The sequence below is a fragment of the Eubalaena glacialis genome, chromosome X (genome assembly GCF_028564815.1).
Source record: "Eubalaena glacialis isolate mEubGla1 chromosome X, mEubGla1.1.hap2.+ XY, whole genome shotgun sequence".
Classification (NCBI taxonomy): Eukaryota; Metazoa; Chordata; class Mammalia; order Artiodactyla; family Balaenidae; genus Eubalaena; species Eubalaena glacialis.
In genome coordinates, this window is record NC_083736.1 from 15,723,575 (window position 1) to 16,006,003 (window position 282,429).

Sequence of the window (282,429 nt, forward strand, 5' to 3'; positions counted from 1 at the left end):
CATCTGGAGTCACCAGCCTTGGTGAGGGGATGTGTTAGTTTCTTTTTTTCTTGCAGCCACTCACAGGTGGGAAGGGTTCCCTGAGGCAGGCCATTATGTATGATTACAATAACAAAAGCAACGAAAAGCAAAGGTTAGGGACTTCCCTGGCAGTGGTTAAGAATCCGCCTGCCAATGCAGGGGACACAGGTTTGAGCCCTGGTCCGGGAAGATCCCACATGCCGCAGAGCAACTAAACCTGTGCACCACAACTACTGAGCCTGCGCTCTAAAGCCCACAAGCCACAACTACTGAGCCCGTGTGCCACAACTACTGAAGCCCGCGCGCCTAGAGCCCATGCTCCGCAACAAGAGAAGCCACCGCAATGAGAAGCCCGCACACGGCAACAAAGATTAGCCCCCGCTCTCCACAACTAGGGAAAGCTCGCGCCCAGCAACAAAGACGCAACACAGCCAAAAATAAGTAAATTAAATAAATTTAAAAAACAAAACAAAACAAAGGTTAAAGTCAAAGAAACAGATCCAACGTGGAGTCTGATTTAGCTCTTCCCTGTTACAGATGCACAGCTAAAATCTAGTGTCCATGGCTACAGCCTCTTGACACACACCAGGCTGACTAGACCCCAGATCGTGGATGCATAAACCTCTCGTCTTCAGGATTGTGCTTGTCAGCGGTAACACTGAAGCATCAGGAAGATGCCTTCTACCTCACTTCCACTGGGGAATGTAGTTTTTAGCTTTTTAGCCCCTGTAGTTTTTAGCTTTTTAGCCCAGCATACACATGAGAAGGAGGTTGAAATGCATGCCAGGTGCCAACCGACCATACCAACCAAATAGATGGGGGAGGAATAGATGGCAGAAGTAGTAGCTTACAGTGGCAGCAGCAGCAGGAAAGTGCCAATGACTTTGAACCTTCTTTGTACTTATGAACGAAACTGCTCAAGTCTATGACAGTAGACTGATTGTCACAAGATGATGTATATTTCCATCATTGAAGCTCTTGAGCCTCAGTGTACTAACTCATAAAATGACATGGTTAGACCAGATTTCTATTACTTTAGAAATAGTCAAACTCAATAATTACATTGAAGTAAGAGCAGCATATTCATTTAGAGAACAGCAGGAATATTTTGATCTAAAGCAAAACACATTTTCATGCTTTCAAGAATATATATAATAGCATCTGTAATTGGACTAATGATGCCTTGCCCAGGAAACCAATTTTAGCAAACAGATAAAAATTTTTGTCATCAGCATACTGATTTAGTGCTTATATTTAGCATATCAAGTGTTTACATGTTGTATGTAAATGGTTGCCTCTAAAGGGATTGAATACAGCCTCTCCACTCAATAGTCTTGGCTACACAATTAATTTATTTAACAGATTTTCATTATAGAAAATACAACAATACGCTTCAGCTCAACTACAAAGTCAATGTTACTGGTATATTCATTAAGGAAGTTTAATTGTAATTATTAGCTGTGGTAGCAGCTACAATGATCATTTGAGAAAATGTTATTGTATCACTGTACCCGACAACCTGCCTCCTTGTATTGCCTCTGAATTTTCTAGTGAGTAATAACTTACATGAATAAATCTATGTCCTACCTCTTAAGCAGGCAATGTGGCATTATGGAAGGATCTGACTGGCTTCGGGGACCTCCCTTTTCCCTTCTACCCACCAAGTCTCTGACCCTGAGCAGTTACGTTTAAACGTAATTTTATTTTCAGTTTAGAACAAACTGAACACGAGCCCAAAGCAGAGTCAGCCACAGAAGATAAACAGCATGCATTGGGCCACAGATGAAAAGTCATGATAAAGCTTCAGCACTCATGAGATAAGGGTGTCAAGATCCAGATGATCCAAACATTGAAAATCATGGTATATAATTTAATGTTTAAAAAGATCTCACATTCAGATCCCCTCATGCACGTGAGTGTTGGCCCAGTCACCTACCACGTATGGTGTCTACGTATTGGGCATATGGGCTACAGTCCTCTCTCTTTCGCCTGCTGCTGTTCTGCTAGGTTTGTGTCTCTCGCAACCACCTCCTTTGTCATTGTGTCACACTGTCATGACAATTTTAAAGGAGCTCAATTACTGTGAAATCAGGATTTTTAAGCTCTGGAAGTTTTAACATTTGATCCATCATTATGTCAGTAGTGGGACGCCACGAAAGGAGAGGTAGAATCTGCTTCTGTTTTTGGTATCCACACACAACAATTAAATCAATGATCAGCGGGAGCTCTTGTCTCTGTGGCTGTACCACCTGGGTCTTTGTCTGTATAACACCCAGGCAACTGTGCCCTGCAGTTCTAACATACTTTGCCCTAGCACCCAGGATAGGGTAGTTTTGAAGGTGGCTTGGTGAGAACCAAGATATTAGAGCTACTGATCCTCCATCAACGGGGCAACATTTGCTGGAAAGAGTCCCCCAGACATTATGAATTTCAAGGCACAAATTCTAATTTTCTACACTGTAGAACTGCCTGTAAATACAAAACATATGCATGATGCACATACAAAGCAATGACTGCCAGGTTCACCTTAGGAATATCAAGGCATAAAGCGTAGGAGAAGGACCACAAAGTAGGAGTTTTAATTAAATGCAACGTGTAGTTAATATAGCATTGGAATGGAATTCACAAAAGAGATTGGCCAGCAGAGATTAGATCCTGTGAGAATTCAAGCTTCTGTAATGGATTTTAATTACATTCCTGAAATAGAAGTCTACAAACAGAATTTGAATAGATGGCTTAGATAAGTCTTTGCTCCACTGACAAATTTTACTAACAATATTCTCAGTCTACCAAAATTTGAAGGTGATAAGTTGATAAAGAAACAGTCTAAAGAGAATTGTCAGAAAAGAGATCCAAAACGAATGTGTTTATACAATTTAAAGTTTTTTTTTAGGAGAGTAGATCTCACAGAATTTTATGCCATTGGTAGTAAAGATGCATAAGCATCATTTTAAAATCTCTTTTTCTCTCTTTAGAACTTTCAGGTCAAATATTCTGCTAAGTTCTTTTTATTTCTTTAGCTTGCAAGGTAAAAGTGAACACCTACGTCTCTGTAATATAGGTTATTTCTGTATATTTCATAGGAAAGGTCAGGAACAATGAAGTCTAATTACAAAACCACTCCCATTTCTGCATCTTCTTTTACATTGCCTGCCATGGACTGGACAGCTGTAGGTGACTTTTTAGATAATAATACTGTATTAGTTTTCTGTGGCTGTTGTAATTACCACAAACTTGATGGCTTAAAATAACAAGCAATTATTCTCTTACAATTCTGGAGGCTAGAAGTTTGAAATCAGTTTCACTGGGCTGAAATCAAGTTGTCAACAGGTCCATGGTCCCTCTAGAGGCTCTAGGGGAGACTGTTTCTTGCCTCTTCCTCCTTCTTGGGGCTGCCAGCATTCCTTGGCTCATGGCAGCACCACTCCAACCTCTACTTCCGTGGCAACGTTGTCTTCTCCTCTGTGTGTGTAATCTCCCTCTGCCTCCCTCTCTTAAGGACCCTTGTGATTGCATTTAGGGCCAATCCAGATACTCTAACAGCAACATATATTTGGGATTTATCACATGGGAAGTACTGGGCTACGCACATACGTTTATTTAATCCTCACCATCACCCCAAGAGGTGGATTACAACTGTTACCCCATTTTACAGATGAGGAAGCTGAGTCTTAGACAGGTAACTTGTCCACAGTCACCCAGCTGGCAGCCAAGACCCATCTCTTGGTAACAGGGAAAATTAGGACCAGAAATATCTTTGTATATTTGATACTTAATCCTCTAGTAGTAGTAGTAGTAACTGGAGCCAAGGCCACCATTGAGCTTCAGGCCAACCTGGGCAGGTTTGAAGGCCTGGCAGGTGGCTGAACGCCTGCTTGTATGAGGAATGGTATTAGACAGCTGTTATTTTGGCCTTTCCAGCATCATTTCAAAGATCAGCAAGATCTCCATTTTTAAGGTATTGGCACCACAGCTTTCCTTTGGGAAACTTCCACTCGGCTCCTTTGGTTTGGCTCTGGTTTTGATGGGGCTTTCAACTATATTACCTGATTTCCCTGACCACGAAGGTTGGCATATGGGCTAGTCATCTATTGCTGCGTAACTAATTCTTTAGAACTTAGTAGCTCACAACAGGAAACATTTATTATCTCACAATTTCTATGGATCAAGAATTTGGAAGCAGCTTAGCTAGGTGGCTCTGGCTCAGGGCATCTCATGAGGTAGCAGTCCAGATGTTGGCCATGACTACAATCATCTGAAGGCTAGTGGCTGTTAGCAGAACGCCTCAGTTCCTTGCTGGCTGTTGGCCAGAGACCTTAGTTCCTAACCATGTGGGTCTCTCCTCAGGACGTGGCAGCTGGCTTCTCCCAGAGGGAATGATCCGAGAGAAAGACCCAGAGGAAGCTGCAGGGCCTTTTATAACCTGGTGTCAGAAGTCACATATCGGCACATCTGCGTTTTTCCATTGGTTGCACAGACTAGCCTGATACAATGTGGGGGGGACATTACACAAGAGCATTCATACCAAGAGGTGGGGATCGTTGGGGACCATCATGGAGGCAGACTACTGCAGCACTTGACTTCACTACCACATCCCCTTAGCCACTGATTGGTTCAAGGGATGGGCATATGTCTCAAATGAGGCTTGTTAGAATGCATCTCTGAGAACCACATATATGGGTGCTGGGAATGAGAGTCACTCTCATTTTCCTTGGCTCTCAAGCTGCAATGCTATAAGCCTGAAGATTTTGCTGCTCATGTTTCCAACCACATGGAGGAGAGAATGAAGCCAAGCAGAGAAAAAAGCAGAACTAAGGGTTAAAACAGAGAAAGTTCTGTTAACATCCTGTGGGCCCCTGGATCCATCCATGCCTGAGGGTCACCCCCAGATATCCCAGTGACAGAAGGCCGCCCCCCTTTTTTTTCCTTAAGCCAGATGACTTGGATTTCTAACTCTTGCAACTGAAAGGGCACGAACCCAGGCACAGCTTGGGGAGCCTCCCAGGAACAAATTCATCCTACAGAAACAGAGGATCAAACTTGGTACAGTGACAGAGCTTTGGCGGTGTGAGGAGTAACCCCCAGAAAGAAACTGATCACTGAAATTTATCTCGTGGCCTTGCTCCCTTAGAACCAGGCCTAAGTCCTGTGGGTAAGGGAGGAGGATTTTTTTTTTTTTAAGTGGGAAAATGGTTTCATTATGAACTCTGTAGGAGTTTGGCACAAAAGGAATCCTGAATTTGTACCCTGTGACAAAGGGTCACTCCAAGTGGAAAGAGAGGCACTTTCACTGCTTCCGTACAAAATACAATGGAGGTTTTGCAGACTAGAGCATCCTGACTCAAAGCCACAACTGATGCTTTGGTGAGAGGGGCTTTCTGGTTGGTGCCCTGATGCTGGGTGTGGCCTGTAAATGCCCCTGCTAGAGATGATTACTTTCCAGACCTGGGAAGGAGAGAGATGGTCCCTCTCTGGTATCTTTCCCCAAACAGCAGCAAGAAGCCCCTCTGAGTTTTCTCTCTCCCAAGGGGAAGCTTGGCTCTCCAGCAGCTCCCTCACGCTCCACCTGGATTCTGTACTGCTCCAGCCCCATCCCTGGGGAGCTCTCATTACCTACAAATCCCTGCAGAGGTCTAGGCACAGAACTTTGCCCCCAGTAGATGCTCCAAAAATACTGATGGGGTGAAAGCCTTGAAGGGGAACAGAATATATTACCCCTAAATATGCCCCTTTGGCATAAGGATTATTTTGAGTTTGTTATTTTTAAGAAACAGCAGACAGGAAAAGCTCTGAAAACCCAGAAGAAGTTACCTTCTGATAAGAGACATTTATATTTATAAGGGAAATCTCCATTTGTAAGGGTGTCTCCCTCTCTGTACCAGGAAAAGGAGGACTCTAAATCTCTAGAAACGCTTACCAATTGACAAGGCTTGGACTTAAATCTGCATAACATCCTTACCTTTGTTTTCTGTGCTTTGCCTGATAACCTACCCCCACCAACATCTTCTTTTGTCTTTAGCTGGAGATGGTATTTAAGGTGATGGCTTGGGCCATTTCCAAGAGTTACTCATTTTTTCTGGGTCTCTCCCATTTATACAGGAGGGTATATATTATTAAACTTCTCTTTGCTTTTCTCTTGTTAATTTGTCTTATATTACAGGAAGGTCTCAGCCAAGAACCTAGAAGGGTAGAGGGAAAATGATTTTTCCTCCCCCAACAGCCTAACTGAATGAAAACCTCATTTCTGGCACCGTCAAATGAAGACATAACAAAAATCAAAACTTTAGATCATTCAGGTGCTCAAAGAAATTCTAAAACCCTTATTTAAATGTTCCTAAAGTATTTTTAGGCTTTTAAAAAGTTTTAGTTATACAGAACTGCAGAAGTTTATTAGTGTTTCAAAACAAAACACCAAAGAAACAAATAATCTCTGTTCCCTTCTAGAGAAGGAACTCGCCTGATAAAACACTGTACACAGTAAAGTGACTTTCAGGTGCCTGCCACTCTCAGACAATAGATGGCACTGTGGGACAAGTATAAGTGACTGTTCTGCGTAGCTAGGAGGAAGCTGGGGAAACACAAAATCAAACAGCAATCTGGTACAGGATTTGGACCTATTTTAAATCTACACCTCCAAGGAGGGTTATCTGTAAAAGTCCCCTGCCCAGGCGCACGTACTACTCTGTTCTATCCCTTCGCTACTCAAATGTGGTCCTGGGACCAGGCCCTGGCATCACCTGAGAGCTTGTTAGAAATGCACAATCTCAGATTCAGACCCCCTGAGACGGAATCCACTCCTTGGGCAATGTCTTCTTAGCCGACGAAAAGCTTTGGAAAAGTTTTCAGTTACGTAGACGTGCATATGTTCATGAGTGTTACAAAACAAAGCAAAGCAAAGCAAACCAAAATGATGTTTGTCCCCTTTAAGAAAAAAACTGCTCCTGGAAAATACGCGCTGAAGGAACTTGTGGTGCCTCCCACTTTCAGGCAGCAGATGGCACTGTGGGTCAACACTAAAAGCCACTGTTTTTCCTGCAGCCAGGAGGAAGCCCCGGAAACAGGCAGGATGGAACACAGCAGTCTTCAGCTAGATGTGGACCTATTTAAAATCTACACCTCCAAGGTCAGATTAGGAGCTCTTCTGGATGAGGAAAAAATAAAATAAGCTTGTGGAGGAAGTGGTGAAAAAGAAGACAAGGACTTTCCTCTGGAAGGGGAGAAAGAAGTTGCTTTTATATGTGTTAAGTTTCAGAAAGGTTCTCTGAAATTGTGTCTTAAAATCCATTGTTAGAACTCCAGCCATTTAAATTACTGCTTAAAACACAAATGCTCTTGGGTGGCAACACATTTCACCACCATAATGCCTTTCTGGGCATTAATTTGTCACCTTGCTTTGTAATAAAGGTCACTCCCCAGCAGCCAAAGAACTCCCCACACATGTCTAGAAAGAGTCCCTTCAGTTAAATCTTTCAGGTTCCCCATCTCTTTCTCATAGGGACTGACTGATTCAACTGCTATAATGGCACAACGAATAAATCTCAAAAACAGAACATTAGGTGGAAAAAAAGTCACATCAGAACAGATAGATACAATATATTTGTGTAAATTTTTAAAGCACACAATTATAGAAATATACATATATCGTTAAAAGTACAAACATTCATGGGAATGAGGACAGTGGTGACCTCTGGAGAGAAAGGGGAGGAGCAAGTATATCTGTGGGTTGGAGGAGGAGGCAGGCTTTAATTGTTCTCTGTAACATTTTAATTTTCTTTTTTAAGATTTCTGGGGACTTCCCTGGTGGTGCAGTGGTTAAGAATCTGCCTGCCAATGCAGGGGACACGGGTTCAAGCCCTGGTCCGGGAAGATCCCACATGCTGCAGAGCAACTAAGCCCGTGCGCCACAACTACTGAGCCTGCGCTCTAGAGCCCACGAGCCACAGCTACTGAGCCTGCGTGCTACAACTACTGAAGCCCACGTGCCTAGAGCCCGTGCTCCGCAACAAGAGAAGCCACCGCAATGAGAAGCCCGTGCACCGCAATGAAGAGTAGCCCCTGCTCGCCGCAACTAGAGAAAGCCCGTGCGCAGCAACAAAGACCCAACGCAGCCAAAAAAAAAAAAAAAAAGATTTCTGAAGCAAATTTTGTTAAATATTAGCATCTGTTAAATCTGGGTATTTGTAGTATGGTTGTCTGTTATATTGGTGTCTTTATTCTTCATATGTTTGAAATATTTAAAAGTTTAACAAGGTTATCTGTTGTGCAGAGTCATTAAATATAACTTTTTATATGTTAGTGCTTGCTTGGTGCTGACCATACAAAGATGTGGAGAAAACTGACAATTCGGCATGCCAGTGCAAGAAATCTAGTGATGGCAGTAGAAGATTAATGCTCAAATGACTGCTTGAGAGACGGTCAGAAGAGCGGAGGAGCACTGAGAAGATTCTGAGAAAGCTTCATGGAAGAGTGGGAATGGAATGGGGTCTTCTTTTTTTTTTTAATTTTTATTGGCGTATAGTTGATTTACAATATTGTTAGTTTCAGGTGTACAGCAAAGTGAATCAGTTATATGTATACATATATCTACTCTTTTTTAGATTCTTTTCCCAGATAGGCCATTAAAGAGTATTGAATAGAGTTCCCTGTGCTATAGAGTAGGTCCTTATTGGGATGGGATCGTGATGCTGCCTGGCATCTGTATAGTGGGCGGGAAAAGAGTTAGTACTCCAAACAGTGGAAACAGAATGTGTCAAATCACAGCAGTCACAGAGTGGGGCATCCTGGATGGCCGGCAGAGGTTTGGGTAAGTCCAAAGTTCTGGCCCAGGATGGCAAGCTGGTTGGAGCAGGACTCTGTTAAGTCCGAAGCTTCTCCCCATCTGGATCATTCTGCTTGTGCCTCTACCTGCCAGGGAAAGAGCAGCCTACAAAAGGTCTCCACAGTCCCTTGAGGAGCCTGGATCTTTCTTTGTAGAGTAGAGTATGGGCAGTCATGGCTTTTCTTAGCCAAGCAGTGACAGGATCCAAGCTGTGATTTAGGCAATCTGCTTGGCAACTCCACACAGGGTGGACTGAAGGGGAGAGATAGCCAGAGGCCGGAGAAGCTGTTCAGAGGTCAAAATCATTGTTGAATGACATGCAGAGGTCATGGCCTGAGCTATGATCATGGCCCCAGGAGTGAAAATAGGGAAGAAATGAAAAGAAACTGGGAAATCATTGACAGAACTCAACAACTGATACATCCAGAAGACTAAAGAGGAATTGAAGAGGGCTCTAAGGGTTGGGAGAATAGTGATGTCCTTAAGGACAGTAAATGGCATTGTGAAGGGCAGGAAGCTTTGGGAAACATTAGAAGAAGTTCACTTGTATAAATTTTGAGACTAAAGTGACATCTAAGTGGCCAATCCATTAAGCAGGAGATTTGAGACTGTGGGCTTGGGAGGCAAGTCACAGCTGCTGATTCAGATTTGGGTGCAGTCTTAAAAGCCACGGGATTGTATAATATATACTTTTTGAGATGAATGATTAAGAGAAAAAAAGGGTGCACCAAAGGCCTTTTCTCAGAGAATAAGGATAGGAAGATACAAGGAACCAGGGAAAGAGGGAAAGGGAGAAGCAGATGGTGGAGAGAATATGGCCTCTAAGGCCATGCTGACCAGCGCAAGAGGAGAGCCAGGTTTCCATGAGCATCGCCAATTGCTTGCCCACCTAGCATCCTCTGAACAGGATAGAATCTAGTCCAGAAGAGCTTCTAATGTTCTCTAGCTTTCTCTCAGCTCTGGCTAGTCACAGACACCCAGGAGGACCTAGAATCTTGGACAATCTTTAGTTTTCTTCAGAAGCTCTCATTTTCCCAGTCCTCTCACTTCTTGTCTATCTTGAAATGGCACTAATAATTAAGCATGTCTTCCTCTGAAACCCCATGGCACATTTCTTGCTTCTCCATTGGCCATCAGATAAACCCATCCAAAGAAGATTGTGGAGTCACACACCTAAGTTTGAATCTGGGCTCCATCCATTATTATCTGTGACCTGGAGCCCATTCCTGAACCTGCCATGTTTGATTCACTTTGTATCCTGGGGGCCTAACACAGTGACTAATGCAGTTAAAATTTATTGAGTTAGATCAGATTTTGCAAAACTCCTGGCTCCACACGTCACTCCTGCTTTGTCTTCATATGTTCATTCTGTCGGCATCACGATATTTTAAGCAATAAGCAATAAGCTTAAGCAATAAGCAGGGAATATTGATTATGTGTTCAAGAAGTACAGAAGTAAAGAACAGAGAGAAATGGGATGGTAATTAGAGGAAGCGGTGAAAGGCTTTTCCAGGATAGTGAAAACCTGTGTGTAATTGAAGAGAGGAGAAAAGAACCAATGTAGGTTCAAGAGCTGGAAAGGGAAGGAATCTTGTAGGGCTAATAACTGGGAAGAGGGCGGGAAGAATTTAAATCATAAGCACCAAGGGAAGGAGTTTGCCTCTCTTTCATTAAAATTTTAAAATATTTCTTTGGAAGCAATACAAATCTTAAATACCATTTAACAGTAATTAGCAGAGAAAACCATCATGCCAAATATATTATTACTTAAACTGATCCTGTACTGAATCCTTGAAGTTTTCATGCACAAACAGATAAAGGTATATGTGCTTATATAGTACATGTATGCCCAAAGCAGACTTTTTTTTTTAAACATTTTTTTTTTTTGGGCTGCGCTGGGTCTTCGTTGCTCTGCACGGGCTTTCTCTGGTTGGGGCGAGCGGGGGCTACTCTTCGTTGTGGTGCGCGGGCTTCTCATTGCGGTGGCTTCTCTTGCTGCGGAGCACGGGCTCTAGGCACACGGGCTTCAGTAGTTGTGGCACGTGGACTCAGTAGTTGTGGCTCGCGGGCTCTAGAGTGCAGGCTCAGTAGTTGTGACACACGGGCTTCATTGCTCCGCAGCATGTGGGATCTTCCCGGACCAGGGATCGAACCCGTGTCCCTTGCATTGGCAGGCGGATTCTTAACCACTGCGCCACCAGGGAAGTCCCCCAAAGCAGACTTAAGCAATACATCAGCTCAAGTGTTTCTGTTTAGAAATTCTATTCAAGAGAAACTTCAGAGAGGCTAAATGAGTTACTGAACTCACCGCTTCACTTCACTTAGATGAGTAAACTGAGGCATGAAGTACTTAGGTAACTTGTCCAAGGTCAGCTGGGAAATGGCTGAGCTGAAATTTGAACTATGTTCTTAACCACTCTACTGCCGTTATAAAAATGAATATGTTAGACCAACCATGACCGTGGTCCTGGATCCTTCTCGCTTGTTCCTGACTTGCTTTTCATCCGAGTTTGGTCTCCTTCTGACGTGTAACTCTTAGCCTTGCAAGACAATCTAGATCCTGTCTCTGGCCTTTGGAACAAATGTCTGTATTTGGTCTCCACTGGAGTCTCCGGGGACTCTGACTAGGTTTGTCCCTCTGGCTCTACGTAACCCATGTTGCTCCTAACAGGAACCTGGTCCAGTTCCCAGATTCTAAACCTGCTTGCTCTCCTTTGCACCCAGGCTCCCAAGGTCCCACCCTTTACCTTCCACCTCAGTCCAGCTAAACTCCCAAGGTGGGGAGGGGGAAAGTGCACAGCAGCTCAGGGGTCAGAACCTTGCCCCACCGTGACCCTCTCTGATGTCTGATAAAGGGAAGATTTAGAGATCTGGGGACTTGGTATCTGGGTAGACACTGTTTTCAGCTGAGACCAGGAGATGGAGGTAGGGAGAGATTAAATAATTTGGCTTAGAATGCAGTGGGGGACTTCCTTGGTGGTCCAGTGGTAAAGAATCCGCCTTACAATGCAGGAGACGCGGGTTCGATCTCTGATCAGGGGACTAAGATCCCATATGCCGGCGGGGCAACTAAGCCCACGCCACAACTACTGAGCTGGCGCGCCTCCACTAGAGCCCGTGTGCCGCAAACTACGGAGCCCACGCGACCTGGAGCCCCAGCGCCACAACTAGAGAAGAAAAAACCTGCATGCCACAACTAGAGAGAAGCCCGCGTGCCACAATGAAAGATCTCGCGTGCCTCAAAAAATATCCCACGTGCCACAACTAAGACCCGATGCAGCCAAAAATAAATAAATGAAATAAATAAATAAATTAAAAAAAAATACAATACAGGGGGATTGACCCACAAAGAAGTGGAGCCTCATCAGTGATGAGGTGGGCGGGACAGGCTGAGTGAAATCAAGTCAGGGATGAAAGCAGAAGTGGTGATGACAGGCGACAGGCAGGAAAAGCTGAGTCAGAGAGACCCATTCCTAAGACAAGTTATAGGTGATCATGGGAGGCCTCAGCCCATGGCGGCGCTGCTTGGTGGTCGCTGTGTGGTCAGTTCTGCCAGACGTGAGCCTTTCAACCTCCCAGACAAAGATTGTAAATTTTGAGAGGCATGGCCTTTTTGAAAATCTGATGAAAAATATGGACTGTCTCCTAAGAAAGGCAGAGGGGTGCACATGACCAATCCACATTCTGCATGTAATCTGGGGGAGCCATAGACACCCCGCCCCCTGGAAATAAATCTATGGACCTCAGGGTAAGAATTCCTGCTCTAGAACTCTTTTTTTTTTATGATGGGGAGTCACCAGAGAGTTTTATTTATTCACTTATGTATTTAAGTTTATTTATTTATTTTTATTGAAGTATAGTGGATTTACATACTGGAGGGTTTTAGACATGTAAGTGGAAAGGTCTGGTATACATATATATTTTTTTTAATTTAAATTTAAATTTTTTTTAAGTTGAGGTATAATTGGCATAACGTTAACTGAGTTTCAGGTATACAAAGTAATGATTTGATATCTGTATATATTACAAAATGACCATCAGAATAAGTCTATGGAACTTTTAACTTCACCCCCTTTCATTATTGAAATTGAAGTACTTTACTTCCATAGATTGGAGAATTTTTGAATTAGGAGTGTTGTCAGCAAGCTAGTACTCCCCAGCCCCTTCACACCACTAATAGGGAGGCTGAGGTACAGAGACAGTATGCACACACATCCTCTCTGAAAATGGCGTGGCCTTTCTACCATGGTGTTTTCTGCCACTTCCCCTCTTGTCTTCAACACCCATGGAGGAGGAGGGAGGTGGCGCATATGGCTTTAAAGTGCTCTGGGAAACTTCAGAGATATTTTTGTATAAGGTGCGTGTTCTGGGTGGAATTGTGTTCTCCCCTCAAAATTCATGTGTTGAAGCCCTAACGCCCAGTACCTCAGAATGTGACCTTATTTGGAAACAGGGTCGTGCGGATGTAATTGGTTAATATGAGGTCATACTGGCATGGGCTCCTAACCCAATATGACTGGTATCCTTATAAAAGGGGAAAATTTCGGACATAGACACACATACAGGGAGAACGCCATGTGAACATGAAGGCAGAGAATGGAGTGATGCATCTACAAGCCAAGGAACGCCAAGGATTGCCTGCAGAAGCCAGGGAGGGAAGAGGATCCTCCCTCACAGCTCTCAGAAGGAGAGGAACCAACCCTGGCGACAACTTGACTTCGGGCCTCTGGCCTCCAGAACTGTGAATCAATAAATTGCTGTTGTTTAAGCCCCTCAGTCTGCGGTACTTTTTACTGCGGCCCTAGCACACGAATATAGAGGGGGAAGTGTGTACCTCTTTTGTTTGGGTACAGTGCTCTAAGTACATGCGCTAACTACTGAGTCTTATGGTCAATGGCATGAGCATTTCTTTGATGAAGATGAGGCTGGAGGGAAGGGACACAAAGTATGCTGAGGTCCAGTCATAGAGGCCAGCTGCCCATGGTCAAAGGAGGCAGGTTTGCTTGGTTAGGATCGAGCAGACTTCAGAGCTGGGAAATGACGAGAAATTAGGTCAGAGAGTGGAGCAGGATGCTCAAGTATCTCAGAGTAAAGGAGTTGGGGTTTAGATGGATTTGGTCATGGAAAGAGGGGCCTTGTGGGGGGAGCTTGAATGCCGCAAATAACATTTTCAACCCTCACCCTCATGAAAGCTAACTTAAATAAATACACAGTCTAAATAAAAATGCAGTGCGTCCATGTAAACATACAGTTTTTAGGGAAAGCTTGCCTAGACCAATTTGTTGCCCTAAGCCCTTTGTATTAGTTTGCTAGGGCTGCCATAACAAAGTAACACAGACTGGGTGACTTAAACAACAGAAATTTATTTTCTCATAGTTCTGGAAAGTCCAAGATCAAGATGTCAGCAGGTTTGGTTTCTCATGAGGCTTCTCTCTTTGGCTTGCAGACAGCTGCCTTCTTGCTGTGTCCTCACATGGCCTTTCCTCTGTGCATGCACATCCCTGGCGTCTCTTCTTTTTCTTAGAAGGACACCAGTCATATCGGATTCAAACCCACCCTAAGGGCTTCATTTAACCTTAATTACCTCTTTAAAGGCCCTACCTTCACATGCAGTTACACGGGGGGTCAGAGCTCCAATGTAAGAATTTTGGTGTAACTCAATTCCTTCCATGATACCCCTCCAGTGAAAAAGTTTGTAATGAAGAGAAAGAGCTGGAGAATGGCAAGGCGCATGACTGATTTAATGTTACTTTGGAAAAGGGAGCAAGAGCTGCTAGCAGGGAGAAGAAAAGGTTGAGCTGGGGGCGAGGAGGTCGGTCAAAAAGGGAAAACATCATATAGGTTAGGTGTTAAAGAGAGATTTTTAAAAAATGTTAAGTGGAGAATGAGGGATTGAGAAATTCATGGCACTTACATGATGGGAGAGATATTGCAAGTTGAGAAGAAGGGGAAAACTGGATTATAAGTATTATGGGAGTTGCAAATTGGGCCTGCCTTGGCACTCTCTCAGGGACTCCAGTGAAGTTTAGTTACTTTTGGAGGCTGAGCTGTGCTGCTTTGAATGCCATTCAGTATGGAGACTGGATTATGTGAGGCGCTGACTTTTATGGGGGTTACAAAAGAAGCAAAGTGCACAAATTTGGAAAGAGAGTGTGAGGTCAGGGTTTTGCCCATGATTTGCACATTTTTATGACTCGGGTATCTGAGTAACAGACACCACCACAACTGGATGCTTTCAACAGGACAAAATGCAAAGCACAAAAAAAAAAAAAAAAAAAAACAGTGAGAAGATTAAGCATTAAATATAAACAGAGGATTTCCCAGATGGTGTCAATTTGGCACCATTGCTCCCTCAAATTGTTTAACTATGACTAAGTCTTTTCCCCAATTTGACATTTTGAAAGAAACCTTTTGGAACCATATTTAATCTGAAATAGAGGCAAAGAAGCCTTTTGGGGGCTGAGTAAATATAGGCCTGGATGCAGTTATTTCAGTGGTAGTCACTTCATGGTAATAAAACCTGATCCTTTTTGAGTTCTAGCTAATCTAAGGAAGGTACAATTACGAGGAAACCAAGACTTAAAGAGGGGAAGTTACTTGTTCAGGGCTACCCTGCTGGTGAGCAGCAGAGGTCAAAGCAAGCCGAGGGCATGTGTGTATAATCTGAGCGCACTACTGCAGGGGTGGCCTGCACACAGACTTCCTTTGTTGTACGTTCTGTCTATAGAAATTTGTTACAGCTTAATGAATGAAGGAAATTAATGCATATTATCTGAAGCTTATATTTTTAGAAAATTGTAAGGATTAGGTCCTTTAATTAATGGTTGGGGTGTGTGTGTGTGTGTGTGTGTGTGTGTGTGTGAGGGGGAAGAGAGGGAGAAGGAAAGGAGGAGGAGGAGGAAGGGGAGGAGGGGGAGGGGGAGAGAGGCTTCAACTTACAAAGAGGATTTGCTCCAAAAGTTTATTTTTAAATTGATGGCATTTTCTCTCAGAAACAGGATTACGTAGATTGATTAAATGGTCCAGGTCAGGCCAGAAAAACACATTTAACCAGTGCTCCAAGAGTACAGTAGTATCCTAGAGCCCAAACACTGTCTTATGACAGCAGTGTTTCTGTAAAAAATGTGTTGAAGATTCTGACTTGGAATGCCAGCGATCCATCTCCCTATGGACCCTCCTCTTCTCCCCCACCCACCTGCAGGGTAGCAGAAGTGGCTGCTTCCCTAACACCAGGTGCAGATGGAAGGTGCCGGGCCCGGAAGTAGACGTGTACAATATGGTAAGTGGTCAGGGATGGGTTGATAGGTGGGCTGGGAGCAGGCCTGAGGCCCCGGGGGACAGCAGGGAGTTGTGACAGAGTCCTCTATGGGGACTGGGATGCTCCCCCAACCCCCTCCTGGTTCTTTAGCTGGACCCAGTGATGGCCCACCTGCTTCCTTTCCTGCTACTACCAACAGATGCTTCCAGTAACTTCCTTTCTTCCCTGGTCTGTTCTGGAACAGCGCATGGCCTCCATATTTCTACTTTATATTGCTGTCCCTGAAGCAAGCACTTCACATTGTAGAAATTTAGTCTGCTTTAGAAGAATCGTCAGACTTTGGCTGTCCTTGCATTTTATCTTAAGAGCTATAAGGATTCCTTTTGGTGACAAGCTGGATAAAGCCTGAGGCCACTGGATAGGCAGATGGTTGAGAAATGGGAACATCGCTGTGACCAGTACATCCCACAAGGAAGAGGATTTGAGTGGCACAGAAGGGTCACTAGCCCCAAAATATCCACACTAGATTACATTTTTTTAGGGAAGGTGCATGTTAGAAAGGCTTTTCCATTTGCAGATTCCTCTGAGAGGGATACTTTAGACATTCTCTTAGCCAGAGTTGCCTAGTGATAATGGAGCTTTTTGGATTAATGGAAAAGCTAGCTATTTGTGCTGATATCTTCTAAATTATAAAATGCCCTTCCATTCCTCCTTTCCTCCTATAATGTTCCACTTTCTCTATTGAGTTAGAGATGAATTTTTAGTGAAAAAATAAGAATTGAGACTTGTCACAGGTTGGGTTCCCTTGGAAGCAGACTCTGAGATAGACACAGGAGGTTTATTAGGAAGTGTTCTTGGTGTCCACTCCCATGAAAGGGAGGGGCGGGAAGCAGAACTGGGCAGAGGGAAAAGTCTATGTGTCATACAGGCCCAACCACAGCCTCGGGAAGTTCTGGAGCTTTGTTCTGTGTTGGGCCAAGATGGCCAGCCCTATATAACCTTGCACCCATCAGTCATTGGATGCTGGCCACCTGGGCCAGGTGGCTTTCCGCAGCTGAGGCACCTCCTTAAATGGCCAATACCTCAAGGCTGCCTGCCAACAGCACTCCCAGCTGCTGGGGCAACAAGCCCTTCACTGAAGGGAGCTCAGCGTGGTGCACCAACGTGTCTATCGCGATACTCAAACTAGAAATGGATGATAACTAGGAATTTATAGTGTAAAATCAAAAAGCACGCCTGCTTAAAGTGCTATTCTCATCTGCACCGATTCCTTCAGCAGGAGGAGCAACAGACTGCAATCCACGGGCCAACGGGTTCCTGTGCCTGTGGCTGAGTGCAGAAGCTGGGCTGAGACCAAGGCCTTTCCATTCTACCATGGTCATTCTATCCATCTACCAGGGCAACCTCCAGCAGACATGCCATGGCAATCAAGAAAAAGAAAAGCCTGCCTCTCTTCAACACTTATTTTTAAGAAAAGAAGCAGATTCAATTATTTATTTATCCTGACTATAAAAGCAATTTACGTTTACTGTAAAAAAATATGCATAGTACAAAAAGAGTAGAAGAGCAGGGAGAAATTCACCTATGAGCCCACTGACCAGAGTAATCATTGTTAACAGTTTAGCATATATTTCCCCTAATCTTCTCTGACATATATATATATATATATATATATATATATATAAAATTTTTCCCCCATAGTTGAACTCATGCTAGACTTAAAGAGGCATCAGTGTGTTGTGATTAAGAACATGAACTCTGGGACTTCCCTGGTGGCGCAGTGGTTAAGAATCCGCCTGCCAATTCAGGGGACATGGGTTCGAGCCCTGCCCCGGGAAGATCCCACATGCCACGGAGCAACTAAGCCCGTGCGCCACAACTACTGAGCCCGCGTTCTAGAGCCCGCGAGACACAAACTACTGAGCCGGCGTGCCACAACTACTGAAGCCCGCGCACCTGGACCCCGTGCTCCGCAGCAAGAGAAGCCACCGCAATAAGAAGCCCGCGCACCGCAACGAAGAGTAGCCCCTGCTCGCCGCAACTAGAGAAAGCCCGCGTGCAGCAACAAAGACCCAAGCCAGCCTAAATAAATAAATTAATAAATTTATTAAAAAAAAAAAAAAGAACATGAACTCTGAAGACAGAAAGATCTGATTTGAATTCTGTCCCTGTCACTTATTAGTGGTGAAACTTTCATTCATTCAAAAAATAACTCTTATGTACCACTGGAAATCTGAGAGTAAAAAAAGAGAGATACAGCCTTTCCTTCATGAACTCACATGTTAATGGAAATTTAACCTTTCTTAAAGTCTCTACTCTCTCACCTGTAAAGTGGAGATAATAATACCTACCCCATAGAGTTTCCATGAGAATTATCTTGTTAAGTGAGATAATGTATATAAAAGGCCTGCACATAGTAATTGCTCAAAAATTGGCAGTTATTATCATCATGTAAGTTTTGCTCTTTTTCACTGAACATTATGTCGTAGTTTCCCCATGTCATAAAAAAATCCCTTTGTTGGGGTCACCATGGGGTTCCAGCAACATCAATTAGAATACATACAGATGCTTAGGAGCACAGTGTTTAGAACTCCAGCAACCTGGCAGCACAGCCCTTCTGGGTTCAGGGGAACCCCATTTGCCCTTCCGCTTTCCAGTCCCACGCGTGGTAAGGCTTCCCGAACCAGTTATCTCTGGATAACCTCATCTCCCGCCCCTTCACTTCTTCCGTCCTTCCATCTCTTTTGTTAGTAATTCCTCCCAGTAAGTTCTTTCTGTTTGACATATCTAGAGTGGGTTCTGTTTTCCTTCTTGGACCTAATGGAGAAAAACATTGTTTCATTTTGGCTTCCCACTTTTAAAAGTAATTCTAAGGGGAGTTCCATGGTGGTCCAGTGGTTAGTACTCAGCGCTTTCACTGCCGTGGCCCAGGTTCAATCCCTGGTCAGGGAACTAAGATCCCGTAAGCCAAGCAAGCGGCATGCCCCCCCCCTCCCAAAAGAAAAGTAATTCTAAGAAGTAGATGAACGTCAATTGGATAGTTGTAAAAAGAATTTGACTTGAAAAATGGGGCAGATGAGGAAAAGTTGCAAAAGTGAACAGGCAAAAGGCTGAAGGTCATCAATAAACAAAGGATTTGGCACCTGAAAAGTTGTTCTAAGAATGTGACCATTTATTTACCATTTCCATTGAGAAAAGAACAAGAGGAAATTTCCTCCAAGCCAGGGAATCAGATTCTTTTTAAGGAAAAACTTCCTTATCATAAAGGCAAGGCCAACTTTATGTGACCTTTTGTGTCTGGTTTCTTTCACTGAGCATTATGTCTTCAAGGTTCATCCATGGTTGTAGAATGTATCAGTACTTGATTCCTTTTTATTGCCAAATACTATTCCAGTCTATGGATGTATCACATTTTGTTTAGCCGTTCATCATTTAATGGACATTTGGGTTGTTCCCACTTTTTGACTATTGTGAACGATGCTGGTAGTCTCACTAAATCTTGGAATTTTATAATGAGAGGCTTTGCGTCTATGTTATTGGTTGATTGATTGATTGATTGATTACTTCACTGTTAAAATGTAAACTGCCAGGAAAGATTACACATAACACATTAACAGCTATATATAGGCTGGTTTCAATGAATTTATCAGGTGTTATTTTAGAGCTACTTTTGAAAGGGAGAGGGTAGGAGAGCACTGGGTGTACTGAATTTGAGATGATGTGAAGGCTGGAAAAAGGAGCAGAAAGGGAGATTGGGGTCCCTAAAACAAACACTATTCCTTGAACTTGCCTTGTGTTAATATATTCTTTATAAAGCTTCCCAAGGAGGCAGAGATATTGCAACCATTTAATTGGTATGTTTAGATACTCTTTTCTTTAAAAAAAAAATTGTTTTTAGGCCGCGCCGTGCCTGTGGGATCTTAGTTCCCTGACCAGGGATCAAACCTGGGCCCTCGGCAGTGAAAGCATGGAGTCCTAGCCACTGGACCATCAGGAAATTCTCTAGTTAGATACTCTTTTGCTTGGAAGCCAGTGAATAGACAATAAAACGCATTGAAGTCGCCTATCCACAAAGTCTTGAAGTTATATCTTTTACACTAGTGAAATTGATTAGTGAGAAAATAAATTTAGGTTTTGGTGTTTTTTAAAAATAAATTTATTTATTTATTTTTGGCTGCATTGGGTCTTTGTTGCTGCACGTGGGCTTTCTCTAGTTGCGGCAAGCAGGGGCTACTTTTCCACGTGGTGCGCGGGCTTCTCCTTGCGGTGGCTTCTCTTGTTGTGAAGCACCGGCTCTAGGCGCCAGGCTTCAGTAGTTGTGGCATGCGGCCTCAGTAGTTGTGGCGCATGGGCTTAGTTGCTCCGTGGCATGTGGGATCTTCCCGGACCAGGGATCAAACATGTGCCCCCTGAATTGGCAGGCAGATTCTTAACCACCACGCCACCAGGGAAGTCCCTAGGTTTTGTTTTTGTTTGGTTAGTCTATGCAAAGTTTCCAGGAGTTGATTGCCTTATTTATGAATCAGTAAAGTAACAGATTTTTTTCTCTCTTTTCTCATGATTATTTTTTGATTATGTCCATGTTTATTAGTTTGGAAGAGAATAATAAGGAAAATATAGCTTATGATGATTGGTTGCTCCATTTGTATATCCCCACTGTGATAAGTATAGCGTTTTCTATGCTATAGGCTCTCATTAATCTTTGTTGGATGGATGAACTCAAGTCAACCAGGCCGTCTTGTAGCAATTTTCATGAAAAAAAAGAAAAAGGTTTCATATGTGAGAAACCAACAAAATTGGTTTAAGTGAAAGAGTTGGATTACTGATGGATGTCAATCGGTTGCACAATCTCTATCTCTTGCTAGTACAGTAATATAGTTGTTCTCTTGTTTTTGAAGGCAGTGTGTGTACGTGCACGTGGTTTTTGTCTTGGGAACTGGATCAGCCATCTACTGCTGCATAACAAACTACCCCCAAATGCAGTGGATTCCAATTATTTGCTTTGATCATGAATCTCAAATTGAGCAGGGCTTAGGGCGGACTGGTGGTCTCTATTCCAGGTAGCATCGGCTGGGATGGCTCTCCTAGGACTGGAGGATGCACTCCCAAAAGTGACTCACTCACATACATGTTTAAGTTGGGACTGGCTGTTGGTTCTTCTCCAGAGTGACCTCTCTATAGGGTGGCTTGGGCTTCCTCACAACAGAGTGGCTGAGTAAAAACAATGAGCACCCCAAAGAACCAAGCAGAAGCTATATTGCCTTTTATAACCTAGCATTGGAAATCACACAATGCCCCTTTCACCATAGTCACAAGGCAGCCTAAATTCAAGCGGAGGGGACATAGACCTCCAACTCTTGATGGGAAGAGTGTCAAAATCACATTGTAAGAAGGACATGTGGAATGAGAGATATTGTTGTGGCCATCTTTGGAAAATACAGTTTGCCATAGGGATTATTTTTGATCCTTCTCTATACCCCAATTTTGCAAGTTTAAAAATTTTTTCTATTTGTCTTTATGATCATTTTTCCAACAGTCCCCTTTAAACTTGGTAGCAATATTACCTCAGAAGCTAACATTCTTGAAAATAATTTATGTGTGGAAGATTATCTTTTCAGTACACTGAAGGTACCCACTGAGCATCTTTCCCGGATAGGTGTGTGTTCAGCTAGGTTTATTCCTCTCTATAACTCTTATCTCTATCTGGTTTGGAGAAGAGAATAACACACAGGTAGGCATAGCCTTAAATACAAGAAATAAAATAAATGAGAAAAAATATATATATTGCCTGGGGCAGCTTTAAGTCAATTTTTGGAAGGTTCTGTGGTGTAGGTGGTGGGTGGATTCAGTGGAAAATCTTACAGACGTGTGGAATAATAAGTGGTCTCTATTTTGGGATTATCATGGCAATGCAAGTTAATGATATATGTCGTGTGTGTGTGTGTGTGTGTGTGTGTGTGTGTGTACCTGGTCTTAGTTAAGTTGTAATACTTAGGCTAACAGTGATTTGGTCATGACTCTGTGTGAAATCCTGAACTTGAAATCATAAAGCAAAATATATATTTCCATCAAAGTAGCATTTTCCCCTAACATTTCAATCAGTTTTCAAAATACTAAAAGTTGAAAGAATTGCACAGTGAATATCCACATACCCACCACCCAGATTCTACAATTAACATTTTACTCTATTTGTTTATATCCACATGTACTACATATCTATCCATTCATCCATCCCTATATCCATCCATCAATCCGTCTTGTTTTTTTATACATTTCAAAGTAACTTACAGTTATCAGTAGACAATAGTATATTTTGAGTTCTGTTTAAAAGTGTGGACAGTTTTCCTCTTATTTCAATCTATCTTGTAAAAATTATATTTGACAAATATATGACAAAAGATCAGGTGGACTTGATCTTTTTTCATCGTATTGAAAGTGAAATCTATGAGAATTTAGTGAGGAAATTTCTGGAGAAACAAACTGTAAAGATTGTGCTCTGTGATGCATATTATTTAATGTGATTCAGATCATATCTTTGCCTTTGCTTGAGAATGTAATAAAAACTTATACATGTGGAACTGAGTAGTTGTGTCCCTTGATAGTAAAAAGGCTGACTAATAAATAAAATAAGCATTGTACCTTTTCATTTCGTTAAGTATATTGGAAACCATGTTGAATTTTTATCCATAAAGCTGGTCAAGAATTTCTTCTGGAGAAATGAAACCAAGACTCCAGGGAACTGTAGAGGTAGATCAGGTTCACTCCATAGCTCCCATACCTTTTTATTCCAACCTGCCTCCTCCAAATGATATAGCCTCAATTTACCTAGCTGTTTGTGTTCATCTTTTTCTTCTTCTCCTTTTTTTTTTTTTTGTAAAATTAATTAATTAATTTATTTTTGGCTGTGTTTGGTCTTCGTTGCTGCGTGCAGGCTTTCTCTAGTTGCGGCGAGCGGGGGCTGCTCTTCGTTGCGGTGCGCAGGCTTCTCATTGCGGTGGCTTCTCTTGTTGCGGAGCACGGGCTCTAGGCGCGCAAGCTCAGTAGTTGTGGCACGTGGGCTCAGTAGTTGTGGCTCATGGGCTCTAGAGCGCCGGCTCAGTAGTTGTGGCGCATGGGCTTAGCTGCTCCGCGGCATGTGGGATCTTCGCGGCACAGGGCTCGAACCCGTGTCCCCTGCATTGGCAGGCGGATTCTTAACCAGTGTGCCACCAGGGAAGGCCCTTCTTCTTCTTCTTCTTCTTCTTCTTCTTCTTCCTCTTCTTCCTCTTCCTCTTCCTCTTCTTTTAAAAAATGCATATTCTTCAGGTAGTTGTCTGAATCCTTAATTTTCCACTATTTTGTATCAACACAGCACAAAATGATGTGGGAACTATTGATCAGTTTATTAATTGATTGATTCATTTAGCAAACACTTACTGAGCATCAGGTCCTATGCTAGGCATTGGGAAAACAAAAACGAATAAGACATAATCTTTATTTTCAATGCAAAGCCATTAATATGGTACATTGATCAGTATAGGTGACAACAACTGAGGCCTACTAGATTTTTTCCACTTTTCCATTGACAGTAACTATATAATGGTGCTAATCTCTGCTTTATTTTATGTTGTATAGTTACAAAATAGGAGTGTACACACAAGACCAATGTTATGCTAATGACTCATTATATCAGAACATTTTTAAAAGAGCAAGAATTGTTTTATGGATTTGAGAAGAAGCAAGATCAATATGTTTTCCACTGTGTGTGTTTTTATATAACTAGTCCAGAATTCCAAGGCGTCTTATAAAAAGGTCTGTAAAGCTGCATTGAATCAGGTGTGATATTAAACCTAGAAAATGAATGGCACAGCCACTTTATTCCTTTTTAGTACTTAGACTCTATGAACTCATTTGTTTTCTTTACAAATTAAATGAGGTGTGTGTTTTTAATTTTTCCACTTTTAATTAAAATCTTGAGATAATATTTATTATGTATTACATCTTAGTCTATCTGCATATATTCAAGGGAAGGGCATCATTTGGGGTCATTTTAAACTTTCAAAGCCCTCTGAGGGTGGGATATTAGTAAGGTGCTTATCAAGTCACCTCACACTTGAGCGAATCAAGTAAGCAACGGACAACAGTGCTGCTTCACTCCTATGCCTTCATGCACATCACTATCATTCGATTCCTAAAAGAAGATAGTCACTTTACTTTGATGCCTCTGGAAGGTGGAAAAAAGTCTTCCTTGCAGAGTTGTTGTGGCAGTAAATGAGACAGTGTAAGGAAAGTTCCTGGCACATAGCACCGTTACATAAATGGTTTCTATTGCTGAGACAGTATAGCTTAGTGGTTAAGGATTAGGCTTTTGGAGGCAATTGGCTGGGTCTGCATCCTGCTTCCACCGCCTACTGCCTGGGTAAACTTGGGCAGGTTACTAAAACCTTGTGTGTAAAATGGAGATAGCATCCACTTGAATTAATTACCCACTGCTGTACAACAAATCACCCCCAAACTTAGTGGCTTACAACAATAAACATTTTTTATCTCATTGTTTCTGTGGGCTGGGAATTCAGGAGTGGCTTAGCTGAGTGGCTCTGGCTCAGGATCTCTCATGAGGTAGCAGTCAGGATGTCAGCCAGGGCCGCATTCACCTGAAAGCTTGACTGGGGCTAGAGGATCTGCTTCCAAGATGGCGCACTCACATGGCTGTTGGCAGTTCCTTGCTGGCTGCTGACGGGAGGGGTAAATGTTTTGGGGATAACTTAAAACCACTACATGACTTCAGAGGGGTATAGAAAGGATTAAATGAGATAATCCATGCAAAATGTTCAGCACAATGCCTGGCACACAGTAAGCACTCAATAAATGTTGATTAATATTATTTCTAAAGAAAGATCAGTAGACTGCTGTTTAGCTAGGGAAATATGGTTTCATCTGGATTAAGACATTAATACATGAGAAATTAATTTATTGATATTTTAAAATTATGTAGAAGTACGAATGTTCAGTAGAAACAGGTATCTGAGACAACAAGTATTTCTAACGTACTTCACTGGCTTGACGTCTCTTTCACAATTTATTGTGCACTGTGTTGAGGAGGAAGGGGAACTGGATGTGGAGGATTGCCCTAAAATCATCAGGTCAGGGGTTTCAGGACTATGAAATTATTTAGGCCAGGTGGAAAGATGCTAGAATTACTCTCCATTTTGTGCCCCAATTCTCACTGTTATTTTCCTGCTGCTAGCTATAAAATTAGCTGTCTCACTTCTTTCAAAGCCAAAGACAGCACATCTCCATTATCTCATTAGATATTCTTCTTGAAATAAAAAGCTCTTCTACATCAGTAACAGCATCTATTAGCACAGCCACGCTCCAGCTCCCTGGGTACCGCTGATCTCAGATGATCTGCGCATACTAGACTAAGGTAGACCAGGGAATCCACAGCCACCCTAAGGGATTGAAAAAGGGGCAGGGAAAGGGGGAGGGCTGGAGGAGGCTTCTAGATGTAACTGTTAACTGAGAGGAGCCTCAAAATAGCCAAGTTTCAGGCTTCCTCCTAGAAGATTTAAATTTCTCCAAGAAAATCCCTCATCAATTGTGGAGTCCATAATATTCACTGCTATTTATGCTGCTAGCCTGTGGTTGGAGAACATTTCCTAAGATGGCTACAATTCTGTAAAATACATGTTCTGTAAAATAGGCATAATAATATTCTTAGCTGAGGGACATACTCTTGTTGCCCCAGCAGTGTCTCCTTGGCACTCACCTCCACCTGCCCAGGGCCACTTATTGTGATCACCTGGGACTCTCTGGGCGCACACTTGGCCTGCATGTTGGGAGAATTGAAAATGCTGGAGGGTTAATGCCCGGAAGAGCTTTCAATATGGTGGAGAAACACCCCAGCTTCTCATCTCTGGGAGAGGAGAAGTTTCTCCATCATCTCCCAGAGCTCCCCAGCAAATCCTCTGAGCTCCAGTCGCCTACAGAAGTAACTGGCTTGATAACACACCTATTATTGGCTTCCTTCTCTTCCTTGTCTCACTTGCCCACGCATCTTCTGGTGTTTCTTGGGATTAACTCTCAAAACTATGAACACTTAAATCCTTGTGTCAGCATCTGCTTTTGGGGAAACCCAAATTAAGACATCGCTCATAGGGTTGATGTGAGGGTTGAAAGAGATGATGTATGCACAATGCCTGGCGTATAATAACAGCGGCTAGCATTTATTTATTTATTTATTTAAAAGATTTATTTATTATTTATTTACTTTATTTATTTTTGGCTGTATCAGGTCTTAGTTGCTGCACGTGGCATCTTCGTTGAGGCACACGGGATCTTTTGTAGCGGTGCGCAGGCTTCTCTCTAGCTGTGGCGCTCGGGTTCCACAGCACATGGACTCTGTAGTTGGTGGCACGCAGGCTCTCTAGTTGAGGCTCACAAGCTCAGTAGCTGTGGCGCAGGGGCTTAGTTGCCCTGTGGCATGTGGGATCTTAATTCCCTGACCAGGGATCGAACCTGCGTCCCCTGCATTGTAAGGTGGATTCTTTACCACTGGACCACCAGGGAAGTCCCAGTTGATCAGTTTCTTTGTGTCAGCACTGCTTTAAACACTTTACATGTATTAATTCATCTAACCCTATGTTAATCTTCATAAATAACCCGTTATTGTTACTCTACTACAGATGAGACTGACACACAGAGAGGGTAACTCGCCCAAGATCACACACTGTTCAAACCATTGAAACCATTATTCAGACCCAGGCAGCAAACATGGCAACATTCTTTCAGGATGCTGGAGTGGTTCTTTGATTTATTGGAGCTCTAGCTTATTGAGTTGACTTTGGGAAATTTTGGCTTGTTTTCTGTGTAGTATTGACACATGCATAACAGTATTTTGAGAGAGAGTTTTTTCTTGTTGCCTCTACCTAGGAGGGCTTCTATAGGGGAAGTGACAGCTAGAGGTTGGAAGGGGTATTTATACCTGTCATTCAGATGCCCTCTAAACAGAGGTCAACTACAGCCAAGATGGGGGATGGGAGGAAGTGAGGAAAGCAGGCGACAATGTTCATGGGTTGCTAAGAGAAAAGCTGATGGTTCCTTCTCCCCTCTACCTCCTACAAACCCCAGTTTTGGTTGTGGGGAGTTAGGGTTGGTGAGGGAACTGACCACACCCTCCAAGGAACTGGAGTAGACATAAAAATGGGCTGACCACACCCCCTGGCCACTTCAGTGTCTTGAGCCACAGGCCTGGCAGGTGATGATGGTGATGGAGAAAGGGGGAGGGGGACAGGATTTAAATCAAACATAACATTCGAGTTTAGACTAGATTGATTTTTAAAAAATATTTATTTATTTATTTATTTATTTTTGGCTGTGTTGGGTCTTCGTTGCTGCGTGCGGGCTTTCTCTAGTTGCAGGGAGCAGGGGCTACTCTTCATTGTGGTGCACAGACTTCTCATTGGGTGGCTTCTCTTGTTGCGGAGCACGGGCTCTAGGTGCGCGGGCTTCAGTAGTTGTGGCAGGTGGGCTCGGTAGTTGTGGTTTGCGGGCTGTAGAGCGCAGGCTCAGTAGTTGTGGCACATGGGCTTAGTTGCTCCGCGGCATGTGGGATCTTCCCGGACCAGGGCTTGAACCTGTGTCCCCTGCATTGGCAGGCAGATTCTTAACCACTGCGCCACCAGGGAAGCCCGACTAGATTGATTTTTAATAGCTGACGAAGACCTAAGAGTCAGAAAAACTGTCCAAGATGTGAAGGGACACAAAAGACAAATTTGCTGTAAAAACATGGTTCAAAGTAGTGATTGAAGAAAAAGAAACTGCTTCTAGTTTATACCCTGCAGAACTGAGCCTGCTCAACAATAGGTAATCTTTGTAAAGTCCTTACTATGGGCCAGGTACTCTGTGAAGCATTTCACGAATAGTCATTCACATAGACCTGTGAGGTGAGCACTATTATCACTGTCATCATCCCCATTTTACAGGGGAGGAAACTGAGGCACAGAGAAGTTGAGCAATTTGACCAAGGGCATCACTAGAGCTGGCATTTGATCACAGGCAATCTGGCTCCCAAGTCTATGGTTTTAGCCATTAAAGTTACACTGCCTTGCCAACCATTCACTTTCATATGGCATTCTATTCTGGTGTGGTTTTTCCCTCTTGGGTCTTTTGAGGCTGACATTTCTCTTCTTTCTACCCTGTTTGTGGTTAAACTTAGTGCATGGAGGACAGGAATAGAGGTTTTAATAGTTTAAAATGAGGTACTGGACTTGCATTTCTAAAATGACATTTTCCCAAATGGTATGAACTTTAAACAAAAACATGTAAGGTCTGACATTCTGATTTAAGCTCTGAGCAGGGCCAGCGAACAACTAATGCTGACCTCTTCCTACACACACTACAAATTTACACATTGATTTGATTCTTAAGTTTTTCTCCTAGATCTTGATTGCATTATGAGATCTAGGCCCAGATGGGCATTTCATAAATGCTTTTTGACAATGATTAGAAGGCTTATTTAGTCTTCTAGACTTGTTCCGCATATATCCAGGATAAAAATGTCTTGCATCTTGATGACCACTTGTTTATTTATTATTGAGACCCATAATAAGTAGCACACATGGTCTCTGCAGCAGGAAGCTTCTGAGGCATCTAACAGAAACTCAAACCCAAATTGTCTTAAATGCAAGGAAAAGGCAGAATTTGTTTAATTAAACAAGTCAGTGGTGTCATCAAGAACCCGTTTTTTTCTTTCTTTCTATTTTTCAACTCTGCCTTACTTAGTGTATAGGCTTTGACCTAAGGCTGGTTTTTCCTCCTAGCTAGAAAATAGCTGCCAGTGGCACCTGGGATACTTGCTTCCTTGTTCATCCAGCAGGATAGACAGGGAAAACCTCTCTCTCAAACCATAGGTTAAGTTCTTTCCTTTAGTCTACTTGGGCCACACATTGATTGACTAAGAGTACTAAGCACCCACCGCCCTGGAAACGTGGATACTAGAACACAGTTGCGGTTCTATTAGAAGGAAGAAGGAGCATATAGATGTTGGGGAGGCTCTGAAGCTGTTTCTTCATCTGGAAAAAGGTGACCTATCAGAGAATCTTGCAGAGAATCATGATGCTCAGAGATAATGTATGTAGGGTTGCCGGATTTAGCAAATACAAATAGAGAATGCCCAGTTAAATTTGAATTTCAGATAAACAGCAAATAATTTTTAGTATGAGTATGTACACCTCTTTCTACAAACGTTACAGATTTACACATTGATTTGGTTTTTAAGCTTTTCTCGCAGATTATGAGGTCTGGGCCCAGAGGGGCATTTCAAAAAATTTTTTTTTCTTTTGACAGTGATTAGAAACCTTATTTAGCCCTCTACCCTTGTATCCAGGATAAAAATACATACTTATACTAAAAAATTATTCATTGTTTATCTGAAATTCAAATTTAACAGGCCTTCTGTATTTTATCTGGCAACTCTAAATGTATGCAAAGTTCTTGGCACAGAGCAGGCATTCATTCAGTGGTAAGTATTAGTGTTCTTTCTATATAAGAAAAGAGCTCAGTTAAATGGCAGCGTGGTGCTTTTTAACTCTAACATAGAAAATATATGCTTTTGATCAAAATTGCAATTAACTGAACTGGATGTGACTCTAAGAATCCCTTCACCACTACTCAAAATGAGATGAAAGCAAAGGTCCCTAACTGGAGGGTCATATTTGCATGCATGGGATGGCACATTATAAAGCATCTAATATTACTACTTAAAACTAAATTGAACTTGCATCACCGGATAGTTAGTTATTGGTCTTTCCTTATCTTGTTCTAACTCTATACAGATAAACCATTCTTCATTTGATTCGAAGGTAATGCTGCTACAATTCCTGGGACAAAGGCACTAACATACAAGATTGAAAATGGAGTGATTGCCCCAGGAATTCTAGCTCCACGTGGGTGAAGCTTGAGGTCACAGCAACCGTTACTTTGCATCTGGAGGAGGCAGGAGACTCTGCAAAGCTCTCTGCTGTTGCCTCTGACTCCATTTTCCTTCACTGCTAATTCATTGTTCCTACCTGTAAAATTTTCTAATATGCTTCCTGAGAAGCCAAAGAGAAAGCAGGCACCTTCATTTTCTCATCAAATATTCACCATATTATGAAAAGGAAAACCCTACTGACTTGGCATTGAATGGCCAAACCCAGCATATTGTTACATATTGTTACCAGATTCACAACAGGAATAGATTAAGTGGATTTTATCCAAGATATCTAATTCCCATTAAAGTACAGTACTGCGTATTTCTAATTTGGTGGCTGCTATGATCTCATACACTGCTTATTTTCTGTGCTTTTCCTATAAACCAGAAAAAAAAAATCTATTTTTCCTGTTTGTTTTTTTAAGTGGAAATTATTATGCACATTACATAGATTAGTCTGCAATGTCTTTAAAAGTATTATTTTTCCTAGTTTTCAAAAAGTGGCATTGGAAATGTATCTCTTTCCATTTCATCACCTCTTCATCCTCGTTGGAAACTTGATCCATAGTAGGTATTAAGATCTTTACATTTCTACTGGTTGGGCGATGACTTCATTTCTTTCATGCCAGCTGGGGAATCTTGTGTGGCTGAGCATTGGACCGAAGCAGGGCTGTGGGTTGGTGCGGCTGCTTAACAGCCGTTTGCATGTATCCAGCTGCTGTGTAAGGAATCCTCAGGCTACTAGTTCTTTGCACCTAAATCACCCAAGGGATCGCAGGCTGATGGACGAGTGTATGTGTGAATGTGTGTATATGTGCGTGTGTGTGTGTGTGCGCACAGGCAGCTGCAACAGATGGGCATCAGCAGCAATGGATTTCGATATCATTTTTACCAACAACAGAGATAAACAGTCCTGCATCCTTTATTTCCAAGCAGTGCCTCGGCTTCCGCCCCAAATGTGCTCTACCCCTCTTCTCCGATCCCCCACCCGCGCCCGCACGTGTCCCTAGGGAGGAAGAGGCCAGGATAGCTGCGCTGCAGGCAGGATTCCCCCTTTTTTTCCGCTGTGACAGGCGGATTCCCGGGCCTCCTCGGCCCCCAACCCCCGCAGCCGCCCCTTTCCCAGTCACGATCTTCCCCCCCATTCCCCCTCCCTTCGAAAGCTCAAGGCTCGGGCCCCGCCCCTCCCAGCCGCCCAGCCCAGGTTGCTAGGGCCTGGCGGGGCAACCAAACCTGGCGCGCGAGGAGGCATGGCGCGCGCGTACGCGCGCAGACGAGCTTATACAGGGAACCAGCTGTCTTCTGCTTCGGGGACCAGTGCACGAGCGGCGCGGGCGGGGCGCGCGAGCCCGAGCCCGCGGACGAGCGCTCTCTCCTTATTGGTTCCTATCAGAAGTGGGCGGGGCGAAGGCGGGACCTGGAGGAGCCTGAGGCGCTTCCCCATTGGTCCAAACGGGAGGGTTGGGCGGGGCAGTTAGCAAGTTAGGCTGCGCGTTCTCCTGAGAGAGAGGGCGGGGTGGAAGGTTTCGATTAGTTGTCGCCGCCGCTGGGGAAGGTAAAGCGGCGACGGCGGCCTCGGGAGCTGTGGGACCCTGGCAGGAGGTGGGGATCTCGGCGGGGTGAGTAGACGCGCCGCCACCCGCCCGCCAAGCCTACTTGTCCTCATTCGGCCCCGCGCCCACCCAGCTTCTCCTGAGAGAGGGGACCCACCCGGTCCCCCCGGGCAGGCGTGAGACGGGGAGGTGGCGCGGGTTCCCCCAGAATGGGGCGACGCGGCGAGGGCACCCCAGTCTGGAGTGGCTCCTCCTCAGCGCCCCATTGCGCCGCTGGAGGGGCTTCCCCGGCGAGGAGCTGGGGATGTATTTTTGGGTGTAGAGAGACGGGAGGGTGTGAGGAGGGGCGGCGGGTCGAGGCCGCCCCGTGGGGCTCCCCTCAGCGGCGGGTCTGCTGCATCCCCGCCCCGCCGCCCCCGCGGCCCGAGCTCCCCAGGGCTTGCGCCGAGGGAAGCCCCTTCCCGCCGGCGCTGAGGAGGAGCCTGCGCGCCGGAGCCCCCCGCCCGAGTTCCGTGGGAGTCCGGGACCCGCCGGGGACTGCGAGCTGCGGCCCCGGCCCTGCTGACCTTGGTCGCCTGCGAGGGTGGGCGAGCGACCCTCCGCCTGCCCCGCGGTTCCTCCAGCTTCCCCCGAACAAGTTTCAGGCGTCGTTATGAAGTTCAAGACTAGCATAGTGGGGAGAAGCAGAAATTGGCCCCTTCCCAGACCTTCGTACCCTTTGGACCCTCATAGAAATTAAATCCTGGGGTTTGGAACCATTTCCCAGAACGAACAGGTTCTTCTCGCATTGAGACGTTCTGTGCCCACGTTGGGGGAAAAAATAACCTGAACATATTTCAGTGTAAAGGCAGATCTTCTTTGAGGGTTTTGTTTTTCGCTTCACTTGAGTGTTAAAGCACAGATGCCTGAAAAAGAAAAGCCTGACCTTAGTATCTCCACAGTGAGATTAGACGGATGCTGTGATATTTAAGTAGTTGCAGATCAGTGTTCTGTTAACACAATCTATTTTAATTGACTGAAATTTAAGCTGATTTTAGAAAGTATTGCAGACACGGAATAATTTCTTTCCGTGCATCTGAATTAGGTTTGTTTGGATGTAATGGTTTATGTAGTTAATGTAAAGGATTACACAAATTAATTTGTCCGGGAGCATTTGACCGAAACAGGAGACGTAAATATGTATGGAATAGAATTATTGCTTTAGGTAACATCTGCTGGAACATTTCCAGGTTGTTCCTTTCTTGCTGTAGGGTTACAAAAGAAGGCATCTTTACCGAGGCTATTCGGAATTATTTGTGAATGACATTTAGGTGTAAATTTGTTTTTAATTTCTTTAAGTGTTTTAAAATATTTTATCCATAAAATGTGAAGAGTTGAAGGGGGGGTAGTATAATCTTACATTTAACAACCCAGTTACGATCATTAATAATACATTTTTTAAAAAGGTGTGCCTGTTTTTGACAACATGATAGTTGAGTACCTTAGCAATCCTTTTAATTTCTTTATTAAGAGTACTATTTTAGGTTTGAGCATTTTTGGCGTTGACACTGGAGTAAGGAAGCCTGCAGCAGTATTACCAGTTTGACACCACCAGTGGGTGTTTCTGTTGACAAATGCAGAGAAGAGAACATTTGGGAAGGAAATCTTTTTTCTAAGGGTGGGGGGTGGGCGAGTGGGGGACAGAGCCAGAAGAGAGAAGCTGTAGAAGAACTAAAGCTGCCAGCACAGTGTATGCTGAGCATTTCACAAGTACAAGGAAACCTAATTAGGATAAAAAAAATTCAGTTTGGCTGTATTAAATAATAGAGCTCCAAAAGAGGCATGCTAAATAAAGTTAATCATTACAAGAGTGTTAAATAATCTACCATTTCAGAGGGGTTGGAGGGTCTTCAACTGTCAAATCCCTTTGAATTGTCTTGCCTTTTAACCTAATCAATGCAAGGATTAATTTGATATATATGTATATATAGAAAACAGTTTAGTATTCTAATTTTGCTTATTTAGCAAGTTTTCTGAGCCTAATTTTTTTAAAAACAAAATTTGGTATATCAAAAAAATAATTAGAGGGACTTCCCTGGAGGTCCAGTGGGTAAGACTCTGCGCTCCCAATGCAGGGGGGCCCGGGTTCGATCCCTTGTCAGGGTACTAGATCCCACATGCTGCAACGAAAGATCCCCCGAGCCACAACTAAGACCCGGCGCAGCCAAATAAATAAATATTTTTTAAAAATTAGAAATAAGCATTCTTTCTCCAGAGAGGATTCCTTTTTTTTTTTCCTGCTCAGATTTATAATTTATTCATGATTTAGGGGCTTGTGGTAGGGATTTTTTACCCCTTTATCTCAGGTTTTTGATTTTCTATTTATGCAAGTTCCCTGGGCTAAATGTGCCATTATTTTCATTGTAATTTTCTTGGAGTCATTTAAATCAGAGTGTGGCATCGACAGTATTCCCTGGGGTTTTAAAAGAAAAGGCTCCCATTGAGGGAAATTGCAGGGCCATCTTGCATAGATGAGTAATAGAAGGTTGACTGATTGCGAATCAGATGTATTCTGTTCCAAATGTGCTGCATGGAGTTAAGGCAGTCTCATTTAATAACAACCAGATTTTACTTGGTGTTTCTGCTTTGAAGGTGCGGTATTGTTACAAAACGAAATACAGAGGTGGAGACATTTCGTCAAGTATGCCTTCCCACCGCCGCCCGCACCCACCCCCCAGCCTTGCTTCACCACTGTGTCTAAGAATCTGTGAGAGAAGCTTTCAACAATAGTTGCATTGTTGGAAATGACAGTGGCTTCTGTTGCAGAAATTCAACCTTTCATTTTGATTTATGTTTCAATTTAATTTATGGTAGAAAATTCCAGTATATCTGAGAATATGGCTGTGGAATTTGTAAGGAGGTGAGCAGAGAAAAGAAGCCTTCTTCAGTGTGTCTGTTAAAAGTTCACCTTTTTTTCCTCCTTTTTATTTTGATAACTTTCGTGGTTATCTCCTTTATTTCTAATACATGTTAGAGGGTATGTTAACATAGTACTTCATTTTTGGCTGTTAGTGTGGGGATATGACTTTTTCATGTAATAAATTGATGTCAAGTAATAACAGAAGGCATTTAAGAACAAACGAATCCACATACTTAGATCCAAAATGTGAGGGGAATCCTTTAGGTAACGCTTAATTTTGGTACAAGAATAGCAGAATTTGAAGTATTAAGTCACTTTTTAAGTAGAAAAGACTGTTTACTCAGAATTTGATAATTTTAGTTTCTAAAGTTTTAATTTTTGACAACATTGAATTTCTTGATAGAGACAGAGGTCGAACCTCAAAGGTTCTTTATCATCTGATGATGAAGTCAGTTGGGTCACATATTTCAACTTGAGAAAATAATGTAATTGAAGGACTATATTTAAACTTTCTGTTTGGGAGGGTTTTCCAATTTACTTTCTATCTTAAATTCAACATTAGAACTCTTTTGTTGGCGATGCATCACTTACTTTAGTGTTTGGATTTAAATTCTTGATAGTTTCTAGAATGTTTCCTTTATATAGAGCAGTGCTTGGAAGACTGGATTATTCAAAGATCTGGCCTCATTTCTCATTCAAGTTTGTACAGTTACTTCTTAATACTGTGTGATATGAACTTGGGTACAATTCTGTCAGTGGGAAATGAAAGCTGTGAGTGAGGACCTTCCACCTAAAGAGCCTGATAACATTTAGACAATTCAGATTTGGGAATTAACAGAAAATTATTTATTAGGTTAAAAGGACTTAACCCATTCGAGTCTTTGGAATTGATTGTCAGCATTTTGAATTAAGCTCTTAGAAACATTTGTGTTTGAGATAGTTCTCATTAGGGTCAAGTTTTGGGTGTGGTCTCTTTTGGGCAGTCTTCTCTATAATAATTAAATTCTAATATTCTATTTATTGAGCCTTACTGAATACCAGGTACTATGGCAAATAATTTATTTGCATGAATATATGTGTGTATGTGTGTTCTCACAACATTCCTATGAGGTAGATGTTTTTCTTATTTCCCGTATACACTTGACCAAATGGGCTGAGGGAGAGAAAATATTTTACCCAGATTACCTAGCTAGTCAGTAGCTGAGGCAAAACTTCCATTGAAACCGGTATGACTTGAACATGTGCTCTTCTGCTTCTCTTTAGAAATCTGATTTCCCAAACATGTTTTGAGCTCCTGCTGTACATCACTCCTGGGGTGGTTACTGGAGGTATAAATATGCCTCCTGGAGTTCATAGGCTACATTGGCAAGGCTGCCTGACCTTTAGTCACATGGGAGGCTGGACTCAGATCCATCAGCACTGATGGATAGGACAACTGCAAGTTCAGACTTTTCTAAGAGGATCATTAGTTCTGTTTCTTCATAAATGAAGGTTGTACATAATTATTTACACTCAAATGAGGTAGCTGTTTCTAATTAACCACTTGGTATTTCATGTTTCTTCATGTTCCATTTTAACTTTTGACTGACTTTGATTAAATTTGCTACACTAATAAAGGCTGTGAAGATATTCCTTGAATTCAATTTTGTGGTTTAGATGCACTCTTGAAGTAAAATGGCAGCCATTACAATCTGCAGATGGGTATCTCTTTTGTAATTGTAATGACTTCAGTAAAATAAAATTTGGAGGTGAAGTCTACAGAGATATGTTATTGATGTTGCTTAACACTATGTAGGAGTTGCAGTCTGACAGAATTTTTCTACTTGCAAGTAGAATTTTCTGTTACTTATAGCCTCTTATGGGTGTGTGTGTATTTAAACAAGACCCATCCTTAAGAGAGCTACAGTTGCTTAGCCCAAAGGAACCCCCAGAGGTCCATGTTAGGGAGGAAAAGGACTTAACATCTTATTCTGTAATTGGTGAGAATCACTTTTGCCAGTTATTAAAGTTAGAAAGGAGTGATGAATATTGTAGAACCTCAGGGCTGGAAATCACCTCGGCCAAAGCAGGACAGTTGTTCTACCAAGATGGGACCTATACAGAAGTGCTGTGGATTTCTTTACCAAGTATGGGTTTTGAATATGCATTTTTAACAGTTTTATTGAGGTATACTTTACATACCATAAAATTCATGTTTTAACTGTACCATTCATTGATTTTTTAATTTTTTTGTAGATTTATGGAGTTGTGTAACCATCACTACAATCCAATTTTAGAACATTTCCATCACCCCAAAAAGATCTCACCGGCCAACACGCATTTTTTTAACCTTATTTACTTGCTTCCACCTAGATCCTTTTATCATTAGACACTTGTAAACGAAATCATGTAGATCTTAAAAGATATGTCTTTTAAGAATACCTTCTTACATGTATTACAATTTCTTAGTACTTTTTGTATATTCAAAAGTTTTTGCCTAACCATAATATGTAGCAGAATATAAAGGACAGTACTGCAAGTGCCATCCATTACCTTGTCTTTGTGGTTTTGATTTGATTCTGTTTTGATCTTTTTTAAACTAGCAAATAAAATACAGTGCTCTTAGTGATATGTTGGAAAAGCAGAAATAAGAAATCAAGGTAAAAGTAATATAATTATTGGGCAAGAAAAAATTCCTTTAGGATTTAAGACCAAGGGCAAAATAATTGGTTTTCTTGATTTTAAGCCAATAACATTGTGCATTTTATTGTTTGAGCTCTAATCCCCCTTGAGAGATCCATGCCTACGGTGCATGCCGGAGAGCAGGCTTCATTAAATTCAGGTATGCAAACGCATTGTCTACTTTTTGCAGTACTTCAGACTGGATTGTTGGGAGATTTAGAAATAGTTTAACCTGCAGGGTACTGTAGCTGCTTTTCCCTGCCTGCATCGTTTTTTTTAGTTACCCTGAAGGGTAGGCAGGGGAGTTAAAGCTCCCTTGGGAACGAGTTGTACAGGATGGGATGAATTCCACCCGTTTGGTTCCCAGGTGCTCTCTTTGCTTCCTGTTCTGCATGTGTAGATGGAAACTGCTGATAGGATAGCTTGGGGATGTTATTTTTTGGGTACACATAATAGAGGAATGCAGTTGTTTGGTTGGAAGTAAAGTGTTTTGGAAACAAACTTTCATTGCTTTTAGATGAACATTTCTCTATGGAAAGTGACACTTACAAGTGCCAGGCAGGTAAATCAATACCTCCTTGTGTGGTAGGTTGTGTCTGGATTTTTTTAAAAAATAAATTTATTTATTTATTTATTTTTGGCTGTGTTGGGTTTTCCTTGCTGTGCGCGGGCTTTCTCTAGTTGATGCGAGCGGGGGCTGCTCTTCGTTGTGGTGCGCGGGCTTCTTATTGCGGTGGCTTCTCTTGTTGTGGAGCACAGGCTCTAAACGTGTGGGCTTCAGTAGTTGTGGCACGCGGGCTCAGTAGTTGTGGCTCACGGGCTCTAGAGCACAGGCTCAGTAGTTGTGGCGCACGGGCTTAGTTGCTCCACGGCATGTGGGATCCTCCCAGACCAGGGCTCGAACCCCTGTCGTCTGCATCGGCAGGCGGATTCTTAACCACTGCACCACCAGGGAAGCCCCTGGTCTGGATTTTTAATAACAAACAGAAAGGACACAGCACTGCTCTGATAATAATAGTTTACTGTAAATTCAATCATAACTGGCTTGAAATAATTTTACTTTAAAAAAAAACCTGTTTAATTGCTATGGCTATGTGATTCTGTTGTTACTTTGTGTTCTTTGTTAAGAGAAAGGCCTAATATCAAATAGCAACAAATGAAGAGCTTTCTGACTTTGATTTAGAGGGAAATAGTGATTTCGAAAGTAACAACTTTGGTTTCTGGAAGTTAGTTAAAACATATGGATGAATACATTATGTTTTTTGTTTGTTTGTTTGTAAGACTGCTTTAAATTATTTTAGGTAAGTTGCAGTTTTAGATCTCAGTTTTAGATTTGGTACTATGCCTAAAGATTAGGTTCTTGGCAGTGTAAGATCATATTATGATAATCAGATTAAGCACACACACACACACGTGAGGAAGATGTGGCAGATAAAAAATGGTGATAAGTAACAGCTGAAGAACAATTTACTGACTTGGATTTGCCCAATTACCCTGATATTGGCCAAGAGTAGTAGAAACTAGTTTCCTGATGAATAGAATCTTTCAGAGATTACGAAAGCTGGTTCAGATGTGACACATCCTAGAATTTATCCACAAACTCCAGCCTGGTTTGTGAGCCAATGGTGGATGTTTTAACTTTAATCGCTAGTAATTATTACTGGTAATATTACCACTAAAATTTAAGATTAGCATTGCAAACGAAAAGAAAAAGTTTTATTTTAATTGTTAGTAATTGAAAATAGTTGAGGTAGAACAAAAACTAATTTTGTGCAAATTGGTGTTTCATAATTTGTTATTTCTTTCTAAAGTAACCTGTCCTATATCCTGAGAATCTGTCCTTCATTTAGCAAATACTTATTGAGTGTCTACGGTGTACCAAACTGTGATAGAGGCTGGATAGAGTGATACATCAAAGGGAAGTAGACCCTCAAAGAATTTATAGGCTTGAAATGGAGGCAGAGGAGAAGTACCAGGCGCTAACAGGGTAGGGGGATCTGCCATGTGGGGAGCAGGTAGGAAGGGCACGCTGAGGAGGTAACATTAAGTGGGACCTGAAGGATGAGAAGGGCATGGTTTAGTTGGGGAAATAAGTTTTCGTGGCAGAAAGTGCAAATGCCCTCAGGCAAGTTGAGAGAAATAGAGGCTTTTGAAAAACCGAACCTTTTAAAGAACTGAAAGAAATCCGAAATGGCTGGAAAGTAGAGAAGCAGGTGATGACGCAGAAGTAGGCAGGGGCCAGGTCTTGAAAAGGCTTATTAGGCCATCTGCTGGGTTTTTGAACTTGTCCTAAGTCTCCTGGGAAGCTATTGAAGGTTTTAAGCAGAAATGTGACATGAAATGAAATGCCGCAAAAAACAAGAGTTTTAGCTCAATGGAACCTTGATGATTTACCAAAAAGGTCATAATCCCTGCAAGGTAAAATATTCTTTCCTCATCTCATTAAAAATTTTGCAACTGCCTTCTTGGTTGATTGTCATTTGTGATACTCTTTTCATTGTTTTTATAGAAATTACCTTCAGTTTTCTAAAGGCTCCTTCTTTTATCCTTCACCAGTCTGTTAACCTTATATAGGAATGTCATTTCTATTTATAACTGAGTTAAAATTTTTTTCTAACAGTTTTAGCTCTCTTCCATATTTAAACTTAAAACTCTTCACTGGTTTTTTTTCCCCCCAGACATCTTTAATCTGCTCAAGGTTTTAATGAAACATTTCATTAAATATCAATATTAAATTTGCTTTATTCTTTTCTTTCCCTAAATACAATGTCTTATGTCTAGTTTAATATTTTTCAGCATTTATGCTATTTCATATTTTATGAAATCTCATTTGAGCACCTACAGTGTTTTTAGAGAATTTTGTTAATAATGTTTAGAATCACTAATCTTTAGCAGGAGTACCATTTTCAAATCTGGTTCACATTCTGTGGTTTTACCATCTTTTATATTAAACTAGTCTCTGTTGAGCTTCTTACTTTCAAGTGAGCTTATGTATATAAAAGTGCTCCACAGGTTTTATTTTATATATCCTGATTTGTTTCTTTCTCCTTGTACAGTATGTATCCCTACATGCTCAGTTCATTTTTGGAAATCTTCAACCACGCTAAGTTTTTCTTGCTTTGATGACTGAACAAGCATTCATTCAGGGCTTCCTTGGTGTAAAATGGTTAGTTTGTGTCAGTATAGAATGCCATTGTGCACTTCCCCTCCATGTATACAAAGAATAACCACAGCATCACCTCCTTCTTCAAATATTTCCTTTGAAATCTACATTTTGATGCAGTCTCTAACTTAGCTCACTTTGGCCTTGAGTTCTGAGGCTTTTCTGAACCATTTTATACCTGCTCTGTATTCTTTCCTTGTTGATTTTTTTTTTTCCTTGTGCTGGTAACTTGAAGAATTTACAGTGGTTTTGTGTCATTACTATTTTCACTTCCTATCCAGCCCAGGACATTTATTTTTAAAGAGTTGCCTCATTTTAGAGTTTGATGTTTTTGTGCTAGTGGTTTCTCTACCATCCACAGTGACTGCCCTTGATTTGGAGTTGTGCTTTCCAGTCTTGTCCCTCTGTGCAGGGTTGGTAAAGGAAGGCCATACTTGTCTTTCTTTGACTAACTTTATGATGAGGTGATGATTTGGGTATCTTGGTGTCACTGTGATGGTAGGTGGTGGAGATACAAAGCCAAGCTGTGGTGTTGTGCCCTTTTATGGAGTTTGTATTCCAGCAGAAGAGGCCAAAAGCAATGACTAAAGAACAGGATGATATGTACATTTAGATGGAAACACAGGGTGCTGGTATTGTAGGCCAGAAGAGGTGCACTTAACGCAGACCTAAGGGGACTGGGGAAAGTAATGATTCCTGAGCATTTGTGAAGAGTCTTAAAGGAGGCCCAGAATGTCAGGTGGAGGGAAGGGGTTTTCTGGTAGAAGGTGTATTCAAACACATGGATCTAAGAGCATATAAAGCTGGGTGAATAGCAAGAAATGACGTGGATTTATATATTGCATGCCTTGCTTTGTTGCTTTGACCCCAGCGACATCCCAGGACCTTGGTTTTCTTTCTTTATGGCCATTTGGCTTTTTTCTGTTCATTTTCACTTTTACCTGAGAGTATACATAGGAAATAAAGCCAGGAGTTTAAATAGGGGTGGGCCTTTGGTAAAATGGATAAGCAGATGGTATCAGTTTTCTACTGTAAGCTCCCTGGAGGCATTGAGTGTTGCCTGTTGTCGCCTGAGCATCTAGTGCATTGCCTGGCACAGAGGAAATGCTCAGTAAATATTTCTCTTATGAAAGGTGCCTTTTTTCCTGCCCCCCCATCTCCTCCTGTCAATGCCTTTTTCCTTGTTGAGTGGTTTCTCTTCTCTGTCAGTTACCTGTCTAGTGGATCTTCCTCTCTGCTCGTCCTATAGACGTGCTTGTCCTGTAGGTCTAGTCACTGGTCTTGGACATAGTTGTGTTATAATCGGATCCGTGTTGATGTATAACTAGGTGCTAATGGCTCCCTCTGTGAGACTCCTCAAACTTCTGTCAACATTTACAGTATGGTAGATGAAGGGGAAGCCAAAGTTTATAAATATAAGAATGATATTTCTTTGAATTTTTTCATGCTTTGTTGCATGAATTCATAGAAGTGCTGAGTTCTGTTCCATAATAAGCTCTTGTGTGTGTGTGCATATGTGTGTTTGTATATATCTGCATTGTACTTTACTTAACATTAAACAAAACCAACATTCTGTGAAGATGTTTGCTTATTTATTATGTGGCTTCACCCCCAACCCCCATCACTGCTTAGGTCCCTCAGATTGGGAAGCTAGTTTTAAATGTGTTACCACATTGAGGTAAAATATGTGTCTTACAGAAAGGCTCTCTAGGATGCAATGATTTCACCAAAGAATCTACCGTACACTAACAGTTGGTTAGTTAGATGGAGGGCTTTTAAAAAAATTATTTATTTTATTTTTAGATGCTGTAGTAGACTTTTAAGTATCTTCTCTACATTTTGGTAATTTCTCATATTATAGGTCCCACTTTCCCAGAAAACTCATCCCCAGTCTCTTTTACAGCTAGGATACAGGCTTGTGACCTAGGTTTGACCAGTCATTTACACAGAGTGAGACTTGTATATAGAAGTGAGCATTGTGAGGTGGCCATCATGTGTAGTTGAATTGATGACCTGGTGATCATGTTGACAGAGGTGTTTGGTGGGGGCAGAGCTTATGGAATTCAGTCTCAAGTGGTGTTGGTGCTCAGCGGTGATAATCATTTTTGTTTGTTTGTTTTTGTTTGTTTTTATCTTCCTATTCTCTGATCATCTGGAATTTGTGTTAGATGTCTTATATTAACTTTGGAATATTTTCAGCCATTATCTCTCCAAATATTTCTTTTGTCCCATTCTCTCTTCTATTTCTGTGATTCCAGTGACCAGTATGTTAGAACCTTTGATATTGTCCCACACCTCTTGAATGTCCTGTTTTGTTTTGTTCTGTTTTTCACTCTTTTTTCTCAGTGTTTTCGGTCGGGGTAATTTCTACTGACATCTTCAAGTTCACTGATTCTTTCCCTGACTGAGTTGAGTCTACTGAAGAGCCCATTGAAGGCATTCTTCATTTTTCTTAACTGTATTTTTAATTTTTAGCACTTTCATTGTATTCTTTCTTATAGTTTCCATCTCTCTGCTGAGTTACCAATCTGATTTTTCATGTTCCCCTTTTGGGTTAGAGCTCGAAACATGTTACTCATAGTATTTTAACTTTGATTCTAGATATTTCCAACATCTGATTCTGTGTCTAGTTCTGACATGTTCTTTGTCTTTTCTGAGTGTTGTTTTTTCCTCTGCTTTTTGTTATGCCTTGTGATTTTTTTTTTATTGTAACACTGACTTATTTTGTAGAACAGTAGAAACTGAGGTGCAAAAATTTTTTTTCACTTTGAAAGCAGTCACTGTTTAAAAACTGACCAGATTACAAAAATAATCATGGTAGATACCTTAGTTTATCCTTCTAATAAGCCTGTTGATCTGGTCTTCCCTGTTGCCAGCATCTCTACATTCTAATGGGTGGTCTTTTTCTTCGTTCCGCCTCATGGAGAAGACAGTTTGAAGGGCCACGGGAAGTTGTTTGCTTCTTTGAAACGTTTTCCAACAGTATAGATCTCGTGAATCAGATCCTCCATGCAGATAATGCCATATTTACAAAGAGATCCAGCAATCAACACGTTATCTGTCAGGGCAATTCACTTGTTGATTTTGCCATAACCATGCTTGTAGATCAATTCATTTACTGACTTCAGGTTTGGATACCCCCATGCAATATATGGTTCCACAATTCTCAGCATGTTAATTGAAGCCTGTTGAGCTTCACATGGGTGCCATTGAAGATCTGACGGAGGTGGAGAAGCTGCAGCACCTTTTGGACCTTTGGGCTCACGCCACTGATATCTCTGATCCTGATGACAAATGCCAATTTGGGCTCTGCAGGTACATAGAAGTTGCTGGCTTTTCTTGTCATCCTCACTATTCAAATCTCAGTTCTGTACATCTGCCTGTATTCCTTGTGATAGTGCTTAGCTTTTTCATAGATAAGCTTCCTCCTTGCCTTTCAAAGCATCTTCTGGGCATACTTCTTTCTCAGGCTCTTGATCTTAAGCTCTGAGAAATTCTTTTGCTTTTTCTTAAGGGTTTCTGGCACAGCAGGAACCTTTTTTTAATTCTCTCTTGCACCCTCCATGGTTCTAGCCGGGAAAGAGCTGAGGTGCATAATTTTCATGTCTGTAAATGGGCACATCTTTCCCTGTGCTAGGCCTTTGGTTCAGGAATTTGAGTTAACCTAGTTTGGAGTTGGGCTGGTTTTAAGTTTGGTTGTTGCTGTGGTCACTCTCAGTATACCTCAGGCTTCAAATTCTCTTTTTATGGTGTCGGGTCTTCCTTCAAGACTGTGACTTAGGGTCTTCTTACATGCTCTTGATCTCCTCCTGTCCCTCTGCCAGTGGTATTATGCTGTTTCCTTGTTATTGGAAGTAGGTTAGCTTAGAGGTGGGGAGTGATGGTGGGGTGTGGTCTTTTGTTCTGATTAAACCTCAGGCTTAGGCCTGCATCAACGTCCCAAGGTCATGCCCCTACCCTAGCTACTGTTGTGGGCTCAGTGTGGAGTCCTGCCCCTCTCCCAGAGTAGGGTGCCCACCCCTTCCTCCGGCTGCAGTGAGTTTTCACCAGTGCTTTAAGGGTAGAAGCACTTATTGGCCTTTCTTTCACAGATAAAGGTTTTTCTTCCCTAGTGGACGTGGGAGGGAAGGATCTGGGTGTACATCTTGCTCCTGAGACACTGCTGCAGTTCCCTTCCCTCAAGTCTGCATCACAGTGGGCACTCCTCAGGGCTCTTTCTGTGAGTGCTTGGTGGCGCTGGTGAAGGAAGATCCTGCAGAAGGCTGGGGTCTCCCCAATTTCTGTGACCTCCATTGGTTTCACACTGTTCCTTCAGCAAGCCACATCGGGCTTTTATCGATTTGCTTTTTATTCTAGCTGAACTCTTGTCAGTGGCCACTTGCAGTCTACCCTAGGTGAGCACAAGGTTGTCTCCTCTCTCCTTGCAGGCCCTTTCTCTCCGAAGATTTTGAGCCAGTTGGTTGTTCTCTGATGGCTTTCAAGAAAGTCATGAATTTGAAATTAGTACAGCTCTTTTTTATTGTAAGGGCGGGCAGCTCTGTTCCTTCCAGCTTTCTTATTCCAGGATGGAAGACAGAAGTTTGGTTACCCTTAGAATTTTAACATGCGCATTTAACTAAGTCAAAGCTTAATTATTATTCCTATCCTCCCAAATAAGACAGAGATTTTAGAATGGCTTACTTTTTAACCCTCATCCCCTCTTCCATGTTAGTTATTTATGCTTTGGTTTTGCCTTGTTGAAACCACCTTAAGTTTGTGAAATAGTGAATATTTACTCATCAACATGTTTTCAATTTTCTTTGCTCACCATTCTTTATTCACCCCATTTCTTCCTTTTGGGTTTAGTTTTCTTCTTTATAAAGAATGTTCTTAAGTAGTTCTTTCACTAAAGGCCTATTAGTAGTAAACATGGTCTAGTGTTTCTGAAAGTGTCTTTGCTTCACTTTTTCTCTTGAATGATTGTTGAGCTGGATACAGAATTTATGTTGACAATTGATAATGTTATTCTCTTGTCTTTTGACGAGTTTTGTTTGTTAATGAGAAGCCTTTAGTCAGTTCAGGTGTAATTTCTTTGTAGGTAAGTAATTATCTTTTCTTTTGGGCTACCTTTAAGATTTTTTCCTTGTTTTTGACTTTTTGCAGTTTCTTTGCGATACCTCTAGATGTGGATTTGTTTTTATTTTTCCTGCTTTTTATTGGTGTACACCATCAGCCTGAAAACTCATGACGCCTTAAATTGTGGGAAAAAATTTTAGCCATTATCTTTTAAAATAATGCTTCTCCATTTTCCATTTCTGGAACCCTTATCGAGATATATGTTGGAGTTTTTCATTGTGTTGCTTAAAGTTTCTTGAATATTTTCTGTTTTTACTTCTGGGTGATTTCCTGACATCTACCTTACAATTCACTAATTTCTGTTTAGCTGTGTCTAGTCTATTGGTTAATCCATTTATTGAAAATTTTCACTGAAAACATTTGACTACATTTTTAAATGTAAAAATTTCTGTGTTTTCTTTCAAGTCTACTTTTTAATTTTCATAAGGACATTTTCTTTTCTTTGAACATTTAAAAATATAGTTATGTTTGTCTCCTTTGGATTATTTTCTTAGCTGTAGTTCTTGAGAAATGAAATCTTCCATTTGTCTTCCCTCCAAGTTTTTCTTATTTCTTTGTGTGGTTTGCAACATTTGACAATTTGGGAATTGTTTGCCTGTGCCTGGCTTGTGGGATGCTCCTTTGGATAGTTTTGCATTTGTCTCTGATGGGACCCTTTGAGTTCACTGCTCCTGGAGAGTTTTTGATCTGTTCTCAGGTGATGGGTTTCTGACATCTGGAGAATGATGTGAATTTGGACTTCATATCTGTGGTAGAGCAAAGACTTGGGTTTTCCGTTTTGCTTTGCTCACTCCTACACACAGCCCTGGGCTGCTGTGTGTAGCTTTTCTTTTTTCTTATTTACCCAAGGGCAACCCTTTGTATTTCATAGCTTTATGTTGGCGGTTCACTTCCAGCTTCTTTCTCATCCACAGACTTGAGGTATCTCCAGTTTCCTGGTCTCATAATCATTTGAGTTTGCAGCCCTTGGTTTAGAGGGCAGGAGTGAGCAGGCCTTTGTCCTGTGAAGAATCTCATTTAATAAGCTCTTGTCTTTGCAGCCACTCCTTTCTATTTTACTGTTCCTGTAGGCCAGGAAGTAGTTTATCCAGTTAAGAACCAGGAAGTAGTTGCAACAACGGGCATCCTCTAACTTGAACAGATTATTTACTGGAAGTTCATTTACATATCACTTATGTTCATCACAGTTCTTATTATCTGATAGGAACTATGTTATTTAAAAAAAATGGGTTACCTTCCCAGGTACCCCTCAGGAGTCTAGTCTTTCCATGATGCAGTTGAAATTCGTATAGACTTGTGAGCTCTTTGGGACTGTAATCAGTACGTAGGTGATTTCTGTGGGGAGATGCATTTTAACATTCTCAGAGCAAGAAGGGAGTATGTGGTTTCCAAACTCTGTTGGTCTTCTCTGGGGTGACCTGCCAGGACTGGTCCCCATTAACTGTTGCAAACCCTAGCCACTGTTCTCAAGCCTGCCACTAAATCATCACCACGCATACTCAGCACACAACCTCGTCTCCACTCCGTTGAGAATATCGAGGGCCTTCTGGCTGATTTTCTCCAGTTTCTGGCACCATCTGTAAATTTATCACTCCCTGTCTCCCCAGAGCTGCCCTTGCCCCTGTCTCTGAGGATGAGGTGCTTCTGCTGCTGTTTGAGGCCAGTTCCTTGCCCCGTGCCTTCAGCTTTGGTGCCGCTGCTTTGGCAGTCTTTTTTCATCAGTTATTCCCCCTCTTTCTCCCCATCCTGTATCCCAGTGGTTCTCAACTGGGAGTGACTTTGCCCCCCAGGGGACATTTGGCAATGTCTGGAAACGTTTTTGGTTGTCACAACTGGGGTGGTGGTATGTGTGCCACTGGCACCTAATGGGTAGAGGCCAGAGATGCTGCTAAACACTTTACAATGCACAGCATAGCCCCCAACAGCAAAGAATGACCTGGTTCAAAATGTCAGTGGTGCTGAGGATCAGTAACCTTGCTCTATCCTTAGAGTCTCCCTTTTGATTTTTTAATTTTTCTCTGCCCATTATCTTATTCCTAAGGTTCTCGTCCTAGAAAACCTTCCCTGAACCAGTTGTCCACTCCTCTCTTAGATACCTAACCTCTCTTCCCCTTCTTCTCTAAACATCTGGGTGTGGTCTATACAGAGTCTATCCATTTCTCATCCACTTCTCACACTTCAGCTCGATCTCTGACTTCCCAGTCTCACATTACTTAAACTGTTTTTGCTGAGATCTCCCATAACGTCTTGTTTGTTGCGTCTAGTGGATTCATTCAGTCCTAATTTTACTTGACATTTCTGTTGCACCTGACACTGTTAGTCACTGTCTCCTTGAAGCAGTGTGTTTCCTTTGCATCCTTGTTCTCCATGTCCTTCTCTTACACTTTTTTCTCTGCATTCTCTGTGGGCTTGTCTCGATCCACTTACTCCTTACACACTACTGTTACCTGGGCTTGACTTCTTGGCCAAGTATTATCCTAGGTCATTGTCTCAGTTACACCCAGAGTTTCAGTTCTACTTACATGCAGATGTATTTCTAAATTTCTAAATTCTTTCCTGTTTTTTCACTATATGCCTTCAGACTCATTCTTAACAACCTGCTGGAAAGCTACACCTGACTATTCTACAGGAACCTTATACTCAGGATGTCTAATATGAAGTACAGCATACTTTCCTCAAACTTGCTCTTCCTCCTTAATTAAAAAAAAAAACAAAACTCTGTTAATGGTTCCACCATCCACCGAGGCTCCTAAGGTGGATAGTTGGGTCTTATCCAACTCAGATATATTATCTACAGTTGCTAGTATGATATAAAACGTGATTTTGATCATGAAACTGATCTGCTTGAAAGCCTGCAGTGGTGCTCTGTTGCTGACAAGAGAAGGAGAAAGTTAGGAGAAAGTCTGATTTCCTTTTATCTGGCTCATCAGGCTCTCCTTGGTGTGTTCTCTGCCTGCCTACCTCTCCAGCCGCACGTCCTTTCCTTGTTTGCCTCAAACACTGCGCTCTCCAGCATGTAGAGTTCTCCATAAAATTGTTTCAAACTTGGTATCTTTGCTTATGCTGTCTCCTTTGTGTGGAACGCAGCATCTACTGTAGACTGTGTGGGTTGCTAGCTCTCTGGTTGGTGGGACTCCCTATTCCTCATGGAAGCTGCAGTTAATTGACATCTTTCCCTACTTCTCTGGCCTCAGTGTTACTGAGGAGTATTCCTTGTCTGAACTATCATTTTGGAGAGCCAGGACTGGGTAAATGCTGGCATCAGTCCTACTGAAAGAAGATAGGGAGTGGGCACAGGTAGAGGTGTTTCACAGCTCTTCAGTTATGTGGTTTACTATTAAGCCATTTCTTTTCTTAGTCCCAGTCTTAACCTTCTTTATAGCTCCTTGGAATTCCTCACAGATCTGTCTGCTGTGAGCCCTCCTATATTCTCAGGGCTGCTCTGGGTTTATTTTTATATTTCTTTTGCCTATTTCAGGGGGTTTTAGGGTGGGAGGAAAGGTAAACGCATGTGTCTGGTTAGCCATTTTAAAGCAGAACTACAGTGCCTTATACTACATGTGGTTTCTCGTTTTTCTCTGTTGTAGACATCATGGCAAAGAATGTCCTTTTTTTTTTTTTAATTTTAATTTTAATTTTTGTCCACACCGCGTGGCTTGTGATCTTAGTTCCCCGACCAGGGATTGAACCCGCGCCCTCCGCAGTGAAAACGCAGCGTCCTAACCACTGGACCGCCAGGGAATTCCCGAATGTTTTTTAAAGTGAATCCTTGTGTACATCTTTGATCCTTTTCTTAGGATACTAGTCTTTTCTTAGGACACTAGTCTTTTTTTTTTTGTAAAATATTTATTTATTTAGGCTGTGCTGGATCTTAGTTGTGGCACGCGGGATCTTTGTTGCGGCATGCAGGATCTTTTTTTTAGTTGCAGTCTGCGGACTTGTTAGTTGCGGCGTGCATGTGGGATCTAGTTCCCCAACCAGGGATCGAACCCAGTCCCCCTGCATTGGGAGTGCGGAGTCTTACCCACTGGACCACTAGGGAAGTCCCTGGAACACTAGTCTTATATCCCCCCTTGAGGATCACCGGGGGTGATGATAGGTGACACTGATGGGAGTGTGCCATACCTGTGAAGGGTGTACAGGGAACACTGCTGGTTCACCTAAAGGAAAGGTTGCAAGTTAAAAATGTTTATTATTTTGGCCATTCTGGTCTGCAATATTGTTTTTTGTTGGATTTAAAAAATTACTTGTAAGATTAAATATTTACAAAATTTATTATTTTGGTCATTTGTATTTTTCTGTGTACATTTTCTTTTCATGTTAATAAATTTTTTTTAAAATACTCTTGTAGTGTTCACTCGATTCTTTCCCTTTAACATGAAATGAGCAAATGCTGCCAAATGTAAGGTCCATTGCTCATTTTTTTTTTTTCTAGTTTGAATTTGTTATGATCTGATTCTTGGAAAATGAAAATCCACTCCTGGTTTTGTGGTTTAATACCTCACAAGGTGGCTGTGAAAATTAAATGAAATAACATAGATGAGGTGCCCAACACAGTAGTTGGTATGTAATAGGCAGCAGTAAATATTAGTTCCTTTTGTGCAGTCTTTCTCCTTTGTCAGATTATTAAAATAACTGCAGTACAACATACCTGAGAGAGAGGGAAAGAAAGAAATCATCACATGTATTTACTGAACCCTTGTTAAATGAAGGGCAGTAAGCCAAATACCTTGAGGGATGCAGAGATGTTTAAGCAGCTTCCTGTCCAGGGGTAAACATTAGCTTACTATACATATCTTTACCTTTCTAGGCTTTTTTTTTTATTTTAGACCATGCTCTTCCAAAAACCTTTCGATCTTTAAACTGTGTTATTTTATTTGAGCACAGAACACTTTAAAGGTTGGTGTGCCACATTTAATCCATTACATTTCTGGGAGAATAGTTATTAGCTCCATTTTATACGTGGGGGCCCTGAAGGGTGTTCTGCCCAGCTTCTGGCTGGGGTAAAAATAGGATATGTTGGGATGTAGAAGAATGCTAACGACTGTATTTCCAGCCTCAGTAAGTGCTGAATAAATATTTGTTGAATGAATGAATCATCTTTTATTAAACGATATGTTAAGCCCACTCCTAAATCGCATCTCTGCTTCTTACTGTTTTACTTTTCCCCTTTTATATTTTATGCTGTGAAAGTGGTTAAATCAGCTTTAAAATTCAATGGTTGGTACACAAGACATTGCAAGTTGGAAGACAAATGCTACTCTGTTTTAGTCATAATGAAAAAAGGCTTTGAGAGGAGGAGATTCTGTGCTGATCTGATTTATTTTTCCAATTTAATTTTTTGCCCTGGTGCTGATTCTTTGCAAGACCACCTTTCTGGTTCCTGTAACAGCTACAAGGGGCTTCCCAAGTTTGGGGCTAGGGTAAATGGCCCAATTCGTTGCACTCTAAGGATGACTCTGCTGTTAACAGTCAGGTTTTTCATATAATCTCTAGTAAAGAAGGAAAAATTAGCAATTATAGTTAGGCTCTGGAGATTTGAGGGGGACACTTTTTAATGGATGAACTAGCAGATATACAAACTTTAATGGAATAAGTGATTAACATCTCAGAGTTTGCTATGTATTTAGCTTTCTGTAGTTGGTTGGCTTGGATAGTGAAATAAGGGTTCTTAGTAAAAATGATAAGACCCTGGAAAGGATTGGTGGTGGGACGTCCATGGACTTACTGCAGAGTAGTGTTAACACATGCATCTTCTTCACTCTGCACATGGAATATTCCATTTATTTATTTATTTATTTGACATCTTTATTGGAGTATAATTGCTTTACAATGTTGTGTTAATTTCTGCTGTATAACAAAGTGAATCAGCTACATGTATACATGTATCCCCATATCCCCTCCCTCTTGCGTCTCCCTCCCACCCTCCCTATCCCACCCGTCTAGGGGATCACAAAGCACTGAGCTGATCTCCCTGTGCTATGCGGCTGCTTCCCACTAGCTATCTATTTTACATTTGGTAGTGTATATATGTCCATGCCACTCTCTCACTTCGCCCCAGCTTACCCTTCCCCCTCCCCGTGTCCTCAAGTCGATTCTCTACGTCTGCATCTTTATTCGTGTCCTGCCCCTAGGTTCATCAGAACCATTTTTTTTTTTTAGATTCCATATATGTGTTAGCACATGGTATTTGTTTTTCTCTTTCTGACTTACTTCACTCTGTATGACAGACTCTAGGTTCATCCACCTCACTACAGATAACTCAATTTCGTTTCGTTTTATGGCTGAGTAATAAATATTCCATTGTATATATGTGCCACATCTTCTTTATCCCTTCATCTGTTGATGGACACTTAGGTTGCTTCCATGTCCTGGCTGTTGTAAACAGTGCTGCAATGAACATTGTGGTACATGACTCTTTTTGAATTATGGTTTTCTCAGCGTATATGCCCAGTAGTGGGATTGCTGGGTCATGTGGTAGTTCTGTTTTTAGTTTTTTAAGGAACCTCCATACTGTTGTCCATATAGTGGCTGTATCAATTTACATTCCCACCAACAGTGCAAGAGGGTTCCCTTTTCTCCACACCCTCTCCAGCATTTATTGTTTGTAGATTTGAACACTCCATTTAGTCTTAAGCTTGCTAAATTCATTTATTTTTACAAGTTTTATGGATAGACCTGTTCATCGCATTTTTGGTTTTCCCACTCCATTTTTCTACTTAGGATGCATTCAGTGAGGCTTACAGACAACTATTGTCTTGTAAAATAATGTCATAGGTAAAAATATGCCTTTGGGGGTTGAAAAAAACCTTGGTTTGATTCTGGCCTTGATACTTCTTAGCTGTGTGACCAGGGACAAGGTACTAATGACTCTGGAACTGTTTTCTTATCTTTTAAAAGTATTAGGATTAAATGTGATAACGTATGTAAAAATACTTAGCATCGCGCCAATGTATGGACGTGCTCCAAAAGCGTGGTTTTAAGCCCTGTGTCTTATCTGTTAAGGATATAGCATAATGGCTAAGTATAGGGATTCTGGAGCTTGACTGTCTGGGTTTGATCCAGTTCTGCCATTTACTGGCTCTTAGTCTCCTTATTGGTAAAATGAAGTTTCTGGTAGTAAAGGACCATAAAGGGTTCTTGTGAGGATGAAACAAATTAATGTAAATAAAGCTGGCTAGATCAGTGCTTAGCACAAAAGTGCTATTTATTTTAACTGTTGTTATTATTTTATCACATTTGAAAACCCGGTAGGCCACCAGATTTTATTTGAAATATTTTGTTCTACTGGAATTTTTTGCTTCTCTTTATGATTTCAAACTCCATGAGAGCAGGGCCCGGTCTGTTTTGTTCACTACTGTATTGCTAACATCTGGTATAGTGACTGCCATAGAGCAGTGGTCCACAACCTTTTTGACACCAGGGACCAGTTTCGTGGAAGACAGTTTTTCCATGGGCGGGGTGGGGGGATGGTTCAGGCGGTAATGTGAGCGATGGGGGGGATGGTTCAGATGGGGGGGATGGTTGAGGTGGTAATGTGTAATGCAAGTGATGGGGAGCAATGGGGAGCGCCTTTGCTCGCTTGCCCGCCACTCACCTCCTGCTGTGTGGCCCAGTTCCTAACAGGCCGTGGACCAGGGGCTTGGGGACCCCTGGCATAGAGTACTTATTCAGTAAACATTTGTGGAATGAATGAATAAATGGATGATGAATGTTCCATTTTCCTTGAATTGTGTTTGCCAATATTCTAACTCAAGTAGTTTTTTCATTGTTAAGTCCCTGTTTAAAAAAAAGAAATGTGTAATAAGACTTGTATAAGTTCCCAGTGTTTACAGATTGAAATCCAAGTTTCTTAGCTTTGCATTAAAAAACCTATGGAATCTAACTGTACCCAGGTTTCTTCTCTTTTAGAATGTGGAGTTTTGACCAGATATCTTTTTCTATCACATTTCAAGTGTATGAATCTCTGGGATGTGAATTAATTCACTGCATTGTTGCGATACCCAGTCACTGAAGTGGTAAACATAAGAGCACTTTGCAAGTTATACAATATTACTATCATCATTATTTATAGTAATCCTCAAGTGTTTTTAGTCCAGTTTTGCTGGAATATGCCCACCCCTTTTGCTCAGTCAACTGTAACCCCACCCATTTTTCCAGACCTAGTTCAAATCCTCTTTCTTGTGTGAAACACAACCTCCCCACTCTAAAACAAGCACTCTTTTCTTTGAACATTTATAGCCACTGTGATCTGTATAGTACATTTGGTAATCATGCATCTGAATCAGTTAATCTTGCCCTGTTGTCTTGATGTATTAACTAGGATCTTGAAATGTTTAACTCTTAATGAAACCAGTAAGTTTATTGAACACCTATATTACCCTTATGTCCGGGCACAGAGTTTTCATGTATTAATTTGGGTTTTCACAATTGAATTGTAAGATGCTGTTAAAACATAAACTGAGGCATGTTAAAATTTTTGAGAGAAAAAATCAATTTGAACTGGACAGTGCCAAGCAGGGAGTGTTAGGAGTGCTTGACTGACAGGAGCCAGGGAAAAGTTTTATACAGAGAAGGTGTGGTGGCAAAGAAAGGAAATTATTTGATTGCCTATAGCTTAAAGCCTAGTTGGCTGTCTGTGATTGGCTGTCCCTAGGTTTTGATTTCATAAACTTGAGGCATTTACAGGCTTAGGTTTTGCCTACAGAGGCCACCAAGGCATTAGAGCCATCTCAGTCTAATAGCCTCCTTGTTTCATTAATTTAACACTACTTTAAGAACGAAGACTATGATATGTACTTCCTGGTTTCATGAATGATTCCTTTTTTTTAAATTTTTATCTATTTATTTATTTGGCTGCATTGGGTCTTAGTTGTGGCATGCGGGATCTTTTTGTTGTGGCGGGTGGGCTCTTAGTTGTGGTGCGTGGGCTTCTCTCTAGTTGCGACGCTCGGGTTTCTCTCTAGTTGTGGCATGCGGGTTTTTTCTTCTCTGGTTGTGGCGCGTGGGCTCCAGGGCACGTGGGCTCTAGAGTGCGTGGGCTCTGTAGTTTGTGGCATGCGGGCTCTCTAGTTGAGGCGTGCGAGCTCAGTAGTTGTGGCGTGCTGTGGCACGTGGGCTTAGTTGCCCCGCGGCATGTGGGATCTTAGTTCCCAGACCAGGGATCCAACCCACGTCCCCTGCATCGGAAGGCGGATTCTTTACCACTGGACCACCAGGGAAGTCCCTGAATGATTCCTTTATACATAACAAAACGTGGCATTGGGTGATTACATAGTCGATGTTTCATTAATGTTAAAATCGAGTTGCAAATATCATTCTCCTTTTCAGAACCAGTCTAGCATTTGTGATACTGGGATTTTTGTTAATATTGGTTCATATTTATATTTTCCTCTTTAGTTTGTTTTCAAATACGTTGACTTATTTCTTACTTATTTCTCCTCCAAGGTAGAAATGCTATCTTTCCTTAAATTGTTTACCTTGAATTTTCACGGATCCTTTTGGACAACTACCATTTCTCTCATATGTTATCTTTGTAAGATCTCTCTCTGCAGTAGTTTACTGAGGTCATTTAGTTTTACTTTTTGAACATCAAGATCAAAAGAAAAAATGTTAATAGAATTTTCATTATCCATAACGAATTTGGTTTTTAAAAGTGGTTTGAGGTTCAAACCAATAGCAGTCTAGCACCAGTTGAGGCTATTTTGAAGAGGCAGTTAATACTCCTGGGGTTTTCTGAAAGAGGTGGCCTTTGTACAGAGACTTTAGTCAGTGTTGGCAAGGTGTTTCTGGTGGGAACCCCCTTATTTGGTGGATTGAAATCAATTATTGGAAAGTTAATTTTAAAAATTATTAAAGTTCTGAGTGATAAGAATGCACATACAACAGAAATATTTTGCCATAAAGCATGTTTCCTTGCCAGTATTTTGATGTAGGGCCAAGGCTTTTTTTTGAGTATGGATCAGCTGACTGAAGTTCTGTGTCATCTCTCTTGTAGGAATCCGTCCTGTCTGTGCAGTAGGTCCAGTTTTGATTTCTTGAAAGTGGAGCAATAATTTAGACAATTTATGAAACCATTTAGTGCAGGATTATAGATTTTAGCAGATTTTTTCCTCCTTTTAATATTTTCTAACTCAGATCTAATTTGACAGCCACATTTTTAAAGTGACATCATTTTTATTGAATCTTGCCATAGCATCCAACCTAATTTTCACAGAACTATAACCTTCTTTTCATTGGCTTACGTACTGTTTAGTTGAAAACCATATCATGGTTACCACAAGAGGAGTGGACAAATATCAGTAGTTTTGGGGAAGAAGTGCAAGTGACTTCTGGATGCCAGGCATGCAGCTCAATTTAAGGGAGCAGAAGTGTGAAGCTGAACTAAACAGTTACCTATTAGCCAGAAACATTTTGTACTGTAGGCATCAGCTGGTCTGTTTTACAAAGGTAATGAGGAGTTGGTAACTGTTAGGTCTGTTAAGTGACATGCTGGAGGCCAATAGGGCTTGAGTGCACAGAGCAAATGAACTTTTGTAGTACCTTTCATACTTTTCAAAAAGTCTATTTTCCATCAATAACATGCTTTTTTTTTTTTAACAATATAACAGAGATAACTGAATTACTCAGAGTGCTTGGAGAAAATCACTCTGTTCAAATAAGATTGCCGTGAAGCCTCTTCCCCAAGTAGTTTCCCCCTTTTCACAGACATAGGTAGTTTCTACCTCTTCTGGGCCTGTAAAACACCTCACATATACCTTTTTGCATTTCTCACATGTGGTTAATTCACCTACCAGTTCTCTTCTATAAGCTCTTCCTGCAAGGAGCTTCTGTACAGCATGTCTGATCCATAGTTGGTGCCCAACAAATTGAATAAAAGAGAAGTTGTGGCCATTTAAACAGATGATACAACCCAATCTCCCTGAGATGTGGTTTTCACTGATGTGCCATAGAAAGTAAGCCATCATTATCTATAAATAAAGTCCGGAAAAGATTTTAGTATAGTTATATTCAGTTGAGTGTATTATATTCTATATGTCCAAGATACTGTGTTATGTCTACAAAGGTACTGAGTTTAATAGTACATGGTTCTTGCTGGAGAGGATGTGGAGAAAAGGGAACCCTCCTGCACTGTTGGGGGGAATGTAAGTTGGTGCAGCCACCGTGGAGAACAGTATGGAGGTTCCTTAAAAAACTAAAAATAGAATTACCATATGATTCAGCAATCCTACTTCTGGGCATATATCTGGACAAAACTATAACTCAAAAAGATACATGCACACCTATGTTCATAGCAGCGCTATTTACAATAGCCAAGACATGGAAACAACCAAATGTCCATCGACAGATGAATGGATAAAGAAGATGTGGTGTGTGTGTATATATATATATATATATATATATATATATATATATACACACACACACACACACACACACACACACACACACACACACACAATGGAATACTACTCAGCCATAAAAAAGAATGAAATAATGCCATTTGCAGCAACATGGATGGACCTAGAGATGATCATACTAAGTGAAGTAAGTCAGAAAGACAAATACTATATGATATCACTTATATGTGGAATCTAAATCTTGGTACCTGCAAAGTTCTGTTCTAGGCATCTCCATATCCAAAGGCCAATAAGTCTCCCATAATCCTAGTCTAATTGATATGGAGACGCATATAATGATACAAAACCAAATATATTGTCACTAGAATTACAAATAAAGGTCTGTGGGGCTTCTGTATCACAGCATATCACATCCTATTTGGGTTGCAGAGAGGGGAAGACACTCATATATGACTTCATGTAGAGGGGTTGCTGTATGAAGTCAATCAATGAAAGGATGTCAGCTGTGGTGGTTGTGCATGCCAGGGGAAGGGAATTGCTTGATGGAGTCATGGAGCAGGAAAGTATCAATATAATCTATACCAAGTGGTTCTCAGAGTGTGGTCCCAGACCAGCAGCATCAGCATCACCTGGAAACCTGTTAGAAATGCAAATTACTGGGCGCCACTCCAGACCTACTGAACCGGAAACTCTGGGAGTTGATCCCAGAAATCTGGGTTTTAACAAGCCCTCCAGGTGGTTGTGATGTGCTGAAGTTTGAGAACCACTGGTCTACACTTGCTTGGTCAGAGAAAAGTCAATTGCCCTTTGCTTGAAGAGTAGGGTTTAAGAAAAGCAGTGATGAGAACAAAAAGACAGGATTACAATAGAGACCTTGAATACTAGAGTAGGAGTATGTAGGGGTCCCCCCAGGGAACCATTTCAGTTAAGGAAGGGACCTTCTGGGGGCTTACTTTAGGAAGAGTGAGTTGACAGACTTTTATAGGGTGAATTAAAACTAAAAGATAATTGGAAGTGGTGAAGTAAATTAGGGGAGGAGTAGCCTTGGGAAATGAAAGGAAACCGCTGCCAAGGAGCAATGTGGCTGGATAAGCCTTGACAGCCACCTGGGTAAGTGTCCAGACAAAGGTAACTGCCTCAGAATAAGCTGAGGCTTTGAACCTGGTGTTGGGAGAGCATGGTGGTGCCTTCTGACACAGTGTGGGCAGAGGGTAGAGATGCCACATGGTATGGGAAGTGGGATATGGGGGAAGGTAATTTTTTCTAAAAATAAGAATAGCTTCTTCCCCAGAATGATACAGGCTCAGTGTAAGAAACACCATAAGGGAAGGTGAGGGCGAAAGCAAAATCATTTCGAATCTCACCTTCCAGTGAAAAGCAATACATTTTTCTATTTAAATATCTGAGTATCCATTTGCTTATTTAAACTCAGTGTTTTATACATAGAATTATACAATCCTAAAAACAGAATTCCGAAGGTAAATTGATCTTGAACACCTGTCAATGTTACACACATGAGTGTACCCAGGTCAGTGTGTGTTTGGAAATTGATGAATTTTATATTTGAGAAACAAAAGGTTTATATAAGCAGCTAATTGTTAAAGAGTGCAGTTTCATTTCACATGGTCATCAAAAGTCCTGTCCATATCATTTATTACAGAGGAAATCTGGCGTAAAACAGTCTCAGATGTCTGGTATGCCAACATTAGTCTAGGGAGAAGAACGCCAACTAACTCTGTGTGTGTGTGTGTGTGTGTGTGTGTATATAAATATATATATATATATATTTTTTTCTTTTTGTAATATGCCACAATTTTTATTGCAACGTGGCCATTTTTGTGAGGGTGGAGAGTTTGATCTCAAAAACAATGTTCCATTTAAGGCTCTTTTATACAGAAATTGCCATCATGACTGATATTCAAAATATCTTTAGTGTTGGAAGACTTACATGGTAAACATAAAACTCCTACACTTATTCAGTAGTGTACACTCAATGGAAAACAGAAAGGCATTAATAACAGCTATTTCTTTTAAGAAGATGCTCAGTGGTTAAGAATCCGCCTGCTAGTGCAGGGGACACAGGTTCGAGCCCTGGTCCGGGAAGATCCCACATGCTGCGGAGCAACTAAGCCCGTGCACCACAACTTTTGAGCCCCTGTGACACAACTACTGAAGCCCGCATGCCTAGAGCCCGTGCTCGGCAACAAGAGAAGCCACCGCAATGAGAAGCCTGTGCACTGCAACAAAGAGTAGCCCCCGCTCACCGCAAGTAGAGAAAGCCCGCATGCAGCAACGAAGACCCAACGCCGCCAAAAATAAATAAATAAAATAAATTTATTTAAAAAAAAAAAGATACGCAGGTATGGGAATGAACACTGAGGTACTAGGATAAGTTGATGACACAGTTAACACAACTTAATTGGCATTCCTTTTGGGGTAGGGGATTAAACTCTACAAAAAAAATGCTTTCAATGCATAGTGTTATATCCGTGCTGCTATGTCACAAAAAATAGGCTTGCCAAGGCAGGTGAGGTGTACGAATGCTCAAGCCTCACAGAACTTCAGTCAAGTGCAACTATAAATAATACTGAATAAAGTTTACCATCTCACCAGTGGATAATACTTTCAAGGCATTCAATTAGCTTAACCCTTTGTAGTGTTCTAAGCTATTCGCATTGACAATCACATTCATTGTAGTGCTTGCTGCAAGGGAGGCATAACCAGTTGTTTTGGCTAAAATATGATGGGAAGGCGTTCCTTGGGTTCTACATAAAAGTAACAGTATTAAACAGTCTAATGGCAATCTCTTGATAGTCTGCTTACATGAATGATATTTCCTTCATTCATTGTGTTGGAAGGACCCAGTGGGAAGAGGAAGGAAAAAAAACAAAACCTAATACTATTCCAATTGACTGAGCTGGAGAAATGGAAGCACCTTAAGATCCAGATGGGACTTGACTGTCATTTTATAAGGGTTTTCCTTCAAGTGAAACTACTACCTTGCCTTCCAATTTCTCTCCAAGTGTTGAACGGTCCTTTATATCATACAAGCCATTTACTTGCTACTCATGTTTAATACCTGTAAATTTCTTTTTAATGGCATCTTTAGAGCTAGCATAAATCATCTTGCTTTTTAAAGGTGCACTTTCAGGAGCCCAAGATCTGCTTTGCTTCCTCTACAATTATTTGTCTTTTGTCATCGCTTAAACAGAAGAGAACTGCTTTCTTTGTTTTTTTGATCTCCTCTTGTGTAGAAGATTTCCTTACTTTCACATCATTAAAAACGTTGATGACTTCATCATTCACTGTAACTCCAGAAGCCATAGTGCCCGCGGCTGAGGCCGCTCGGCCTCCAGCGGTATGGCACTGCAGAGGAGAAGGAGGGGCGGCCGGGAGTGCGGCCCAAGAGGCGGCGGCTGCTCCCCAACTATATTTTAAGACGAAAAAGGTGAAACGTTGTGTCTTTTATTAGAATAACAAGGTTATTCTCGTGTCTTATAAGAACCAATTAATATTGGACATAAAATGGTCTCATACATAGGCCAATAGCAAGTTCCAGAATTCTCTTTTTAAATAGGCAGCTAGCTACCAGTGAATTTCTTAAGCGACAAGCAGAGATGTGGAATACAGTTTGCTCATTTCTTAGTTTTGTGAAAAAGGTTTTTTTCATTGACAGAATGAATATACCATGTTCTATAGTATGATTTTTTTTTTTTTTACTTAAAATATTATGGCCACTTTTCTGTATCACTAAATATAGTTAAATAATTTTAGTAGTGATATGATTTTCCATTTATATGATGTGATATCGTTTACTTTATCAATCCTACATTGACTAATGCTAGGTGGTTTTTTGTTGTTGATTATTATGAATAGCACTGCAGTATACAGCCTTTGCAGTATCCATCTTTGTCCATTTGTCTGATGGTCTCCTTAGCATAAATCTCTAGAAGTAGGATGGATTTTTGAATCAAATGGTACTCATACATTTAAAATGTTGATACCTATTGCCAGATTACTTTCCAGAAACCTTTATATTCCTACCTACTGTGAATGTGAGCTCACATTTTCCCAAGAAAGAGCACTAGATATTTGTCAGTTACTTTAATCATTACCAGCCTGATAGGTTAAAAGAGATTTCGCTCTCTTTTTTTTTTTACTTAATTGATGACTAGTGAGATTGAACAGGCTTTCATCGATTTATTAGACAGTTGTATTTCTTTTGTGAAAGGTCGGTTTATATCTGTTCTTTTTCTGTTTTCTCTTTGAGTGTTTACGTTATACTGATTTGTAAGATGCTACTACAATTCTGGGACCAATTCCACTTCTGATCATCAACTAGGATTCTGCATCTAATTCGTGTGTGTGTGCGTGTGTGTGTGTGTGTTTCCCATACCACCAAGCAATCCTCCATCATCAGCTGGGTGTCCTACAATTCAACTCAATTTTGACACTATCTGGAGATAGCATCAGATCCCACAAGTTAAGGGCTCAGATCCTAAAGGACTGCCCCCCCTTTCAGATGCCAGTCACATGTCCAGGTGGTCACCTGGGCTTCTGACTGGCTGGCTGCAGATTGGAGGTTCTAATGACCCCTTCCTTGTGTTAGATTAATTTCCTAGAGCGGCTCACAGAACTCAGAGAAACATTTTACTTCCTAGATTAGCAGTTTATTATAAAAGGATATAATTCAGGGACCCGCCAAATGGAAGAGATGCATAGGGCAAGGTATGGGGGAAGGGAGGGGACGTGGAGCTTCCATGCCCTCTCTGAGACTGCCACTCTGACCAAATCTCCACATGTTCACCAACCCAGAAGCTCTCCGAACCCTATCCCTTTGGGTTTTTATGGGGTCTTCATTACGTAGTCATGATTGATTAGATCATTGGCCACTGATGATTGAACTCATTCTCCAGCCCCTCCCCCCTCCCCAGAGGTAGGGTGGCGGTAGGACTGAAAGTTCCAACCCTCTGATCATGTGGTTGTCTCCACTGGCAAGCCACCCCCACCCTTAGGTTACCTAGGGGCTTTCTAAGTCACCTCATTACCATAACAAGAGACACCTTTGTTGCTTTCATCCCTTAGGAAATTCCAAGAGTTTTAGGAGTGCTGTGCCAGAAACGGTGGAACAAAGACCAAGTATGTATTTCTTATTCTTGTCACAATACCACACTAACATATTAAGGGTATTCAACTTTTGTCTCTTTTTTTATTATTATTTTGTAAATTAAGAGGTGTACATACTCATTCATTGACTTTTTTCTTTTAAATTTTTTTAATTAAAAAAATTGAGGTATAATTGATTTACAATATTATATTAGTTTCAGGTGTACAGCATACAGTGATTCAAAAATTTTATAGGTTATATCCATTTATAGTTATTATAAAATATTGGCTATATTCCCTGTGCTGTACAATATATCCTTGTTGCTTATTTTATACATAGTTGTTCATACCTCTTAATTCCCTACCCCTATCTTGCCCCTTCCCCGTCCTTCTTCCTACTGGTAACTTCTAATTTGTTCTCTATATCTGTGAGGCTGTTTCTTTTTTGTTATACTCACTAGTTCTATTTTTTTTTTAGATTCCACATATAAGTGATAACATACAGTATTTGTCTTGCTCTGACTTATTTCAGTAAGCATAATACTCTCCAGGTCCATCTATGTTGTTGCAAATGGTAAAATTTCCATCCACAAAACAAAAAGACAACCTACTGAATGGGAGAAAATATTTGCAAATGATATTACCAATAAGAGATTAATATCCACAATATATAAACAGCTCATATAACTCAATATCAAAAAAAACCCAAGCACTATGATTAAAAAATGAGCAGAAGACCTGAATAGACATTTTTCCAAAGAAGACATAGAGATGGTCAACAAGCACATGAAAAGATGCTTTTCATCACTAATCATCAGAGAAATGCAAATCGAAACCACAATGAGATATCACCTCACACCTGTCAGAATGGCTATCATCAGAAAGACCACAAATAACAAAAAAACTAAAACAAAAGTAACAAAAAACCTAAAAATAGAACTACCATATGATCCAGCAATTCCGCTCCTGGGTATATGTCCAAAGAAAATGAAAACACTAATTCAAAAAGATACATGTACCTCAGTGTTCATAACAGCATTATTTACAATAGCCAAGATGGAAGCAACCTAAGTGTCCATTAACAGATGAATGGATAAAGATGTGATACACACACACACACACACACACACACACACACAGAGGAATATTACTCAGCCATAAAAAAGAAAGAAATTTTGCCATTTGCAATCCATTGACTTTTTAAACTATTGTATAGTGAAGCATGATAAACACTTAAGGTATACAAGACATCAGTGAATTGTCACAAAGCCAACACTTATGTAACTTGACCCAGGTGAACATGTAAACACTGCACCAACCCCCCCCCCCCCGCCCCCCCGCTGGCCAAAGTTAGTAGTGTATCAAGGGCTAGGAGAAATGGGTGTGTTCTGCCCCGGGTTCAGACAGTCCACAGTGCATTTTCTATAGAGAATTTAAAATCAATGTAACTACTGACTAAAAGTTGGTCTGCTTTTTATTATCACCATGCATTGACCATTTAAAAAAATGTGTGTGTGTGTAACATCTGTTTTACTCTGTGTCTAGTTTATCTGTCCTTATTGGTTGGTGCTTGTATGCACAAAGAGATATTCTCCTACATTATCTTTTAGGAGCTTTATTGTTTTGACTTTTACATTGAGATCTATAATCCATCTGAAATTAATGTTGTATATGGTATGAGTTAGAGGTCAATTTTAATTTTGTTTTCCTTTATGCATATCCAAATGTCTTAGTACCATTTATTGCAAAGATCAAACTTTCCTCACTGGTCTGCAGTGACAACATTATTGTACAAAAAGCATCCATTTCATGTATGATATTTCTGTGCTTTCTGTTCTTTCCTTTCATCTCTTTGTCTTATACATTGTCTTAATGACTGTGCTTCATAATAAGTCCTGATATCTGGAGAGAAAGTCTTTTTGTTATTCTTCGAGGTGTCTTGTTTTCCTTGGCCATTTGCATTTCTTCATACATTTTTGAACCAGCCTACAAATTTCCATTTAAAAACTTGTTAGGATTGCTTGGGATTCTATTGGATCTCTAGATCAATTTGGATAGAATTGACATCTTTACAATGTTAAATCTCAAGAACATGGAACATCCCTTCACTTATTAGGTGTCCTTTAATTTGTAAAAATACTGTTTTCTTTAGCTTTCTATGTAGAGGTTTACCACTTTTCTTTCTGTTTTTGATAGGAATTTGATATTTTTTGATGGTATTGTAAATGGTATTAAAAATTCATTTTCTAACTTTATTGCTGGTATATAGAAATACAGTTGATTTCTAGATATTATCTTTTGTATCCCTCAGCTTTGATAAACTGATTTTTTTCTGATAGTTTATAGCTTATTTTGGATTTTCTATATGTACAGTCTGAATAATAGTTTTTTCCCTTCATTCCCAGTTGTCATATTTTTGTCCGGCTTTCTACTTGTTTGCAGTGGAACGGTTTGCCTGAATTACGCAGGCAGCTTTACTGGAAGCAGAAATTTTTCTTAAATAAAAAGTTCAAACTGTATTCCATTCTTATTTTTGAATTGCCTTTGAATTTAAACCCAAATCTCTGGGTACTTCAATAGCCATGAAGCCCAGAGAAAGGTACTAGTATCTTTTGAGACATCATTAATGTCCCTAAAGGCTATATAAACAGATCTTATAAAAATCTTTATTTTAAACCTTTAAAATTTAGTTTTAGTGGTGAGAACTCTTAATGTGTATCCCAAGGACTTACGTATGAAAGCTTATCAGTAGTTTGAATAATTCCTCAAAGTAGTGGAGTCACTAGTGAAGCCACAGCGTACCTCTCATGTGCTGTCTTAAGCATCATTCCTAGAAGCCACCCACCCGAGGTAGCCCAGGGAGCTCTCCACTTTGCAGAGGGCATTGGCTTGCCAGGGTAATGCCATGTGGTGCCAATAGAGACGAATTGCAGGAAGAACTCTCGGAACTGCGTGGGGAGAGAAGTGGCGTATGAGTGTCAGTGTGGGGAAGTGTCAGATAGTGTTTCATGGAGGAAAATTCCAAGTTGACTAGTAACTTGGTGGGTTGCAGCTGAGGGATCAGAGTCTTGTTGCAGCTTGTCCTCTGGCAATGTCATGCGTGCCTCTCTGAACTGGAGGAGTCTGGGGGCTACTGTCAGTGAGGTAGTCAACAGATGCTGAGGAGTCTCAGGAAAAAGTGATTGCAGCTTAAAACAGACAACCTCTGCAGGCTCCTCTCCACAGGGGAGTCTGTGCCATCCTGGTTGTGGAATTTCAGTGGTAGCAAAATGGAGCTGTAGTGATGGACCAGCAAGAGGCAATTATGACAAGCAAGGGCTCTATTGACTGTTTGGGAATTATGGGAATGGGCAAACAGAAGCTGCAGCTGTAATTACTGTCATGGAATGAAATCCTCACCACCACCACCCCCCCTTTCACAACACTTTACGCGTGATGGGTGTTCAGTTAATGTGGTATGTGTGCAAATTGTCATTAGACTTTAGAAAACTTTTAGAAACTATTGCAAGTGATGACTCAAATGTGCTCATTAAAAATATTAGTGTCTTTAACCAATCTAGCAGGTTAAATAATTTTATTATTCCTCTAGATTACAATTTTTAAAAGATCAAGTTTAGAGGAAAATCTTGTTCTAATTTTAGAGCATGATATATTTGAATTCAATTTGCAGTTTTCTATCTTAAAAAAATAGCTGTAATTATAAACAGCAAATGGATGGGGTGTGAGACTGATTTAAGTTAAAAAAAATGGTGACCTTAATAATTCAGAATGCTCTGTATTCTTTTCAAAATGTATTGACACTGTAAGTAAAATTTATCTTTATAGTAAATGTTTTAGGATTCTGTAGAAAGCCACATAGAGTAAAATGCTACTTATTTCTTTTCCCAGTGGTGTTTTACTGAGTCATTTTATTAGTTGTATGTGCCTTTCTTGAGTTGGAAATTTATACAGGGGGCTAAAGAAATCCTTTCCACCCAAAATATAAATTCTATACCATTTTGTGGGTAGAAGCCCAACGGTGGGCCTTAAGTAAACACAAATGCTAGCTTTTACAGTTTTTAATGTGTTTTTATAGAATAACACTATCTTGTAAAATAGTCTGTTTCTGAGAGTTTTTCTAGATGGAATAATTTTAAACACTCCTTAAGGATCTTCCTTTCAAATAAATTATGAGGTGACTCCTTTTGTAAAACAAAGGTTCATTTATTAGCATGAATAATTTCCTGATCTTTCCCTCTCCACTCCATGCATATTTTAGCTACTTATAAAGCTGGGTTTTCATATATAGTAATTTTTCTCAGTCACAGGGAGCACTTTAGAGATCGGTACCTGAATCTGGTATTTAATTATAGTTCTTACTTATGGCAGTATATCTTCTCAATTGTGAGTTCTTTTTATGCCCTTGAATGTGGTAGGCTAACTATAGGATATCTTAATGTCATAGTCATGAAAGAAATAGTTGATAATTTATAAAAGCTGTATAAAAATGTATATTAGGCTGTTAAGGTTAAGTTCCAAATAGAGCTTGGGGAATCTTTAGAAAACGTGACTTTAAAAAATATATATATTGTTGAATCAGACTTACTAGTATCTAGTTCAGGCCTTGAGTACTTAGTATATATTTGTTTCTTTTTTGGGGGAAGATGTTTCTAGTGACTACTTGATAAGTTTTGTATTTTTATAATTTTATAATTAGAATTCATGGGCCCAATTCACAGAAGACTTCTTAAAAATAATTAATTTTTAGTCCATTTGTCTCTTCTCTTAGCAAGTCCCCAGATGACAAATTGATTAAAACAACACTTAAATAAACTGAAACATTAACACTTATTAAAACAACTTGGAATAAACAAATACTATAATTTGGATTATTTAATACATATTTTTATGTGCTATATGTAGGAAAATAATTAAAGATGAAAGTAATTGAGCAGTCTTTTTTAGGAATCACTTGATAGAAAGCAGAGAACATTTCCCACTTATAGAAGTAAATGGATGAAGTGTACCTGGTTATCTCAGGAAAAATTCAGCTTAGTATTAACAGGGAAATGGCTTTCAGTCATTCAGTCCATTCTGTCAGTACTGCTGGATTACAAATTAATTGCTGAATTTTGAGTATATTGCTCAGGATTCAGTATGAGAAATTGAACCACTGTGAGTGTTATTGAATAAGGGATTTATTATAGTACTCAGACTGTATACAGATTGTAGGAGTTGCTGGGAATGTGAAAATCAGGAAGAAGGATCAGAAAAATAGTCACTAATAGAGCCTCCTGAATTACTGGTACACGCGTGTAAGTCAGAACTTAGTGGGAAAATTTTAAGAAGCAAGTGTATACAGACATCAAAGTGAGAATGCAAAGAGGATGATCCTGGAGAGGTCTGTGGAAGGCTGTTGCCTCTGTGTAGCTGTTGCTTCCGTGGGTACAAAGCCCAGAGTCAGGCATCTGTTGTTGGGTCTTAGGCCGCTGTTGATCAGGTGAAGAAGAAGAGCTGGACACAGAGGGGATAAGAGGAGAGTTGAGGACAAGCTGAAACCTGCCCCAGGCACCTCTGCATTTATTCTCACCATGTCTCATCGTAAAGACCTTCCAAGAGTTTGGCCATCTCTAACTCGGTATACTATACAGGGAACGAAATTCTGGGAAACACAGTTCCCAGGTGGACCAAGTTCACAATAGAATGATCCAGTGCATTGTGCTTCCCATTTTGGGCTGCTCTTTCAGATTCATCTCATCAGTAGATGATGAGGATGTTATAATACTTTGAGCCTCAAGATTTCCATTTCCTTATGGTATTTACTGAGGAACTGTTCATATGCTATTATCACTTGAGGATTTAAAATGCTGTACTTTGAATAACTTTTCTTCTTTTTCTTATTAACACCATGGCCTTTTCCTAATGTATTTTATTATAATTTCTCTGTACCTTATTTACTGATTTTTCTCTTTGTTATTAAAGTTTTACAATCCCAATAAATTAATTACAGGTCAGAAAATATTCAAATTTTGGAGAGGAAAACAGGTACAAAATTTATTTTTTAAAATTATTTATTTATTTTTGGCTGCGTCGGGTCTTAGTTGTGGCATGCGGGATCTTTCATTGTGGCGGCGCGTGGGCTCTTCGTTGTGGCGCGTGGGCTCTTCGTTGTGGCACGCGGGCTCCAGAGCATGTGGGCTCTGTAGTTGCTGCTTGCGGGCTCTCTAGTTGAGGTGCGTGGGCTTAGTTGCCCCATGGCATGTGGGATCTTAGCTCCCTGACCAGGGATCGAACCCGCGTCCCCTGCATTGGAAGGTGGATTCTTAACCACTGGACCACCAGGGAAGTTCCTTATTTATTTATTTATTTATTTCAAAATTTAAATATGAATAACTACATAGTCTTTGGTGGATTTGGGATTAAAAATAACCGAGTATGCCATAAGACTTTCTGCTGACTTTCTGAAATGTTCATACTCCATTCTAGTAATGGTGAATAAAAGGAGATGACCTTTTGCAAGAGATTTTAATTTGAGAATGTCTAGGCTCTTTGAAATACAGAGCCTCAAAAATTTGTCAGCTAGGTTGATACATTCAGCCAGCAAAATTAAGTGGTCTGCTGTTCTCAGACTCCCACTACATCCTTTGTGCTCCAGGTCTGCTTTCTGTCTCTGGAGTGCATGTGTAACACTTTATAGTTGATTTTTTTTTTTTAATGGATGATCTGACAGGGTAGGGGAGTAAGGACATGATGAAAGATAGAAAGTGCTGAAAATCATTTTCATTTATCTCCTTCCTACAGTCCGTAATGGGGTGGGGGTTCATTTGTCTATTTCCCATTTAATTTTCCTTTTTTTCTTCTCTAGAGTTGGAGAATCTCTTCTAATTTCTTTTAAGAACATTCACTGATAATGACTGAAGTATTCTGGAGAGTTAGATGTACCTCTCAGACATAGTCTTAGAATATTTTTTTAAATTAATTTTTATTGTAGTATAGTTGATTTACAATGTTGTGTTAGTTTCTGCTCTACAGCAAAGTGAATCAGTCATACATATACACATATCCACTCTTAGATTCTTTTCCCATGTAGGCCATTACAGAGTATTGAGTAGAGTTCCCTGTGCTATACAGTAGATCCTTATTAATTATCTATTTTATATATAGTAGTGTGTATGTGTCAATCCCCGTCTTCCAGTTTATCCCTTCCCCTATTTCTAAATAATAATCTTCACTTGCTTCCATCATGTTTTCTTTATTCTTTGATAGTAATTAATTGATAACACTCTTCTTTGGAGTTTAGACTCAGTAACTCACCTCTTCTCTCTGTATTTTATCTTTTGAAAATGAAGCCTCATTTTATTTTCCATAGCTCAGGAAGAATACTTCCCATTTGTAGTCCTCTGACTGTACTTTGTGTGTGTCTTGTTTCTGTGGTTTCTTTCATGAAATCTGATAGGGCTAAAGGTAATTGAAGTGTATTTGCTTTCCTCCACATCAAATCAGTGCTTTACAAATATACCTCAGGAATTCTGCTTATAGATGGCTCTTTGATTTGTCAGTTCTTGTTTTTTGTCTTGGTACAACAGAAGATGATTTACTTTATAAAGTAAGTTGAAGGTTTCTTTGCTTACAAGACTCTAAATTATCAATAATGTTGATAGTGCAATGAAATTTTAGAAGTGGTTCTAGATTTAGCATAGTTCTAAATTGTTTAGGCTGAGTAGAAAATTTTCCAATGATATTGTTTCAACTTAATAAAATAACAGTGCTTTGCAGGTAATTTAATTGTCATCAGAACTGGCAAGACTAAAATATTGCTTGCTTTAAAAATGTTTTATTTACTTTAATAAAAATATTGCTCTTAAAATGCTAATGACATTTCATGAATCTATTATTCCTTATGGGTCTTGACGTAACTTACTTGTCTCATTTGGGGAATTTCTTTAAGCACAGGCTCATAACTGAGATGATAAATCCCACTTTCTTGAGATATTAGCCTTCTTATTTCTGTCATCTATTGTGTTAAATGAATCTTATTATTTAATTACTAATAATAGTTGTTTTTTTATTACATGGCTACTGTGCATCAGAGGCTCTACTTACATAACCTTGAATCCTCACCTGTAAGTAGGTAGTATTAGTCCCTCTTAGTGAATGAGAAAAGAGACTTAAAGAGGTTAAATAACTTGCTCATGGTCACATAATTAATAAAGGTTGAAACCCAGGTGTGTTAGTATTCTCAGAATAGACAGAAAGGTCCAGGTAGAGGAAGGGTTTGTGCCAACAAGCAGTACACTCGGCCTGATTGTTCGTCATCTTAATTAGTCTTGGATTATTGAAATAACGTTATTTCATCTTCTAAGAAGGACATATTAAAGTGTAGAAACTAAAAGAAAATTCACTTTTGATTTTTAAAATTATTAGGATATGTTAGCTTATGTTAACAGTCATGCATATGTTTGCATTATTCAAAATAGATAATAGACAATTTTTAAAAATAAATTTATTTATTTATTTATTTATGGCTGTGTTGGGTCTTCGTTGCTGTGCTCAAGCTTTCTCTAGTTGCGGGGAGCAGGGGCCACTCTTCATTGCGGTGCACAGGCTTCTCACTGCGGTGGCTTTTCTTGTTGCAGAGCACAGGCTCTAAGTGTGCGGGCTCAGTAGCTGTGGCTCGCGGGCTCTAGGGTGCAGGCTCAGTAGCTGTGGCGCACGGGCTCAGTTGCTCCAGGCATGTGGGATCTTCCCGGACCAGGGATCGAACCCGTGTCCCCTGCATTGGCAGGCAGATTCTTAACCATTGCGCCACCAGGGAAGTCCCAATAGACAGTATTTAAATTCAGGATGTGCATGGGTTTCTTTAAAATATTGAATCCTGTGTCTATGATTAAGTAAAGTGGGAGTTATTTCAAGGAAAATGATGATACCACACTGAAGAGCAGGCACCATGGTAACCAGGAAGTTGTCTAGTTTTCCCACCTACTCTGTTGTGAGTGGGGAGAGGGCCCTTCAGTCAGGCTAGAGCAGAGCTCCTCCTCAGAAGCTGGTTAGGAGACTTTGATATAAGCTTTGTTTCCTCATTCCTATAATGAATGGGTATGGTTTATTCTAGCTTTTAAGATTCTCTGATTCCCTGAAGAAGAAGATGGTAGTTTGTATTTCAGAGGGCTTTAGGTATCATATGTATGGAATTAAAAACACAAGTAATTAAGTTAGTACTGTGGAACTGTAAAGCACAATGTACTGTGGCTAATCCACATACAGATAGTAATTGACAGTAATATTGTTTACAAGTTCATTCTCTGTCAGTTACTATTATAAATATGCGTAGTCAATTCTTAATTATTTAAGAATTGTTAGAGTGGTTTATCCCTGTATCTTTCTTTTAGAAATGTGAATCATTACTCTCTCTCAGTTGATAGGCAGAATAGAGTTGAAATGCTGATACAGGATATAGTGGGGATATGGTATCTAGTTTCCAGGAAATTATGTTTTATCTAAGGGAAATAGATATGTATGCAAACAATAAATGTTTAAATAAGTATGTAATGAATGTCATGTAAGTGCTGTATGTAAGAATTTATAGACTGGCTTTTTGAATTTTTATCATGGGAATCTGTTAGTTAATCTTAACTAAAAAAGAACGCAGAGTTTATAGAGAATAACTTCTAGCTAGGCTGAACAGAGAGGAAGTTATAATTTACTTGATTTTTAAAAAAATGATGGCTAATATTTCAGTTGGCAAAGACTGGGGGCACGGGTGGGGAAATGATTGGAACAAAGGCATAGAAATGGGAAAGTGAAAAGGCATGTTCTAGGTGTTGATTAGTAGGTGTAGTTGCTTTGGAGCCAAGGATTCTTATAGTGGAAGAGTGGGTGATCGTCAAAAATTATAGTTAAATTCACAGGAAAGCAATTGCCGAAGGTTATAGTTAATTTCAGATTAAGTAACATAACTGCTATGAGCCTAAATTTTCCCCTCTGTAAAATAAGGTCAGATGAGATGATCCCTAATCTACTTAATAGGTGTTCAGTAGGTATTTGTTGAATGAATAAGTGAGTGAGCAAATGAATGAATGAGTGAAAGAGATGTCTTTAGCTATTTTCCTTGACATCATTGCCTTAGAAATTTGGAATTTTGGTAGGCAGTAGGAAATTAACAATTTTTGATAGTAAAATGATATAACAACTTTAGTCTAAAAAAAATAAGTCATGGTCTTTTCCTATAAATAATGGTTATGTGTTTTAAAATTTGTTTCTTTCTGTAGGAGTCAGTGGATCCCTGTCTGGACTATGAATTGTCAGGGCATTTTTGTTTTAAAATACACTTTCTTTCTTTTAAATTCATTATTTATTTATTTATTTTTTTGGCTGCGCCTCTGGCATGCGGGATCTTAGTTCCCCTATGAGGGATAGAACCAGGGCCGTCTGCGTTGGGAGCAAGGAGTCTTAACCACTGGACCACCGGGGAAGTCCCTGTCAGGGCGCTTTTAACACTTAAAATATTGAGTCTTAAACATATTAAGTATTTTTGTATAAAAATATTTTAAAAGTGAATGTAAGAGTTTAGAAACTTTTATAGCAATTTAACATTTTTACTGTATTTTACAATATAATTTACATGGGATTAAAAAAAAAACTAGACTATTATTCTAAATAGTTTGAGAATCTTTGGTCCGAAAGATTCCAAAGTTTTTGGCTTTGGGTAGATGAAATGCCACGATTACATGAACTCATCTCTTTCCAAGGCATCTTTTCTAAGGATTCTAAAAGGATGTGATTATAATGTATTCATCTGAGAAGTGACTTCATAATGGAGCCTGAGAATACCCATAGAGCAGGTTATATTCTTGATGAAGCTGCCTTAAGTTGGAAATTAAGTTAAGTCTTGAGATTTTTATATTCTCAATTTGTATGACTTACATTCCTTACTGTTGACCTGAAGTTCAACTTTGTATTCATTCAGCTATCCATGATATCTCTGCATTTTGCAGTATAAAACTTCCCATAATAAATGACAATTAAATGACCCCATAATTGTCAATCATGTAATATTGTTTTCCATATGCTCCTCTATGTTCCCAATTTCAGTTATGCCCAGTAGTCAAGGCAGAAATTTTATAATCATCTAGACTTCTCCATTTCTCATTCATCAACTATTTTTAAATTGGCACTGTCTTTTGAGTACACCTCCTAAAAATCTCAAATCTATCCACCTTTCTCTCCTCACTGCTGCTTTAGTTGAGATTTTCATCACTTTCTGCCTGGCCTCCATCAATCAGTAGCTTTCTGATTAGTGTCTCTGTCCTAACCCTCTTCCTGCCTCCATGGTGATTTTTCTGAAACATAATACTGATAGGTACTCATCTAAAAAGCTGCTCTTGATTTACTGTTGTCTATGGCAGTAGCCTTCAAATGTCTTGTGCAGCAGTTGAATCCTTTCTTAAAATATAGGGAAACATACCTGTTGCATGGCATACAAGGCCTTTAATGATTTAGTCCCTGCCTTGTTCCTGTCATTCCTGGACCTGTGCCCTAGATTTCAGAGAAGCTGAATGACTTGGGTTCTACAAACACTGCTTGTTTTCTGGTTTCTTTTTTTTTTTTTTTTGGCCTATTTTAGCAAGAACTTTTCCTCAAATGCCTTTACCCTTTTGTCTGTCTCATATTCTGTTCTTGTCTCAAGATGTCACCTGAATCTCCTGAGTGATGAGTGTCTTTTGTATGCTAATGGATGACTTCTGGCAGAGGCCCCTAGATGACACCAGGATGGGGCCTGGTCACCAGAAGGACTAGCCATGATTAGAAGGTTAGAACTTTCAGCCCCCTTGTCCTATCCCCTACCTCTGGGGAGAAGAGGGGGCCAGAGATTGAGTTCAATTACCAGTGGCCAGGGATTCAATCAGTCATGCCTGTGTACTAAAGCCTCCATGAAGACCCCTAAACAACAGGCTTTGGGGAGGTTCTGAGTTGGTGAACACATTGAAGTGCTGGGAGGTGCTGGGAAGGTGATATACCCTAGGAGGTCATGGAAGCTTTGCTCCTCTTCCCTCCACCCCCTGTAACTTGCCCATTGCACCTCTTCGATTTGGCTGTTCCTGAGTTGTATCCTTTATAATAAACCAGTAATGGTAAGTAAAGCATTTTCTTGAGTTCTGTGAGTCATTCTAGGGAGTTATCAAACCTGAGGAAGCGTTTGTGGGAACCCCCAAATTTTTTAGCCGAGTCAGACAGAAGTGCAGGTGGCCTGGGGACCCGGGACTTGTGACTGGCATCTAAAGTGAGGGAAGTCTGTGGGACTGAGCCCTTAAACCTGCGGAGTCTGGTGTTAACTCTGGGTAGTTAGAGTAGATTGTAGGACGCCCAGGTGTTAGAGATTCGATGTTGGAAAAGATGCCACATATTTGGTGTCAGGGTGACTTAACCTCAGTTTACAAATGGAAACAAACCAAAGCTTCAAGAGACTGCTCAGCTTAATATTAAGTTAGTATGTGGGAGAGAGCTATAGCTTAAAAGTCCTCTTAACCGTATCTTCTTTTGTTTTGTTTTATTTTTAATTGTAATTTCCTTGAGGGAAAGAACCTATCTTTCTTTTCTTTTAACATATTAAATTTTTATTATTTATTAGTTATGTGTTCAAATCTCTTGAACTTAATTGAATGCTTTCATCAATTAATGGCCTTGATAAAATTGCTTATAATTTTGACTGTTCTTTGTTTGGTCAAAGTAGTGTTACTTATCCTTCTAAAGTTAGCAGGACAAACGGCTGGGGAAGTACAAGATCTTTAGCTTGATTTTTTTTTTATTTTTATTTTTTGAGTTCCTTCTGTATTTTAAATAGGACACAAATATCTCTGTAAATAAAAATAACTTCCTCCCAACCCATTTGGAAAATATCCCAGACTTCTTTTTCATGCCTTGCAAAGTTGCTGCTGTCTAGTTACTATTTGTTCTTTCTCTTTGAAATAAGTGACCCTCCCAGGAATAGCTTAATCACCAGATGTTTGGCCAGCAGTATTCCACTTATTCTGGTTTTGTAGTTTTTCTGAAATAGGCTGAAAGGTAATCACTCCATTCCTTCCTTTGTTCTAAAATGATTTTACTCAATTGCTCTTGAAACTTACCTTGGTAAGTGATTTGGAACTGAAATGAAAAGAGAGAAGGTAGGCTATATATATTTTATACTGGTCCTTTATTAACTGACATTTATTAATTGAGAATTTTGACACTCATTTTCAGTTTGAGAGGTTCTGAGTGTTTAGAAATGAAACTGTGGGACTTCCAACAGAGGATCCTTATTTTTTAACTGAGGAAATGAAAGTTGTCAAGGTCAACCATAAAGCTGATACTTTGCCTTGGTGAGAGAAACCCAGGATTTAGAGTCTTTCTGATGTAATTTTCAGTCTACCAGGAATCCGGAGACTTGATAACATCAGTTTGTGACAGCATTAACATTGTTTAGCCTGGAAGCAGCCTTTGTGAATTTTCCAGATTATTTGACAGTGTTTGAAATCACTTGATGTCTTCAGGACCAATGAACTCTACCATGTACTTTTTAAAAAAAAATTAATTAATTAATTAATTTTTGGCTGCGTTGGGTCTTCGTTGCTGCGCGCGGGCTTTCTCTAGTTGCGGTGAGTGGGGGCTACTCTTTGTTGTGGTGAGCGGGCTTCTCCTTGCAGTGGCTTCTCTTGTTGCGGAGCACGGGCTCTAGGCGCGCGGGCTTCGGTAGTTGTGGCACGGCGGCTCAGTAGTTGTGGTTCGCGGGCTCTAGAGCGCAGGCTCAGTAGTTGTGGCGCACGGGCCTAGTTGCTCCATGGCATATGGGATCTTCCGGGACCAGGGCTCGAACCCGTGTCCCCTGCATTGGCAGGCAGATTCTTAACCACTGTGCCACCAGGGACGTCCCTCTACCGTGTACTTTTATCTTTTTCAATTAGTAGATTTTTCAAACTTCCAAAAAATAGCAATAAACCTCCTTTTTCAAATATATCATATATAGAATCAGTGTACAAAACAGATATAAGTGGTATTTAATTAGAATAGAATCTTAAGTTTAGTTTTGATTTATTGGAAAATAAATCATCGAGAAAATTCAAATTTGTGAAATGCTATATTAGAGTATTTCACTTCCATTTCTAACTTAAAGTAACTGAATGGATGTACCATAATTCATTTAATCAGGCCCCTCTTGATATTTAGGTTGTTTCCATTCTTTTGCTTTTGCGCACAATGCTGCAGTGAATAGCATATGCTTATCGTGTGTGTGTGTGTGTGTGTGTGTGTGTGTGTGTGTGTGTGAGAGAGAGAGAGTGTTTTCTGAGGATAAATTCCTAGGAATGTAATTGCTGTGTCATTAGAATATGTTTGTTTTTAGTTTTGAAAGATATCAAATTGGCCTCCAAAAAGTTGTATCTATCTATCTATCTATATACATTCCCACCAGCAATATATGAGTAAGCTTAATTCCCTCATGCGTTCATCAACATGGTACGTTAGTTTTGGGTTTTGCTAATCTGAAAAATTGTATCTCAGTATAGTTTTAATCTTCAGTTTTTATTATATGTAAACTTGAGTAATCTTTTATATGTTTAAGAGCCATTTCTGTTTCCTCTTCTGTGAACTATTTGTTCATATCACTTTGCCCATTTTAAAAATTGGGTTTCTTACCCCTCTTATCAAGCAATAGGAACATTTTATGTTTTAGGGTTCTTTCTTTTTGTGATGTAAGTTGCAGATTCTCTTCCTCATTTTTAAATTTCTCTTTTTCCTTTGGTTTTTGCCTTTTTCATTTTTATGGATATGTAAACTCAAACTTAACATGCCTAAAATGGAATCCTGAATTTCTTCCCTTCCCTTCCCTTAACCTGCTCCTTTTTTAGTTTTCCTCACATCAAGAAGCAGCAACCTCTATCTACTCATAGCCCAAGCCCCAAACCAAGAAGTTATCTTTGATTTGTTTCCCTCACTTCCCATCTCTAATCCATCCCCAGCTGTCTTGGCTTCCCCTCCAAATATATCCTAAATCTTTCCATTTCTCTTCATGTGTACCAATTTAGTCCATCCCGCCCTTATCCTTTCACCTGGGTGGTTGCAGTGGCTTCCTAGTTGTTAAACCCCCAAATTGATAGCTCCCCTTCCGGGCACAGAGCCGTTCTCTACTCTGTAGCTTGTGTGATCTTTTCAAAATGCAAATCATCTGGGCTTCCCTGGTGGCGCAGTGGTTGAGGGTCTGCCTGCCAATGCAGGGGACACGGGTTCGAGCCCTGGTCTGGGAGGATCCCACGTGCCGTGGAGCAACTAGGCCCGTGAGCCACAGTGAGAGGCCTGCGCATCGCGATGAAGAGTGGCCCCCGCTTGCCGCAACTAGAGAAAGCCCTTGCACAGAAACCAAGACCCAACACAGCCAAAAATAAATAATAAATAAATAATAAATTAAAAAAAAATTTAAAAAAATGCAAATCATCTGATTGTCATACCACCCCCTGAACCCATCTCCCATTCTTGTTCAAACCCTCCAGTGGTTCCCTCTGTCTCATGATAAAGATAAAACTACTTAAACAACTTGCAGTTTTTCCAGCCTCACCTTGTACTGGGTTATTAACCACCCAACCCTTGCCACCTTTGAGTCTCTTGTGTTTGCCATGTTCCCTCCTGACCTGGGACTTTTGCATAAATCATTTTCTCCTGGTGCATCCCTCCTCCTCTGTAAGTTTATGTCTAATTGTCCTACAGATCTCAGCCCACTGAAAGCTTTCTCTGGGAAAGCCAACCCTCCCTAATTAGGTGGAAAACCTCTGTACAAGCCCTTGTAGAGCCTTATATCTCTTTTTCATAGCACTTACACTTGCAGTTTTACACTTATTGTGTGATGCTTTGATAAACTCCGTGAGATAAGGGGTTTTGTGTCTTTCCTTTACCGATATATTCCCGGTGACTGTTATAGCGCTTGGCATATAGTTAACTCTCAAGACATATTTATTGAATGATTGCTTACTTTTAAGTTCTCAGGTGTGGAGTTTAAAGAATGTACTGGTTTACCTTTTCTGAAAAAATGTGACTGCATTTGCTCTAGGCCAGTCTTTGTTCTCATCTTCTTTTCCCTATGGCTTTCCCAAGACCACTGAGATTCAGCAATCTCATCTCCAGAGTCTTAAAGCATTTCAGGTATGAAATGTATCTAGGCCAATGGTCTTGAATTCATTTGAAGCCTGTAGGTGTTCTTCAACAGTCTTGACCTTCAGTTCCTTCTCTTTTTTTCCATCTGAAAGTCAGCGTTTTGTTTTTTGTTTGGTTGGTGGCGTTTTTTGTTTGTTTTTGTTTTTTGGTTTTTTTGGAATAGAGGACAATAACTTAGACCACATTTTCTGATCCACATCAACCCAGCAAAATCTAGGTGGCTCCTAACTTCTGTAAGTTTGTTCTAAATTCAGTTATTTAGAATTTGGAGATCAGAACAAATTATCCCATAGAAACCATGATAAAATCGATACATTTTCATGCAAGTGCTTTCAAAACCTTTTACACCAATAGTATATCTTAAGTAGTACAGTGTTAGTGTGAACTCTGAATTTCTCTGATCCCAGTTTAGTTCTCTTTTTCTATCTGAACCTTGAGGCCCTCAGATTCTCAGGAAGGGCTGGGAGTTTAGTAGGGTTGGCAGTGCTAGGAGAAATATCAGGTAACTGGGTAGGAGATACATTGACTGGATTTCCTACCTTGTGGAAGGATTCTAAGGGTAAAGGGTGGGGAGGCAAGCTACATGTTTCACAGTTTGAAATTTTTAAAAATTAATTAATTAATTTAATTGGAGTATAGTTGCTTTTTTTTTTTTTTTAGTTAATAATTTATTTATTTTTGGCTGTGTTGGGTCTTCGTTTCTGTGCGAGGGCTTTCTCTAGTTGCGGCAAGCGGGGGCCACTCTTCATCGCGGTGCGCGGGCCTCTCACCATCGCGGCCTCTCTTGTTGCGGAGCACAGGTTCCAGACACGCAGGCTCAGTAGTTGTGGCTCACGGGCCTAGTTGCTCCGCGGCATGTGGGATCTTCCCAGACCAGGGCTCGAACCCGTGTCCCCTGCATTGGCAGGCAGATTCTCAACCACTGCGCCACCAGGGAAGCCCGAGTATAGTTGCTTTACACTGCTGTGTCAGTTTCTGCTTTACAGCAAAGTGAATCAGCCATACGTATACATATATCCCCTCTTTTTTGGATTTCCTTCCCATTTAGGTCACCACAGAACAATGAGTAGAGTTCCCTGAGCTATACAGTAGGTTCTCATTAGTTATCTGTTTTACATAGAGCAGTGTGTATATGTCAACCTCAATCTCCCAATTCATCCTACTTCCCCTTCCCCCTTGGTATCCCTACATTTGTTCACAGTTTGAAATTTTTATGCTATTAAACTGTGTGTATTTTACTCATGATACTCAAGTATCAGTTTGATTTAATGGGAACTGAATTATAGAGAATGGATTGATGAATCAAAATTACTCTTCACTATTGGGGGAATAAAGCAAAATGAAGATCCTATTAAATATGTCAGGTGGTCCCATGAAGGAAGAAAACTAAATAGGAGTGAGGAGTGCATTATCTCCTCACTTAGAGTCAACATGGAGAATTCTCTGCAAGAGAGTAGGATGTTTTTTTCATAAGGCTGTGCTTTCCACGGAAATGATTTCTTTCTGTACATGGATCACGAGTTTTAAGATGCTTTCAAACCATTCGAACTCTCTTATTATAGCAGAAATTTTGTCATGTACCAAATTCATTCCTATCCAATTTCAGTGACAAAATGGCTCTCTCATTTGTATGTATAAAAACAATGCCAGAAACAAAAACAAAACTCATGATTCAACTGATTTTGTACTTTCTTTGGGAAGAAGAAAAGACCTGTTGAGATGAAGATTATAATTTCAGCAACAGAGGAAACATTCAAGGCTCAGGCAGCTCTTAAATTCAATACTAATAATATATGAAATAAATTATAAGCCTTACATTTCTGTCAGTTCTTGTAGGTACCTGCTTGCCAATGCAGAGACAAGATTGCTTAATTCTAGGTGTCTTTCTTAGTGCAAGAGAAATCCACTTTAAAAAGCATTCTGTTGTTTGTTTACAAAGTTAAATGGTTAGTAATCAGAAACTCAAACGATTTTTGAGAGATTCTTACAGTCTTTTTGTTGGAAGGGACCTTAGGGGACATCTAATTTAGTACACAACTCTTTAATACCACGGCCAGGCCAGACTGCTTCCAGCGGGCTCTTCCTGCCCCCTGCAGGTCCCCTTCTAGTGTGCTGTGCTTCGGATTACAGATCTTTTCTGTTCCTTGTATTTATCAGGCTCTCTAAGACTCTGTACTGCCTTGAACGCTCTTCTCACATCCCTGTTCCCATGGCTGGCTTCTTTACATTAAACAGATTTCGATCAAATTTTACCTCCTCGACAGGCGTTTCCCAGACTACCTTATCTACCTACCCCCCCTTTTCAGTCTCCAAAACTCTCTATCATAAGACTGTTTTCTTTCCTTCATAATAATTGTCACTGTCTGGAATGATCGTGTTTGTCTGTTTATTGTCTGTCTCCCCTCATTGGCTCATGAGAGCAGGGGCTCTGTCTGTGTTGTTCATTGCTGTATCCCGAAGCATCTGTGGTGGGCTGGCCCACTGTAGGATCTGAAAGATATTTATAGAATGAATGAGTAACCATTGATGGTTCATCATTGTCCAAATCACTACTGAGCTGACATCTGTCTCCTTTTCACTTCTACCACTGATCTTAGGTATTCCCCCTGAAACAATCCAAATCACCCGCTCTGCTCCCTCTTTTTCAAAGAGTCTTCACACATTGGGATGCCAGTCATCTCTCATTGAGGCCTATTTTGCCCAGTTTCCTCACCAGCTCCTCCTCTGGCATGGTTTTGGTGTGTGGTCATCATCCAGGTTATCCATCACTGGGAGTTTTTGGTTTTGTTGTTGATACCCAGCACTAGACACACGGCAATATGTGGAGTCTGGAGAGAGAGAGTTCAGGTAAACTTTTTTGGTTAATGTAATATTGAAATGCTTTATCTTTGATAAAAATTATCTTTTGCCTCCATATAAATGACCACGGAACTATTTATGTATGATGTCATTATCAGAATTACTCTCTGACTTCTTAAAAACTTGTTTTATTGTGGAATATAACAACATAGAAATACGTAAAACAAATTTACACTCTAATGAATGTCTGTCTAACTTTCACTCAAGTCAAGAAATAGAACATTACCAGTGCCCCAGAAAGCCCTCCTATGTATCTCTTATCAATCTCAACTCCTCCCTAGAGATAATTAATATCCTCATTTTTATTTTAATTTTTTATTTATTTTTTTAAAATAAATTTATTTATTTACTTTTATTTTTGGCTGTGTTGGGTCTTCATTGCTGTGCGCGGGCCTTCTCTAGTTGCAGCGAGCGGGGGCTGCTCTTCGTTGCGGTGAGCGGGCTTCTCTTTGCGGTGGCTTCTCTTGTTGTGGAGCACGGGCTCTAGGTGTGCAGGCTCAGTAGTTGTGGCATGCGGGCTCTAGAGTGCAGGCTCAGTAGTTGTGGTGCATGGGCTTAGTTGCTCCACGGCATGTGGGATCTTCCCAGACCAGGGCTCGAACCCATGTCCCCTGCATTGGCAGGCGTATTCTTAACCACTGGCCACCAGGGAAGTCCAAATATCCTCATTTTTAAAAGAAACACTTCCATGGTCACTTATTTTTTTAATAGATTTACCACTTATATATGCATACCTAGACAATATAGTTTGTAATTCAACTTTGCCTGTTTTAAAACTGTATATAAATGAAATAGTACTGCTTTATTAGTTTTCTGTTGTTTATGATGAATTACCACAAGCTTAGTGGCTTAAAACAGCACCCATATATTAGCTCACAGCTCTCTAGGTCAGAAGTCTGGCACGGTGTGGCTGGGTTCTCTGCTCAGGATAGCATAAAGCTAGAATTCAGTGTGTTGACTGGGCTGAGTTCTCTTTTGTCCTTGATTAGTTCCAAAGTTGATTTCCGAGATCCAGCTCTTTTGATCTCTTTATAAAATTCTGTGTGTTTTCTATTTCATGAATCTCTGCTCTTAATTATTTCTTTCTTTATACTTTCTTTGGATTTATTTTGCTCTTCTTTTATTTAAAACCTCTCGAGATAGATGCTTAGTTTATTTTTTTATATTTTGTGATATACGCATATATGAGGCTTTCAATTCCCTCCCTAAGCATTGTTTTAGCTTCTTCCCATGAATTTGTATTTTTGTTATTTTTATTTTCTAATTTTTAAAAAATAAATTTATTTATTTATTTTTGGCTGCGTTGGGTCTTTGTTGCTGCGTGCAGGATTTCTCTAGTTGTGGCGAGTAGGGGCTACTGTTCGTTGCGGTGCGTGGGCTTCTCCTTGCGGTGGCTTCTCTTGTTGCGGAGCACGGGCTCTAGGCGCGCGGGCTTCAGTAGTTGTGGCACACGGGCTCAGTAGTTGTGGCTCGCGGGCTCTAGAGCGCAGGCTCAGTAGTTGTGGCGCATGGGCTTAGTCGCTCTGCAGCATGTGGGATCTTCCCGGACCAGGGCTCGAACTTGTGTCCCCTACATTGGCAGGTGGATTCCTAACCACTGCGCCACCAGGGAAGTCCCTATTTTTGTTACTTCTAAATGTTTGTTATGATTTCTTCTTTGACTGACTTATGGATTATTTTAAGAATGTATTTATTAATTTCTAAACATATGAATATTTCCTAGTTATTTCTTTTGTGACTAGTTTCTTGCATACTTGCATTTTGGAGAGAGATCATCCTTGGACTAAAATCCTTGTAATTTGCTTTGAATTGCATTATGGCCTAGCACTTTATCAGTTTTTGTAAATGTTATGTGTGTGCTTGGGGAAAAAATGATATTCTGCAGTTCTTTGCTATACTTTATCTTTTCATTTGTTCAAGTTTTAAAAATGTTTAAAATCTTATGTATCATGATACTTTTTTCTTTATACTGTCTGCTGAGTTCCCTTGGTGGTATTCTATTTTCCAGTTCTGGAATTCTAATTTATTTTTCCAATTTGTTCTTCCACCTTTTGGACCTTCCAGTTCTGTCAAAATGTTCAACCCTTGGGCTTTTATTAATTCAACCCTATAGTGGTCTTATAGGCTATTTCCGATAATTCTGATATTATAAGTCTTTCTGGGTCATTTTCTGTTTTGGTCATTTCTGTTAGTTCTTGTTAATGGTATCTTATTACTTGGTGTATCTGGTTATCTTTGATTATGTACTGCATGATGTAAACAAGAAATTATCTGTAACAATATTGTGATGCCTAGGTTCATGTTACCTTCCTGCAGACTCCTGCCCCCACTGCCTGCCGCCACCCCTTTCAACCAGACAACTGTTGGTATTAACAATCTGAATGTGGGACCACCTCAATCCAAGGTACACTTAGAGGTTTATTTAGGTCACTCAGGTGACATAAAGCTGTAATTCAAGTCTGTCCTAGGACTGATTTTTTTTCTGGTTTCTTTTATCCAAGGAGTATAGCTCTTTGGGGTTTCAGCTTCAAGTGAGTGGTGCTTATCGTTCTTCTTTGAAACGCTTTTTTAAAAATTATTTATTTATTTATTTATATACAGCAGGTTCTTATTACTTATCTATTTTATACATATTAGTGTATATATCTCAATCCCAATCTCCCAATTCATCCCCCCCGCTTTCCTCCCTTGGTGTCCATACGTTTGTTCTCTACATCTGTGTCTCCATTTCTGCCTTGCAAAACGGTTCATCTGTACCATTTTTTTTGAAACACTTTTGCCTTTGACCTTTTTGCCCCTGGATTTATAAAGGTTTCAAGAGCAAGTCTGTTTTTCTCCCATTTTTTCTGAATCTTCCTTCAAGTGTCTGTGAGCTAAAACTGTTTTGGGTGATTTGGATTACCTCTCTGGGTTCTATTCTTTTGCCTTGATTTCAGCCAGGTAATTCTTCATAATCTTGTTAAGTCTTTGGGGCTTTTTAGGCCGTTCTTTAAAAGTATTCCCTCCAGCATTTGTATTTGTCCTCAAAGGGACATTTCATCCAAGTCATTTAGTTACTTGAAGCTGAAGTGTCTGAGTTTTTATGCCTTAAAAAATTAATCAGCGTTATTCATATAAAATTGCAGTTAAATCCAGTTTGGCATAAATTTTTTTCCTCAGTATGAATACTGGTAGTTAAAAGACTGCTCTTGACACCTATGTTATATATTTACTCACACATTTAAATTCTGATTCCCAGTTTGCATTAGTCGATTTTGATTTCCATAGAGAATAGGTGGGACCAAATGTTCTTTATATATACATACTTACATAGAGAACTTTTGGGGGTGCTGAGTCTTCTTAGTAGGAATAATTTAATATTTATCTCTAGTTTCCTTTGAAATGAGCCATACCATTATTGACAGAGAGTAGAATATTTAAATGTTTCCTGGGTGTTCTTCCAAATCAGCCGTAGAAAATGAAACAATGATTCATTCTCAGAAACACTCTGAGCATCTTTTACCTGGAATGTGACTGACTTAGATCTTCATATGGCTGGCTCGTTCTTGTTATTGATATTTCACCTCAAAGGTCACCTTTTTAGAGAGGGGGCTGTCTGTCTGGGTAATCACTCCTTTTTTCTCCCTTCATAACATGTATCACTATCTGATAATAATCTTGTATTTTTTTCCTCCCTCAGTAAAATGTGAAGCTCCATGAGGGCAAGGACCTTGCCTATCTTGTTCACCACTGTCTCGTGTGTCTTATTTACCCATTCTTTGAATCATGTTAGGCAGTGAGTAATTTTTTGTTTAATAAATGAATGAATAGAACAAATGTTTATTTCTTTTGAAATTGTGACATTATTTTCTCTAGATGTCACAGTCATCCTTTAAAAATTTGTGATTCCATTGAATTAAAGTTGTTTTCTAAAATAAGTATAGTGTCTGCTTTCTCTTGCCTTTTTTCAAAAACATTTTTTGGTAAATATTGAATGAAAAATCAGACAATAAGAATCTGACCTAAAGTAAATGTTAGAGTGACAAATATTTAGCATTAGGGACAACTGTGACTTTGTTATATATTGAGCTGGAACGAGGTCAGTGTGGCTGGAGTGGAGCAAGCCAAGGGAGAGAAGAGTCAGAGATGACATCCGAGGAGAGAGGAGGTTAAGACCTGGTGGCTTATGTGAACTTTGACTTTCACTCTTAATGATATGGGAGGCCCCTGGAGGGTTTTGAGCAGAGAAGTGACATGGAGGTGGGTTTGGAGCTATAGGGATTTTGAAGTATGGTCTACTTCTGAGCTCTCATATCAGTTCCACTGGCTAATTTGTCTATCTCTGTGCCAAGACCACCCTGTTTTAATTTTTATAGCTCAATTCTTTTTTTAAAATTAATTAATTAATTAGTTTATTTTTGGTTTCGCTGGGTCTTCGTTGCTGCTCATGGGCTTTCTCTAGTTGCAGCGAGCGGGGGCTACTCTTCGTTGCAGTGCGCGGGCTTCTCATTGCGGTGGCTTCTCTTGTTGAGGAGCACGGGCTCTAGGTGCCCAGGCTTCAGTAGTTGTGCCTCGCGGGCTCTAGTGCACAGGCTCAGTAGTTGTGGCGCACGGGCTTAGGGGCTCCGCAGCATGTGGGATCTTCCCGGACCAGGGCTCGAACCCATGTCCCCTGCATTGGCAGGTGGATTCTTAACCACTGCACCACCAGGGAAGTCCTATAGCTCAATTCTAACCCTCAGTATATTTGGTAGAGAGCATCTTGCCAGCTCCTCCCCTCAAAGCTGAGCCTTCTTATTTTTCTTATTCGGGAGGGTGTTGGCTGTACTTGGAATTCTGCTCTTCCATATATATTTTAGAATCAGATTATTGTAATTCCTCAGAAAACCCTCTTGGGATTCTGATTGGAATTGCATTGACTGTATAGATTAATATGGAGACAATTGATATTCTTATAATGTTGAATTTTCTAGCCTTAAAATTGGGATAACTTCATTGATATACGTCATCTTTAATGCCTTTGAATAAAGTTGACATATATATATATACACACACACGCACACACATGCATATATATGTGTGATCTATATGTGTTTATGTGTGTGTGTATATATATATATATATATATGAATAGAGGTCTTGGGTGTCTTTTATGTTAAATCCTAAGTGCTGTTTTTGTTATTGTAAAGATGATTTTTAAAAAGTACATTTTCTGTTTCTTATTGATGTTTACAAATACAGTTGATATTTGTATATTGAGCTTATATTTAGCTACCTTGTTAACACTTATAATTCTGATAATTTGTAGATTCCTTTGAATTGTCTATGTAGACAATATTATCTGTAAATTCTATTACGTTTTCCTCTTTCCAGTCCTATATAGTTTATTCATTTATTTTTTCTTATTTTACTGAGCTGTCTGGAACCCACCAGGATAATGTTTTTTTGTTTTTTTGTTTTTTTAATTTTTATTTATTTATTTATTTATTTTTGGCTATGTTGGGTCTTCGTTTCCTTGCGAGGGCTTTCTCTAGTTGCGGCAAGCGGGGGCCACTCCTCATCGCGGTGCGCGGGCCTCTCACCATCGCGGCCTCTCCTGTTGCGGAGCACAGGCTCCAGACGCGCAGGCTCAGCAGCTGCGGCTCACGGGCCCAGTTGCTCCGCGGCACGTGGGATCTTCCCAGACCAGGGCTCGAACCCGTGTCCCCTGCATTGGCAGGCAGACTCCCAACCACTGCGCCACCAGGGAAGCCCCAGGATAATGTTTAATAGTAATGTTAATAAGTATTAATAGTAGGACTTCTTGTCACGTTCTTAATTTTTAAAGGGACTATCTAAATATTCCACATTTAAGAATGATATTGTAGGTTTTTGTCAGATACTTTTATCAAGATATGAACATTTAAAAAGCATTTAATTATGGACATTTTACTCTTTAGAAAGTTTACATTCCTACTATTAGTGTACAGAACGGCACACTTTTTCGTGTCAGTACTTTACACCACATGGGGTACTCATATATTTTTAAAGTTTCAAATTTCATAGGCAGCAAAGAAAATTTCTTTACTGGTTTAGATTTATTTCTTCCTTTTAAACCAATATTATATGTTGATACAGCTGTTCTTCTTAAAGATAGGATAGGTTTTTTTGAAACAAAAGAACTTATTTTGAAATAATTTCAGATTTAAAGTTGCAAAGATGGTATAAAGAATTTCCTGTTTCATAGACCCTTGACCCCTATTCCCCAAATGTTAATATTTTATCATATTTGCTTTATCATTCTCTCTCTCTTTCTCTTCCCCCATACACATATACATATTTTTTTCTGAACGGTTTAAGTTGCAAACTTTATCTCTAAAAACTTTGGTGTTCTTCCTCTTTTTTTTCTGGTTAAGCTTTTTTTTTTTTTCCCCCACACACACTGTATTTTATTTTTACAAGAGATAAATAGACTGACACCAAGCATTGTACATGGATGACCACAACAAAAGCAACAATGATTGCAATTACCAAACATGAAACACACTCATACTATGTCATAATATTGACATTCAGTCCAGTAATCCTCCACTGTAACAGCTCCTTTACTTTGCAGTGAAAATTGATTTGTATATTCTTTGCCTCTGAGTTCTTGTGGGATTTTTTCTTTTTTTAAATTCAACCAGAAAGTCACAAAAATTATACTCATCCTCATCAGTTCACTCAGTCCCATGTAATTAATTTTTTTTTTTTCATCTTGATCTTTTGTTAGCACTTTCATGAGCTCATCAGTTTTTCATTAGAGTTCTGAAAATGCTTATTCATTCAGTTCAGCAGTACAGTCAGGTACCAGAAACCTGTACTTGTCAGAGTCTTTTCCATGAATTTCCTGAAGATGAAACCCTTTTATAGGAACATATTTACAAAAGCATCAGAGTACACCCAGAACTGTCTGTAAATGACAAAAGACTTAAAAAATGACCACGGTTAAAGATTTGATGAAAGTTCATAATAATGCAGTTGACAAGAAAATTAGTTATTTCTGAGATATACATTTTAAAGTAATAACTAGGATTATGACTTATAACATTATACCAGAACATATAAGATTTTTAGAAATTTCATATAATGTCTGAAACATTTATATTAACATATTTCCATACAAATAACCCAATGAAAGTTTAGTATTAGTTGTTTTGTTTGTTTGTTTATACTGCAGGTTCTTATTAGTCATCAATTTTATACACATCAGTGTATACATGTCAATCCCAATCGCCCAATTCAGCACACCACTATCCCCACCCCACCGCAGTTTTCCCCCCTTGGTGTCCATATGTCTGTTCTCTACATCTGTGTCTCAACTTCTGCCCTGCAAACCGGCTCATCTGTACCATTTTTCTAGGTTCCACATACATGCGTTAATATACAATATTTGTTTTTCTCTTTCTGACTTACTTCACTCTGTATGACAGTCTCTAGATCCATCCACATCTCAACAAGTGACTCAATTTCGTTCCTTTTTATGGCTGAGTAATATTCCATTGTATATATGTACCACAACTTCTTTATCCATTCGTCTGTTGATGGGCATTTAGGTTGCTTCCATGACCTGGCTATTGTAAATAGTGCTGCAATGAACATTCGGGTGCCTGTGTCTTTTTGAATTACGGTTTTCTCTGGGTATATGCCCAGTAGTGGGATTGCTGGGTCATATGGTAATTCTATTTTTAGTTTTTTAAGGAACCTCCATATTGTTCTCCATAGTGGCTGTATCAATTTACATTCCCACCAACAGTGCAAGAGGGTTCCCTTTTCTCCACACCCTCTCCAGCATTTGTTGTTTGTAGATTTTCTGATGATGCCCATTCTAATGGGTGTGAGGTGATACCTCATTGTAGTTTTGATTTGCATTTCTCTAATAATTAGTGATGTTGAGCATCTTTTCATGTGCTTCGTGGCCATCTGTATGTCTTCTTTGGAGAAATGTCTGTTTAGGTCTTCTGCCCATTTTTGGATTGGGTTGTTTGTTTCTTTAATATTGAGCTGAATGAGCTGTTTATATATTTTGGAGATTAATCCTTTGTCCGTTGATTCGTTTGCAAATATTTTCTCCCATTCTGAGGGTTGTCTTTTCGTCTTGTTTATGGTTTCCTTTGCTGTGCAAAAGCTTTGAAGTTTCATTAGGTCCCATTTGTTTATTTTTGTTTTTATTTCCATTACTCTAGGAGGTGGATCAAAAAAGATCTTGCTGTGATTTATGTCAAAGAGTGTTCTTCCTATGTTTTCCTCTAAGAGTTTTATAGTGTCCAGTCTGACATTTAGGTCTCTAATCCATTTTGAGTTTATTTTTGTGTATGGTGTTAGGGAGTATTCTAATTTCATTCTTTTACATGTAGCTGTCCAGTTTTCCCAGCACCACTTATTGAAGAGACTGTCTTTTCTCCATCGTATATCTTTGCCTCCTTTGTCATAGATTAGTTGACCATAGGTGCATGGGTTTATCTCTGGGCTTTCTATCTTGTTCCATTGATCTATGTTTCTGTTTTTGTGCCAGTACCATATTGTCTTGATTACTGTAGCTTTGTAGTATAGTCTGAAGTCAGGGAGTCTGATTCCTCCAGCTCCGTTTTTTTCCCTCAAGACTGCTTTGGCTATTCGGGGTCTTTTGTGTCTCCATACAAATTTTAAGATGATTTGTTCTAGCTCCGTAAAAAATGCCATTGGTAATTTGATAGGGATTGCATTGAATCTGTAGATTGCTTTGGGTAGTATAGTCATTTTCACAATGTTGATTCTTCCAATCCAAGAACATGGTATATCTCTCCATCTGTTGGTATCATCTTTAATTTCTTTCATCAGTGTCTTATAGTTTTCTACATACAGGTCTTTTGTCTCCCTAGGTAGGTTTATTCCTAGGTATTTTATTCTTTTTGTTGCAATGGTAAATGGGAGTGTTTCCATAATTTCTCTTTCAGATTTTTCATCATTAGTGTATAGGAATGCAAGAGATTTCTGTGCATTAATTTTGTATCCTGCAACTTTACCATATTCATTAATTAGCTCTAGCAGTTTTCTGGTGGCAGTTTTAGGATTCTCTATGTATAGTATCATGTCATCTGCAAACAGTGACAGTTTTACTTCTTCTTTTCCAATTTGTATTCCTTTTATTTCTTTTTCTTCTCTGATTGCCGTGGCTAGGACTTCCAGAACTATGTTGAATAATAGTGGTGAGAGTGGACATCCTTGTCTCGTTCCTGATCGTAGAGGAAATGCTTTCAGTTTTTCACCATTGAGAATGATGTTTGCTGTGGGTTTGTCATATATGGCCTTTATTATGTTGAGATAGGTTCCCTCTGTGCCCACTTTCTGGAGAGTTTTTATCATAAATGGGTGTTGAATTTTGTCAAAAGCTTTTTCTGCATCTATTGAGATGATCATATGGTTTTTATTCTTCAATTTGTTAATATGGTGTATCACATTGATTGATTTGCGTATATTGAAGAATCCTTGCATCCCTGGGATAAATCCCACTTGATCGTGGTGTATGATCCTTTTAATGTGTTGTTGGATTCTGTTTGCTAGTATTTTGTTGAGGATTTTTGCATCTATGTTCATCAGTGATATTGGTCTGTAATTTTCTTTTTTTGTAGTGTCTTTGTCTGGTTTTGGTATGAGGGTGATGGTGGCCTCATAGAATGAGTTTGGGAGTGTTCCTTCCTCTGCAATTTTTTGGAAGAGTTTGAGAAGGATAGGTGTTAGCTCTTCTCTAAATGTTTGATAGAATTCACCTGTGAAGCCATCTGGTCCTGGACTTTTGTTTGTTGGAAGATTTTTAATCACAGTTTCAATTTCATTACTTGTGATTGGTCTGTTCATATTTTCTGCTTCTTCCTGGTTCAGTCTTGGAAGGTTATACCTTTCTAAGAATTTGTCCATTTCTTCCAGGTTGTCCATTTTATTGGCATAAAGTTGCTTGTAGTAGTGTCTTAGGATGCTTTGTATTTCTGCGGTGTCGGTTGTAACTTCTCCTTTTTCATTTCTGATTTTATTGATTTGAGTCCTCTCCCTCTTTTTCTTGATGAGTCTGGCTAATGGCTTATCAATTTTGTTTATCTTCTCAAAGAACCAGCATTTAGTTTTATTGATCTTTGCTATTGTTTTCTTTGTTTCTATTTCATTTATTTCCGCTCTGATCTTTATGATTTCTTTCCTTCTGCTAACTTTGGGTTTTGTTTGTTCTTCTTTCTCTAGTTTCTTTAGGTGTAAGGTTAGATTGTTTACTTGAGATTTTTCTTGTTTCTTTAGGTAGGCTTGTATAGCTATAAACTTCCCTCTTAGAACTGCTTTTGCAGCATCCCATAGGTTTTGGGTTGTCGTGTTTTCATTGTCATTTGTCTCTAGGTATTTTTTGATTTCCTCTTTGATTTCTTCAGTAATCTCTTGGTTATTTAGTAACGTATTGTTTAGCCTCCATGTGTTTGTGTTTTTTACGCTTTTTCCCCTGTAATTCATTTCTAATCTCATAGCGTTGTGGTCAGAAAAGATGCTTGATATGATTTCAATTTTCTTAAATTTACTGAGGCTTGATTTGTGACCCAAGATGTGATCTATCCTGGAGAATGTTCCGTGCACACTTGAGAAGAACGTGTAATCTGCTGTTTTGGGATGGAATGTCCTATAAATATCAATTAAATCTATCTGGTCTATTGTGTCATTTAAAGCTTCTGTTTCCTTATTTATTTTCATTTTGGATGATCTGTCCATTGGTGTAAGTGAGGTGTTAAAGTCCCCCACTATTATTGTGTTACTATCAATTTCCTCTTTTATAGCTGTTAGCAATTGCCTTATGTAATGAGGTGCTCCTATGTTGGGTGCATATATATTTATAATTGTTATATCTTCTTCTTGGATTGATCCCTTGATCATTATGTAGTGTCCTTCCTTGTCTCTTGTAACATTCTTTATTTTAAAGTCTATTTTATGTGATATGAGTATAGCTACTCCAGCTTTCTTTTGATTTCCATTTGCATGGAATATCTTTTTCCATCCCCTCACTTTCAGTCTGTATGTGTCCCTAGGTCTAAAGTGGGTCTCTTGTAGACAGCATATATATGGGTCTTGTTTTTGTATCCATTCAGCAAGCCTGTGTCTTTTGGCTGGAGCATTTAATCCATTCACGTTTAAGGTAATTATCGATATGTATGTTCCTATGACCATTTTCGTAATTGTTTTGGGTTTGTTTTTGTAGGTCCTTTTCTTCTCTTGTGTTTCCCACTTAGAGAAGTTCCTTTAACATTTGTTGTAGAGCTGGTTTGGTGGTGCTGAATTCTCTTAGCTTTTGCTTGTCTGTAAAGCTTTTGATTTCTCCATCAAATCTAAATGAGATCCTTGCCGGGTAGAGTAATCTTGGTTGTAGGTTCTTCCCTTTCATCACTTGAAGTATATCATGCCACTCCCTTCTGGCTTGTAGAGTTTCTGCTGAGAAATCAGCTGTTAACCTTATGGGAGTTCCCTTGTATGTTATTTGTCGTTTTTCCCTTGCTGCTTTCAATAATTTTTCTTTGTCTTTAATTTTTGCCACTTTGATTACTATGTGTCTCGGCATGCTTCTCCTTGGGTTTATCCTGTATGGGACTCTCTGCGCTTCCTGGACTTGGGTGGCTATTTCCTTTCCCATGTTAGGGAAGTTTTCGACTATAATCTCTTCAAATATTTTCTCTGGTCCTTTTTCTCTCTGTCTTCTCCTTCTGGGGCCCCTATAATGCGAATGTTGTTGCGTTTAATGTTGTCCCAGAGGTCTCTTAGGCTGTCTTCATTTCTTTTCATTCTTTTTTCTTTAGTCTGTTCCGCAGCAGTGAATTCCACCATTCTGTCTTCCAGGTCACTTATCCGTTCTTCTGCCTCAGTTATTCTACTATTAATTCCTTCTAGTGTAGTTTTCATTTCAGTTATTGTATTGGTCATCTCTGTTTGTTTGTTCTTTAATTCTTCTAGGTCTTTGTTAATCATTTCTTGCATCTTCTCAATCTTTGCCTCCATTCTTATTCCAAGGTCCTGGATCATCTTCACTATCATTATTCTGAATTCTTTTTCTGGAAGGTTGCCTATCTCCACTTCATTTAGTTGTTTTTCTGGGGTTTTTTCTTGTTCCTTCATCTGGTATATAGCCCTCTGCCTTTTCATCTTGTCTATCTTTCTGTAAATGTGGTTTCTGTTCCACAGGCTGCAGGACTGTAGTTTTTCTTGCTTCTGCTGTCTGCCCTCTGGTGGTTGAGGCTATCTAAGAGGCTTGATGGGAGGCTCTGGAGGTGGGTAGAGCTGACTGTTGCTGTGGCGGTCAGAGCTCTGTAAAACTTTAATCCACTTGACTGTTGCTGGGTGGGGCTGGGTTCCCTCCCTGTTGGTTGTTTTGCCTGAGGCAACCCAACACTGGAGCCTACCTGGGCTCTTTGGTGGGGCTAATGTCAGACTCTGGGAGGGCTCACGCCAAGGAGTACTTCCCAGAACCTCCGCTGCCAGTGTCCTTGTCCCCACGGTGAAACAGAGCCAGCCCCCGCCTCTGCAGGAGACCCCCCAACACCAGCAGTTATGTCTGGTTCAGTCTCCCCCAGGGTCACTGCTCCTTCCCCTGGGTCCCGATGCACACACTATTTTGTGTACGCCCTCCAAGAGTGGGTTCTCTGTTTCCCCCAGTCCTGTCGAAGTCCTGCAATCAATTCCCACTAGGCTTCAAAGTCTGATTCTCTATGAATTCCTCCTCCCGTTGCCGGACCCCCAGGTTGGGAAGCCTGACGTGGGGCTCAGAACTTTCACTCCAGTGGGTGGACTTCTGTGGTATAAGTGCTCGCCAGTCTGTGAGTCACCCACCCAGCAGTTATGGGATTTGATTTTACTCTGATTGCGCCCCTCCTACCATCTCACTGTGGCTTCTCCTCTGTCCTTGGACGTGGGGTATCCTCCTTGGTGAAGTCCAGTGTCTTCCTGTCGATGATTGTCCAGCAGCCAGTTGTGATTCTGGTGCTCTCGCAAGAGGGAGTGAGAGCACGTCCTTCTACTCTGCCATCTCGGTTCTGGTTAAGCTTTTTATTAGACTGTCTTATTCTAGAGATCTGGGCTGTGCCTTATTTATTTATTTTATCAAAATCTAATTGACATATAACATTGGTTTCAAGTGTACAACATAATGATTTGATATTTGTATGTACTGCAAAATGATCACCACAGTAAGTCTAGTTAACATCCATCACCACGCATAGTTACATATTTTTTTCTTGTGATGAGAACTTTTAAGATTTATTCTCTTAGCAACTTTCAAATATACAATACAGTATTATTAACTATAGTCACCATGCTGTACATTGCATCCCTAGGACTTGTTCATTTTATTACTAGAAGTTTGTACCTTTTGAACACCTTCATCCATCTTGTCATTTCTTAAAACAAGAGCATTGTTTTATGTAACCACCTTACTATTGTCAAAAGAAAAAAAATATCGCTGATACAGTATTATTATCTAATCTGTAGACATTTAAATTTTATCAGTTACCCTTTATAGCAAAAAAATTTTTTTCTTGTCTAGGATCCAATCCAGGATCATGCATTATATTTAGTTATCATGACTCTTAATCTTCTTTTCTGGAACAGTTACTCAGTTGTTCCTTGTCTTTCATGATGTAGACATTTTTAAAGAATACAGATCAGTTATTGAGTAGAATGTCCCTTAGTTTGGGCTTGTCTGTTGCTGCCTATGGTTAGATTCATGTTTTACCTTTTTGGAAGAATGTATGTGTGTATGTATATTTACATACACATTTATATCTATTTCTACATCTGTCTATATTAAGAACTGACCCTATATGGTTAACTCTTATTTCCAAGCTTTCCCCGTTTTCATCTTTGTAACTTCCTTTTATGAGAATGAGACCAAACCCACATTATCCACAGTGTATTTACTTATTTGCTCAATCCTAGAATATACATGAAGAAGTTTCATATCTCTGTATAAAAACAAATAACTGAGTATAATACTTGTTTATATTTCTTTTTGTCTTTAGTTCAAGGAGAGTATGTAGTTAAAATACTGTTTTCAGAAGTTACCTGGGGTTAATTCTTTTCCCCCAGCCTCCTTCAGTGTAGTTATATTATTCATTTCAAATACAGTTAGGTACATTTTTTCATTTGTGTTTCATTTTGGGTTCTTCCCTCCTATTATTATTAGCAGCAGTAGTAGTAGTAGTAGTAGTAGTATATGAAACATTAATGTGGTTTTAAAACAACTGTACAAAAAGATTGGTTAGGTTATTAGAGTACTGAGAAATAAAACTTATGACTTTTAATTGTGTTTGTTCTTTCAGGGAATCATTTAATACTTCACCTTAGGACAAATATGTGAAAGTTCCTGCCAACCTGTGAGAATTTCCTCCTTTGGACGTTTTTCGTTCTACTTACTGTACAACTTTCTTAGAAGTTCTTTTTTGATGCCATGTTCTGTGGCTTGCATCAAAAGAGGAGTTTGTCTTCATGAAGATTCCTAACATTGGTAATGTGATGAATAAATTTGAGATCCTTGGGGTTGTAGGTGAAGGTAAGTTTAGCATTCCTTGAGTTTTTGAGCAATGTACTATTATATCTACCACCAAAAAAGTTATTAATTCAGATTGTTACCTTAACCTTTATCAATTCACATATGTGCCTAAGAGTAAAATATTAAAAGTAAAATTACTCTTAAACTATTTGGGTCTTATTCTCCAATTGAACGTTAATAACATTTAAAAATCCTTTAAAGTTTAAGAAATCAGAGATTTCTTAAGGCTGCCTTCATTTCATTCTTTTCATTAGCAATCATGATTTCTTTAGTCTACATTTTTTTGGTTACATTTACTTTTTATGTCAGCTAGGCTTATTTTGACTAACTTAAAATTTGTATGTTAAATTTTCCTTAATACATGATAAATAAATGAATAAATAACTTCTATTTGTCTTTGAGAATAACAAACCACATTTTATAAATTCTGAACCACACAGTTTGGTCATTTTTTAACATCTCTGAAATCAGATGTGTGTTATAATCAGTAGCATGTCATGGTTTGATTGGCAGCACTTTTTCTTTCCTAGTAGTACTAATGCTTATAATCAGTGATATCAATTTGATGAAATATGGTATTTCATTTTCATAAATCTTCCTGATTTTTCCTTCTTAGTAATTTTTGCTCTCGACTTAAAGATAACTTTATGGAGATTTTGATAAATGATTCTGTTAACACGGTATAAATGATTTATAATTATGGCTTCTTAGCATCTGTATCTTTAAAGCAAATATTACAAAAACTTGATATTTCAGAATTTTCACGTAATTTTGAATTTCAAAAGAAGTTTTAAAATTTACCTATGTCAACAGGATAGTTGTTCTGGATTTTAATATTAAGTTGTTAAATCCTTTTCAAATAAATAGAAACAATTCAAATATTGTCTAATCATTGGGTGTTTGCTTCAGGGTCTGAAGTTTGAAACCATATAAAAAGAATGGATCCTTCTTCCTTCACCAGTCAACTCCTTTTCCTGTTTTTCATTGATATTAATTATGTAGATAAAATTCATTTTCAATGTCTTATCTACTATTAATTTTATAATGCCTGCTTTCTTTATTATTTTTATTTTTGTTTTTTCAAAAGTATTATAGAGACATGCCGTAAAGCTACTCGCTAGAGAAGGTCAGCTCCTTGGGTGTAACAGGGTTGGAATGTTCCAGATTCTGGGCCTAAGTTTTTCTGGATCATAACCTTGTCTTTCTTAGTATACCCATAGGTGATAATCTTCTCAGGGATCGGCTTAGATTAACTAAAACTACCAGACTGTTATATAAATCAGAATATGTCAGTTTTAAGTTGTAGTCAGAACCATCATTGCTATATGTTTTTTTTTTCTTTGTAAACTACCTCAGATGCTTTTCTGGCTATGAAATACATATATATTAAGGAAATTAAAAACTGTCAAGCAAACTCTACATCCCTGCAGCCTAAGCAGTGCATTTTCACCCCATAGAAAAACTAGCATGGGCAGTTAAATGAGGATTGGATGATTGCCTGGTGATTGTGGAGTTGAGTTGGATGGCTGTAATGGCTGGGTTCATCCTAACTGTGATAATAAGATTCATCCATCTCTACCGGGTGAGGGAGACTTATTCTGGCTCTCCAGGCTCTGTTGGAGACACATTTCCTAATTTCCTCTCCCTGAAGTCCTCTTCTCAGAGATGAACATGGGCTTTGCCTGTCTGTAAATGTCAATCATTTCTACAAACTTCAGTTATCATATATTATATTTTGATTCTCCTAATTAGATTTTTTCACATTATAACTTTTGCCTCAATTTCCTTGCTGTCAACTCTGTGTTCTGCCTCTAAGGAAGTAGCTTACTGGCTAGTTAATTGTATAAGTAACCCAAAAGGTAGTGATGTATCTCATTTGAAATATATCAGAGAAAGTGGGAGTGCTTGGCTATAAATGGCCAGAGATCCTTGGACTCCTCTGCTGGTGCCATTGAATTTAATATTTATGGCAAAAATGTAGCAACTCCTACTAGTTATTAATTGGAATGCTGAGGTGAGGCCTGTACTATTTTGCTAGTCAGGGAAAACATTCCAGTATCTTAGAAGAGAATTTAAATGTCTCCTAGGACAGAGAACATATTTGGTAGGCTCCATGCTTGAGCCTACCTTTGTGAAACCATTAACTCTTAAAGTTTGAGTTCCCTAGAATCTTTTGAGGTAATTTTAATTTACTCTTAAAGTTCTTATGTCCAAATCTTGTCTCTAGAAATTTTTAAGCTTAAGTTTAAAAATGCCTCAAGTGAAATTTTCTTTAAAAAGAGAAACATTTAAGAATATGCACTTGTTGGGGAAATGGGTTGCTTATACTCTTGGTTTATAAAAAATGTATAATAAATATTCATGCTCTCTTTGTATATGGCTCATTGCATTATCACTGCAGAATATTATCATTTTAGGAATCATTATTATACCATATATTGATAACCAATGTAAATATAATAGAACTTTGATTCTGCAGTCTCCAAGAGCTGTAATTTGTATACGTGCCCCTAATTGTTTACTTCTTTTTATTATAGGAGCCTATGGAGTTGTACTTAAATGCAGACACAAGGCAAGTACATAGTTTTTAAAAAGAAAATATCTATATATGTTTAACTGTTTTGAAACTAATGTAGTGTTCTGTGCATGTGGGCATATAATTAAAACTGGCTATGATGATGATGATGCTTAATAAAGGAGAATTAATATGGGAACCCTGAAAAAAGAGACTACTTTGGGTAAGCTTTATCATGATTAAGTAGTTGTTAGTTCTTTACAGTCATGTGCTCTTTTTTTCACCTGACCTATGTGTAGGTGAAAAGCTGCCTAATGGGAAGAGAGAAAAGATGGTAGAGAAGAAATCAAAGTAGTGACAGATTTAATTTATGTTCAAGTACTTAAGAGCAAGGAGGAGTTTCATGTCAATATTTTTCTTGTAGACCCATTAACTTAGATTGCTTATTGGGTCAGAATCCAGATTTTGAAGGGTAGTGGATAGGTGTTTGGTTATGAAATAGGGCTTGGGGTAATAGTGTATGATTATGACTATTAGCTGTAGTTGATCACGCTTGAACAGCCTTGAAATGAATCTTATATATATAGATTATTTGACTATAATTAATAATCACCAGTTATTCAGGGAGGTTATTTCAAGTTTCCATAGGTGTTGCTCAGTTTTGAGGATGTTTTACTCAGAGACTACCTTTAAGATGGCAAGTGTTGAAGCTGTAACAATTTCAAACATTAGGTTAAATAGTTTTCTATTATGGTATACCTAGTTTGAATATTAATATCTGGCCTCATACTATTTTGTGTATAATTTGTTAAGACCAAGGTTTAAAGATTTTTGTGATATTTTATAATGATATAATTTATGTCTGAGATGAGCTTAGCAATTTAGCCTAAGCCATTTAATTTAAACTCTCAAATCTATCAATCTGTCATAACATATATGTATGTGTGTGTGTGTATATATATATATATATATACACACACACATAAAGATGATATAATTTTTATGTTTGCTTTTTCTTTCCCATTGTACAAAATATTACTTACATTTTGAATTTAAGGCTTCATGACAGTTGATGTATTTTGGGTTTTACATCACAAATCTCTTTAATTCAAAGAATTTTCTATTATTCTTGAAATTGGGTGTTTGAGTTATTTTATGTTGATAATAGTTATCTGAAGATCTCTGCCAGTGAATCCTAAAAAATGGTTTGAATACTGTTGGCTCTTGATTCAGGATGACTAAGAATTTAAAATAATAAATTAAATATAATCAAAATAAATTTAGCACCTTAAATTCCTAATTAAGAAATATCACTGCAGTTTGAAATTAAACAAATAGAAAGCTCTCTGGTGAAGTGCTGTGCTTTTAAGGAGATGCCTTGAGTTAAAATAAATTTAGGAAGCTTTAAAAAAATAAAATTCTTGGGTAGATACTACTCATGGGAAATAGGTTGTTAGTGTCCAAATTAAATTTGACTCTTTCATGAACATAATACCCCTTTTTGTACTATGGCTCTGTTGATACAACATAGCAAACGGAAGCTTCAGTTCTTAGTCTTAATCCTTGAATTTTAAAACCCAGGGATTTCTGATATATAATGACAAATCTTCCAATAGTATTTTCTCTCAGTCGTTGTCACACTTCTTCCTGTGACCTTTTCCCCTATACTTCTTTTTTTAAATTAAAAAATTTTTTTTATTTTTTAATAGATCTTTATTGGAGTCTAATTGCTTCACCATACTGTGTTAGTTTCCGTTGCACAACAAAGAGAATCAGCCATATGCATGACCTTATCTAAGCTCTCCTGCCTTTTATGTAAAAATAACGTTTAGTAGTTGAGTATATTGTTTTTATCTTTCCATATATCTGGTTTACTCATTTGTTAAAACATGCTTGTTAACTGTACCTCGTTCTCATAATACACACTATTAGTGCCAGCAAGATGGGCTCAGAGTGAAAGTGGACGAGAACAGGCATCTCTGCTCTTGGGAAACTGACTCTAAATGTGAACTCTGATTCTTAGTGGCCATGTGCAAAGCATTTTGAGTTACAAGGATGAATAAACCATAGTTTTCTTGCCCTTGTATGTCTTATGGTCTGTCTGAATAGATAGAAGAATAGATAAAAAATAACCTGTGAGATTGCTGCAAATGAGATTGCATCTAAAAAAATACCTCTTTTTACTGCCCTTCACTAAATGAGGGCCCTACAGACCAGCTCTCTGAGTATCGTTGCTTTTTCCTTTCATGTACCTAAAAAGATAGCACTGGATGGAAAATTTGAAGCATAAGTTAGTGCCTAACTCAGAGTAATATAAAATTCTTTCTAGAATTTGCAACTGTTTAGTCATTAGACTTCTTAGAGTATACCCTTTTTTCAGCTAGAATCAGACCTTCAAATCTTTACCCCACTATCCAAAAATAGAGAATTTGATGCTTCTGATAAGATTTACCCGTTAGGATCAAACGAATGGATAACTATGAAATCTCATATTATAGTCAAAAATGGATATAATCCTCCCTTTTGTGCTTATTATGTGTAAAGTGATCATGCCCATATATTTTGCATACCTTTTAAATTTTTAATAAAATGCTTATAAAAATGTATAAATCAGGTCTCTTGTGATTACTTACACAGGTATATGTGATCACATGCATAAATTTGATCTCTTTCTGAGAATGTTGGCTATGATTGTATATATAATTAAATAATTCCTGATTCCTAGCATATGGTGTATTTGAACAAGTATGAAAGAAAGTCACTGTTTTAATGTGTCCTGTTGCAAGAAATTTAGAGGTCATGTTTATCAACAGATATATCTTGTCTTTTGTGAACATAATACGATGTTGAGCTATTCCAGGCCAAAGATCATACTTCTTAATTTACTGAAAGAAATGCTGCCCAATTAAAAAAGAAAAATGTAACTGTACTCTCTTTTTGACAACTTCTGTTTATTGTTATATATACGTATTGGCATGTATATGAACACTCTTAGCAGTGACTATTAAACTCTTTATGGAGCTTTATGATTACTCGCACTTGGAAGAAGTTCTGGCTTGGACCTTTGCCCTGTAAATATGCATTGCTGATTTTCTTTTTCTTTACGTGTCTGCTTTGAAGTGCCTGTGAGAGGGGAGGCATGTTTTACAGTACACTTTTCTTCCCAGAAACCCAAAAAGGTCATCCTCACAACAAAGTAGGGAGAATGGAATGGAGTTGAAATAGGGAGATGCGATTAGAACTTGAGGCAAGAGAGAGGTTAGAGAAAGGTTGGAGATTGATGCTAATTGAGCCTAGGACAGAGAAGTGCTGATTCATGTAGTTCCTTTCCTATGGCTGGGTTGACTTATGAGAAGTTTTTGTTTGTTTTGAAGTAGTAGGTAACGAATGCTCTTGAATAGCTAGTTATACAAAGCTGTGAACAATCGAGTACTGGGGTACAGCTGTAAGTATTAAATAAATGATAAACTTGACTTAAATTACAGAACCAAAAAGGAAGGACACTGTAGAGAGCTTTTGCACAGTGGCGGGTCCCTGTGGAGGGATTAAAGATGATCCCAAGGATTTGTGGTAAACTGCAAAAGCAATGGTATCATTTATCTGACTGGGAAACTTGTAAAGGGTGTATAAGTTTGGAGGGAGAGATAATGAGTTTGGCTTTCATAATAAAGAATAAAATGTCAACAGAATACCAAACCTGATATTAGTAAATACCACATATTGAGCATCTACCATATATGGTAGATAGGCACTCTGTTTGATGTTTTACATTTAATCCCCACAATCCCCACTCTCATCCCTATTTTACATATGAGGAAACTGAGTCAGAGAGAGGCTATGTAACGGGGCCAAGATTATGCAGCTGATAAGTGGCGAAACCAGGCTTTGATCTGACTCCAGAAATGGCTACCTTGAACCTGAGATGGAAGTGTGAAATGATATGAACCTTCCAAGAGGAAGTACAGAGCAGAGTGAAAGACGTGTTTAAAATGATCATACTGAAAGGAGAGGGAGTAGACCTCTTGAAAGCAAGGAAGAAAGATTTTTTTAAAATGGTATTCACCAATAATGTTAAAAATCCATAAAAAAAGATCCATAATGATAAGGATTGAGGGGTGAGAAAATCCATTTCATTTAAGAATGCCATTTATTAATGACTTCTTTAAGTCAAATGATACATTAATGCCAAATTGCAAGAGGGTAAGGAGAGAGTAGATAGAGAAGATCTGGATTGTGTCATTTTTCTCTTTTGAGAGTTTATAAATTGATATTGAGAGTAGTAGGAAGAGTAGATTTGATTAAATATTTTCTAGTTAGGAATACCCATATTTTCCCCTACTAAAAGGCATTCTTTGGATGTTTGTTATTACTTAATATTCACAAATTTGTCTTTTGTTATAAGCCTTCATTTTTAGCAAGCAATATGCATTTTGGATTAATGATTCCATTTTTCTTTTTCAGATTAATTTTATTTTTCCACCAAAAAGCTGAATGATGATTTGGTTACTTTTTTTTAATCAAACTATTTTGAGAAGATGCTTAAGGAAAAGTCAATGAACCATTATCAATTTAACAGATTATTTATAGTTGCCATCTAAAACCATACAGTTATTTTCTACTAGACCAAAATAAACTTATTTTTTCAGGTTTTTTTCCCACATTAAATAAAACAAATGTTTTTCTTTAATTTTTAGTTTTAGGTTTTACATGTTATTTGAGTTTTTAAAACTTAAAAAAGATGTCAACAATGAGAAACAGAATATATGGGATATTATATTATTTACTTTGTCATTTTATTCCTCCTTATTTAAATAAAAATAAGATGTGGTTTCTTGCTTTTGTGTGCAAAATTTCTAGCATTTGAAGAAGATTATAGCGAGGCTTGGGGTTTTTCATAAAGATTGTAGGAAGCTGGAAGTATTTCAGTATTAATTGATTATTTTATCATAATCTTTTTTTAAGTAATTGCACTGTCTGAAATTATGTGAATTTACTGCAGGTTATGAAGATTAATGAGATGTCAATGTTAAACTGGACTTCAGGTCAGGAACAAAGATAGTAGGAATCATTAATGGGGGAAAACATCTGCCTCTTCTTACAGAGGCACTCATGTAGAACCTTACTTCTGTGTGGTTTCCTCTCTTTTTTTTTTTTTTTTTTTATAAATACATTTATTTATTTTTGGCTGCGTTGGATCTTCATTGCTGCCCGCGGTCTTTCTCTTGTTGCGGCCGCGGTGTGCGGGCTTCTCATTGCAGTGGCTTCTCTTGTTGCAGAGCACGGGCTCTAGGGCTCATGGGCTCATGGGCTTAGTTGCTCCACGGCACATGGGATCTTCCCAGACCAGGGCTCGAACCCGTGTCTCCGGAATTGGCAGGCGGATTCTTAACCACTGCGCCACCAGGGAAGCCCTGGTTTCCTCTCTTGACCGGGTTTTTGTTGCTGATCCAATTGACTGTAGAACAGTCTGTGGAACACGACAAAAGTCTCACCAAAATCGTACTTCTTTGTACTATAATATTTTGTATTTCCAATTCTGCTAGTCTGTTGATATAGGAAAAACTACCCATGTTTCTGTTGTCTTGTTATCAGTAAAAGAAACAATGGCTCAGGTGTCAATTTCCAGATGAGTCTGACTTCTTCAGGGAACCAGAAGAATCGGGGGCTTTTGCAGGCTTCCTGGTTGCCTTTATCCTCATCGTCCTAATCTGGATTTGGTTTTCTGTTTGTTTTTTAGTAAATGAGATAAGGGAATGGTCAAATTAGAACTAGCCCCACTACTAGCTCTGCATGCATTGTCTACACAGAAGACTTTACCTCATTTGTCCTTCTTATAGTGACTCAGTTCCCCCCCACTCCACAGCCCCCCAGTCTAGAGGACGAGTTGGCTGGAGCACTAGATGGACTTTAAAGTCCCCTTTTCTGCCAATCATAAAACATAATTATTTCCTTCTTTAAGAGAACATTCTTGGGACTTCCCTGGTGGTTCAGTGGTTAAGACTCTGTGCTCCCGATGCAGAGGGCCCGGGTTCAATCCCTGGTCGGGGAACTAGGTCCCACATGCCTGCACACCACAACTAAGACCCGGAGCAGTCAAATAAATAAATAAATAAACATTAAAAAAAAAGAGAGAGAGAACATTCTTTCTACATCTTCTTAAGATGAGTAATTTCATTAGTCTTTGATAAATGTCTCTGCTTAAGGGATTTAACTAGTTCTTTAATGTGACTTTAAAACTTCAGGAACCAAAAATGAGTGTGAATCATTTTTCTACACGGTCTGAAGTATATATTCACTGGAAATATAAGAAAAGGAACTGATCAACAAATGCCCGTATAGTGGACACTTTTAAATAGTTAAGCGTAACTCTTTATCAGTTGTTGAAATCAGTAACTGGAAAGTAGTGCATGGGGATCTATTTTTATATAAAAAGTAACGCACCCCTGAAATACCATTAGAAGCTATAGTTCATATTCTGCAGTGCTTTTGAGCTTTACTATTTCTTAATTTAAAGGTTTGTTTCCTATGTTAAAGCATTTTAATTTAAAAAATCAAATTAAATTTTTTTTCTACCTCCTGTACTTAAAACACTGTGTTCTAGGCATGGTATTACAAAGTAAAATTCAACCAAATATTTGTTTAAGAAAAATCTGTTGAGTGCCTGTGGGCCGAATCTGGCCTGCCACTTATTTTATGGAACATAGCCACACTCATTCATTTACGTATTTTCTATGGATGCTTTTGCGCTAAAATGACAGAGTTAAGTAGTTGCAACAGAGACCGTATGACATACGAAGCCTAAAATACAGGATTTGTTTTGTGGCCCTTCCTAAACAGAAAAAGTTTGCTGACTTCTGATGCTGAGCAGCCCTAACTAGGAGAATACAGTGGAAACAGCATAGTGGCCTCAGTGGGCCAACAATCTCAGTTTCTATTTGTCTCTTTGCCCTTGGTGCTCTTGGAGTCTGAGGAATAGAATTAATAAAGTGTGGAACTTCCACTGAAAATTACTTTTCCCTTGAGCTGGGCTTGGGTAAATCTTTTGGCTGGCTAAGTAGGAAATTTTATATTGGTTACCTCGTTCATGATCAACTGTCAGAACGGAGAAGTGGACTTTGCTAGGAACTGGGCATACGGAGACACATACAATCTATTCACCCTGACTGTGTTCCATCACTGGCCTGAATATCTCTCTTTTCGTCCAAAATGAATACAAAGAAGAAAACAGTCTCCACTGAGACTGTGAAAGATTACTTGAGTTCAAGAGAAGGACATTCTCACAAATATGAAGAGTTAAATTCTTTGGAGACAAAAAACTTGAGATATCTTCCTAATATAATTCAAGTGGCCATAAATGAGAAATTAAGTTAAGAAGCAATAGTAATAATCTCTGTTTCAAGTACCTCTTAACTTCCAGGCATTGTGCTATGGCTAGGTGCTTTTTTTTTTTTTTTAAATATAAATTATTTATTTATTTATTTGTTTTTGGCTGCTTTGGGTCTTTGTTGCTGCGAGCAGGGGCTACTTTTCGTTGAGGTGCGTGGGCTTCTCACTGCGGTGGCTTCTCGTTGCGGAGCACAGGCTCTAGGTGTGCGGGCTTCAGTAGTTGTGGCTCGCGGACTCTAGAGGGCAGGCTCAGTAGTTGTGGCACATGGGCTTAGTTGCTCCACGGCATGTGGGATCTTCCCGGACCAGGGATCGAACCCGTGTCCCCCTGCATTGGCAGGCGGATTCTTAACCACTGTGCCAACAGGGAAGTCCTACGCTAGGTGCTTTATTTTCATTACTCTTTAGATCCTCATAGCAACTATAAAAGTTAGAAAGAATTACCTTCCTTTAACATGAGGGAAACTGTTGCTCAAATATAATAGGTTAATTTCCTGAAGGCCATACAAGTCAGTAGGTGGTAGAGCCAGGAAGTAAGCCTCATTAGGCCCATCTTCTTTTTTTGTTTTTTAATCAATGAATAGTTGATTTACAATGTTGTGACCTTTTTTTAAAAAAAAATTGAGGTAAAATTCACGTAATGTAAAACCAACCATTTTAAAGTGTACAACTCAGTAGCATTTAGTGCATTCACAATGTTGTACAATCACTACCTCTATCAAGTTCCAAAACACTTTTATCACCCCAAAAGAAAACCCCAGACCCATCAAGTACTCACTCCCTGTTTCTTCCTCTCTCTATCCCTGGCAAACACCAATCTGATTTCTCTATAGATTTACCTATTCTGGATATTTCATATAAATGCAATCACATACAATTTGTGACCATTTGAGTTTTTCTTTCACTTAGTGTAATGTTTTTGAGGTTCATCCATGTAGCCTGTGTCATTACTTCATTCCTTTTTTATGACTGAGTAATATTCTGTTGTATGGACATATTACATTTTGTTTATCCATTTATCTGTGGATGGACATTTGGGTTGTTTTCACCTTTTGATTATCGTGAATACTGTTGCTGTGAACTTTTGTGGTCAAGTTTTGTTTGAGTCCCCGTTTTCAGTTCTTTTGGGGTATATAGCAAGAAGTGGAAATGCTAGCTAGGTATATGGGAATTCTGTGTTTAACTTTTTTGAGGAACCACCAAACTGTTTTCCTCGGTGACTGCACCACTTTACATTCTTGCCAGCACTGTGCAAAGGTTCCAATTTCTCCACATCCTCGCCAACACTTGTTTCCTTATTTTTTTTTATTGTAGCCGTCCTAGTTGATGTAAAATGGTATCATTTTGTGGTTTTGATTTGCATGACACTAATGATTAGTGATGTTGGACATCTTTTCATGTGCTCTTGGCTATTTGTATGTCTTTGGAGAAATGTCTAGTCAAGTCCTTTGCCCATTTTTTGATTAGGTTATTTCAACCATTTGTTGAAAGGACTTCTTTCTCCATTGGATTGCCTCTGCTTCTTTATCAAAGATCAGCTGTGTTTGTGTTGAGTCTAGTTTTGGGTTCTGTGTTCTGTTTCATTGATCTGTGTGTCTATTCTTCACCAATATCATACTGTCTTGATTTACTGTAGCTTCGTAGTAAGTCTTAAAGTCAGGTAGTGTCAGTCCTCCAATTTTGTTGTTCTTTTTCAGTATTGTGTTGGCTATTCCAGGTCTTTTGCCTTTATGTTTTATCTTTTAAATCAGTTTGTTGATATCCACAAAATAGCTTGCTAGGATTGGGATTGCATTGAATCTGTAGATCAAGTTGAGAATTGACATCTTAACAATATTGTGTGTTCTAATCAATGACCACAGAATATCTCTCCATTTGATTTTTCTCTCTTTGATTTCTTTCAACAAAGTTATTTAGTTTTTCACATACATATCTTACGATTGTTTTGTTAGATTTATACCTAAGTCGTTTTTTTCTTTTGGTGATAGTATAAATGGTATTGTTTTTAATTTTTAAATTCCAGTTGTTCCTTGCTGGTATATAGGAAAGTGATTGACTTTTGTATATTAGCTTCGTATCCTGTGACCTTGCTAGAATTGCGTATTAGTTCCAGTGTTTTTTCGGGGGTAAATTCTTTGGGATTTTCTTCATAATCAGTCATGTCATTTGCGAACAAAATAGTTTTACTTCTTCTTTCCCAAAATGTATACCTTTTACTTCCTTTACTTGTCTTGTATTAGTTATGACTTCCAGTACAATGTTTAATACAGATGGTGAGAGAGGACATTCTTGTCTGGTTCCTGAGCTTAGTGGGAAGGCATGCAGTTTCTTACCATTAAATACAATGTTAACTGTAGGTTTCTTGTAGATGTTCTTTATCAAGTTGAGGAAGTTCTCTCTATTCTTAGATTGCTAAGAGTATTTATCACAAATGGGTATTGGGTTTTGTCAAATGCTTTTCTGCATCACTTGGTATGATCATGTGGTGTTTTTACTTTCATCTGTTGATTATGAATTGATTTTAGGATGTTGAATCAGCCTCGCATACATGGGATAAATTCCACGTAGTTGAGATGTGTATTTCTTTTTATACATTGCTGGATTTGGTTTGATAATATTGGTTGAGGATTTCTACATCTGTGTTCATGTAGTTTGCCTTTCTTTAATGTCTTTATCTAGTTTTGGTATTGGTAATACCCTAATGTGTCCTCATAGAGTGAGCTTTGAAGTGTTTCTCTACTTCTGTTTTCTGGAAGCGATTGTAGAGAATTTCTTCCTTAATTTCTTCCTTAAATGTTTGGTAGAATTCACCAGTGAAACCATCTAGGTATGGGACTTTCTTTCTGGGAAGTTTATTAATTATTGTTTGAGTTTCTTCCATAGATATAGGCCTCTTCAGATTATCTATTATTCCTTGTGTAAATTTTCATAGTTTGTATCTTTTAAGGAATTGGTCCACTTATCTAAGTTATAAAATGTGTAGGCATAGATTTGTTCATAATATTCTTTTATTATCCTTTTAATGTCCACCTGATTGGTAATGATGACACTTCTTTCATTTCTGATATTAATAATTTGTGTCTTCGCTCTTTTTTTCTTGGTTATCCTGGCTAGAGGTTTATCAATTGTATCAGTCTTTGCAAAGAACCATCTTTTGTTTCCATTGATTTTTTTCACTACTGAGTTCCTGTTTTCAATTTCATTGATTACTGCTATAATTTTTATTGTTCTATCCTTTTATCCATTTGCTTTAGTCTTAAATTGTCCTTCTTTGCCTTATATCCTAAGGTAGAAGCTTAGGTTATTGATTTTAAGTCTGTTTTCTTTTCTAATATATGCATTCAGTGCTATAAGCTTTTCTCTAAGCCCTGCTTTTGCTGCATCATACAAATTTTGATTTGTATTTTCTTTTTCATTTAGTTCAAAATATTTAAAAAGTCCTCTTTAGATTTCCTCTTTGACCTATGTATTATTTAGAAATGTGTTGTTTAATGGCTAAATATTTTGAGATTTTTCCATCTATCTTTTTGTTATTGTTTTCTAGTTTAATTCCATTGTGGTGTGAGAAAATACTTTGTATGATTTTTATTCTTTAAAATTTGCTAATTTGTGTTTTGTGGTGCAGAATTTGGTCTATCTCGATGAATATTCCATGTGAGCTTGAGAAGAACATGTATTCTGCTGCTGTTGGATGAAGTATTATGTAAATGGCAGGTAGATTTAGTTGCTTGATTGTGCTATTGAATTCACCTATCTTTATTCTCTTTTTTTTTTTGTCTACTGAAAGGGGGTGTTGAAGTCTCCAACTATAATAGTGGATTTGTCTATTTCTCTTCGCAGGTCTATCTTTTGCCTCATATATTTTGTTTTGTTTTGTTTTCTTGTTCAGTATTTTTATTTAATTTTTTAACAGACAATTTACATACCTCCCCCACCCCTTCCTTTAAGTTAGTGTGACAATTTTCCATAATAAACTACTTAAAGAGAAGCTTTGGTCAAGAATGGAATGAAATAGCAAAAGAAAAAAACAAAAAAAAACACGCAAATCACTGCTGCTTTTAAAAAACCAACACTTTCACCAACTACACTCAAACAAAACACACAACAAGGTTTGCGCCATATGCGTCTTCAGTGTTTCCTGGAGGCTGGCTCTCCTCCCCGTCATGCAAATGGCAGAGTTGCTCGGTGCAGCCTGTCTGTCCTCATGCTGGATCTGGGAGGCTCGCTCAGCTTCACATTATCCAAAGGCCCTGGATAGAAGACTCTAAGGTCTTGGAATCCCAAATGGTCATGGCTCCATCAATGCCAGTAGTGCAAAATTTGCGACAATCTTGCTTGTCCACCTCATAAATAGACACTTGAGAGATGCTGTTCTGGTGCAGCGTCTCCAGGGCTGTGTTTCGGTCCTCGGTCGTGGCCCACTTGTCCATGTTGCGGAAGCGCTCCATGGCCAACATGTTGCACTGGATGCTCTGTTTCGGGATGTCTAGTTTGGAGATGAAGGTCAAGTAGCCGCAGTCGTCGTAGTTAAAGAGCATGGGGCAGCAGTCATGGCCAGCAGCCACAACGCTGTTTTCCGAGTCGAACGACACAATCAGGAGGGGCAGGAACTCTGTCTTCAGAGTTGAGACCTGCACACTTTTTGAGGCATCAACAACAGACACGGTGCCGTCGTGGCTGACCCAGGCCAGGCGGCTCCCGCTGGTGAAGAAGCTGACCCCGTTCACCCAGCCGCCAGTGCCACTGCCATTGCCACCAAACTCTGACATCAGCTGACCAAAAGGCATCTTGCTGCCCCAGGGCGTACTGGTGACCGTGGAGCGAATGGGTTTTTTTATGTGCTTGCTTACCCACCAGTCATTTTCTGACTCGAAGTAACAAACAGAAATGAGTCGTGCTCTGCTGCCCTCGGCAAATTTGTTCTCTGGCAGGGACCACTTGACAAAGGTGGCTGCACAGTTAATTCTCAGGATCACCAGGGTCGGCTTCCAGACTCCACCTTTCTGACCCCAGACGTAGGCATTGCGGTCGGCCCCGCAAGTGACCATGCGGTCACTCTTGGGAGCCCAGTCGATACCTGTGATGTGTCCGTTGTGCTCCTTGAATTCATGAGCTTTCACCCACTGGCTCCCGTTCTTATAGATGTGGACTTCGTGGTTATTGGGGCTAAGGGCAATCTGGGTATGATCCCTGTTCCAGGCATGGCAGGTGATTGGCTCTAGTAAAAATTGATGCAGGGACATTATTCTTAGTGTTTTCAAAGGATAGACAGCTGGGAGTTGGGGCCGTCCGGACAGGCTCGGAGCATTGAATTCGTGGACTCTGGTCAGTGGACACGAACAGGCTCTGGCGGACGCGGGCGGAGAACCGAGGCCCAGAGGGAGCCCCTTATATATTTTGATGCTGTCTTGTGTGGTGCATACATATTAAGGATTGTTATGCCTTCTTGGAGAATGTATCATTTTCTAATGCCCTCTTTATCCCTGATGATTTTTCTCGTTCTGAAGTCTACTTTGTCTAAAACTGATATAGCTATTCCAGCTTTCTTTTGATTAATATTAACATGGTATATCTTTCTTTATCCCTTTGCTTTGAACCTAGATGAATCTTTATATTTAATGTGAGTTTTTAAAATCTACTCTGACAATCTCTTTTAATTGGTATATTTAGGCCATTCGCATTTAAAGTGAGTATCTATACTTGGATTAATATGAACCATGTTTGTAACTTTTCTATTTGTTATACTTCTTTTTTTTTTAAACAATAACAGGTCCCCCTTTTCTACCTTCCCTGATTTCAGTTGACCATTTTGTATGATTCTGTTTTCTCTCCTGTCTTAGTATATCCATTATATTTCTTTTAAAAAGGGTTTTTAGTTGTTGCTCTGGAGTTTACAGTGTATATTTACAACTTATCTAAGTCCACTACCAGATAACTCTACTCTGCTTCTCAGATAGTACAGGTACCTTTCATTTTACTTATCCATTTGCTATAATTAGCAAATACGCTATTACTATTATTACTTAGAACAGTTATCTATTAAGAATAGGAAAAATAGGTTTTATTTTACCTTCATTTATTCCTTCTCCAATGCTCTTTCTTTCTTTGTGTAGATCTGACTTTCTGACCTATGTCATTTTCTTTCTCTGAAGAACTTTTTAAAACAGTTTTTACTAGGCAGGTCTACTGGTGACAAATTCCCTCAGTTTTTGTTTATCTGAGAAAGTTTTTATCTCTCCTTCACTTTTGAAGGATAATTTCACTGAATACCTTCTAGGCTGGTTTTTTTTTTTTTTTTTTCTTTCAACACTAAATATTTCACTTCATGGCTTCTGACAAGAAGTCAAATGTACTTCTTATCCTTGTTCTCTATAAGTAAGGTGTTTTTTTCCCTCTGGCTTCTTTCATGATTTTCTCTTTGTGTTTGGTTTTCTGTAGTTTGAATACGATATGTTTAGGTGTAGAGTTTTTGGGTATTTATCTTGCTTGGTGTGCTCTGAGCTTCCTGGATGTGTGATTTCGTGTCTGTTATTAATTCTCAGCCATTATTCCTTCAAATATTTTTTCTCTTTTGTCTCATTCTTCTTCTGGTATTCCAGTGACACCTTTTGTAATTGTCCCATAGTTCTTGGATATTCTTTTCTCCTTTTTTTTTTTTTTTTAATTGTTATTTATTTATTTATGGCTGTGTTGGGTCTTCGTTTCTGTGCGAGGGCTTTCTCTAGTTGGGGCAAGCGGGGGCCACTCTTCATCGCGGTGCGCGGGCCTCTCACTGTCGCGGCCTCTCCTGTTGCAGAGCACAGGCTCCAGACGCGCAGGCTCAGTAATTATGGCTCACGGGCCCAGTTGCTCCGCGGCATGAGGGATCTTCCCAGACCAGGGCTCGAACCCGTGTCCCCTGCACTGGCAGGCAGACTCTCAACCACTGTGCCACCAGGGAAGCCCCTCTTTTCTCCTTTTTAAAATTCTTTTTTCTGTTTGCATTTTAGTTTGGGAAGTTTCTCTTGACATATCTTTAAGTTCACTGATTCTTTCCTTGGCCATGTCCAGTCTACTGATGAGCCCATTAAAGGTATTATTCATTTTTGTTATGGTGTTTTTGATTTTTAGCATTTCCTTTTAATTCTTCCTTAGAGTTGTATATACTTACATTACCTGTCTGTTCTTGCATGTTGTCTACCTTTTCCATTGGAGTGCTTACCATAGTAATCATAGTTGCTTTAAATTCCCTGTCTGAAATTATCCCTGGTAATCCCCAAACCTGTGCCATATCTAAGTCTTGTTCTGATGCTTGCTTAATCTCCTCACACTCTGTTTTCCCTTGCCTTTTAGCATACTTTTTAGTGTTTTTTAAAAGCCAGGTAGGATATATTGGATAATAGAAATGGAGGTAAATAGGCCTGTAGTATAAGGTTTCATGTTAATTTGGCTAGGAGCTAGGCTGTGTTTAATGTTTGTTGTAGGTGTAGATGCCAGAGGCTTCAGTTTCCTCTAGTGTCTTTATTTTTAAAATTTTCTCCCCCATTATCTTTGGGTTTCCCTAAGAAGTCCTTTTTAAGTAGAGTCTGTTTCTTGCAACTCTTTCCGTTGTAATCCACTGTTATTGGATTACTGTGGAACCTCGGTGACGTGGTGGTAGAGTGTGGGGAAGGGCCAGTGTTTTATAATCTTATGACCAAGTCTTAGTCTTTTGGTGGGCCTGAGCCCTGGACTGCAACCTTCAGAAGTATTTCTTAGCCTTCCCCCAACCCCTGCTTCCTTTAGGTGAAACAAGTCTAGAGAAGTCTGTGTTGGCTAATTTCCCCTCTCCCAGGACAGTATAGAAGGCTCTGGTATATTTTCCCTTGGAGTGTTGGCCTTTGCTATGGAGAACCTTCTGGGTTTATTTCAAAACTGTTACTTTTTCCCATGGGTGTATTTCAGAATCATCACTTCTCTCTTCCTCTTACCGAAAAGGGGAGGAGATTGTTCTTGTATCTTCACAGTCAGAACCTGGTGAGGTTCCTGGAGGTAAAGCCATGAGAGTATAGAGGCTCTCCTAAGATCGGGCCCCCAGGAGTTCTTACTCACAAGCCTTTGTCAAAATTACGATTTAAGTTTTCTTACTAGTGTATTAACTCCAGCACCTTCTGCTCCAGGTAAGCTGATCTTGGATGTGATTCTCTGTATTTGCCTGTTTCTCCAGATTTCAAGAGTTCAGTTTGCCCTGTGTCCTCAATTCTCTGATAAGCCTAATAAAAGTTGCTGATTGGCAGTTTGTTCAGGTTTTTTTTGTTGTAAGGACAGGAGTGACAATATCCAAGCACTTTATGTGTTGGAGCCGATCCTGAAGTCTTATATTTATATTTTCAAATTGGAAATACCTTGTCCAGTTTAAAAATAATGTTCAACAAGAGGCTTTTAACTTGCCTATGAGCCATTTGCTTAGCTAGATAGTTATTTTCATCCCTTTGAATCTCAGATCTGTATATTTTCAAAGTGCTTAGTAAGAACTTTTTCCAGGCAAAATATTTGAAAAAGTTGAGAACTTTCATGTAGTTCTAGAAAATTGCTAATAACTTTATCCTAAAGTAACTAGAATTATTGACGACCGACCCCCACCCCCACCCCGCCCCCGCAGCACTGTTTTTTGTTTTATCAGATACCTTCTATAAAACACACTAAAGTAGTTTCAGGGATTATTTCCTTTAACCTTCATTTGTTGTTATTTTACCCCACTTGTTTTTGAAGAAGTAACTCAATTTTTAAAGGCATTTTGAAATCTCTGGAGACTAAGCCTTGGTTGAATTTGAAAAACTAATGAGAGTAAATGCCCAACTCTTATGCTGCAAATGGTCTATTTTCGATTAACCTTGAAGAATGTATTAATCATAAACTACATCTTGGTGATTTTAGCTTAATAGGATTACTTTCAGAATCTGTGTGATAGAGGACAGTTTGGCTAAAATGTGTTATTTAAGCAACTGAGAAAGCACTGTGTGTGCTTTTAAGCCTTATAATTTGATTACTTGCTAAAAAATTGCATTTTGGGAGGCTTCAGTTCTTATTCTTGGAGAACAGTTGTAACCGACTTTGGGTGGTTGAGACATTGTAAATTGTATTAACCTTGCCCCCCCTTTTTAGGTTTTAAGTTTTATTCTTCTTACTGAATCTACTGTGAGGAACAGCCATTAAACCAAGAAACAAATAAGCTGTATAGTATTTAAGATTGCTTATTAGTAGGCAAATTCATATTATTTTTACTTTAAGAAATATTTTCCTCTTTTAATTTTCCTACTTGTTTACAATGAATATCTACCTTTGGGAATTAAATTTTTTAAAGTGGGGGAATTAAAATATAAATATTATGAATGTTGTCTTAATATACTAAATAAAGTTTGTTTTAAAAATGATGAGTCAGTGCTGTATTGAGATAATTTGGTTGAAAATAATTATTTTTACCATGTAATGATCAGTTAGCTGTGGTCCTCCGTTTTAAAGTAAGATCTGTTTGTCTGGCGTGCTCTGAATTAGAGGCAGAAACTTTTCCCTAGGCTTTTTGCTCAGAGATGTTTCTTATAAAGAAAGAAGGCTGTCAGGAGGAAATGGAGAAAGAATAGAAGGTCTTCAGTAGTGGCACAGCAGGTGTATGTTGTGCCCTGTGCCAGGTTCCACCCACTCTCAACAGATTGGTGGGTGGTATCAGAGTTGCTCCTCCTGAGATTTTTTTTTTAAAAGCTCTTGAGAAGAAACCCACAAGAATGAACACAGTGTGTCAGTATTTTAGTCTTAACAAAAAAGCTTCCATGTGCTAACAATTCAACTGAAGATAATGGTCCACATTCAGTAAATAAGTATTTAAATTGAGGCCCCTGTTGGCAGAGACCTGACTTCAGTTCTCACATAAGGAGAGAGTAGCAGCTCCTCTGTTTTAGTCCTGATCTTGCTACTACTCCCTGCTAACTGGAATGGCAGCTACCCTTGCAAAATGCCCCTTTATTCACCACAGCATTCAGGACCACAGCACTAGTATAGATTGCATATTTCCCTCTCCAGAGACTCTCAGGATCAGACCCATGATTCTTTTTTTTTTTTTTTAATTAATTAATTTATTTTTTTTTTTAATTTTTATTTTTGGCTGCATTGGGTCTTCGTTGCTGCGCGTGGGCTTTCTCTGGTTGCAGCGATCGGGGGCTACTCTTCATTGCGGTGCGCGGGCTCTAGGCACGCGGGCTTCGGTAGTTGTGGCACACGGGCTCAGTAGTTGTGGCTCGTGGGCTCTAGAGCGCAGGCTCAGTAGTTGTGGCACACGGGCTTAGTTGCTCTGCGGCATGTGGGATCTTCCCGGGCCAGGGCTCGAACCCGTGTCCCCTGCATTGGCAGGTGGATTCTTAACCACTGTGCCACCAGGGAAGCCCAGACCCATGATTCTTGACATCCTCTTTTACTTTCTGTCACCACCGAAACTCACTGGCCGTCCATTAGCCCAGAACCCTTGTCTCTGTACTGATCTGTACATCCCTCTATCACATCCTGGTTCCTCCCCCAACCCTCCCACTGTCCCCTAGAGCTCCCGACCTGCCATTAATAATTTCTCCAATGGCCTCAATCTTGCCCCAGCCTCACAGTGTAATTTCACTTTCTGCCTCTGGGATTCTCTGCTACTGCCAAGCAGATGCCTGAGGTAGCCCCCTCTGGCACCATTCTGCTACCTCTGCCTACTACCTGGTAACCATGCTGCCTGCCTTTGAGCTAGCTCCTTGAGTACAGTGAGTCCTTCCCTCTTCAAATTTTTGCCCATGCTGCTGCTTCACATGCAGCGGTTTTTCCAGTCTTTGCTTGGCTGACTCTATACATTCTAATCTGGGTTTCCTTGTGCTAATCTCTGTTGGTGCCTATTTGTTTCCTTCTTGGCACTTATTTAAATTTGCAGTTGTATATTCACTTACTCACTTAGCCTTTTTCATTGATTCTAAGATATACATTTCCCCCCACATTTCTGAAATTGGGGCACATCTTACCCTGGATACCTTGATTGCTTTCTGAATGGTAAATAAAATAATGGCTTATCTTACAATTAATTGTAATTAAAAAATCAATAAAATACTGTGCTTTTGATTATCTGTTCCGCTAGTTGATTGTGAGTTCCAAAGGAATCACAGTAGGAGCCAGTGCCTAGTACAGTACCTGGCACCTAGTAGGCACTCCATAAATAATGCTTGGATGAATATCATTATCTGTTTGGGAGATGATGGCCCTGATACGTCTGAAGATGAATCAGTCAGTATATGCATGTAAATTTTTAATTCAGTGTCTGTGTTTGAGTTTTTAATCTTTGGAGATTGCCTTATTCTGGAATTGAAGATATTTAAATGTGTCTATTTTGTTCCCCTATTTATGTAAATTGTCCCATTATCAATATATGTACATCCTTATTTGAGAGTATTTACTCACCATGTATGAAAAATGAATCCACATAAGCTTTTATCAGGTATCAGCAATTGCTCTTCATTAGGGGGAAGAATGAGGAAGGTACCAAAGAGTAGCAGACTTGTAAGCTTTAGACAGTTTTGAGTGCTTGAACTTGCTTTTTCGTTTTACTTCGTCCTCTAAGGAGTGCAGTCACTTGGCGTGCCTACTTCACTTTTAAGGGAAAGAACAGCGAACAGGCAGCATGAGTGACTGGAGTGCCTTAGGCCAACTCCTCGACAGGGTTCAAGCTTACTCCACAGCTGGAGGGAAGGTATGGCTCTCAGTCCTTTTCATTTTCTGAATCCTGCTACTGGGGATAGCAGTTGAGTCAACCTGGGATGATGAGTAGTTTGCCTTTTGTTGTAACACTCGACAGCCTGGTTGTGAAAACGTCTGCTACGATAAGTCCTTCCCAATCTCTCATGTGTGCTTCTGGGTCCTGCAGATTGTTTTTGCATCTGTCCCCACACTTTTGTACCTAGCACACGTGATCTGTGTGATGCGAAAGGAAGAGAAGTTGAACAAGAAAGAGGAGCAACTCAAAGTTGCCCCAACCGATGGTGCCACTGTGGAGGTGCACTTGGAGGAAATTGAAATCAAGAAGTTCAAGTATGGCATTGAAGAACATGGCAAGGTGAAAATGAGGGGGGCTTGCTGTGAACCTATACCATCTGTTTCTTCTTCAAGACAGTCTTTGAGGTGGCTTTCCTGCTGAGCCAGTGGTACATCTATGGCTTCCGCCTGAATGCGGTTTACACTTGCAAATGAGACCCCTGCCGCGTCAGGTGGACTGCTTCCTCTCTCGTCCCACAGAGAAAAGCATCTTCGTCCTCTTCATGCTGCTGGTGTCCTTGGTGTCTCTTGCCTTGAATATCATAGAGCTTTTCTATGTCTTTCTCAAGAGCATTAAAGACCATGTGAAGAATCCAGAGCGTGAGCCTTACCACAATACGTCTGGTCTGCCAAGCCCCTCCAATGGCTCCTTATCAACTGTTGCTCTCTCCACCATGTCCCTTCACAGGGACAAGCTGGTTCCTGGAGACAGAAACAGTTCTTCCTGCGACAGTTACAGCAAACAAGGAAGTGAGCAGAACCCTGCTAATTACAGCACATAGCAAGTTCGAATGGGACAGGCAGGAAGCACCGTTTCTAACTCACATACACAGCCTTTTGATTTCCCTGTTGACAAGCGGAATTCTAAAAAAAATCTAGCTAGTGGACACTGGCCATTGCAGCCCAGCAGCCGTTCTGCAGAGCCAGCAGTCATGCCAGCAGCAGTGTAAATGACCTAGAAATCTACACACATGGTTGAAAGCATTACAGTTCTGCTCAATTGTTAAAGAAAAGGAAAGTGCAATAGACAGTGTACTTTTGTTTCAGTGACTCAACAACCTCAGTGGTGAGGCTTAGCAGATACAAAGACATTAGACTACCACGGTTCTTTTGAGGTGTCTGGGATAGAAGGATGGAGAGAGAGGGATTAACAGAGGTACATGTTGATATTTAAAATGGTTGACTCAACTTGCATTCTAAGTAAAAGTTGCACTAGGTGATGCATAAGTAAGGCCTTTTTCTCTCCCATATTCCCCTAGAATGGTTCAGTGTATGTGAAAGTGATAGATATTTGCCACGTATTGGTATAAACAGATGCAGTATAAACTCACAAACGTAGATTTTAAAATAATGCTCACAGTGTTCAAATTTGAGCTTTTCTCGTGGATTTTTTGGTGTGGGTCAAAATGATGTTTGCATTACATAATTTCTACTGTGAAAATAAAGCACTGTTTTTTTCCTAACCCCCCCACCCCTAGTGTATCCTATTATAGATACTGGTTCTATTCATTATAATTTTTTCTCTTTTGTAGAAAGTTGTCACAAATGATTTCCTTTTTCTGAAATGTAATCATTGATGCTTGAATGATAGAATTTTAGTACTGTAAACAGAACTCATTAATGTGAGAAACTTAAAAGAAATGCTTAGAGCTGGACTACTAAGCGTTCTTGCATGAATTTTGCAGTAACTGACAGTTCTTGCCTTTATCCAATTTAATAAACCCTACTGAATAAACATTATTTCGGAACTTATATTCTTTTGAGTTTGACAGTCTGTCTTTTGGGGTGGCTAGCATTTTTGATATTTGTCCTAAGATTTTATTTGGAATGCAAGAGAGGTTGAAAGAGGTTTGAGTATTATCCATGTAACTAATTTGTTTGAAATATATACCAAAGAAATCTAACCATTTCTTCAAATGTCTTTTAAAGCTCATCACAGATGATTGGTGAAAATGCTGAGCTTAATACTTTATTCTTGCACAGCAGCTACATAAGCAGTTTTGTACAGTGAGAAATACTAATTTGTTTAACATTTCACATTGAACTACTGTCATGTTCAGCTTTATTGCACGCAATGTAGACCTAGCCCATCATATATTCTAGAGAGTGTTCTTTGTTCAATAAAGTTTTAAGAGAGCAGTCTGCATCACTGCCTTCTCTGAGAGCTTCTAGCTGCACTGATCTTCGTAGTCTTTTGAATTCTTCACTGGTACATCTTTATCTAAGCAAAATACGCTAGAATAGATTTTTGGAGATGGAATTGTGGAGACTATGTTAGAGAAGGTTTTAGTATTAGCATTTTTAATTATATGTAGCAGGATCACAGATATACTTACTACTTTCAGATGTGCAAAAAAATGTAGCTTCTTTTTTTTAAATTTTATTTATTTATTTATTTATGGCTGTGTTGGGTCTTCGTTTCTGTGTGAGGGCTTTCTCTAGTTGCGGCAAGCGGGGGCCACTCCTCATCGCGGTGCGCGGGCCTCTCATTATCGCGGCCTCTCTTGTTGCGGAGCACAGACTCCAGACGCGCAGGCTCAGTAGTTGTGGCACACGGACTTAGTTGCTCCGCGGCATGTGGGATCTTCCCCGACCAGGGCTCGAACCCGTGTCCCCTGCATTGGCAGGCAGATTCTCAACCACTGCGCCACCAGGGAAGCCCTGTTTTTCTTTTAACTGATCTATTCTTCATCAGAAGCTTCCTCCCACCCCACAGGGCACCGGGGGAAGGTGAAGCTGGGGACAGCATTCAGCCTGCCAGTCCATCTGACTGCATCTTGCTCTGACAGTCTCATCTGGAAAACCCATTCTCTAGGTTCAGTCAAGAGTGTTTCACATTTCCTCCTCACAAACCTTTTCTTGAGGAAGAATCACTATTATTTTCTAATGGGGTGTGTGTTTCTGTGGAAGACTGCAAAACTCCTGAAACCTTGGAATCAGATTGGACACTGCCACCCTCACTTCCTGTTTCACATTAATTTTCACCTATTGCTTGCTTGATTTTCTTTAAATTTTTATCTTGAGATACAGATTCACATGCAATTATAAGAAATAATAGATTCCATATATCCTTCAACTCATTTCTCCCAATTGTAATATCTTACATAATTATAGCAGAATATCATAACCAGAAAACTGACATTGATATAATCCATGGACCTTATTCAGCTTTCACCAATTTTACGTGCACTTGTGTGTGTGTGTGGTGTGTGTGTGTGTGTGTATGTGTGTGTAGTTCTATCACTTGTGTAGATTCGTGTGACCACCACAGTCAAGATATAGAACAGTTTCATCACCAGCATTCCTTATGCAATCTTTTTATAGCCACAGCTGCATCCCTCCCTTCCCCTCTATCTATCCTCTGGCAACCACTGATCTATTTATCTCTGTAATTTTGTCATTTCAAGAATGCTATTTAAATGGAATGATATATAACCTTTTGAGATTGGCCTTTTTCACTCAGCTTAACTCCCTTGAGACCCATCCAAGTTTTTGTGTGGACCAATAGTTTGTTCTTTTTTATTGCTGAGTAGTATTCCACAGAGTGGAGGTGTCACGGTTTATTCACCTATTGAAGGACCTTCAGGTTGTTTCTAGTTTTTGGCTATTACAAATAAAACTGCTTTGAACATTCTTGTACAGGTTTCTTTGTGAATGTAAGTTTTCATTTCCCTGGAATAAATGCCCAAGAGTGTAATTGCTGAGTTGTATGGTAAATGAGCATATAGTTTTGTAAGAAACTAGCATACTCTTTTTCCAGAGTGGTTTCTATTCCCATCAGCAATGTATGACTGGTCTCGTTTCTCCATGTGCTCACCAGCATTTGGTATTATCACTATTTTTTATTTTAGCCATTCTGATAGGTATGTAGGTGAACTCATGGTAGTTTAAATTTGCATTTCTGTAATGGCTAATAATGTTGAATATATTTTCATGTGCTTATTTGGCATCTCTGTATCCTCTTCAGTGAAATATCTGTTTGTGTCTTTTGTCCATTTTCTAGTTGAATGTTTGTTTTATTACTGTTCAGTTTAAGGAGTTTTTAAAATATATATATTCTGGATTAAAATCCTTTGTTGGATATGTTTGAAAATATTTTCTTCCAGCTTGTAGCTTGTCTTTTCATTGCTTAATAGGGTCTTTCACAGAGCAGAATATTTTAATTTTGATGAGGTGATTTAACAATTTTTTTCCTTGTGTGTATTGTATTTTTGGTGGTAAGTCTAAGAACGCTTTGTCTAGTCCTTTATCCTAAAGATTTTCTCCTTTGTTTGCTTCTAAAATTTTATAGATTTACATTTTGCATTTAAGCCCATGATCCATTTTGAGTTAATTTTTGTGTAAGTTGTTTGAGAGATGTAGGTTGAGGCTTTTTGTTTTTTGGCCTGTGGATGACCAGTTGCTATAGCACCACTTGTTGAAAAGTCTCTCCTTCCTCCATTGAATTTCTTTTGCAGGCAAAAATCAGTTGAGCATATTTGTGTGGCTCTATTTCTGGATTCTCTGAGGTGTCCCATTGATCGATGTGTTTATCCTTCTGCCAGTATCATGGTGTCTTGACTACTGATATGTAGCTCTGTAGCAAGCCTCAACATCAGATATAGTGATTCCTCCCACCTTATTCTGCTTTTTCGAAATTTCTTTAGCTATTCCAGGTCATATGCCTTTCAATTTCTGTTTTAGAATAAGCTTTCCTATATCTATAAAACACTTGCTGGGATTTTGATAGGAATTACTTTAAATTTATACATCATTTTGGGGAGAATTGGCATCTTGTTGAGTCTTATGATACATGAGTACAGTATGTTTCTCAATTTATTTAGGTTCTCTTCAATTTTTTTCATTAACATTTTATAATTTTCAGGATACAGATCCTATAGATTTTTTTTTAGGTTTATATTTCATTTCCGTGGAGCAATTGTAAATGGTATTTTGCTTCTAATTTCTGTCTCCACATTTTTATAGTTTGTATATAGAAATGTGATTGATTTTTGTGTGTTTATCTTGTATCCTACGATCTTGCTAAACTCACTAGTTCTAGGAGTTTTTTGGTGGATTCCTTGGGATTCTATATGTAGACAATCATGTCATCTGCAAATTGTGTCCATTTTATTCCTTTGTTTACAATGTGTTTGCTTTTTATTTTTCTTCGCTTATTACTCTGATTAGAACTTACAATACTGTGTTAAGTAACAATGATTAGAGCAGACTTTCTTGTCTTGTTTGCGATCTTAGGGAAAAAGCATTGTCTTTCACCGTTAAATATGATGTTAGCGGTAGGGTTTTGTGGATGATATTTATCAAGTTTAGGAAATTACCTTCCATTCTTAGCTTGCTAGAGAGTTTCTTTTTTTTTTTTAAATCACGAATGGGTGTTGGATTTTGTCAAATTCTTCTATTGCATGATTTTCCTTCTTTACCGTGTTGATATGGTTTTCAAATATTGAATCAGCCTTGCATATTTGGAATAAATCCAACTTGGTCATGGTGCATACTTCTTTTTATATATCGCTGGATTTGATTTGCTAATATTTTGAGGATTTTTGTCCCTGAGTTCATGAGCGATATCAGTCTATAGTTTCCATTTTTTGTGCTGTCTGACAGGGTTTTGGTATACACATAGTAGTAGCCTCATAAAATGAGCTAGGAAGTGTTTCTTCCTCTTCTAATTTCTGGAAGAGATTATGTAAAATTGATGCTGATTCGTCTTTAAATGTTTGGTAGAATTCTCCAGTGAACCCATCAGAGCCTGAAGATTTCTTTTATTGGAAACTCTAAAATTACAAATTCACTGTATTTAATAATTATCTGACTATTGTTTATTTCATCTTGGTTAAGTTTTGGTAGCTTGTGGTTTTCAAGGAATTGGCCCATTTTTTTGTAAGTTGTCAAATTTATGAGTGTAAAATTTGTGGTATTTATTTACTATCCTTTGAATGGCTACAGGATTGTAGGCATCTCCCCTATTTCATTCCTGATATTGATGATTTTTGTCTTCTCTCTTTTTAAAAATCTTTATCAGTCTTGGTAGAGGTTAATCAACTTTATCAATTTTTTTGTGGAAACAGATTTTGCTTCAATTGATTTTTTTCAGTCATTTTCCTGTTTGAAATTTCATTGCTTTCTGCTTTTATCTTTATTATTTCCTTCCATGTTGCTTTGGGTTTATTTTCTTTTTCTAGTGTAGAGGTAAGAATTTAGATTATTGATTTGAGACCTTCTTTTCTAACATATGGATTTAGTGCTATAAATTTCTCTCTTAGTATTGCTTTAGCTGCATCCCACATATTTTGATATATTTTCATTAAGTGATATGAAATTAAAATTTCCTTTAGACTTCTTTGTATGATGGCTGCTTTGAAATCTTTATCGGATAATTCTGACATCTCTGTGTTAGCATCTCGATAGTCTTCTCTCATTCGTGTTGAGGTTTTCCAGGTCGTTAGCATGACAAGTCATTTTCTATTGAAACCTGGACATTTTGGACATTATGTCGTTAGATTCGACCTTATTTAATCTTCTGTCTTATCTGGCCTCCTTTGACATTCCTCTGGCAGGGGACGGGGGCACCAGATGGGGATGGAAATTTGGTTTCCTCAGTTCGCCTCCATTGACACCCACTGGAGAGGGGCTCCTTGTGACTGGTGTGGTTGGGAGTTGGGCTCTCCACTAGGCCTCTGTTTGTAATAGGGGCTGGGTGGGCACACAGCTGAGAGCACGAGAGCACGCGGCCATTACCGCACAACTGTTAGCGCGAGATCCTTAGCATGGTGGTTAGAGGTCGAGCTCTGCCAATGGTTGGCCAGACAGTGGTCCTCGTGGTGGAGAGCGCGATGAGAGGCAGATAGCGGCCGTCAGGTGAGCTGGGGGCCCAGGGGACAGGCTGTGGGCTGTGTCCCAAAGAGCTCCGGAGCCCTCGCCACGGCTGCCCACTGGCCAGGCCCAGGCCTTGAGGCGATGGCAAACCTGTCCCCCATCCCCGCCTCTTTGACCTAATGGCGGCGGCGGTCTCCATGGGTCACAGTCCACAGGACCCGCCCCCCCAACCCCCTTTGGGCAGCCTGAGGGCCGGCTGGGTCCTGGACGCCTGGCTCCCTCAGTGATGACGGCTGGGCGGGTGCCGCCAGCTGAGAGCTGCCTCTTCAGCTGGGCCTGGGCACTGGTGGGAGGACCCAGACTGGGTGCTAGATGAACGCTCCCTCTCAGGGACCCCCTTTTCTTAGCCAGGGCCTGGACCTTGGAGGGCGAAAGTCGATCCTTGGAACCTTGCCCTTTCTTGTCAGAACAGGGAATAACATTTGTTTAGGTGGAGGTTTACAGGAACATCATGACCTGACCTCAAGAACAAAGGATCTGACACCAAGAAGTTTGCAACAACTAACCACACCCCTCCCTCACCTTTCTTATAAAAGGGCTTTGTTGAAAGCTTTTGGGGAGTTCAGGGTTTTTAAGGCATGAGCCACCCACCTCCTTGCATGGCCCCGCAATAAACCTTTCTGTGCTCCAAACGCTGACGTTTTGGTATCGTTTGGCCTCACTGTGCGTCGGGCGCACGGACTTGCATGTGGTAACATGTTGACCACCCTGGTTAGGAGGGGCAGGAGGGGCAGGTGTGCCTTGTTACTGCTCCCCACGTGGCCTCCACTGACACTACCCTGGCAGGGGATTGGGTCTGCTTCCCACTCTGCCTTTGCTGGTGTGAATGGAGTCACAATTTTTACTGTTTCATCTGGCTGCAGTAGAGTGGTTATTGTCTAAAAGTTTTCCATCTTGCTAGGCTGCTCCTTTTCTGGTCTTTTAGTTCGAGAGAGAGCAGGCTTTGGTTGGGGCTATTTTTTGTCTGTGTCATGGGCATTTTGGGGTTGCTTGTTGAAGTAGTTTTATTAGAGTTGCTTTAAAATCCTTGTCAGATAATTCCAACATTTATTTCATCTTGGTGGATGTCTCTTCTCATTCAAGTTGTGACTTTCCAGGTCCTTGGTACTAGTGATTTTTTATTCTATCCTGGTCAATTTGTATATTATGAGACTCTGGATCCTTTTTGATTTTTTTTGTTAAACAGGCAGCCTCCCTGTTGCGGGATTGTGTGAGGGGCGGGTGGGGGGTGTATGTTCAGTTTCCTGCTTGGCCCCCCTGACACCACCTCTGCAGAAGCGTTGCTCTTACTCCCACTGCCTCCTTGCAGATGGATGGGGCAGATGTTCAGCTCCTCACTTGGCCCTGCTAATACCTTCCCAGAGAAAGTGGACCACTAATTCGCACTGCCTCTGCTCTGTCCTGCAGACACTACCCTCGCAGGGGCGCCAGAGTACTGTTGCCTCCTTCTGCCTAGGGGAAGATAGAAGATCAGCTCAGGGTCTGGACCCACCAACGCCACAAGAGGGGAATGGAGCGCTGCCTGCTTCTGCCAGGCTGGGGATGGAAGATTAGGTCCCTGCTTCCTCGGAGTGTGTGTGTGTGTGTGTGTGTGTGTGTGTGTGTGTGTGTGTGTAAGAATGTCTACCCGCTTAGCCCCACTGAAACCTCAGTGGGGTGGTGGTGCAGTTTTTCCATTCATGTTTGCCTGAGTAGGGTGAGTATTGCCAGAAAGATTTTCCATTGTTAGCTCATCCTTTTCTTGGTCTTTTAGCGGTGGGAACAGGCTTTTCTTGGCACTTTTTTATATTTGCCTCTTGTCGGTTCCAGGTCAGAGGCTTCTGTGGCACCCTGTTGGGGATACATAGGAGACAATGAGGAATCCCAGGGAACTCACTGCCAGGGAACTCACTGCCGTGGTGTGAGTCTGAAGTCTCTAGGCACTTGTCCTCCTCCTTTCCACCCTTTCTTCCTATCTTTGTGTGTTATGTACAGGGGTTTTTAGTTTTAAGAGGAAGGACCTGGGAGAAATGGGGCTACTCCATCTTTACTAAAAGTACAAGTTTTCGTGTGTGTGAAAATTCTGTAAACACCATTTATGTGATAATAAACATCAGTTCATTCTTCATATATACCATGTATCAGACACTGTGATTGAGACTTAGTCCTTACCTTCAGAGATCTCACAGTTTTATGGAGTCGAAGTCCTGTGAAATAGATTTTAATTTGCCCCATGGCATTCGGGTAGAAACACAATTTTTTATTTTAGAAATAAAACTAAATCTAACTCCACACCACCTGGCTTGTTGGTATTACCGGCGCTCCTTTGCTTCCCATGGACTGATACAAGCCTCCTTTGTTTTATGACATACCAGGCAAATGGGGCAAGGGGCGTAGTCCTTAGTGCTTTGTTGTTACCATGGTTACCATTGCTTGTTACTCAGGTTACCATTAAACCCTTTGCCAGGAGCTGCCCTCCAATGGGCATTGGTTCCCTGGCCCCAGCTCTCCAGGCTCTGGTGCTTAGTGATCAGACTGGAGGGATCTCTTCAAGCACCACCACTGTCCCAAGTCCTGGACACTCCTCTGCCTCCTGCAGAAGCTGCAGCCCCGTAATCCTCCCAGTCCGGTAGGAATGTCAGCTTTCTTTGGCATTAGAGTATTGGACGGGAAGTTTGGCTTTGCTGTGAGTCTGGACTTTATGTAGTAAGGACTGTTAGTTCTCTCCAGGGTCAGGAGAAGCCCCTCAGGGACAAATCCCATGCTCTTGGCTTTCCTCTGGAAACTTGCTTTAGTGATTTGGGAATGCCCCGCAGCAGAGCATTTTGAACTTGATGATGGTAATAACGGTAATAACATTTAGCTCATGTGCTGTTCTGAACATTTTCCTTGTAAGCTCTCATTTAATCCTAATAGCAACCTCAGGAATAAGTGATATCATTAGACCCAGTTTTCTGGTCTAATGCTCTGCTAATTGATGCTTTTCCATTAGACAAAGGAAATTGAGGCACCGAGAAGTTAACAAACTTGCCTAAAGTCTCTCAGCTAGTAGATGGTGGAGCCAGGATTCAAACTTGCCTAAAGTCTCTCAGCTAGTAGATGGTGGAGCCAGGATTCAAGCCAGGCAGTGTGGCTCTGGATCTGAAGTGCTCACACTTCTTCTGGATGTGTGACATCCTTTGACTTTCAGTTTGCTGTATTATTATTTGTTTGAAATCAAGATTGTGTCTGAAAGAAGTGCTTCTGGGCTTCTGAAAATTATCGCAGAATTAAATGTAATTAAACAGTGTTTCTAATCAGAAACACTTTTTGTTTTCTTTCTTATGAAACCATATAGATAGATCTGGCAACAGGAGTATGAAAAATAAGCTGTACATATCTTATATTTTAAGCTGGAGTATATAGTCCTCTAATCAGATTTTTTTATTTGTTTCTGAAAGTAGGAAATAATGATTTTGTTAGAAATTTCTGCCTTTTTCTTTGGTTGTTTAGGGCTCAAGAGAAAATTTAACCAGGTTATTTTTTATGATATATCTATTATTTATCACAGTTCTTTATACAGTTGTGACATTTTCTATTGCTTTAGGTGCCTTTTTGTTCAAATACAGGTAGTAGAATAACTAGAAGGATGTGATTCACAAGTCATTATATGAATATTATCCATGCCCTTAGATTTAAATTCTACTTTAGGGGCTTATTATAAAGTGATTATAATGTAGCCAAGTTCCTTTGTTCAGAAAAGATTTGTGCTGCCCTTTAACTTGATTTTTCAGTGAAAATATGTAAATTTTTCCATTCATTTAAAATGTGGAATCAAGTTTCATTTACATATATATTCTATGTACTTGATAGTATAATCTAACGGTTTGTTCTGTTCCTTATAAACACACAGTGTTGAATATAAAATTTCTGCCATGTTTTGTTAGAGAATAATGTATAATTTCTCTTAAAGTCATCCATTAATTTGCGTTTTTTCATACCACTGGTTCTTAAATTTCTACAGGCACTTTCTCACTATGTGATTTATCTGAATAACTGCGTGATTTATCTGAAGCAGATATCTTTTTCAAATTTGTATTGATTTTTATCATCCATGCCGTTTAAATACATTCTTTGTTGATATATAAAGATTCTTTGTTAGTTCTGGCTCAAGAGAAACCACAGGAGTGAGCTTTGAAACTTAAAATGTAATTCATTAAGCAGACATCTGTTAAAACACCTGCTATAGTGGGTCCTGCTGGATGTTTGGAATAAAAAACAGGAAGGACATGATTAGTGATTGTAGAGAACCCACATTCTGGAAGGGAAAGGCTCATGACAGCATAATGATTGAGGTGTGGTCTCTGCCCTTGAGGAGTTCTTGGGCCAACAGAGAATGAAAATGTCACAAAACACATCATTTCAAAACTCAGGGGACTGGTCCTTTTAACAAAAATAATATTTCAGTCTTTATTTTCTGTGATGTTTTTAGTTATGATAAAATTTACATATCCCGTTTCTATGCCCTGTGTGTCCATTGCCTCATTTCTTCTTGGTCCCTGTAAGATCCTTAAGAAGTACTTAGAGCAATTGAACTGCTTAATTCACCCAGCCCACCCATTTGGAGGCCTTTCTGCTAGGTCTTAGGGGTGAGAGTTATGTGGAGTGCCTGTACTCTTGGATCTTAACTGTGGTCTGAGGTGGGCGTTGAGGCAGGATTGCAAACCAGAGATTCCAGGGAAGTTGTGGTAAGAGCTTGGTAGGAGGTGTGGTTAGTGTGCTACCGACCGCAAGAGAGGAGCACACAAAACAAGCTGGGGGATCATGCAGTGCTTCCCGAAGGAGGGTTTTGAAGGAGGAAAAGAAGAATTAACTAGAAGTAGCAGGGTTGGCTTCCTATCATTTAAGTAGCAGCTAAAACATCACTTCCTTGGGTACTCCCTTACCCAAATCAACACTCTATTAAGTTGACCTGTTTTGCTTTCTTTTATAGCAGTTACTGTTATCTTCTTGTCTGATACTTGTTCACTTATTATGTCTCTTCCCTCCAGAATGTAACTGCCGTAAGAACAGGGACCCTCCCCCGATTTGTCTTGTTTCCTATGTATCCGCACTGCTAAGCACAGTGCCTGTCACCTAATAGGAGCTTGGGAAATGTTTGTTGATTGAACAAATGAATGAATGAAGAAAGGATGAATGCTGGAGGCAGAGTGTGAGCAGATAAAAGCAAGTATGTGTGAAGGCTCAGTTGAGAAACTGCGAATAATTAGCTGTGACAGGAGCAGGGGTGCTTTTCCTTAAAAGTTAGGAGATGAAGCATGGAATTAAAACTTTATCCTGGAAGTCTTGAACAGCTTCCAGGCTGCATGAAATGTAATATATGTTTCTTTTCCTGAATCCAGTGATTGACAAGCAGAGTATATTTGAAATATCTATTAGGTGCAAAACTGATGACCTCACTGAGGCCTTGGGAGAATGTTACTAGAAGAGGATTTCAACTAGAAAGCTTCCGTGATAATCTTGACATCAAGTAGCCAGACATATCAGAATTTTGTTAGGTTTACAGTGTTCTTTGGCTAATTCTCTTGAAACATTGCACTGCTTGAGATTTATATTCCATGGTTGTTTCAAAGGCACGGCCACTTTTGGAATTTTTCTCTCCCTCCTCCCCCTCCTTTTCTTTTTTGCTTTAGTGCTTAAGGTAGCATATATGAGGTCATCCAGCTTCTTTATGTGATGGTGGTAAACAGTTCCTCTTCCATGACTGTGTGAAAATATGGTACAGTTCACTTCAGCAGACCTTTATTACATACCTATCACATGTAAGATAAAGTGCTGGCTACTTAGATATAAAGATAAGCCAGACTTTTAGCTCTTTCAAAAATATTACAGGTTGCTGATTTATGTTTGATATACATCTCTTTCTATGGTAAGAGAAAGTGAATCTGGCATTTTCTAGTTTTCCCCACAATGCATAACATAACAAGTTTTCAATAAATTAACTAGATACTTTGAAAATAAGTTTTTTAAGAAAAGAAAAATTGTTACTACCTAAGTTGAATGTACTTTTCAGTTTTCTACATGGATTATGGTTATGGCAAAAAGGTGTGACTTGGAACTTTTTTCAGATTTTGGTTGTACCATTCTGTTTCCTTGTCTGCCTATGTGTGAACAGATCTATCTGTCAGAAAGCATGATCACAGGGTCCCTAGAGGTAATCCAGCTCAGTTATTTGAGTAGGGAGCTTCTCAGTTTCTCTTGCTTTACCTATCGGCCTTTCACATCTTGGCAGTGTCGTAGTAATCCCGCACCTAGGACCTTATGCCTTACTACCCTAAAGATATTATACAGAACATAATTTCTGTTGCTTTTGGACTTTGGAGTTTCCTTAAGCATGTTTCTGTCCTAAAACCCTGGCATATTTTTCATGAATTGGAAAAGACTAAGCCTCGGTGGTGTTGGGACTCAAGGTGGGTCACCCCAAAATATGCCACAATGGCACATTGATTATTTTGAATTGACGTTGCTTGAGAAACAGCTGATGCAAGAAGGAAACTCTGACCTACCTCTGTCCCCCTAAAAGCAGAAAATAAATCTCCCATGTGAAAGGTGCACTCGCTGTATCCAGAGATAGAGGGACACCCTTATCATCAGAGATAGGAAACCTGGAGCCGAGAAGCCTGTATATATAAACCTTGTTACTTCTTTAATTTACTACCCCAAGCCCAAGCTCTTTTAAAATTCTTCACTAATTGAGCACCCAAAGCCCAAGTTTCTTTGTCTTGTCAATTCCTCACAAATTTATTGTTTCTTTGTCTAAAAAGTATAAAAGCGGCCTGCTTTGGCCACTTCTTAGGTCCTATTTCTAGGAGACCTTTGTGCGCATGAATCTCCCCCTCCCTGACAGTGTGTTAGCTTTCTTTACCAGGCTTTACTCATTTTCTTATTTTATAAGAAATTGTCAAATTAGGGCAAAGTATTTGCCCAAAATCAAGAATCATAGATTTTATATTTTATATATACATATGCATAATTCATCAGTTTATTGATTAATAAAAGCAGAATAGAATCAGATATTCTTAAGCAATGATTTAATAACCATATTAGCTATACTGTCTCTAACTTCAGCAGAAGGTATGAGTCTATACTCATGGGTCTGGTTTTTGCTAGGCTCCCAGGAAGCAGTGAGCATCTTGCCTCTATAGTAGCAATTATCATTGCTACTATAACAATTTGCTGTTGTTAGAGTTCTGTACATTGTTTACCCACCAATGTCTGCAAAACTTAATATGCTGACTTCAATGGTATCTATATAATTTACTGGGAAAATTGGCCGTGAGAGAGTTAGGCACAGTCAGTTCTTCTCTCAATCAAGGAATCTGTACCAAGCTGTCTCTATAACTAGTTCAACAGAAAATAGATGTTTGCCTTCTTTGGACCATGTATTTTTATGTCGATCATCAGTCCATTTTAATTCTAAACCTTTCTTTGTTTATTCTTCTATCATTATACCTGAATGTTTATATATTTAACAGAGATAATCTTTCTGGAATACCTGGTGATGTATCTTTGGTCAATAAATTGGTTTTTCTCTCCTGATCTTTTCTTATCATGGTTCCATGTGAGAGACTAGGGTGAATGCCTCTTCATAGGGGAAGTTCCTTTGAGACTTAAAAGAGAAACAAAAGACAGCCCTTCCAGGTGCCAAAGGAATGTGGATAGAAGAGGTGGAGTTAAGGCAGGCAAGTCTTGACATTCTCTTCCCCCACCCCTCCCACCACCTCAGGGGACTGAAATTGTGGGTTTAGGAGGACAGTAGGTTGAGGGTAAAGCCAAAAGAGAAAGACGCTTATGTCCCATTCCCCTCGTGGAACTCAGGGAAGAAACTGCCTTGCAAGGTTGCCTCATCACAATGGAAGCAGTGACAGCAGAGTAAAATGTGGCATGATATAGTTAGGCAGAGAGAGGATGCCTAGGCCTCCTTCAGCTTGTGAGTGTCTTCCAAGGAATCCCAAAGTTACTACACACCCCAGGTAGCTAGGTTGAGAGCCAGTGAACCTGTCAGTGGGGATGCTGTGTTGAGGGGCAAGCTGATAGCAACACTATAGTTGTTGGCCAGGTAGCAGGTGTAAATGAGATTGCAGCGTCTAGATGGCTTTACCAGTTAAAACTGAGGAGCCAAACAACCAGGCCAGACCCCTGGGCTCTAAGCCAAGAGCACATACCTGAGCCCACAGCCTGCACAGGGTCCAACATTAGCATCAGGCCAGTGTCTGGGGTCCAGGCCTATAAGGAACCTTGTCTTGGGGACCATAGAGCCCCAGGGGACAGCACAAGGGCCCGTGCCTGTTTATCTATGAGCCCTTCCCTTACCACAGTGAAGTTACATAACCCCACCCACATCCATACACCCAGCTGCCATCTTGGTAGGAGCAGGGAGAAAATCTGAAGGGAGAAACTGAGCGTTTGCCTGAAAGAAACTAAAAACAAGCAAGGACTGAGCTACTGCAGAATGCAAGTTAAAGTCAAGGTCAGAGCTTGAAAAGCAAGGTTAAATCAGTTGTAGAAAATTAAAGAGCTACATTTTCTTGGCACATCTTAGATTTAGTCTTAGAGGATGTATTTCCATCATTTAAATTTTGTCCACTATTGAACACAGCTTAAATCCAATGATTGTCTGATTGAGGTTGTAGATTGCCTGCATTTGGCATGCCTAATTAATGCTATCTTTGTCTCAATTACTTGATCACTAGAAATGGAGTTTTCATTTTCTCATTATCTATTCATTGTTATAAAATGAAGGCAAAATGAAATAAAATTGTAACACAATTGCACAATAACTACAGTACGAACATGATGGTTAATATTACTAAACTGAAATGCTGTCTGGCAGGCATTATTACCATGTACTCTTTGAAATTTCCATTCATTTGCTGACAGTACCAAGTCTGAGTTTGGTGTAGACAAGGTGGTTTGAGAGCATCTGTACATAATGTCTGGAAGTGTGGGCTGTATGAAATCAAGTACACCTAGAATTTTGTGTGATCTATAAATATGGAGCTAAATTGTTTTGAAAGTTCACCTATCTCTTTCTAGTGAAGAGAGTTGCTATTTGCTTTGCTAGAGGGGTTAGTGAAAATTGTTCTTTGGGTGCCTCATCTTTTATCTTGATACCTACATTTTATTTTTTGAACATTTCATTAACTACCTAATCTATCATAATAACTAGGGTAGTCAATTTATATTAGTCTATAACTATGAGGTGAATTATTTTTAAATGATGCATTTAAAATCAACTCTATTCAAAAAAAAACTCTATTGAGGTATAATTTACATACAAAGAATGTACCTTCTTATATACAATGAGAGGTACCCATTTTAAGTGTACAATTCTGTATGAACTAGTTTCCTTAGTTCGTCATGGTTACATCCTTTGACATTGTCAGCCAATATCCTTTCAGGTTGATACTGATCCACTAACAGTTATACTGGGCCATATTAAAAGTACTTATAAGGGCTTTCTAGGTGTGTGAGTTTGTTTGCATTTATCAGCTAAATGGTCCTAGACTTTTATGTTTTTTATTCTTATATTTGTGGCACTCAGATGTCAGCCATCTCGGTGGCTCCAAGTCTCACAGCCTTACTGGGTACACTCACTTGTAATGTTCAAGTAAAAACAGTTCAGGACTTTACTGTGGAAATTCTAGTGGCTTCCTTAAGAATGTGGCTTACATTTTCAAGAGAGCCTCTCCCTTTGATTTTCTCTTCCCACTAAACTCATGTTCTTATATCTCACCTCTAGAGGCTCTTCCCTTCTTTCTGTTCCATATCGGCCCAAGCTTTACTCCTCTTCCTACATTTCCTGGAACTCCGCTAATACAAAATGACTGGAAGCATTTGTAGCACGTGTGCACTGAGGATTTGGGGACCATGTTACTATACAGCACTGAGCGCGATGTATTAGCTAGTTCCGGGTCTGTGACAATTTCCTTCACTGGGAGTATCTCATACCGCACACATGTTAGATATTAGTAATTATGTGACATCTCTGTTTTCATATTATGTTTTGCCAGACTAGAGGAAATCTTTTAGTTTTGTCACAGAATGGAATAGAGGTGATGGTGAAGGAGAGCAATCCTTGTTTCAGGTGGAGAAATGAATCAATAAATAATAATTTTTTAATTTAGTAAGCCTTCTCATATAACTTGATAAATACTGGCAGCCTAGTAACTGCAATCATTTTGCTGGCAACCTAGTAACTGCAAACATTTTATACCAATGCCATGGAAGAATTTTTAACAAAAAGAAAGCGATATTGGTTTTGCAGTGCCTTTTTAAGATCTGCAGGAGGCCAGAGTAGCCAAATAGCAAAAGAGATTCTTAATCAAGACAGTATAATTCTTCTGAACTTTAAGAGCTTATTCAGATTCCTGCCTGCTGAAGGACTTCTGGAGAGGGCCAGATGAAGTTTTGAAGGCTCTTACGTTCTTTCATTATCTTCATTTTTTGAAACTTTCTGAAGAAAGAAGGAAACAGATCTATCTTAATAAGTCTCCCAGGGATACACTGTCCTTAAAAAAAATAAATGTGTATATTTGTATTCTGTGTTTGTTTGTTTTAGTTCCTTGTATACCAAGGAATGTCTTTTATTCTTTTTAAAATTATGGTAGGAAAAGGTATTTCTCTGTTAAGCTGTGGCAGAATTAGTAAATGACGTCCAAACAGACACATGACACGGGCCGGCAAGATGTGAGGTTTGAATAGGTGATGCAGTGCATGAGACATTTGCACTAGATCTTTCTCTCTCGCTCAGCATACTTTTAGACCAGTCATACATTTGTTTCTCACCTACATACTTGCAGTCCAGTGGTAGAATCAGATAAATATGTGAAGGTGTCACTTTAATACAAGTTATGAAGGAGAGGTGTCTGCTCAGAGAGCATTTGGGGCTTCAGACGTAGCCACGGGGCTATGGGAAGACTTCCTTGAGGAAGTGAGGATTGAGCTAAGGCCTAAGAGATAGTGCAGGGTTGAATGGCACAGGGAGGGCCAAGCTTTTTGGAGGAAAGGGAACAGGCTCAATAGCAGGAGACATCGTGGTGAGGATGGTGAGGGCTCAGCAAGCAAGGGAGACCTAGGGAGAGGAGGTTGGAGAGCATCCCTTGCTGGCCAGGCGAAGGGGCTTTGATGTGGTCCTTAGGGCAGGGGAGTTTGGGGAGAATTCTAAGGGGAATGGTGGGGCAGTCAAATCAGATTTTCCTTTGCAAATGAAGAGCCTGGTTGCTGAGTGGCAGACATTAAAAGGGTTAGGAGGTTAGGCAGTACCCCAGGTGGGAATGCCAAGGGCTCCAACTGAGCTGGGAGTGTCCAGGTAGAGAAGAACAGTGGACCAATTTGAAAAAGATTTAGGAAGCAAAAATCAACAGCACTTGGTGATAACCTGGATGGATTTGGGATTGCAGAGATGGGAAGAGTGATCCTAAATTTCTGGCTAGGGTTCACTGAGATATGGGACAGGAGACAGGACCAGGTTCAGAGGGGGAAGATGAGGGGATGGTTAGGCATGATGTCTAAATATTTTACTTTTACTTATTCTCATTTTACATCTCAATAAAGATTCATGGAGGGCAGATCCAGACCAGAGTGGGTAGAAGGGATTTTTTTTTTTTATATCTTTATTGGAGTATAATTGCTTTACAATGTTGTGTTAGTTTCTGCTGTACAACAAAGTGAATCAGCTATACGTATACATATATCCCCATATCCCCTCCCTCTTGAGCCTCCCTCCCACCCTCCCTATCCCACCCCTCTAGGTCGTCACAAAGCATTGAGCTGATCTTCCTGTGCTATGCAGCAGCTTCCCACTAGCCATCCATTTTACATTTGGTAGCGTATATATGTCAGTGCTACTCTCTCACTTCGTCCCAGCTTCCCCTTCCCACCCTGTGTCCTCAAGTCCGTTCTCTACGTCTGAGTCTTTATTCCTGCCCTGCCGCTAGGTTCATCAGAACTGTTTTTTAAGATTCCATATATGTGCGTTAGCATAGAGTGTTTGCTTTTCTCTTTGGTAGAAGGGATTTGATGTTTTATTGGAAACAAAGGAGAAAATAGATTTTGTTATGTAGGAATTTTATTACTGACTTGGCTTGAAGGCAGTTGTTTTATAGAAGACTCTTTCTTTGTTAAGATCCCACTTCCCACATCTTCCTTTCTTGGCTGCATGCTCTCTCATGTTCTTGATGATGTATTACTATTTTCATAAGACTATCCTCTTTTTAGAGTCTGAGCATGAAGTAAATTCATTGGGAGTTTTCCTTATGATGCTTTTTAAAATGTGAGAGTTTTTAACAACAAAGAAGAATATGTTTTAATTTATCTTTTGGTATTTCACTATATAATGCTCTAATGGAGCCATATTGCAAAAGTTATTACAAAAGTAGTCGTTTTATGAAAATGAGATGAATGTAGACATTTTAGTGCCATGACTAATAGCTTTAATAATTTTTGAAGAATTAATCTTTTAATCATCCCGTTTTCAACTAAAATTTCTTTTCACAGTGTATTAGTCTTTTCCAAAGCTTTACCTGATCTCAACAAATGGTCAGTCTCTCTTTTAAGGGGGAGTGTTTATAGTGGACTACTACAAAACCGTTACAATGAATAATCTAGAGCAGGGTTTCTCAACATCAGCACTTTTGACATTTGGGGCCAGGTAATTCTTTGTGGTGGGGACTGTCCTGTGCACTGTAGGGTGTTCAGCAGTATCCATAGCCTTTACCCACTAGATGTAAGTACCCCCCACCCCATAGTGACAACCAATAGTGTCTCCAGACATTGCCAGATGTCCCCTGGGGGCCACAATTATCCCCAGTTGACTAGATTTATGTTTAAATCTCAGATATACCATGTTGTACTTAAAAAAAAAATTGTTGCAAAAAGGTGTGTACAATAACATGCCAGTTATATGATCTTTAATGTACAAAATAGTAGTCAATTTGCTTATGGGTAAATTCATCGGTAGTAATAAAAATGTGCATGGGAACACTACATACCAACTTCAGAGTGAAAGTTACCTCTGGGGTGAGAAGGAATGGGAATGAACGAAGATATATTTATGACATTTTACATTTCAGAAAGAGAGAGATCAGAAGCAAATAAACCAACATATTGTAAACTTAAATCTCAAAGGGGTATGCAGTTTTTTCTTTATATTCACCTGATCAATCTGTTTTAAACTTCTGCAGCATATCATATAACATTCATGGTACTTTTTAACTTTTGTCATAAATTTTTACTTACTATCATGCATTATTACACACCAGGATGTAAGCTTCTGTATGTATGAGATGCTTTATTTACTCACTCTTGTTAAACCTAGGATGTCACATAAAAAACCTCACATAAGGCAGAGGCCCAATAGATAGTTCTTAGCTGACTGACTGAAATGCTCCCCTGGGTATTAATCTTTCCTGATTAAGTCTGCAGTACTTAAATTTAGTAGTTAATCTAACTTTTAGTATTGGCAGACTATGGTAGTTTACAAGTAATAAATAATACAAGTCAAGGAAAGATCTTTAAAGGATTCCTTAGGAAACAGTCTGGTTTTTATCATTGCGTATCCTGGATAATGTTTTGTATTTCTATTAGCTCCATTGTATCTACCTGCCATGGAATGTATCCTGTGCTTGAATTTACTCCCATTTTATAATTTTGCTCATAATGTAAAAATAACTTAAACAATTTGTCTAAGTTGAGAAGATTCTGTGAAATACAAGTTGGAATATAGATAAAGATGGAAACAATGAAATATTTGCACATTCTTTTAGTTGTATAAATATAGCAGACATTAGAAAACTATTTGAAATGTTTTGTTGGTGCTACATGTACTTTTGAGAAAACACAGAAGAGAAATAATCACGCCTCCCCCTCCCCAGGAGTGAGAGTGTGTGTGTGTGTGTGCGTGTGTGTGCGCGTGTGTGTTTCAGAATATATCCTTTTCAACAATAGAACTTACATATATGACTTGCAACAGTGAATAGCATTGCCATGGTTCAGAACTGGCCTCCAGGATCAATCTTCCTGGGTTTAAAAATTTAGCCCTATTACTTCTTAGTTGTATGATCTTGGGGCAAATTATGGAACTTCTTTAAAATTCAGTACATTCTCATCTGTAAAATGAACATAATGATAAGATTCTCTTCAGAGTATTGATTTGAAGATTAAATGAAATAATACATGGGAAGCACAGACCCTGGCACAAAAGTACTTAAAAATAATAACCTAAAATAAAGGATACTTTTTCAGTTACCATATCTGTCTATAAGGTGATAATATTTATGTTTGTAGGAGTTTGCTTCTGCTGAAGGAGCATGTCAGTGTTTGAAAACACTTAGTGTGGTATTTGCAAACCAAATGCAGATTGAAATATTTTAAAATACTTTAGTTGTCAAGTTGTATTCCTGCTATCTAGATGAAAAAATAAAGAATTTCTCCCAAGGAAGGGCTTCCTCAGAGAATAATTAGAAAATGAATTGTAGAGCATAACCTTTGGAATGTTTTAATCCATGAATAGCAGAGTAAAATAAAATCAGTATTTTTTTTCTGTTCTGTTTCATAATGCATGTTGGATATTTTAAATTACAGAGCAAAACATTTAAAACAGTGACTCCTGCTACTTCCTTAAAACAGTGTATGATTGGTTTAGGGAATTCACTGTTCCAAAGCATAATTAAATCAAGTTATGTAACTGCATTTAAAATAACTTAGTAAATCTTATGATTGTTAATACCAATCGGTTGCTTTGCCAACATCTTAAGAAGGGATAATTGATTCTGGGAATAAAGCAATGACTGAGGAACTTTAGACAGTCAGTAGCAGGAATGAGTTTTGGTTACAAGTCTCTGTGTTCATTATGGTTGTTCACTGATTGAGTCATGGTTTTTATGAGGTGGAGGATCTTGAGAATACTGGAAGAAATATAAGACACATAGTAATTTTTTGACAAAAATTAAAGACAAAGAAAAATTATTAAAAGCAACAAGGGAAAAATGACAAATAACATACAAGGGAACTCCCATAAGGTTAACAGCTGATTTCGCAGCAGAAACTCTACAAGCCAGAAGGGAGTGGCATGATATATTTAAAGTGATGAACGGGAAGAACCTACAGCCAAGATTACTCTACCCGGCAAGGATCTCATTCAGATTCGATGGAGAAATCAAAAGCTTTACAGACAAGCAAAAGCTAAGAGAGTTCAGCACCACCAAACCAGCTCTACAACGGATGCTAAAGGAACTTCTCTAAGTGGGAAACACAAGAGAAGAAGAGGACCTACAAAAACAAACCCAAAACAATTACGAAAATGGTCATAGGAACATACATATCGATAATTACCTTAAACATGAAGGGATTAAATGCTCCAACCAAAAGACACAGGCTCGCTGAATGGATACAAAAACAAGACCCATATATATGCTGTCTACAAGAGACGCACTTCAGACCTAGGGACACATACAGACTGAAAGTGAGGGGATGGAAAAAGATTCCATGCAAATGGAAATCAAAAGAAAGCTGGAGTAGCAATACTCATATCAGATAAAATAGACTTTAAAATAAAGAATGTTACAAGAGACAAGGAAGGACACTACATAATGATCAAGGGATCAATCCAAGAAGAAGATACAACAATTATAAATATATACGCACCCAACACAGGAGCACCTCAATACATAAGGCAACTGCTAACAGCTATAAAAGAGGAAATGGACAGTAAGACAATAATAGTGGGAGACTTTAACACCTCACTTAACACCAATGGACAGATCATCCAAAGTGAAAATAAATAAGGAAACAGAAGCTTTAAATGACACAATAGACCAGATAGATTTAATTGATATTTATGGGACATTCCATCCAAAAACAGCAGATTACACTTTCTTCTCAAGTGCGCACGGAACATTCTCCAGGATAGATCATATCTTGGGTCACAAATCAAGCCTCAGTAAATTTAAGAAAACTGAAATCATATCAAGCATCTTTTCTGACCACAACACTATTAGATTAGAAATGAATTACAGGGAAGAAAACATAAAAAACACAAACACATGGAGGCTAAACAATACATTACTAAATAACCAAGAGATCACTGAAGAAATCAAAGAGGAAATCAAAAAATACCTAGAGACAAACGACAATGAAAACACGACGATCCAAAACCTATGGGATGCAGCAAAAGCAGTTCTAAGAGGGAAGTTTATAGCTATACAAGCCTACCTCAAGAAACAAGAAAAACCTCAAACAATCTAACCTTACACCTAAAGGAACTAGAGAAAGAAGAACAAACAAAACCCAAAGTTAGCAGAAGAAAAGAAATCATAAAGATCAGAGCAGAAATAAATGAAATAGAAACAAAGGAAACAAAAGCAAAGATCAATAAAACTAAAAGCTGGTTCTTTGAGAAGGTAAACAAAATTAATAAACCATTAGCCAGACTCATCAAGAAAAAGAAGGAGAGGACTCAAATCAATAAAATTAGAAATGAAAAAGGAGAAGTTACAACAGACACTGCACAAATACAAAGCATCCTAAGAGACTACTACAAGCAACTCTATGCCAATAAAATGGACAACCTGGAAGAAATGGACAAATTCTTAGAAAGATATAACCTTCCAACACTGAACCAGGAAGAAGTAGAAAATATGAACAGACCAATCACAAGTAATGAAATTGAAACTGTGATTAAAAATCTTCCAACAAACAAAAGTCCAGGACCAGGTGGCTTCACAGGTGGATTCTATCAAACATTTAGAGAAGAGCTAACACCCATCCTTCTCAAACTCTTCCAAAAAATTGCAGAGGAAGGAACACTCCCAAACTCATTCTATGAGGCCACCATCACCCTGATACCACAACCAGACAAAGATACTACAAAAAAAGAAAATTACAGACCAATATCACTGATGAATATAGATGCAAAAATCCTCAACAAAATACTAGCAAACAGAATCCAACAACACATTAAAAGGATCATACACCATGATCAAGTGGAATTTATCCCAGGGATGCAAGGATTGTTCAATATACGCAAATCAATCAATGTGATACACCATATTAACAAATTGAAGAATAAAAACCATATGATCATCTCAATTGATGCAGAGAAAGCTTTTGACAAAATTCAACACCCATTTATGATAAAAAACTCTCCAGAAAGTGGGCATAGAGGGAACCTACCTCAACATAATAAAGGCCGTATATGACAAACCCACAGCAAACATCATTCTCAATGGTGAAAAACTGAAAGCATTTCCTCTAAGATCAGGAACGAGACAAGGATGTCCACTCTCACCACTATTATTCAACATAGTTTTGGAAGTCCTAGCCACGGCAATCAGAGAAGGAAAAGAACTAAAAGGAATACAAATTGGAAAAGAAGAAGTAAAACTGTCACTGTCTGCAGATGACATGATACTATACATAGAGAATCCTAAAGATGCCACCAGAAAACTACTAGAGCTAATCAATGAATTTGGTAAAGTTGCTGGTTACAAAATTAATGCACAGGAATCTCTTGCATCCCTATACGCTAATGATGAAAAATCTGAAAGAGAAATTAAGGAAGCACTCCCATTTACCATTGCAACAAAAAGAATAAAATACCTAGGAATAATCCTACCTAGGGAGACAAAAGACCTCTATGCAGAAAACTATAAGACACTGATGAAAGAAATTAAAGATGGTACCAACAGATGGAGAGATATACCATGTTCTTGGATTGGAAGAATCAATATTGTGAAAATGACTATACTACCCAAAGCCATCTACAGATTCAATGGAATCCCTATCAAATTACCAATGGCATTTTTTACAGAACTAGAACAAAAAATCTTAAAATTTGTATGGAGACACAAAAGACCCCGAATAGCCAAAGCGGTCTTGAGGGAAAAAATGCTGAGCTGGAGGAATCAGACTCCCAGACTTCAGACTATACTACAAAGCTACAGTAATCACGACAATATGGTACTGGCACAAAAACAGAAATATAGATCAATGGAACAAGATAGAAAGCCCAGAGATAAACCCACGCACCTATGGTCAACTAATCTATGACAAAGGAGGCAAGGATATACAATGGAGAAAAGACAGTCTCTTCAATAAGTGGTGCTGGGAAAACTGGACAGCTACATGTAAAAGAATGAAATTAGAACACTCCCTAACACCATACACAAAAATAAACTCAAAATGGATTAGAGACCTAAATATAAGACCGGACACTATAAAACTCTTAGAGGAAAACATAGGAAGAACATTCTTTGACATACATCACAGCAAGATGTTTTTTGATCCACCTCCTAGAGTAATGGAAATAAAAACAGAAATAAACAAGTGGGGCCTAATGAAACTTCAAAGCTTTTGCACAGCAAAGGAAACCATAAACAAGACGAAAAGACAACCCTCAGAATGGGAGAAAATATTTGCAAACGAATCAATGGACAAAGGATTAATCTCCAAAATATATAAACAGCTCACACATCTCAATATTAAAAAAACGAACAACCCAATCCAAAAATGGGCAGAAGACCTAAATAGACATTTCTCCAAAGTAGACATACAGATGGCCAAGAAGCACATGAAAAGCTGCTCAACCACTATGGAGAACAGTATGGAGGTCCCTTAAAAAACTAAAAATAGAATTACCATATGATCCAGCAATCCCACTACTGGGCATATACCCAGAGAAAACCGTAATTCAAAAAGACACATGCACCCCAGTGTTCATTGCAGCACTATTTACAATAACCGGGTCATGGAAGCAACCTAAATGCCCATCGACAGACGAATGGATAAAGATGTGGTACATATATACACGATGGAATATTACTCAGCCATAAAAAGGAACGAACTTGGGTCATTTGTAGAGACGTGGATGGATCTAGAGACTGTCATACAGAGTGAAGTAAGTCAGAAAGAGAAAAACAAATATTGTGTGTTAACGCATATATGTGGAACCTAGAAAAATGGTACAGATGAACCGGTTTGCAGGGCAGAAATTGAGACACAGATGTAGAGAACAAACGTATGGACAGCAAGGGGGGAAAGCGTTAGGGGGGTGGAGGTGGTGGTGTGATGAATTGGGCGATTGAGATTGACATGTATACACTGATGTGTATAAAATTGATGACTAGTAAGAACCTGCTGTAAAGAAAAATAAATAAAATTCAAAAAGGAAATAAAATAAAATAAATTAAAAAAAGAAATATAAGCCCTAGAGGTATTTTTCTGTTTGTTCCTATTCACAAAATTTATTTTTCTTTCTCTTTCTAATTTTTTTTTTTCAGTTGTAGAAATTTATTCTGGGAAATGTTAAATGCCTTGATATAGCTTATTCACTCATGAAGATAGTAGTACAATTCAGGAACCTCTGTCTTTCTGCATTCCAAAGTAATATAATTCCTATTCTGAGGCAAAATTAAGGGTGAGACATGGAATTATCATTAGTGTTTACTTATATATTTTATTACATCCTTAGTTTGTTATTTAAAATGTGAGCTCTTAACTAACTCATTGTTTAAACAGGTAAGCAATTTACACCTATCTTGTTAACTACAGCTGGTGACATTCTCTTGCAGACATTGTGGGGGCAATGGTGTGCTTTTGTGAATAAATTGAATTTAAAACACAGTTCTTTGGAGTTATTTTTCATATATTTGTCCTTTGTCTACACCTGTATTACATGTAGCATCTCGGGGTGGTGGCATGAATTTATTTAAAAGCAAAACCAAAAACTCATAAAAGTTCTGTAAGCTAAGAAACTGAACATTGAAGATCATTGGCAAAGTCCAGGGAGATAAATTGAACAATACATGCTATCTATTCTACGTTCTGAACCAGAATAGGGCAAACTGTCCAAAGGGAATAGGAAAAGACTTGGACCGATGCCCACAGGGGCTGGAAACAGGCAGCTATCTCAGGGTAGTAACTTTATCTGACCCTTCAGGAGCTGGAGTTCTCTATCCCCCATAGCCCACATCAGCACCTGTATTGCCAGATCATTTCAGAGGCAAAATGCCCCAAATGCAGTAAGGCAAGAAGTAGAGACGGATAGGAAGCAGCGTGTTGTATCCTAGGATTCATGGACCCCATGGCAAGCTGTGGTGAAGATTAGTGGGAGCAGGATGTGCTAGGAATTGTGGGCTGGGCAAACAGCTTCTTCAGAGAACCTTGCCCAGGCGGCCCAGCCTCAGACCAGCCAACCCAACGAGAAGGATGTTTGCTAAGGATCTAGGTTTTGAAATTGGGCTCCGGTGCATCAATCTGCCTTTGAAATTGAGGTTGCTAAAAAACCCAACTACCTGTTTTGCTGCCAGACACCAAGCATGGTGAATCTCTTCCTATCTTAGTGAGGATGAGTTAAAAATGGGAGTCGGGGTGTGGCTTATGAAAAGACATGGCTACCCATGTCTTTCACTGCTCTGAAGATTTAAGAGCAGCACATAGTTCTAAAAAAATTTTTTTTTGTAACAAGCAGATGAAGTTGTCTCCTGAAGGAAAGCCAGGAGGATATGACCTCTATAGTGATAACAAGCTGAAACAAGGCAAAAATTGCAGAAGTCGGCTGAGATAAGGAAAGAAGATGAAGAAACCTAAAATGAAAGAAGTAAAAGAACAAAACTGATGTAGCAGTTTTGATTAATTCACTCATGAAATAGTCATTCATTAAATATTTATTGAACATCTATTATGCGCCTGCCATTCTAGGCACTTGTGATGCAGTAGTGAACAAAACATATAAAACAATTATGAAAAGTTCAACCTAAAAGTTACAAGATTTCTAGTGGAAACTATTAGAAAGATAGGAGTAGAAACAACATTTAAGGTTGCTAGAAGAAAACTTTTCTAAGTTCTTTGATTTCCAGGTACTATTAGTTCAAAATACACACACACACACACACACACACACACACACACACACCCCTAGATATATTCTGATAATTTAAAATTTCCATTCCAAGGAAAAGGAAAAGTCCTAACAGCATCTAGGCAGAAAAAAAGAAGTTATCTACATCCAAACAAAAACCAAATTGACCTCGGAGTTCTTTTCTACAACACAAATACCAGAAGACCATCAGGGCATCGCTAGCCCGTTTGGAGCCTTATGTGGATTAGAAAATGGCAATTCTTCTTTTAAGATCTTTCATTTTCTTTTCTTTTTCTTTTTTGTTTGGCCAGGCCGCGCGGCTTGTGGGATCTTAGTTCTCTGACCAGGGACTGAACCTGGGCCCTCAGCAGTGAAAGTGCGGAGTCCTAACCACTGGACTGCCATGGAATTCCCTTCATTTTCTTCTTGGAAAAGTATCTTAGTGTACGGATTTTGTTACAACAAGACACTTTACTCCTAACTACTGGAAAGTTGCTTTAATAGACATACAAACCTGAGACATCTATGATGTGAATGGCACTTTCCAGGGCTTTGCAGGACGCACAACCTTACAGTGACCCTGAGGATGGTGGAGAACATAAGGTTGTCTTCCTGAGAATTTTGTGCCTTCCAAGTTGCCATTCACGTGTGAGGACTTTCAGATATATGTAAAGACCTGGAAAGTAGGATACTTACTCAGAAAGCCATCCAAAGATAAATAGTGGCTGAGCAAAAACTTAATGCAAATTGAACACTCAAATATGTGAAAAACCACGGTAGGAAATGTGTAAAGAAATAGAGACTATACACCTGAAACTAACACAGCAGTGTAAATCAACTATATTTCAATAAAAAAAATTTTTTAAATGATCCAGACTCAGAGATACGGAGAACAGGCATGTGGTTGCCAAGGGGGAGAGGGGTAGGGAAAGGAAGGATTGGGAGCTTGGGATTAACAGATGCAAACTATTATATATAGGGTGGATAAACAACAAGGTCCTACCATATAGTGCAGGGAACTATATTCAATATCCTGTGATAAACCATAATGGAAAAGAATATGAAAAAGCGTATATATGTAAAACTGAATCACTTTGCTGTACAGCAGAAATTGACACATTGTAAATTGACTATACTTCAATAAAAATTTTAAAAATAATAAAAATAAAAATAAACATGATCCAACTATATGCTGTCTGTGAAAGACTCACTTTAGATCCAAAGAGACAAAAAGGTTGAAGTGGAAGAATGGAAAGAGGTATTCCACAGAAATAGGAACCAAAAGAGAACAAGTGATTATATTATATATTATCAGACAAAATAGACTTTAATTTTTTTTTAAAAGGTTACAAGAGACAAGGACATTATACGTTAACAAAAAGGTCAAATATAGGTGACTTCCCTGGCAGTGCAGTGGTTAAGACTCCACACTTCCGTTGCAGGGAGCACAGGTTCCATCCCTGGACAGGGAAATAAGATCCAACATGCTGCAAAACGCGGCCAAAAAAAAAAGAGGTCAAATATAGCAAGAGGATAACAAAAAAAAAAAAAAAAAAAAAAAGAAATAGAGACTAAATATAATAGCTCATGTGTGTGTAATTACAAATTAAATATAGCAGCCAAAACCTATTCTCAATAATAAATTTATTTAACAAAATGATATAAGAAGTATCAGGGTCAGTAACCCCAGAGTAATTTAAAAACAGCTTAAGGTCACAGTAATTTAAACTGGTTCTGGCATAAGAATCAACAGGTCAATAGTATAGACTAGATTAAAAAGCTCTGAAAGAAAATCTAGAGTATATATATAAGGATGCTAAGATGCAGCAGAACTAAAAATCCATGGTAAAAGGTACTGGGAAAATTGGTTCAGTTTTTAGAAATTTAAATTTAGATTCCCTCACCATATAGCATATTAAAATAAATTACAAGTGAATAAAGACTTAAGGAACAAGATTAAATCATTGAAATATCGAGACAGATAAATGTGGATGAATATTAATCATATACAAGCTAAGTAAGGAGTTTGAGCACAAAAGTTGTGCACTTAATAACAAAGGCATGTATCAATAAATTTGGCTATATAGTAATAAACTATGTTCAGCAACAATAACAACAACACCCTAAATAATTCCATGTCCACAACAATCTGGGGAAAATATTTGTAACAAAATTTGTCAACAAGTTCACATTCATGAATCAGTAAGAAAAACATTAAGGTTAGTACACCTTATTTCACTTACCAGTTCATAGAAGCAAACCTTTGATCTCATTGGTGTCTAAAGATTTTTTTAATGATTGTATTTAGTGTTGGCTATGGTTGTAGCGTGGGTTCTCATGCTGCTGAAGGGAACTGTAAAATGATATATTTTTGGATATCAGTTTGGCAGTATTAGGAGCCTTTACCGTTCATACCCTTTAACCCAGTTATATCAGTTACAGAATTTACTTTATGGAAATGAAGATGCAGATGTAGAAGTATGTTCATTGATAGACTGGTTAAATAACCATCCATTAAAAATGGTGGTTTTAAAAATTATTTAATGACAGGTCAAATGTTCCTTATACAATATCAAGTGAAATAAAAGCAACATACAGCACAATATATGTGTTCTCAAATTCTTTCAATTTGAGAAAAATTTACTGGAAGAGAATATACCAAAATGTTATTAGGAAGGGTTATATAGTTTTTTATTTCTTTTTATGTTCCTCTTATACTCTTATACCCCTTTATGTTCTTTTATATTAGTTTGTATTATTTTTATAAGTAGTTTGAATAAAAGTAAAATGTTAAATTTTTTCCAGCATCTTCTGCCCTCATTGCATGTGTTTTCCACCAAACATTGGATTTTATGTAGAAAACTTCCGTCTGTTTGGCTTCGTTCTATAAGTAAATGTATAAACCATATTGAGTGTGTATGTGTCTCTGTGTGAGTGTTGAGGAGAAAGAGGATTTTCATGGTATCGGTGAAAGGATAAATAAAAGAATAAACATTTCATCTTATTTGACCCCCCTTCGGGCAACTGTTTTATACTGTAAATTCTATTTATGAGATGCCAGGAGAAAAAAATCTGATGAATTTCTTTCTTCAAGATGGTAGTCATAAATTTAAATATGTAGTCATATCAGTGGACAGTTTTGACCTAAGCAAGACCTTTTATAAAATCAGGCAAAGTTTTAACACTTAGGATGCCATTTAAAAAATGTGCAATATAGGATGAAATGGTACCTGGAACAACACTCAGTTGAAATGTGGGCAGTCCTCCTCTCTTCCTGGATGCAATCCTGTTGCCCCTTTCTTTGTGCTGTGAGCGGTTTCTTGATAGGGCTTTGTACTTTCTCTTAGGCCGCAGGTGGGTAGCTAGCTAGAGCCATTTGAAAAGGAGCAGGGTAAGAAAACAGTGTCAGTGTATTAAGAGAGAGTAGCATACCTAGCAGAGTTACCTGGTACTACCTCTACTAATATTCTAGGTGATCATCCTCCACATCACTTTGACTTTGCAGTTATTCCTTCTCAATAATGAAACAGTTACAATATCAGAAAGTACCTGGGTGGCTGAGTTTAAGTCAGAAGGTCTGCTGATGTACAAATAAATTGTATCCCCAAAGCTCTCTGTACTCTACAATTCTGTTCCTCCCTTAAAAACAAAAACATAATAACCTTAATCAGAATCTTTTTCCTCAATAGCCTATGGCACTTTCAGATAATTTTTCCCCTGTAACACAAATATGAAAGCTGGTATTTTCTTCTTTTTTCAATGGGCAGGTGAGAAACAGGGTTTGATTTACAGATATAGTTACGACTCAGAGTTTGTCTTTCAGCATAATGACTGAAATGGTAGCTTTTTTAAAATTTCTTTTTCCCCCCCTACTTATTTGATTCTCTTTGCTTTTGTAAGGAATCTAGGAGAAAAGCATATATTTTTAATAAGTTAATGATTTTGTACCCTGTTGGTTATTGCCTCGTATTGTGTCTGTTTTTCAAGTCTTTGTTTTGATGCAGGGACAAAGTTTTATAAAAGATTTGCTCTTACAGATCTGAAAGTATACCCACTTAGAGTAAAAAAGAACAGGCCTGAATCATTCAGAAGACCTTTTTATATGACATGTTGGCTTTGAAGAATCTATATATTATTTTACCAAAAGCTTTTTTATTCCTTTTATAGACTAGAATATCTTACATGAATTATTTAGCCTAGTTATACTTAATCTTTACCATTTTCATTTCCTTCCCAGCCCTTATTTTCTTGTCTTCCAGCCAAAAAAGACCAGAAAAAAGGATTTGTGATGTTTTCAGTTTAAAATAGGGTTCTTCTCACCAACTACTTCTGCTAGTTCAGGAGAGCTAAATAAAGGCAGGGGAAAGTTGGTGATTGGTATTTGGTGGCAAATGTTTATCCCACTTTGGATATGAAATGGCTATCAATGGGGAAGAGCTGGTGAACAACTAGATAGGTTTGTTAGGAAGAGGTAAGTGAAGGGAGGAGACTTGGAAGAGGTATTCTGCTACCAGCAACTACCAAGTATTATAGAAGCCTTTCCTCTGGTCTTAGAAACCCAATTAAATGTGTCCCTGGGTTTCAGAGGGCAGTATAGATGCCAGTCTATTGTCAGCCATCCTGGCACTTTTGCGTAGTCTCAAGACATGGACACTGCTGGTTCATCCATATTCTATTGCCAAATCTGCTCTTCGTCCCCCAGCCCCTCCACCTTCTCCTTTTCCTTCCCTGACAATGCCTGCAGGGTAGTAAGAAAGAGAATTTTGGAACTGAGAAATGAGGGACTGGGGAAGAGGAGGATTTATTTTTTATTCTCTGGGTTCTTGTTACTCTGTTTCAGAATGTACCCCCAGACAGTTGGGATTCCCAGTTTGAAAAACACTGGAGAATGACTTTTCTTCTGCCTCTTTTCCTTTGCAGGAAACGCATGAAATTGTGGCAATCAAGAAATTCAAGGACAGTGAAGGTATATATATACTTTTTCTTTTTTTATTTAGTTTTTGTGAATAGAATATGGAAGAGATGAAATCTAGCTGATTAGACTCTGTTCCTCAGATTTTACAGTCTCAATCTCAGTAAATATATCTTAATTATCATCATGCTTTGCTTTGAAACATTTAGTTCCTCCCGTGTGAATCTTTTCAAATCTCATGATATCAGAAAATTCATCTTGTGTTTTAAGGGACAGTCAACACTGGAAATCTTGCTTCAAATGCTGGATGGAAAACATGCTATTTACACTGTTTCTAAATACTAACAGTTTAAAATGATAAAACTTACTTGAAGTAAATACTTCCTGGGTTCACACAAGTAACAAGTGTTATGTTAAAGGCTTCAATATTGGTTACTGCGATCTCTGCTTCCTAGTTAGCTAGAAATATAAAGATAAGTGGTATGTAAACAGTACAGAGGGAATGGTTTTATATTTAGAATAACTCATTGGGAAAATAAAAGCTTTTCAAGAAGAAATACCATACTTGGAGGCTTTGGTCACACATCCAGACCATTTCAAATGGAGTATTAAAATTACCCTATCCTGGGCAAGAAAGTTTAAAATAAAGGATTAACAACAACAACAACAAAAAATAATGCACCAAAAAAAAAGTAATGTACAAAAGAAAAAATAAATAAAGCATTTCATTGCCATTAGGTTTTAAATCCAGACTCTTGGCCATCCAGATACAGCCAAGTAGAAAAACTGACCACAAAGACACACATGGCCTTTAAGAAGCTCTAGGCAGCATTTTTGCAATTTTTTTTTTGACAGAGATCCGACAGCAGAAGTATTTTTTACCTCCTACACAGTATCCTCATACATAATGTCATATATATAACTGAAGCAAAAGTTTCACAAAATTATTTATTTTACTAATGTGAGGTTCTCCATTTTCTGTTCTTTCTTGCTCATATAAATTCATATAAGTGCCTATTTTGGCATGAAATACGTTGATGTCACCACTAATGAGTCACAACCTGCCATTTGAAAACAAGTGCTGCAGGAGTAAGAGGCCCCACCATAGCATCAACCTTCGTATCTAATTGGAAGTGTGACAATAGGCATTCATAGCCTACCTTCATCAGCACACAGTGACTGTGCTGTAAGACACCAGCCTCTGTATTTGTGAAGTTTCATCACCCCTACCTTAGAGACTTAGCAAACATTAAATAACAAAAGGGCCTCGCTAACAACTTCTGGGGTAGATGCAGTAGTATTTGATGTAACCCAGCTCTGATGTGCTGGTTATGTGGAGCACAAGCACGTCAGCCAGGAATTTTAGCATTGGCTTAGCAGCCTTAAGGAGAAGGCACAAAAAAATACTTTAGCTTGTTCTTTAAAAACAAAAACCAAAAAAGCCCTGCTTCCAATCATGTACCCGTAGTCTAGTGGGAAGCAATAGCCCCAGGCCAACCCCCTAGGAGACCATTGGAAATAAGCTCTTTGAGCAGTGGCTTTGGGCTAACCGCAGGTGGCCAGGAGACAAATGGTGATCTACTAAAAAGAGTGGTTGCAACAGTAGATCAAAGCATAACCTTTGCCTGTATATAAAGACTTCTGGCTGTGCATTCATCTTGTAAGGCACATTGTCAACCATCAGCTACCACCAAAAATAATAATTGTCATCAAATTTTTGAAAAGCAGTGCAATCTAGGCCATGTATGTCATTGCTGTTTTTAGGAAAACTAAATACCCAATTCTTCACAACCTCTATCCTATGAATACCAGTTCTTAGCTTCAATTAAACAATATATTAGTCCCTGAATTACAGTACCTTCAGATTGGCAATCAGTAGTGTATCTGTTAAAATTCATTGAGCACTGGGGACTTCCCTGGCTGTCCAGCAGTTAAGACTTCGCACTTCCACTGCAGGGGGCTCGGGTTCGATCCCTGATCAGGGGAACTAAGATCCCACATGCCGTGTGGCGCGGCCAAAAAAAAAAAAAAGAAAAGAAAAATTCATTGAGCACTGAGCCAGGTGCTATAAGAACAGTGAAGGTAAATCAGGTCCGGATACTTTGAAGAAACTTCTGACCTATTAACAGAATTAAGACCTGTAAATAAAAAGCAGTAAAACGGAGTAGAAAGCAGTCAGTGCCTGAATGACTTTGTATAATTTTGAGGTGAGAGAGATTGTTTCTAGCTGTGGCATCCCAGGGGTGTATGGATAGTCTAAACATTATAGGAAACATTTGATCAGTTTTTATTTCACTGAGCTGACAAAACATGAATCCACTCTGCCCTCATCTCTGCTGGGCCATTATCAGTTGCCATACCTCACAGGCATGCAGCCGCATCACCCACCCACTTTGCAGATGGACAGCTTTGTAAGCACGCCTATACATACTTCCAGAGGGACACTTCCTAAATATTTCAGCAATAGAATCTAAAAACATATCCAATTATTCATAACTTTTTAGTTCCAAGCCTATTCTAGGCACACTTTCCTATTGTTTCCAGTTCTCCCTGGGAGATCTCACACAATCTTTTCTGTCTTTACCCTTTTCCTCCCGCCAGAGTAGTATCATGCTTAATGGAAAGTAAGGGAAAATGTGTGGTAAACACCCTTTTGGAGTGTGAAGTGTACATAGATAGTCTAGTATAGGTGAGGATGTCCATTCAACCCCTATGTAAACCACTTAATTCTGTATCAGTTTATCATCTTAAATTTTAGTCAGGCTAATTATAATAAAGAATACAGTTTCATGATAATATTGCCCTTATTGTCATATAGCTCTCATGAATTTCTTTTATTAGTTACTCTGAATATATTCTTTTGATATTTTGGTAGTGACTTTTCCAAATCCAATGTTTAAAAATATTCGTGAAGGTAATGAAATAATCCTGTGAAAGCATTGTTAAGCTGAAATAGGATCTGAAATTGGTCTGACCCACGTTCAAGCTAATCAAGTATTCTTATGCTGATTATATCAAGGAATATTTTATGAGTATATATTACCTCCTGTTAGCTTTAAAGGATTATGATAATGTCCTGTTTTCTTGTTAAATTCATATGTATGCACAAATTTGCATGAAACATTTTTTTAAAAAATAATTATTTATTTATTTATTTATTTATTTTTGGCTGTGTTGGGTCTTCGTTTCTGTGCGAGGGCTTTGTCCAGTTGCGGCAAGCGGGGGCCACTCTTCATCGCGGTGCGCGGGCCTCTCACTATCGCGGCTCTCTTATTGCGGAGCACAGGCTCCAGACGCGCAGGCTCAGCAGCCGTGGCTCACGGGCCCAGCTGCTCTGCGGCATATGGGATCTTCCCAGACCAGGGCTCGAACCCGTGTCCCCTGCACCGGCAGGCAGACTCTCAACCACTGCGCCACCAGGGAAGCCCGCATGAAACATTTTTTAAACAACATTTTAAGGTAGACCACTATTTAGTTCAAGAAGTCCTTATTATCTCAGGACAATAGATTACTATTTAAAATGGAAACCAAAATTTCATAGTAAATAAAAAGTTAGATCGGGAGTTTAAGTTGAAAAAATGAAACTAAAATTATAAAAATAAGTTTATCTTATAGTTAACACGATTTAGATTATAATAGCAACTATGTACTGTTTCTTCGAAAAAAGAATCAATTGTTATCTTTTGGCAGGGCGGGGCAATTTTTACAGTAAAATTGTAGGCTAGGTCAGTGAATGACTTCCACAATAAAAAGGTCATTAAAAATATACAGAAGGCTCTGTCACTCTTCTCTTGGTTTTTGTATGTTCCTGTTTTTTTGCCTTCGTCCTTGTTCATTTTTTATTCTCCAGTTGTTAGCTGATATAACACCATCAGATCATTTATCAGTGTCTGTGCCTATGATTTTCCCTGAAAGACTTTGACACACTGGTGGGAATCAACACCTGTTAAAAGGAAGGAATGTTTGAGTGATGACAGTTTTATTTGAGATCACTTCATTTGTTAATATTTTCTTGTTTTGATGACTTTTGCTTCTTTATACATCATCACAAATGTGGAGTCTCAGATAATGAATTCTTAATGATATCCTGAATGATAGTATTATAAATTTGTCTATTAATGTAAATTCCCACATAGAAACATTAACTAATAAATACCTAACTGACCAGAAGTCTCCACAGAAATTTTTTTTTAATTAATTAATTTATTTATTTATGGCTGTGTTGGGTCTTTGTTGCTGCGTGCAGGCTTTCTCTAGTTGCAGCGAGGGGGGGCTACTCTTCGTTGCGGTGCGCGGGCTTCTCATTGCAGTGGCTTCTCTTGTTGTGGAGCACGGGCTCTAGGCACGTGGGCTTCAGTAGTTGTGGCTCGTGAGCTCTAGAGCGCAGGCTCAGTAGTGGTGGGGTACGGGGCTTAGTTGCTCCGCAGCATGTGGGATCTTCCCAGACCGGGGATCGAACCCATGTCCCCTGCATTGGCAGGCGGATTCTTAACCAGTGCGCCACCAGGGAAGTCCCCTCCATAGAATTAATTCTGCTCGGTACATATTTGGATTTTTCTGAGAAGAGAAAAATGACCACAGACCAAAAAGATACTAGAGATTATTTAGTTAAAAGGTACTTTTCAGACTATGTATAATAATAAATTTAGCCTAATCCTCCTACCTTTCCTATAATTCCAATCTTGTACAATGAGATTTGATGTTCAGATGATAATCTTCTATCACTATTGGATCATCATTTTCACGTACACACATGTGCCAGTGTCTACCGTCCTCAATTTTTTAAATAATCCAAGAGCACTGATATAGATTAGATAGCTTTGGACCAGCAAGAATAAAAACATTGTTTAACCTTTAATTGAAGAAGTCCTGTGGTCTAAAATTTATATTTGACAAACATTTGGATCTTCTGATGTGACAACACCTTCTGTTTATTTGAACTTTTCAGTCCTTCCTGAATGTATGGGTGATGGGGTGAGGAGGGATCCTCCCCACTTGTCACCGGGCCTCCGTACATGGCAAGGAGGCTGACTCTCAGGGAGCTGTGTTGTAATCCATGGTTAACATGGAATTTAGGTTGTGTCTTTGCTTTTATATCAAATAAAATTGCTTGCATTTCATATCCTGCTGCTGCTTCTATTTCTATAGATAAATATTTTCCCTTGGAATGGACATCTTTGTTCTTAATCATGAGAAAATGTTTAATTGATCATCTGTTCTTTGCTCCAGTTTATTTCATCCTTATTTTTACCCAGACACTAGAAAGCTCTATCCTGATTTTGGGATCAGGGGAACTCCGGTCTCTTATTTTGTATATTTGTAGAAAACAAGGGTTCATAATCTTTAAATTCAAGAACCGGATTTCTCTGTAAGAGAGGCTTTGAGTCAAACTTTCCAAACCTTGGTTAAATAGAGAAATCAATTAACTAAGCTTGAGCATTCTGGCTAGTCATGATTTCACCACACTTCTTTTTAATGACCAAAATGGATCTCTTTCAAACTTCAGGGATTCTTCTAAGATTTGGTGACCATTTTGCACCTTTCATGGTTTAATACATTTCCATTGTGCTTTACCTGGCCTTCATCTCTGAAGATTTAAGTTTTCTCATCATTTTTGGTATATATGACAGCAGCACCACCATTCAAAACCCCCTGGCCATGTTACTTGCCCTCCTGTTGATGTTCCTTCTTCAGTCAGGGCAACCAGACTCAAAAATGGCACCCTTATGGTTTTGTACAAGGATGGCTTGACTTTTCCCCACATTGTACCTGTTTAAAGGTCCATTATGGGGGGGGCCTCTTTGGCTATACAAAGATGTCAGGTTTGTGATTTCATAAAGTAGGTTATAGTTATTTCTGGATTTCTTTTCTAAGCCCACAGTTCTTTAAAAATAGTTTTACAGAAGAGTTTCTGCTCATCTTTAGATTTTTCTCTTTTCGTCACTTACTTATCTTTGCATTTCTTTTGCTCCTGTGATCTTTATTCTTAAAAATTGTTTTCTTTTACTTTGAATCTCCCTTCTTGCTTTTTAGGTGTGTTAACTTGCAGCCTTACTGGCAAGCTTAGAAATAGGTTAGTTGTTTTTTTTTTTAACTTAATGTCCTTCTTCTACCATGCCATTTATATAGAATTAACTGAGACTAAGACACAGACCCCAGGATCTTCATTGAGTTTTTCTTCCGCCCACACCATGCTGCTTTGCCACATAGTTAAGCAGAAACAGAGTCTAGACTTGGGTGTTCCGACTTGGGTGTTCCGACTCACTCTCCAAAGCTCGCTCACTGCCTTACACCAAGGCGCCTCCGTCCCTGTGTTCTACTCGGTGTGACATTCCCTTCACTTACCCTGAGAAAGTTACTCTTTCTAGACTTGGTTTCTTCATTTGTGAACTGGAGGAGCCTAGCCTAAGTAAAAAGCCATGAGATTATTTCAACTGAAAGGCAGGGGTGTTTGTGCCCCCTTTAGTGGGCTGTGCTTCCACCTTTAAAAAACTGGCTCACTCAGCAGCTTTGCTACTTTCTGAACCTCTGAGGAGAGAAGCATTTGTAAGTGGAATGTTCATTCCTTTTCCCGATCATCTGATCATTTAGTGCCACAGTTTTCATTATAAAGTACAGTGGGTAGGCCAGGAACCTTAAAAGTACTCAGAGGAACAAAATGATAGGACTTCCAAATAATGAAGAGTGTGCATTTTGCTTGCACTTACGGAATTAATAACTCCACTTTCTACCTGTTCCCATTCATTACAATCTTAGTGCCGAAGTGCTTGCCTCAACTTTTAATAACTTTGACTGACATAAATTAGAGGAGCCTTCATTTCCTAAACAAGATGACTGCTCAAATGAGGTGGTTTTGGCTCTGCATGCTAAGTGATTTTGTGAGCTTCTTTTTGAAGATTTGTTTCCCTTTTCTCTCTAGCCATTGTTTAGCAAAGTCAGTATAGATTCGAATGATATAAATATATATAACAAAGTACCAAAATTCAGTGAGGTTTAGGCTCATAATCAATGAGATTTTAATGAAGAGAAATCATGGATTATTAGATTTGGAAAAGGCCATGGGACTTTTTAGGGTACATGTGTGGGTGCAGAGGAGTGCCCATTTAGTTATTTAATGAATGAAAAGTTAAATGGCTTGCCCGAAGTCACATGTTACAGTGTTAGCTGGTTAAAAGGGTCCAAAATCTAGGTCTCCCAGATCCTACTCCAACGTTCCTTCTACGATAGCCATTCTGCTTTGGCCATTCGGCTTTATCTGTTAGCAAGGTGAAACTGCCACAAGTTGCTAATGATACAAAGCTCCCTTTTTTCAGTGCCAAGAATTCACCAAGCTTTTGATTAGAAAAGGCATTCCAACTTTATTTACCTTTGACTTTGTTGCACCATTTATTTGTAACCAGCTCCAGCATAGCTTAGGGATGTTCTAATGACCGAATATATATGTGTTCTTGACTCTTGGTGCAGTCGGTTTTCTGGAGCCTCCATTTTTTATAATCACATATTGTAGAAGACTACCGGGGCAGAGGTGAATAGGGGAAAATAAATTCAGTTTGTCTTAACTGTCTGAAAAGCTGCCCTTTCAAAGTTCTGGAGAGAGAAGATTGAAAGCAGTGTCCTCAAAACTGAGAGGGCAAAGTGCCTATTGTTTGCTATCACATTGCTGCTTCCCATGTTTTAAGGGAATAAGAGCTAGCCACATATGGGCAAGGATTTCCTCATGGCACCAGTGAAGGCATTCGTGTAGGAAGTATTTATTGATCCCCTCTGTGCCGGGTCCGGTCCTAGGTGGTTGGGTGTGTGTTGTTGAACAGCAAGCAGAACTTAGACCTGTCCTCCTAGAGCTCTCGGATTAGCATGGGGATGGAGGCTTGCTTTGGTTTAGTGATCAAGTGACACTTAAACTGCAGCCTGAAGGAGCTAGCCCTGTAAAGAGTCTGGTAGTATAATGAGAGTTCTCGGCAGAGGGAACAAGCTCAAAGGCCCTAAGTTTGAAAAATAAAGTTTGGGGCTATTTTGGGAACCGAAAGACTAACGTGAGGGAGGGAGAGAAGGGCATGAGATGGGGATGGAAATGCAGACAAGGATCAGGTCATGAGTAGTATAGTTGTCTCTTACTGAATTACTTCCTTATTAGAAGTAATTTTATTTGCTTCATATTGAGATCTGTGTGGCAGATCTTAGAGACAGGTGGATTTTAGTTTGATTACCCTAACCTTGGGAGTAACTCAGATGGGACAGCAGAGAAGCAGGTTAACCTTCTTCATAAGACTGAAGACTTTTAGCTTCCCTAGGCTTTAGCAGTTCTGACAGTTACAAAATACTACTTCTCTGGTGCAGCCCCAATTTGCAGAACAGCTGGACATTTATCCCCCCCACAAGCCTCTCAGCCACTTCGGGAAGTCCCCTAATCATGTCACACACATTGCCCCTACTGCCAGGTGGCCCCCCTGTTTCATGCTCTGACATGGGCCCTGTGAGTACCCAGTTCCCAGTTGACCCCCCTGATGTGGGCTATGCTACTGTCAGCCTTTGCTACTGCTGCTTCCTGCCTTCTGATAGGCAGTATCTCTCTCCTTTCCTAATCTGTGCTCCAGCATTCTCCAACAGTTTTCTTGAAGTAGGGAGAATATTTCCCTTGTGTAACCATTTCGCAAAGGAGTGTTGACTTTGTTTTCTGTTTGTTACAGATATTCTGGGGCTACTGCGAAGCCCATGGTTTTGTTATAGTCTCTTTTCTTTAAACTCAGTTTGAATGGGGGTTAGGGGAATTCCCTGGCGGTCCAGTAGTTAGGACTTGGCGCTTTCACTGCCGGGCCGGGTTCAATCCCTGGTCTGGGAACTAAGATCCTGCACCGCGAGGTACAACCATAATCTGAGAAGTACTCCTGGTACTGCATTTAGGATCTCCCCTCCCCCTTTGGCCCCATTTAGGTTCTTTTCTCTTGTGTATCTTGCTTAGGAAACATTTCTTCCTTGAAGGCATCTTCATCTTTCTCATCCCTGTCCCCAAACTATTTTCTACCTTCCCAGACATGCCTGAACTTGAGGGTTACACAGCTTAGACTTTCAAGCTAGGATTCTGACCATTACCCAAAACCTTGGGGCCAAATGTATTCTAGAATTCATAACTTTTAGATTTTAGAATGGAAATATGGCATGTCACTTTAGCATCCTGTAATCAGGTATTATTTCTAAAGCACAGCATATGAATATTCATACTAAGTAGGATAAACAAAGACTGTCAGTGGTCTCGTATTAGTTCAGGATTTGCCTCTAAAGAGATTTGCCTTAAAGTTAGAAAAAGTATTCAATTTTTAGACTGATTTTTTTTTTTTTTTTTTGGATTTTGGAATGCAGATAAGGGATTATGAACCTGTATCCTTCCTTGTATATACATATGTAAACATGACGGTTAGAATTTCCTGGCTAAATCTAAAGCTATTATAAAAACTCCTTTAACATGAAATATTGCCTTCCCTGCTCCCCTGCCAATTGATCCATTAGAGTTAATGTGACTTCTGTCCTTCCTCTGTGTCTGTGGGGGTTATCATGAGTGGAGTTGATGATACGAAAGGGTGTATTGGTTCAGCATAAGTTCTCCATCCCAGTACAGCTACACTACCTGGGATGGACAGACGGACGTGTCACAGGAGGACAGCAGGAACATGCAGCAGCCGCTATTCAAAGAGAAGATCAGACACCCTTAGAGTTCCCTGCAACTTGACTGTGACCTGCATTGTGCATGCCTGGCATATGACCTCTGCTTACAGAGGTGACTCACATGCAGCCTGGGGAATAAAATGCTCTTTTAAGACAAAGCTTCAGGCCAAACTTTAAAACATCAACTGCTACAGATGTTGCATAAAGGCTCCTCTGCACACTGATGTGGTTAATTCCTTTTTACCCTTTTAAACTCCTTCTTCCTCAGTATGTAGTGTTAGAGTTAAAATGACAGTGGATTTATATGTCGTATCTATAAGTCTGTTTTACATAAACACTTTGCAATAAGGAGTATAAGAAAATACAAGCAGAAAATTAGGTTCATGCTGGTCAAGTAAGCCTTTTCTTCTTTAAGTTTCTTATTCTTGATCCTTTCAACAAGAAAATGTGATATTGAATATTCCATCCTTGGACTTCTTATGCAGAAGTACTCAAAGTGGAAAGTGAAATTGGTATGTTTTCAATGTTCTTAGAATTTTTTGAATAGTGGTTTGAAAACTTTAATTTTACTCTATTCACCATTGTTTACATTCTAGAAAATGAAGAAGTCAAGGAAACGACTTTACGAGAGCTTAAAATGCTTCGTACTCTCAAGCAGGAAAACATTGTGGAGTTAAAGGAAGCCTTTCGTCGGAGGGGGAAATTGTACTTGGTGTTTGAGTATGTTGAAAAAGTAAGTCACTAACTGACGCAATAGAGATTTGCCTCATTCTTTTATTTAGGGCTGTTTCTGATACTATTAAAGAAAGTATTATTATCTAGTATGACTTGTCATTGTGCTCATAATCTGACTTTAAAAATGACAGTAGTACCCATAATCATTAGAAGTCCTGAAAATATATTGAAGGATTTTGTACAATTTAACTGTAGAGAGATAATCTTAAATTTAAACAGTGTATTGGTTTGACTTCTGAAGTCTTAGACTCTATCTTCAACAAGTAATTTTTAGACTTGGTTTATTTTAATTAAACCTAAGCAAGGCCTCTGAGGGAGAGGCACGTAAATTGACAGTGATGACAGGCATAGGATGGGTGTCTGAATCAGACCTACAGTGGCTAATGAGCGGGCTCATGAAGCAGCCTTTTGTGAATTGCCAGTGCCGTGGCTTTATCTGAGGGAAGAAGATGTGCCAGGAGCCATAAGGTAAAGCTTGAGGAGGTAGATGTGACCACAAGTAAGGAATTAGAAGCATGGGAGAAAAGAAGAAAAGCACACATTGTTCGAGTTGTCTCTGTAATTGCTTCAATTTTTTTTTTAATTGTTAACTCTTAGTGACAGTTTTTTTTTTTTTTTAATGTAAGCTTCACATTTTTTTTTTTTAAATTATTAGCACCTTTAATTATTATTTATTTATTTATTTGGCTGTGTTGGGTCTTCGTTTCTGCGCGAGGGCTTCCTCTAGTTGCGGCAAGCGGGGGCCACTCTTCATCGCGGCGCGCGGGCCTCTCACTGTTGCGGCCTCTCTTGTTGCGGAGCACAGGCTCCAGACGCGCAGGCTCAGTAGTTGTGGCTCACGGGCCTAGTTGCTCCGCGGCATGTGGGATCTTCCCAGACCAGGGCTCAAACCCGTGTCCCCTGCATTAGCAGGCAGACTCTCAACCACTGCGCCACCAGGGAAGCCCTTAGTGACAGTTTTAATCATATGACCTAAGGGCAAATGTCCGATACAGTAAACAATATTGTGTGCCTATGAATTTCTTGGACAGCAGCTGACTTATCACAGTTGGTTATTGTCAAGAACTAAGTGCCTTAACAAGAGTAGAATAAACTGGAGTCAGACAGAAATTTTACGGGTTTCCTTCGTGAGCAAAGGTGGCTCCTGCTGATTTCCTGTTATTATCTAAAGAAAATTAAGACTGGAGAGGTTTATCTTTGCTTTAGTCAATTCCCAGGTGCTTTTTATGTCATAAATGACAGAGTATCACCACCAGCATCATCATCACGAAATGGAAAGCAGTGTTGCCAAGACGGCTGACCAGTAAATGTGGGTTTTTAATTAATTCAACCTTTACAAGTTATTTTTCTAATTAATATATATATATAGTGATTTCATTACAAGCAAAACTTGAAAAAATATTACAAGGCTCTTTGTTGTTTTAAAACACTGTTTTATGTTTCTTTTCAAAAATCTGTTTAAAGGCTTCCTTTTCTTTGTCAATTTAGGTGTTTTCCTAAGGGGCATTTCCCACCAAAATAAAACTGAAGTTTGATATTTAAAAAAAAGTTATAAAAAAGGATTGCTGTAAAATCAGATGCTTACTTTTTAGTTGTCAAAAATAATCATGCAGTTTGCAGTTTTCACTGCCAAATAATAAAATTCTGACAGATCTATTTCAGTTATCTTTTTTATTTCTGTTCTACTCATGGTGATTGTTCACGGTTAATAACAATTTCATATGAACAAATGGAGAAATTACCTCTGTGTATCAGACACTATGTAATGTCTCCAATCTCTGCTGGTAAGTGGCAGAGCTGCTACCAGAACTCCAGTCCTCTGACCTGCGAGCCTGGGATTCTTGTGCTGGCCTTATGGTTTTTCAGTGGAAGGTGACCATCACCCTCCCATCAGTGGCGGTGCCTAACGATTGACAGTGAGTCTCAAGAGGGCAAGGAGAAAGATACTCTTAGGGGTAGGGGGTTGTAACAGAGACGCAGGATTACAGTGGCTTAAACAAAATAGAAGTTTCTCTCTCAGGTACAAATACAAAGGTAGGCGGGTATGGTAACTCTGCTCCACAGCCATAGGAGACCCAGGTTGCTTCTGCCTTTCTGCTCTACCACCCCTGAAATGTGGCCCTTGTCCTCAAGGTCAAGATGGAGCTCCAGCTATCACATCCCATTGGCCAGGACTTAGTTGCGTGGCCACACTAGCTGCAAGGCACAAAGAAAGTGTACTCTTCATTCTGGACACTTAGGCATCCACTTACAAGTTGTATTACTCTAGTAAGGGAAGAATGGATATTGGGGGACATTCCTCTCTATAACTCAGGAATTTAGAGTTGAATATGAAATGAGACATACAATTTATGTTCTTTATTACAAAGCCCTCTTATTCCTCCTGTGCATTTGGGACCTCCTGTGCATTTGTTAATTGAAAAAGACAATTTGAGTGGAGAATCACTAAAAAATGATGCATATATACTTTAAACATTTTGTTTTAACTTAAAACATATCAATATACATTCACTTTCCACTCTCTTTAGAGGCAGGGTCAAGGCCTTTTGAGTATTGATCTTCTGGTTGGAGTTCTGATGGGTTTTCTTACATACATCCTACCCATAATGTATCAGTGATATCCTGTGTCAGCTTCTTTAAAGTGAAGTGAAAACTTAAAAACATTGCAAAGGAATGGCAAGTAAACAGTTTATTGCAATATATTATTGTGCATGTTGGGATGGAGGAAAGCAGAAAGAGCTGAGGAAGCAGGGGCAGGACTATTTCACCTGAGAATCTTTGAGAGTAGCATAGGATAAGGGTACAAAAATGTGTGCTTCAGAGATGACTGGCCTGAGTTTAAGCCAAACTCCATTATTTACCAGCTGTGTGATCCTGGCACTGTCCTTGGCTTCTCTCCATGACGATTCCTGACTCGTGGCCCTGGCAATCTTGGGAAAACATCATCCAGTTTCTTGGATCCAGATCCTTGGGCCTCCCTTTCCCCAGCACCACCCCCACCCAGCCTGGATGCATTGACCCAACCGTTTCCTAGGACACGCCCTCCCCACCTCCTTTGGACCTTCGCCCTGTCCTGGACCAGAAGTTGGCCTCATTCCCCATCAGCTTCCAAAGTCTGACCTAGGCCTCTACTACCCTGAAGCGGGCTAACCTGACACATAGCCGTGTGGCTGACAGGGTCTTGGTGCTGCGGCCGGGTGTCAGGCCTGAACTCTGAGGTGGGAGAGCCGAGTTGAGGACATTGGACCACCAGAGACCTCCTGACCCCACATAGTATCAATCAGCAAGAGCTCTCCCAGAGATCTCTGTCTCAACACTAAGACCCAGCTCCACTCAACGACCAGCAAGCTCCAGTGCTGGACACCCCATGCCAAACAACTAGCAAGACAGGAACACAGCCCCACCCATTAGCAGAGAGGCTACCTAAAATCATAATAAGTTCACAGACACCCCAAAACACACCACCAGGCACGGTCCTGCCCACCAGAAAGGCAAGATCCAGCCTCATCCACCAGAACATAGGCACCAGTTCCCTCCATCAGGAAGCATGTACAACCCACTGAACCAACCTTACCCACTGGGGGCAGACACCAAAAACAATGGGAACTACGAACCTGCAGACTGTGAAAAGGATACCCCAAACACAGTAAGTTAAGCAAAATTAGAAGACAGAGAAATACGCAGCAGATGAAGGAGCAAGATAAAAACCCACCAGACCAAACAAATGAAGAGGAAATAGGCAGTCTACCTGAAAAAGAATTCAGCGTAATGATAGTAAAGATGATCCAAAATCTGGGAAATAGAATGGAGAAAATACAAGACACGTTTAACAAGGACCTAGAAAAACTAAAGACCAAACAAACAATGATGAACAACACAATAAATGAAATTAGAAATTCTCTAGAAGGAATCAATAGCAGAATAACTGAGGCAGAAGAACGGATAAGTGACCTGGAAGATAAAATAGTGGAAATAACTACCTCACAGCAGAATAAAGAAAAAAGAATGAAAAGAATTGAGGACAGTCTCGGAGACCTGTGGGACAACATTAAACGCACCAACATTCGAATTCTAGAGGTCCCAGAATAAGAAATGAAAAAGAAAGGGTCTGAGAAAATATTTGAAGAGACTATAGTTGAAAACTTCCCTAACATAGGAAAGGAAATAGTTAATCAAGTCCAGGAAGCACAGAGGGTCCCATACAGGATAAATCCAAGGAGAAACACGCCAACACATATTAATCAAACTATCAATAATTAAATACAAAGAAAAAATATTAAAAGCAGCAAGGGAAAAGCAACAAATAACATACAAGGGAATCTCCATAAGGTTAAAAGCTGATCTTTCAGTGGAAACTGTGCAAGCCAGAAGGGAGGGGCAGGACATATTTAAAATGATGAAAGGGAAAAACCTACAACCAAGATTAGTCTGCCCAGCAAGGATCTCATTCAGATTCGAGAGAGAAATTAAAACCTCTACAGACAAGCAAAAGCTGAGAGAATTCAGCACCACCAAACCAGCTTTACAACAAATGCTAAAGGAACTTCTCTAGGCAGGAAACACAAGAGAAGGAAAAGACCTACAATAACAAACCCCAAACAATTAAGAAAATGGTAATAGGAACATACATGTCGATAATTACCTTAAGTGTAAATGGATTAAATGCTCCCACCAAAAGACATAGACTGGCTGAATGGATACAAAAACAAGACCCATATATATGCAGTCAACAAGAGACCCACTTCAGACCTAGGGACACATACAGACCGAAAGTGAGGGGATGGAAAAAGATATTCCATGCAAATGGAAATCAAAAGAAATCTGGAGTAGCAATTCTCATATCAGACAAAATAGATTTTAAAATAAAGACTATTACAGGAGACAAAGAAGGACACTACATAATGATCAAGGGGTCAATCCAAGAAAAAGATATAACAATTGTAAATATTTATGCACCCAACATAGGAGCACCTCAATACATAAGGCAAATGCTAACAGCCATAAAAGGGGAACTCGAAAGTAACACAGTGATAGTAGGGGACTTTAACACCCCACTTTCACCAGTGGACAGATCATCCAAAATGAAAATAAATAAGGAAACACAAACTTTAAATGAAGTATTAAACAAGATGGACTTAATTGACATTTATAGGACATTCCATCCAAAAACAACAGAATACACATTCTTCTCAAGTGCTCATGGAACATTCTCCAGGATAGATCATATCTTGGGTCACAAATCAAACCTTGGTAAATTTAAGAAAATTAAAATCGTATCAAGTATCTTTTCCGACCACAACGCTATGAGACTAGATACCAGTTACAGGAAAAAAACTGTAAAAAATACAAACACATGGAGGCTAAGCAATATGCTACTAAATAACCAAGAGATCACTGAAGAAATCAAAGAGGAGATCAAAAAATACCTAGAAACAAATGACAATGAAAACACGACGACCCAAAACCTGTGGCATGCAGCAAAAGCAGTTCTAAGAGGGAAGTTTATAGCAATACAAGCCTACCTCAAGAAACAAGAAAAATCTCAAATAAACAACCTAACCTTATACCTAAAGCAATCAGAGAAGGAAGAACAAAAAAACCCCGAAGTTAGCAGAAGGAAAGAAATCATAAAGATCAGATCAGAAATAAATGAAAAAGAAATGAAGGAAACGATCGCAAAGATCAATAAAACTAAAAGCTGGTTCTTTGAGAAGATAAACAACGTTGATAAACCATTAGCCGGACTCATCAAGAAAAAAAGGCAGAAGACTCAAATCAACAGAATTAGACATGAAAAAGGAGAAGTAACAACTGACACTGCAGAAATACAAAGGATCATGAGAGATTACTACAAGCAACTATATGCCAATAAAATGGACAACCTGGGAGAAATGGACAATTTCTTAGAAAAGTACAACCTTCCGAGACTGAAACAGGAAGAAATAGAAAATATGAACAGAGCAATCACAAGCACTGAAATTGAAACTGTGATTAAAAATCTTCCAACAGGGACTGAGCTGAGGGCTGGTGACGCGGAGCTACCAGATCGGTCCGAGATGGCAGAGGTGGAGGAGACACTGAAGCGAATTCAGAGCCAGAAGGGCGTGCAGGGAATCATCGTGGTGAACACAGAAGGCATTCCCATCAAGAGCACCATGGACAATCCCAACACCACACAGTACGCCAACCTCATGCACAACTTCATCTAGAAGGCCCGGAGCACCGTGCGTGAAATTGACCCCCAGAATGACCTCACCTTCCTTCAAATTTGCTCCAAGAAAAATAAAATTATGGTTGCACCAGATAAAGACTATTTCCTGACTGTGATTGAGAACCAACCAAAGAAGCCGCTCTCTTGGCTCCCTGCGTCATTCCTTAATTTAATGCCCCTCAAGAATAATAGCGTTAATCATGTCAACTGACTGGCATATGGAAGTCACCTTAGAGCCCTCTCAGACCAATCTGGCTGCAGCTCCACCTACCCCACCAAAGTCATCCCTCTGCTGGCCAGTCGCACCTGATTTTCCAGGAGGAAAATCACATCCAGGTTTATGGAGCAAGAGTTTGTGAGAAGCCCACACACCCTGTTTCCTTCTGACTGAGTTCACTTTGTTGCCCTTGGAAAAGGCTGTTTTTCTTTAACTAAAAATAACCAAAACACTTAAAAAAAAAATCTTCCAACAAACAAAAGCCCAGGAACAGATGGCTTCACAGGCGAATTCTATCAAACATTGAGAGAAGAGCTAACACCTAACCTTCTGAAACTCTTCCAAAATATAGCAGAGGGAGGAACACTCCCAAACTCATTCTACGAGGCCGCCATCACCCTGATAACAAAACCAGACAAAGATGTCACAAAAAAGGAAAACTACAGACCAATATCACTGATGAACATAGATGCAAAAATCCTTAACAAAATATTAGCAAACAGAATCCAACAGCACATTAAAAGGATCATACACCATGATCAAGTGGGGTTTATCCCAGGAATGCAAGGATTCTTCAATATATGAAATCAATCAATGTGATACACCATACTAACAAATTGAAGGATAAAAACCATATGATAATCTCATTAGATGCAGAAAAACCTTTTGACAAAATTCAACACTCATTTATGATAAAAACTCTCCAGAAAGTAGGCACAGAGGGAACTTACCTCAACATAATAAAGGCCATATATGACAAACCCACAGCCAACATCGTTCTCAATGGTGAAAAACTGAAACCATTTCCTGTAAGATCAGGAACAAGACAAGGTTGCCCACTCTCACCACTATTATTCAACATAGTTTTGGAAGTTTTAGCCACAGCAATCAGAGAAGAAAAAGAAATCCGAATCGGAAAAGAAGAAGTAAAACTGTCACTGCAGATGACGTGATACTATACATAGAGAATCCTAAAGATGCTACCAGAAAACTACTAGAATTAATCAATGAATTTGGTAAAGTAGCAGGATACAAAATGAATGCATAGAAATCTCTTGCATTCCTATACACTAATGTTGAAAAATCTGAAAGAGAAATTAAGGAAACACTCCCATTTACCACTGCAACAAAAAGAATAAAATACCCAGGAACAAACCTACCTAAAGAGACAGAAGACCTGTATGCAGAAAACTATAAGACACTGATGAAAGAAATTAAAGATGATACAAACAGATGGAGAGACATACCATGTTCTTGGATTGTAAGAATCAACATTGTGAAAATGACTATACTACCCAAAGCAATCTACAGATTCAATGCAATCCCTATCAAACTACCAATGGCACGTTTCACAGAACTGGAACAAAAAATTTCACAATTTTTATAGAAACACAAAAGACCCCGAATAGACAAAGCAATCTTGAGAAAGAAAAGACTATACTATAAAGCTACAGTAGGGCTTCCCTGGTGGTGCAGTGGTTGAGAATCTGCCTGCCAATGCAGGGGACACGGGTTCGAGCCCTGGTCTGGGAAGATCCCACATGCCACGGAGCAACTAAGCCCGTGAGCCACAAATACTGAGCCTGCACGTCGGGAGCCTGTGCTCTGCAACGGGAGAGGCCGTGACAGTGAGAGGCCCGCGCACCGCGATGAAGAGCGGCCCCCGCTCGCCGCAACTGGAGAAAGCCCTCGCACAGAAACGAAGACCCAACACAGCCAAAAATAAATAAATTAATTAATTAATTAAGAAAAAAAAAAGCTACAGTAATCAAGACAGTATGGTACTGGTACAAAAACAGAAATATAGATCAATGAAACAGGATAGAAAGCCAGAGATAAACCCACGCACATATGGTCACCTTATCTTTGATAAAGGAGGCAAGAATATACAGTGGAGAAAAGACAGCTTCTTCAATAAGTGGTGCTGGGAAAACTGGACAGCTACATGTAGAAGAATGAAATTAGAACACTTCCTAACACCATACACAAAAATAAACTCAAATGGATTAAAGACCTAAATGTAAGGCCAGCCACTATAGAACTCTTAGAGGAAAACATAGGCAGAACACTCTATGACATAAATCACAGCAAGATCCTTTTTGACCCAGCTCCTAGAGAAACGGAAATAAAAACAAAAATAAACAAATGGGACCTAATGAAACTTAAAAGCTTTTGCACAGCAAAGGAAACCATAAACAAGACGAAAAGACAACCCTCAGAATGGGAGAAAATATTTGCAAACGAAGCAACTGACAAAGGATTAATCTGCAAAATATACAAGCAGCTCATGCAGCTCAATATCAAAAAAACAAACAACCCAATCCAAAAATGGGCAGAAGACCTAAATAGACATTTCTCCAAAGAAGATATACAGATTGCCAACAAACACATGAAAAACTGCTCAACATCACTAATCATTAGAGAAATGCAAATCAAAACTACAATGAGGTATCACCTCACACCGGTCAGAATGGCCATCATCAAAAAATCTACAAAGAATAAGTGCTGGAGAGGGTGTGGAGAAAAGGGAGCCCTCTTGTACTGTTGGTGGGAATGTAAATAGATGCAGCCACTATGGAGAACAGTATGGAGGTTCCTTAAAAAACTAAAAATAGAACTGCCATACGACCCAGCAATCCCACTACTGGGCATATACCCTGAGAAAACCATAATTCAAAGAGTCATGGACCACAATGTTCATTGCAGCACTATTTACAATAGCCGGGACATGGAAGCAGCCTAAGTGTCCATCGACAGATGAAGGGATAAAGAAGATGTGGTAACATATATACAATGGAATATTACTCAGCCATAAAGAGAAACGAAATTGAGTTATTTGTAGTGAGGTGGATGGACCTAGAGTCTGTCATACAGAGTGAAGTAAGTCAGAAAGAGAAAAACAAATACCGTATGCTAACACATACATATGGAATCTAAGAAAAAGAAAAAAAAGGTTCTGATGAACCGAGGGGCAGGACACGAATAAAGACACAGACGTAGAGAATGGACTTGAGGACACAGGGAGGGGGAAGGGTAAGCTGGGACGAAGTGAGAGAGTGGCATGGACATATATACACTACCAAATTAAAAATAGATAGCTAGTGGGAAGCAGCCGCATAGCACAGGGAGATCAGCTCGGTGCTTTGTGACCACCTAGAGGGGTGGGATAGTGAGGGTGGGAGGGAGACGCAAGAGGGAGGAGATATGGGGATATATGTATACGTATAGCTGATTCACTTTGTTATTACAGCAGAAACTAACACACCATTGTAAAGCAATTATACTCCAATAAAGATGTTAAAAAACAAAAAAACATTGCGAAGTAGTTTCAGTGAAGAATCCGTACCACACCACCGTCCCTTGCCAGTGTTTTATAGTTGTTGCACTCACAATCGATTAGATAGCATTATGTGTGGTAGCTTTCCTTTATTACGTCTTTTCAAAGTATTAAACTTCGTTTTCTTGTAAACAGCAAATCTCTTTTTTAAAAACATTATTTCATTGGTTTATATGATATTTAATTATATTAAAATAACAAGTGCATCTGTTATAAATACATATGGGAGTATTATAAACAACTGATTGTTTATATGAATACAACTTGACTGGCGGGAACCACATTGTAAAGTTGTAGTAGAGCAGCAACTTTTTGGTCTTAGGACTCCATTTACAGTCTTAACATTATTGGGAACCCTAAGAGCTTTGTATTTATGTGAGTTTTATCTATTAATATTTATCATATTAGAAGTCAAAACTGAGCAATATAAAAATATTTATTAATTCATTTAAGAATAATAATAGACCCATTACATGTTAACATAAATGCCTGTGTATCCGTCATTCTTTCAAGTAAAAATGGTGTACCTGAAGAAAAATGACTAGTTCAGTTTATAACTCTGTTACCCAAGTGCTTTTCCCCATGACAGCTATCGTATTTTGATATGCAGCAGAAGTGCTTTACGCGTATTCCTCATTTTACCATGTAGATTTCTAAAAAGACATGTACTCAAGAACTGAAATTTAATAAAAGTAATAATTTTTACTGCTTCATCAAAGACATCCTTTACTAAAATTGGCCTTTTTCTTTTTTTTTTTTTTAACTGTAACGTTGTGGCATTGAAAAATCCAATGCCTTGATTCATGCTAAGGTGCCACCAGTTTACCCATCATTGCTTTGTGCCATCAGTGTAAATACCAACACAGTGAAAAAGGCAAATAACTGAGTGCTGTCATGACTATAGTTTTGACTTCATGGGTCCTCTGAGACCCCCCCCTCCTCCGAGATCCACAGATCACACTTTGAGAACTGCTGTCCTAGATGGTCATCTACAAACAATAAGCTCTAATCATGCTGTAGACCTTAGTCTTATGCTTTACAGAGGGAATGGAGAATATTTAGTTAATCTGGAAATTCAGCAGAAATTGGTTAAGTGGAATTTCTACTTTAAAAATGTGCATGAGTTTTAGAATGGTCTCTGACTCCAGACTAAGATTTTTGAATATTGGTTTGTTTGGAGTCTGTGAATTTTTATTTCAACAGTATTTTGTAGCCTGTTTAAATATTTGTTCTGATTATATTGATCACTGCTAACCTTAGGGATCATTTAAGAATATTTTCCAGGTCTCCCAGAAATATTTCAAGGCTTGATTTTATTTCAAAGTTCTATTGGAGATGCACAGTGCACTATGTTAAAATGACTGTTTCCCCTCTCTTCTATACATTACAGTGTCTTTTCTCTACTTTATGTTGTTTTTCCCTCGAAATTAGGCTAAAATGATGCCTGATGGGTTTTAGGGAGAGTGAAAAGTGCACAGGGTTATTATTTGAGATAGCATTGGGGAGTAGTAAAAATGGAATTTCTCTTAAAAGAGAACCTTGATTTAATACAATATGCTGCTTCACGAGAAAGCTTGTAAATGGAAAGCAAAACAATTTTAAAAATATGCATGCTGTGTATTAGATGAATTATCGTCCAAGGTGCTTTTTTAAATTGTTAATACATGATTTATGTGCCACCTAATTTTGGAGATCAATGGCTCTCTATTTAATTTTTAGAATATGCTTGAATTGCTGGAAGAAATGCCAAATGGAGTTCCACCTGAAAAAGTAAAAAGTTATATCTATCAGCTAATCAAAGCTATTCACTGGTGCCATAAGAATGATATTGTTCATCGAGGTAAGTATGGAATTTTTGAAATGGAAAATATTAAAATATCAAATAAAGTTAACAAAATATTTCACACAGGCACTGACATTCCATTTAAATTAAATACATTTTGAAAGTATAGGATATGAAACATTGTTTGGGCTCCAAGTCTCCTTTTGTATCACCAAAAGGATGGACTGCACATTTATTTGGATATTATGGTGAGATCTCTGTGTTTGTAAAACCAGATCCGCTTTCAATAGCAGACGCACCTAGTGATAAAACGAACTCAACAAATGCAAACTTTGAAGCTTACTTGCGGGGGGAACTACCCTCTCCATTGCCTTTTGGTCCTGCAGGTAGACCAGGTAATGTGAAACAAGCCAGAATCAGGCTTTAGAGGCGGTGCTAAGTCACTGGCCCCCATTGACAGTCACTTCTCATTTCCTCTTAGACTTAGATCTCTAGTATGTACCTTTACCTCCTGATTTTCCCTACCTGTTCATGAAAAGTGCCCATTGTTTGCAGGTTGTAGGCATGATCAACCTTGCATAAAGGCCATGATTATACTTCCATAAACTGTTCTATTTTGTCCTTTATTGCCATGAAGTGGGTGGTTTATAGCAGTAAAAGGGAAATTACTTGCTCAGCAAGATCTTTAATCTATACCATTTATCTTTTCCTGGTAATCTCTTGCATTCAAGGGACACAAATTGATACAATAATGAAGCTAAAAGATGTTTGTCAGAAAATGTTGCAGTATCCACTTCTTATCTTTGAATTATCAGACAAATGAATACTACATTTTAATTTATCTAAACAGACACACAAGGATATCACTTTAAAAATAGGCTCACTTTAAGAATAGCTTAAAGGTCATGTGAAGAATGCCAACTCTTATTATTTCTGGAAAGAGACAGTTTGTATTTCTCTTGCATTTGACTTTCATAGCAGTTACATTATGAAGGTTGTTGGCAGCATGGAGAGATGTCTTGGTCACCTGGACATCTAGTGTCTAGGGTAATGATTCTAATAACAGTCTCTACTACAGTTTGAGGATATTAAGAAACTGATTTAGCTGCATTTCCATAGTGATACTGTGATTTGGTTAAGTGTATAGTGAATTAATGGTTGTGAATTAATTCAGAAACCATGATTCTGAAATCTACAGACCTCACTCCTACCTCTTCCCTTTGTCCATTTTCACTTCTACCATATAATATAGATGATGGGTACTCTAAAAATAGAATTGTGAGATGCCTCCAAAGGGAGGGAATTAAACTGCATTTTCTATGTATTTCTACTCCTTAACTCCCACCACATCTTCAAAAGATCCACGGAAAAAATGAGAAATCTTATCTTGACTCATCCATCATAGCTTCAGCACTAGATATTTATGATTGTGAACCACATCATAGAAAACCTAAAGAGATATATAAATATAGAAATTATACAGAAAATCATAACAAACAATGTATCTTATTTGTATTTTTTTCTCCAGTAAACATAATGCTACCTACTTACTCTCATATGTGTTTTTAAAGTATCTTGTGGGTGTAAACATTTTATAGTCTATCTCCAAAAATTTGTATTATTAGTATTTTATAAAGTAAAAATAGTTCCTTAAAATGTGGTAGCCTAGATTTAATCATTCTTGAATTCCTTTCAGAGATCCAATTAATGCCTTTAAGATTTAAGGGGAAAAATATTTTTGAAATGGTGGTCTGCATGTTTTTCAAAAAGAAATTAATTGGAACTTTTGTGTACCAGCATAAAATGTGTTACTCTGCTTTTCACTGCCACAGTTTTCTATTCATATTACTCTGGATATTTCTAATTAGGTGCCATTACAGTGCTCTAACAGTGTCAATCAGCAGTACATGGAACATTTTTTAATAATTGTTTTTTAATCTTGATACTCCAGATATAAAACCAGAAAATCTCTTAATCAGCCACAATGATGTTTTGAAACTGTGTGACTTTGGTAAGTTAAAAAGAAATTGAGCCCTGTAAGTACAGAATTAATTTAATATAACACTTAGGTAGCTTTTACAGGTGTATTAAAAGTATTTTTTATCTTTTGACTTAAATTAGCAAATGAACATTCTATTGGGTTGTATATTAAAAAAAGGATTGTGGGAAGAGTTCTACTCTCTCTTTGCATAGTTTTGTCTACTATTTTAAAAAATTCATCATGCAGTATTTGTTTAATGAGAATTCAAAGCAAATACATGCATGTGCATATATTCATAAGCCCAGTACTTAATGACCTCAGAGAAAGAATTTTCCAGAAAATACCACTATGGCCTTCTGGCTTGAGTAGGATAAAAAATTTTTTAATATTTTAAATATTGATAGAAATTGTTTCAGGCATAATCATAAACACTGAAAATATAGCTATGTAAATACCTATGTATTGTATATATGCAATAGTTATATATCTGTAAGGTTAAAAGACATTTTTAGAATGATTCCATTTATTCCCTTTAAATGTTCAATGGGGGACTTCCCTGGTGGTCCAGTGGTTAAGAATCCTTCCAATGCAGAGGATGCAGGTTCGATTCCTGGTCAGGGAACTAAGATGCCACATGCCATGGGGCAACTAAGCCCACGCACCACAGCTACTGCGCTCACGTGCCTCAACTAGAGAGCCCGCGTGCCGCAAACTACAGAGCCCACACACTCTGGAGCCCGCACGCCACAACTAGAGAAGAGAAAACCTACACGCCACAACTAGAGAGGAGCCCACGCGCCGCAACAAAGAGCCTGCGTGCTGCAACGAAGAGCCTGCATGCTGCAACTAAGACCCGATGCAGCCAAAAAAATAAAAATAAATTAATTAAAAAAAAATACTGCAAAGAAGAGTCCTGCTGTACCTAAACATCTTAACAAATACTTAGGAGCTGAAATTTGTCAAGCAAGTTATAAATAAAAAAGATGCATATAGAATGGTTAATAATAGGAAAAAAGTATCCTTAGTCTAGCATCATTTCTTAAAGAAAAGACAGCTTTAAACGGTCAGGAAGTTCCACATGACGGCTCCACATGTGGCGTTCTGTGCCCTGCACATCCCCACCAAGAACCTCCTGATTGTTTTCCCTCCCAGAGTGTGTAGCTGCTTTGTCTGGCTTGAAGAATCCCACTAAAAAATATGAATATTTCTTCCAAATATGTCTTATAAAGAAGTGTTGATTAACTGAAGTTAGGGGGTTTGTCTTTGCTGTGGTTATTTTTATTTTTTTACTGTTCCACTTTAAGAAACACTATTTTCTATTTCTTGAAACTGACATACACCTTAACTTTTACCTTTAATTTTAATACTCTGGTTCTCTGTAACTATTTACAGTGAACCTATATTGCTTTTGGTGAGTTAGATGGGTAATTAACCTACCTGCCAGTTTATTTTGTGGCCCCAAAACCTCTTGAAAAGGTTGTTACTTGGGGGGGGGGCAGGTAGCAATAGAGTCTGTAAGGTAATTAAGATATCCCTAATATGCTTCTCAGTCACATTAGGAGATAAAAATCATTTTAGCCTGCTTTGTTTCCATCATTGCCAAACCCTACTGTTAGTTGTTTACATAATGGCCGGAGCTGATCAGCACCAATAGATATACAAATACTATCTAAGGTCCCACATAGCAGAATTAATGACTATCTGCGACATGCTAATTTAGCTTTGACTTCTGGCTCTTGTGGAGTCTTCATTTTGTTTCTAAGATTTACACTTATTGGAAAAGCTCTGAATGCTTATAAAAGCATGCAATGACTTTGAAAACAGATTTCTTTATCAGAGAGGAGAGACTGGTTTTGTAGTGAATACATTGTATATGTTAATTGACGAATGAACAATAGACTAACTTTTTTTTTTTTTTTTTTTTTTTGGCTGGGTTGGGTCTTCGTTTCTGTGCGAGGGCTTTCTCCAGCTGTGGCGAGCGGGGGCCACTCTTCATCACGGTGCGCGGGCCTCTCACTATCGCGGCCTCTCCCGTTGCGGAGCACAGGCTCCAGACGCGCAGGCTCAGTAATTGTGGCTCACGGGCTTAGCTGCTCCGCGGCACGTGGGATCTTCGCAGACCAGGGCTCGAACCCGTGTCCCCTACATTGGCAGGCAGATTCTTAACCACTGCGCCACCAGGGAAGCCCTGGACTAACTTTTTTAAATGACAAGGACACTGTTAATAAACAGCCCATTCAATAACAATCATTATGTTCTTTTGATGTTCCTTTAAGGTATTAATAGCACTGAAATATTTTGTCAACATGAAGTTAATTCTTTTTCAAAATTACACGTTTGGGCTTTGCTATCTTTCAGGTTTTGCTCGGAATCTATCAGAAGGCAATAATGCTAATTATACAGAATATGTGGCCACCAGGTGGTATCGGTCCCCAGAACTCTTACTTGGGTGAGTTACCTTCCCAGAATAGAATGACATCTACATATTTGCTGATCCTCTATTGTTAACTTTGGGATTATCTGTGGAAGATAAGAACTTGAGTTAATTAAATGCCAGTTACCTATTGCAGTATAGCAAACCACCTAAAAACTTAATGACATAAAGCAAGCACCATTTTATTTGCTCACAATTCTGGGTGCCATCGGGTTGGGGGAGTCAGCTATTTGAGTTCAACTGGATGATTCTTCTGCTGGTCTCAACTGGAGTTGCTCATGTAGCTACAGTCAGCAGGTCATCTGGAGGCTGGTTGGTTTAGGGCCTCAGCTGGGACAAACTATCTCTGTTCCATGGGAACTCATCCTCCAGTGGGTTAGTCCAAGTTTCTTCATATAATAGCAGAAGAATTCCCTGAGCAGAGGGCAAGCCCAAAAGCAAAGGTGGTTTTCAAGCCTCTTTGCATGACTTTTGCCTCATTGGCCAAAGCACGTTACTTGTCTAAGCCCTGATTCAAGGGATGGAGGAATAAACTTCGCCTCTTGATGGGAGGAGTGGCAGAGTCACATTACAAAGTGGCAGGTGTATGGAAATGGGGGGGGGAATTATTGCTGCCATCTTTGTTAATAATCTTCCACATTAAGAATGTGGATATCCACAGTTTGACATTCCGGCTTCTCTGTTTGTTCATGTATTCATTCGTTCATTCAGCAGATACTTATGGAGTATCTCTTATGCCTAGCCACTTTTCTGTAAATATTGAACCAACTGCTATTTTCCTTCCGAACATTGTAAATCCTGTTTGATGATAAATGGCTTTCCAAACTAGTACAGTGATGATTTTCTCAGCAACACTGCCATATCCATCCAGTTTGTGCCACCCTTCCACTTTCAGTGGTATTTCATTCACCTGTCAACACCAGAAAAGCATTTTCTGATAAGATACTTCTTCCTCTTAATATATTTTAACTTTAGAACCTAAGAAAGGACCTGTAGTCTTGATCTCCATCACACAGTTTCACTAATAATTCTCTACCTATCGTAGTTGTATTATTTTCTTATTTTTCCTAGATCGTATTTCCTTCTTTGGGACCATCAAAGAATTGAGGTAGAAGACACACTCTACAAATAAAATTAGATATGGTGGTAATGATGACCAGTGCACAAATTATTATAGGTTTCATCTCTTTTCTTTAGTGTGCCATACATGTATCTAGGGGACATGAGAAATTTAATTTTTAAAAGATATCTTTTACAACATTGTAAACCATACTTCAATTTAAAAAAATTTTAATAAATAAAGGTGCTTTTTATATAATAGAAATATAAATTTCTGTATTTCTTCTGAAGATCATGATGACTATATGTTTAAGCTACTCACTGAGGGTTTATTTTATTTTATTTATTTTTTACACAGCAGGTTCTTATTAGTTATCTATTTTATACATATTAGGGTATATGTGTCAATCCCAATCTCCCAGTTCATCCCACCACCACCACCACCACCACCACCACCACCACCACCACCACCCCCCCACTGAGGGTTTATTTTTATTTTTATTTTTTTTACACTTGTGGTCAATTGATTTTCTTTATGTTTTCATTATTTAAAAAAAGTTTTTTTATTGGGGTATAATTGTTTTACAATGTTGTGTTAGTTTCTACTGTACAGTGAAGTGGAGTTCCCTGTACTATGCAGCAGGTTCTCATTGAGGGTTTATTTTGAAGTTAACAATTGATTTCCCAGTGTCTGCCAACCATTTGGTGTTAATTCTTGTTTCATTGCTGACCTAGAGCCTATAAGAATTATTGGTGTCAGTTATTGAAAGCTTTACCACTTTTTTTAAAATCAAAAGCTTGTGCTTCATCCTGTGAAATAAATGGTGGCTAGTCACTTTATTATCCCTCCTTGTGTGGATAGATTTTAGAATTTCTGTGCTCATTTTTCAACTTGGATTTAGGATTGATTTTCTTTTGTGTTGTCTGTGTTTCTTCTGTGTACCTCTGTCTGGACTCACTCTAATGTGTAGTCCATTCATCTGTCCATTCTTTTGGGAGGGATTGGGAGTTTGAAATTCCTGGACAGGATTTGCCAAAGAAGAAATGAGTACGATGTAAATCATTCTTAGAACCCCATCTGAGGATTCAAGTATGGTAGAGGGACTCATTATAATATGGTTTTGTCTATAAGATGTCCCTGAGGAGTTCATTCTGAGGACAGCCTTATTATGAAACTTCAGAGAGTATTTGCTGCCTAATAATACCTCCTGGAAAACTGAGCTATGTTTATAGCTCATAAACTGAGTTATGTTTAGAGCTATATGGGAACTACCAAAAGTAGATGGGGACTCCAACTAATTTGAGCCAAATTGAATATTACTAATTAAATGATTGTCAAGTACTGGTTGAAGAACCATATTATTTGTATAAAAATCCCATTGAAATCAGTTGATATTTGGTTAACATGAAGAATTTACAGATTTTTGTACATTCTCAAGACTTTGTCCTTGACCTTCAAAGTAGTTACAGCTGCATAAATTATTCAAATTAGTTGACAGAAGAAAAATAGCTTATGGTGGGTATGTAAAGATTTTCCATAGTTTTCTCCATCTAGCACAAGTTTTGTCTTTCTCATACTTGTATGAAAGAAAGATCAGTATCCTTCCCTTCCCAGCAAGCTACCAAAAAAATCTAAATGAAGTTTCCTAGTATGGTTCTTGGGTTTTTATGGGAGGAAATGAGATAAATAAAATATTGACTTATTGTTACAATGATTTATTATCCTAGAAACATATTCTGTATTATGTTAAAAGTGCTTTAGAGTATTTGTTAAAAGTTTTATATTACTACTATAGCACTATGGCATTCTAGAATTTTAATTCCTTTTTTTTTCAGATATTTTATTTTGGCTTTCCCTTCTTAAAACTTAGATAATTTATGTTTGAAACTAAAGAAAAATATGATTTCTTAATCTGCCTTATGTAATTTGACTTAAGGCTATAGATATTGCGGTATACATGTAAAGCTTTTTTGGGGATACGTAGATTTTCATGTATAGCTGATTAGCAACAGTAGTACTCCAAAAGCCCTCTGGTAAACTCAGACCTTGGAAGATAGCTATAAATCCCTAAAGAAGTGGAAAAAATGCTTTGAGGGAAATGCCTGTCATAAAGCCCCGTAAACAAAGGGTATAAATAGGTTGAAGTAAATAATCCAATAGCGTTTAGCACAATCTTAGCTGTTTTGACTCTGTGCAATCAGAGGTTAAATAATATTAAGTGTTTGTTGTTTAAGAAGACACATAAGTCAGTGGTACATTTTAATAGGCTGAACTCAAAAAATGGATCTGTATAACTTGTTGACATTTAGAGAGCTAAAGGATAATTACCTAGAAAATACATTTCTTGGGAGCATTTCATTCTCCAAGTGAGTGGTAACTCATCAGACATGTGTGCTGTATTTAGGGTTTATTAATCCATTCATATTCAAAATATATCTGGATGTGAATAGATTTCAAATCAGTGTATACTAACTAATTTTTATTAAACTGATGGCTTTATTAGCATAGATTTATTCACTTGTGTTCTGAAGTTTTACTTTGATATCCATAATTCCTTTTTTTCAGCCTCACTTTTGTCCATGTGGTATTTTTTAATTCCTTAAATACCCAAATATGCTTTAAATCATGAATCTGTTCAAAATAATTTGGAAATTATTAAAACTTATTTCTTCAGTTGCCAAGATAATCTCTCCCTTTGCTTTTCAGAGCTCCCTATGGCAAGTCTGTAGATATGTGGTCGGTGGGCTGTATTCTTGGGGAGCTTAGTGATGGACAGCCTTTATTTCCTGGAGAAAGCGAAATTGACCAACTTTTTACTATTCAGAAGGTGCTAGGACCACTTCCACCTGAGCAAATGAAGCTCTTCTACAGTAATCCTCGCTTCCACGGGCTCCGGGTAAGAGGCTTTGCTAAAACCCCAAATGGAATCAGTACGTACACTAGTATTTAAATCATTGTTCATTGCACAGTGGAATGCTAAGCTATCCATCGAATACTATTGCCTTTCCCATTACAGTGTTTATAATCCCCATTATAATATTTTATTTTTGAATTTTACATAGTATTTGTGAATTTTAAAAAGTCTAAATTCGAAAGTGGGAGCTGCTAATATTTTCCTAATTTGTAAGTTCCAATTTTTCAAAATCTTTTTTAGTGTATGCATTATTCTAAACTTTGGTTATCTCAGAATGTTTCTTTATGCAAAATATTAAGCATCCCCAAAAGATAGAAAAATGTATAAATGGCTATTGCTTATTTGAGCAAACATATTTGTAGTGGTTTGAGGAAGATGATGAATACTCACATTCTGCATATTTAAAGGTGCTGTTCTAGTGGGTATTTCCTGTTTAGTGAAACATCAATTCTTCTTTTCAAACTAGTGTATTGTCTTGGGCAGCCTTTTCTAGACTTGCTAACTTTGTGCAAAACCTGATTTCAGAAAATATGCTAAAAAGAGTCTTAAAGTATAAACTTTCCCCAAATGAGGGACAACCAAGTCGCAGGAGGCATCTTACTGGAGTGGCCAGTTACAAGCTGCTTCTCTGTTCCATCCACCCTCAAAGCAACTTTTTTAGTTTTCAACTACCCTGTTTGGGCCAACATGCCAGTTGGTGGCCCTTGTGGGAACTATAAAATAAGCTCACCACCACTTCTTTTCTTTCTCTTAAATGCATAATTCTCAAACCATGTTTTCTTGACATTTGCAAAGCACTTTGTTTTTTTCCTTTGACTTTCTGGCCTCAGTTTATTTCACTTTGAAGAGTACCCCTCCTCACACGTGAATGCCCAGCACAGTATCCCTCCTGCTAGGCTCAATGAGTGTGGAAGAAAGAAAGGAACAGAAATGCAAACATTTCTCTTCCATCCCCTTCCTGCTTTCTCTCTCTTCCAAATCTGTCTGAGCTACCTCAGGCAAGTTTCTTTTTTCTCCTTTTATTTTTGCTTGTGTAAGCTGAAAAATAGCCAAATTATGACCATTAATTAGGGTGCAAATAGTTCAACAGTTATTGAGCATTTGTTCTACTAGATGCTGAAAATATAATAAGTAGGACTTGCCCTCAGTCCAGAAGAAAGGAAAATCTATTCTAGTCAGAAATAAAGCGAGTCATAACTAATGAATTCCTGTCTCACTGAGAATGCATCCAAACTCCTTCCCATCAGACCTTGCCTTTTCTGGGCCCTTCTAGCTCCCTGACTTCAGCTCATACCCCTTTCCATTCCCATCCCTTTCCAGACTTTCATCACACTTACCTTTCTTTTTCTTTAACTTCCATAAACATTCCCAGGTGTTCCAGCTTCATGAAATTGGGACTTGTGACTCCTTTTCCCAGGAAGGCACTTCCCTTGCGTGGCCCCTTCTCATTTTATAAATCTCAGCTCCAAGAATGCCCCCTGTCTCTGACCCCCCAACATACTTCCCCCACCTCCTTCTTGGTCTCTCCCATAGCACCCTTCTTTTTCCATCATAGCACTTATCATAGTATGTAACTATTTTGTTTATTTTTTAATTATGAATGTTAGAAATCATCTGTTTTATTGCTGTATTTCCAGCATCTAGCTTAGCCCAGCACATGTAGTAGGGACTCGATGAATATTTGAACGCTCTCTTGAACCAATCTGCATTATCAGCAGTCAAGCTCAATTATGTTTCCCTTCTCTCCATCTCTAATGCTTCTTTCACTCTTACCACCTTTTACCTGAACAACCACTCCCAAACTGATTTCTCCAAGTTTCTCTCTTCACTACAGTCTTCACATTGCTTTTAGAATGATCTTCCTGCAAACTGCCCATTTAATTCTGTCGACTTTGTGCTGAAAACCTCTACAAGATTGCTTATTAAATTTAAACTCCTTAGGATAGCATTAAAAACCCCTTGCTCCTAGCCCTCCAGCCTTGTCTCCCACCTTTTCCAACCCCCTGCCCCCTGCTCTGCAGCCACATTGAACTTGTCACCATTTCCTTGTTTCTGCAGTGCTATGTTTTCATTTCTATAATTCTCCCAATACTTACCCCACTTCCTGGAAAGCTCTCCATCCTCTCTCCCCCCAGACTCAGGTCAAGTGTCCTTCCATGAAGCCCTTCTAGACTTCTCCAGGGGGAATGGGTGCCTCCCCCTTCTGCGCTCCTGAAGCACTCTGGTCATAGCTCTTGTAGCACACATGGCAGTCTCTTTTAAATAGCTGTTTGACACAACACTGTAAATTAACTATACTTCAGTTTTTTAAAAATTGTAATAAAAATTTTTTTTAAAAAAAAGCTTTTTGAAAAATGTATCCTCACTGGACTAATGAATTCTTTAAAGAAATGAGCTATCATGGCCACCGTTATATTCACAACACACCTAGAGTTGCTCTTACTAGGTTGAATAGTATTAAATGATTGAATATTTGACCTGGAGCATCAAGCTTGGTCTTCTGGCTGCCTTATTCTTTGCCTGGTTAAAGAGGCTCTAAGCTGGATTCTCTGAAGAGAGTGTAAACAGATCTGCCATGGTACCTGGCTTTAATAACTTGTAAACTAGCTGAAGAATTAAGACTTTTGTGCATGAAATAATTAGAAAACAATATAATTTATAATAAAGCGTGGTATATAATAAAGTACTACATTCTTTACTACATTGTACTGTTTTCTAATACATCTAAATATAGTTGAGACCTTGAGAATGTTAAACATTCTAGAAAGTTGGCTAGATTCACTAGGAATGATTTATAGAGGATTTGCAGTTTGAAATGGATATTGAAGAATGAGTAGCATTTGGATTAGATAGGCCAAACAAAGGAGATCTTTCACTCCTTTGTCTATGGTCCTGTTTGTTTACAGACCTCCTCACTAAATAGTATTATCGGTAAAATGCTAGACAGTACATGACAGTGCTGCTTGTAAATATCCTTTGGAGAAATTGCTGCTTCCCTGACACTTTGATTTTTATAAAGCGTAATGTTTTTACATTTTAGTCTGAAAGTGTTTGTGGTGTTTTAACTAAATTAGTTTAACCTTTTTGGAGGTTTAACCACATCTTTTGAGGGAAAAGTCTTCCTTTATCATTTACTTGAGAATGTCTGAGACATTCTCAGCTAAGCGTACAGGGTGTGTGAACTGCAACTGCCTTGAAACATGGACTTACCAGTAACCAGTCCAGTGTGATTTGTATTTTGATTCAGTTGTGTAGAGATTGGAAAATCAACAAGATGTTGCTCTAACAGTATGTATTATTTTGAAAAAAATAACAATTGCTATCCCATAATATAGGGCCTAGACTTTGAAGTTAGGCTGCTGAGGTTCAAAGCCTGACTCCATATTTACTACTTGAATGACCTACGGCAAGTTCCTTGTGCCTCTTTTTCTTCATGTGTAAAATGGTGATAACAGAAGTACCACCTGATGGGGTTGTTGTGAAGATTAAACGTTATAATATATGTAAAATACCCAGACCAGTGCCTGACACATAGTAAGTGCTCAGTAAAGAGGCACTCTCATTGTATCGTATTGGCCAAGTGATCAAGAAAGAAAGGAAAGAAAAAACAAACTACTGATTGAGATATACTTTAAACTTCTATGCTTGAGTTTTGGTTATTTGTTGAATTACCTAATATGAGAATGGTGTCTTTCTTTCAAAAAAACATAAATTAATTTTTTAAAGTTAGGAGTTTGTGTGGTCATTTAAAAATCATATTTCTAATACCTTTTGACTCTGGGCATTAATTTTCTTATTGATGAAATGTTACTTCTGGAAAAAAAGGAGGGGGTATTTGGTAGCATAAGATAGACCTCATAAGCAAGATATTAATTAAAATCTACTGGTATAGAGTCTTTTATCACAGCATGACAGGTGTCTCTCTCTCTGGGCTGATGTTTAATGCTCCAGTAACATCCAGAGGAACCTCTGTACCTCCTTTAGGAAAGGCGCCCATGTTTAGAAAAAATGTGGGTTTGGATCACAGACCTGGGTGCAAATACAAGTTCTGCTTTTTGATTATGTAACCTGCCTTGAACCATTTATTTGAATTTTCTGATCGTCACCTTCTTCATCTCTGAAATAAGAAGAATAACAATTGTTAAAATGTCTCGCAGAGCATTACTTCCCTCAGAAATCAGTTTTAGGTTATTGCCTGTGTGTCTGTGTTAAATTCATGTTATTCCCTCTACGTCCTCTATCTAGAAGGTGCTGTCCTACTTTTCTCTATCCTCACATTTTTTCTTATCTTTCAAAAGCTAGTTCAGATATTATCTATGTATGACTCTTTCTTCTACAGCTGCAAACAACCTTGGCCTCTCCTTTCTCTTAGCTTCAACTAGAATTTATGGCCACACAGTTTCGTACTGATTGCTTTCACAATCAGACTGAGGGTTGCTTACATGCAAGGTTTTGGTCTTACCCATATTCTGCATCTCCTGCCATACCTAGCACTGTGTGGGGATGACGTCTTAATACCTTGTTTGAATTTTTCTACGTAACTACTTCTCTCATCCACTTATTTAGCATGTTTAGAGATTTCAGGCTTTGAAATGCTCTTATGTTGGTATAAAGGAAATACATATTAAAAGCAAAGTAGCCCTCCCATTGGGAGGGAGTACATGGCATTGGACTCTAATACTTTACCATCCACTTAGATACTGTGAAATGTGAGTTGGCAGAGGGAAGGACAGAGCATCTGAATAAACTAGACCCTTTCCCCTCATTTTATTTAAAAATGCATTTGTTAATTTAGGAGCCTGTTTGCCTTCTGTTCCAACTTACATAAAGGAAGGAATTGAAAACAGGTCATTCAAAGAGTATATTAAAAGCAATAATAGAACGTGTGTCTGAATTCATTATTTGTACTTCGGTAGCCTTTCACGTACTGGCCTTTTTCTCTTTTTTTACTTCTCTAATTTTCAGGAGTAAATGATATGTTGTTGTGAAAAGGGTGTAAGAATTGTCGGTATAAACAGACAAATTCTATATGAACTCTATTATAACCAAATTATTTGTATAAGTAGACAAGACTGTATAAACTGAATAGTTTCAAATTTTTATATTGTTTTGTTTTACACGCTTCAGTATTGTCCGACTAGATTTAAGTATCATCTTTCACTTGTGAGTTTTCCTGTCATTTAACACCCAATCCTATTAATCCCTACCTCAAATACATAGACACCAAAAGTAATATACATGTGAAATAAATTTGACTTTGGCACTAGGGCAGTAGCTTCTGCTCATCTGCTACCTTCTCCAACACTCAAAGCACATGCACACACATAGCCTTACCCACGTGCTAATACTTCTGTCATGTTGTTGTTACAGTTTCCAGCTGTTAACCATCCTCAGTCATTGGAGAGAAGATACCTTGGAATTTTAAATAGCGTTTTACTTGACTTAATGAAGGTGGGACAAGTTGATGTTATCTGTACAAAATGTCTTTTGGTTTGTGATTTCTCTTGTGTCTATATATGACCATAGCCTGCTTTTATGAATTAAATGTTTTGTTAATAGGTGTATAGTGGTGAATAATGGGGGACTGTGTCATCTGAAGAGGCATGCAATTTATTTATTTATTTTATTATTATTATTATTATTTTTAACATCTTTATTGGAGTATAATTGCTTTACAATGGTGTGTTAGTTTCTGCTTTATAACAAAGTGAATCAGTTATACGTATACATATATCCCCTTGCAGTTTATTTAAAATTGCAGAAGTATCTGGTATTGTAACATTCCGTCTAGACAGGACCATGAGATACCTAAATTAGATTCCTAAAATGGACAGAATAGTAACAATCTAAATATAAATAATGAGAAATAAATCATTTAAAAATTTATCCAGCACTTGAGCTGCTCAGGCATAAGGTTTTAAAACAAATCTTAAAATGAATGTTGAAAGAAAAGAGATTCGAATATTTTTTGCATATTCAAGGCCTCCCATAAGATTATTTTATCAGCGAACCTAATTCTGCCCTTTTTCTAACTTGATTTCTCTCCCTCTGGCTCTTCATTTGACAACCGCAAGATCACTGCTACTACCATGCCTGAGTGTTCCTCCTCATGCTGGTGCCACTGTCCAGAAGGTCTTCATGCTCTGGACTACTGAGTGCCACAGTTTTTTTGTTTTTTTTTTAATAACCTTTCTTTTTTTAAAAAAATATTTATTTATTTGTTTATGGCTGTGTTGGGTCTTCGTTGCTGTGCGCAGGCTTTCTCTAGTTGCGGCGAGCGGGGGCTACTCTTTGTTGCGATGCATGGGCTTCTCATTGCGGTGGCTTCTCTTGTTGCGGAGCACGGGCTCTAGGCACACGGGCTTCAGTAGTTGTGGCATGCAGGCTCAGTAGTTGTGGCTGGCAGGCTCTAGAGTGCAGGCTCAGTAGTTGTGGCACACGGGCTTAGTTGCTCCACGGCATGTGGGATCTTCCCGGACCAGGGCCTGAACCCGTGTTCCCTGCGTTGGCAGGCGGATTCTTTTTTTTTTTTAACTCCAAAGCTTGGGATGGGACCCAAGCATGAGTTTGTTATTTTTTAATTTATTTATTTATTTATTTATTTATTTTTGGCTGTGTTGGGTCTTCGTTTCTGTGCGAGGGCTTTCCTCTAGTTGCGGCGAGCGGGGGCCACTCTTCATTGCGGTGCGTGGGCCTCTCACTGTCGCGGCCTCTCTTGTTGCGGAGCACAGGCTCCAGACGCACAGGCTCAGTAGTTGTGGCTCACGGGCCTAGTTGCTCCGCGGCATGTGGGATCTTCCCAGACCAGGGCTCGAACCCGTGTCCCCTGCATTGGCAGGCAGATTCTCAACCACTGCGCCACCAGGGAAGCCCGGCAGGCGGATTCTTAACCACTGTGCCACCAGGGAAGCCCTTTCACAGTTTCTTATTCAAGCTTTTCTACCCAAGTAGATAGCCCTTTGAGTGAGAACTACTTTTTCATATTTCTCCAGCTTTCATTGCAGCCAGCCAGTGCATAAGCAAGTGCTAGTTATTTGACAGTAGACCTTCAAAAGATACTTGTTGGGTCTTCCGTGGTGGCGCCGTGGTTGGGGGTCTGCCTGCCAGTGCAGGGGACATGGGTTCGAGCCCTGGTCCGGGAGGATCCCACATGCTGCGGAACGGCTAAGCCCGTGCGCCACAACTACTGAGCCCGCGTGCCACAACTGCTGAAGCCTGCGCGCCTAGAGCCCGTGCTCCTCAACAAGAGAAGCCACCCACCGCAATGAGAAGCCCACGCACCGCAACAAAGAGTAGCCCCCGCTCGCTGCAACTAGAGGAAGCCCGCGTGCAGCAACAGAGAGCCAAAGCAGCCAAAAGTAAATAAATAAAATAAATTTATTTAAAAAAAAAAGATACTTGTCAATGGATCAATTTTATTTTCTGCCCATTCAGTCAACTGTCAAAAACAGAGGAGTTTACACTGTGCACAGAACCTTTAAAGGCATACTTAGCACAGTTGGAAATTGCTGAGCAGCACTCTCAGAACTTTGCTCTGCTTTAAAACTATGTTAATCTGTGTTCCGAGGAACCCTGTGTAAATAGGTGTGGGGGCGGAGGTGGGCGAGGGGGTGTGGCCTTTGGGAAAGGCCACTTACCATATGACCTTTCTTAGAGAGTCACAATATTCATTAACTTATAAAGGCTTTCAGAAATCCCACAGTAAAGAAGCATTTCCTAAATTTAATTAAATACTAAATACTTAAAAAAAATAAAATGCTACAGCACTAGTGTTCTTCTGAACACAGATTGAGAGATGCTATTTAAAAAATCCTCAAGGCTCTTTAAGGTTAATTAGGCATAAATTATCTCTTAAATCATTTGCGTTTTGTCATATGTTCTTTCAAGCAGTCTATATTTATTTATCAGGGCTTTAATTATTTGGTAACTTTTAAAATGTAAATAGAGTAAAATAGAAGAACTGAAATACAATTTCATGTTTTCTACCTTTTGTCTCTTTTAGTTAAAAATAACTGAACTTCTTTTGTTAAATCATTACCAAATGTAATTACCAAGTATCAGCGTGGCACCTGGTAAACGCTAACACAGATAAAAATACGAAGATAACCTGAACCATTATGCATTTACACCAGTTTGAAAGTTGAACAGTTGAATTCCCATTCATTTAATATATTTACCCTCAAATTTCTTTAATGTTAAATAAACATTTTATTGAAACGTATACTTAGAAGGTACACAAATTATAAATGTACCTCGGAGTAAAACTTTATAATGTAAATGTATCCATGTAACCCCACCCGGATTGAGATATAGGAAATTATTAACACCCCTGAAATCTCTTCATGACCCCTTCCCAGGTGCCCCTTCCCACTCTTGAAAACCAGGACTTTGACCTCTATCACCAAAGTTTAATACTGCCTTGTTATTATTGAATGTTATATAAATAGAATTATTCCTTTTGTCTTTTAGCTATTTTTGAAAATGGATTTGAAAAATAAATAGTACCATTTATCCTTTCATGAAGAAATTTATCCTCTATGCCATCCCCTAAAGCAGATTTGATAATTTTGTCCATATATAAATACCTAAAATGGCCATCTCATCCTGTGTCTATTTATACATATCAGCCATTTTAGTGGGGATACAAGTTACCAGAATTAATCAAAGCTCCTAATAATATAAAGAATAGCTACGATAATTATATGGGCTCTATTTTAGTTAAAATTGTTTTTTCCCCCAAATACTGAATTTTGAAACTATTTACTAAGTTTCATACTTTCCTCATAATGGCCTCATCCTTCCAAGTGTTTGAAAATTAACAGCTGTGTTCATAAATATAAAAATAGTTCATTGTATGTGCAGCAATTTCTACCCTTGATAATCTTAAATAAATGAAAATAGCACTTTAATGCTAGTAGATGTTTAGCTTCTAAAAGGTCGTATGTACTTTAATTTCCTTTGTTTTTAACTAGTACCATACAGTTGAAACCATTTTGATATTAACTGCCTTAACTGCCAGTAAGACCAAAATCATTTCATATACCTCCACAGTTTTTGTTTTCTAATAAAGAAGGAGAAAGCGTTGAGATAATTTTAGAGTTGTGCCTGAGTCAACATAGGATAGAATACGATAGGATCAGAATTCAAATTTTCTGTGGTGCTGGGTTGAAGGTGGTTGTCTGAAATTGAATTCTGGCTTATTGAGAACAAATTGAGGTTTGTTCTCACTGTACAGTATTGGATCACAAAGAAATTGACTGTGGGCAAAGCCAATGAAAGTGAGCTAGAGACGCATTTGGGAATGCTGGAATTTCACCCTTCTTCCTTTCTCTGAGGGAAAATGCCCATCACTCAAAAGAACAAATGTCAGTGTGCTCTATTGAGTTGTGTTAGGTTATGTAGGTTATGCTTCTTTATGTATTTGCTTAACTTGTCAATAAAAATCAATTAATTTTTAAAATAAATTTATTTATTTATTTTTAAAATTTGTTCGTTTGTTTATTTATTTATTTTTGGCTGCTTTGGGTCTTCGTTGCTGCGCGCGGGCTTTCTCTAGTTGCAGCGAGCGGAGGGCTACTCTTCATTGCGGTGCGCGGGCTTCTCATGGCAGTGGCTTCTCTTGTTGCAGAGCACAGGCTCTAGGCACACGGGCTTCAGTAGTTGTGGCACACGGGCTCAGTAGTTGTAGCGCACGGGCTTAGTTGCTCCGTGGCATGTGGGATCCTCCCGGACCAGGGCTCAAACCCGTGTCCCCTCCATTGGCAGACGGATTCTTAACCACTGCACCACCAGAGAAGCCCAAAAATCAACTAATTTTAATAATGATTCACCTTTAAAAATCTTGTCCAATTACTAATCAGATAAATAATGTTAGAAGAAAACATTTTAGTTATTAAAAAAAAAAATTAGTACCTTAATGAATAAAGAACACATACGAATAAATTAGGACAATTACACAAATAGAAAAATACGAAAAGAAGGAATATAAGTAAACATAAAAATATTCAACCTCACTATTAATCAAAGATATGAATTAAAACAGCTGTGAGATACCATTTTTTAAATAGCTAATTTACAAGTATGTGCTAAAAAGAATGATAATGCCTATTGTTGATGAGGGTGCCAGGAAATTGGTAGACTCTCAATTGCTCAGAGAAGTACTATTTGAGACAGCCTTCCTAGGGGGTAATTTGGCAACACATAGAAGGTAATCCTTAAGAGTTTGCCTACCTACCAGTTCCATATCTGGGAACTTATCCTATGCAAGGGATCATGGATATATGCAACAATTTCAGGTATACATCACAGCATTAATTATAATAGTGCAAAGTGGCAGCCACCTAAACATCCAACAATAAATCATTAAATAAATCATACCACAAACTTCCATGTAGTCATTTAAAACATGTTGTAAAGGTATTTGTTGCATCATTGTTCATAATAATAAAAGACGGAAAACAAAATGCTGCCTAAGGTACGTCTAAAATTGAGGCTGTTTACTGATATGGAATGATCTCTTAAGATCTAATGTTGAGTGGAAAGAAAGCTAAGTACAGCCTATTGTGTGTATGCTGCTGTTTGGATAAAATAAAAGGAGCAGATAGAGATATATACAAAGTACCTGTGGAAGGATTCACAAGATGCTGGTACCATGGGCTGCCTCCAGAGAGGAGGACAAGAAAAAGATGAAGAATGTATATTCTTTGATATGAATATATACTTATTTAAAAATATATTTTAGAGAATTCCCTGGCAGTCCAGTGGTTAGGACTCCGCGCTTTCACTGCCGAGGGCTCGGGTTCGATCCCTGGTCAGGGAACTAAGATCTCACAAGCTGCACGGTGCGTCCAAAAATAAAATAAAAAATAAAAATATATTTTAGATGTTTAAATTATGTTGTAAAAAATGATTTTGATTAGTAAGTGAAAAGTGCAGTATACAAAACTTATGTGTATAATATAAGCCCGATTTTATAAAAGAAAAAATATATACATGATATTTTTTAAAGGGCTGGGAGGGCATATTCCCAGAGGACAACAATGGTAAGGTTATGGGTGATTTAGATAGTCCTTTAAAAATTTTTTTTTTGGACTAAACTGTGTTTGCTAGATATTCTGCAATGACCATGCATTTCTTTTATAAGGAAAAGAAATATGGTTTTTATTACAATTTAAATTTGACTTTGTGATGTTCTTTCCAATCCTAACTTTATTTCCTAAGAATTTACTGAAGTTGGACCCAGCTGACAGATACTTGACAGAACAGTGTTTGAATCACCCTACATTCCAAACCCAGAGACTTTTGGATCGCTCCCCTTCAAGGTCAGCAAAAAGAAAACCTTACCACGTGGAAAGCAGCACTTTGTCTAATAGGTAAATATTCCCTTTTAAGGAAATACAGATGCAGTATTGGTCTTACAAGTAGGTGGAGGAGGTGGCTGCTTAAATGATGCAATTAGAGAAAAGAAGGAAAGCCCTCCTTATTCAAAAATATCTTTCTTATGCTTATTGCATGATTCAGAACCATAATTAAAGAGTTGTGTGGGTCATAAAGACTTTCTTATCTTTTACAAGATTTTCCAAGGGAAACCTATGCATTCCCTGGGAAAGGTAGCATGGGTTAGCAACTAAGGGGGTTTCTGGCCTCATGAGCTAGAAGATCCTGTGTACATGGGACCCAGGGGTGATTCCTGGAGGAAGAAGGATGCGTGAGGGCAAAGGGATTCCTGAAGGGAGCGGAGGATGCCAAACACAGGTGGGTGGGAAGGCACCTAGGACAACCTTTGCAACTGAACCAAGTAGTTCTGGCTCCATAGCAGGGGCTTGTGTTTTTGTTGCTCTTGTCTTTTAATCATTGAGTTGAGAAATTAGTTTTTCATAAGAATAAGAATATAGAAATAGTAAAGTTAGTTTGGTAGATAGTGATTAAAATTGATGCTTTCTAATGTAATTTTCAGCATGATCTTTAAAAAAACATTTATTTCCTGGGGAGGGGGGGAGCAAGGAGGGGCACAAGGAGTTGGACCCTGCAATCAGGTTCTCTCTCCAAAAGTGACATTCCTTAATTCTGTTGGCTGCATTTTCAGGGGCAGTGTCCTTCCTCTCCTTGTCTTCCTTCCTCTTCCAAGAAGCTGGTCTTGTCATCTAGCGTTGCTTAAATTATGGAAGATAGGAAATAGTTTCTCTTATCTACTATTAGAAGAGAAGTAGAAAACAATAATTCTTAATGTGAAGCTTTTCTTATATAAGTTTTTTCCCATGTCCCCCCTTTCTCTCCACATAGAACAATTATTTTTAACCAATTGGAATTTTGAAAGCTTAAGACCTGGTACTTTTTAGATCTGTGAGTGCATCTATAAATAAGCAATAACCATTTACCCTGTATTTTCTCTGCTTAACTGCGATGGTGTGATTGTGTTTTATAGCTGTTCTCTATTTAAAATGAGTGGTTTGGTCATTGTTTCCCTCACATCTTATAAAACATTCTTACCTGTTTGTTTTCAAGGAGGCCTGGGAGATTCAAATTCAAATTCTATTTCACCAAGTTTGTGTTCACTTTGTTGTCAGTTTCCATGAGATCGGTGCACTAAGGCAAGGACCAGTATTCATCTTTCAGTTGCTCCTTTGAGTTTAGGAGGTTCACATTATGCCTGTGTCTTATCTGGGGTCACTCCCAGTTCAGGTGCTTTTGTCTCCCTTCTAGCTTGATTGTCACTTGACTCCTCTAGTTTACATTTGCAAAGAAAAAGGATCTCGATAGAAAGTTCAGTAGACTGATGATAAATTTTTGATTTGTGCTGTAGTGATTGGTGGTATAACCATACCATAAAAGGAGGCCTGTGTATTCGTCCTGTAATGACTCACTTGGGAGAAATCCCCATGGGGATCCATGGCTCTCCTTGGGAACCCTCTTCAGGGATCTGTCAAGGAGGATGTGTGTGGCCATGAGGATACGGTTCATATGGGTTTTTGAGGAGTCCTACAAAATCGCCTTTTGAAGCAGATGAGAATAAAAATTATAAGTAAATAAAAATCTCTGGAAGAATTTGTTTTCAGGTCTTGACACTGTATTAAATATATTAAGGAAACAGTCCTAAATGGTTTCTGTAGGAAAGAAACCATTAGCTCAGTTTACACGTATCTGGAAATATTTCTGCTCCACGCTTGCCTATGGTCCATATTTCCTCCATGGAAGCTCTTGTTGGGGACACTAATTCCGCACAAACCATGGCTCCATTGGACTTCCTAGCACCATTGTAGAGATGTTCAGGGCACCATATCGTGGTGGTGCCCTGCATTGTCCCTGAGACACACCAGTATCCTCATACACATATCCTCACACACCCTGTCTTCTGTCTTCCACGTTCATGTCTCTGTAGGAGAGGCAGTGGACTCTGCATTACCTAGCCCTTGCCTAAGTCTCCTTCAGACTCTCCTGAGGTTCTGCTCACCTTGGACATGGTGGGATGGTGCTTCATCCTGCCACACACTGCCCTCTCAGCAGTCCTGCTTCGCCAGTCTTCCACATAAAAATGTAGTTTTGCGTCTTTGATGTTTGGTTTGAAAAGTTATTTTAACTAGAAATTAACCATCTATTTATCCATCCTGCCAACCATTTAAGAAGGGTTTATATATAAAATCCTCTTAAGTGGTTGGCAGTTTAACACGGATTCCTTACAGTTGTGTGTCAAAGAGATCTATGGAATTTCCAAAGCAGTTTTTTATTGTGCTTTGGCAGAGCTCCAATTTGAAGACAATATGATGCCCTTTCTATGTAGGAGTTGTGTGCAGAGCTCAGTGGCTTCAGATTAATACCGAGACAGAAACTTTCAGAATAGCGGTTTAGGCACTTTGTACATTTATGGGAAACCTAACTCTGTGACAAATGTTTCCACCTTAACTTTATAGCCTCTCTTTTCACATTAGAAAGTATATCTTATGTTACTATGAATATGTTCTTCCTAACATACGTAGGTTTGTGCTCCACATTGAGAGCAGTGTTTCCAAGAGTTTCAAAAGCTCTAGCAGGTATCTTCACTCTTCTCTACCCTTTTCTGGATGTCCTCTTTGGAGCTTCGGACATTTCACAACATCTGCATGAGTTATCTCTGCGATTACCCTCTCTAGGCCTGAAGGAGAAAGAGGAAGAAATAGGGTTGTGAGAGTCCAGGGGAGCCAGGCAGGGGAAACCACCCTGTGGGAGCTGTAATCTAGAGGCACAGCTATGATCTGAGTCAGGGAGCCACTGCCGGGGGAGACAGCCCCCAGCCCCTTGCACTGCTAAGCCCAACTGGGAGTTAGGTGACAAGGGAGGCTGGGTCACACTCTGTAGTGTTGGGTTCCCCAGACCCAGGATGGGGCAGAGAGGAATGGAGAATGGATTGGGGGTTGGGAACGTGGGGAATAACCAACACACTTAGTCAGATCTATTTATGGGTGAGACTGTCTATCATCATTTGGGTTTTTTGAGAAGTTGCTGAGATATTTTAGTTACCAGGATATAAGTTGACAAACAACTCTAATGGTTTAAAACCTGACATAAGGACTGTCCTCTATAGATCTGGAGATAGACTCTGTTAACATCATTTAACAGAAAGTGAAACTTTCCTTTCTTTGTAATTTCTTTCTGGGTCTGGGGTCTGCCATTTAGTTAGCTCATATTTTTCTTTTTTAAACAAAATCCACATTTATTTAGGTTGAAATAAACTATACAAAATTGATTTTCTTCACCCAAAATAACAGCAATATTTTCTGTATTATTCCTAGATAAACCATAAAACACTTATTTTTGTAGGTTTTCTAGGTTTTGCTTGTAAATCAGGATGAGGCAGTAGATACGGTCATGGAAAAAGACAGAAGAAAACAGACAAATCAGTTGTCAGTATCCATGGACTCTGATCCTGTCAGTTAGCTCATATTTAAGTGACCTTATTTAATGTTGCAATTTTTGTGACCCGATTGGGAGAGATATTAGTAAGTGCGTTTTGGAGATGAGGCCTTCCACACTATTACAGGCATGCTTGATATCAGATACTTTTTAACACTCCTCTGAAAGGTAGGAGGAAAGGATGAGGGCCCTTACCTTTGATGCCTGAACGAGTGGATTCTCATAGAGAAAATAGGAAGGCATAGTTTCACAGATTACCACTCTACAGGGGAAAAAAATGTGACTATTCCTCTAATTAGTGTGCAATGGGAACAAAACTCTCCCAGATCAAACCGTCTTTAGCAATAGCAATATATGCAGCAAATTTTTTGGAATGCATAGTAAAAAGGGAATTGTGTAAGTTATTGTTCATTTAAAAGGATTCTTACCTATCTCAAACCACAATTTGGTCCTTTAAATAGTTACAGTAGAACAAACTGACCTTGCTGCGATGTCAGCTTCAGCTTTCAGATAGAGGACAGGGTTTTCCTCAGGACTTATATTTTGTATTTTAAACCAAGTAGGAAATGAAGCTTTCAGTCCTAAAGATTTCAGTCCAAATGAAGCCTCAGCCCATTTGGAATAATGAAGTGTGAAATGAAGAAGAGAATAAATTGTGTCTTTTGGAGAGAAATTACCTGTTTAGATCCCTGTGATCCAGTTAGAGACATGCTCCTGTTTAGTATACAGGTGGTATCTGACACTGACATGCCCCGAGTATTGCCGCTTCTCTAATACATAAACGTTGATCATCATGTTTTCCAACAAACCTCACTAGGCAGTTCACACGTCTTTTCAGAGTATCATTTTCTTTTCTTGAGTACCTTGGTAGAATTCTCATTCGTTGATTATACAGGCTAAAGACAAAAGAGACATTGGTGCTTGTGTGTATGTGCTGTGAGTGTGTACCTCTGAGGCAGGCTGTGAGTTTTACGAATAAAAACGAAGTTCAAGGAACACAGTGATCTGCAAGTCTCAGTGTCTCCTTCTGATGTTCAAGCAGAGAAAGAGTTATAGAGAGTTTGCCTATAGCTCAGCCCTCTTCTTCTTTGCAGGCTTTCTATAGCACACACCCATGTGAGCACCAACATAGCAAAAGCAAGTTTGCCCAGATTATCAGTTAGAAGCTGTGTTGGCAGTAAGTTAGCTGAGCATTGAAGAATGCCAAAGCGCTTCATCAGGACCAGTGCTTTGTGGCAGAGTGACTTGATCTAAGCAACTTACTTCTTACTGATAGATTACGTGTTATTTATAGTCACATGTTTGCGAGAGTTACTGTTTTTAGTCTTTGCAGTGTTTTAGGTATTTGTTCTTTTTTGTTTTAATGATACTTTTTGTGCGTCTGCTCTTGAGGGAAACTGATATACTTCTTTCGTTTTTGACATAGAAACCAAGCCAGCAAAAGTGCGGCTTTGCAGTCTCATCACAGATCTAACAGCAAGGACATCCAGAACCTAGGTGTGGGTCTGCCCCGGGCTGACGAAGGTCTTCCTGCCAACGAAAGCTTCCTGAACGGAAACCTTGCTGGAGCTACTCTTAGTCCCATGCACACCAAAACCTACCAAGCGGGCAGCCAGCCTGGGTCTACCAGCAAAGATCTGACCAACAACAACATACCACACCTTCTCAGCCCAAAAGAAGCCAAATCAAAGACAGAGTTTGATTTTAATATTGACCCAAAGCCTTCGGAAGGCCCGGGCACGAAGTACCTCAAGTCAAGCAGCAGATCTCAGCAGAACCGGCACTCATTTATGGAAAGTTCTCAGAGCAAAGCCGGGACGCTGCAGCCCAGTGAAAAGCAGAGTCGGCATAGCTACATCGACACCATTCCCCAGTCCTCTAGGAGTCCTTCCTATAGGACCAAGGCCAAAAGCCATGGGGCATTGAGTGACTCCAAGTCTGTGAGCAACCTTTCCGAAGCCAGGGCCCAGATCGCAGAGTCCAGCACCAGTAGGTACTTCCCATCCAGCTGTTTGGACTTGAACTCTCCCACCAGCCCAACCCTCACCAGGCACAGCGACACAAGAACTTTGCTCAGCCCCTCGGGGAGAAATAACCGAAGTGAGGGCACTCTTGACTCACGCCGAACCACAACCAGGCATTCTAAGACAATGGAGGAGTTGAAGCTGCCCGAACACATGGACAGCAGCCATTCCCATTCGCTGTCTGCGCCTCATGAATCCTTTTCGTACGGGCTTGGCTACACCAGCCCCTTCTCCTCCCAGCAGCGTCCACACAGGCATTCCATGTATGTGACCCGGGACAAAGTGAGAGCCAAAGGCTTGGATGGAAGCTTGAGCGTAGGGCAAGGGATGGCGGCCAGAGCCAACAGCCTGCAGCTCTTATCACCTCAGGTACAACTTAGGACCTTGACCAGATCTGTCGGCTCATCGTGGGAAGGTGGTGCGGGGATGTGATGGGGTCAGTGTGCAGTTGTCCCTACTGCAGGAGGTCATACTTTCTTGATAGGACACATTTAAGGAAGCAATATTTGAAGGACTAATCTGTTAAAACATTTTTTTTTTAGTTTTTGAAGCTAATTGTTGAGTACTCAACACAGAAAGCTTGTTTTTCAAAATCTGTTTCCTTTCTTAAATGTTCCTTTCTGGCATATTTTGTTCATATTTTGTCCTATTTTTTTTTTCATTTATTTTTTATTGAAGTATAGTTGAATTACAATGTGTTAATTATTGCTGTACAGCAAAGTGACTCAGTTATACATACATATACATTCTTTTTCATATTCTTTTCCATTATGGTTTATCACAGGATACGGAATATAGTTCCCTGTGCTGTACAGTAGGACCTTGTTGTTTATCCATTCTGTATATACCAGTTTGCATCTGCTAATCCCAAACTCCAAATCCAACCCTCTCTCACCTCCCTCCCCCTTGGCAACCACCAGTCTGTCCTCTATGTCCCTGATTTTGTTTCTGTTTCATAGATAGGTTCATTTGTGTCATATTTTAGATTCCACATGTAAGTGATATCATATGGTATTTGTCTTTCTCCTTCTGACTTACTTCACTTAATATGATACTCTCTGGTTGCATCCATGTTGCTGCAAATGGCATTATTTCATTCTTTTTTATGGCTGAGTAGTATTCCATTGTATATATGTACCGCATCTTCTTTATCCATTCATCTGTCGATAGACATTTAGGTTGTTTCCATGTCTTGGCTATTGTGAATAGTGCTGCTGTGAACATAGGGGTGCAGGTATCTTTTTAAATTATAGTTTTGTCCAGATATATGCCCAGGAGTGGGATTGCTGGATCATATGGTAATTCTATTTTTACTTTTCTGAGGAACCTCCATACTGTTTTCCACAGTGGCTGCACCAACTTACGTTCCCAGTAACAGTGTAGGAGGGTTCCCTTTTCTCCACACCCTCTCCAGCATTTGTTATTTGTAGACTTTTTATTGATGGCCATTCTGACCGACATGAGGTGGTACCTAATTGTAGTTTTGATTTGCATTAGAGAATCCTATTTTGATTTATTACAGAATTCATCAGCTATATGGGTTAGTTTTTAATTTTCTCAAAATTCATTGTGAATTCATGGGGATTTTCTCTAATCTCTCCAAACCACATTTGCTTAAATCAAACCCTTTTGCTAATACCTTACTCGATATCTTAACTGAATTGAAAAGTTTTAAATTAATCCAGAACTATAGGTAAATATAACTTCAGGCCAGGATAAATGCTAATTTTCAGTCTTTTGGGTTGTTTTTAAATCTCAAGGCAATGTTTTTAGCATAATGCTCCCTCTATCTTACTGATCTTCAGACTCTAGAACTGACACTAACCTGTTTAAAAGAAGCAGCATTCTTGTAATAGAACACATATTTTTAAAATTATATTTTCGTGATATGAAACATTCACCTGCATCAAAGAAATGAAGGTGGAGAAAAACCAGTGTTAGAAGAAGAAAAGACTGTCATGTAGGAAAAGTACTCTCCTTTTAGAGGATACAAAAATTGGTTCATCAGCATGTGTCAGAGCTCCAGAAAATAAGATGGACTGTGCAGTGGGAAGCTTAGCAAGATGAGTGCTGGGGAGGGGGAGACTGTCAGTAACTGAGCAGTTGGTGTAGCAAAGCAGCTAAGATCTTGAGCTGGAAAGCCAGGCAGATCTTGAGCTGGAAAGCCAGGCAGCCAGTCCTGCAGTGTGCTTCAAACTCTGTAAATTTGGGGAAGTGATATAATCTTTCTGTGCCTTGATTCCTCATCTGAGTGTTATTGTGAGGATTAAACATGGTGTATAAAGCACTGTGTGCCCTATGCCAGGCACAGAGTAAATGTCTTCGTTGTTGCTACTGCTTCTGGGATGATGGGGGCTGTTCTTTAGACACTGAATACCTTCTCTATGCTGGGTATTCTTGGGCACTCAAAGGAGTCTGAGGCAGGGTTCTTGCTCTTGAGAAATTTATCTTCTCTCAAGGAAGATTAAATTATACATGATAAAAATGAAATAATTAAGAACCAGATTTCTGTGGCACTGGCTATAAAAGGTACTTGAGGACAGGGAGAGATCATTGTGAGCAGGAGCAGTCAGAAATGGCTTTAGGAGCAACTGAAGGCCTTGCTTAGAGCTCAGATGTGGAGAGAGGTTTTGTGGCGAAAGGATGAAGACGTATTCAGGCATTTACTGAGCTAGGCACAATGATAGGCTCTGATGAAAAAGATGTGGTCCCCGTCCTCTTAGAATGTATGGGCTGGAGGTGGTGGGATGACACTTGCCAATAGATAGGTGGTAATAATACTGTAAGGCTGCATGCCCACACTGTGCTAGAGCTGTGTGCACCGCAGGGGCAGAGGGGAGTGGCACAGTCCCAGCGGGGGGTTGTAGGAGGCCCCCAGGGGGCAGGGGTGGAATCTGAGCAGAAACTTCTGAGATGTTGGGGGTTTCACCAGTGGAAGAAAGTAGAGTGGACATCAGGAAAGAGGCTCGAGGGAGGGCCAAAAAGGATATCAGGAAGTTAAGAGGATAATTGAGACCTTAAGTAGCATGGTGGGTTGTGGGATTGCAACTTGGGCCACGTGGCTGGAGTGAAAAAATGCAAGATTTAGAGTGGCTTTTGCAATAATCCAAGCATGGGGTGAGGAGAATATGTTCTGGACTAAGTCAGTACCAGTGGGAAGACAGAGAAAGAGTGGGTCTAAAGACTCCTCAGAAGTAGACACGGGACTTGTGAATTGAAGGATTGAATATAGAAAAAAAGAAGCCTTCAAGGTTTCTCTTCTAGGAGCTCCTTTTCAGAGTAGAAGAGAGGACTTGAAGTCACCTCATTCAACCCCTCTGTTGCACAGATGAGCATGCTGAGGCTCTGAGAGGTTGGGTGGATTGCCCAAGTTTACCCAACTAGTTCAGGGTGGAGCTGGGATCCTGGGGCTCTGAGAGGTTGGGTGGATTGCCCAAGTTTACCCAACTAGTTCAGGGTGGAGCTGGGATGCTGAGGCAATGTCCAGGTCCCTAGGCCAGAGCTTTTTGCATCATGTCATGCTGACATATTGAGGTTGAAGCGTGACCCTGGGCCCCTATGCAGAGATGTTCTCCACGAGGTTGGAAAGACTGTCTGGGGCCCAGGTGAGAGGAGGGGTAGGAGATGTCATGATTGGAGTCAGAGCAGTCGTCGGAGGAGCCCCTCTAGAGAGAAGGGATCATTTAGGGCCTAGAAAGATGTCTAGAGTCTGGCAGCTACACATAGACGTTACATGGAGGTCAAAGCCAGTAAAGTGTGTTAGCATTAAGCATAGTGTAAATAGAGAAGAAGTTAAAAACAAAAAACAAAAAAACTATACCTTGGAAAATGGACAAATGGACTGGCTCTCTGAGAGTGCTAGAGAAAAGGCTTCATGAACGTGGTGGAAATAAGCTAATTATAAAACAATAACTGTCGGCTAAACACAGATCCAACTGTTGCTGAATTTTAAGTCCAGTTCAGGAAATGCAGTACCAAGCTGCAAGAAAGTACAAGTTTAAAGGCACAAAGATGGCAGATTGGCTTGACAAGTAACTGAAGCTGTGAATAATGATGGGAATCAACTCTCTTGCAAAGTGCTGTAGGCACCTTCAAGAGCAAGGGGACTGGACTGGCTCTGTCGCTTAGAGTTTATGTTCGATGTAGAGGTCTTTGTAAACAATGCAGGTGATAAAATTCAAATGAGATCTTGTCACAAAGTAGAAAGAAGAAAGGCTACATTGGATAATTTCCTGCCCAGAATCCTTTCGTAGTACATTTGGGGAGTGAGGGGAAGAAAGAGAAAATCATATTTTAAATTTTAAATAAACCGTTTTTGACACACCATGTAAGGCTCAAAATAATACTCTTTCTGTGCATAATATACAGATATGCAATTCAGCTAACTCCTCTGAATGGCTTGGTAATTTTATTCCTTAATCTTTTTTTTCTGAGGGTAGAAAATGCTACTTTTCCCCTCAATGAACACCACTGTGGACCAAGGCTGCTTTTAGCTTGTGACTCACTTCCTTGAGAGAAATAGGTAGTGTCTCCGGAGATGAGTGCTGTCATGATTATTAAGAAAATACGTGAAGTATAAGTACTGTTATCCTAGAGAAGATTAAGAAGAGAACTTAAGTACAAAAACTACAGTAGTTAGGGAGTTTTTAAGACAGAAATTATTAAGGGTACTGATTCAATTCCTTGATATAGCCAAAGAACGTTTGTTTTCATCTTAATCTGCCATGTAAGTCCTTCATGAAAAATAATTTTGCATCTGTAGTTCTTTTTTGAGAACTCAGCCTAAAATCTGCTAGAGAAATTTTGGATTAACTAACAGAATCTCTATTCTAATTGAGTGCTGCTCAGACCATGACTTTCTATATATTAGGAAGATAATTTTCTTTGTTTTTAATAATTAATTGAACTATTTTCAGAGTAATTCATTCCCTGCTGCATTAACTTTAATGAGAATTTCACTTTCCATCTGTGTGACATTTGTTTGACTTATTTTACATTCATCAGATGATTCACTCTTTTATGGGACAATTTGTGTTTTAACCAATTCACATTTTTAATTTTAGCCAGTTAAGGTACTGGTTATACCAAATAAAACCCATGGCAATTTAGGTGATTTTCATCCCTAGGAACAGGACACTCTTATAAATCCTTTGAAATTTGACTTCCAGCCCGGAGAGCAACTCCCTCCAGAGATGACCGTGGCGCGATCTTCCGTTAAGGAGTCCTCCAGAGAAGGCACCTCTTCATTCCATGCACGGCAGAAGTCTGAGGTCTGAATTTTCTAGAGCTGCTACCTTTTACAGTAGAACATGTCTGTAAAGATTGGTCACTCAACATCATTACGGTCTATCTTTTAAGATTTATTCGTACCCAATCTCCCACAGATAATTCGAACTGGCTTATAAAGTAAGCAGTTTTCCTCATGCCATAATTCTGAGTTTTCTCTTAAATAGATCCCGGAGTAAATTATAGATCAATTAGGCACTGTTCTACGTTCACAGGCTACCTCATTATCTCTCTGTTGTTTACTTTTTATAAACCTATTTTTTATCTCAGGGTGGAGCGTATCATGACCCCCACTCTGATGATGGCACTGTCCCCAAAGAAAACAGACACCTGTACAATGATCCTGTTCCGAGGAGAGTTGGCAGCTTCTACCGAGGTAAACCCAGCTCCTAGCACCCATCAGGGTCCTCTCTTCTCTCCCCCTCACTACACATCCAGGCTGCACTCTCCCCTACATTTCACTGCCCTGACTTCCGGTAAGCATCATTCTTACCTGCACTACTGCCTTCCACCTCGTCTCCCTGCCTTGGTTCCCGCTGTCTTAGTTCAGACCCTTGTGGCTTCTGACTTGGGTACTTTGAGTAGCCTCCCAACTGCTCTCCCTATCTCTAAGGTCACCATCAAAACGGTCCCTGGAATGATCCTTCTGAAGCTATGTTCTGACCACACCACTCATTCATTCGATTAAGTCATAACATATATATTTTAAAATTTATTTATTTTTGGCTGCGTCAGGTCTTAGTTGTGGCATGCGGGATCTTTCTTTGCGGCACGCAGGCTCTTCCCTGCGGCGCGGGGGCTTCTCTGTAGTTGTTGCGCGTAGGCTCCAGAGCGCGTGGACTCTGTAGTTGCAGTGCACAGGCTTAGTTGCCCTGTGGCATGTGGGATCTTAGCTCCCCGACCAGGAATCGAACCTGCGTCCCCTGCATTGGAAGGCGGATTCTTAACCACTGGACCACCAGGGAAGTCCCAAGTCATAAAATATTTATCGATGTCACTTGTATGTCTGACACTTCTAATTTAGAACGTCAGTGAACAAGAGAGCCAAAGGTCTCCACCCTCACAGAGCTCACATTCTCATGAGGAGAGAGCAACACTAAATGTAATAATTACATAGAGCAGTAAAAGATAATAAATGCTACAGGGAAAAAAATATAGCAGGGCAATCCATTGCCTCCACCCCAGCCCCAGACCTCTATCTCTCATCTGCTGAGAGTCCTCTGGCGACTTCCCATTGACATCAGGACAAAATCTGAGTTCCCTAAGATGGCATTCTAGACTTTCTGTGCCCTGGCCCTTGCTATCCTCTCCAGCTCCTCCTCCTCCACTCTGGTGCCCAGCCTGTGGGACTCACACAGGCCGTGCCCTCCTCTGACCTGAATGCAGTACTCCCCCCTGCTTGGACAACTTGTTTCTGTCCCTTTTGAGATTCTGCTTTGAGGTCCTCTGCAGTGTGATGGCTTCCCTGCCCACCTAGGTGAAGTGAAGTGTTTCCTCTTTTGTTCCGCCCATGGCCCTCTGTCTCTAACATGACACACACCAACCACATGGTACTGATTCTTTGTTTGCATTTCTCTCTCACATGGTTACAAGGCCCTTTACCTTTTCCTCTTTTATCCTCATTGACTAGCATACTGCCTGGCAGTTTCATAAATATTTGTTGATTGGATGAAAGAAAATCTTCAAGTGTACTTGCATGACCTTAAAAATGTGCTTTGATGTTTGACAACTATAACATGTTTCAGTGGCTGAATGGATTTAGGAGAGATTGAGAGAGAAAGGTTTCACCTTTAAGGAGCTATGTAGTAATAGAGTGGGAGCCCCCAGGAATCCCCAGCCCCTAGTGGTGAGACTGGCAGTAAGCCCACTCGGTAAGCCTCCTGAGTCCGTGAGGCTCAGCTTCTCAAAGCCTCCTTCAAGGGTCACCACGACCTTCTACAGCTGCCACATCCACATTGCCCAGCTTCTCGTTATTCTGTTGATCTGGGAGGACAGCTGGAAAGGGCAGGAACTGGGGGGTAACACGGACAACTGCTTGGTCATTTTAACTAGGAACCTGAGCTAAATAAATGCATACAAGTGTTATGCAGGACCTAATGTATATTGAATGATTAGGCTACTCTGTTCCCTCCTAGCCCAACCTTTGAGAAAAGAATAAGGCATTGAATATGCCTTTTGATGCATTTATTATTCTTTTTTCTGATGCCGTGGTTACTTTAGAACCTTATGGGACTAAAACTTTAATTCAGATTAAAGTTAATTAAACATGGGACTTCCCTGGTGGCGCAGTGGTTAAGAATCCGTCTGCCAATGCAGGGGACACGGGTTCGAGCCCTGGTCCGCGAAGATCCCACATGCTGCGGAGCAACTAAGCCCATGCGCCACAACTACTGAGCCTGCGCTCTAGAGCCCGCGAGCCACAATTACTGAGCCCATGCACCACAACTACTGAAGCCCGCGCGCTCTAGGGCCTGCGTGCCGCAGCCACTGAGCCCACGTGCTGCAACTACTAAAGCCCGCGTGCCTAGAGCCCGTGCTCCACAACAAGAGAAGCCACCCAATGAGAAGCCCGCGCACCGCAACGAAGAGTAGCCCCCATTCACCACGACAGAGAAAGCCCGCGTGCAGCAACGAAGACCCAACACTGCCAAAAATAAATAAAAATTTTTTTAAAAAGTTAATTAAACAAAATATTGTAGTGTACATATAAGCAAAAGTCTTTTCTTCTCTCACTGTAAGTTTTACTTCCAAAGTGGATCATACACGTGTTATTTCTATAGATGTCTGGAGAGTATACTTTAATATTAAAATGTTAACTAAGTTTTCAATTAACTAATTAGTCCTTGACCTCTAGAAACACGGTTTTATTTTGATTGCAAGTGAATTAACTTGGTTACTATCAGCAAAGCCCCTCATAATCGACTTCACTGTTTGGCAGGTAGAACATTTTTATTTTAGAAAGTCCAGAAATGGAAGGAAAAGATTTAACTAGGTGAAACATTTGGAGACATCGCTTATTTCAATCATGCTACTAAATCTAACTGGATGAAGATTTAGTGGTATCATTGAAATGACAGAGTTTTTAGTATATTTCCCATTTTCAGTCCTGCTGGCCAAGAGTCAAGTAATATGGTGTCATTTGTCTTTATATACAGCCTGTATATTCCTTTTGTGATGAAATTTGCAATATATTTTCATTTATGACCAAGCTTAGAAATTGATAGAAAAAGATAATACCCACCCACCCTCCAAAGAAAAGCAGACAAGTATTTACTCACATACATTGTGGTTTTTTTGTTTATTCCTGGATTAAAAACTTAGAGAAAAATAGTATTTTTGTACAAATAACCAAATCTCTTTGGAATTGAGTTTAAAAAAATATAAAATTGATGCCACCTCCCAAGTGGCAAGGCTTAAACTGTAGTTTGTGTATTCCAGTACACATACTGTTAAGAATCACTTCACACTAAGAATAGATTTTACGTAGTTGGGTCTATGATGTAAGAAAGCCTCAACTTGAAAGAATGTCAAAACAGGGAGATGGGGATCATATTCATACTTTTAAATCTCCTACGATATTCTCCAGTTTATCAGCTGACACATCAATTTATGCCTTGAATATATATTGCCTGGTGTTAATTGACCCTTGCAAGTTACTGTCATAAGCAGCTGGGGGTGGGGGGAATGCTCCCTGGAATGCCTCCAGCCTCAGAAAACGTAAGAGTTATATGAAGGGCAAATAAGGATTTTGACTTATCCTTTTGTTAGTTTATTTTGTTTGTGTGAGAGAAAGTGCAATAGAACAACATGAGAACTGCTTTAACCAAAAGAGTATATCAGTGGCTTACTTTTTCTTTGTTCAGTGCCATCTCCACGTCCAGATAATTCTTTCCATGAAAATAATGTGTCAACCAGAGTTTCTTCCCTACCATCAGAAAGCAGTTCTGGAACTAACCACTCAAAAAGACAACCAGCATTTGATCCATGGTGGGTATTTTAGCTTGTTTTTACTCTTCTTTTTTCTAATTGTAGATTTTAGATTTCATAGAAATTCTGGAAAAACTTCTTAGCATTCTTTCCCCTGCTAGGCCTTTCTTTCTAAAGAGAGATTGTTTAATAAGGGAAATGTGATTTGTCATTACTTACAATAATTTCTTTCATGTTCACCATTTATATTAAACACCTTGTAAAAGAAAGAAAATATCCTGGGTCAGTACATACCTCATAAGTCTTCCATCGCCTTCTTCTGACATGATTGATGTCCTTTGCTGTCTTCTCCACTTGTTGCTGTTGAATCATGTAGCAGACACTTTGCTTAGCCCTTTGTGTGCACTGTCTCACTCAGTACTCACAATCAGCCTTTGAAGTAGGGGTGCCTCCCACTCTCCAGATGAGGAAACTGCAGCTTAGAAAAGGTAAGGAGCCTGCCTGGTGCTGAACAGCCAGAAACAGGGAGGAGGGAGCCGGGATCTAGACCTAGATGCATTCTGACTCCAAAGCTCGTGTCCTTTACTTCTGTGCCACCTGATTTTCATTCAGGGTGAAAAGAGAGAAATAGGGGAACAACCCTTCATGCTACCACAAAAATGTACTGGTAGTCAGAGGATAAAATGATGCGCCAATTTTGCTTATCCTTTCATCTTTGTGTCATGTGTAATAAAAATTTAAGGAGAGAATTATAACATACATCAAGTCTCATTAGCAGATCTTGTCTTGGGGGTAGGACTATTTTTTTAATAATGTAGACTTTATATTCTCAGCTGCCCAGAAAGACTTCCCAGAATCTAGATGTGAGGGATGTTTATGTATTTCATAGAGCTGCTAAGTTCTCCACCAAGAGAATAAAATGGTGCCTCATTGTAACTCACTGGATTGAGAACGAGACCAATCTGTCAGATTCCATCTCTGCTGTTTACTGCCAGAATTCACACAATTTGGACCGTGTTGGCAGGGTTATATCAAGGTTTCAGTGTTACCATGCCCTATGCGGAAAATAACTTACTTATTTTTACAATAATAAAAACGGTTTTCTTAAAGCTATAAATACTTTTTCTTTTATAAGCACACTTTATATCTATCGCCTTATTTATAAAATGAGAGTTTTAACATTAGTGACTCAGAGGTTAGACCCTGGAAATAGGATATCTTGACTAGTGTCACCTTTTGGCCATGTGACCTTCAGCTCTCTGCCCCTCAGTTTCCTTGTCTGTAAAATAGGCTAAGAATATCACCTCCCTCATCGGGTAAATATGATCATTAAATGAAGTCAAACATCAAAAGCATCTAGAGCAGTGCCTGGCACCGTTGTGACTTGTTAACTTTAGCAGCTGTGGTTTTTGCCATAAATGTTCTCTAACTTCAGTATGACTTGCCAGGTGTCTCCTCTCCACTTACTTTGCTGATGAACTTCAGTGCGTTCTTTCTCCGTGTAACGGTAGACAAGATCTATACATTAACCTGAGAGCACAGGTACAACTTCTTTAAGTTACCAGCGTTGACAGTTTTCAAGTGTGGTTTTGACAAGCTGTGAGAATAGTGTCTAAGTTGTGAGAACACAGAAGTACAGATGGAGCTGTTTTTCATCTTGGTCATTGCATGATGAAGTGGTGATGGTTTAAAAGTGCGTCGATTGCATGTTAACATAGTCCTATGAAAATTAGGTAGGTCAGATTAAAACTAAATCCAAATGTGGGATTAACAGTCTTAACAGCGTATTGTTTCTGTCTTTTTGATAATCAGTTTAAGTAGAGCTTGTTTAGACCTGGATATGTGTAGAAACCTAACAACAATTGTTTTAAAAAAGAGGCATAGTTGGGATGCTGACCTTTAGATAAGTCTTCATCAAGTCATCCTTACTCTGATACTGCTGTTATGAGGCTTGAGAGAATTCCAGAATTGCCAGGGATGAATTGGCTATATTCTTTTGTTCTTACTACCCCTCATGATAATGCTGCTATGATAGTTCTCCACGCATCATATCTAACTTAGTCTCATCCATTAAGCTTGACTTGTCTTGGATTTTTTTCTTGAACAATATCTCTCATTGGTTCACCATATTTATATTTGAGAGAAATGCCGTTTGATAACTGTTACAAAAACATGAACAAACCATGGTGACATAGTGAATTGCTGTTCCTAAATTATCACTTACCTAAGAGCAGTCTGTTTCTCCTTGTTAGTAGTACTTCCATTTCTTTGGAGAAGAGGATATTTGTACAGTGTCCACATTTCTTGCAATGGAAAAATCAAGGTACTATGTCATAGTTTAAAGTGATAAATGGATAGTGTAGTATAATGTCCAGAGCTGTTATTCTGGCCATCCCAGCTGTCCAGAATCCAGTTAAGAACTGGGAGATAAGCCAAAATATTTCAGAACAACAAAAATAGGGTTAATGCAGTCAGATCGATCATCTTTACTAATGGGAAAACACCTCCACCCTCCCTGTGAGCTTGTTTATTCTTCTTTTATGCACAGTTCTAGCAGTTGGCACTGAGGTTGTCAGGCAAGAAATAATCCCAGGTAACAGTACGGTGTGCAGAGGGAGAAGGATCCTAAGCAATAGCTGTAGAGAGAAGAGGGGTATTTTTGCTTTTTCTCAGGCCCCAGTGGGAAAATCATTTCTAGCTGTATGGTCTTATACATAGAACAGATATCCATGTAGAGTATGTATCTTTAAAATAGGCTGCTCTTACTTTCCATAAAAAGACAAAGTGTTTAGAAAGACTGCTGTCAAAATTGGGTTAAAAATTGACTCTTAAATAGTAAACCAAATTAATTAGAAATCCCAGTAGTTGAGATAAGTGAAGAATTGCTGTCACTCACTTGCACAATCCCAGGCTTTCTCTTCTTGTAAAGTTATGAAGACATTGGTATCCATTATTACTTGTCATGATAACTCGCAGAATTATTCCTGTAGAATTAGTCGCTGACTTCCTACTCTCAGACATTAGCCGACCCACCCTAGTCACACTGGCAGGGCGGGAGGGTGGCAGGGAAAGTGTCACAGAGTAAGCGTCTCTCCTCTTCTGCGCGCCTCCATGCTGCTGCTCTTGGGGGGATTATGCTGGCGCTTCCTGGCCCTCCGTCAAACCTGTGGGTCTCTTGCCTTGAGTCTGTGAGCAGCTTGAGGTCACACTCCTTGTTTTAGTTTTTCTCTGTATCTCCAACACCTAACACAGATCCTGGTGCATACACAGTACTCTGTAAGTGTTGGTTGGCTTTGATTCAGTCAGTTTTAATTCCTTCCCTTTTTTAGGTGAGTCTTTTGAATTCTCTTTCCTCTTAACCCCTTATGGAAGTAGTAGCTGTTGTGGTAGATACTGTTCGAGTCCCATGACTGTTCAGGAAGGAGACTGTTATTGTTAACCGCCCCACACACACCCCTCCCCCATCATCCTCACTGCCCACCCCACCCCCCCACTGTGCTGAGTGACTAGCTGGGTGGTCCTTCTGAAAGCTCCTGTCCCTGTGATTTATGTGATCACCCACTTGCCCTTCTCTTGTGCTACTCCTCTTGAACCCATCTGTTGCCTGTACAGTTAGTTAGCTCAGCTCAGCACACACTGTTGACCATACCAGGTAGAATCAATAGCAGGGTCCAGAATTCACAAATGAGATTAAGTCATGCGGCTCACTCTTACCCTTTGGGTGCACTACTGGTTATAAATGTTCAAGTCTTTTCATTCATTTGTACAGCACACAGCTTTTTAGGTGCCTGTGTTCCAGGCAGCTTCTCTCCATCCCTGAGTCTCTCTCACAGGCTTTTCTCCCTTCTGTTTCTCTGTTAATTCTCTGTATGTGTATGATTCAGTGTAGCTTCTCCCTCTCTTTGTCTTTTCCCTCTCTGTCTCCCTCTCTCTCCTCCCGACTGGCACTCTTTCTTTCTCTCTGACTTCCTTTTGTGTCTTTTGTGATGCATGCATACTCATGCCTTACTCCTAGCTTTCATCCTCTAGTCCAAGGGTAATTTATTTTCTTTTTTGCTTTGGCCCCTGGAATCTTTTCCCACCTGGATCTTGGCCCTACCGCCTCTCTGCAGCTCCAGTTTGAGGATGTTTTCCTCATCATTCCCCTTTCCCTCCGGGCTCTAGTTTATCCAGTGCCTCTGAAGAGACCCTGCGGAGAGTCTTTGATTCATCCTCTGTGTTTTGGGGACACAAGGAACTGCAAACACCGGGCTTTTTGTCCTGCAGCTTCTTCTCTTTCAGTACCCTTCCCCCACCCCACCCCCATCCTCTCACTTTTATTTTATTGGACAGACTCTTCTTCCTACCCAAATCCTGCTCCTCCTAGGACTAGTGTCACAAGCCTTCACTTCCTCTCATGCCAACGTTAACATTCTTACAGTAACGCCCATTCCCATCCTGAGATTGTGGTCATGGTGAATGTGTCCCCCTTAAAGATTTCCTGGGTTGGCAGAAAGCACTTTAACTACTGACCCTCAGCAGACCTTAGAGATTTTGTTAGACTTTAATTCTGATTAGCAAAAACTTCTACCTGTTAATCTGAGTACTCTGTTGTGCTTCTAGGTTATGTGCAGACCCCATTATGGAAGGACATAAGCTATATCATAAGCATATAATTCTTTAACTTCTGGAAGTTACAGAACATTAGGAATAGTATTGCTGGTTGGACTAGATGCTCTCTAAGGTTCCTTTCAATTCTAAGAGTGGTGCTTTTGTGATTCCAGCAAACTACTTACACTGTTCTGCTGTGTTCCGTAGAACCCTCACATAACTGAATGCTGTGGCCTGGAATTTAGTTTAGGTCAGTCTGTCTTTAGGCCCCATCCAAGGGTTTCATCTCCTTAATCTCAACAGTACTTGTCATAAGAAACTTTGACCGAATAGGCCCAGTCTGTCATTAGGATGAGAGTGCTTTTTCCAGCACTACAACACTGAGTTTAAAGAATCTTTAACTTTTCCCTATTCCATTCTCACTCATTCCATCATGTCTGAAGTTTTTTAGCTTTCAAAATTTTAAATGCATCATTCTGAGTCCCAGTGCTAATTATTTTATTGGTTGTGTTGTATTACAAAACTTTAACTTGCAGAACTTGGAACTCTCTCAGTGAGGTTTAAAATTGCAGGTCCTAATGAGTTTCAAGAACACTTGAGCTTACAGTACATGTTTTTACTTCTTTGGCATTCCCATTAACTTTTAGGCCAAACACTTAAGAAGAAATGACCATTGCTGCTTCAAACAGTCATGGTTTTTACTTCTTGTTTTTTGTCTGTTTGTCTCTCTCTCTCTCTCTCTCTAAATTGTTTCCCTTGTGGTCTTTGATCATGAGTTTGTGGCTTTTCAAATGAATTTTGTGTGGTTTGTAAAACCTTTTTATTATATCTGCAGTACATATTTGTTGTTGAAATTAAAAAGAAGTTAACAACAAATCACCAATAATCCTACTACCCAGAAATGATAACTATTAAGATTTTTAAAAATTTTCTTCCTGCTTTTTAAAAAATGTGTGTATATATACACATATATGCCTTTTTAAAAAAATCCAGTTGGGCTCATATTATGTAGAAAGTTTTGAATCCTGCTGTTTTCACTTCATATTGTAGTTGGAATATTCCTTCATATTAGTGAAAAATCTGTGAAGATGTGATTTTTTGAAATAGCTTCATGGTGTTTTCTATCATGTGGATCTGTAACGGTTTGTATAGATGTTTTCTGCCTTCACACAGGTTTAATCAAGTAAAGGGTGCTGGTTTGCTCATATTTTTTTAGATGTTCTGGTAACTTTACTGTTCAGTACTCTGAAACCATAAATGTGAATGAATTCTGTCACCTTTAATGTTTCTACTCTTGATTTTGGGGAATAGCTAATAGAAGGAATTCAGTCATTTGAGAAAATGGTTTTCCACAGTCATCTAGATGTTCAAATTCAAAATAGGGCCCGTGGAATGTGCCTTTTTCAAGAATGACACCATTCCAGTTGTTTTTTAAAGACCATAAATTAATTTAAGTAATATAGGGCCTCTGTTAACATACAAATAGTCATCTTCTTGGGGCTGAGGTGTCTTGTTTACTCTCTTTTAATATCTCCTATTTGTATTAAAATACCTGGTGGTGTCAGTGGTATGAAGCTTAATGTTGTTATTTTCAGTTAGAAGCTTTTTTTCCAGAAGAGTGCTTTGTATTAAAGCATTCATCCTGTCTCCATTTTTTCATACCTTATCTATTTTTTATTTAGTTTTAATAAATAGATATAAGATTTTTATAAAGGGATTTTCCAGTTTCAGGCAATTTTTACTTTTATTTGTCAGGTTTCTGTAGCAGTATTGATTTTTTTTTTTTTTAATGTTCAGTACCTTGGCAAGCCACTAATAATGAACTTGTTAAGCTGGTTTTTAAAAGGTAAATAGAAAAACGAAGATACTGAAAATGTTTCTGTTTCTCTCAGAGGGTTACAGAAAAGCCATCCTTCAAAGCGTGTGCTTTTCAGACTCTCTAATTCTGAGGTTTTCAACAGCATGAAAATGGTCCTGCAGCATAGTTACAGATCATTTGTAATAATGCTCAAATTGCTAGTTCGAGTGAGCCTTTGCCAAAGGCTAATCATTAACCATGGTTGATGAGATTCAGTTCCTTCTGTGCTTTTTAGAGGCTCTTTACCTATGTGCTTGATTCTTCATGGCTATTTGAACCTGGTGTCATGCATTTTTAGTCTTCATTATATTTGTCATATAATGGCAGGAGAATGATTGAAAGGTCAATATGATAAAAATGTCTTCCCATTTAGGAAAAGTCCTGAAAACATTAGTCATTCTGAACAACTCAAGGAAAAGGAAAAACAAGGTTTTTTCAGGTCAATGAAAAAGAAAAAGAAGAAATCTCAAACAGTAAGTAGATGGCCAGTTTCTATTTACAGTGGCATCCGTATGAGTCTACATTAGTCTGTGGGTACTTTACACTTTGTATGTGACAATCAAAGTGAATTATTTTCTTATTGAGACTTAACATGCATATACTGTATATGTTTCTTTCTCAAATTCTATACAAGTATCCTCCTCTCACAGAGCCTTTTCTATGTTCAACAGAATCTCCAGGAATAGAAGAAATTTAATTTGGATGAAAGAGAATGCTTTAACCCTTTCTCAATAAACATCTTATCCATGTGGGTTTATAGTCATGTAAAAACTATGAAGCTGCAGGATTTATTTCTCTCTGAGCGTTAAAGATACGTGAAAATTTAGGAAATGGTTTTGGCTTGTGTTTAAATCTTAAAATTCTTAACTAACCATCGTTCATTATTCTCCCCTGGCTGGTTATCTGATTCCCATGTTGACAAGTGCCTTTCTGGGCTGCCTAGTCACAGACAGGTCATAGTATTTGACATTTCAGGGCTTGCTTTAGTAGGACATGTTTATCTTGTGATTGAACTGTGAAATGGAATGAGTCTCATTTCCTGAGAGCTCTCCACCTGAACCAAGGGCTGGTTGCATGGAACTGTGCACGTCACATCACTGAACCAACCAGGCAAGGATTCTGCTGGTTAGTGACGTGAGAACACGTGGGGAAGCCAGGCCTCCAGGCCAGCAGGAACGTCTTCACCCACACAAGGCATTCTTCTTCCTTTGCTTTATAGACACCTTTGAGACTAGACAAGGTTGAGTCAGCCATTTTAAATTATTTTGTTTCTAGTTTTACTTCATATATGATTGACTCTTGTTTATTTAAAAAGGAAAAAGGCATAATCAAAATGACCTACTCAGATGGACTTCATTGATTTCATCTCTTAAGATGAATAGATTAGACTCAGTTTTTCTGAGGTCTGTTCGGTTATGAAAAGTCTAGGATTATGACTCAGTGGTGAGTAAAGATGAGATAGATGATAGTAAAAAGGAATATAATATTTGAAGTAAGGATTTAATAAAGGCCTTCCTAGATTACCTTTCTAGATTACTCTTTACTTGCTTGTTTGTTACATTTATGATGTCACTATAATATAAATATGAGCTCATTACAGAAAAATTGAGAAAAAAATGATCATTTCTAATCTCACCACCCTATCACAACTAGTATTAGGATTTTGGTATATTTACTCCTAGCTTTTTGGCCTGTGCATATGTTTATGGAAAGAAGGTGGTTTTTTAGTTTGTTTTAAATAATAGTAGTCATTCTAGTATAATTTTGTATTCTGGCTTTTTAATAGTATTTCTGTCACACATACACACAATATGCTCGTTACTCCACAGATTTTATTATCTTCATTTTAATGGCTGCATAATATTCCTGAAATGTTTATTTAGAAAAAAAACAAAACCTGCCTATATGGCTAACTGAAACTCACTTAAAGTAGAAGGTCCAGTCAATATGTCACTTAGTTGCATATTAACTACATATGTTATTTAGACCAGATGAACAGAATAGACCTGATTTGAAGTAGAGAAGCTTAAAATACGTAAAGTGCTAATAAAACTTATATCATCATCTGTGGAACATATTTATCCATCATGAACATTAAACTTAGACTACCTCCTCCTACCCACTGTTATTTTTATTTCGAGTTTGTTTTTGTTCTTAACCTCAGGCCCGTAGCCATTGTGGGGTGATTAAGTGGAAGAAAGTAGCAAGGACACAGGAATTGAAGGTGTTTTTGTATGTAGATTTAGCTTTTGATGTCTGCCTTAGGCCGACGTTAAACCTGCGGCTCACCATGGCATGAGTCAAGTATGTACATGTTGACTGACTATCATTCAGGATCTGGTTCAAATTTTAGATGTTTAAATAGTGTAGAGTAGGGTAAATAGGAAATTTACTATTCTCTAACATATTCTCCACTTGAACTTACTTTTTTTAGGGTTTCATACTTTTCATTTTTGATATGTAAAGCAACTGCAAAATATCTCTGCACAGGTCACAGTGACTTAAGCCTTCCAAACCAAAAGTTGTTTATACCCTCTGCATTTTTTTTAATTAAAAGAGGAAAAAAAAAATGTTTAAAGGACTTTGATATCTAGAGTAAGATTTCCAAAAAGCACTCAGCATAGTACTTCCTGGCAGACCTCAGGCTCCCAAGCTTGACATTGTGTTAACTCTGCCTCCTTCAAATGAGCATTGGAACAGAATTAAATTTAACTTTTTTTCACTCTCTAGAACTCAGCAAAAGGAAACTAGGTAAATGAACTTTGAAAGATTTAAAGCATTGTGGCCTTTGCATAAGATTCAACAAAATGGTAATCTGATACCCAGTGCACAGAGAGAAGCCTCTGTGGGTCCTAAATCTAGTTTAACCCCTGTATTTTGCTAACTGCCCAGGCAAGTTGTGACCTGCCCAAAGTTGCACAATCAGTTGGGCGAACGGGAGGTGGGTTCTCCTGAATAGTAGGCCTAGCTCAGTCCCTGCCAGGGGCCCACCGTTGCAGAGCGCCTCCGGCTACTTGTCTTTTTTTTTTTTTTTTTTTTAATTGAAGTATAATTGATTTACAATATTATATTTGTTTCAGGTGTACAGCATAATGATTCAGTATTTTTGCAGTTTACACTCAAAAGTTATTATAAGATAATGGCTAGAATTCCCTGTGCTATACATTATATCCTTGTTGCTTCTCTATTTTATTTTATTTATTATTTTTTTTATTGGAGTATAGTTGATTTACAATGTTGTGTCACTTTTTGCTGTACAGCAAAGTGAATCAGTTATACATATACATGTCTGAGGGCTTTCTTGTGGCCTCCTTAGACATGCAAGTTAAACTCTTCCTGGATCCCTGTCTTGGGAGCAGGAAACCTTATGGGCTATTTTACTCGAATGTCTTCATACACACCAATAAAAGATGATCTGAACACCTTCATATACATTCTGGTTCTCTGACAATTGAAATATCCAAAACAGGGAAAAGTCGTGCCAGAAAATCATTCTGTATTGTAAAGATACCTGCTTTGACTCAAGCAAATCTGGAAGCCTCCTTGGGAAATCTGGCTTCAGTTCCACATTCAGACAGTTACATAAGCCCTCAGAGCATATGGTGACTTTGCCAACGTGGTAATTTTACCCTAGTTAGTATCTCAACTGGTAATCATGCTTCAGTTTAAAGATTGAACTTTGTTTCTTCACTTTTGTGGCGTATTCTGAATTGTGCCAGCTATTTTCCATGGGGTGAATACTTCTCACAGTGTAGAACCAGGCTTCTTCCTCAACGGTAGAATCCTGCAATATTGATATATTCCTCTTCCAAGTGATGTTTTCTGGTTCAAGAGTTGACCACGTTCAGAAAGGTTTGCGGTGTCTTTTTCTTTTTTCCTAATAGGCAGGCAGATTACATGGTAGATTATTTAGTTGCTTAAGTCCTCTGGCAATTAGGAAAAGATTGAAGTTCATCAGTAGCCCTTTAAACATAATTCTTTGTAACAGTCCTATTTCTGATAATAAATAAATAAATCCTTAAATGTTTTGTAAGCTTAATGTGAATATGTGTGTGTGTAGGTCTCTAGAGACATTCCTGCTATAGGTATTGAGCCTGTCCGAATGTTCTTTATATACACAGAAGTTTCTACATGTCTTGAATTTACATTATTGGCATCTTCATGTCCAGGTGAGGAATGGCACAGAACCTCTCAAGTTGCGCACACAGCACAGAGATTCTTTCAGTGACTGTTAATATTTAACAATTTGAGGGCATCCAAGGGCTAGGAGTTTCGATAAGAACACCTTCTTTTTTTTCCTTGGCAATTAGTTTATTTGTATCTTATATTGCAGACAGATTCCACCAACGGGGAGAATCCAAGCATCAAGAAATCCCTCTTTCCTCTTTTTAATTCAAAGAATCATTTAAAGCATAGTTCTTCTTTGAAAAAGCTTCCTGTAGTCACTCCACCCATGGTACCCATTTTTACGTATGGTAGCCCTGAAAACTGCTCCAGTAAACTTGTTTTACTGATGACAACAGCATGTCTTTTATTTTCATGGGGTCATATTCTCTTTGTGCTAGTTAAGTACCTGAGCCAGTTCCATAAATTCACTGAGATACAAATTCTTCGACATTCTGGATTTTCTGAATCAGTTAAGGAGGTTGAAGCGTAAAAGGCTATTAAACAAACAAACTAGTGAAAGGCTAGTTTGGGTTGTCTGATTAGCCAGTTGTTGGCAGACAGTATTCATAAAATCCCTCATTTCCTGTAAAGAATTTGATTAACATTTACAATTAACAAATGTCTTTTGGTTTGGCTCACAAAGTTTGTTAACACTTGGTTGGCAGTTTGTCTCTTTGAAACCAAGTGAAATTGACCAAATTGGGTGAGCTTGCAGGCTCCATGAAAAAACAGCTTCTGTTAGTTGGTGATTTGCTCTTTCCTTGCCTGGCTCTAGCTTTTGCTGGTCACTTAGTTGAAGGCCAGGGCTTTTGCACTCTCCTCTGTCCACCAAAATCAGTGAGTGGACCAATTGCATTCGTCTGGAATTTGTGGCACAAATTTCTAGCACTCTCATAGTGCATAATGCTAGACCCAGATTTACTGGGTAGTGTCTTGGGAATATGATTCAAACCATACTTTCTCACTTTGCTATCCTTAAAAGCCTGCTAGACTTCTTTGGCACCACCAAACACAGTGTATGGATCATTTTCCCAGCAGGAACAAATTTTTGTTTTATTGAACTGGTTCATAACCTAACTGCAATATGGAATGAGGATACGGCAGCAGTTCCTGGTACAGCTCAATTTAACTGCTCTCTCTTACAGCGACTAAAACTAACAGCATGGGAATGCTTTGAGGGTTGAGGTTTAACAAAGCTGCATGACATCTGCCAATTTTTCCTAATGCAGGGAAAATTATTAAGAGGGCAGCAGACTTTAACTAGCATCACTTGCATTGTGAACATTGGGAGAGTTCTGATTTCTTTTTTTATTGAGTCTTCTTTGGAGGGGAGGGGGTTGAGTTTTGGTTTGGTTTGATTTGCTTTCGTTCTCCTCTTGCGTGTGGTTGCATATCCTATTTAGGCTTACTGGTGTGATTATTGAATCCTTGTCCATATTCTGCTCTAGGTGCCCAATTCTGACGGCCCTGATCTTCTGACATTACAGAAAGCCATTCACTCTGCTAGCACCCCAAGCAGCAGACCAAAGGAGTGGCGTCCTGAGAAGATCTCTGATCTACAGACCCAAGTGAGTGGTGCCTGCATCACTCCTAGACTCTCAGACTCTGCAGTGACCGGTCTCTCCTGAAGAGAGGACAGGGTTGAGAAATTTAGCCTCTCAATGTTACAGCAAGGCTGAGAGTCTCCCCAGAATATACCCTCAGAAATAGCCAGATGCATGTTGGGGGTCCGGATGAATGGAGAAAAAAAGCGACCTTCTATTAGTCTTCACCTGCGGGTCGGGGGAGGACGATTAAGGGGAATGAATAAGATACGGTTCCAGTCCACAGAAACTCTGCAGCCTAGGAGAGAGAGAAAATTCACAGATGACCATGATTCATGGTAAAAGTGAAGCGCACCATAAAATGTAGGGGAGGGTAAGAGGAGGTAGTGCGAAGATTAAGGGTTCGTTAAAGGTGGTAGCCTACAAACTGCGCCTTGAAAGACAGATATAATAAGCTTTCTGAAAGACTGTTTAAGCTTCTGAAATCCATACTAGTTTTGATAGAAAACCGGCAAACATTTGCATTAGGAACTGCATATTAGAAAGTATGTATAGTCACGTTTCTCTGCCATAATGGGGGAATAAGCAGAAACCGAATCCATAAATTTTTCAGGTAACTGAGGTCTTATCTCCTTGAAGCAAACTGTTTTGATGGAAATTTTAAAATATTGTATCTTTTCAGCATCCCATAATGAGCATAGTAACATAATCTAACTTGTTTTTCATTATATTCAATATTTTATAAATCTCTTATTCCTCTGTACTGCAATTTCTCACAACCCTCATGAGCTTTTGAGGCTGTAGGGTTACTTGTGCCTATAAATGTTACTGTGCCTGTAAATGACCATGCATTTCTGTGATTTGGAGGAGGAGGTTCTATTTTATAGGTTTATTGTTTACTCTCTTTAACTATAAGCTGTTACTTAGAGCTGCTGAGAAGAGCTCCCTAAATTTCAACTGTATTTGCCCAACCATTTATATTTTCTGCTTCTAACATAATATTGGCTGGAGGAGCGAAGACAGTGTAGAGAACCAGATATCCCAGTTATTGGACGTGTACCCGAACTAAAAGCACAAGGCTCTGAGAGGGCCTGATGTTCTATTCCTCATCTATTTAAAAAAAAAAGAGAGAGAGAGAAAGTACAGGGTTTTAGAACCTTCCTTGTGTAACCACTTCTTTTGCTGAGAAGCTCTTTTCAGGTAACTTTATATCTCCATCTGAACTATTGTGATTGTTCAATAGTTACATGTGGTCAGGGCTGTAAAAATCACCAGGAATGACCATGGAGGATGCTTCCCCAGGAGCAATTTCTACTTGAGTCAGTGCTCAAGCAGTAGCCCCTGGATTTCAATGCCCTGTTCCTCCGACTCTTTAGTATTTCTTGAGATTATCAACATTTTACTTTGCTGAGCCCTTCAAAGCCTTGAGGCCCTTGAGGATTGGTGAGGGCCTTGAATGTCAGGGTGCTTTCCCATGCCTCTTCTGACGGTGACCCCATCAAGCCTGATAAAGAGGAAAGGGGCGTGAGTCAACTTTGGCCAGTGAGGAGCCTGTGGGGCAGATGGCTTCTGGGACCCTCCCTGCTGTTTTGAAGTGCCCCCCCCCACAGTGCAGCACCCCATGAGGCCCAGGTCCCAGACCCACAGCAGACAGACTGTTAGGAGTCGAAGGCTTCCTATGAGTGAATTGTGTTTTAGAGTCTCTAGGGCTTTTGCTTATTTCTGTGTGCTTTGCATTTTTAGTGCCCAAACTTTACCTCCCCCTCAAAACAGTAAAAAACCAAAAAAATGATAAAGTGCAGAAAGGGAACATTGGGATTTTGCAATGCCAAGGGAAAGGGAAAATCAGGGAGATAAGAACAGAAGGGGGTACACAATCTTTAGCCAAGTATGTTGCTACCTATTGAAACATTACATTTTTTCAGTTACTCTTGCCGCTAGATATGGTCGAATGGCTGAGTTTTAGCAGGTGAAATCTAAGTGGCAACTTTATGCGGAGCTGTTGGGAAGGAAGTCTTCTCGAAAGGGAGAAGCACATCCCTTCTTTTGCTTCTTCCTGATGGTTGGCGCATGAGACCTCCCCCCTCCCCCCCCACAAAGATGGGATGCAGCCAGACAGAAGGTGCCTAAGCCTTTGATCAGTCACCATACCAGCTCTAGATTTCTTCTACGTTTCTAGGCTTTTTCATTAAAGAAAAATAACTTCAATCTTGCCTGAAAAAGAACAAAAGAACAGATAAGGCTGGACTGGCCCGTCCTCCCCCACACCCGCCCTCCCTGGCTCCACGCAGTCATCTCAGGTCTGTGCTCCGTTTCCTCCCAGCTTTCAAGTCTACTCTAAATTAAATCCTACATGCACCCTCATCTTTTCTTTCAGAGCCAGCCATTAAAATCACTGCGCAAGCTGTTACATCTCTCTTCAGCCTCAAATCACCCGGCTTCCTCAGACCCCCGCTTCCAGCCCTTAACAACTCAACAAGCCAAAAATTCCTTCTCAGAAATTCGGATTCACCCACTGAGCCAGGCCTCTGGTGGGAGCAGTAACATCCGGCAGGAGCCAACACCAAAGGGCAGGCCGGCCCTCCAGCTGCCAGGTCAGATGGACCCTGGTTGGCACGTGTCGTCTGTGACCCGGAGTGCCACAGAGGGGCCTTCCTACTCTGAACAGCTGGGTGCCAAGAGTGGGCCAAACGGGCACCCTTATAACAGAACAAATAGGTCCCGAATGCCAAATCTGAATGATTTAAAAGAGACAGCCTTGTAATGTGTGCTGGAGTGGGGGTGGGGGGGAAAGGGACAATCCGGTTAGGAGGGGAGGGGCGGGGGTGGGGTGGGTGGGGAATGGGCGGGGCCGGGGTGGTAAGCCAGTATTTTCAGCTTTATCAAGGTGTGTGCAATATTGTATGTGTGGAGCCAGCTGGCTCCTCACGGCCACAAATGCTAGTCAGGGATCTTAGAGCCCCAGGAGTTCCTTAGGGATCGCCAGTCCCCACGAGTCTTGTGTGCGAGTGGATAGTGTGCAGCTGAGGAAGAAGACAGTTTTGCCAGGTTCTCCCCCTTAGGTTCCAGCTCTAGTGCAATCGCCGTTGAACTTGGGAAAGCCAGGATGTGTTTTGGCACTGCAAGGGATAGAAAAATACGTGTTGACCGATGTCCTTACCACAGATTTTTTTCCGCCTAGACTAAATGTGGGGTTTATTGTAATCCAAGAGTATCCCTTTGAAGGGTTAGCAGATGAACTAACTGTATGTCTTAAATTGTTTTCTAAACTTCCATATTTGATAGGGTTTGTAACATTTATTTATAATTAATTAATATTGTACTGTTATAATCATACCTTTTCTGTTAAACGTAAAGTTATTTTGAGCTGTTTGGAACATTGTGAAGCAGTGGGACAGCTACAGTAGTTTCTATAAAAACTAAACAGTAACGTTTATATATTGCATCAGGAGTATTTTATTCTATATATAAATATATATATGGTAAATATCTGTCTGTTTTATAAATATAATCATTTAAAGAAAGTATCGTTATGACACTATCTGCCATATTTTTATACATTTGTGATATGAAGTGAGTATTATACTTCTAATCAAGGGAGTTGAATTGTGGCTGCTCGTGACTGTAACGGTAGGAACCTTGCTAAACTTTCAGGCGCCAGCGGCAGCTTCTAGACACGATCCTTGGTAGCAGACGAGATGCAGCATCTCCTTCTGAACCCACAGGGAAAGAAAGTTGGCTAGGCCAGTGAGAACTCCAGCAGGCCTGTTCCGTCCTCACACAGTTGGCTCCTCTTCGTGTCCAGGGACGTTCCTTGCACCTGAGGGGAGAACAGATCCAGGGTTACTCATGGGTCTTTGTAGAGAGAATGTGCTCTTCTACTTAGCATTAGTGTAGGGCATAGACCAAAGATTTGCCAGTGAACATTCCTAGTTGCGAGGTTGTAAAAGGTATCTGCAGATCTTGCAAACCAGCTCTATGCTCCTGAATCCTGTGCACTGTACTGGAGACTCTTGGCTGGTAGGGTGTGAGATACATGTGTGGCATTTCTATTTCTAAATGCTTTTTTTGTTCTCGCTCTTTCCAATATATTTAAAAGGCTCCTGAAGCAATTCCAGATGTAGAGAAAATTGCTGTACTCATCTTCCTGAGACGGTCCATTTATAACAAGCTTATCATGCACATCAATAAACACACATACGCGCACACACACGTGGCCAGAACAGGACTTATCTTTCCCTCATTTGATCTCCTTCAACTCCCAAGTTATTCCCAAGTATCATCAAGGCCTTTGGCCAACAAGGGTCATAGCCCCGCGTTTCTGGGCCATCCTTGACAGAAATCACCTTAATACCATCATCCATCAAGAGTATTAGATTTTCGGAAGTAGTCTCTTAGCAATAATATTTTTAAAGGTCCCCTCCCACCCCTCAAAGAGGTAACTTCTCAGTATTTATTACTTGTCCCAGGATTGTGAGAGTATCAGCCCCTGAATCAAGTTGGCTATAATTGAAATCTGCTGAGTTACTGTTCCCCTCCCCCAACAGTTTAAGAATCATAGCTCTGATGATTATGAAGATTATAAAGAAAAAGGTCTTAGTTTCTTTGAAGCTTAAATTGTGTGCATATTGCATTTTTATATAACTACTATAATGATGTGTATTGATTATATATAGAGGTCATTTTAAGGTGCTTTTAATTTAACTTTAATAAGTGTAATAGGCACTAAAATAAAACTCAACTAGGTACTATCATTGAAACAATTTGATTCAAACCAATAGTTTGCATGCTCTTCGGTTCTTTTTATATCTTACTGCTTTCACCAGTTCAGTGCTGTCTGAGTAGCTCTGAATTCTGGCTTTTTCCAGGCAGCTGCCCAGTTATATAGTGATGTGGACCCTTAGCAGTTTTTGCCTGGATACTAATGACTCTAAAAGGGTGTGTAACTCTTCTTTTTTAAACTCAACCTGTACCTTGTATTCCCCCTTGCAAACCAGAAACTCCATTTTTTCCTCTGGAAAGACTTCTCACTGTGCTGTGCGCTTAGGAACTGCGCAGTCACATTGCCATGCCGTGGCATTTGAGGCTCGTTGTCACCTAGGGGCTGGTTTCCCATGTTTTCGTCCTTGCTAACATTGGGATCTCAGATATTTGCAGAACATTTATATTCGTGATGGTTCTTCAAAGAAGGGCTAGAATAATTGCCTTCTACCTAGAGCAAAGTAAACCTAACTGATGAAGAGTCAATACATACTTTTCGTACATTCCCAGATTTGAGCCAGAAAATATCTGCAATGTTTTCAACTAGTGTTTTTGAGGTAGCTCTTTTATCCTCTTCTCAGCTTTTGTCCATTCTGACTTTCATTGACCTCAGTAAGCTGTAAATGATCTACAATTCGCATTTCTAGCATGCATATTTCTCTTCCTGCTCACATGGTAAAGTTTTCTCTCAAATCTAATGGGCCCTCTTTTAGCTCTTAACTTATTTTCCTCTGGTTGATGAATTATTGGCCTCACAAAGATTGCCATCTGTGATAAGATTAAGGACTTGACTTAAGGTCACAAAAGTCTGCGTTTTCTTTAGGAAGGGAAGTTTATGACATCCATGTTCTATCATCTGCCCTGACTTCCTAAAGGATAAAAAGGTTGAATGAAGGCTTATGAATTGCTTTGTCTTATGGAAGTATCGCTGATCTTTTGAAAAGAAACTCTGCTTTACTGTTTTTCTACTTTTGCTTTACCGCCATCCTCATTATTCTTCTCAGAAGTTCTGAATGAACTTTTACTAAACCTTGTTTGGTCTCAGTCAGAGGTTTAGCCTCTCTAGAGCCCAAGACAAAAAGTGCTCCATGCTGAGGGGCTCAAGTGAGTTATCTCTACAGCAGGATTCTCGACCAGGGCCAATTTTGCCTCCTGGGGACATTTGGCAATGGCAGGAGACATATTTGGTTGTCACAACTGGGGGTGGTGGTGTGCTACTGGGATCTAGTAGGTAGAGGCCAGGGATGCTGCTAAACATCTTGCATGCCCAGGACCGCCCCCACCAGACAAAGAATGATTCAGCCCCAAATGTCAGTAGTGCCGAGGCTGAGAAACCCTGCTCTACCATATTCCAAGCCCACCTGTCTCTACCATATTCCAAGCCCACTAGCTTGGCTCCGCGCTAGTTCTCTGCAGGCTACAAAACTGCAGGTATGAATTCTTTAGCGTTGCATTCTCTTAAAGAGTCTTCTACCACCATTCTTGAATCCCTGGAATCCTATTGTTTGTTTTCATTATCTTGGACCTGCTAAAAGGTGCATCCTTTGGGAGGAGACCAGAGTCACTTTATAGGTGTTTGAGAACTTAAATTCTAGGTCAGCATCCTTAGAAAATCTTTCATAGAGCCATGAAGCTTATATTTAGAAGCAAGCAGCAGCCTGGCAGATTGGCATGATTTTTACCAACTGCTCAAAGGCATCCGTGGCTTTTAGCTGTGTCTCCCAAAAGAAAATGTCTTTGTTTTTTATTTAAGTCATTTAATAACTCTTTACAAATATTGGCGTATGACAGACCGATTAGAAGCAAAAAACTCTTAATTGGTGGTCATGATGTGGCTGTTATAGGAGTATTTGTGCCATGTGCTTTGGTTAAATCTGTTTTAAAATGTACTTTAAGATTCACCATTTGCAGTTGTACTTTAATTCTAAGCTCAGAGCCATGCTGGTTAGTTTCCAGTCGCATCATGTATTATAAAGTATGTTGTGGTTGTAGAGTTAGACAGTTTAGCATATTCCTAACCTGAAAATTAGTGGGCTTTGCTACGAAATGCTATCCCAGTTTTCCTTCCCAGCACCTCTTAGTTAACGTCATAGTACCCTCACTCCTTAAACTAGTTTTTAGAGTAAATAAGGAAAAAAGCCATTTATTTTCTTCTAGCTAAGTATTGAGAATGACTCATAAGTGTACAACTTTTTTTTAAGGCCAAGAGGATTACTTTTCAAGTATGTAGAAGGCTCTGTCCCTTTCTGTTCACCTAGGTCCTGGTGGGGACTCAACTTTTAGCAAGGGCAATGGCTCATTGCGACTTATTCCTAGAGCTCAGCTGGGACTCAGAAATCTGCATAATCTCTCCTGGTCAGAACATATTTTCTGGAGAGCAGTGCTTTTATATCTAGAAGTTTGTTAGCTCCTGCATTATAGTAAGATATAAGCTCCGTGCGAGCACTAAGATCCACAGACTCATACTTTTGTGAACTGGGAATGTGGTATGATACACTGAACCAAGTCAGAAAATATTGAAATATTTCCTTGCCTCCTTCAATTCATCACTAATAAAGTGTGTAGGCAGAGAAAACTTATTTGCAGTTTTAAAAAAAAAAATGGTTTCTTTAAAAGGGGCTGCAGAAACAACAGTACAAATGTCGTAAGTGTCCTGTTGCTAATCCGCAGGGCCAGAATCTCACAAGAAGGCTCTCTTAGAGACTTAAAGGGCCACCTTGCAAAATAAAAACTTGTAAGTGGTTCTGATTTCTTCCTTCTGCATCTTGACCAGCTGAGATATAGAATATAATAACTTGAGGTCTGATTCAGCTGGGTAAAAAATTCTGTCTTAGAAACCATGAGTAAATGCAAGAAAGTGAATCTGTGACAGGATGAGTCCCTTGTCCTTCTGTATACACACAATGTGGTAGAAGTAAAGTGGCTAGGAAACTATGGGCCTGCTGCCCTATTCTATTTCTTCTTTTTTAATCAAATGTACTATAAAATGTCATAGACTTTTGTGCCAAGTCAGTTACTATGTGAATATTCATTTCCCATAGTGCTTTGTTAATACATCAGTGTTAGGCCTGGTCCTGACTCCACCTTTCTCCACTCCAGGCACTGACCCACCTTTCTGTGTATTTCCTATAGGCTATTAAATATGATCACAACCTGCCTTGTACTTCCATTCATTAACTGTTTACTCCCAAGTTTGAGGGAGGTTTGTCTTTTGTTTTGCCAGAAAAAAATTTGTAATAGTCTACACGTTGGATTTCTAGGGCCAGAGAACTGTGGCAGTGAAACTGGTATCTCTTCTAAGGCCCTTCATTACCCACAAGGTTAAGCCCTCTGAACCCCATTTGATCCTTGGGTTGTATTTTGATCTTCCTTTGGAATCTTAAAAATCGGTCTCCATGTTGTATGCAGATTAGAAGTTGCCTTGTTCACTACTCTTCCAGCGCAGAGTATCAGGGAGAAAGAGGCCTTATCTGTTCCTCCATCCCCTCCGTTTTGACAGACTGCAAAGAATTCCTCAGGACTTCCTTTGGTTTGGGATTTTACTTTCCCAGAAGCCTGATCTGATTCATTTCAGGCATAGACAAGCTTGTCCTAGTGCTCTGCTTCAGGGCTAATCAGACAAAACCCAGGAATAGAAAAGGTAGATGCCTTGACTTTTGTCCCTGTTAGGGGATTAAAGTGTTTATCGCCAGAGTTGTCAAAAGCTCCAGTTACAACGCGTTCAGTTTCAAGGGGAAAAAAATGATGCTTTTACTTCTGGAGAACTTTTAAGTTCTCCACAGCAGCTTAGATTTTCCAAAATGGAAAGTAAAGCTTGTATAAAATCTGTTTTCACTAGAGATATACAATCGATTATAGTCACCTCAGTCCATTTCCCTCTCCCTGTTTCCTCCTTGGTCACTGATTGAGTCAGGCTGGAGGGGTAATGCTGTGATTGTAAGAAGTAAATTCTCACGTGAACGTGGACTGATTAACAGAAACAAACCAAACAAAATAGTTGCCCCTAATTCCTATCTCCAAGAATTGCTTTGTGCCATTTTGAATTCAGGTAGTTATTCTGTATATATTTAGAAGACTATCCTGAGCTTCTTCAATCTCTAGGAAGTTTGAAGGGGGTATCTGGGAAGACACAGGGCAGGGAGACTTTGAGAACCCTGCTTGTGCCTGAAAACAAAAATAGGGATAAGCCAGAATGATGTAACATCTAAGTTTGTGGTAGATGAAGAATCAGTTGAAATTCTTAATTGCACAGACTTTATAATCCATAATATAAAGTGTAATTCCATACTTTGTACTGTGGCAAGGGTGTGACGTGGTGTTAACCTTTTTAATTTTTGAATCCAAGCTGAATTTAAAGTGTTGAATATTTAAATTCCTCACAAGCTAATTGTGAACCATTTGTAAAGTGTTTATATAACTCTTTGTATCTATCATGTATTGGTACATCTTATCAAGTTTTTTCTGGCATGTATTCCATTCTAAACTTCTGTAAAATTTCTATTGTTGCTGTAAATATTATACAAATATCTATTCCGTGGTAACCTTAATTATCAGCATGAAATGGTTAATTTTTACTGAGCACAATGTATTTTTGAATGGATCTTCCCAAATGTCTTTAATAAAATGCAGATTTTGCACTGACTGATGTGATTGCAGGCCTTCCCCACCTTGAGCACTGTGGTCCCTCTTGTTTGAACAACAAGCAGCTCCGTGGTAGTTCCTTCTTTGTAAAGAACTCGTTTGAATTCAAATGAGGGATAATGGGCCTTTGAAGTTGGAATCAGTTTAAGGGACAGAAATTATTGTAAAGCAGGGCAAATCCTGTTATTTACTGATGTTGATAATTTTTTTTTTTTTTTTTTTTTTTTTTGTATTTATAAAGCTTTTTTCCCCTTCTGGCATTTTGAAAACTTTGGTTTCTTTTACACTTGAGTGTTGCCTCATTTGCACGTTGCCAGACGCTCACTTGGTGGTTTGGGGAAGATGGGAAGAGATGTCAACCTCCTGCTTAGTGCCATGGAGGAAGCAAAGATGAACAGCTTAATAAGGACGTCTTCATGTTTTAGAGCAAGGGGTTGGCAAACTCTTTCTGTAAAGGGCCAGATAGTAAATATTTGAGGCTCCATGAGCCATTGGATCTCTGACTACTCAACCCTACTCACCATGCAACTCTGCCATTGTAGTGCAAAAGCAATATAGATGATATGTAAATGAATGGGTGTGACTGCGTTCCAGTAAAACTTTATTTACAAACACAGGCAGGGAACCAGATTTGCCAGCCTGTTTCAGGCCCTTACTTTTGTCTTTAAGGATAAGAAGACCAACTAAGTAAATGGGGTGGCAGGGGAGAGCTTAAATTTTGTAATAACATGTATAAATATTCTCCAACTTTCTTTATCTTTCTAAACAAAGGATAGGAGCTAAAACCCTGTGTCACCAAAATCTTCACTCCAAGTTTCTCAAGTGTCATGGAAACTTGTGGCCTGTGATTTCAACGATACTGTTTATCAAGACTGAATCAAAGTAACTGGGGTGGGCTTCCCTGGTGGCGCAGTGGTTAAGAACCCACCTGCCGATGCAGGGGATACGGGTTCGAGACCTGGTCCGGGAAGATCCCACATGCCACGGAGCAACTAAGCCCGCGAGCCACAGCTACTGAAGCCCGCGCACCTAGAGCCAGTGCTCTGCAACAAGAGAAGCCGCTGCAGTGAGAAGCCTGCGCACCTCAACGAAGAGTAGCCCCCGCTCGCTGCAACTAGAGAAAGCCCGCGCGTGGCAACGACGACCCAACGCAGCCAAAAATAAAATTAAATAAATAAATTTAAAAAAAAAACCGCACTGGCCGCCTCCCCCTCCTCCTCGCCTCCAGCTGTGGGCTGAGCATGCCAACCAGCACACACAGCTGTTTAAAAAAAAAAAAAAAAAAAGTAACTGGGGCTTGTCATTTTTTTATGTTCATAGCACTTACTATGGCTGGGCACATTGCCAAGTATTTTACTTTTATTATTACATTTATTTTTTGGAAGACAACAAAGTGGGTAGTATCCCCATTTTGTAGATGAGGAAACTGAGGTTTATGGACTTTATGTTAACCTGCCCAAGGTCACCCAGCTAGGATTTGAAACCAAGTATGTTCACTGGAAAGCCCATACCCTTTAACACTACTATACAGTGCGATCACTATGTCTCCATGTATAGAAACTGACATGGGTTCATGACATGGGGTGATTCATGTACCACCCTTCTTCCCATCTCCCATCAAGTGGTAATTGAACTGATTTGAGAATAGAACATTTCATTGAAACAAGCCACTAGAGGTCCAGAGACTAGTGAAATGGCTGAAAGCACAGGATCTGGGGTCAGATTACCGGAGTGCAATCCTAGCTCCATCACCTACATCTTGTGTGGCTTTATGCAAGTTACTTAACTTTTCTATGCCTCGGTTTCCTTATCTTTAAATGGTAATAATAATAGTGCCTACTTCATAAGGTTGTTGTGAGGATTTAATGAGATGATAACCTGCAAAGCACTTGATAGATTCTCAATAAATACTAGCTGCTACAATATTTTTGCTCTTATTTGTGCCCCAGTTGACAGCCCTATGAAGTTAAAAAGGAATGTCACTGAATCTTGACTACCACTTAATACAGAGCTCATTAAGCACTTTAGGTGCATTTATCTTACTTGATCTTCGCATCAGCCCTGTAAAGTTCTCGTGATTAAGAACCACCCAGCTCAGAGCTACTCTTGGGATCACAGGGGAAGCAATAGCCCTTACAGGTGTGCATTTGTCAGCAAGCCTCAGCAACTATGCTCCAGGCAGACAAAAAGATGGGCTTCTGTCGGTGTCTGTTCAAAGGCTCAATTCAGGGGTGCAATCTTCTGGGCTCTGAGACTGGAATCATAGCAGTACCTTTATTTTGAAATGCCTTTTACCTCGTCTAAGTAACCTCCTCCCACACTGAATACCAAAATCAGCTCAGACTTTTTCTTAACCTTGCCAACACTTAATGCTACTTCTTTGTTCATAGGATTTCATCTAGTTGTTTAAAAATCTCCTGCAGTATGTTACGTATATTTTAACCACAATTAAAAAAAAATGTCCTGCAAGTATAGGCCACACTCTAGAATTTCTGAAAATATTCTTCAACCAAAAGTTTCCCCCACAAAAGAAATAGTACTGCAAACATAGTTCATGTGTTTAATGGCAAGATTCTGTTGGGCTTCAGATGTCCCTCAATAAAAGTTTTATTTTTTATACATTCTGTCATGAATTAAATGAAGTAAAAAATTCATATGCTGTCATAAATAAATTACCTACAGATAAATGTTTTATGAATCTCACTGTTTATTAAATTCTGAAGTACTGAGCAATTTCCAATAGGAAATCTCAGCTGACTTCTTTGCAGAAATTGACAAGTTGATCCTAAAATTCTTACGGAAATTCAAGGGACTCAGAATAGCCAAAATGATCTTGAAGAAGAACAAAGTTGGAAGACTCATGCATTACAATTTGACAACTTCCTACAAAGCTACAGTAATCAAAACAGTGTGGTACTAGCATAATGATAGACATATAGATCAAAGGAATAGAACTGAGTGTCCAGGGAATTCCCTGGCGGTCCAGTGGTTAGGACTCCATGCTTTCACTGCTGAGGGCGCAGGTTCAATCCCTGGTCAGGGAACTAAGATCCCACAAGCTGTGTGGCATGGCCAAAAAAAAAAAAAAAAAAGGAGTGTCCAGAAATATAAACCCTCACCTTTCTGGTCAATTGATTTTCCATAACGGTCCAAGGTCATTCAATGGGGAAGGAGTAGTCTTTTCGACAAATGTGCTGGGACATTTGGATATCCACATGCAAAGAATGAAGTTAGACCCCTACCTCATATCATATACAAAAATTAACTCAAAATCGATCAAAGATCTAAATGTAAGAGGTAAAACTGTAAAACTCTCGGGAAAAAAAATAGGAATAAATCTTCATGATCTGGATTTGGCAATGGTTTCTCAGATATGACACCAATAGCACAAACAACAAAAGAGAAAAAATAAGTTGGACTTAAAATTTTAAAATATGTGTTTCAAGGGACTCCTTCAAGAGAGTGAGAAGACAACCTATGAAATAGAAAATATTTGCAAATCATATATCTGATAAGGTAATTGTATCTAGAATATATAAAGAGCTCTTACAACTCAATATTTTAAAAACAGCCTAATTTCAAAAATGGGCAAAGGATCTGAATAGACATTTCTTCAAAGAAGGTGTACAAACACAGTAGACACATGAAAAGATGCTTAACATCATTACTCATTAGAGAAATGCAAATCAAAACCACAATGAGAGATACTACTTCATACACACCAGGATGGCTACAATCAAAAAGATAATAACAAGTGTGCAGGAATTGGAACCCTCATACATCGCTGGTGGGAATGTAAAATGGTGCAGCCACCTTGAAAAATTGAAAGTTCCTCAAAAGGTTAAATTGAGTTACCATATGACCCAGCAATTCCACTCCTGGGTATATACCCAAGATAAATGAAAACGTCCACGCAAAAACTTGTACACAGTTGTTCATAGCAGCATTATTCATAATAGCCATAAAGTGGAAACAACCCAAATGTCCATCAACAGATGAATGGGTAAATAGAATGTGGTTTATCCATACAGTGGAATGATATTCAGCCATAAAAAGGAATGAAGTACTGATACATGTTACAGCATGAATGAACCTTGGAAACACTATACTAAGTGAAAGAAGCCAGACAGGAAAAAACCACATATTGAATTTCATTTATATGAAATGTCCAGAATAGGCAAAATCTACAGAGACAGAAATGAGATTAATGGTTGCCCGGGGCTGGGGTGGGCAAGTGGGTTGGAGAGGTGATGGCTAGTGGGTACAGGGTTTCTTTTGGGGGTGATGAAAATTTTCTAAAATTGATTGTGACAATGGTTGCTCAACTCTGAATATACTAAAGTCATTGAATTATGCACTGTAAATGGGTGAAATTTGTATGGTATGGGAATTTTATCTCAATAAAGCTGTTCCAAAACAAAAATTTCCAATATAAACAATTATTTGGAGAACCTTTATCCCTGCCTCATCCTGTTTACTTCTTTTCTTTTTTTCCCTTAACTATACTCCCCTCCTGTGTCTGGTGTGCCAGTTGTAGAGTCCTGAACTCTTAGGCTGTCGCCATTTTCTCTGACAATCCGTGTCACGATAAAAGTTCGTTCAGCTTTCCTAGTAAGGATCTCTAGGCATTCTGTTCAAAGTGGATTTGTCCATGTGTCCTAAGGCCGGAGAAGGATTTTTTTTTTTCCCTACCCTGAATTGATACCTTTATATGTGAGAGAAGATTGAGCAGAGAAAAGCGTTTTTCCAGGTTTAAGTATACAGCATGGGGATTGGAAAGATGCTAGGTTAAATAAGCTGTTATAAGCCCAAAAACACCAGGGAAGAGATTTGGGGATTTTAGGAGGCTGGCCGTTCACAGAGAAGGTGAATACGATGTCCAGGATCGTGTTGGTGTGAGTCCATTCCCTCGGCTTGGCGTTTGAAAACAGAAAGTAACTCAGAGAAATGAGCTGCTAGCAGAGGCTGCACTGCCTCAGGACCAGGACAGTCTTGGATTCCCCAGTCTCGCTGGAGGGCCCTCATCCTCTGATTCCACCCCTTCTCGGCCCCTGCTTTCAAATCCTCTCCTGCCACCCGCCCTGTCATCAGCCTCTTCCAGGGAAAGGCCTGAAAACTCAGGCTGAGCTACAAACGACAAAGGCGGACTGTCCTTCCCCCGAGCTCCCTGCTTACGGAGCTCCTCCAGGAGGGGAAGGCCAGGCTGAGCCCAGATGTTATGAGGCAAGGGGGCAGAGGTTGGAAGGTTGAGCTCACCAGCGGCCTAGCCGCATCACGCTTCTCAGATTGTAGGGCCTGACCACTTCCTGCAGACTGTACTCAGCTGATGGGCCTCCTCTGTGTAGCCAGTGATAGCTCCTGGCCAACTGTTTTCCAAGTGTTAAGCTTGTTGGAAAATGGTAGCCCTAGATAAAAGGAAATTCTGGTGTGTTCTGGTCATTTGGGGTTCCTAAATACAGGGAAACTTTGCTCCTTACATATGCAGCCTGTCCCGTGTATTCACCTAAATAGTGACCACAGACTGGGATCATTTGCCTGAGGGGACTGCAGAATGGAGCTATACGTGATGAGAGCTCTGGACCTCCCCCCATCCCTGTGTTCAGGGTTAGGTGTGAGGGGTGAAAGCTCAAAGCAGGGGAGGCCCTCCTACCTCTGGGGTGTTTGGTCATGCACGGCTCTCACGAGACTGGGACATGGGCTCCCATCCACCAGACTCATCTGCGCCACCCAGTCACCCCAAAACTCTGTAAACGCAGTGCTCTAAAGTCCTAAAAGGCCATGATTTAATGAAAACTTAGGAGAAACCACAAGCTTGCTCCCCCTTTGCGTTCAAAGGGAGGCTTTATGAAACTCTATGTTCCTGTTTTGAACGTGGTAAAGCAAAAGAATTTTCAAATTATCAGGGCTGCTTTGCATTCCCCTGGGACTGCACCTTTCACGGTGTCTCTGAGACCAAAACCAAAAACAAACCAAAAAAACCCGAGAGCAGCAAATTACTCCTGCTACTTAGGCTTTTGCTTGAAAATTGTTTTTAGGGACATTTTCTTTGTTCTTATTTTCTTTGGCCCTGAGTGGGGAATAAGTTCATTTTCTTTTCCTTTCACTGAAATTGGAAACTATATCTTACAAAAAAGAAAGAAGTATTCTCTGCCCAGGTCCTCATTGAAAAGAGCCTGTAAAATCCAGCCCTTTTGGTCACAGTGGTAAGTTAGCGTTCCCCCATGGGCCGCGTTGCACCCTCCACCCCCTGGCAGGTGCTGAGCTGAGGCGGGCATCAGGTACACTTGCTGACACACTCCAGCAACTCCATCCGGATGGCAATGCGGACGTGCCAGCCCAGCGGGATGAGCCGGATGAAGCGGGAGATGATGGGGGGCCGCAGCAGGTTCTGGACTGTGGAGGTTCGGTCCGAGTTTCCATAGAAAACCTAAAGAGAGGGAGGAAATCCTATCACCATCACATCACAGAAGGGGAGAGAAAAGGAAGACAGATTCCTGTCTGGAGTTGGCCCCAACTTTTAACTATGGAAAATCTCAGTGCTAAAAGGGCAGAGAATTTGCTGATGTCCCCCAAAATCTGACCTTGAATGATTGTCAGCACCTACATGCTCCAGGCATCAACTTAAATGAATTAAAATTAGGTAACAATTCTTCCTCAGTAACACTAGCTGCTGTTCAAGTGCTCAATACTGTATGTGATTAGTGGCTGCCATATTGGATACTGCAGATAATAACATTTCCTTCATTGCAGAAAGTTCTATTAGACGGCGCTGATAGAAAATGCTGCTTGATTCTTATCACCAATTTTGTGATTTAATCCTTTGCATTTTGACAAGAATTTTGAAAAGGAGCACATCACACTTAAGAGAGGAATGTTCCCATGTTCCAAAGGTAGCCAAAGTGGGGCTCAAGTGAAAACTTGTGAGCTGGCTCTAAAGTTGTGAGCCAAAGCTTAACTGTGTGTGTCTACATTGATACAAACGGCAAGTACTTTTTAGACTTGGAAAAAAATGTTTTTAAAAAAGAAAAAGACATAAAAACTAGAGAGAAGATTCTCAAAGTGGGAGAGCAGTGCCCAAAATAGAAAAAGGGGTTGCTTCCTGTTTTTCGGGATGTAACATAGCAATTACGCAGTGGCTGTAACATAAGGTACAGTGGATATTTGGCTATATCTTCAAAGAAACTTCTGTGCACTTTTTCCAGAGTCCTAGTGCTCTGCCCAATGACACTGGAACGTTTCATTTCCTTCTGGGATTATCTCCTGAAAAAAATCTGGCTGCCACATTGACCTCATCCATACACAAATCAAGAAGGACCTCAGCTGCCATGATCTTGCCTTTATTTCTTCCCAAGAGCAACACCCCACATCCCCTTCTCTAAGCTGTTTGCCCTTGAACCTCTTTTAAGTCAGGAGCCCAGTGAAGAAGGAGGATGGAACAGGCTCCAGATCTCACAACTGCTGGAGTGGAGCGCTTCTTTGCAAAGAACTATCAAGGCCTTCAGAAACACAGATAGAGCTTGAAAAAGAATTTTCATATCTTTTTGAAAAGCCAACTAATAAGAACAAAAATGAAATAAAATATCCAAGTATCAAGATGGTTTTTCCTATTGTGTTCAAACTTCTTGAAATTTCAACCCATGAATGTCTTGCTGTACAAGTTGTCATCAAGAGAGTACAGAGCCTTCTGATGTTCAGCTGCACATGTCTACTTAACCTGATGAAATGTCCAAATTAGCTGGGGGAAGTCCTCTCAGACAAAAGGGCAGTTAACATTTCCAAACAGCTGGTGAGTTTTTAATTCATTGCAGATAACATTTTATATATATATATATATATATATATATATATATATATATATATGTAAAATATTGATTATATATTTATATGTGTATATATGTGTATGCATGTATGAATATACATATGTGTGTATATATGTGTATATATTTATATAAAATATATAAAATCAAAAGCCTACTGTGTTCAGTCTGTGATGAGCAAGACTTGGGTGGGTCTCAGCCCTCAGAGATTAGTAGGATATAAAGTTGCTCAAAGGTTTAAGTGACTGTTTCTTCTCAGCTGGACTTGTTTTAACCATTTACACAGTTTAGTGGCTAATTTGTTGAGATTGTCGGTCTCAGTAGTAAGGAGAGGCCATATCTACATAAAGGGACGAGAACCTAGCCACATCAGTAGTAGATCAAGCCAGACCCATGCAGCAAAGTGTTCAAGGTCCAGTGACTTTCACAGAATCCAAATGGCCAGTCTTGATTATTCAAGCAACTCTATGCTGATGTGAGAATTCAAAGACTTCTTTTGCACATACGATGGCACTCATTCACAAACTGTGCTAGACATGAGGGATACAAGAAAAGACCCCTGCCTCGTCGTCAGAGAGCAGATAGTGTTGTGGGGAGGAAGCACGGATGATTCACCATACCGTGGGGTCAGTGTTCTGACAGAGGGTGGCGACAGGAACACAGGGACGGGTGGGAGGGGTGTCCCAGAGGGGCTGTGTTGAAGTTGGTTTGGGGTAAGCCCGACATACCCGGTTGTTTCCGGTCTGGTCCTTATAGTAAATCCAGTTCAGGCTCTCATCGGTCCTGTACTGCACACTGTACTTGGTCATCCACTCGTCGATGTCACAGCGCCCCTGGGTGAGGATCCCCGAAATCACCTTGACCTCCTTCAGATCTATCTGCAACCACTGGCTGCTGTCCTGGAACTTGGAGAGCCAGGCACACCTGCCGCAGACACAGCGAGTCACCAGGAGCCTTTCCCCGTGAGCGCCTCCAAAGAGCTGGGAGGTGCCGTCTTTTGAGGGGATGCCAGCACCTGAAGAGACCCCACAAAGCTCGGGCAGTCTGAGCTGCAATCTGTTAAGCACCCAGAGGCTTGTCTCCGAGAAGTGTCCGGCCTCTGGGATACTTGTATAGTTTCTCTCTCCCTGCACCTCCACCGCCCAAGGAAAAATTGCCAGATTCAAATAATTTGTCAAAGAAATGCCTTCAACTGTAGCTGAAATCACCTTTGGGGTGTGGTTGAGCATGTTTTTCTTCAAAACATGCGAATCCCTGGTAATCGCACCTTCCAGCCCCCTTCCCTTTTCATTAGTCTCTCCTGATGTTCTTTTTCCGTAAGTCTTTTTTTTCTTTTCTTTAATTTCACTCTCTTCATACCTATCTGTGTCTCCTTCAGGTGCTGTCATCCACGCCATGGTAGGCACCATGTGCAGAACATGGAACCAAGTGGCTCTGGAAGGGCTTTTCACAATTGTAAAGGAAAGCAAACCACTGAAGGAACTGATTTATTTTTTGGTTATATCCTCATAAGTTGTGGAAACCTATAGTTTCCCTTTGTGGTGTGTGCGTGTGTGTGTGTGTGCCTGTGCGCATTAATAAGCTTCTCGGGGACTCGGCCCTTGGCTGCCTTCTCTTCTAATTCTGGACTTGCTCCTTGGGTGGCTCCTGACTTTTAGGTCCATCTCAGACTTCTTCTAAATTCTAAACCCTGAGAATCAATTGCTAGCTAGACAACTTCTACTGGATGCCATATAGCATCTCAAATAAAACATGTCCAAGAAGAGCTCCTAATTATCCTCACCCCAACCCCTCATTCCAGTGTTCATCTCTCTGAATTCTACCCCCTTCCTCTCTGTCACCTCAAACATCTAATCCATCTCTTGGCTCCATCTCCAAATTTCTTAAAGTCATTTACTTCTCTCCATTTCACTGCCACCACTCTAGCTCACTTCACCCTCAGTTCTTGCCTGGACGGCTGCCATAGCTTACTTAACTGGTCTCCTTGGATTCCTCTCCCCACCTCACCCCCCACCCGTACCCCACACTAAACAGCTCTCCCCACAAGATCCAGAAGATTTTACTTAAAACATAAATCCGATTGTGATACTCCCCAACTTTAAATCTTCCTCTGATAGAGTCTGCTCATTGTCTCCCAAATCCTCTTCCCATTTCCTTTAGTAATAGAACCCCTGAGTTTTCTCTGGGCAAGTGGCCACCCAGCTAAGATCACATTTCCCAGTCTCCTCTGTAGCTGGGTGGGACAGTCGGACCAAATTCTGATCAATGGGATGTAGGCAGAAGTGGCCAGCAGGATTATGTATGTATCCTTAAAGGAAAAATATATGCACTCTGCTCTTCTTTTCTCCCTCCTGACTAGAATGTGGATGTGATAGTGGAAGCTAGAACAGCCATCTTGGACCCCAAGGTGGAAACTTCATGTTAGGGTGAGAGAACAAGGTAGAAAGAGTCTGGGCCCCTGATACCATCCAGCTGCCATAACAACCCTAGACTGCCTAATCACCTCCAAGTTGATTAAGTCTCTGTATTTTGGGGCTGTTTGTTACAGCAGCACAAACCTGTATTCTAACTAATGCACATTCAGGGTTCTCCCATTATCCCTAAAATAAGGACCACAGTCCTTAACATGACTTATAAGGCCTTGCACCATCTGATTTCTTTCTACGTCTCCAGCCTCATCTCACCTGTGCGCTAACCTCGCTGGCTTTCTTTACAGTCCCCATCCATGCACTTGAGGGATCTTCCCAACTCAGGGCCTTTGCACCTGCTGTACCCTGTGCCTCTCTCCGCCTTCCCCCCACCTGGCCAACTGCAACTCTCAGGTCAAAGATCTTTTCCTTAGAAAGCCTTCCCTGGTGCTTCAAGTGGACCAGGTCTTTCTTCTTCTCCTCTGCAGCACTCATCACACTTGGCAGATGGCCAGTTGTGTGACAATGTGCTTAGAGTCCCCCCTCTAAACCGCGTGCTTCTCGAAGGCGAGGAGCTCATTCACCTTGTTCACTGCTGTATCCACTGTCCTTGGCACGTGGAAGGCACTCAGTCAGTATTTGCTGAATAAATAAATGCATTCTGTGTTGTTCATTTATTACAGAGACCTACTTTTTCAAATCACATGAAAAAAAAAATCGCCTGAGCCTCCTGCTCTGCTTACCCAAAGCCTTGACTATTGAGTCGGGCCTTGTTGGCGGTCCAGGAGGAATACCAGCCCACGTACTGCTCCAGGTTGGAGCAGGTGATCTGGTCTGGTGTAACCTCTCCTGACTCGAAACCCAGGGGCTGATGATATGGGCATTCTGGGAAAGGAAAAACAATGCACATTAAAACACTCATATCGCATGGCAAGACTCAACAAACACGACATAATCGAAATGACAAATCCGACCCTCTCGTTTGCGCTTTGTAAGGTGGAGGATGTTTTCCTTGTCAGCGCCGTTCACAGTGGGTAGGACTGGGTCTTCATCCTCTTCACTGCTCTTGCGAGAAGAGAGTGAAGATGAAGTGAAGGGATTGCCATAGAGACTCACAACATTCATAAAAGCAGAGGGAAGTAGTTCCATGGCAACCTCGTGGGGGGGCGGGGAGAATTTTGAGAAATACTTCACATCCTCCACAAACTGAGAGACCTAAAAACCAAGAGGTTCACAGGAAAATATCATACTTAAATGTCATACTCTTTATTTTCCTCATTAACATGGGTTAGCCATCCCACATGATGACATGAAGGTCCCTAATTGTCCTCAGGCAGCATATGATGCCAATTATAGGAACAAAACAATGGTGAGAGGCAAGAAGGGCAGTTATACATTGAGACTGACTTCCTACTTGTAAATTGCAGTTTTTCACTAGTCTAATGAAAAAAAGGAGGGGGGGAATGACATGCGTCTAAGTGACTGTTGAATAAGGAACAGTTGAAAGGAACTGCTTTTTCCAAATAAGAGTAGCCGAAGCTGGTTCTTGTATATTAATTGCTGCTTCTCACGGATTTCCTCTCACTAATTTAGCATTCAGTTGCCTGGTCAGAGACTGCCAATTGCCAACCCAGTATCCATTCTCCCCTGCTTTTAGACTAAAGAACCCTAATTTTGTTGGGTGCAGCAACGTAGCCAGCTAAAAAAACTAAACAATCTTTCCCAGCCACCTTTGCAGTTAGAAGTGACCACGTGACACAGTTTCTAACCCATGAGATAGAAGAGGATGTCTGCTGGGGATTTCCGATCAGATTTTGCTTGCCCCCTCTTTCTTCCTCTTGCCTAGAAGGAAGACCTGATGGTTGGTGCAACAGTAGCCATCCTGCACCCTGGGGGTAAGGCCAAGAGAACTGAAGAGACCTCAGCCCTGATATCTTTAAGCTGCTCCTTACCCCTAGTCTTTTTACCGTGTGAGTCAAAGCAAAACTCCTATTTCAATAAGCCACTATTTAGGGGGTCTCTTATTTATAACCAAACCCAGATTCTAGCTGAATTTCTTTAGAAGACAAATGATAAACTTAGGCAAATACATTCTCCTAGTTTCCCAGTTGTGAATGATAAACTTCAAGTAAGGCAGATCAAAATACTTTCTTTCCATGTATAAATTTGAGTTCAGATTGAAAAGCCAAGTGTATTTACTGGGGCATCATCACCTTCAACAGCAAAGTGAGTGCTGAGGTCTTTCTGGCAGATAATTTTCAAAAGTCAGTAAAACTGAATGAGTCATGTAAAAGCTTGAATGCCATCCTGAGGCTCCAGAATGCCTGCGGGGATAGTCATGCCCTGTCCCCAGAGGCTGAAGACAGAAGGACAGCTTCAGGCCTCTGGCCAGGGCTGCTTAACTGCCTTTCTGCCCAGTGAACCAAAGAACCAACTCCCACCAGTAACTGCAGCTCAGCGGGGCTGGGGGTGAGGGGACAGCATTTGTAGTTTATCAAGTACCCGAAGCTTTGGGGGGGCCTATTAAAATAATATCAAGGGAGAGAGAATAGGAGCGCTTTCTGAGCCACTCCATCACGCCTTGTGTGGCCAAATCATCAGGGGGGCTTGTTAAGAATGCAGTTTCCAGGATTCCACCCCCAGAGTGGCCACATTTTTAACAAGCACACTTTGAAAACCTTGGTCTGCCAGGGAAGGCGTTGGCTGGAGGATTCAGGGGGCCTGGTGCCTGTGGCCTTGGGAGCTCCTCCACCTCCTCAACTCCCCTCTGACCTGGAAGACAAGCTCAGCCATGCCACTGGAAGGAGGGACAAGGCCCCGGCGTCAGAAAGCTGGGTTTCAGTTGGGCCCTCAGTCGCCACTTAAATTCTAACTGTGGATATCTCTAAGGACCCTCCATCCTGAACCTCCCTTTTCTTGCTCCAGGGCCACCAGCTCAGAGGCAAGAGGCAGAGGGGAAAGAAAAGCCATGGCCACCTCTCCCGATTGCTTTATTCTTGGCATTTTGCTCTTTCTCTATTTTCCCCTCACATCTCTTTTGCCATCTCTTCCCAGTTAGCCCATCTAACAGTTAAGAGTTACACTGAAGGGACCTGGCCAGTGGCAATGGTCTTGGAGGCCTGTGAGGGCTTGTCCAGACGTGGATCCTGCCCACACTTTCCAGGGGAGGCGATGAGCTCACCATCCCCATGGTTTCAGCCAGTGTCTGAGAGCCAGTGCCCAACCCCCAGGCCCCAAGCTCCATCCCACTGCCGCCTGGATATTCTCTAAGTGAACAGTTCCATCTGGGTGACCCAAAGATTCTTCACACTCGTATGTCCAAAACTAAGCCCTTCAGCGTCCAAGCCCCAAGCCTGCCCCTGTCCAGTGCTCCTGTCTCAGGCATTGGCACCTCCAGCTACACAGCTGCTAACCCAGAAAACGCAGTGTTTTGGCCCAAGGCACAGAGCAGAGACTCTGTGATGGGTCTCAGCCTGGGCGTCACCTGGAAAGTTATAGAAGTGCTGGTGTTCAGGCCACACCCCCAGAGATTCTGATGTCATTGGTCTGGGGCATGACCTGGGCATGGGGTAAATCTTCAGGTGATGGAAATGGGCAGCCAAGGTCAAGAACACCTGCTTAGAGCCAATTTGACCTAGGATTGGATCCCACTCTCCCTCCGGTGAGCTTAGGCAAGCTGCTCAACCTCACTGGGTCTCAATTTCCTCATCTGTGAAATGGGCACAACAGTAGTCCCTGCCTCCATAAAGTTGATTTGGGATTACATGAAGCAGTGTTTGTAGAGTGTAGAGCCTGTAGTGCCTGACCAAAAATAAGCAGCTAATACTGGTGTAATAGGGTGAATTTATGAGAGTATATTAATGTCTTGAGTTGTGTATGTTTGTTTTTTATGGTGAAGACTCACCAGGGGAAAAAAATCTAACACCCCTCTACCCCAGTCTGTCTTGCCCCCATCATCCTCTCTACATCACCCTGAGAAGGTCAGCTTCCTATTTCTAAACATTTGGAGTCTCCTTGCATCAGGAAGGAATAAGCTGTTTGCACACGCATGCATGTGATTTGAGAGAGGAGAAGCCTGTTGACAGCCTAGCATCTCTCAGGCTTACGGATTTGGAAGGCCTAGGCCTCAACAGGAATTAGCTGACTGTCCCAGAGGAGGTGGCCAGAGGCTTTGGGCTTTGACCCTTGCTGGGGGGTGGGGGGGCTCGTGGTAGGGGCCTGATCTCAGTGGGGAAATGGTTCCTCTGAGGGGGCTGGACCAGGGATGGGGGGGCGGGAGCCCTGAACTCTTGACACCCTCAGAGACTTGGGAAGGTCCCAGGACTGAGCTTGGTTCAGAGGGAGAAGGGCCACCAACAAGGTGTCTGCCTTCCTCTGGGGGCTGCCGGCCGGGCAGGGAGCTGCCCTCAGCCTGAGCCTGCCTTTGCAGGCCCCTGGGGTGCAGGGGGGTGGTGGGTGGGGAGGTGTAGTCCAAAGGGGAGGGACAGGATCTTCAACAATCCTCCTGTCTTTAGACTCCTGACAGCCCATGATAAAGGGGGACTCAAACCGGAGTTATCTGAAAATTGGAAAAATAGAAAATGTAACATTTCTCCTGCTCTTTGTGCCCTAGAGTGAAGGGCACTCCAGTTACATGATTACTATTTTCCCTGTCTCCTCCTTTCCCCTTCATCTGGACACCTCTCCTCATCCTTTGGATCTCTGCCCACTTCCCCAGCTCCCCCGGTCTGTCTAGCTCACCATGCTTTCCTCAGCCGAGCAGAATGCCTGCGTGTGCTAGGCACTCAATAGATATTGACTGGATGGATGAATGGAGGGATAAACAAACTTCATCACTCCATCTCAGGTGGCCACTGGGGATAAGCAAAGAAAATGGCAGGAACAGGAAGCAGGGAGGTCAGGGAGGAAGTGGGATTTGACTGGCCCAGAGAACTCCCACTGGCCTAATCAAAAAGAAACTGTCAATTGAGTCTAAACTAGTATCAAGCAACATAAATAATGTTGCTGGAGGAATTAAAGGGATCCTCTTTACACACACAGAATATGTCCTTCCCAAGTTTTCTGCTCAGTGGAGGTTACTGTAAGCTATTAAGCCTGTTTCTACACTCATTTTACTCTTAAGGAAACACCTGCCTCTTCTGTGGCACAAGTGTCTCTTCTGAGCGATGATTTGATAATGAGATCGATAAAGACATAGTCATATGTGCTGTTAATCCAGGCTATGCACACTTAACATACTAGCCTTTCTTATGCAGTAGATAATTTCTCGATGTGTAGACATATAAAGGCCAGACATGCTTTTAAAGAATATTAACCTAAAGGAACACAAAGAGAGTTCAGGGCCATTCTTGACAAAAGACATGTGAACATTATTATGCACATGTGTTAGACTTGAATCTATATGATGATGTAGTGGAATACAGAATAATATTTATAGAAGAATAGGGTATAAACTTGAATATAATATGGAAATATAAAATCCAGAATATAAGTAAAGCGTTGAGTCATTAGATTTCTTATGCTTTTATACCTTCCCTGCCGTATTTCCCCCTCTCAGAGTGACGGGGTAATCTTGGCTCAACTGTGGAAAGGACAGACCTTTTAATATAATAGTGTTAAGCTGAAGATTGGGAGGCCATAATGCACCTAGCTGGTCACCTTCTGTTCTGTGGGTAGGGCCCCCTGGCAGTAGCAGCCAGTGTGCACTTGCGAGCATCTCCTGGCAGCTCTGAATGACCCTCCTGTCCTGTGCTTTCTAGGGCCTTCTTCCGTGCTAAGGCGGGCTCTGGTGGAAGCGCTGAATCTCAGGATCCAGAAAGACCAGGCAGCGTTCCTGACGTTCCAATGAGGATCTGAGGCACTGACAGGCAAGTGAATTCTGGAAGGTTGTGGCTAGTCCTGCTGCCCTGAATCATCTCTTTCATGGAAAAGCAAATGAACATTAATGAATCAACCATTTAACACTAAGGTTGCATTTTTTTCCTTCCTGGGAATATCTGTGTTGTTTAAACAAAACAAAACAAAACAAAAATGAAAACCCCAGTGGGGAGAGGAGAACACTTAAGCTAAAAGAATTTCTGATTTCAGAACTTCAAGTTCATGGCAACTGTGTAGGGGAGAGAGCCTGGGCAGCCCAGGTCATCTTGCACATTGCTCAGACACACAGCCCTCCTCAGCTGCACAGTTGATCAGGTCAATGAAACCAATCCGTATAAATAATCTCTTTTCAATTTCTTCTTAGAAAGAGCTTCCGTGGACTGGAATTCCAGTACGTCTCATGTCTCTAGTGAAGAGAACATTTGTTTCCACAAAATGGTAAACTCCTCCAGGGTAGAGACAATGGTTCATTTTTGTCTTCCCATCGGCACATAATACGCACATGATGACAGAGGGTGGAATTGAATTCTAAATGGATTATCAAGGAGGGTGCCTCAGTCTTGACTAGGCAGATCACCCCAGCACAGAATGGCTGCGGGAGCTCACGCCGTGGAGCACAGTGAGACGTCCCTCCCGTGGGAGAAGCCCGCTGAACTCATCAGCACTTACTGCTTTCCTCGCTACTGCGCCCCACTGTTCCCTTCCAGAAGGCTTAGTTCAGAAACCAATTCCTACCCCTTTAGTAAATAGGAAAACAGGCAGAAAAGCCTTTGTGGACGGCCCCCTCCCCCACATTTGCTATTTTAATGCAAATTTAATGAAATAATGCAGAGAAGCTCACACGCTATACACAAACCTCTCTCCTGGAGCTATTATTAGGTGATTATGTAAAGTGAATGATGCGCCGCCGCATGGCACCATCATAACCCTGGAAAGGGGGGGCAAGTACAGTTTCAGCAAAAGAGGTTCCGAGCTGTGGTAAATACTGAGCATGGCAAATGTGTGATAGGCCGCCTGAGCCTCTGAAGGTCAGAGTGTGACCTCTTAGGAGGCAGGAAGAAAAGGAGCTGCAGTGTGCCAGGTCCAGGACAAGATGCTTTAACGCCTCATCCATTTTATTCCTCGTAACAACTCCTTACAGCAGGGTCCGTTTTTATAAATAACGTTTTATTGGAGCACAGCCATGCTCGTGCATTTACATTCAGTCTGTGGCTGCCTTCCATTTGAGGTGTTGAGGCCCTATGGCCCACAGAGCCACAAAGATTTACCGCCCGGTCCTTTACAGGCAAAGTTTGCTGGCCCCTGCCTTAGAGGAAGTCATTCATATTGGTCAGGAGAGGCTGTTTATGCTGCAGAACGAATTGTCACAGAAATTTCAGAGGCTTAACACAACAAAGGTTGACTTTTCACTCAGGTGATTCATTGTGGGTCAGCAGGAAGTTCTACTCCACTTAACCTCCCCGGCACCCAGACTAAAGGAAAAGCCACTTTCTCAAGCAGGGAAATGGACCTCATTTCAGAAGAGACACGGCTCCCATCGGCTGGAACTGCTCCTGTGAAGCCACCTGACTGGGAAGGGGCTGAGAATGTGGGGAAGCACGTGGTTGTTTGGTGAGCAATAAATATCCGGGCACAGTAGTATTGCCTCCATTTGACAGAAAAAGGCCAAAGTGGGAGTCCCAGAGTTAAAAAACGATGCAGCCAAGATTCCAACTCTGGTATTTCTGGCTCAAAAGCCTGTGCTCTTCTCAAAATTGCTGCCTATCATTAGTTTATTTTCGATAAATTCCATTAGCCTCTTTCATTGAAAGTTAGGTCCCATCTTACCATCTCACCGAGGCCAACTAGAGATCCAGGAAACTGTTCTGAACAATGACATCTGTGCAGTTTGTTGGAACAGTGGCCATTGAGATTTGAAGTTCAAAGGCCAACTGGAGAAAACCCAGAGCGTGGCATTCAGGGGGTTTAATTCATCAGGGTTGAAAGAGGAGAAACAGGGTGTTCCCAAGGATACCACAAGGATCTGGTGCCCCAAGGAGAGGGGACACTCACCCGGTATGCAGTCTAAGGGGGTGGAGCCTGCAGACCACAGGGCATTGGCACCTCCTTGGCAATCGCACTTGCACGCTTTGTGGTACCAGGGATCCTCACCCTCATCCTGCGGGAAGCCAGAGGGGCAGGAGCTTCAGAAAAGTCACAGTCAAAGGCAACTGTGGTCAGCACCACTGGAAAAGCTCGCATTCAAAAACCTTGCTCATTCATTTCCTATTGTCTGTGGCGGCTTTCACACTACAGCAGCACAACTGAATTATAAACCCAGTTTAACCCACACAGTTGCCACTCATCTTTGAGTCTAGATAAACAAATGTTTGCCACCTTGGGTGACCAGCTAAAAATCTCACAGACACACCCACGTAGAGAGCCATGTCCACCCCATTATATTTATCTTCAGGGGCTCGAGGAGCCCCAGTCCGAGGTCAGGCGCTTTACATCTCCTGGAGGTCCCTTCTGGGGATACAATTTCAAAAGGGACTGGATTCAAGGTTCCGCCATCTGATTTAAGACCTGGTTTACTTGCATTCACTCATTAAAAAAACCAGTCTTGGAGCTTGTCCAGATAAAACGTGCTATTGCCACCACCAGAAAAAAAAAAAAAAAACCTTTAAAAATACATTTTAAAAAAGTGATAATCCTATACATTGTTTTGGCTAGGAAAATCTTCAAAAATAGTATCCATATGAATTCCAGCCTTCTTACTGTAACATACCTCAGTAGACGATAATCCCAGTGTGGCTGAGCAAAAGGACATGAAAGGAAAAATCAAGTTAAAAAAAGAAAAAAAAATTCAACAAATGATTCATTACATGGAAAAGCGAAATGATCACAGTCACATAAAAGTTAACAAAGCCCCTTCTGGAAGAAGTCAAAGTAAGTAAATACGTGCCAGGAAAAACATCCACAGATGCTGAGGAAGTAGGGATGTGACACATTCAGGTGATTTAGAATTAGGACATTGTTAAAAAAAACTTTTTTAAAATTTTTTTTAGGTTTGTCTATTATCTACAGGAAATAACAAACCACAATCAAAGTGTAAATACCGTATAAATGATGTGGAAAAATTGAAAATGTGTAAAATTTAACCTAAGACTAACATTTAACCTATCTTCATAGAAGTATGAATAAATAGAATGAATGCACAATTTAATAGGAAAGGAGTTTGTCTATATTAGCATAAGCTGATTGTTTACAGCTGCACTGTCCATTGTGGTAGTCACTAGTCCCATGTGGCTATTTGAATTTAAATTCATTAAGTTAATAAAATTAAAAATTCAGTTCCTCAGTCACACCAGCCACATTTCAAGTGTTTGCTGGCCACATGTGGCTAGTGGCTCCCGTACTGGACAGCACAGATACAGAACATTTCCATCATTGCGCAAGGTTCCATTAGACAGCGCTGGTTTAACACACCAAGTTCCATTTCCCATTTTCAACAAAACAAATGCCTTTATTTATTTTCTGATTATAAAAGCAGCACATACCTATTATAAATATCTCAAACAAAACCTGAGTGTAGACAGTAGATATAAAAGTCCCTCCTTAACCACTTCGCTATCTAAAAATTGAATCTGATGCCCACCAAAAACTTTCAGATTGTTTTAGAGAGTTAAAGGAATGGTCTCATCCTTTTCATTAGAATTATAAAGCTATTTTTTCAAATTGTGCCTTTCTTTAAATAATATGTATCCATTTCACATACCACTTTCGCGTGTCCACTGTGAGCCTGGCCCTGCACCAGGGCCTGGGCCTTCTGAAATGGAAGCCTCGCTCTCTGCCCACAAGGGGCTGGAGGACTCAGGAGAAGATAGACCACTGGATGACACACATGGTGAGTCCTCTGCTGGGTTATGCATAGGCTGTAAGGGGAGTCAAGGGGGCATATCTTTTCGCCTGGGCGGATTCAGGGCCATCTCTCAGCTGTGGTCAGCAAACTGCTGTCTCTCCTGGTCCCTTGTCCACTGATGATTCGTTCCTAGAGACTCCTTGGTTCACCTGCTATGGGCAGAATTGACCGTCTCAGGTAGCAATGTAGACTAGGGAGCACCATCTTGGTAGGAGGCCAAGCCCTGTGCTGGCAAAGGAAGTGACCAACGACTTCTTTTTGTTTGTTTGTTTATAATTTTTATTGGGGCATAGTTGATTTACAATGTTGTGTTATTTTCAGGTGTACAGCAAAATGAATCTGTTATACATATATCCACTCTTTTGTAGATTCTTTTCCCATATAGGCCACTACAGAGTATTGAGTAGAGTTCCCTGTGCTATACAGTAGGTCCTTATTAGTTATCTATTTTATATATAATAGTGTGTATGTGTCAATCCCAATCTTCCAATTTATCCCTCCCCAACTCTTACCCCCCCCCATCGACTTCTTACTTTCACATCCAATGGACTCTTCCCAACACTAACCTTACATCTTCATGCTGCAATGTTGGGTGCTGTCAGTTCCTCCCATCTTCCTTTAGCTTCCATCACACTACTCACCTGCTTCTCCCACCACTCTAAATAATCCTTCTTAATCTCTCTCAAGAGCTCTGCTTCCTCTACTCCCGCCCCCAAGATCCCGACATGTGCATTGAATGGCTTATTGGATATCTCCCCATAGATGTCTCTTACTGTCTAAAACTGGACCCAACCAAGTGCTGGCCAGGTCATGAAGAAACCTGAACTCTCATATGTTGCTGGTGGGGGTATAAGTTGGTCTAACCTATTTTTTAAATTCTTTGGTAATTTATACAAAGGCTGGACATATATGTGCCCTATGACCCAGCAATTCCACTCCTAAGTATTTACCCACTAGAAGTGCATACATATGTTCTCCAACAAAGAAAAACATGTACTAGATTATTTGTAACAACAGTATTTGTAAAAACCCCAAACTGGGAACACTCATATGCCCATCACGAGTAGAATGGATACGAGTGGTAGATTTACACAGTGGAACACTGTACTGCAATGAAAATGGATGACCTACAACTCCATGCCACAATATGGCCACATCTCACAAACAATGCTGAGTGGAAAGTCAGATGATAAAATGGACATACTATATGAATCCATTTAAAATGTACACAAGCAGGCAGAAGTCATCTATGCCGGTAGACATTAGGGTCGTGGTCACACTTGGGGTGGAGACTGGCAAGGAGGAAGCCCAGGGAGGGTGTCTGGGGAGCTGGTAAAGTTCTGTTACTTGATCTGAGTGCTGGTTACTTGGGTGTGTTTAGTGGTAAAAAATCATTGAGCTGTACACTTACTTGTACTCTTCTGGATGTATGTTATACTTCAGGAAAAAAAATTTTAAACACTGAACTCATTACATCCTCCCTCAGATTGTTCTCCTTTCTCTATTTCTTAGCCTACTGATGGCTCCACCATCCCCCTACTACCCCATCCAGAAACCTGGGACTCCTCCTAGTCACTTCTTTTTCCTAAACCCCCACATCCAGTGTCTACCGGGAGCCATCTTTCCTCTCTACCCCCACTACCACTTCCTCTCTCCTCTGGATATTCTCCTTGCTAAAGAGAGACCTTGCCTCATCCATCCTCCGTACTGCCAATGCCTGACTGTGTCACTTTCCTGCTCCAGACCCTTTGTTGGGTCCCCATTACCATGGCCCCAGTTTCACCTCTGACATTTATTAGTTGTATGACTGCATCTCTCTATTTCCTCATCTCTAAAATGGGTATAATAATAATGTGTCCTTCAAGCGGTTGCCGTGATGTATCTCCTGGCTACCTCTCCAAATTTATTTTTTGCACTCTCTATTACTTATAATTCATCAAATGTGCCAGGCTGTTTCATGCCTGTATGCCTTTGTGCATATGATTTCTTGGCCTCAAATGCCTTCCCCTCCCAACTTTTCTGCCTACTTATCCCCTTCCCTATGAAGAGGACATTTTCTGTCCCTCACGTAGAACTCACCACTTGCTCTGGCCTTTGTATCCTATTTCTTTCTTATCCACAGGTTTATCTAAGCACCCGTGCAATTATAGAAATTGATATAAAAGATAGCTGATAATGACTGGTCCCAAAGCATTCATTCATTAATTTTCTTTGAGCATCTGCTATATTCCAGGCCTAGCTTTAGGTGCTGGGGAAATAGCAGTAAACAAAACAGAAAAAACACCTGCCCTCCTAGAACTTAGAGTCTAATGTGCGGGGGTGAGGGGATAGTGAATGTATGAATAAAATATATAATATGTAAAAAAATGATGACTGCTATGGAGAAAAATAAAGCAGGGAGGTGGAGGGACAGGGAGTGGTACTTTGGGGCTTAGGTAAGGCTTCACTGAGAAAGTGATATTGGAGCAAAGACCTGAAGGAAGTGAGATACCTGTGGGCAGAGCCTTCTGGGCAAAGGTAATAGCATGTAAAGACCCGAGGTAGGCCAGTGCTTGGCATGTCATCTAGGGGAGGGATGATGGTGGCTTGGCCCTGGGGTGGTGGCAGTGGAAGTGATGAGAAGTGGCTGGATTCTGACTGTCTTTGGAAGGTAGTGCCAACCGGATTTGCTGACAGATGACGTGGGTGTGAAATAAAGAGAGGTTCAAGGCCTGAGTGCCTGGGAGGATAGAGCTACCATTTACTAGGGGAGGAGAAGATTCCAGGGGAAGCAGGGATTTAGGGGGGATGGGGTAGAGATGTTCCATTTGAGAGACCTACGGGACACACAAGTGTTGAGGTTGAGTGGGCAGCTGGCTAGAAGCTACTAGAGCTCAGGGGAAAGGCCAGATAGGCTGGGTGGTGCCCTGTGCTTCTCACAGTTAATGTGTACATGAAGCCATAGTGTCAGTCCCACAGCTGCTCCCCAAGAACTGCAAAGTAGATGAGCAATTGGCATCTAGATGGTTTAAGGGCTGTTAATGCAGAAGGCACTCGGCTCTGCCCCATCTTCCAGAGAAGCTGGGATGGCAGAAAAGCAGAAAGGCTTTGTCAGCTGTGCCAAGACTCTCTTTTGGGGGGACCAGAGGTGAGGTGTGTGGGTCACTGACAGAGCGGCCTTACTAACCAGATCAAATTGGCCCAGAGGACGTGCCCTGGCACTGAAGAGGGTCTATGCAGCTGCAACTGAACAAACCCAGAGTTCACATGAGGCCCTCTAAATTGCCAGGGCGCTCAGGGCCTTTGCATTACCTGGGTCCATGGGTGGGCCCCCAGGGAGGCTCCAAATTGTGCAGAAACAAAGCAGAAGGCAAAAAGGAAAGGGCGGGGAGGTTTCTACCTGTGGAGAGGAAGAGACCCAAGAGGGAGACCTGGTTTCAGAACCACCGCCTGTGCTCAATCAGATTTCTGGCGTTGTTTCCCCTCCCGGGCTCCTGTCCCCAGAAAGCGTTTGTCTGTAGGCAGCCTGGGGTTGTGAGGCACCAGATCTTATGGAAATGAGCAGAGAGAGAAGGAACAACAAGCCTTTTACAGGAAAAGCTGTCACCAAGGGAGCAGCAACGTGGCTGCTGTCGTCCCTGAAATGATTTAATCACCCCAAAGCTGGCGAACAAAAGCAAAAATCGTGTTGACGACAACGTCTTATGATACCAGAAAATAACACTGTTGGGATGAGCAAAAGAAAACAGGTCAGCCTTTAAAGGAAAAAGGACAAGATTTCGATTACATGGTTGCCTATTCTTCTCCTCACTCAGATCGTCTTCGTGATTCCTCCAGGTTACAGGTTTCCACCAGAGGGTCTGCGACGTCTGCCACTCACCAGCCTTAGATTTATGCAATAGGGGACGATTCTGCCCTTTTGCTCAAAGGGCTACTCCATAGGGAAATGCTTGTTACCGCAGCCAGAAAATTCAAGCATGCCTATTTCTCGAAATGTACCTTGCAAGCCCAGAAAGCAAAGTGTGCATTAGACACACTTAGGGAAGACTATTTCAGTCTGTTTGCTTGGTTGTCACTAAATACGGAGTTTTCCTTTCCATGGAAACAGGTGAAGCCGAGGAGAAAAGCATAAAATTATGAATGATAGAAACTGTCTATAACTACCTTCCAATCTATTTGAGAAACAAGAATAAGACACAGGAGAAAAACAGCAGGCTGCAATAATGTCCCTCTGGCGAAGAAGAAAGAAGGAAATTGCTTCTGGTGTGAAAGTGTTACTCTTTTAGGTGACAGGCATAGTCATGGGTACATCTGTTATCTGTACATGTTTCAACACAGGTGAATGTCAAAAATATATGCTAGGGACTTCCCTGGTGGCGCATGCCAATGCAGGGGACACGGGTTTGATCCCTGGTCTGGGAAGATCCCACATGCCGTGGAGCAACTAAGCCCGTGCGCCACAACTACTGAGCCTGCGCTCTAGAGCCTGTGCTCCGCAACAAGAGAAGCCACCGCAATGAGAAGTCCGCGCACCGCAACGAAGAGTCGTTCCTGCTCGCCACAACTAGAGGAAGCCCGCGCGCGGCAACGAAGACCCAACGCAGCCAAAAATAAAAAAATAAATAAACTTATTAAAAAAAAATATGCTAAGTGAAAGACAAAAGACCATATGTTGTATGATTCTGTTTAAATGAAATGTCCACAAAAGGCAAATCTATAAGAGACAAAGTAGATTAGTGGTTGCCAGTGGCTGGGGGGAGGGGGAAGTGGGGAGTGAGTACTTAATGTCTACTGGTTTCTTTGGAGGATGATGAAAATGTTCTAAAATTACATTGTGTGCTCCACAAACCTGTAAATACACTAAAAACCATTGAATTACACACTTTAAATGGGTGAATTTAGTGGTATGTAAATTACATCTCAATAAAGCTGCTTTGAAAAAAAATCTGCTATCCCTGATGCTTGATACACCTGCAAGGAAGGACACACACTCACCTGTAAGATGAGGCTTGGTGATTTTTTTTTTTTTTTTGGCTTGTTTTTATATAATAGCCATGACCAAGCAGTGGAACAATATACTTCAGTAAGGTGGATGTTTTAAAAATCATCATCGGTATGTAATCCAAAATGTACAATGCAAGATAAATAGAAGCCTGCCTCAGTTAAGAGACAGAGGTAGTGCTTTACTATGATGATTTGTGTATACCCAATGACCCTTCATCCGACGCATAAGTGGAGTCAATCCATTTACCTTATTTCACTGTAGTAAGGATCCACTGCTGCCGTGGAACAGAAACAGCAAGGAGTAAATTAGACAAAGAACCTTTGTCTTCAGGTTCCCAGTTGTGCAGGATACATCTTTCCCCTGTGCGTTGGCCTTATTTCTCTATCTGGATTGTAAACTGATTAAGTGCAGCAATTGTATTCTGCCTTTTTTCTCTGCCTCCTGGCGTATCCCTCTAGCTCAGGGTAGAGCACACCTAGGTTGCCAAGCCAAGTTTTGGTGTGGCTGCTTTCCTTTGATGCCGCGTGAGGGTGGAGGGCCTGGGTTAGGTGGGTAAGAGAATTTAAGTGTTTCAAGCCTACCTGCTGGACCACATTCCATTCCACCGGGACAGATGGGATTCTCTGTTCTTCGTGGAAATTTCTGGAGCTCCCCAGCCATGCACAAAGATTGATAAGCTATAGAACAGGAAAGAGTGCTGTGCCCTGTGCCTCCTGACAGCGTGTCTTTTATTACAGTTATCCCCTGACTGCGCGGGTGTAATTGAAAAGTGGCCTGATAACCTTTTCTAGGGCTTATTCCCATTTAGGGGTCACAGAACAAAGATTTTAGAGTTGGCACAGCGAAAACAAGAATCTGCCAGGTGTATCAAGTTCTTACACAGCATTTGGCCTGTCATAGCAGGAACTCAGTAATGGATTCTTGAACTGACATCAATGGATTCTTGAATGAATCAATGGATGAATGAATCTCAATGCCAATCACAAATAAGAGGAGTCTAAGGGTGAGCCCTGTGGATGTCTGAGAACCAAGGGTATTGGGATCTAAGCCTTGAAAGGTTCTGTTTAGATTTTCTTGCTGAGGAAGAGGCACGGAGTAAAGGGAAAACAACAACCCCCCCCCCCAAGCATCTTAGAGTAGTAAGAGTTTCTGGGACGAGTTGCTGACTCTTAATTGCAAGGGGGGAAAAATCCCAGACAATTGGTCTAAATGAGCCTTACTTAGAAATATGTCTTGGGGGTTTGCAAAATAACCTTGGGGTTATATTTTTACAGGTCTTTCCAAATATTGAGAAATGTGACTAACAAAAGTTTTGAGATTGGGTAATCATGAAAGTGAGTATTCTACCAATAAAATATAATGACAGAGTAGAGAAGAGAATGATTTAAACCAGGGATTCTGACTCTGTGTGAGTTTTGTCATGTCTGTCTACCAGGTCCTTGGCAGAGCGGAGAGGTCTCCTCCTTCCTGCCCTCCGTATTTATTTCCTGTAATGCACATAAATACACAGTGACCACAAAGAACCAATTTCTAATGTCTGGAATGAACCTAAAAAGGAATTCTGAGTTGATGGGTCCTTAAGAGTTGAGAGAGGCATGAAAGAGCATGATTTCAAAGATTGACAGATAATTTAAAAGTTGAATTGGATGACATTTTAGAGATTTGCCTTTAATTTCTCCTTAATTAAGCATTTCACTCCCGCCAGGGCTATATTTAGAAATTTTAAAATGATTGAGTATATTGAGTCTTTGGGGATTCCTGACTCTCAGTTGGATTATGCTTTCTATTAGTGTCCAGTGGTATTCGGCGTGCTATGTTAATCCATATTTAAACTAGGGTGACCTTACATCCTGATTTGCCTGGGACAGTCCTGGTTCACACCTGTTGTCCCAGCAAAATTATTAATAGCATCCTCCACCACTCTCAGTAGTGTCCTGGTTTGGAAGATTAAATTCTATAGTCACTCTAACTTTGACTCCCAAAAACTTTCAAGAATACACCACACTTTCTTATTAATTGTTGCAATTTATAGCTATTTTATACGATTTTTGAGACCCTTCTTTCTGTCCCATTTTAAGCATCCTTTGAACTTTAGAAGGCTCCTCACAGAACCAGAAAGCCAGTGGTGAGACAAAGAGGACTGCATCACACAAAGACAACTGTTGTTCATTAATAACACATATTGATTAATTAGCATGCTTTGCTAATTAATAATATTTTAATTATTCTGGTTGCATTTCTATTAATCAGCTGTATGATTAAGTCAGTTGTATTATTAGGTATTTAATGAGTGCTAATGGTTTGATAGCACATACCTTCAGAGCCAAAGAGAAGTAAAAACAAGAAGCCTTCTATCTTGCGTGGCATTCTCCCCTTGTCCTTGGCTGCTGCTCTTCCTTATCAAAGTGGAGAGCTTTCCTAGGAACAGCAGCTTAACTTGAGCACTGGCCTCATTAAGCATCTTATTTCATTTACTTCTTAGGGCTTTGGCCAAGCCCTGCTAAGTTAACCCACATAGTTACCTGCCTCAATAAGAAGTCTCAGAGGAGAAGCTAATGTCAACTGAGGTCGGTTTAGCAAAGGAAGGTATTGGCTTTATTCTATCTTTAAATGTAAGGGAAGCAGTGGAGGAAAATAGAAACTAGAATCAGAAGACCCAGGTCTTAATCCTTTCTCTGCCATCATCTTCTAGGGGGTGACCTTGAGCAATTTCCTGCCAAACAAACACTAACATTCTCGAATTCTATGAAAATGACATGGATTCCCCCTCTCAGAAAGCAAGTTGGCATCATATTTACACCTATTCACGCAGGAAAATACTAAATTGGGAGGGGGTGGTCAGTTACACACAAAGATTTACATTGCTGTGTTATATATAATAAGACAAAATTGGAAACAATCTACATAGGGGATTCAGGACAGCAGGCAGGGTTAAGAGCACAGATTCCCAAGCCAGACTGGATGCAAATCCCGGCTCAACCAGTTGTTATGTAGCCTTGAGAAAGTCACTTAAGGTCTCTGTGCCTCAATTTTCTCATCTGTATGATGGTGATAATAATGCCTATTTCATAGAGTTAGTTTGAGGCTTAAATGGGATGATATACATAAAAAATACTTAGAATAGTGTTTAACATAATTAGCTATAATTATTACTATACAGCCAATAAGAATAGAGTTGATGGGGTGGGGAGGGGAGTTGTTTAATGGATACAGAGCTTCAGTTTTCCAAGATAAGAAAGTTCTGGAGATCTTTTTCACAACAGTGTGACTTTACTTAGCATTTTGGAACTATACACTTAAAAACGGTTAAGAAGGTTTAAAAAAAAAAGTTAATGAAGTGATTGTAATAAAAAGGACAATCATGTGTTATACTCCTGAGTTAGAAAAGGACACAAATTTACCCACTGTATGAACAAAACTATGTGGAAAAAACTCAAAGAAAAATACTGAGTTTCCCCTTCCCTTTTTTTTTCGTATACATATATATTGCAAAATGATTACCACAATAAGGTTAGTTAACACATCCATTATCTCACAAAGTAACCATTTTTTGTGTGTCTGGTGAGAAAATTTAAGATCCACTCTCTTAGCAAATTTCAAGTATACAATATTGTTAACTGTAATCACCATGCTGTACATTAATCCGCTTCCCTCTTTAGTTCTTGGCCACCACTTTAGCTCTTGACCTTTTTCACCTCAATCCCCCAGGGTCCCAGAGACCTTTACTTCACTCCTGTGGTCAAAGATGAAAAAGGTCAATATTGAAAAGATAATAATAACCCCCCAAAGCGAAGCTGTAATGAACTAATACAGAGGAACAAAAAGGAACTAAAGTTTACTCATTCAATCAGCATTTTGGGGGTGTCCACAAGCCTGACGCTTATTCTATACTATGTATGGATTCTTCATTAAACAGACAAAGGTCTATTTAACAAACCCTACTGCAGTACTAGAAAGAAAAGAACTATTTTTTTCTCCGCTCTGTATTTTAGAGTTTAATGAAAAAATTAAACTTTAATAATAATAAACCTTTAATAATTTAACTGCAGTCAAAGCACCGCTGTACTGCCAAATTTTAGTTGGAGGCTTTGGAGGGCCGGCCTGCCCTGGTTTGTAAGGAAGGGGCCGTGCTGGGTGATCTTGGTTCCCACGAGCGCCGGATTTCCCGAGGTCGCCCCGGAGCACCGAAGGAGAGGTGGGGGTAGGACCCTGGCGGGGCGGGGTCGCCCTCGGGACTACAACACGGCCAGGCCCCCACTTCTGCTGTTTCCTAGGTCGGGCGAGGGCGGCGGGGATGGGAGGAGTGGCTATCTGTCATTACGCTTCTGCGATAAAAACATTCCAAAAAGTAGGCAAAGATTAAAAAAAAAAAAATTAATGGGAGAAAGAAAAGCACTTCTTTAAATAAAGAGTGAAAAATCAGCTTCTTAAGCTTGGTTCCACTGGGGCTCGAACCCAGGACCTTCTGCGTGTAAAGCAGACGTGATAACCACTACACTATGGAACCCCCTCACGAATTTCTTTTATCGTTACTTTATTCATAGTGTCACATGAGAACCGCCTCCTCGGCTGAAACCCCGCCCATCCGCCGTAACTCCACCCCCGCCGTGGCCCCGCGCCGCCTGCGAGATTTGGTGTTCGTGGCCAGGTGGCTGGCTCCGGCTCCGGCGTCTGGGTCGCTCGTCCTCCCTCCCCGCCGGACTCGTCGCCCCTGCGACCACGGAGAGGCCGGGGCGAGGGGTTACCCTCCTGGCGAGAGCGCCGCCCCACTAGTCACCCTTCCCCAAACTTTCCCGCAGCCGGGGCGTCGGCGAGGTCGGCCCGGTGGGCGGAAGGGGACAGTGCCCGGGGCGCGGCCCCTTTTGGCAGCTTCCCTCAGCCTGTGAGGGACCCGCACTTCCCCACTTTCCCCACGGGCACACTGAGCCGCTTCCGGCAGCGTTGGAAGCCTTGAGTCCGGAGCAGGGCGCACAGGAGCACCACAAGGAGCCGAAGATTCAGGCAGCGCGGGGCTGGGGGGGTGGGCTGGGGGGTCATTTTTATATTGGCCTTTATTTTGCCAGGGCTGGAAAAGGCAGCTGGTCAGTCTGCCTCTTCCCCGAGGATACAGGCTCTTAATGGTCCCCTGACCTTTTCCACAACATTCTTCCCCTTCCGAAGCCCCAGAGGGGCTAAAAATTACTGGGCTTTTGTTTGATCTTATTTGTCTGGGGTAGGGGAGGGGTGAGGAGGCCGGTATAAACAGGCCGTCTCTTTGGCTGGCGCGGGGAGGGGGAAGCAGGACCGGCCGCTAGATTTGAGGGGCCCAATGCAAAATGAAAATATCAGGTTCCTTGCATAAGTTATTGAGAATTCCACAACCATGACAGCAGAGCATTAAACGCAGCGCGGGCCCGTGAGAGTGCAGCCCATGAGCCTGCCCCTGTGCTTCCAGGACTGTGGTCCCGATAAGGTGCTGGGACCCTCCATTACGAAGGGCGCCTGTATGGTATCGTTTCTTGGTTTCCATTGTCGGTGCCGTTTGCCCTCCCCAGTGCTTCTGGATGGATCTTCGTCACCATCCTGGGATTGCTCGCCATCCTCAAGCTTGAAAACTCACTTGAAACCATTTGGGTGCGTGGGGGGTGGCTCTTTCAGTAGTGAGTTGGAGTGGCTGAAGGCTGCGGCTGTCCTTTTCCCAGGCGTCTTCCTTTGAGGCTGGCAGAATGATGGAGAAGTGATACTAATTGTATGAAAGCAACCCCTTCAGCCAGCTCCTGTCTTCCTGGGAAGGCCCCTGGAAGAAACAGGTGGGTGGAAGGCGCACTAATCCCGGGGTGGTGATGTGGATTCTAGCGCTGCCTTGGCTACTCACTAGCTGTGTACTCTTGAACATCAGTTCACTTTCCAAGCCTCTGTATCCCCCTTTGTGAAATGCATGGGCTGGACTAGACACCCCCTTTCCCCTCTGGGTCTAAATGTTATCTCTACTTTCCGGGTTGGGAAAATGGAGGCACTTATCTGCCATGTAAATTTTTCCACAGAAATAGTTAGAGGCAGGCTGGCTTAGGTTCTTTAGTACCAGGTTTCCTATATCCTAGTTAGCTCCCTGTAATGTTCATCATGGACCCCTTCCAGAATGCCTTTTTGTTGATAGGTTTCGAGAGGCCTCTTGAGCACTTGACGCTTAGGTTGTGAGCCATGAGATGACCATGGGTGGACAGCCACTAGCCAGAGGGTGAATTCATGAAAACTCCATGTTTCCTGCTAGTCAGTGAGCCATAATGACTCCCATGATGCCCAGTAATCAGTACATTTCACCCGTTGCCAAACCCTTGTCAGTTCAAAACAAGGCTGTCAAGAATTGGGCCTAAAATTACACTCACCAGTCGTGTTTTGGTTTGTCTCTAGGGAATACTTTGTCCCTCCTCGAGCTTTCTGTCTGCCCTTGCTATAAGGGTGGGTTCGCCACGTGCAAGCTTTGGCCAGGTTCCCACACAAAGAAAAGAGGCTGGTACACCTCTGATGCACGCAGCACAGGATTCTGCCTTTAGCAAAAAGGAGGGAGACTTTTGTTCCACTCCTCTGCTGCCTTCAAGGTGTATTCACAATCTCTGTTGCTAGTAAAGTGCAATATGGTTTACAAAGCACTTTCACATACATTCCTGTGAGGTAGCCATGGTAAGTATTACTATCTCCATTTTTCAGCTGAAGAAGTTGAAGCCGAAGAGTTCGAATGCCTTGCCGAGACCATTCTGCTGGTGAGTGGCAGGGCTGGGCTCATACTCAGTTTTCTGATACCTAAGTGATTTGGGGAGGCCCTTGTTCATAGAGGCTACATGTTGTTCCCATAAGTGCCATTGGTCTCTTGTAATATTTTGTATGCATGCCAGTGAGGAAGTGGATACCTTTTTTGTCTTTTGTAATTTTTAAATGAAATCCCTAAAAGCCAGAACTAAGAGCCTGTCGTAAACCGCTGTTGATGACTTTCACCTTGATACCACCAGCGTCATGGCTAGTGCGGCAGCTGGCCACAGTTTCCCCTGGCACTTTAGTCTGTTCAGTCAGATTTGTGAGGCCTGTCACCCCCGGGTCTGCCCATAATCATCTGAACAACTACCAGAGAAATAAACAAACTAGCAAATAAAGACTAGAAGTCACTTCAAACTTTTTGAGTCCTCTGATTTCTCAGGTGTTTAGTGTGGCTTTCCCCAGCGTTTGGCTTCACTGATGGTTTCCTCACTGATGGCTTCCTTCACTGATGGTTTGGCTTTCGTCAACCAAGGAAACCATGGCCCCAAACACCAAGCTGACTTAGGAAGCTCCATTGACCTGATTTCATTTAGAAATGATTGTACTTTGTCTTTCAGTGTATATTCAAGTATTTACTAAGGAAAGTGAGTGGTTACCTTAGTATGGCAGAGTTCACCTTATTTTTCCCCTTTTACGGCTCATCAAAACATTTGAAACTAGCCTGTTGGAATGGGTATTCGTTACTTTTTGCCCACCTACCTTTTCATAGTTAATTACACCCCTCAGTCTTCTTACCCAGTTCAAGTCCTGTGGTCATTTTTATCACTCCTTTGCCCCTTTGTTGCTTGTACTTGTTGGCAAAACCAGTCTGTTAAATCCACCTGTTTCCCCACTCCACCTCTGAATATGGCCCCAGGAGGAACACACCTTCAGGCCTACTGGTTTCACATTAAATTCTTGAGTAAGTACCTCAAATGTGTTCTTAATGCGGCCTAGAATCATGTCTACTTTCCCTGTCCATTCATTTTCCACCTCACTTAGAGGACAGGTTCATGTCTTCTCTCCCTATACTTCCTGTACCTCCTTCCCCAACCTCACCTACAGCTGATGACCTTGCTTCCTTATTTCAGTGAAAAAAAAATGCAAGCAACCTGAAGAGAACTTCCACAGGTAAGCCCCACATCTGCTCACCTGCCTGCATCTGTGCCCTCCTAGATCTAGACCAGGGCCCTGCCTCTAGATCAGGGATTTCCTACCACAGCCCTGTTGACATTTGGGACCGGGTAACTCTGTCGTGGGGGGCTGTCCTGTGTATTGTAGGATGTTGCACAGCATCCCTGGCCTCGACTCACTAGATGGCCATAGCACCATTCCCCGAGTTGTGAGAACCCAAAATGTTCCCTGGGGGAGGGGGCAAAATCTTGGGGGCTATCTGCCGATGTCTGGAGACGCTCTGGGCTGTCGGGGTTAGTGTGCTACTGGCATCTAGTGCGTAGAGACCAGGGATGTAGTGAAACATTCTGCAGCGCACAGAACAGCCACCCACCACAAGAAATAACTGGGCCCCAAATGTCAATCGTGCCATGGTTAAGAACTGCCCTAGATGACTTGTCTGAGTTCCTGTTGACACCCAGCCCTCCACCTGCGCTTGCCTACTCAAGGAAAGCCCTGCAACAACTCCCCTCTTTCTCCTGCATCTTTATTTATTTATTTATTACTATTATTTTTTTTAATTTTATTTTATTTAAAAAATTTTTTTAAATTTTTGGCTGCATTGGGTCTTCATTGCTGCACGTGGGCTTTCTCTAGTTGCGGCAAGTGGGGGCTGCTCTTCGTTGCGGTGCGCGGGCTTCTCAATGTGGTGGCTTCTCTTTGTTGCAGAGCACAGGCTCTAGGCACGCCGGCTTCATTAGTTGTGGCACTGAGTTTCTGTAGTTGTGGCACTGAGGTTCCATAGTTGTGGCTTGCGGGCTCTAGAGCGCAGGCTCAGTAGTTGTGGCACATGGGCTTAGTTGCTCCGCGGCATGTGGGATCTTCCCGGACCAGGGCTCGAACCCATGTCCCCTGCATTGGCAGGCAGATTCTTAACCACTGCACCACCAGGGAAGTCCCTCTCCTGCATCTTTATTTACCTCCTCTATTGGATCATTCCCGTCAGCATACAAACATGCTGTAATTTTTTTTTTAATTTTATTTATTATTTATTTGGTTGCACCAGGTCTTAGTTGCGACCGGTGGGCTCCTTAGTTGTGGCTTGCCAGCTCCTTAGTTGTGGCATGTGAACTCTTAGTTGCGGCATGCACGTGGGATCTAGTTCCCCAACCAGGGATTGAACCCAGGCCCCCTGCGTTGGGAGCTCGGAGTCTTAACCGCTGCACCACCAGGGAAGTCCCATACTGTAATTTTTTTCTCATCATTAAAAAATAATCTCTTAATCTCATTGCTGCCTCAACTACTCCCATTTCTCTGCTCTCCTTTATAGCAAAACTCTTAGAAAATGTGTCTTTAGGTGCTCTCTCCGGTTCCTCTCCTCCTCTTGGAAGCACTTTCCCCTCCCAGCTTTTAGGATGCCACCCTCTCCTGATTTTTGCTTCCTACCTCACCAGTCACCCTTCTCAGTCACCTTTGCTGGATCTCATCTCTTTGACCTCTAAACATGGGTGTTCCACAGGTCTCAGTTCGTGGACTTTTCTATTCATTCTCACCACTCTGGTGACCTCATTTAATCTAATGGCTTTAAATATGGTCTGTAACCTAGATGTATTCCAAATTTATATCTCTAGTCCAGACTTTTCTCCCAAACTCCAAATCTACCTGCTATACATGTCCATTTAAATGTCTAATAGGTATCTCAGTCCTATTCTGTCTGTGTCTAAACTCCCGATCTCCACCCCCTCTCCTTTCTCAGTCTTCCTTGTCTCAGATAAGGGCAAGCTCATCTTTCCAGTTATTTAGGCCTAAAACGTAGAGAAAAATGGAAGAAATCATACTTGATTCTTTTTTTCCCCTCACACTTCAAATCTAATCTCACTAGCGAATCCTATTGGCTACACCTTCAAGATCTATCTAGAATCTAATCACTTTCTACCATCTGCCCTGCTACCATACTAATCAAAGCCAGCATCACTTTTTGTCTGGATCATTGTCGAGAACCTCATATTCTGGCCTCCCGGCTTCTGCCATTTTCTCCCTACAGACTATTCTCCACACAGTAGCCAGAGTGATCCTTTTTTTTTTTTCTTTTTTTAAACTTAGGAATTATTACAACTTTTTTTTTTTTAATTTATTTATTATTTATTTTTGGCTGTGTTGGGTCTTTGTCTCCGTGCGAGGGCTTTCCCCAGCTGCGGCAAGCGGGGGCCACTCTTCATCCCGGTGCGCGGGCCCCTCACCATTGCGGCCTCTCCCGTTGCGGAGCACAGGCTCCAGACGCGCACGCTCAGCAGTTGTGGCTCACGGGCCCAGTTGCTCCACGGCATGTGGGATCCTCCCAGACCAGGGCTCGAACTTGTGTCCCCTGCATTGGCAGGCAGATTCCCAACCACTGCGCCACCAGGGAAGCCCGAGTGATCCTTTTAAGACCTAAGTTAGATCATGTCACTTCTGCTCAAAACCCTTCAATAGCTCCCCACCTTAACTAGAAAGAGAGCCAGAGCCTTACAGTGGCTTGCAAGGCCCTACATGATCTGATCTTCCATTTATTACCTCTCTGATCATATATCCTATTACATTGCCTTTACAAGACCACACTTGCCTGCTTGCTGTTCTTCAAACACAGTAGGACTCTTCTGCCTCAGGGCCTTTGCACCTGCTGTTCTCGCAGCCTTTACTGCTCTTTCCCTAGGTCGCCCCATTGCTTGCTGTCTCATCTTGCTCAGGTATTTGCCCAAATATCTTCTCAGTGAGGCCTTTCCTGACTGCCCTATTTAAAAATTGCTATTTTCCTTTCCCCTTCACCCTGGAAACTCAGTATCCCCCTTTCCTGCTTTATTTTTCTCTACAGTGCTTATCGCTATCTAATTTTCTAGATATTTACTTATTTCTAGATATTGTCTGTCCCCTGTCATTCTCAACTAGAATGAAAGTTCCATGAGGCATGGATTTGGTTTTGTTCACTGCTGTATTCCACAGAACCTAAGTAGCGCCTAGTACATAGTAACCACTCAATGAATATGTCTTGAATGTATCTGTTCAGGGTTGGGGAATGGCTCACGCCAGGTCAGTCCCAATCACAGCTAATCCTGGGCCTTTGTGTGAATTCCTGAGAAGAGACATTTCCGTGTTCACCCTGGACTCAACATGAGCTAATCCAGAGGCTGGAGGTTCTGCTGCCATCTGATTATTGCATTGTATCAGACGGGGCTCTGAGTTGCCTACAGCAGAACCTTCTTGCCCAAAATATTTACTGCTCTTCCCTACGTGGGATTTTTACACAGTTGCCCCACTGATAGTCTTGACCGAGTGACTGACTTTTGCCAGTTGGGTGTGGGCAGAAGCGATGCGCCTCACTTCCAAGCACAGGTGTGAAGAGCCAGCTTGTAGGGTGCTGCTTTGATGTTTCCCCTTTGTTATGAATACAGCAGTGCCCCAGAGAGAGGTTGGCCTGAGTCTTACAGGGAAGACCACATGTTAATAGAACTGCAGCCAACCTGCGCAGGAACAGGAGTGAAAAATAAACCTTGATAAGTGTAAACTACTAAGATTTGGGGTATAACATCACCTAAGCTGATTCAACATTCTTACTAGTTTAAGAAGAAAATGAGTTTATTAAAGGATATACAGTGGCCCACAGGCTCTCCGAGAAGGCTTTGGAGATTCCAAAGCCAGGAATAATGTCTAAATCTCACTGCGGGGCTGCACCATCAAAGATGCCTGCCCACTGCTGCCCCTCCTGAATACAGAATTAGCAATGCAAGCCAGTGATGGGGCCCAGAGTCTCTATCACTGCTGTATCTGCAAACTGGACCCTTCTGCCACTAACTTTGGCAGAGGATGGCTTTCATAACCCCTTGACTCCTTGTGTTGCCCTTTTCTAAATTTAGGTCTCTGGCAGAGCCTAGGTCACATACCTGTGCTCCTGCTATGAGAGAGGCTGGAAAAGCAAATTTCTTGTTTCTCCTTCGAGGACTCAGATGTGGGGAATTACCAAAACATAGGGAGGATGTTGAGAAGATAGTGTGGGTGACCACAAAGTCTGGAAGACATCGGCTGCCTGCCTGAAGCCTGAGAATGGAGCCAACAGCGAGGGATTAGAGCTGAGAAACAGCTACCAGGTGCTATCATTTAAGGCCTCGACCAAGTCAGACCTTAAGTATACTTGTTGACTCTTCAGCTATTTGAAGGGTGCATTTCCAGTTTTGCTTAGGCCAGTGGGAGTCGGGTTTACTGACTCTTGCAACTGAAGGAGTCCTGATGGTTCATGTCTAAAATGTTGGGCATCACTGCAGTGGCTGGCAGTGCTTCCCTGGCTCAGACACTGGAAAGTTTTGTTGCCCTCAGTTCCCAGGAAATGTGAAAAGAGGCTGATGGTCATGGGAATCGCCGCTTTGGCAGGTCAGGGCTTTGGTTTTCCGACGTCCCGGGCAGCCATCAGTTCTCAGATGCAGCAGGGCACTTGTTCCCACGTATTACAGTAACCAGGAAGGTTGAGGTTACAGAGTGGGCAACACATCTGTGGCAGATACTGCTAGTTGCTTATTCAATATCCATTCTTCTTTTTGTCGGTAATAAAAATAAGAAGAATAAACATTTCTATAATGCTTGCTATGTATTAGAGACTATTCAAACTCTTTACTCATATTAACGCATTTAATCCTCACAAGAACCCTGTGAGAAAGGTATTGTTACTATGCTTAGTTTACAGATGAGAAAACCAAAGCACAGAATAATTAGGTAACTAAGTCACACAGGTAGTAAATAAAGGAGTGGGGTTTTAACACCCAGGCCATCTGGCTCTATAGGCTGTATTTAACCTCTACACTGCACTGCCTGATTTTGTTTGACTCAGCAATGTGTCCAGCTAAAACAGTTTGATTTCCCAGGTTCGCTTACAGCTAGAAGAGACTGTGTGACACAGTTCTGGCCAATGACTTGTATGGAAGTAGTTGGGTTTACAAAACCATTTCTTTAAAAGGAGGTAGACTCAGCTGGTATGCCCCATTTTGCCCTTAGCTTCACTTTCTCCTCAGAATGCAAATGTGATGCTCGAGGGAGAGCAGCCATTTTGTGACCATGAGTTGACAGTTATGAAGAAGAAAGCTACATTGCTCAGCAGAAAGAAGGAAGGTACCTGGGTCCCAGCCCCAAATTTACTACTTCCAGACTCCTGGTTATATGTGAAAAGTAAAATCCCTAATCTTTAATGCTACTGTTTAGTGGGAGTTTCAGTTATATGAGGGAAAATACAATCACTACTGATTCAGCATTTCCACATTTCTCTCCTATACCATTTTGACAATGTCTTTAATCTGCCCACCAGCTACTGAGGGACTGCTCCTCAGTGTCCCAGTCCCTTGATTGAAGTTGTTTATTGTCACATACCTGCAGTATGTCTAGGAGCTCAGTGTTTGGTAGTGTGGGAATTTTTTGTTTTTTGTTTTTTTAAGTGTATGACATGGCCCCATCTCAAGGAGTTTGAAGAACATTAATTAACCCAAAGGACTGATTTATTCCAAGATATTAATGGATGATAATGGCTTGATGTGGCTTTTCCTAACTTTGGATGTTACTGAATTTTAATTAGACCCTGTCTCTTCTTTCTTAAAGAAGAAACTCAAAAGAGAAGGCAGAGGGGCAGGGTGATATGCAAAAGCCTGTCTAAAAGGAAAGATGGCCTCGTGTAGTATTCCCCTCAACACCAGCTATATATAATCTACAAAATCACCTGCAATCACATTCAATGAGCTTAGATTTGATAGCCGCTCAAGAGAGAAACAGATCAGCTGAAAATACTTTGTCTCCCCCTCCCTTATTTATATGACTTGAGATGCCTCCAGTTTCTAAAGTCACTCCCCTGGGACTATGCGTCCAGCCAATGCTAATTGGTGACGGAAATGAAATTTCACTCCACTTCCACCAAACTTACTGTCTTTAGATTTAAGTGGATTCAGCTGTGCACACAATGGGACTTGCCTCTAAGCTTTCCTCATAGTCTGATGGGAAGATTTCAAGAGTGGTGGAGGTGTTAAACAAAGATCATCTTATCTGTTTGTATTACTGATTTTAAGTGTTTGTGATTTTTTGGATACAGTTAGGGTACAGTCTGAAGGCTATATATAATAATAAAACCAAAACCAATTAATAGGTTGTTTAACTCAGTTAGAGGCTGTCTGCAGGCTAGCAGCTTTCCTTTGCTAAATCCCGTTAAAATGCAGTGAGTTCTATTTTGTGCAGAATGAGCAGGCTGCCATGACAACTGTCTGTGAATATTATTTCAATATTAGTCATAGGTTTCCAGTGTCTGCCTCCGGGTCCAGCGTTCATTCTAAAACCCAGATGCACATCTGTTCTTAAAGGAGTTCTCCTGGACGTGTTTACAAAAAACAAAAACAAAACAGTTTCAGCCGGCTGGGGTTTTTTTCTTTTGGAAGAGAAATTTGAATGAATTCACACCATTGCAAATGGTAGATTTTATTGCTGTTTCTTTTCTTTGGGAAAGGCGATTTGGATATGAATTTTTTATTGTACTTGACTGTAGATTTGATTAAATAGATTAAATAGGAGCCCGGAGATTACTCATATTGCCTGTCTTTAGTTACATGCCCACCTGAACACTCCCTTTTGCCAGGAGAAGAGGATGTGCGAGCTGCCTAGGCCTGTGTTATGTGCCCAGCCCTGGGCAGTCACTGTTGCTTGGGAAGTGGGCTCATGCTGATTGAATTAAGCCAGTCAAGTCTCACACTTAGAGTGGAGGGTGGTGTCAATCCCATGCAAACCACAGGGCTTAGAATGGGGAGAGGGTTGATCTCGTAAAGGAAAATTGGGGTACTATTGCAAGGGATCGAGGGGAATACTTGTCGGCCACCTGGTTAGGCAACAAAATGCTGAGCAAATAATAACATTTACTGAATACTAACTGTAAGCCAGGCATCACTCAAACAGCTTTATGAGTGTATTGCTTAGAGAATGTTTGGCTGCGTGTGATGAGGTAAATGATGAAATAACAGGGACTTAACACAGAGGGGTTGGCTTTTATCTCATGTGATATGAAGTTAGGAAAGAAGCAACTTCACATCATCATCTGTGTCCCAGGCTCATCCTTCAGTCCTTCTGCAATATCATTCTCAGCATGAGCCTCTCTTCCTAAGGCACTCAAGAGGGCTGCTCCTCCTCCAGGCATTATGTCATGGTTCCAGGCACAGTGGGGGAAGGGCAAAAAGGAAAGGGCTCATGACAGCTGAGTCTTGTCTTTTTTATCAGAAAAATTGCTTTTCTGGGAGCCTCAGCCAGTAGATTTCAGCTTATATCGTATTGGCCAGAACAGAGTCACATGACCACCCCTAACTGCGAGGGATCCTAGCAAATCAAGTTTTGGTGGCTGAGTCCATTGCCACCTAGAATAAAATTGGGACTTTATTGGTAAGGAAGAAAGGAGAATAGATACTGGCTAGGCAACTAGCAGTGGCTGCCACAATATGTATGAACCCATTTATTCCTTACATCAACCCAGTGTGGGTGGTGCTATTACTATCCTGGTTTTTAAGAAACAGGCACAGAGAGGTCATGTAATTTTCCCAAGCTCACACACAGCTGTTAAGTGGTGGAGCTAGAAAATTACCCCAAGCAATCTGACTCTGGAACTGAATTCTCTGATGCTCCCAGACACATCCCGACCCACCGGTCAGACCACATTTGTTCTCCAGGATGTGTAACCACTCAGGAAATTTAGGCCTCTCCTAGAAATGGTAGCTAATATCTGTTTAGCACTTTATAGTTTATGAAGAATTTTCCACTTAGATTATTCCATTTAAATATTATTATCCCCATATTAAAAATGAGAAGACTGAGGCCCAGAGAAGTAATAAAAGTTACCTAAGGTGCCCAGCTTGTAAGTGGCAGAGCTGATGTTTCCTCGAAATTACAAGAACTTACTCCTGGTCCCCTTTCCTAATCCTCCTATTCTTCCACGCACAGATACTTCATTTTTAATTTTTAAAAATGACAGTAGTTTGCTCCAGACCCTATATTAACTTCGCAACCTTCTCAGGAAAAACAATGCAGAGAAATCTTGGCTCTCTCACCAACTGGTTTTCCTAGTGTCCTTTTCATGTAGCCATACCAACAGGATCATGGCGTATCAGCAGGAATTGTGTTTAGTAGTGAGAAACAGAGACCTAAGCGGGGAGGTTATTCTTATCTCATGTAATGTAAAATCCAGAACTTCATTCAAAATGTGAGAGTATTCATTACAAATAGCTCTTATCTACCTGTTAAAGTAAAAGAGTCATTAAACATATAGAAATTGCCTGTCCTTAGTTACATCAGGTTAATTTGTATTACATTTCCTTAAAACCACTTTGTAAATCAAACTTACTACAAAATAAGAATAACAGTCCACCTCACTGGGGTAAATTAGTGTAGTTTTAGTACATTACTGATACCTCAGTTTGCTTATAATTGTTATTTCTCTCATTCTTTCCAAATATTTGAAATCTTTAGCTTATGGCATTGTTTGATTTATACATCACAACATTCTCTTGTTCTGGTGATACTACTGAATTGACCGTAAAAATCACAAAAGCATTGTAGAATACAGTTTGACTTTAAAAGTCATGAAAGAGTGGGTTGAAAAAGAGAGATTTAAATATCATACTGTGTTATGAGGCAGTGCCTCTCAAAGTATGCTTTACCGTCACTTGGGAATTAATTAGAAATACAGATTCATGAGCCCTACTCCAGACCTACTAAATCAGAACCTCTAGGGGCTGGGCCCAGGAATCTGTGTTTTAACAGGATCCCCAGGTTATCTATAAGTACATCAGAGTTTGAGAAGCACTGTTTTAGAGAGTTTTATGTAAATGACACTCACAGATTATGCCCTCTTTGGGATATTGGTGAAGATACTAACTTCAGCTTTAGTAAACTAAGACCTATATTAAACCCTAGATTCTCCTTTGAAAGTCTCCAAATCATAGAGTCCAGTTATGTACTCCCGGTCACTGAACCTTAATTCAAGTGTATGCTTGACTCCATTCCCCTATCAGCACTTTCAACTAAGTGATCAGTATTTGTCTTTCCGATGTCAGTTTAAAGATCAACCTCAGGGACTCCCCTGGTGGTCCAGTGGTTAAGACTCCACACTCCCAATGCAGGGGACATGGGTTCGATCCCTGGTCGGGGAACTAAGATCCCACCTGCCGTGCTGTGCGGCCAAATAAAATAAAATTAAAAAAAAAAAAAAATGTTATCTTCAGAAGCTTTTGCTTGACCTCCTGACTCACTCTTATAATACATGTACTTCTCCTTTGCAATTTCACATTTATTTTTATGATTATTTGATTAACGTTTACTTCCCCCGCAAGGCTATAAACTTCATGAGGGAAGGAACCAACCTTGTCAGTTCTGTTGGTAGTATATCCCCAGGGTCTAGAACAGTGCCTTGCACACAATAGATGCTCAACAAATATTTGTTGAATGAATGTATGAATAAAACCAAGACAAGAATAAGTTTTTGTTTTGTTTTGTTTTTGGCCGCGCCTCTGCGGCTTGTGGGATCTTAGTTCCCCAACCAGGGATCGAACCCGGGCCCGTGGAAGTGAAAGTGCCGAGTCTTACCACTGGACCGCCAGGGAATTCCCAAGAATAAGTATTCTTAAACTAAAAACTTTTCCACAGTCTTCACCATAAACTCTTAGTCATCTGAGGCAATACTAACAAGTGTTTTGAAAAGAAAGCCGTGGATCTTTCCTTGGCCTTGCTTTAGGTAATAGTTTCAACATTCCTCTAAGAAACCAACTGTTGTTGTCTGTGTTCATAAAAACAAAAATGGTTGAAAGGGAGGCAACGGTTGGCAAAAAGAAAGCTTGAAGAACCTGGGACCTGCCTTCCCAGTACGCAGGAAGTGGTTCTCTCAGCCAGGTTGTGTTGTTCACATTCTGTTGGCAGGTACTGTCATACCTGCCTCCATCATTGTGGGGTTGCCAAGGCAACCTATTAAAGAATAATTCTAGAATCTACCTCTGGAAAATTCCAGATGAACCTGAGGAATCCTCTTCAAGTAAATCTACAAGCGTGACGATGGATTGTGTCCTGAGCCTGCAGGTCAGGCTAAAAGATTCAGCAACCAGCAAAGTGAAAATCTAGGAGTCTGTTTTCCTTCAACCTGTGTGGAACTGGTAAAACTTAGAGGGAAGGATAAAAACTCTTAAAGTAGCAGATAAACTGAATGAAATCTGGGTAGACATGGAACTATATGTTTAAAAGTTAACCTTCCTCTGTCTAGTTGTTTGGCCAACTCTAGTAGAGTTAATGTTTTGTGTATGGAGTTTGTCATACTTTAATATATATTGTATTGGAGCTATCTTTTAGAAAGGTATTTATTTGTTATTATTATTTTGGTCACACCGTGCAGCATGCGGGATCTTAGTTCCCCAACCAGGGATCAAACCTGTGCCTGCTGCATTGGGAGCACAGAGTCTTAACCACTGGACTGCCAGGGAAATCCCTGGAGCTATCTTTATAGGGTGGAATTGGATCACCTTGATGTAATAGAAAGAGTACTGGCCACCAAGTTGTAGGACTATGATGTTGGGGAGGCTACTTAAACTCTTTGGGCCTGGTTTCCTCTCCCATAAAATGAAGGGCCTTTCTGAACAAGTCCAGAGGACCAGAGTATCTTACCATATCACAGGCTCACCTGTTACAGAGCTCTGGGCCAAGGCCCTCGTGATGATCTTGCAAGGGGACTCCGTTGTCTGTGCCTAGGTCAGTTTTGCCCAATTCGCAGTGCTTTGACATGAGAGGGAATTGCATAAATGTGTATTCTTTGTTTTACATTTGTCTTGGAATGACAGATTATAGCTCCTGCAGAAGGAAAAATAGAAGGGATTACATTGCTCTGCCATTGACTCATGCTAGATGTCAAACTGAGGCGCCTGCAAAACGCAAGCACATGCAAGCTAAACGAACAGATTGTGGCAATATTTAAAAATATCACAACTCTCTAAATAAGAAGCAGTTCTGATAAGCCTATTTGGAATTCATGCAAAACACCCATAAACTCTGAAAATCTGAATTGTACATTGCCAAGGTAAATTACTCTGTGCAGTAATTATAGATAAAGGCATATTGGATTATATGATAATATGTCTCCCTTGGTTTACAGATACCCCTCTCTCCTGGGCCTCTTCCTTTCTGGACTGTTGCTTTTTTAGTCTCCTTTGTTTGCTCCTTCCTTCTCATTCCCTTTAAATGTCTCTATTCCCCCGGGCTTCTGATTTTGCCCCTATAGCCTTGTGACTTTACAAGCTCTCCCTGCCTGTTTTATCTTCTCTAATCACTTTAGCTGTTATCGGTAACCTGATGACCTCTTTAATCAGAATCTGCAGACCTGATTTATTTTCTGGGCTTTAAAAGGAGCTTCTACTGGCTATGGGACATTTTAACTCGTTATTTTTCTCCACCATAAACACGCCTGTCCCCCTTCGTGTCCTACCCCATACCCGGTAACACTCTACCGCAATTAATGGCGTCACTCACTAGACCATAAATGACGAGAGGGCAGGGACCATGTCTGTCTTATCCACCACTGTACCCCCAGGGCCCAGTGCAGTGCCTGGCACCCAGTGAGCATTGTTGAAGAAGTGTTGAATCCATCTGGTATTCCAAACTAGGAACCTTGGAATCATTCTGGATGCCTCTGTCCCCCTTGCTACCTATACCCAGTCTGGGACCTGTGGGACTTATTACCTAAAAGACTTTCACATTAAAAAGCAAAAGGCCTTCACATTTGGCCCCTCATCTCCACTGCCACTGCTTTAATTCAGCACTTATCATCCATCTCCTGGATCCTTGCAGGAGCTTCCTCATTGGTCTTTCTCTGGCTGGCTTTTTCCCAGGTCATCACATCTGACCTTCAGAGTGATCTTCCTAAAGTGTGAATCTAATCAGATTACTCTTAGGCTCCTCTTCACTTAAACAGAGTTTGCAATCTGGCAGCCTCACCCCGGAGTCTATACAGTGTTTTGAGAAAATGAGAATTATGCATTTCATTGATTCTAAGATGCACATTTTTTCACATTTTAGCACCTCTGAAATTGGAATGTGCCTTAAAATCGATGGAGTGTCATAGTTTGATGGGTGGCTTTTTTCTTTCTTATTCATACATAAAATAATAATACACCTTGTAATCGATGGCATCTTATAATTTGTAGAAGTATACTCATACCGACATTTAAAAATAGGGAGATTTTACAGAAAAGTATGTCAGTTTCTCTTGAAAAATTACACTGGGTAACACTGGGCCAGGATTTCTGGATGGCAGCCTAAGAGGGAGCTACTGGTAAGTAGCAGCTGCCTCATTTAAACAAGAACTCTCTAGAATGTCCCATCATTTCCACCCAGGCTGCTTTATTCATTTATATTATGTACTCCAGCTTATGTAAGCATTTGAAATTGCAATCCCTAACTGACAGATTAAAGTATGAATTCTTTGCTGCGATTTTCAAGAACAGTCACACTTGGCACCAGTCTGCCTCCTCAGGTTCACGTTCCCATCCTCTGCTGTATACACCCTCTATCCCCTAGTCTCAGGAAACATTACTCAAATGTAACCTGCTCCCGAGTTCCCTGGAATGCCTTTCTCCACTTTGTATGCTCTAGGAAGCATTACCTGACTTGCCCTGGCAGGGCTCATATCCTTCTGGGCTCCAATAGCACATGGCATATCTCTGTACCTACACCTCCTGTCTTGAAATTATTTGTGGACGGGCCCGTGTCCCTCATTACACTGTGAACCTGGTAGGGAAATGAATCAGAATGCGTTCATTGTTGTATCCCTGCCTCGTAGCTAGAACTTGCTCAGTAAGTATCTGTTAAGTAAAGGATGGATGGGGTGCGTTTTCTCACTGGGATCTCTGTGTTTTGAGTTTTGCCCATGTATAGAGAGCTAAAAGTGAAGTCAGAGGGAAAGGCAAGTGTTTTCCTCAGTGCTCGTAGTTTACAGCAGCAGACACTGCTTCTGGCTGTGCTTTAAGAAGGCCCTTGGCAGTCAGAGTCAGCCCATGGGGACTTTAATATCTACAGACCCAAAGGTGCTAAGCCAGAGCCAGCTCTGAAGTTTTTTAAAAAATTTATTTTTAAATTAGTGTACAGTAAAACCGACTTGTTGTACAGTTCTGTGAATTTTAACACATGGGTAGATTAGTGTTACCACCACCATAATCAGGATACAGAACATCGCCTCCAAAACTCCCTCTTGCTATTCCTTTGTAGTCATATCCCCCCCCACCCCATAGACCTTGGCAGCCATTAATCAGTTCTCCATTACTACAGTTTTGTCTTTTCGAGAATGTCATATAAGTGTACTCAACGTTTTAAGCCTGGCTTCTTTCAGCGTAATGCCTTTGAGATTCATCCAGCTTGTGTGTATCAGTAGTTTGTTCCTTTTTATTGGTAAATAATATTCCATTGTATGGATGTCCCACAGTTTGTGTATCCATTCACTCATTGAAGGACATTTGGGATGTTTTCAGTATTTGACCATATGAACCTGTGTACAGGTTTTTGTATGAATATAAGCTTTCATTCCTTTGGAGTAAATATCCACGGATGGGTAGGATTGCTATGTCATATGGCAAGTGCCATATGCACGTTCAACTGTATGAAAAACTACCAAACTATTTTTTCAGAGTGGCTGCACCATTTTGCATTCCCACCAGCAAAGTATAAGAGTTCTAGTTGCTCCATATCCTAGGCAGCACTGGATATTATTAGAATTTTTAAAAAATCTAATAGGTGTACAATGTTAGCTCACTGTGCTTTTTTTTTTTTAACGTCTTTATTGGAGTATAATTGCTTTACAATGCTGTGTTAGTTTCTGCTTTATAACAAAGTGAATCAGCTATACATATACATATATCCCCATATCTCCTCCCTCTTGCGTCTCCCTCCCTCCCACCCTCCCTATCCCACCCCTCTAGGTGGTCACAAAGCACCGAGCTGATCTCCCTGTGCTATGTGGCTGCTTCCCACTAGCTATCTGTTTTACATTTGGTAATATATATAAGTCCATGCCACTCTCTCACTTCGTCCCAGCTTACCCTTCCCCCTCCCCGTGTCCTCAAGTCCATTCTCTACATCTACATCTTTATTCCTGTCCTGCGCCTAGGTTCATCAGAACCACTTTTTTTTTCTTCTAGATTCCATATATATGTGTTAGCATATGGTATTTGTTTTTCTCTTTCTGACTTACTTCACTCTGTATGACGGACTCTAGGTCCATCCACCTCACTACAAATAACTCAATTTCGTTCCCTTTTATGGCTGAGTAATATTCCATTGTATATATGTGCCACATCTTCTTTATCCATTCATCTGTTGATGGGCACTTAGGTTGCTTCCATGTCCTGGCTATTGTAAATAGCGCTGCAATGAACATTGAAAAATATGGAACGCTTCACGAATTTGCGTGTCATCCTTGCGCAGGGGCCATGCTAATCTTCTCTGTGTCGTTCCAGTTTTAGTATATGTGCTGCCGAAGCAAGCACTCTCACTGTGCTTTTGATTTTAATTTCTGCTTCCTTGAATCCAGTCTGGGGGAATTGGAGGGGAAAAAGTGGTCAACTCACCACCAGCGTGGTGGTACTTCAAACTCTGATCTTCCTCAGTATGCCTTCTGCTATTTACTTTCTAGAGTCCTTGTGTTACTTATTTATTGCTGTATAACAAATTACAAAAAACTTAGAGGCTTAAAACGCTCATTTGTGATCTCACAGCTTCTGTGGGTCATGAATCCGGACAAAGCTTACATGGGCCCTCTACTTCAGGATCTCTCACAAGCTGCTGCAGTCAAGGTGTTGGCTGGGCTGCAGTCATCTTAAGGCTTAATTGGGGAAGGATCTGCTTCCAAGCTCACGTGGTTGTTGGCAAGATTCAGTTCCTTGAGGTCTGACTGAGGGCCTCAGTTCCTTGCTGGCTTTTGGCCAGAGACTTCCCTCAGTCCTGTGTCATGTGGGCCTCTCCAACACGGCAGCTTACTTCATCAAAAGCACACGAGTTGTGAAGGCAATAGAGAGAGTCTGCTAGCAAGACAGAAAGTCACAGTCTTTCATAACTTAGTCACGGAAGTGACAGGCCAACACATTTGCCATATTCTGTTGATTAGAAGGCAGTCACTAGGTCAAGCCTTATACTGAAAGGGAGGAGATTACACAAAGGCATGAACACCAGGAGGCAGGGATCATTAGGAGCCATCTTGGAATTTGCCAGTCTTCAAATAGCTGGCCCATGGATTCTGTCCAGGTTTTGGTTTTTTTTAAAATAAATTTATTTATTTTATTTATTTATTTTTGGCTGTGCTGGGTTTTCATTGTTGTGCGCGGGCTTTCTCTAGTTGCGGTGAGCGGGGGCTACTCTTCGTTGCAGTGCACGGGCTTCTCATTGCTGTGGCTTCTCTTGTTGCAGGCGCACGGGCTTCAGTAGTTGCGGCTTGAGGGCTCTAGAACGCAGGCTCAGTAGTTGTGGTGCACCGGCTTAGTTGCTCCGTGGCATGTGGGATCTTCCCGGACCAGGGCTCGAACCCTTGTCCCCTGCATTGGCAGGCAGATTCTTAACCACTGCGCCACCAGGGAAACCCTCTGTCCAGGTTTTATAGCTTCATTCCATGGGAGAGACAGGGTAGAGTGGGTAGAGTGTCCTTATTCCCTCTTACTCTCTGTGAAGCTTTTTCATTTGATTTATGAACATTCAAGGTTAATGTAAGGAGTTTTTTTGTTTGTTTTGTTTTGCTTTGTTTTAAACTCAAGCCATCTAGGACATAGCTAGGGTTAGATTATCAGTGGTCAAAATTTAAATCCTGGTATCTACTAATCTTGTATTTATTAAGTCACAACCATGGAAAGCTCAACTTTTGTACCCAAGATGGAGCCTTTCAATGATGAATTTATAAACTTCAACACAGGACAGCTATTTCAGCCTGTCATTGTGGCTGCTGACCAGGTGACCCCAATAGGCAGATCTGCCCAGCCCTGGCTTTTATGAATTTCTTTCACCTGATAGTGACTTATAACCCACCTTTGATTTATTTTAATAACTTTCTAATGACTTGCCAAATATGACCTCTCTTTTCTCCTACTTAATGTGGTTTTTCAGTACCCAGAACTCATCCCTGGAAATATGCTTGATCCTTTCTCTTTATGAAAATGTAAAACTACTTAGTATTCCTTCCCTCTCTTCAAAAGAAAGCAGGCTCTTTAAATCAAGGTTCTTCAAATGTTTTTGATCATGAACCTCTCGCAGTGAAAGCTTTTTGAGAATGGACTTCTGATACAGTTATATTTATTTATTTACAACTAATACTACTGAACTCATATTTTGTTTACATTACCAAACATAAACGAAAATAGAAAATTCAGAAAGAATAAGAAAATATGAGTTCTAATATTTTGCTTTCTATTGTCCAACACACCTTCTGTGTATTTACTGTGGGGCAGGTATCTCAGTTTGGAGACTGCTAGGTGCTAGGAAGCTGGGATTGGGTGTGATTGCTTACCACTGGTCCTGAAATGGAACAGGACCCTGTGGAGCCCTCCTGGGTACAAATCCTTTCTGTGTCCCCTGTTTCTTGTTTGTACGAAATAGGCTTCATTCAGCCTCCTTGACCTTCCTGGAGTTCCAAAGGGCAGATTCAAACAGTTGCTAATCAGAGAAGGGAGGGAATGCAGAAACAGGGAAGGAGCAGTCAAGAAACAACAGTGCAGCAGGGTCCTGGTTCTTCCTCAAGTAATACACTAACAATACCTTTGAGTTCTTCTGCGGGGAACTAAGGCCCCACCCAGGTGGAGGATGGTAACTTCAGGCTGAGCACAAGCTCCCAGGAACTCTGCCCTGTTACCTCACCACAGACTTTAGAATAAAGTCTGAACACATTGGAAGATAAGGAAGACTCTGACCACCCTCCCCAAATGATTCTCCCTTTAAAAACTTTCATGGTTGAACAGAATCTTCAGAGTTGGTTTTTGGACACTAGCCCACCTTCTCCCCAGGTTGCCGGCCTCCTGAATAAAGCAGCCTTTCCTTTCCAACCAACACTCGTCTCTCGAGTACTGGCTTTCAAGCAGGCAGCTGAACCTGAGTTTGGTAACAGCCCCAGCACCAGAGGGCTAGCTGAGAGTTGTCAGAGCTGGGAGGCCAGCCCCATCTGAGCTCCCCACTTTGGCGCTATCAGGTATTAAGGTATCAGGGGCCATGAGTGGGCAGACACCTTAAGTACTCAGCACCAAACAGATCTGCACACATCATTTCTTTTCTCAGTCTATTCCCAAGTCCAGCTGCTTTGCCTAGATTCTAGCATATTCCCCAGGGTGTGTCATGACCAATTATAGGAGCTGCCCATTAGAATGACTTTTCCTTGGTAGAAATTGGAACTGTGGCCAGCTTCAGGAAGCTTGTGAAATAGTAGAGGTTTGCCTGCAATGTCCAATTTCTCCCTTGTGAGGAAACCAGTCTTCTCTGTTCCTCTCTGTCTTTCTATAGCTTGCTACTACCATAGACTAACCGAGCATCCTGGTTTGGGTTCCCTCAGAAGCTGACCCTGAGACAAGCATTTGAGACCAAGTTTATTTGGAAGGTGAAGGCAAACCCAGTAGGGGAGTGGGGAAGTGAGAAAGGAAGGAGAGACCACCAAGACAGCCAAGAAAGAGTAAGTCCAGCCTGCAGAGGTGGAGAGGCCACCATTTTTCAATCACAGCAGATGGACAGTTTTCTCTATCTGCTTATAAGTCTAATTGCAGCATTATAATTAGGGACTCACTTCATTCTGATTTTTGTTTCATCTCTCCCATTTCACATCCTTGTTAAGTACATACCTACAAGAACACTCTCTTTTCTCCCTCACCTCTTTTCTTCTGGTTAACTCCTAACTTCTGGCTGTGAAATCATCAGGTCTCAGGGCATCACTTCTTCTAGAAAGCCTTGCTTCATCACCCTTTCTGGGGTAGGGCTCTTTCTCTGTGCCTCATACCTGTCCTATTAGAGACTTTGTCATACTGTATTGCTTTCATTTATTCATGTAATAAATATCAGTTATGTGCCTGGCACTGTTTTAGGTTCCTGGAGCTTATATTCCAATAGGGGAGTTACTTTTTATTTGTAATTTTATTTTGATTTCTTATTTACCTATGTGTTTACCTCACCTAATCATATCCATTTTGTTCACCATTTATGTCCTTGCTTCTCAGCACAGTGCCTGCCACATAGAGGGAGCTCAATAAAAATGTGTTGAATTGAGTAGAAGAGCCCAGTGCATCTTAGTTCAGGATGATTTGATATTTCTATGGCCTTTTCCAAGGGGGAAATTGAACTCTCACCTTTCCTATTGGCTGTTTTCATACGACGATGTGCCCATTGACAGATAAATTGACCCAACTTGCCTGTTGGGGGTATAAATCTGTTATTGAGTGAGTTAATGGTATTTTGCCCATCATTTTTTCTTTTTTCAGGCTGGGAGAACATAGCCCTGCCTAGCTGGAGGAAAGTCAGAGAGCATCTGCGAAGAGGCTGGAAGCTTCATTTTGCAGACACACAAGGTGCTGACTGAAGCAGTATAGTGTAATGATCATAAGTAGAGGTTCTAGAGTCAAAGTGCCTTGAGTTCAAATCCCAACTCTGCCACTCGCTTGCTGTTTGACTTTGGGCTATAGTTCCTAATACGTAAGTAGGGATAATAATAGTATATACCTCATAGGATGGTGTGTGAATTAAATAAGATTAACACCTTTAAAATTAACAAGTGACTAGAATATGGTAAGTGCTCAATAAATGTTGTTATCATTATTGTGATTTGTTCCCATACATCAGTGCTGGTTCATTTAACAATTGGAAGCTGGCTACAGGACTCTTTGTGGTGCTCAAAGTAACATTTTAGTGTTCTTCATACAGTGGAAAAATATGGTGAAGTTCTTCATTTTAAGCAAATTCTAAATTTTAGACAAATCACATAAAGGTCACAGCCAATCCAATTCATGGTCCAGAGACTGGCTGTTAAAATAACCACCTAAATCATGAGTTCTTTCTGTGATTAAACAAATATTTAGTGAGTACTGTAGGGGCAGAAGAATTTTCCCTTCTTCCCTTCTAGGTTCTTTGGCTAGTCTAATAGTTAAATTGATATAAGACAGATTAACAGGAGAAAAACAAATTAATTATGTACACATGGGAATCCCATAAAGATATGAAGACTCAAAAGGTTGCCAGATAATCGGAGCTTATATAACGTCCTGAGCTAAGGAAAAGGGTGGGGGTCTGGGGATACAAAGAAAAGGAAAGCCATTCGCAGGCAGGCAGAGGAGAGGTTTGGAAAACAGAGGTTGCCCTGTAATGCAGATAAGTTTGTTAGGTAAAAAGGTATCCCTGGTAATAGTTCTCTTCCTGGCACAGGGCCCCTTTTCAATGTAAATTTAGGCAGTTGAGGGGGAGGTAAAGAACTTTTCCTGAATCTGTTGGGTTTTTGATTGCCTTTAGCTCAAAATAATTCTCATGCCAACGTGGCATATTTCGGGTGGCAAAACCTGCTCCCCTTCAGTACCTCTTATGCATTTGGAACTGGAGATGCCAAGAGGAATGAAATGGATCCTTTTCCTTCAGGATTTCACATGTAAAAGGACAAATTACAGCACACTTTGGAAAGTTCTATAATTGGACACACACATGGCTTTGAGAGCCAGAAGACAGAACGACTAACTCCCCTTTGGTGATTCAGGAAAGGCTTCACGCAGAGGAGGTGACATTTGAACAACTGTAACTAGACATAGCCGTCATTTAATCACGTGGATTGAATAGGCATTTGGCTGGAAACCCAGCCATATAGTGACATTGTCCACTATTTTTGGGGAGCCTGGGTAATTATATTCTCATTTACAGTGTGTATGGCAGCCTCACATCAGGTTCTAGTCTTGGAGTCCCTGCCATGGAAACCTGTATGTTTGTATTACCTCGTAATGAGGCCCTCTGATAATATTTAATATGCTAATAGGAGTACAGAAGCCCAGAACTGCCTTTCCAGTTATTTTTAAAGTGACTCCATTAGATTAAATAGTAAGCTAGGTAACCACTTTACTGGATCTCCTGTGGTTCTCAATTGCAGAAAGGAATTGACTAAAGACCAGCTTGGGTGGAGTTATGAAATGATTATGGCTGGAGACCTTTAAATCCTAGCTCACGATGCCTAAGGCCAGTAAGCTCAAAAATACATACGCTGTGTAACCAGTTAGGAAGAGTTTGGGAGGAATATTGCTGTTGGTGCAGCTGCAGTCAGCACGAGACTCTAGGAACAAGATCACTCACCTCTGGATTGCCTCAAAGGACAGCAGAACTGAGGCTGGTGACATCCAGTACTGACACTGGCACTTCAGTTTTTCAGTCGTGTCTTCCTCCTCTTCCTTCTCAAACTCAGCAAAATCACAGGTCAACTTTCCTTTTCCGTTTTGCTGATGATGGGATGTGAATCTCCCTCTCACAGATATATTTTTTACCGAGCAAGGGCTCATGTGCCCGTGGCGCAGAAAGCCAAACTCTGACGGCGGGTGTTTGTAGCAAAGTAAGGGTTTATTGCAGGGCGCCACGCAAGGAGAACAGGCAGCTTATGCTCAAAAGACCCGGACTCCCTGATGGCTTTCAGGCAAGGGTTTTTAAAGACAGTGTTAGGGGAGAGGGTCATAGGATGCATGATCAGCTTGTGGAGCTTCCTCTGATTGGTTGGTGGTGAGGTAGCAGGGAGGTGTTTCGGGAATCTCAACCTTCTGATTCCAACCAGTCTGGGGTCTACATGCTTGTGGTCAGCATGGAGTCACCATCCTCCACTGGGTGAAGGGTCTTAGTTTCTGCAGAACAGCTCAGAGATATGCATTAGATTATCTGTATCCCTTCAGGAGGAGCTAGGAGTCCTGTGACTGTTGTCCTCATCATTAACTGCTTGTGTCTGCTCTTTGGAACTCAGTGAAGCCTAGGAGACTAACGCCTTTTTCTACAAACAAGAAACAGGGGACATGGAGGGGCTTTTGTACCTGGGAGGTCCCCTGCAGGGTCCTGCTCAGTTTCAATCCTCCCTTTTCTTTGATACTCCTCAACTTGAGGGGAACAGGTGCGGGGCAAGAAAGGGAATAAAGTTTGGGATAGAGAGTTTAATCATAAACTCCACAGAGGAACTCAGTGTTAGGGGGACTCCATTTCACCTTCTTCAACAAGCAGCTAATTGAATAACTGGAAGAATAAAAATGTCATAGAAATGAATTTGCAGTAGGGCACCCAAAGGCTACTCTCTTAAACCCATGCCTTTTCAAATCCTAAGGAGTAATGTTTGGTGTTCCCACTTCCTTTTCTTAATCGTGCCCAGGTTACTATAATGTTTCCTAAAAATTATCCTCAGTTGACCTAAAGATCAGCTACTAAGTGCTTTTCTGCCCTTATTTACCAAAATTTATTTTGTATTTTGTACTGATCAGATTGTTTATGCAAACAGTGGCCTGGTCCCCTTGGAAGCAGTCATGTGACCACAGCGCATTACTTGAGTGCATCCCTTTATCTCTTCACTGGGAACAGGGCAGGGTTGGGGCAGACAGCTGCGGCTCACGGGCCAGCCCAGCCTCTCCTGGATCTGCGGCTCTGGGCTCACCTTCCAGGCTGAAAGGCAAAGTCTGTTCGAGTTATTTCTTTGTGTGTATGCATGTGT

The 282,429-nt window shown here is 40.2% G+C and overlaps 3 protein-coding genes, 1 long non-coding RNA gene, 2 other non-coding genes and 4 pseudogenes across 7 annotated transcripts; 4 read left to right on the top strand and 6 right to left on the bottom strand.

Annotated features, from left to right (window-relative positions):
• The first annotated feature begins 31,596 nt into the window (after nucleotides 1-31,596).
• CDKL5 (cyclin dependent kinase like 5) lies at nucleotides 31,597-221,190 on the top strand. Of its 2 annotated transcripts, XM_061178360.1 has the most exons (19): nucleotides 31,597-31,667; nucleotides 61,885-61,938; nucleotides 95,235-95,464; nucleotides 98,002-98,036; nucleotides 149,821-149,866; nucleotides 160,069-160,205; nucleotides 171,692-171,812; nucleotides 173,707-173,766; nucleotides 176,095-176,185; nucleotides 179,937-180,126; nucleotides 185,515-185,595; nucleotides 191,365-191,516; nucleotides 196,457-197,423; nucleotides 202,223-202,324; nucleotides 202,611-202,716; nucleotides 206,204-206,327; nucleotides 213,089-213,188; nucleotides 218,331-218,450; nucleotides 220,804-221,190. In XM_061178360.1, the coding sequence occupies exons 3-19, from the start codon at nucleotides 95,401-95,403 to the stop codon at nucleotides 221,188-221,190; spliced, it is 2,883 nt and encodes a 960-aa protein (XP_061034343.1). In that variant the 5' UTR covers nucleotides 31,597-31,667; nucleotides 61,885-61,938; nucleotides 95,235-95,400. The 2 variants fall into 2 exon arrangements, with proteins under 2 accessions (XP_061034343.1, XP_061034342.1); XM_061178359.1 differs by lacking the exons at nucleotides 213,089-213,188; nucleotides 220,804-221,190 and having other exon boundaries at nucleotides 218,331-218,395.
• On the bottom strand, nucleotides 43,120-43,889 carry LOC133082303 (large ribosomal subunit protein uL30-like; annotated as a pseudogene).
• On the bottom strand, nucleotides 59,766-60,123 carry LOC133082409 (cofilin-2-like; annotated as a pseudogene).
• LOC133082284 (actin-related protein 2/3 complex subunit 1A-like) lies at nucleotides 109,565-110,568 on the bottom strand. The gene is given in 2 exon segments (XM_061178826.1): nucleotides 109,565-110,545; nucleotides 110,548-110,568. Coding segments are annotated over 2 exon segments (969 nt in total). The 3' UTR covers nucleotides 109,565-109,597.
• Nucleotides 117,019-118,128, top strand: LOC133082615 (gap junction alpha-1 protein-like; annotated as a pseudogene).
• On the top strand, nucleotides 166,230-166,804 carry LOC133082382 (dynein light chain roadblock-type 1-like; annotated as a pseudogene).
• Nucleotides 221,191-234,102: 12,912 nt separating the features above from the next.
• On the bottom strand, nucleotides 234,103-255,182 carry RS1 (retinoschisin 1). Its single transcript, XM_061178100.1, has 6 exons — nucleotides 255,131-255,182; nucleotides 246,698-246,723; nucleotides 245,983-246,088; nucleotides 238,797-238,938; nucleotides 236,374-236,569; nucleotides 234,103-234,255 (listed from the first exon to the last, which is right to left on the bottom strand). Exons 1-6 carry the CDS (start codon nucleotides 255,180-255,182, stop codon nucleotides 234,103-234,105), a joined length of 675 nt encoding a protein of 224 aa, XP_061034083.1.
• A 2,067-nt stretch (nucleotides 255,183-257,249) lies between these two features.
• On the bottom strand, nucleotides 257,250-257,322 carry TRNAV-UAC (transfer RNA valine (anticodon UAC)). Its single transcript has one exon. It is a non-coding gene; the product is annotated as a tRNA-Val (tRNA).
• A 1,205-nt stretch (nucleotides 257,323-258,527) lies between these two features.
• Nucleotides 258,528-260,709, top strand: LOC133082747 (uncharacterized). The gene is made up of 3 exons (XR_009698987.1): nucleotides 258,528-258,604; nucleotides 259,503-259,555; nucleotides 260,678-260,709. It is a non-coding gene; the product is annotated as an uncharacterized LOC133082747 (long non-coding RNA).
• Nucleotides 260,710-275,144: 14,435 nt separating this feature from the next.
• On the bottom strand, nucleotides 275,145-275,251 carry LOC133082831 (U6 spliceosomal RNA). Its single transcript, XR_009699047.1, has one exon. It is a non-coding gene; the product is annotated as a U6 spliceosomal RNA (small nuclear RNA).
• Nucleotides 275,252-282,429: the final 7,178 nt, after the last annotated feature.

Coding starts and splice junctions, on each gene's coding strand:
- CDKL5 (XM_061178360.1), top strand. CDS start 95,401: ATGAAGATTCCTAACATTGGTAATGTGATGAATAAATTTGAGATCCTT. Junction 98,037..149,820: donor TACTTAAATGCAGACACAAG/GCAAGTACATAG, acceptor TTTCCTTTGCAG/GAAACGCATGAAATTGTGGC. Junction 176,186..179,936: donor TCCCCAGAACTCTTACTTGG/GTGAGTTACCTT, acceptor TTTGCTTTTCAG/AGCTCCCTATGGCAAGTCTG.
- RS1 (XM_061178100.1), bottom strand. CDS start 255,182: ATGCCACGCAAGATAGAAGGCTTCTTGTTTTTACTTCTCTTTGGCTCT. Junction 238,939..245,982: donor CCCCTTAGACTGCATACCGG/GTGAGTGTCCCC, acceptor TTCCTTTCCCAG/AATGCCCATATCATCAGCCC. Junction 234,256..236,373: donor ACCAGACCGGAAACAACCGG/GTATGTCGGGCT, acceptor CCCTCTCTTTAG/GTTTTCTATGGAAACTCGGA.